We start from the raw sequence: 249,028 nt of genomic DNA, 5'->3' as shown, positions 1-249,028 counted from the left end.
CTTAGATATTGTCTGGCCTAAAGAAGATGTTGCTAATGTACTCCTCTAAGCCTCTAAGCATGCAAATCAGTTTCATACAAAAGGTTATAGTGAAAGTGGTACAGTCATTCTTCTGACGCGTGGGTTGTTTCTTCCTGGAATGTCTTGTGCTATAGATTGATTATGCAGATTGATCAAGCATATGTGATAGTACTGGGACAGTGTGGTGACCTTCTGCCTTCCAGGACATAACCTGTCCCGTACAGAGGTAATTTTGTGGTTTCTTCGGATTACTTTGCTGATTGCTAGAGCAGAATGGCTCACTCTTTGGCCAAGCACCATCTCAGACAGGCCGCCTTTAATCTTCACAACAGCAACCGGGTAATCTTTATCACTCACGTGTGACATGGTTATAACTTATACCAATTTAGCATTGCTTAAATGTATGTCTATTTTTAAGGGTTACTTACAAAAATGTTTTACTCATTTTGGCAATTTTATGTAGACGACTTAAATACCAAACACTAAGTGCAGTGTGCTCTTATGAAATCAGGTGACTTTGTTATGAATATTGGATGTAAAACAGAATGTTGCATTTTCATTGTGCATCTATGTATTTTTAAGGATTCAGCATCAGACAATTTAGTGACACCTGCATGTGTACTACAGAGGAACACAGAAGATTAATTCCATCCTCAAAAGTAGAACAAACATTTCAGATGTTAAGACTTCTCTTCACATGCTTTATCTCTTTCCCTCACCGTCACCTGAACGGGTTCAGATTTGTATTTTTCTTCAGCATGCAGTTAATCAGACAATTTGGATATGTAGGTTTATCAGAACAGAGCGTGTTATTATGTGTGACATAATAATGATGAAACTATGAAGAACTCCAATTGAACATGTTCAGCTGATTTGGGGAAGTGAAACTTGTTCAGAACAGTGGGTCAGTGTTCTTCCAATAAACAATTAATGACCAGGGTAGGGTTAACAGAAGAATTGTGATTGAAAGTCATAATTGTTCCAAGCAAATGACTGTATCCTTTCAGATGCTCTTGTCAGATTTCAATACGTGTACTGGTATGGGTGGGGAATTCACCTAATTTACTTCCCCAATAAAATAACCAGGATTCCTGGAAGTGCAAGAAAGTATTTTTTATTTTCTAATGTTAAGATTACACTTAAAATTTCCTTTTGTTTTTTGTAAACCCAAATTAAATATCAATGTATCCCCTTATTAAAATGAAACTTAAAAAAGCATATCCTTAAAGGTAAATTTAGAAACATACTGGAATTTTAAAACATGAAAAAATAATATTTTTGTGTAGAACATAATAATGGTTACAAACAAGAGAGGCCATTTGGTAGTTAAAACAGCAAACCTGAGAATCCCATTGATCCATTTCTTGATAAAAGACAGGGTTTAAGCCTCAACAATATGGCTGGGTAGTTTATTTCACATTCCCACAACATTGGTATGAATAAATTGGTATGAACAGAAGTGCCACCTGTTCTTGGTTTTAAATACACTTCCATACAGTTTTCACTTATGTTATCTGGTTTGTGATCTACTGTACATTCTGAAACCCTCTGGGTTCACTTCATCAGTGCCTTTGAGGATTGTGAATGCTTGCCTCAGGTCCCCTTGCAGTCTTCTTTGTTTAAGACTATAAAGTCTTATAGAACTTTCAGCTTGTCAGTAGAAGACAGTAATTTAAGCCTCAAAATGTATCTGCTTGATCTTCTCTGGACCAATTCTAGAACAGCAATATCTTTATAATTAACGTGGCCAAATGACAACTACAAAGGGATAGAGTACTTAATATTTTAATGTTCATTGTTAGCTTTTTTGGATGAGGAAATGACTGGCTCTGACATGATGGCCATAAAATGTCAGATCTGTCAAAAGCTGATTTACTTGGGAGGAAGGTACCAGGGAGGTTGCTGCAATAACTAAGATGAGCTGGAGGGAGGGGTGAAAGAAAATAAGCATGCAAAGGAGTTACAGCAGGCAAAATATTCACATGTCAAATAAAGGAAGTGCAAGATTAGAATTTTATCTCCTCAAAAGCTTCTATTTGCCTACTGCGTTTCTATAATCTGGTGAGCAGAATTGTACACAATATGCTAAATGAGGGATTACTGGTGCATTATATAAGTTTGTTTGCCTTTGTCTTTTTTATTGCTTTCTTACATTACCTCATCACTTCCTTAAACCCCTTATGTACGTTTTACATTTCAAATTTGTCATTTATAGTTTGTTTTTGCCTACTGCATACAAAACCCTGCACTTGTCCACATTAAACATCATCTACTGTACCAAGTGCTTGTTCAGTCTTTCAAGCTAGACCACTTTGACTTTCATTTGCTGCTACCACAGTGTTTCTTAATCATCAACTGCACACCTGACTAGTTTGCTAACTATATCATGATCAGATTATTAATATATTAATGTTATTTGGTAAGAGCAGTGGTATTAGTAGAGATCCCTGTGGTACCCCAACTTGAGTTGAGCTCACACCTTAGTTACTGAACTGTATTCTATCCAGTAACCAATTATTAATAACAACACACATTCGCCCAAAGTCAAAACAAAATACTATTGTACTATGTATGGCAATTTTTAGATGTGTTCTAAATACACATTCAAGGCTCTCTCACTCTTGAACATGATTTTAATGGTAACACAAGAGATTGATTAGAACTATACACATTTAAAAAAACTGCGAATGACTGAAAGAAGAGTATAGCAGAAAAAATACAATTTTCTCCAAAATCACTCTCCAAAAAGGCCCTTACAATTTTGCTGAAATGTGCTCTAATACTTACAGGTGATTTCAAAATCCACTATTTGATTAATTATTTTGGTCATGTCCTTTTAAATGCCTGATGTAATTGTGTGACGTGTTGCATTTAAGTGAAACTAATCTTACACTCTCAGCTATTGTGTTAATTGTATCTGCTTTGACAACACTAACTCATAAGTCATGCCAATAAAGCTCTTCAAATTAGAATTTGAATAATTAATTGGATTGGTTTATTCCCCTTTTATTTCCTGGCCATCCTATGTATCCATTTTTGTAATTGTCATTGAGTGTTCTCATTTGCATACTTTATTTGTACTGCAGTTTAGTTTCACAGTTTCACAGACACCCCATGAATGTGATTAATGTGTTGTAGTCCTTCCCATTCAGAGTAAAATGTAAATGAATTATTTTAATGAAATAAATCTAATTATTAGGTTACACAAAATGTCAAGCACATCAATTTATCAATTTATTTTTTCGTGAAATAGACTTTCATTACAGTATTATTTTTAATTAAAAGAAAAACATTTGTTTAAAATTCAAACCTAAGAACCTTCAACCGTACATCAGAACACATTCTTTTTTGCCTTTTAACTCATCTGGAGTTTAACAGACATTTTTGAGCCCCAGGGTCACAGTCAACTGAAATAGTAGATTGATTTTAGCTCATCAGTGGTGTTCAGCTTGCTCAACAGTGCTATTCTTTAATTCATGATCATTCTCTCAAGTCTGACAAAATGCTAGAGAAAATAGCTATTTTTGCAGTGTATTTACATTGAAATTAAATCCTAAAATAAAAGTGCAAGAAGTCAATTATAATCCTCACTGATAACTGAGTAATCAGTAAGTATCCTTTGTCCTGACATCATATAGTTTTTGTCAGGAACTGAGGTGGGTCTTAGAGTATTTAGCCTGGCCTAGGTGGGAGAACGGGGAGTGTTGTTTCAGTATGCGGTGTCTGGGTCCAATTTCTGCATTTCATGTTAATAATCAGTGAAAATGTGCCCTAGTTTAACTTTAAATTTTGGTTTCTTGCATTTTTCCATTACCTGACAAACAATTCTTGTTAGTGGTCAAGTCACAAGGCTTTTATCACAAATGATAGTTTATGCAGTGTTTCATGACTGATACAGGTCTATGTAACTACTGTACAGTAGTGTCAGGTGTATATCACATTTACAACCTGTTTATCAGACTGTTATTACTTAAATAAGCACCTTTTCATGATTAAAAGGAATTTCAAAATACTTTACAAAGCACCTTATGATAAAGATCATCATGTTTTGTGTGTAACCCTGTCTGATTTTAATTTTGTCTCTTAAGTATCTGTAGACATCCTGGCATCATGTCATACATAAGGTCCCACTTTAAATAAATTGTCATGAAATCTTAAAATAAACATCAATCTCTTTTGCTTTTTACTGGCCTTTGTATGATAGTTCCATGTTATGGATTATAAAACATAACCTCTACTGTGACATTATTTGTGTAGTGTGTAGCAATATGCTTACTGCTATAGTGCACACCATAGTGTTATGGTTGTCTATCACCACAATGTACACACAGCTGGTTAGGCTATCATTAGATACAAAATAAGTATATACTGTATATATGAGTAGGAAAAGCTGGACATAAAAATATGTAGTCTGCTTTCAAACTTCCAAGCTTCCAGTTGTTCGTTCATTGTAATACAATGTATTGGCCATAAATCTTACTTACAATGAGTTTTTAATTGAGCCACCATGCCTCACTCAGTTTATGATTGTCAGTAAACACAAATGCCCTGCCAGTTGAACTACCAACCTGCTTAAAAGGAATAGAGTCACATTCCTGTGTTTTACCATTTCTTTAGGAAATATTAAAGAGAAAGAAGCACGATTTTGATACTACAACAGCTTTTAAGATCTTGTTTCATGTGAGGTTTCTGGTTCTAAACCTAACATTACTCTTCCCATCTATCTCCATTGTCAGCAAAAGCTAATTTCTATTTTTAAGGATGCTCATTTATTTAGCAGTTCGTATTTCATAAGCTGTTTTGGATCAGTTGGGTATTAAAGTGTGTCTTTTTTTTCTTGATTAAAAAACCTCAAGAGCAAGGTGAAGAACTTTGTGATGTGTCTGCCAACATGAAAGTAGTATTAATGATTAATTCAAACACTGAGTTTCAAAATTTATGCACAGAAACAGCTGCAATTCTAAACTCAGTGTATAGTATGCATTTAGATTAATGCTTTGAAGTACATCTTAGAAATTCATAAGAGGTGGATCAAAAATAGGATTATTTATAGCCAGTAAGATTTGTCCCATATCTTGCTGTGACAATGATACCTGATAAATGTATGACAACAATTACTCTGCTAGACATTAATGGACTAAAGTACGTCAGTTTGTGAATGAATTAAATAATAACTTTTTCTCCATTACTTTCAGTCTCGATACTAAATGATGCACCTGCAACCTGATCAGGAGCTTAGCTTTCTAACCATTCCGGAATGTTTACTTTTTGTAACATTTTGTAACACAGCAATGTGAAGTTTTTGTTCAGAATACAGAAACCATCATCTTCCTCTGATGAGAGTAAATAAATTGGTTTCCTTTAGTATGCATGTGCAGTTGTTTCTTCTGCCTCACAAAAGCAGCAATATTGTCACGATCGTAAACCCCTCCTCTTAAGGACACTCCAGCCCCTCCTTGTTCAGAACTCATTCCCTGCACCTGCCTTCGGTTCCTGCCCCTCGTCCTTTAAAAGCCACTCTGTTCCGGGCTCTGAATTGGTTCCCGTTCCAGGCAAGTCCGAGACCTGGAAGCGCCTGGTCCCGTCAAGATTTCTGTTCTAGTTCCCGTTCCCATGCCGGTCCCGACCCGGTTTTTGTTTTAATCTTGTTTGTCTTGGATGGATCGCCTGGCTTTGGACTTTTGCCCCGTTTGGATTCCCCTTTTGGACTCAGCTCTGGATTGTTTGCCTCAGCCACACCTCCCCCGAACACCAGCACACCATGGACAAGCCCCCCTGTCTTCATTCCCGACTCCCGCATGCCTTTTTCCCCGTGTTTTCCTCACTCATCCCCAGATTGTGTCGTCTGCATAGGGTCTGGAAAGAACGCTTTCGTGACAAATATATTTTTCTTATAGGCCACAATATTCTTAATCAAGAAAAAATATTCAGTTGAACATTGTGTTCAATAATTGAACATTGAACACTGTGGTCTTGAAACTTTTCCATTTTTATACTATATATTGCAGTGGCTCCCAATCCTATTGGGAATATTATCACTGGTTGCTTCACGTAAACACTGACTAGTAGCAGAACTGCCTAGTTCATGCATAATGATAATATATAATCTGAATCTATATTTATGCTACACAATCCCCATAATGTACCTGTGTGAGTTATGTCAGCACTTCAAGACCAATTGAATAAAACAGGCAAATCCTGACTGATTACATTAAATCTGAAATCTTTTTTTGCTTCCTTATATGCAACAAATTTACAGAACATTGAAAGCTATTGAGATTATCAGTGACCACTCCCACCCATCTTATTTTGTATCTGTGTCATTTTAAAGAGTGTACCACAAAACAGTCCTAACAACCTACAGGGATGATTTGGAGACACTGTACCAAAGCTGACTACTACTATTATAGTGTTGTACAGCATGATAACTGAAAATCCCTATTTCTTATTTATCTTTGAAGATGAACATGTCTCTACTGCTTCAAGAGGCCAGGGTTACCATTCTAATTTAGAAGAAGTACTACAGTAAGTAAGAGTAAGAAACATTTGATTACAAATAGTGGAAAAAAACATCTTTCAAAACATAAATGCAATTAGGTACTTCCAAAACTTTAACAAACTACATCTGAATGACAATTAGAGTCATGATTTACTGTATGAAAGTTGTTCCCAGTCCCTTGACATGCTCTGTCTAGGGGGCACTATGTGCACTTTTTTACCAAAATTCTTGGAGTGCCTAATTTCGGGTAAACATTAAAGGAAAATTGAAACTTTTTGACAAGTTATTAGGTCTGGCATCAAAATGGTGAAGCTCGAAAAAAAAAAAAAAATCTTTCACCCCCACTGTGGCTAGGAGTCTATGTTTTTGGCTTGTTTTTCATCTACATGTATGGGTTCTCAGAAGTGTCAGAACCGTATACCACATGATATAAAGCATTTTGAAAGTTTACTCCATGACAGAGGTTGAGTTACAGAATAAATGTTACCTTCATATTTTTTAGATGTAAATTACTTATTATGAATATAATTAAACTTTGAGCAGGCTTTTAAGTTTACAGAATGATTCGTATTTTATTTTATTTTATTTATTAGGCATATTTTCTAGTCCAAATCTTTCTGTTCCTATTCCACTGTAGGTTTGAATAAATGAACAACCAACAGCTTGGTTTCATCCTACTCTGCTCCTCTTCCATCCAAGTCCCTGTCAGCCAGTCCGAATCATGAATTAGTGAATTTGAGACCCTTCTATTACAGTGACAAAGCCTATTTTTAAACTAATAATTAAATGTTATTAAAGTTTACCTGCTTGTTTTATACTGGGTTCTTGGACTATTGATTGACATTTAATCATTCAACCAGAACTTAATTAACCAAGGTTAACCAGAGGATTCATTTAATAAATTTATCTCACATTCAGCACAACTACGGTAAGTAAACACCATTATTCCTTCCTTGCTCTGAAGCTCTGAGAACTGACATTAGCCATAATAACCATTGTTTCCAGAGTCTTAAAACACTTCAATATCTGCTTCCAATAGCTGTAACATTATATATCCCATAACCCATATCCCATAACATGCATATACAGTAGATGGGCCATTTCAAAATCACACTGAGAAAATCATACATGTCTAGCCATCTCATTGACAGTAATACATCTTTTGCAGAAAATGCTCTGCCATTTACATCGATGAGACATGAAAAAAAACTAGCCAACAATTTTGTGGTACATGTCAACGCAGTTCCCCATTTCACCTCTCCTGACCATAATTTCACTGACAGTTTGGTCTGCATTCTTCTTCACAGATTCTGGTACTCCTACTATTGTAAAACATCAGAAGTCAAAAGTCATTACTTTTAACTCACTTTCCACCTTCTCTCAATGATCGACTAATTCCTATTTAGAACCTCTCCATTGATTTTCAGATTTCAGTTTTTCAGTCCTCTCCCCCATATTTCCCTTCATTTGGACACTCTTTCTCATCTACTCTGTGCCTATTCTCAACCAATCTGTCCTTTGTTCTTACAGTGTGTGCTATATATTCATCCTAGTTTACTCTCTCCCTCATACATGAAGAAGGCTCAGCAGCTTTGCTCTTTCTTTTCACTTTTCAGTGTGTAATTAACCTTTACTTTTGCAATGTATAATTTAGTCGTACTCATCTTACAGTCTCACTGTAAGTCAATTTGCTAATCGATTTTTCTGTTAACTTTCTTTTTGCTTTCAAAACGTTTTTTTTTTGCTGTATGGTTCAGGAGTAAGGAGTGTTTTTTTCAGTGCATTATTTGGGTCCTCCCATGATAACTGCAAGCTGTTGAAAATGTCACTATCTTATGAGCTCACAGCTTTAAAGGAGTAGTGAAACTTTCTATGAATCCCCCTTTTCACTTGCACTGACCTCAATCAAACAGAGGGTAAATCTTTGTTTGAACTATTTCCAGTGTTCTTTAACATTTCCTGTTTTTCTAGCTTTAGCTATGTCAGTGGTCTTATCTGCTTCATCTTTTCTGTTGTTGCTGTTGCCATGCCATCCACTTCATTCTTTGATTTTATTTTCTGTGCCCATTCTCAAGTAAGGTGATTCTTCACTCTTACATTACATGCTTTCTGGGGGTGATATATGTAATACAACCACAATTATTTAAGTTTAAAATATGTTTATTAGGAGCAATCTCACTACAATGAGTATCTGTGCATACTGCACCTTCTATATCCTTCAGACCACTTCTTAAAGTGATAATAACATCCACATTACACTATTATACGCAGCCTTCACTTAGGTATTCAAAATCCTAAAGGCATTGCCAAGTCATGAAAGTAAACTTTAGAACATTCAGGAAAGAGAACAAATAACGTTTCCTTAGAGATGGAGTTATGGGGTTTAAGGTTCTAGTTAGTGGCTTAAAGCAGCTATAAAGAGTTTAATCTAAATTATTATTTGGCTCTGAACAGGAATAACCACATCAGTAACTGACAAAGCATTCCTGGGTCCTCTTGAGTAAGTAAACTATTTTCTGTTCGCATTACGTGTGGTGGGTGCCTGTGTGTTTTCAGTGATGTTATCAATGGGAGCTTCATCTTTCCTTCAATCTATGCCAGTTCTCCTCCAGCACTGAGGAACTGGGAGTGTGAGATGTGGTGGAAACAATTTCTCCCCTCCCTCCTGCTGTTGGACCAGAATGTCTGCCACACATCACCGAGGTGGAAGCTGCACTTGAGTGGTAAACAATGTTACTCCCCTACCGTCCTAAAGGGCTTTAAGATCCTTCAGGGTGAAAAGTTTAGACAAATGCAAGGAATTATCATTATAATAATTTTGAAAAATAACAGATCTCTTCAAACCTGGAACAACTGACTTTATAACAATTTTCCTAAATAGTAACACTAAATGTATGTGTTTTAGCAGTTCTTTAATGGAGATTATAGCACTGTTTTGGGATGGATAACAAGTTCAATCAGATGCAGGTATCAGTCATTTTTAATCATTCCCAACATTTCTTCTCATAAAAAAGCTATGAATACTATATTTATTCACCTTATCTCACTCACATATGACTTTTGCATTCTTCCTCCACTACATCTACGCATCTGCCTCACCAGCTTGGTCAATCCTTACTCTGCGTGGGGGTCCTAGTCTCTTCATTCTATATCCAGGAGGTCAGCCCTCAACCAAGTGCCCAAGCACTTGCCCAAGCCAAATTTACTGTGACTTAAACAGTCTATAACCCGTCAACAGCCTGAATCCTTGTTATTCCAAGTAAAGTCGTTCCCTTATAGCAGCCCCACTAGGGTGTTATAACAAGAGTCTGGCCACTAGAGGCCAGCCAAGTGTAAATATGTAGGTTTTGTGTAAAATGAAATGAGGAGCCTAAATTACAGGTGTGTGATCGGTGCTGGAATGTCAGCAAGCACACTTGACAGAGGTTATAGGACTCCTGTAACTGTTGGTTTACACTTGAGCTGGGGAGGCATCTACACTATGTTGTTGCAATGTGATAGACTTTTTGAGTCTTAACACAACAGCACTGCTGTGTGCATGCATTTCTTGTATGTAGTTAAGGGGCAAACCAAAGCTGAACAGTTCCTGTCATAGTTACCTGGTTTTAGAGGAAGACATAAAGTGTCTGGCAAACTAAAGAAGTATCAGTTAACAGGATTATAGGCATTGTGAGGTCAGTGGTCACATTATCTCAAATTGGCATCTTCCACCCTGGTGTTCTGGCCAAAATTCCCATTGGCCCTTACCAATCATAGCTTCTTAATAATCCCCATCTATGAATTGGCTTCATCACTCTGTTCTCCTCCCCACTAATACTGTAGCTGATGTGGGGTGAGCGTTCTGGTGCACTGTGGCAGCTGTCACATCATCCAGGTGTAATTACAGTAAATATTTGAAAGGATGTTCCTGTTGCACCCTACAAAATTAGACTCTAGAATGAAAATGAGTCCATTAGACAACAGTTTCAATTGGAAAGATATCTATCTCTATTACAGAGATTCATTAGATAGTAACTAAAGTCGACACCCTGTATCACATCTGAAGAAGGCTGTATGCTTACACCCAAAAAAGGCTCCACAGCCGAAACTTTGTGTTTTCTTTCTTCTCTTTTCAGCATGGAATAAACCTGTTACTTGTTCCTTTACAGACTACGCATGCTGATGAAGCTACCCACCTGAACTACTACACCCTTTATCACTGCTGAGAGCTACTGTACCCTGGCTGCTCAGTGATAGGCAGACACATAGCTTTCTCCTTGACATGACAGTCCAAGTTTCAAATTAAAGAAATAACCACAGACAAATTAACTTTTCATGCCAGATCATTCTGAGAACTCAATATTGCAATTATTTAATCTTTTTGAGTCACTGCAGTGTGCAAGACTTCTGCCAGTTTGTTAAATAAATGTCCAGCGGGTGCTACTATTCATGTCAGAAAATGAAAGAAAGAAGAATGAAAAGGGCTGTACTGACATTATTGTACCATATACTCCTCTATACTCCCTTTAATTGAAAACATGCACATCTGCTCAGAAAGCAAGAGACAATTGAAAGAGCTTTCTCCAAATTTGTCACTCTTACTTAATATTACTTTCAGGAGAATTTTATCAGCCAGCAAAGGGTATAAAGAAGTCTGAGACATCTACAAGCATCAAAATAACATACAACGTGCTGATTTTTATTGTGAACTGTGCTAATTTTTTATAATTTATTAAATTTAATTTTGTCCACAAAATCAGATATATAATGTTCTATACTGAGGACATTTAAGTATAATACTGATTCCACATTTGCAATCTTGACATCAAATGTGTTCTTCTGTGCTTGAAACTCCTGATTTCTTTGATCTATTATTATTAGAATTTTCCCACCAGATTGTTTACATAGCTACACAAATGACTAAGAACAGAATACATTAAACACCTATTCACTTCTGTATTGTCTTAGGTACTGTATTAAGGTCATGTCCCGAAGAACTATTAAATGTGCTCTAATGCTGGCTGCAGCTGGCTAAACATTAATGAAATTATATGGACATTGTGTATTAGACAGGCTGTCTACAGACACTCTAATAGGGTGCTGCATTATCGGTGATTTCAGACAAACATGTTGTGAACAACAGCTACCTGCTGAATGCTTATAACACCAAGCTGGCACGAACTGCAGTGCTTGCAAAGAGAATCTGGTGATTTTGAGAGACAGAAGATAATCTTTAAAGCCAAACAAGGTTCTTGCATTAGGTGCTTTCTATTTTTAAAACATATTTATGTTAGTGTTTTTTCATAGAAATTATGTAATACAATTCTTTCACAGATTATTTATTATCATGTACATTATAATTTATTATTCTACATGTAATGAGTCTAAATGCACTTTATGATGACCAGATTAGAATTAAATGATCTTGTTATTTATTAAATGTGCTACATAAGATAATTAAAACAAAGTTAAGCATGATTTCAACATGATTTCATGATTTTTATGTCAAAGATATTTGAACTTGTATCATTTTTGGGTTGTGGATTCTTTGAGATTAAGAATTTATTTTCTATGACTTCTTGGTGGTACTGGACTCTATCCTCTCCCTGGTTTAACTACCTCAGCTATACCGTTTTGTGACCAGCACTGGAATAATAAAATGCTGGTCTCTGTCTGCTTATTGTGGGACAGATTCAATATATCTGGATCTGTTGATATAATTGGTACAATATTGTAGAAGGTTTTAAGCTTTATATATAATATATATTTATATTTTTATTTGTATTATCAGCATAGACAAGGGTATACTTTTCTAGCTATGTTCTATAAAGGCAGCATACAGATGCAATATAAAGGGAATGAGGATGGAACCCTGAAAAACACCAAGCTTCAGCTTATGAATTAACAAAAGCACAGTCAACTAGTGAGAGAAATTGACTGTATCATGCACTTTATCGGACTTTTGATCATTTCATACTCTAGAACACAAAACTCTTACATACAGTATTTTACATATTGCATGTAAAATCTCTCCAGATATCATACCCAAAGAGGTTAATTGGACAGTAATGCAAAATGAACAATTAATGGTGGAAAATTAATCTCAGAACAGAGATAGAGAGGCGATCTGACGTTTACTGACGTTTACTGGTCCCATTATACTCATAACTCTTATTATACAGATTACGGCATGGACCTGGAGAACCCCAGTGTTTGTGAGCTTTATCAGTTCCCTGATAGAACACTTTCCACTCCATTGACCCAGCTCTCCCTTGCTGCTTCAGAGTAGTGAAGCAGGGAGTGATTCTCCCAGGCTAATGCACCAGCCTCTTGTCTGCATGGTTCAGACAGCTGTGATATATTTCACAGGAATGACAGCAGCCGAAAGCTTGGGAGAAATTAGAATCGTTTATTGTGATGTGGAGATTTGGCGTAACCCGCTCGGCTGAGGGCCAACCTCCCGGCCATTGGACAGGGAGGATAGGACCCCCATGCGACCAATGGGGTAGCTGCAAAAGTGGAGAGGGGGTGGAGGAGGGATGCAAAAAACAAACGAGGAAGAGGAGAGGGTGACGTTTGATAATTATGGAGACCGGTTGCTTACGTCAGGATTAGTGAGGATTGCAGCAGCTGTGTCGAATGAATGCGGCTGTCTTAAATCCTCCCGAACTTTCATTAAAAACATTTCATTAATGCCAAAGCTTTTTTATCACAAATTGGAAGAAAGTTAGATCTATCACCCTCACCTCATCTGTTGTAGAGTGTTATGGCCTGATATTGTATTAGTCACTTAGATTTCCCCCTTTGCCTTAGGTTAGTCCTTTATAATAATAATAATAATAATAATAATAATAATAATAATAATAGAACTATTTTATAAAACACTATTAAAGGTGTCTTCTCAAAGTGGTTTACAGAGCAACAACAAATAAAAAAAAAGACACAAGATATGCACTATGAGAAAACAGAAGGCGAGGAGACAGTAGATGGGGTACTGCAGGGGTGGGGAACCTTTTTTCTGCCAAGGGCCATTTGGATATTTATAACATCATTCGCGGGCCATACAAAATTATCAATTTAAAAATTAGCCTGCCATATTTGGTCAAACATTTAATTAACTCACCCCTAATGTGATGGCTGGAACTGCCTCTCTTTGGTGACAGGTTTTCCCTTCACCTCCATGAACTGCTTGACTTCATCCCGCAGTTCGTAAAACACAGTGTGTTAACACTTTCGCAACGTGTACACTCCCAGCCTGCCTGGCACTGACTGCCCTCTAAGTCACCGCAGTACAGGCAGACGGGCCGCAGGGCAGCCGGCGAGAAGCATGCGTGTCTGTCCCTGTCATGTACTCGTATGTGTCCTGTCTATCCCGTAATGGACGTTCCTTGCTTGTCCCTCAAAATTAACGTTATTATTATGATTCACTTAATATAAATTTATGTTGCTATGAAAATAGCTCCTAGATTTATTTCAAGTCCCACCTGCGCAGGGCTGGGCGATATGACCAAAAACATTATCACGATAAAAAATGTAATATCAGTTGATATCGATAATTATCACGATAAATGTCAAATCATTATTTCTTTCAAGTTTTAAGGCAGATTTTTTTCTCCTGAGTGAAAGTTGAAGAAACCAGACAGTTAATTAGTGAATTAAACAACTCTTCATTTTAAGAACACATCACTTGCCAAACAGCAGAAACATTAAACAAATCTGTTAGCTGCCCGGTCTGCAACACACACGCGCACTCGCATAAAGCATGAACATTTATCGAACTTTTGTTAAAATTATATCGAGGAAAATCCGGACGGACGTTCCCCACCCCTGGGGTACTGGATACAGTAGGAGCAGAGGGGTAAATAATGAACCAGTTAAGTAAAGGCCCTTCTAAAGAAGAAGGTTTTGAGTCTAGATATGACAGTGTTTAGAGAAGGTGACTCTCTCCTTAGGGATAGAGTTTCAGGGCATTGGGGCTTAACAGGAGAAGGCCCTGTCACCCATAGAGTGTAGATGGAGAGACCAGAATTAGAAATGGTGGTTGTGAGGTGGGGAGTAGGACAATAGTAGCTCAGACAGGTACTGAGGTGCCAAGCATACAGAGACTTACAGTATACTGTACTGTAGGTGAACATGAGGATTTTTGAAAATCCTATAGATTTGTAAGTTCCAGAGTTTCATTTATGTACAGTATGTGATATACAGTAGTAGTGAGCACACAGGCCAAAGTGATTTACTGAGTTAATTGGGATTCAGTCAGATAATTTGGAAAGATTGAAAGCATTTCTAAAGGTGGAGTTTTCAAAGAACTGTAGTTACAGTAGCTTCTCTCCACATGCTGCAAACAATGGAACTGCTGAATAATTAAACAGTAATGGTTTGACCCATTTTTCACCTTAACTCCTACATTGAAAAGCATCTAGAATTACTTTCCCAAATCCCGATTTTAAAATGAGTTTTTTACATATACATTTTTGTAATGTTAAAATCTTGTGTTAAAAGCTGAAAATATTTTAAATATATTTAAAGGTAAAGCTTCTTTCACTGTTACCTTTGGTGAGGTAATGCATCAGCAGTGCAGAGTAGTGGGCTTTGCACTCCTGAGTGGAGGGTTCAGGGTTCAAACTAGAGCTGGGAGATGGTACTACAGTACCCTTAATCAAGGTGTTTCACTTAAATGGATCCCACAAACATAACTAGAACATAACATAGAAAATAAGTGTTAACCGTAACCATAGTTTTTAATAAAAGCTTAAGCTGGATAAATGTCACGGGAATACAGAGACACAACATGCAAGATGCTTGTAACCGACTATGCCACCTAGCATTTTTAAGGGTGCTAGGACCCTTTTCTGCAACTTGTTTGTATCTCCCAGAGCCACCAGTGCACCTACAGACCAGACAAGACAGTTCTTCTACAGAAATGTTGTTTAATTCCTCGAACCACTGCAATCTAACACTAATTCATAAAAGAACACACAAAAAGTATGCATGATGCACTCATAGGAACACATTCCCCATGGACCACGGCTACCCAAAAGCCAGCATCAATCTTTGTCAATTTGGATCTGTCCCACTGACATTCATTAGAGGGAGGAGCCACACACAGAGAAGAAAACCTAACATACCAACTCTGACAACCACACTGGCCACTACATACAAACTCATGTCAATATGGTTAATGTGGTCCCCAAGTTACTGCCCTACCCCCCCCCCCCCCCCCCTTTACTGTACATAAACTACTTTGGTATTTGGATGTGTTGCGCATAAACTATATATGTTATGTGTGTTATGTAAACAAATTAAGCAAACCTAATGGAAAATATAAAGAAACCACCAAACAGGTGAAACACACCATATCTTTCCTCCATGTCTATACTTTCACATTTCTACACAGAGAAAGAGAATGGAATTTAAATATTTTTAATGTGATTTTCTGACTTCAAAGCGATATATGTAATGGTATTAAGCTTTTACAAAACACTGAACCCCTCTTCACCTCCTCTTTCCTCAGTATTATGAAAAACTATTTAAAAATGTATGCTAGATGTCAAAAAGTCTACAGTAGAAAACAGTCCTCTGTGGTCTAAACTTTGATTAGCATTCACATTGTTTACAAGAAAGAACAAGTGATGTTGTACACACACCGATAGTTTTCTATATGATTTCTCACTGATTTTCTTAAATTTATAGAAAGATAAATAAACTAAGAGGCAATAAGGGAATCATACAGAAATTGTGAGGTCACTTTATTTTATAAAGTGAAATTGTGATTGTTTTAACTAAGTCCTTGCATTAAGATGTCTGCAAAGTCATAAATATTTAATTGTCACTCCTGACAAAGTCAACCTTATTGTCCAGATTTACGGTAAGTCTGATTTTCACCAACTGCATGACTCACGCTGCACTGTATGGGGATAGTCTTGTCATCCAAGCTTTTCCTTTGAAATTGTCACAGTGCAAGTTCAACACTGACAGCATGTCTCATGAAATTGGTAAGGCTTCCTTCTGTTTAAGTCCAATAAGTTGTCATTTGGTTATCTCCAAACATGTGACAGAAGAATCATAGTAACAATGTAAGTATTTGGGAAAACTAGCAAAGAGGTGAAGTAACCAGTGATCTCTGCAGTTGGAGGTGAACATCTGGTCTGTGGCTGTGCTCCCTGTAACATATTAAGGGTCATATGGTCCAAAGGGGGGCAGGTTGGAGGAGTTTGACTAAATTTCCTCATTCTTCCCTGAGTGCATTCTTAGCTGCACAATGAAATGTGAAATATACTTATTTTACATTTCCAGATTTGGTGGGTATAACAAAACTAATCAGCAACTCTAATTCATTTTAAAATAAAAGAGATTAAATTAAATGATTAAGTTTCAATTCTTGTATGAAAATCGTAAGACCAATTACTTCTTAAGTCTCCCTAATTCTAACCCAGGCACCTCACATACAGTGCACTGACTCTGAGGCTAACTGTATAGTAAGCTTTGATTTTTTTTAGGAGCAAAACTGATTAAATATGGGACAAAATCCTAGCCTCCTCTATTTCAGTGTTTCACTCCAGTTTCTATCACGTCATCTTTTAATGCACCAGACCATGCTGACATACTGCATTATAGACCTATTTCCTTCGAAGATTATAGACTTGCATACCGATTGTTACTTTTCTGTGCTCTGAATTATATGTTTATTTCAAAGTTTTTCTCTTGAATCTCCTACAATTTCAGTGACAGGGAAGTCCTAAAAACATTTTGGAACCTAATAAAATGACTATCACTCCATTTCAAATGTACCATTTGCTGCCAAAACACAGTGCAAAGTACAAGGTTGAGACTCATCCATTGGACAAGTTAATCACCTCTGATCTCAATCCTGTGAAGATTCACCTGGAATCCCAGCACGAAGACTGAAATCATTGACATCTTAAGCAATCTTATACTCTACATAGCATCATCTCTGTTTTCTCCTATACCTTAGTTTTCCTTGTTCTAATGGCTGCCTTCAACATTATTGATTGAGATATATCTCTCAGGTGGAATAGGTCATTGGTCTTTCTGATATTTCCGATTTTGTCTTGGTTAAACTCCTGTATTATTAATCTCCAACATTGATTTCCTAAAGTAAATCAGGTTCTCCCACTGTCAGTGTCTAAATTGGGGTCGCTAAGGTCTCTGTCCTTTTTTTTATCCTTTTTGAGTATTCACTGTAGATGCTTTGTAAGAATGCTTACAAACCAGGGAAGGCAATTTATCCCATCTAGCCTCTTCTGGTAGTTGGTACAGTAGCTAATAGAACCAAGAAAGCAAACATTTCTCATAGGAAGCCAGGGTACTGTATAGACGTTTACAACATTGTTAGGTACTATATCTTTTTTTTAACCACCACAACACAAGAGACAAGTGACTCTGCTTATGCAGCCAATAAGCATTTTGGATCTATGTTAAACTTCCAACAGCGCATGTCATGGCAAAATTATTTGTAAAGTTAACACATTAAAAATGTATTACTTTCTGACTGCCCTTGGAGACACTTGACTTACAGGAAAAATATCTCAAATCAACTTCTGTTGGAGCACCACAAAAGCTATGCATTTTAAAAGCTTTTTAAAATAATTTCTCCACTTAGATGAGTCAGCAGAAACCCTTAAATCTCTTTTCATAGATTCCTTCCTCTATTTCAGTACCTCAAATTTTATATGCATGTTTACTTGTTATCTATATGTACCAGTGAATGTGCTTAACTAGATTCAAATTAAAATGTTAGATTTTGTCCCAGATATGAATATCTTTATATTTTTTTAGTGTTTTTGCATTAAAAAAATAGTATTGAAAATCTCACTATTGTGGCATCAAATGAAAGTGACTAAGTTTACAAGCTGTATCAAATTCCCATGATATAACATGTATTAACTTCTGCATAAGAAGTACAGAATTGCTACTGCACACCATTTGGAAATAAATCCTTTGCAATTTAAATAAAGTCCTACAGGTAAAACTGACTTAGAAGCACAGAAAGTCATTTTTAGAGGAAAGTTTAACACTGATACTAAACATAACAATCCTCAGCATCAATCCCTAAATGTAAGTGACAATCCCAAACTAACCCAAAAGACTTACAAACTATGACACTGAGGGAACTCTAAAATTATTAATAGTCTCCTGCTTCAGAGTATATTGCAGTTTGGCTGAGAGGGATCAAACAAGAAGCTAGCATCTATCAAGCTCATAAGGCTTATGGTAAAGCAATATGTCTTTAGACAATGTTTCTATTGTGATGTTTTACACATGCATATTCAGGAAACAGCAATTTACAAATTAAACCTGCAAAAGAGCCAAGAATGCCAAAGCTTCAAGATTTTTTTACTTTGGATTTTTTTATCTTAAAAGTTTAGTATTTTTATTCAAACCACTACAGAAAAATAAGTTAAAATATCTTGTCTAGTATTCGATGTAATTGGCCACCCAGTTAATATAGCTAGTAGTACATGGAGTTTCAGTACACAACTATATGTAAATGTATTGTTATACTTTATTACTTTTTTCTCAAAGACAAGAAGTATTCTGCAGAATGCAGGCACCATTTTCCATCTGCTCATCTATCTAATTTGGAGGGACGGTCAGTCAAAACTGATTGCATTTTCCACTGGGCAGAAACAATGTTTTTATGATGTTGTTGAACAATGTTGTGGTGCGCACAGTCAACAGCTGTCACATTGTGCCAGTAGAGAGGTTCCTGCAAATGTATCCAAAGGCTAACAATGTACAGGAAGTTTTATTAGAAATCTATATTTGCAGTATGTAGCAGACTCACATTTACTCTATTACCAAAGTGGACAGAACTCCAATTTTTAATCTCTTAAAGAACCACAGTTAAGCACAGTTACTTGGTGGTGCAGTGGTTAACATGGCTGTCTTACAGCACTGAGACCCTGGATTCAAGTCCTGGGAACTACAGTATCTGTGTGGAGTTTGTATGTTCTCCCTGTGTCTATGTGGGTTTGATCTGGGCACTCCAGGTTCCTCCCACAGTCAAATACATGCTGGTAGGTAAATTGGCTATGGTGTGTTTGTGTCTGTGTGTGCCCTGTGGTGTTCCATCCAGTGTGTATCCTGTCTTTTGCCTGTTGCTTGCTGGTGCAGGCTCCAGCTCCTCCATGACCCAGTATTAGATAAAGTGGTTACAAAATGGATGGGTGGTTCTTAAATATTCTCACCATTACTCCATTCCCTTGTAGTTATTACTATACTGTATATAACACAGTGAGAGATAGTTGTTTTGATCAAATTAAAATCCCGTGTGAAGCATCCTGAGCTTTATAGCATTCAAGGATTCTGTGGAAACTGCTTTGAAAAATATATGTGTTTTAGAGACATTGGTCTTTTTTGTATTTCTTCTTCATTACAACCTGGAAACTGGAATTTTCTCAACCTAATACTTATAAGGACATGGGGTTCTTTGTGTTAATACTGTATTACTGTATCATCGGGACACATGCTTTTACCAAATTCTCAATGCCTATTGTCAATTTACACAACCAGATTCCAAAGTCAAACCTTATTGTTAGATTTACACTATAAAGTGAGAAGGAGACATGCTTTCCATTAACATGCTTTTATTGCAGAGTTTCATTTAATAAAACCTGCACCTTTGATCAATACCATAGAATAATCACTTTTTTAGTAAAGCAGTTTTGCCATCTTCCAAACAAAATAAATTTAGAGATCAATAACACTGCTGTTTCTTGACTTTCAAAGAGTTTTGTCTAGTGTCATCTGTATCAGATTTTCTCAAAAGATTCCTTGGGTGACATGTCAGTTGTGAAGACACATTGGATAATGTGTTGCTGGACTTGAGGAGCATGTGACAGATTTCCTCACATTCCCTAGCCAGATCAGTTAAACCCCTTATCAAAAAATCCTAAGAAGGTGATCCCACTAGAAGAATGGAATAGAATTGGACTGTCAACCCAAAACATTCTTCATAATTTTTTTACCAGTAAATGTAGAAGAGGACAGAGTGGTGAGAACCTACAATACATGAGGGGTAACATACATTAACTCCACAAGGTCTGTGGGTTAATGAATGCAGGCTACTAGAGGCCCTGTATCCATAGTCCTCAAAGGTCTAATTGGCTGAAATATGTAGTACAGTAAAAGAAAATTGCAGAAAATAACATTGATGTTTAAACTACTGTTGCCCATGAATCAAAATCAACACTATCATTGTAAATTAACCACGATTAAATCAGTAGTTATGATTAACAACTGAAAATATACAAAGATTCTTCTGCACCTGCCTCACCCCTAGCTGAGGAAGTGGAATTTAAAATGAAAAAGAACTTCTGTATGTGAAACTGAAATGAATGATAGTCTACTGGAAGAGTTCCCAACCCAACCAATACAGGACATTTTTAGGTATATTATGATAAAATCATTACAAAAATTGTTAAAATACAGTGTTGCAAGCCTAATGGACCATGAGAAAAGAAAATAAAAAAGTTGTTTTTCAAATAGTATCTCAGAGAAAATATGAAGAGACAAAAATGTTCTGAAAATTAACTTTGCAAAACTGCATGCAAAATTCAACAGTGCATACAGTGGGCCACGTTGGCTGTTTAGAGATTGAGAACAGGCCTATGAAACAGCTTGGATACTAGGAATTAATGATTTGCAGGATATTTCATGAACAATTAAAGAACATGAAGTGATGTGCCCGCATGTACTTGCCTGTGTAGTTTATGATATTTGGAGAAATGATAATACAATCAGCCTTGCATTAGGAGCTGAATACAGAGAGCTAGAAAGTTGCTTGGCACAGATTTAAATAATAATTTACATTATTCTCACACTGGCTACTCACTGTCCAGCTTTCTGGACACACAGAATAAAGGAAAGAGGAAAGCACTTAGGAAAGAGCAGCAGTAAATACTTTTGGCAAATATAGAACTTTTATGGAAATATGATTAAATTTTAAATTAGTCGTAAAAAAACAGGATATTATTATTTACTGTAATAAAGGAGGTGATCAAATAAGACCAGTTTGGCCAGATTTTTCAATATGTATATGATGTTAAGGAATTTAATCAATTTGCTTACTTCATTTTATTTTTTGCTTTGTGTAGAGAAGGTTGTGTATTCGACAAATATTAATTGCTATTTCAAAGTGTCATGACTGAAAAGCAACAAAATGTGAAAACAAACAAATGAGATGAATACTTTTTTGCAAAGTATAATAGATAAATAGTTAATATATAGCAAAGTCTGTAGCATTTTGGCTTGGTTTGCAACCAACAGTACAAACTCAAAAGTCTTCCCACATTTTTGGTAGGTACAGTACATTTTCCTACCATCTGGCCATCATGACTTTTTCATGCTCCCTGAGCAGGTGGGGAAGGAGGAAACTGGTGAGGGATGCCAGTGTGAGACGAACAACTTTGAAAGAGCTGCTTTGAAGAATTCGATAGCTTAGATGTCCATGTATCAAAAAAATCCCAGTCACTCCACAAAGCCGGGCTGATGGCGGAGCTGCAATCCCATTTTAGATCCCACATTTCCAACACTGCTACAGAAAGTATAATACTATAGTGTGTAAATGGAGTTTGTGGTTAGACTTTTTGATGTAATTGTAAAGCATTATATCTGATGCAAATCCAACACAGTGCAAAGCCCAGTCTATATCATCCCTACAGTCAAGCATAATGCTTCTCAAAAGGGACTCGAAAACTTCTTAGGGTTGTTGGAAAAATACATGAAGAAAAGTGCAGGGAAAATAAGGGAGAACATGTTTTTGTTGTGCAAAAGACTTGAAATTTGGGGAAAGGACCTTTCAGTAGGACAATGATTCAAAACAGGGCCAGAGCTACTTTGGAGTGTCTTAGGAATGAGAAAGTTAATCTAAGTCCTGCCCTGCCCCTAAGTCGCTCAGGCCAAGTGTCCAGGCTTCTTTGTACCAATTAACAGCTGCTTTATTCATCAAGCCATGATACTTAAATCCTGCTCTGCTATAGATCTGGTGCTCTGTCATTGAGAAATCGAGGTATGTTCAGTACCGGGTAGTGCTCTCAGCATTACTAATTTTCATTACTGACAGATACTCTGCCTGAATCCACCCAAAAGATTTCCAGTCTGTCCTGAACCTGCTTTGCCTTTTCAGCGTTGGACCAGTGGCACAGTTCCCTGCCAGTAATCCCTTACAGTGGCCCAGCTCCTCTTTCTACATCTGCCCTCAAAACCGTGCTAGGCTTCCTGTCTGAGCATGGTCTTTATTCTGCTTCCACAATTTCCACCTGCCTTTATTTCACTTTGGTAATCTCTATCAGCCTTCGTTCACCAATTCACCTTGGCTGTCTCCTGCCTCTGACTCTCTCCAAGCACAGACCAGGTTATTGCGCATACAGTCACACAAAATGGGACACAATAGGAAGTGTCTGAATAACTTTGCATGAATGTATTGTTACTAATGGAGGGTTATGAAAATGGTGAAAATCAAAATTTGACTGAGTGGTTTAGTCAATAAATGAAAATTAAATATTCATAGCCCCAAACCTGTAAGTGATTTCTCCAGAATATACCCGAGCAGTTGGTATAATTAAAGGCACGTGAATTATTTTTTTTGAAAATAGTAATAACCCAGGCACACTTTGATAAACAAATATTTCTTAATGATGACAATACAAACATTACACACAACAGAACATACAACACACAAGTTACTATATTTACAGAATGTACAAGCAAGGCATTTCACAGGCCTAACATCCTAATCACTCAGAGAACACCCAGACCTCTACTAATTATTGATGATTGTCAGTGAACAGTACAGAAACACACCATGTAAGATAACATTAAGAGCACAGAGAGACAACAAGAAGCAGGGAAGAAGAAAAAGGCAAGGAAGGATTCAGGAGGAGTTGGAACTTGAAGCTTGTACCAGGCAAGAGCCCCAACTTCATGATCATCCAAACAAAACCTGACTGGAGCTAAGTATCTGAACCTTGCTAGAGGGAGCGTGCTATTCTGTGTTTTTAGGGAATTGTTTTTTTAGGGAACCTCGGTTAGAAACATCTTTCATGCTTAGGGTGCATTTCTACAATAAGATAGGCTCCCATTTATTTTGGTGGCATCCAGGGTGCAGAGAGAGAGATTTAATTGCAGGTCTTTTCTTTGGCCTCTGTAGGGATTAAGACTACCCCACTACTGACCTTATACCTTGCTTTTGCTCAAGGGACACCCCACGTTTCAGCAACCATCCTCTCTGCTTTGAAGCCAGAAGTGTTTACTCTGCCAAGTGTTACAAACTTTATCTAAAATCTAGAGAAGACACTTCTCAGTCACCTAACGCGGTAACAGTATCTATATACAGTATAAACTGTATATCTATACATATAAATTTGCAATTAGGAAACAGTCCATAGAAATTAAAGAAATTGATAACTGTCGATAAGGGGGCACATTGGATTAACTGTTCCTCACAGTGCTGGGGCTGTGGGTTCAATTCAATTTGCTATGACTGTATTTGATAAAGTGTTTAGAAGATGGATGGATTAGTGTCAACACTTGGAAGTAGGAGGGAAATTGAGCCCATATTTACAGAAAAATGATCACGGTGTACAAAAATATCTTTACAAACAAGGCAATCGTGTTCTCCACTAATAATAACATTATTATCTATCAACTGAAAACTCACACCACCAGAATGAACACTAGTGCAGTGGCTTCATTTTTTGTGCCCTTTGAAAATTCTTCAGTGCTACAGTATTTACCCTAACACAGTGGATAATGCAACTAGGCTCAGACTATTTCTGACAAGACACTCTGCGATGTGTTCAGAAAAAAAAAATTCTAACTTAAAATGTATCAAATACTACCTTAGGAGCAGGATGACTCAGGAGAGATGCACAGGAAGTGAAAACTGAAGTAACAAGAGTGAGCAAGGCAGATGTGAAAATCTTAGAGAGTCTGCAAACCTGTTGAGTGGAAATAACATGGTCTGTTCTCCCATGAAAGAGAAGGCAGACAGTTCTTCAGTTATTAGAAGAGGACTATCTCAGTGAGAACAGACATGCAAAAGATGAGAGAAAGCACTTTACAGTACCTGTATATCTAGTGTGTCAAAACAAACTAGAAAAGTTGAGTTAACTACCAAGGAGTGAGACAGAACACTTAATCAGTCAAAACAATCAATCAAAGGCATTTGAGGAAATCAGCCTCCGCATGTGGAAATGGTAAAACTGAAAGCAGGTGGCCAGCATCAAGGGCTGAAGATAAATGCGCTGACAAAAGTGGGCGATGTTGTTGGCCAGGGAACTGAGAGCTAACACAAACAAAAGAGAAAGCATGGCTTTCTCTCAGCAGTACAAAGTCTGAAAGGCTGAGTGTGAATAAGGCAAAGAGAGAAAACAGTGTGTCAAATTGTTACAGAAAAATGTTCCATTTACCTTTTGGAGACGATCTGGTGAACAAGCAGTTTCTTGGAAACACAGAGCACCTTTAGGAAACAAAAAGTAAGGTGACACTATCCCGGAAAAAGCAGAGTATTTAATTTAAACAACCCTCTCAGTATAGCTACCAGTACTAAAGGAGGCTAGGTGTTCACAACTGTTTTTATAGTGGTAAAGTAATTTTTGAAAAGTGCTTAAATTACTGGCTGCCTCCTACCACATTTCTAATAGCACTGAATAATCCTAAAACCCCCCTTCCTCCATTTCCCCTTATTTGGGAGGGGTCCCCATATTTTATGAGTCCTCTGGCTTGACCTTATCCAAGCTTACAATTATCTTGCCTGACATTTTTTCAAAACACCATTAGCGATGTCACAGCTAGGAGTTTTAACAAGGCTTCCTACTGTTACCTCAGGATGCTTGCTAGTTCCAATCAAAATTGAAGACTCCTGGTTCATGTCTGATTTTTGCATTATTCTGAGATGTGGCCGAATTCTACTACAAGTAGCAGCTCATGGATACAAATATATCTGGCATATGCTGTTCTGCAGTACTAAAGTAAAAATAAATGATTAAATATCAGATTTCTCATTGAATAGTTATGCAAGTGTGCACAATTGTGCTGTATTACTTTAAAAAAAACGTGCTTTACCAGGAGAATAAGTGAATTGCCAAATACATAGCAGTGATTACTTTATTCATGCATTATCTACAATGTACATTTATTTCTTTAACATGCGTAAATGAATTTAAACTAATGTATTGAGACTGAGTCATTTTTTCAGGTTGTTTAACACCTTAAAAGTATAAATAACCTTTTAAGTAAACTTTTAAGATATAATTATAGAAGGTCTCTGTTTTCTATTCTATTGATTTATTCATGTGTTTTTTTACTATTTGTCATGTTACTTTTTAGTTTTTAGTTATTGTTACATCTCCTGTGACCTTTAAGGGATTACTTAATTTGCACTGTAGTACAGAATCTAGATGAATCATCAGAACCGAGTTTGAATTATCTGAACTTTACAAACTGTTATCCTCCAAATGGTAAATATCTAACTGATGTAATTTATATAAGGTAGTTTCCCTTTGGATATAGAAAGCAGACAAGAAAAAAGCTTGTGTTATCCTAGAAGCCATTGTAAACATGCCTTTTTCAGAAAGGTATTAAACTTAACTACGAAGGCAGGTGTGAAAGTGCGTCAAACGTGGCTGTTTTTCTTCCTTATGTTAAACTGTGTACATTTCAAGCTCTGTTGGCCATTTGCAGACAATTGTAGCCAATCAAACTATAGGCTCTGCTTTTAAAATAGATTCAAGTTCAAGGACTGTAGAAATAGTATCACGAACACGGACTGATATCCGTGTCAGATCTTGTAGAAGACCCTATGCGATGCGGTAAGAGCTGGAGAAAACAGGAGGCGTGGTAAAAAGGAACACACAGGGGTTTAATAGTGCACAAAATAATAGTGACAATCCGTGAGACAGTGAACGGGGAAGACAGAACGGCATCCAAATCCAAACGAGTCCAAAGGCAGGTCAAGGCATCTTACCCTAATGATGAGCCCCGAGGACTGGAGGAGCTGGTCTTAAGTAATAACGCTAAAAAGGTACACCTGGAGAGCTTAATCACACGGACAATAATGGGAGCAGTGGAGCGCCCTCTAGGGAGGGATGTCGGGCGTGACAAATAGAGGCAGACTTTAGATCTCCAATGATTATAACTGAGTTTTGGATTTCAAAAGGACATGCTGTCTTGGGCAGAAATAGAACAAAAGTTTAGTTGATTAACTGCACACAGGATTGGGAAAACCTCCACCACCACAAAGGACCAAATTACTACCTAAAACGGATGCTAAACAAATAGGAACCTTTCTCCTTATTCCAAATTGCACATCACTAAAAATGTGAGAAATTTCCTTTGCCTAGTTGATCATAAATAGTAAGTAAATATTTAAAGAGATTTTAAATCTAAAGCCTTTTCTGAAACCTAGTATTGGTCTCTTCAAATTATCTGCTCAAAATATCTGAAAAGACAGGATTAATGACCACACCAAGAATGATCTGGTAAATTTTATATATATTAGTAAAATTAATTTTGGGAAATTGTGACCTCCTCACACCGTGGAAAAACAGGAACAGGTTTCGCAGACATCTGCTCTTTATTATGCATAGCTCCTAAGTAAAACAAATGGCAAAAGCCCACCAAGGCACCTACTGTAAGTGCTGTAAAGCAGTACCCCCCTAAACCAACAGCACAACAGTGTTGTAAACCCCAAACTGGGTTTACCCCCAAAACTGTTTAACCCCAAACTGTGTGCGACATAACAAAGATAAGATAAAGAACAGCTGAGAAAATGCTCAAAGAATGCCCATAGTCTTACCTTAAACAGTGGGGAACTTTGAGAAGTGAAAATTTAAACATTGTATTATGTGATACAATATGACAATACTATATTGTCTGATTTCTCAGAAATTTGTCTTGCATCATACTGTATACTTAACTATATTTGTTTATATGTATATCAGCTTACCAGACTATAGCTGATCCCCAAGCCAATATATAGAGATGTGTATATGAAGTCTTTCTGTGCTCCCTGCTGGTATTTAAATACCATAGTATTCCACTGAGGAAGGGGTCAAAGACCAAAGAGGATTAGAAAGTGAGCTATAGTGAATTTAGAAAACATTGCAGGTTGTGACAAGGCCAGAGAAAAAAAATGTCTTTCATGGAAAGACTAGAGCAGTGGATGGTGGTGAAAGATATTGGAGAAGACAAGAAAGTAAAGATTTGTTTTCTGTGACTGACCCCACCATGTACTGTATACAGCCAAAAAATAGTGATGTCAATGAGGCTGAAGGATATCACAAGCATACTATTGTCTCCATGAGGCATAAGCTGTTGGACTACTTAAGTCACCATAAATGAAAGAAAGGAAGGAAGTGAGAATGTTTATAATTATATTGTGGTATTAAAGAAGCTTTCCAGTAATTGTGAGCTTGGGACTTTTATGAATGATGCATTACTGAACAGATTTGTTTGTGACTTAAGGGGTGAATATATTTAGACCAAATTGTTGCCTGAGAGGGAGATGACATTTCAATTTGTTTGTGTGACTGCTTTAGTGATGGAAAAGTAAAGGTCACAGCCATATCAGTTAGTCAGACAAGTGATGTGCATGTTCCATTCTGATATGACCTTATGGTCATGACTCTTCACATATGTAAACTAAAACAGATGGAAATCAGCATTTCTAAGTGGACCAGTTACAGATATGTAACATTGCTTGCAAATAAACGCAAATTTCAAATTAAAAAATGTCAAGTCTGTACAAAAACAAGGCATGCTTTCTGAGTATGTAGAAATTAGACAAAATCTGGTAATAAACTAATAACATATCTGAGAGCTCTAATCCTGTGGAATCCAGTCTTAGTTATGCCTTTGCAAAGCCCTACTCTTCAGTAGCGGGAGATAAAGTCAGTTCTTTTGCCTCAAGAGCTTTAGCCAGAAGACAAAAGAAATACTGATGTGATGTCCAAAAGTGGTTGGAATAGTCAACTTACAGCAGAGAGACCCTGAGCTGTGGAAGAAAAGAAGATTTGTATGGTAAATCTGACAATAAGCGTAGGAAAACAAAAAATGTACTAGACAGTAACAGAATGCCATCTCACATAAATTTCAAAAAAAATATTTTTATCATACAAGTTCTCATTTCCACCATCTACTGTATGATTACATGGGGGCGGTGCGGTGGCTCTGTGGCTAAGGATCTGCGCCTGTGGCTGGAAGGTTGCCAATTCGTATCCCGCTGCCGGCAGAGGAATCCTACTCAGTTGGGCCCTTGAGCAAGGCCCTTAACCCCAACTGCTTCAGGGGTGCCACATAAATGACTGACCCTGCACTCTGACCCCAAGCTTCTCTCCCTGTCTGTGTGTCTCATGGAGAGCAAGTTGGGGTATGTGAAAAGACAAATTCCTAATACAAGAAATTGGTATTATCTCTCTCTCAATACATGTGATAACATTCTAGGTGGCATGGTGGCACAGCTGTTAGCAACTGCGTTGGAGCTCTAGCACCCTCGCTTCAATTGCCAGGGTGCTTTCTGCATGGAGTTTATATGTCTTCTGTGTTTGCGTGGGTTTTCTCATAGTCTAAAGTCATGCTGACAGGTTAACTGGGTTCTGCAAAATTGGCTTTGGTGTGAGTGTGTGTGTATTTGTATCTGGATGTGTCCTGCAATGGACTGGTGTCCTGTCCAGGGTATATCCCACCTTGCTTGCCAGGATAGGCTCTGGCTCCCATCATGAACCTGTATTGGATAAGTGGATTAGAAAATGGATGGGCAGATATTATTCTATAGAAAAGCACAAGTCTTTGTTGCAGCATGTAATGTATATTAATCCCCAGAGAGATCAAAGGTTAAATTTAATAAAATAATAATTTAAATCATAATATATTGCATTCAGACACATTGTGAGACTTTTGTTATGTCACTGTACTCACTAACTAGGGTGCAGAGATGGCACGTAAATCCAGTTGCAGAGCTCAGAATGGTTTGAGTGAATGCGAGTGTAAAGTCAGCATAGTGCAAAATTGTAGTCGAGAGAGAGAGAAAGTCAAAGCCAGTATATACTGTATGTGCAGTGCTCACTTTCTATTCACTGACCCCACTTTGAACAGAATAAGTCATGCTTTCCAATGATCACACCATCAAACCACTTCTCCTCTAGTTTTTGAGGCGCCTCTTGGGTATTGTATAGTGTAGCGGCAAGGCATACTATTTAACTAAGAACTAAGTGTTATAAATACTTCTAGTAATATATCTGTGCCTTGACCAAACAACATGGGCCTTTATGTACAAGGCAGAGGAATGTAGCTATGATGAAGCCCCATTTAACAAGAAAGATTTCCCAAGATGTTCATAGACCAGGACATCGTAAAGGTGCATCTATTCTAAATAGAGACTTTTGTGACTTTTGTGACATTTAATGGTTTCTGCATGGCCAATCGGTCTAAGGTCACTTTGCATCACCCAAAGGAAGTGCAAAGGTGGGTATCAGGAGTATACTTGATAACAACCTAAGCCAATTACTCACTGTGATGTTGTACCTTAAAAGTCAGCACACAATTAATTTTTGTGGGTTAACTCTTTGCCTTTTCTTCTCTCTTTAACTAACCTATCCCTCGAACATTTCCAACCACATGACTGCAAGCAGTCTGAGTCAGAATTTAAACTTTTCTCCAGGACTCCAGGCCGAGAGAGTTAATCAGTAAAGTACAGATATCCAGGTGTATTTAGGAGAACGCTATTGCCAAAGTGAACCAAATATTCCTGTCTCACTTGTGGCAAGACCCAAGTTAGAGGACTGTTCACAGACTGTTTTTAAAGACCAAAGTTCAGCAACGCTAACTTCTGGCAAAGCTGTCCACAGAAACGCTAGGCAAAGGTCTGTTTTTTACTGGGACATTCTCTGCACAGAGTGAGCACCTTCTAAGCTGAAACATGGAAAATTCAGCCACCTCTGTCTTCTCAACAGGAAGTTCAACTCACCAAGGATGTTTGGCTAGCAGATCCTTGAGTAATAACTCCCTTATTGACACATTATATTTACATTTCAATTATATTATATTTTTATATCTCTCAAGAGTTGAACTATTATTTCAAACACATGTTTGATAGTTAGTTCACAGTAGTAAATTTATATTTACCTGTATCTGAGAATCAGATTGTGTATATGAGATAGATATACTGTATATTGTGGTCTATATGAGATTGTTATATACAGTATTTAAGAACAGTTGTCAAGAACTCACAATTTACCATTACAATTTCTAATTGTTACTGTGAATATAAAACCCTCACATCACTATAATAGCCTTCTGGATATTGAAAGTTCAATAAAGTACATTAGTTTGTCACTGTATACCCCTTGGTTCAGAGCTGCATACTAGTCATTAACTGCCAAGTATTACAGGTGCTACAGGTTCTCTCAGCTTTCAGTATAGCAGCTACTGAGACCTCTGACAAGTTTGTAGGCAATAAAACCACCAATCCTCCAATTACAGTTACTGTAACTCTCCCATAAAGTGTATCAACCTATAAATGGCTCTAATTAAGACATACTGTATTGAGGCTCTGAATGTTCCCATTCAATCTTTACATTTTATTGGACTTATAAATAATTTTTAGAATTATTTTAAACATGACACATTATCAAATTTGTATCTCATGTATCTCATTTTTGTTCTTATTGAATTGGTTGTATGTCTGGATGACATTTTAGATATGTGTGTTTATTTATGGTACCTATTTATCATTGAGTTGGATGTGCAATAATTTCCATTTTACAGAGTATCTGTGAGAAAGAAAGGAGTTTTGATTTTCAATTTATTTCAAGAGCTGTTCCAATTTGTGAAATTGGTACCATGCAAACAGTAATTGCTTAGAGTGGTTTTGCTCTCTCCATGTCAACTGTGATTTGAGAGTTTTACAGATTGAAGGATTTTATGTTGTCTTTTCTATTCTGACTGATCTTAGCTGTGGTATTCTTTGTATCTGAATACCAGGGGTTTCTGTGGTGATACTCTCATGACTATACGTGTAGAGGAATAACCCACAGACAATATAAGAAGATATGAAAAGTAAACTACAGTACAGTATATAGGGTCACATGGACTCTACCGGGAAAAAATAGTTGCAGCAATGCTGAACATCAAATGAGTGTAGCACAATTTATGAAAATCAGTGGCACATAATATTATTCATAGAAAAAATAATCTTGTACATTATAGTCATTCAAGAAAACAAACTATAACACATATTTTAAGATCCTATGCATTTAACAATTAAATGTATATATACATTTAGCAGTTTTGTTTAATTTAATAGGTAATGAAGCTAAAGGCAGGAGTGTGTGTTTATATGCTCAGCTCAGCCTAGAAGCTTGGAGGGCCAGTGCGAGCTCAGATAATGAACTGTCAGGATCAGAGAGCAGAACAACATTTCCATTTGAATGAAGGATTAATCCTGAGAGCTGCAGAAATAAAAGGATTGGAGTGTGAGCAGGTCCTTTATTGAAACAGCTGTATGTACTTTTTTAAAAAGAATTTGCAATTCCCACTTATAGAAAATACTGAACATCACTTGGAAATGTTGAAACAACACCTTATAATTGATATGTTACAGAATTATCCCCAGTCATCTTTTAAGAGTTGTTTAATTTGAGGATGTGTGGAGTAATTCTAAACTGGAGGAGAGAAAGGGTAAAGAATAGAAACTTACTGAATTTAACCTTGTTTCAAAACTAGGTTTCAAAACCACTGATGAGCAGGTTTATTGAATTAAAGCAATTAAGCCCATGCACAAAACTAAGAGTGCTCATTGTGTTCTCCTTCAACTGAGCTATGGACACAAATGTGTCAAATAGATTTTTAAAAAATGAGAAATTATTATAACTTTCACGCATCCAATTTATTCATTACATTGTGATGAAAGATTTTACTTCTTAATTTGGTTTTGATTTCGTATTTAAATTCCTATCCCACAGGTGAGAAATGCAGAACAAATCACCAAACAAAACTGACCACATACCAGAGATTGTTCCAGAGATACACAATGTACAGTACATTACAGTCTTCTTGAATAAAAAATGTAAAAAAGAGGAAATATCTTTAGACACATTTCCCACTTATGTCTAAAACACTGTACTTTTTTCCAGATCAACAAATTGTTACACTGCCCATTCTTAACAATACATTTTATGCTTTACATAGAAGAAGATCTTGATAGAAGAGGACTATAGAGCACTGTAGTATTCATCATTTTCCCTTCAGGATCAATAAAGTCTTATCTATCTCTCTATTCTTTATGGATTTCCAGCATATAAAAATATCTGGACTACTGTTTACAGCCCTAAATTGAAAGTCCAGTAATAAAACTGAAAATTTTGCAAGGCAAGTTCCACAAGGGAAGTATCTGGGTTGCTGAAAAGTTTTAAATCAGATTCTGGGGTTCTTCCCACTCCAAACAAATTTAGAAAATAATGAGATATGATTCACAATGAATGTGGGAGGAAGTGAGAGCAGTGGCATGGCAAACAGGAAGTTAACACACAGCAAAACGTTATTTTTAATCACCGATATTCTTGTGTACAGAGTGATATGAATTGGCAAACATTGATTCAAATCTAACCGCAATTCCTTTATCTTTAGAAATGTGTTATAAATTTTAATACCTAAGTAGTTGAGAGTGTCAGCAGTAGATGAGGCTACTGTACTTTTGAAGGCTATTGATGAAGGCTGCATCAATAACAGGTGACTTCTAAGCCATAAAGACTGTGTCCAGTTAATTTTGCAACTGGAGAAAAATAAAAAAATCAGAGGAACTTCAATATATATACTTCAGAAAAAATAGAGCAAAATATCACCAGCATACAGAAAGATTTATTGTTTAAAGCCCTTTATCTTCATATGCCCATATGTTACACCTTGCCTAATAGTAGTTCAGGTGGGTAGCTGCGTCAGCATGCGTAGGCTGCAAAGGAACAAGTAATAGGTTTATTCCATACTGAAAAAAAGAAGAAAAAAAAGAAGGCTCACACCTGAAGAAGGCACGTTGTGTTACTTGTTACTTTGCCTAATGGGCTGACCAAGGTGCTCTGAGGATAAAAAGGATAAAAGGAGGGGTGCAGAGAGAGCACCTTTGTCTTGGGCCCCCTGTTAAAGAAAATTTGGGAGACATTGTTATTTTGTCAAGACACAATCATTTGGTGGTTCATGCAAATTGCAAATCATCTTCAGTATTTGAGCACCACAACCAAAATGGTGAAGCTCTGCCCAGAAATATTCAGTCTCTGATTTATGATCATAGTCCGGCCATGTCTCAAAGCTCCAGGTTGCCCTTCGAAACCATCACATTCTCAAGAAAGCTCATGGTTCTCCAGGGCTTGCCACTCTGACTGGATACCCGTTAATGAACAATCCTTATTGAGCAATTATGTTTTCTGTTATTCAATTGCTCTGTTTCTCTATTCAATGCCAAGATACCGCTTTGACTGCTCTTTATCATTATTCCTTTCCTTTCACCTTGCTCTTCATCCTGGTTGCAGTACTGTTTCTACTTTCTCTCCATATTTCTCCAGTCCGAGAGGCTGATGCTGTGGCAGACTGAGTGATTCTGGGTATTTATGCCTCCCTGGAATGCCAGACCCTTGTGTTTTCCTTTTCCTGGGAGCTCAGCAGTGGAAATCCACTCCCCAAAGCTGAGTGGGTGACACCCCATAAGCCAAGGGTTACCAATCTAAGTTTAATGAGCTGAGTGCCCAGGGTCCTGATCTCCAGGGTTCTTTTTAAACTACCCTGTCCTTCTGTGCTGAAGCAGTTTGCGCTTTTCAAGTCTTCACTCCGCCGGCACTGCAGCTCCAGCTCCCAGTCTTTACTCTGCTCAGCACTTTACACTCAGTTACACTCCAGTCTGCACAGCAGCTTCTGATCTCCACCCTGGAGCCCTGGACTCTTTTCCACAGACAAACTCCTCCACAGTGATTCTGATTTGCTTCAGAAGGCAACCTTCATCGTCCAGGGCTCTCTTTGTGCAGTCATGATTGCTTTGATCACTGAACCCCCTACATCGCAGTAAACACCCTCTTTGCGTTGAAGTTGGGAATGTTGACACTAGCTAGGCATTACCCATTTTTTTCTAGGTTCTTTGAGACACATTCATAGTCACCTACAGGTGTAAAAATATTAATGCTGATTTCTGGTCTGAAATGATTCAATTTCCAGTTGGTGATTGATTGATTACAATTGTATTGGGCTAACTGGTCATCGCTAGTGCAATCAAACATTGTGGTGGACAATCAATATGACCTGTGTTCATTGATTGTACTGCACATTCCAGCTTTTGAAGTATAGGGACATTTAGTTTATTAGATTATTTAAAGGATGTAGGTTGACAAATGTATAATGTTGACATCTACCTTTGCTTCAGATATACATAATTAATTACTTACTTTAATAGAATCGTCATTGTTGGTGTTTTAGTATTTGTAGTATTTAGAATCTGTCACCATGTGTCTCAAATAATTAATTTCTTACTTCTTTGGTTGTTTGCCTGTTGGAATTGACCTGAGTATCTCAATGATCCAGTTCTTTCAAGAAATCAGCTTCCTCATTTTAGATTTAGATTTTAATTTTTGGAGAATAACAGATTATTTATCTAGTGAAGAAAAGACTCAGTTCAGTAATTTTTCTGTCACAGTTTTAAATGCTCCTCTGCAGTGCTGATCATCACTAGGACATCTCATCTTTGACTGATGCCATTAAAATGCACTTATATAATATGTACTTTTTATGCTTTAAATTTATTATAACAATTAGAATTTGGAGAAGGAAACTGTTTAGGAATACCACTGTGATATGAACAGGGAATTTGATAGTGTTAGAGTTCAGTGGCTGAGATGGGAGAAAATGCCTATGGGTCAACAACATCCCAGTCATTCCACAAACACAGCTTGTATGGAACTGGAAAAAACATCACAAATTCAACACAGTCTACAACAAAGATACTTGGCAAAAAGATTTGTAGTCAGACAAGATAAAACTGGACCTTTGTGGTCTAAATAACTAAATTTTATTTCTGATGTAAATGTAAAACAGTTCTGTTTTGCATCAGTCAGCATCTCCCAGTCAACACCATCTCTACTGTCAAGCATGGCACTGGCAGTATAATATTACAGTTCTGTTTCTCACCAGCTAGGACACCAAAGATCATCAAGTCTAATAGGAACATAGATGGAGCAAAATACTGGAAAATCTTAGGCATCTTTAGGCCTGCTTTAACCTAAAACTAAGACACATTTTCATCTTTTATTTCACAATTACCGAAACACAAGGCTAAAGCTACACTTCAGTACACTTAAGAATAAGAATAAGTGACTGTCCCAATCAATGTTCATACTTGAATCTTAACGTGAATCTGTAGAAAGACATGAAAACTGCTGTTCATAAGTGAACCTTAGAGAATCTTGAGAATTTGAGTAAATTAGACTTCAAATATGGGGAACAATTGCACAAAGCCAGTGTACAGAGTTGGTTGAGACTTATCCGCCAGTAGCCATATCACCCTGCAACTCACAACTGGCAACCCACTGAAGCTAAGCAGGTGTGAGTCTGGTCAGTACCTGGATGGGAGACCTCCTGGGAAAAACTAAGGTTGCTGCTGAGAAAGGCGTTAGTGGGGCCAGCAGGGGGTGCTAACCCTGAAGCTCATGTTAGCACGGGGACACTATACTGTATACTGTCCTTCGGATGAGATGTAAAACCGAGGTCCTGAGTCTCTGTGGTCATTAAAAATCCCAGGGTGTTTCTCGAAAAGAGTAGGGGTGTACCCCGGCGTCCTGGCCAAATTTCCCATTGGCCTTTATCAATCATGGCCTCCTAACAATCCCCATCTATGAATTGGCTTAATTACTCTACTCTCCTCCCCACTGATCGCTGATGTGTGGTGAGCGTTCTGGATGCTGCACATTGGTGGTGGTGGAGGGGAGTCCCCATTACCTGTAAAGCACTTTGAGTGGAGTGTCCAGAAAAGTGCTATGTAAGTGTAAGCAATTATTATTATTATCCAAAGGACTTAAATCTGTAATCAGCGAAAGATACTTCCACCAATTTTGCAGCTCCTTTGCCTGAATACTTACGCGAACATCATATCTAATTTTTCTTTCTTTAGATGTTGACATTTATTGAAACCTATCTCTCCTCCGATGTATTCAGCTTGAGCATTTAGGTTCTGAAATTTAAAAAGTGTGTATGCATCATTTTGTAATGTCACAAAATTGGACACCAAAGGAAGGTTCTGAATACTTTAGCAAGGCACTGTATGTATAGAAATGATTATATTGTACTGCATGTAATCCAGAGTTACTGCATATACAGTAGCCTTTGAAAGACAAACATTTTAAAAATAGATATTTTAAAGGTTTTCAGATCCTTAGATTTAATGTTAGAACAGATCAATTGCTGCTGCAAACTTTATTCACTAGAATTGACAAAATACTGCTAAAACTCAATCAAATACTCTATGTTGGTAAATTAAAACTAATAACTAACTAATTCACAAACAGTATTAATACCCTGTACCCTGATCTTGTCAAATTTCTGAAGCTAAGCAACCCTGAACCTAGTCAGTAGTAGTAAGACCAGCAAAGGAACAAGTAAATGTTTATTCCCTGCTGTATAGAGAAGAAAAGAAACACAAAGTTATGGCTGTGGAGCCTTCTTTGGGTGTGGTAAGAACAGGTTGACTTCCTGGTAGTCTCCAAGTCAAAACAGGTTGATACTTTAATGAAAAGGTGGCACTTCTTCCTCCTGTGCAAGAATTTACAAAAATGAATACTCCATTGTGGGACCACTGTGCTGTAGAATTTTGTCTTGCAAATTAAATGTTCAAATAAGATACTGACTTCATGACAATTAACAGCAGTTTTTGAAGGAGTTGATATGTGTCACGATCGTAAACCCTTCCTCTTAAGGACGCTCCAGCCCTTCCTTGTTTTATTCTTGATCACCTGCACCTGCCTCCAGTTCCTGTCCCCCTGCTATAAAGGCCAGATGTTTCTGCCAATCTGGGCTCAGCTTTGGAAGATGGACGCCCGGAAGCCCACCTACCTGCGAGTCCAGGAGTGACTCGAAGCCATAGGCTTCACAATGGCGTCCTGACTATCTGGGTCCTGGACTGGAGTGTCTGGTCCCATTACCCCCTTTTATTCCCCCAACCCTTCGCTGGATCCCGCTCCGGCTTTTAATCTTGTTCGTCTGTGTCAGGATGGATTATCCGGCTTTGGACATTGGCTTTCCCTGGATATTCTTACAGACTCCCTTGGACTAGTTTGCCCTGGACACACCCCCCTGAACACCAGTGCACATTGGACACACCCCCTGTTCTTCTTCCAGCCCCTATCCTAGTCTTTTTTCCTGTGTTTTCTCACTCCTCTCCAGATTGTGCTGTCTGCATAGGGTCCTGAAAAAAACCGCTTCGTGACAGTATGTTAACCTCATTGTCCTGGATAAATCCCATTCTTGGCTTGTAATTCTGGCCTCCCTGAAGTTCAGCTTGTACAAAAAAGGATGCTGTGTGTTACGTATGTTGAAACTGCTCTTTAGCAGTGGATTCTGGCTGAAAGGGTTCCCCCCTATATGTGGAGCACTGCAGGATACTTGAAGATTAACACTGCTATATGACTGCAAGGAGTAATTATTATCATTATGATTATTATTATTGGAGCTTCAGGTTGTTATTTTCACATTACGCTGCTTTGTACTACAAAAGACCACTAAAAGACTTCTTGTGATGATGAAAAGTAAGCTTACTGACACAGTAAACCGGTCCCTTACAATCACAGCATTGAGAACAGACACCTGATTAGCATTAAATTACTTCTCTGGATCATATTCTCTTGTTCTGTCCTTGAACAATCTGTTCTGAACAATTTTAGAATAAATAATATAAAAACAAGAAATATCAATTTATCAACTTCTATCAACACCTGACACCTAAAACAGACTCGCCAGCTGATATATTGTTTTTTTGTCTATTGTTCTACCTTTCAGTGTAGAATTGACATCTATTTGTTTCACACACTGGTGCATCTATGACAGGTGTACTGTATAAAAATGCCTGTGACAAAGATGTTTGTTTTCAAGTAATATTATGCCTCTAATACCAGATGGCAGATTATTGCAGAACCATAAAAGTAAAATTAGTTATAATTATAAAGGTAATAAATAAAAAGAATAAAAATACTGACAATATTAACAAATTAATGAGGTGACAGACTGAATTCAAGATTCATACAATTGGAATTAACATATCTCATTACCCCAAAATGAGATATGTTTAAAATTGAGTAGGAGACATTTGGTGTACAGAGAGCAAGAAATCACAGCAGACTTTAGCATAGTTCTGTACTAAGCTGAGACAGGCAGGCAGACAATTTTGATTCTGAAGCACTGCCACGAGATTTTATATGTAAGCTGTAGCATTGAACATTTGTTTGTATTACCACTGAAGGTTTGTGAAGCTCTGAGTGAGACTACTTATGACACTTGGAATTCTCTTGGCAGAAACAGAGAGTTCATGAAGAAACCAGAGTGGCTGTGGTGAGAGCACGAGTCCCATCTCAAGACACATGAACCTCATTGAGTTTCTTTTAAGTTACCTAATGACCCGACAACATAGGCTTCACCCCGGCGTCCTGACCATCTAAATCTGGGGCAAAATCCAGATTTTACCGTCGCCTTCGGGTTCTAAATACGCACTACACAGGAGTCTGAACCGGCTTCCATTAGATTTAAGCTCTTCCAATCCAAACAACATAAATATTTATGCACACACCCCTGTGAGAGTGTCCTTAAAACCTTGTAATTCTGTGTTTTGCTGAGAACACTCTCTATATAATACAGCAAGTATACACACAGCAATAGGATGGTGTTCCAGCTCTCTGCTGTCTGCTGTCTATAGTATCGTTTTGTTTCCTGACCTAAGATCCCATGCCTTCACAACATAAAGAATAAGATGCTGTTTCAGAAAGCATTTGAAAATTCAAACTCCAGAATAAAACACTATACATAAAAGCTAATTAAGGAAACTACAAGCCTCACAGAATGTCCAGTTGTCAAACATTCCTCTGGAGCCCTGGTCAACTTAAAAACATTTTTTTTTTGTGCAAGACTTACATCAGATGTCCTAATTTTCAAATTCGAAGAAGAAACTAATTAAACTAACTAAACTCTAGAGCATTCATTCATTTTTATAGTAGGTTGGTCCCATATTAACTGAAATGCAAAAAGCATGCCTAACATTTTTTTGGAAATTGTAGTATTAATAGAAGCAGAAGCCAAAATCAAGTATTCAGACCCTTCTTTTGCTGGGGGGTTATGAAAATTATTAATAACCCTGGTATAGTTAGGGTGTTGAAAATGCTCTGGCAATGCCATACAACTGTCGCAGTCTTTCTCTATGACCAGTTCAATGGTCAACCTGTCAGCTCAGGGATCCAGGGGCTCAGGCTACATCCACTGTCATCACAGCTTTCCCTGGGAAGGCTGCTTCTCCTGCTGCTGTTGTCCTCTGTGTCTCCTGTCGGCTGGAGCTCTTTCTTCTCTCATACTTTATGGAAGCTGGGTGAAGGTGCAGGAAACAGAGATTCACTCTTGAGAAGTGGATAGCTTTTTGCAGTCTTTTGTGTAATGGCACAATGTACTGTTGACTGATCATCTAAAACAGACAAGAGCCTGGGCTCTTACAGTGTTACATACAGGCAAAACAGTACTCTCCCATTTATTGAGCAACTCATTGTCCTATGCTTCTGCTCCATCTGCCTGGTCAATTCTAGGCTCACAGAACTCTATTATCTCACTAAAAACGTCATCTACTCCCCTTATCTCTTGTTCCTTGATTCCATTTTATTTTCTAGCCTTTTTAGAAATTGCATAAGGATACTCACATCTGTTTGTGCCCATGCCATTGTTAAATGTAAATTACAAACATTTTGCAAAAATACAATCTACCTCTATAAATTATTACTCTTCTCCCACAAAATTATTTCAACCAGAGAATCCCATACTGAAACACATTGTAACCGACGGGAGGGCGGGGGGGTTACAAAAATGGAGAAAATCAGGAACTGACCTAGCGGCTTAACTAAATAACTAAAAAAAATAATTATAACCCCCAACTTAAATGATTTATCCAAGAAAATGCCCGAGCAGTTGGTGTGGTTGAAGAATTGTGAATTATTTGTTCTCTGGCACAGCTTTGATGAAAAGAGTAATAATTCAGGCACAAACAAATATTTATTAACAATGACAGTGACACACTATGCACAATATAGACATACAGTACGACACACAAGTTACTGTATTTACAAGTCAAGACAAGGAGCTTCAGAGACCAATGTCTAGAGAACTAGGGAAAACTCCATATTTGTGCCAAGTATTCGACTCTTAAGTAATGTCTATGGAGGCCAAATGAAGAGTTAAGCTGCCATCTAAACTAAATATTATACAGTATAGGACCTATGATTAAATCTCTCTCTAATCCAGATGCCACAAAATAAATGGGATCCTATCTCCTTATTCTAAAATGCACCCACTAAGCAGGACGGGCATTTTAGGGGCAATACCAAAGTATTCTTCACTTAGGAAATCCAAGTTCCCTAAAAACAGAACAGAAACAGAGCAGGCACTCTTGGCAAGTTCCAAATACGTAGCTCCAGGGTCTTTTCAGGTAAACTTGAGCAAGGAACTCTCGCCTGATACTTGCTTCAAGTTTCATCTCCTCCTGTCTCGTCTCTCTTTGGTCTATTTTCCCCTATTTAATTATTTCAGGGTTTATTTTTTGTATGTCTTTTCTTTTTTGGCTCCTCTTTTTTCTTTTGTTGCAATGTTCCCCAACTCGCTGTTGCCAGAGACCTATTTGTGACCTTTCAGTCATACACGGCTATTTTTCACCTTGCCGCATCATTACAGTTTCACTACAAAAACTACATGATGTGTTTGCTGTATTACAAAGGTGTTTTGTGGCAAACCCCATTTTTCAGTTCCATGCAAGCCCCCTTAGTGGAGTGACTGGGTTATTGTTGAAAATGGACATTTTCTTCCATCTCAGCCAACGTAATGTGCCTCACATACTGTATGTGAAGGACATGCTGAAGCGCTCTGTTATTACTCTTTTAACATAAACATAGGTTACAGCTTTTTTACAGTTGCTATTGGGGTGTTTAGGATCTAGAGACAATGGTCAGCATCTAGCTAGTGTCAACATTTGCAGTTCTCATGGCTTCCAAAACAAGTAAATGCAGTAGATGGATGACAAGGTGTTTTCTGAGCTGTAAGGGGTCTGAGCCATATTGATCAAAATGAATCATCTGTTTTGACTAATTTAATTAAGTTCTTTGTAAATGATTACGAACAGTCTAGGAACACAGGATAAAAGACAATTAGAGAAGCAGGAGAGGAAGATGGAAAGGGAAGGAGAAAGGAAAAGCATGTGAGAGGGACATGTTTGGCTTTCATTAATGATTAATTATTGTCTTTGTCTTATCTTCTAACTAAACAAGAGATTCATACATTAAAGAATATCCCCTTTTTGTTTAAAACATGCTTTTTGTTCATATGAATGACGTACTATTTTTACTAGATAGCAAACTTATAATAAGTGGAAACATATAGGCCAAGACGTTATGCAACAACAGTACTTTCTATCCTTGATTTAAAAAATAAAGAATGATATCAGTTATCAGTAACTTATTGTTACTTCTTGTTTCTTACTGATTCAATGGCAGTTTTAAACATCAACCCTGTCTCTGTCCAGAGGAGTGGACAGGAGTGCAATGTATACAATATTATAACTTCTAACTGCATCACAGGGTTTGGGTAAATTATATAAAAAAGTATAATTTCCACAGTGTAACTTTCTTCTGCAGAACCTAAGTACACCAAACCAATTATTATTGTTAATCACTGTAATTTGCTTATACTTTCATTGTGTTATACTTTCAAAGTGTCCTATATTTATAAAACACTGTAGTTTACTGGTGCAAAATGGTTTTCTCAAGGGTACAAATGCAGTGCCTCACTCAGAATTCTGGTACTGTAACCTATGCAAGTGTCTGTCGAATTGAGCTGCAGCCTTGAGCCTCAGAGACCATTTAGAGAACAAATAAGTGCAGATATTACTGGCTGATTTATTTTGAAATAAGGAAAGAACACAGAAGAAGTCATCTAATTGTGAGTCAGACTAGATATATGGAGAAAAGTCTGGGGGTTAATGGTTAGGCTAAGGAAAAGCAGGTTGGATCTTCCTTATAGTTAAACAGGAAAAATGTGTAGGTTAGAAAGGAAAGACACAGCCCAGCTGTCCCACAGGGGAGTCTAGCAAGGCAAGAGCAGGTTACTGTCCAAATTAGAGTAAGAAGATTTTTAAACATGCATGGTCCAGCCTCAGCCCCAGTTTCACAGTTCTCCAATGCTGATTATTGACAGTTACTATTATTACTACTGTTACTACAGTTATTATTATTCAAGTTACAGCGAGTAGGACGCATGGACCCTACTAGGTCCTCCAACTTCATAAACTTCCAGTTATGTCCAGAGGCCTAAGCATCTTTATGTGTTGCTGCTTTATGAACTCTCACCTAGATGCACAGATTCTCTTATTAGCAAGCCTGGTTGAATTGGGGAGCACGAGACAAATGACCACCACCCTCCCTAGTCAGAATGATCCTCAGATCTCAATTCCAGTGGGTGCTGTATATATGTACAGCACATATAATTTTAGCTTGTATTTTATGTAAGGGTTATGGTAGAATATTTAGGTCCTAAAGATGTAGGTACAAAAGTACTATTTAAGGTTAAGAGAGAATTAGAGCTATGATGAAATTTAGTTTGAACCTTTAAATGTAACATCAGTATGATGTTAGTAACATCATTACCCTGATATTTTGGGAGTGTGGTGTCAGCAAGAATACCAGGAGTACAACAAAAGGACAGAGTGAGAAATTTTGACTGTCACAACCTAATGGTTGCACAAATAAAACTGACCTTGGCATTCTTCTGGTCAAGGAACAAAATAGTTAATCAAATTTCAGGAAAGTGAAGACAGTTTTTTAAGAAGCAGAATGGAACAGGATGGAAACAGTTAAAATATTATTTTTTAAAGAACATGGTGTGCTGAAGAAAGTCTGAGCTCTCTCAGTTAGTGGAAACTCTTCAATGGCAAAGGCCATTTTTACAGATTATCTCCGAATGAAATTAGTTTTTGGAGCTAGGGGAGGGATTTAAGAAAAAAATCTGGAAGCAAAATGCACAGGGATAATGTCAAACAGTTGAAGGAGGATCAGGCAGTGATTATTTAAACTGTATTAGTGGCCAGGATTTGTGTCAATGCATGCTTTCTCCCAATGTTTTCTAATGCAGACAGTGGGGCAAGAAACAATTTGCAACAATTTTAGGAACACACTGGATGTCCAGACATGAAGCAGTTACCACACTTCAGATGCTGATGCATGCAGGTATGAGAGGTTGCTGAGAACGTTTGGATCAGACCTTAGCCAGTGGTTCTCAACCTGTGGCCTGCAGTTTTTTGCAGTCGATTCCTTCGATAAAAATAATAAAAAATAAAAAAATAGGTAGAACTCGCAGCTAAGAGTGTGTTCTAGTCATGTAAAACCGTTTTTTAAAATAGATTCGCTGGAGATCAGATTAATTTTCATTAATGTTTAATTTAATTAAAGTGCTGCACATAGCACTTAACTAGCACATAACTTGCGTCACTAGAACACACTTTCATATCGCCTTCACCGTTGTGCCCATTATACGTCTGAGCGCAAAGAAGAGCCCGCTCACAGCAGGTTTGCCTAGCCTAGTAGCCTCCTAGTTCATATAAAAAATAAAGATAAATGGATAAGTTTGTTGTAAGAGGTGAAAAACGACATGGACCAGAGGAAGAAAATGTCAACGAAACAAATACAGACAACAAAACGTGCAAACAGAAAAAATAATCTTAAAATTATTGGCTCTTGCAAATCGTACAATGTAAAAAGACATTTTGATACTACTCACAAGATTTTTGACAAGCAATACCCACCTGATTCAAGTGACAGGTCGCCCAAGATACGGAATCTGCTATTGCCGAGCAGAAAATCATGCAAGCTACTTTAAAAGTGTCCCAGGTGGTGACGCTAGCCACGTTCAAAATTGGTGAACTAGTAAAGAACTGTTTTCTTGAATCACAATGTCTCTTTGAGGACTTGAGCTACAAGAGCGAGATAATTCGCAGGATAACAAGTTTACAGCTAAGCACCGACACAATTACGCAACAAATTGCAGAAATGTCAGAGAACTTGACAGCTCAGCTAAAGGCTAAAGTAGCCGCTGCTTCTGCTCTGAGTTTCGCTGCAGACGAATCTACGGATATTGGGATGTGGATCAGCTTTGCATTTGGGTCAGATGTTTGATTTGGAAACATTTGAAATTACTGAAGATTTACTGGCATTGAAATCACTCCATGGACAAACAAAGGGTGAGGACATTCACAGAGTAATCAGTGAAGCTGCAAAGACATGAATATACTGTCATCCTCCGTGGTCTCCGTCACAACTGATGGTGCACCTTCAATGGCTGGTAAACACAAGGGACTTGTTGCTGGAATGAGAAAGGACTCTCCTGACTTGTAAGCCTTTCACTGTATTGTGCACCAGCAAGTCTTGTGCAGCAAATTATCCGATGGATACCTCACAAGGGTTATGGACACCTCGGTGAAGGCTGTCAACTTCATCTGAGCACGGCCACTACTGTACCACCGTTTTTTGGCATTGTTGGAAGAAGTGAATGCTGCCTATGGAGACTTTATTTTTATGACGAAGTCAGATGGCTAAGCCGGAGCAAGGTCCTTAACAGATTTCTGACATTACTTCCATAGATTGACCACTTTCTCAATGATATTGACGAGGGAGAGAGATTTCCAGACTTGAAAGACAAGCAGTGGAAAACTAATTTGGCATTTTTTACTGACCTCACAGCTCATCTGAACAGGCTGAACTAGCAATTGCAAGGAGAGGAAACATGTCGATGACTTGTTGTGCTGTGTTGAAAGTTTCAAAATGTTGGACTGCATGCTATACAATTAAAAGAGTGTGATTTAACTCATTTCCCAATGCTGAATGAGACATGTGAGGGGGTTTCAGAAAAAAAAAGAGCGAGAACGATTCGAGGCAACAGTCAGTCAGGTGGAATTGAATTTCCTCTCCCATTTTACAGATTTCGAAGAACTTAAATCTGCCACACATTTTATCAGGGAACCATTCACTTTCCCTATGGAAAAAATAAAGGAACTGGCTGAAACTTTCAATTTGCCCTGCCATGCACTTGAGGACAAACTAACAGATGTACTAGCCAGAGAGAAGTCCTATGCCGCCCAACTCTCATCTTCCATTCCAGAATTGTGGCATACCATCCCAGGACAAAATTTACGACTATTATATAGCGAGAGGCTGGAAAAGTTATGGTGTAGTACTCAAGGTTTCTTGAGAAAAAGGACGTTTCGGACGGAAGTCCTTCATCAGCTGTACAAGCAAAGTGCTTTTGAAGTTGTACAGCTAAAGAAGGGCCAAAAAGAGACCCCAGGGCAATAAACCATGTTAATGAACCAGGTACTGAAGTGCTTTTACCTAAATGACAAGAACATTAGCATCAAAATACAGGAAACACATTCTCCTACATTAGAAGACATTTAGCAGGAACCACAAAAATTCTTCCAAACAATTGTGATGATACACACTGTACAATACTAGTCAATACAAAGAAACAGAATCCTTAACCAGACTGTCAGAATACCTACTACACTATGGGTATCAAACACATTTGCTCTGGCTGTCCAGATCTGATTTAAATGTACTTTAATCAGGTTATACATACCATATATTATCGAAATACTAGGCACAGCCATTACATAAAGCTTAGCATTTTGTGTTTATTTAAAATGCAATTAGCAGTCATTGTGTTTTCACTAAATGACAAATTTAGCTAAATGTACTCATCATACTCTGAGTATGAGATGTTTTTCAGCAGTATTAACAATGATTATTTAAGATATCATTGTGGTGTTTATTGCACTATGTATATGATACTAAGATGTATCACAGTGACCAAAATTGAACACAATTGTAAACATGTGATGCCAAATTCCACACATCATTCTATATGCCCAAGCATTGTGTTTTCTTTAATTACTTCCCAACATTGTCTTGATCAGGCCATCGAAGAATACAGATAAGCATCTAGAATTATTTACATATAAGAGAAGATCACTTAATTAGCCATATACGATTTCCTGCATTAGGAATCCATCTTTTTGCATACCCCAGCTTGCTCTCCATGAGACACAGACACAGAAGGAACTTTTTGGTCAGTCATTGTAAAGGAGCCCTGGAGCAGTTGGGGTTAAGGGCCTTGCTCAGGGCACAACAAAGCAGGATTCTTCTACCAGCCACAGGATTTGAAGCAGCAACCTTCCAGCCATAGGCACAGATCCTTAGCCACAGTCCCACCTCTCCGCAGGTGGAAGCTTTGCACAGAAGCTTTGCACAGAAGCTTTCTGTAGCTCTGAAACACCAATGTGACATGTACTGTATAGTGTATGTTCTTAGTAACTGAGAATTACTAATTGTCTAAACCAATTCTGTCCCTCTTTGTAAATACATTTACTGTATGTAACATCTGCAATTTGTAGTAGTTCAGGTGGGTAGCTGCGTCAACATGCGTAGGCTGGAAAGGAACAAGTAATAGGTTTATTCCATGCTAAAAAAAAGAAGAAAGACAATAACGTTTCGGCCGTGGAGCCTTCTTCAGGTGTCACACACTGGTGTACTGTACATCTGCAATTTTCCAATCTACAGTAGGCTTCGTTAGATATTGCTTCCATTCTTAGCAAGAAACAAATGGTCTATGAATAACATCTTTCATTTTCTTTTGTGTGTCTGAAAAATTACCATCTGGTTTTCATCTCCCCTAGCCCTTTATCCTTCAGTGTCTGTTAGTTTACAATTATCCAGTGCTAATGGAGCTTGTTCTATAGCATGAGAAAGATACTGTATGTTATTGATATCTTTTAGGAAATGGTTTGTGTCAAAACATGGATAGTGTCTGTTTTTTTTTTTCATTTTGATCATTAACAGGATTTTTTTGCAGTCTTAAATAAACCCAAGATACCATAATAATAAATAATGTGTGTAAGAGTGCTGGGGCAGTCTAATTTAGGAAACCATTGATAGCCACTTCATGAATCCCAAAAAAGAGAGGTTGATCAAAAAAATTAATCACTGTTGTTGTAACAGAAGAAATAAGGTTCTTGATCCCGAGATGAAGTAAAACAGATGAGTTTATTGCATGCAAGGAACAATAAAGCCGAAGTCTTGTTTCCCGCAAGAAACAACAAAACCGAAGTATTGTTCGCCGTACTGTTACAAACTTTTGGGTTATATAGTGTTTTCTTCTCCGTTTCTGACGTCACTCGGTCTGATGGTAAAGAGGGGGGTTCATGGTATTTGGCCAGTTTACGATGTTCTGGACAAATGGTCAGTTTAACATTACACCCAGGGGGGTTCCTAGCTTGCATCTGCAATCCTTATCAGTTAACCCCCTTTCCTGCCATAAACCCCAGCTTGTGACTTAGAAGTCTAAACCCCCTACAGAAAGGATTAAATTCAAACCCCCGTCTTCACATCTTTCTTCACTGTCTAGGAAGATCACTGACAAAATAAATTGGCACAGACTGCAGAGTTCTGATACTGTTTTGTGCATCCAGGCTATCCCTAATATGAGGAAACAGTACAGACTCAAGGCTCAGTTTCCCAAAGAGCAATGTTCCTCTGTATGAAGTGGTTCTTTGTTTTTTCCTTTGTGGCAAAGCAGGGCTGTTTGTGTTCTTCTAGCTGCCGAATATCAGACACAATTGAATGTAACAACTGATGATGCAAGAACAATCTCAGTAGTTTTGTTCTTCTTTAACTTTTAATGTAAGGTATTTTGAATGTCATTGATAGAGGCAGCAGTTCAAAATCCTTATTTCATCCAGTAGTCTCTGTAAGATGTTGTGGAGGAATGCATCCCCTAAATAAATAATAAAAAGATGTTCTATTCATTTTAGTAGACCTAATATATTAATATAAATTATTTTTTCTCTCTGATACTGTCACATATTAACAGTGCTTGTCGCTTCACATCTTTAGGGTGCTGGGTTTGAATATGTCTCTGTTTGTGGGGAGTTTGCATGGTCTACCCTTGTTTACATGTGTCTTCCTGCAGTCCAAAGATATAGTGCTTCAGGAAATATGAGTTTTTGTCCATTGTTTGAGACATGCATTGCAGAGGAAATGAGATTTTCTGAGTCTAATACTTTTATACCTGTGGACGTCTATACCTTTTACAGTACCTTGGCTTATTTTTTAAATGGTGTAACAACATCTGTCCCATCTTAGGTTTTAGTTTATGAACAGTTCCAAGTACCAGTAGTCATTGACACCTTCTACAGTCTGACCATCAAATAAAGTAGGTTGGAAGGGTGTTGCATTTTCCTAAAATCAATGATTAGTTATTTTGCTTTCATAACACTTAATATCTAAGAGAACTCATCGCACCATTTGTAAAATCATTTAGAAAGATCCCATGATGATTTTGTGTGTCCTTTAATAAGCTGACCATAGCTCGGGTTCTGCTCACTGCTTTTTATGTGTAGATAATATCTGTACATCAATTATCAGTGAACTTAGCCCAATATGTTTTTTTCTCTGCATAATGACAATATTTTTATAAACCCAATGTTCCCATGTAAACAGCCCTAGTGTACAATCTCAGAATCACACACATTGTTACACATTACAGAACCTAGTGTCCACAGTGGCTACAATAATTGTTTGGCAAAGAAACATACTTCTGCAGAAAATTGTGAGCCACAGAGACACTGCAGTTTTCTATGCAGTTTTCTGCTTTAAAAATTGTTACATTTACAAAGCTTCTTTTAATAACGGGATGATTACAACTGCACAACTCCAGCATGTGTTCTTTTTTTTGAGGAGCTTCATAGCTTTCTTACACCAATCCTGCCACAGCATGGTGTCACAAGGTTGCCATTGAAGGAAGACTAGGATTTCCAAAGGGGTTAAGGCCAGGCCAAGTTTTCCTAGAAGCTAATTAATCTACTAATATGTCTGGACTGTGGGAAGAAACCAGAGCATCCAGCGCAAACCCATCATGTTTTGTCAGATGTTGTAGAGGTGTTCTTTGAGCTCTGTCTGATAAGAAATTTCATTACAGCCACTCCCCCTTTGAAAGCTCTCCCTATAAGCACTTTAGAATAAATTTGATTTGTCCTTGACAGATGCCCCTAAAGAAGTGCCTCCTCTTCAGATTTAAATGAACTTCAACATAGTTTCCACGTGTGAAAATGTTTTACTGAAGAAACATATGTTCAGTGAGACATAAAGTACAATCATGATTTCTACCTTGGGTTACCAAACCCAAAGTTCAGTTTTAGACAATGGTACAACTGGAGAGTTTGGATGCAAAGTGATCAATAATTTGCGGGTTGTGCAAAAGACACCAAAATGAGGCAGAACTGCTAAGTCTCTGAACTGGATCAGATGCTTCTGCTTTTAGCCTCTTAGTAGATGTAAGACTGATTACTCAATTACCAAATGATAACAAGGACATACAATCAGCCCTCATCAAGAAAGTCAATCACTGAATTTGAATATACACAACCCTGCATTAACCAGATTTGACAATCACAGAAAATGATTTTAGATTGTGTCCATGTTGTTTATCCAACATTGTGTTGATTTTTTTCCTGTTTTTAGTGCTTTTGTTATTACAGCCCCTAAAAGTAAAAAGAAATGCAGTGATGAAAATGTTGCCAAATGGTCTTAAAATATGATGTCTGTAATGTCTCTGATCATCATTTCATCCAATACTTTGGATTCAAGTTAATAAAAACTATCACAAGAAATGCACAATATTTATTTTTTCTTATGTTATTGCTTTTTACATTTAACATTGATTTGATTGTGTTTGGTGAGCCAACAGATGGTTTAGGTAGGCTTTAATAGTATAGAACCATGATATTGTTACATTATCCTCTTTTTCCCATAAAATAATTTATTTGCAAACTGTGTATTTCTTAACTACAGGGGTTTGTAAAAACCTACTGTATAGTGGCTGCCAGGTGACTACTGTACTAATGAAGTAGATATTTGTGTGGACTTAATGTAGTTAAGATTTACCTAATGTTATAATAGAATATTTCAGCAAATTAACTGATCACAAATGCTCAATGCTTCACCAAAAAATCCCTTGATGTATTTTTATTGAGTGTTCATCAATTGACATAATAAATATGCTAAATTAAAAATGAAATAAGGCTAAATTCCCAGCTTTCTAGGTGCACAACACGTATCAATTGAAGTTTTGCACAAAGTAGATCACTTTGAGAGCAATAGGCATTTCTTGTGAAACCCTCAAAGTGATTCTGAGATGTAACATTTCAAAGACCATTTAAATCCTGCTAACAAATGGAAAATAACTGGTAATGTTTCCCATGTGTATGGTTGGGTGAAGAATTGGGCTTTGTAGAACTGAGATCAATGTGAACGGTTTCTAATCTTAGACGTCTTCTAAAAGCTTTGCTGACTAAACAACACATGTTCATAGAAGAAAGTTGTTACACCCGGGCTGGGAGTGGCTTCTGTTCCGATGTTGACCCAGGCAGCCAGCACATTCGCACTACTTCCCAGCCTACTTCCTATCTCATGCAAACTTGCTTAGGATGTATCTCCCAAAGGCCATTAATTTTTACTAATCAGCTGGGTCATCTCAAAATCAATCAGACAGTTAAGGAGACTATTTAAGCATGTTTCCCTGCTTATTCAGTGCTCCAACATTGAGCTAAGCACTCAGTGCTAAGCTTCTCAACACGAGGCAAACAACACAGGAATAAGTCCAAAAGGAGGGAATAAGGGAGAATCCAAAAGGAGGCAAAAGTCCAAAGCTGGGCGGTCCATCCAAGACAAACGGGGTTAAAAACAGGAACCGGGACGGGACCGGCACGGGAACAGGAACAGGAACAGGAACTAAAACCTTAACGGGACCAGGGGCTTCCAGGTCCCAGACTCGCCTGGTACAGAAACCAGAGCAGAGCCCGAAATAGAGTGAGCGCCTGGCTTTTAAGGAGAACTGAAAAGGGGGTTGGAACAGGTAGAAAACAAGGAAGGGCTGGAGCATCCTTAAGAGGAGGGGTTAACAAACGTAACACTCACAGTGGTATGAACAGCAGCAGCAGCAGCAGCAGCCATAGTTGCTAAGAACTATAATGTAAGGTGTGAGTAGACTAGGCTGAAATAATAGGTTTTCAGTCTGGATTTAAATCCTGAGATTGACTTGGCATCCTGTACGCTGTCCAGCAGACTGTTCCACAAACTAGGAACAGTCTCAGAGACTGAAGCACAGCAAAGGTAACAAAAGTTACAGATCGGAGGAAGCCACTTGGTCCATCTTGCTCAGAAGCTTGTGGATCCAAGGATCCAGCCATTTTTGTGAAGATTCCAGGGAATCAGTTTCAGCAACCTGGCTGGTACCAGTGCAGGTGCCTGACAAGTCACAAAACCCTCCATTTGCAGGATAGCTGACAGACCACAAGCTGTCCGACTCCCAGTACAACTGTTGGAGCAGTCTGCCAGTTAGGGACTGCTGTTTGGTTTTTGGTTTTTGGATTTCATCATCATACTGAATGGAGTGAACACTCTGTCCTTGAAAAATTTGCAATGCCTGAAGTGCTGAGAGGGCCTTGATTTAAATGAGCTGATATTCATTTCCTGAACAACAGCAGCATCTTTTTTTAATCTAAGATGATTTCTCCATTAAATAAAGTTTCTAAAGAAAATGCTTTCTTTAGGAAAAGGTCAAAGTTCATAGCAGAGCTTACAAGAAGTATAGAATTTCTTCCAATTAATCAAAAGGTAAGGTTGAGACAAAAAAGATTAAAGAAACAGGGAGCTTGGTTTGAAAAGTCAGACGACATCACTGCCCCACAGGAATTGAGTAGGATTCCCTGGTATGAAGTCTCATCTAGAAAATGGTACCTCCTATAGCATAGTACTCACTCTTTCCTTACACATATAGCAGTCATACAGGTACATCAAGACCAGCACCCTTGAGACATTGAGTCTTGGGGTCAGGGGAATTTAAATGGTTTGTGACCTGTACAAGATGGTGCACGGGGTGCTGTTGTGAGGAAATGAGGCAAGGTCTCTACTAAGTGATAGTAGTTCTTTCATCTGGCTCATGTGAGAAGACACACCTCAGATCATCTCTCATCACTAGCACTAGGAAGCTGTATAAATAGGATATGTCTACAGTATGTACTGGATGTTTATTGGTGTAAAGAATCTCGCTTACAGTGACCTGTCTCAGTGTCACATATCTGTTAGTTCTCTGTCTAGAGCTAGACAACGTTCTGACAGCTTGTTGTTGCCTGAAACGTCCTGAGAACTTCTCATTTTCTTCCACCTGATATTTACATGTGGAATTTCTAGTCACGATTGAAGAGCACCACTTACCAACCCCTAATTCTCCCTTTTTGATAACATCAATCTCAGTACTGACCCATTACCACACGTCATCTGCATCTGCAGGAAGATGCACTTAGGTTGCATAAAGATTTGGTGAATGATTATTGTAGGTTACAGGGATTCCTCAAATACAAACTGTTCATTTTAGAGATTATTTGCAATACCCTTTAACAGCTGTAATGTGAAACACGTCTAAACTTTTCTGATATCTCTTGATGTTTGTTGTAAAATATGACAAATGACCCCTTTGTGTCATTTTTTTTGTTTTGTCAGAAGCTGCTGCTATTGTACATACTGTACCTAAAAATGTAACCACACCATATTTATTGTTCATTCTTACGGCTAATGAAATGCGTGATTAGAATATTGAAGTACCGTTTTAGAGTATATACTCTACACGTCACTGTAATTTTTATACAGATGTATTCTGTATGTACTTCATTTCATGTTACACTAAATGATTTGAAACATTTATTTCTGCTTTTAGGGTAAAAAAGAAACACGAACAGTCCGAGAGGGAGGAGGGGAGGGGTGTGTGGGTTAATTTATGAGCCGATTTTATTTTACAGTCACTTTAACAAGGCGCTACAGTATTATAGAATGCAATTATGAGTCGGGTAAAGGTAAAAAAAATAATCTGAGAAGAAAAAGATCAGAGAATAAGAGTACAGTAAATGAAAGTTTCTAATTATACCCAGTTATGAAGTTAATTGCAAATATTCACTGTAATAGAATATAAAACGCACAGGACACACAGCGTATTGAATGCCTATGTCGCATTTATCTACGGGAAGCGTGCGTGATCAACTACCTTCTTTATTCTTGCATATGTTGCTGTTTAATTTCATCCGTCCAAATGTTAGTCTACTAAACTAATGTTAGTCTACTTAGACTAAAATGTTAGTAGACTAACATTTTGAGGGATGAAATTGAACACAAACATACAGTATATAGTAACCATGCAGCATCCTCCGCACTTCCACAGCAAGACGCGGACATTTGAGGTTTGTTTCACTAAGGCGCTCCAATACTGTAGATTCATGTTACACATAGCAGCGAAATGGATTGTTTTCCACAGGGTTAGAACAAAACGTGACGCTGCGTTTTTCGATCTTACTTTGAACATGTATTAAAAGTACATCAATTGAGATCGGCGTTTTGTTAAGAATCCAAACCACCTGCTTTAACATTTTGCCTGCTGATCTGATTGCTGCTGCCGGGTAGAAGAGTGGGGAAAACAAAGTGAAGGAGTGTCACTTCAGTCGGTGAAGACAGCTACTGTCTGCAGTATGTCCAAAATTCCTGAGCTGTCCGTTCCTTGCCGTGATTAGACAAATACCAGTTTTCACAAGTCCACAGGTAAGAAAATAATTTGAACATAGCGTTGATGTTTTAATCGCATGTACTATAAATTGGTTTGTTTGGGAACATTCAGTAATCTGAAAAAATGTCCTTTTTTCTGAATTACTCAAAATGATAGCAAGAGGTTAATGGATATGTAACTGTTGAGTAATTATATTTTCTTGTAGTATGAGTCTTTTAAAATGTAGTTGGCAATTGTATTACTTGATGTAAGATCCTGAAAGTAAAAGCAATATGCAAAAAAAACTTTAAACCGTGTTTCAGTCCAACTGGTATGTTTGAGAGCGACATGTATACAGTACTGTATATTTTACCAAACATTCTGAAAATGACTTGTACGTTATGTTCTTCTTTATAGTGTTTTGTATCCAAAATGTCAAAAAGCAATGTCAATGTTCCAGCTGAAGCCCTGATATTTGCCTTTATCACGTTTACGTCTGCTCAAGGTAAGTTTCTTCAGTTTCCGATTTGATTTTTTTTCGACTTATTTACAATTGGTAAGCACATTATGCAAAACATAATATTAAGAAGATTTCAGAGATCCTGATGTTTGTACACCTTAACTACATCTAAAATGTGGTATTCTATTTTGTGAGTTACTCTAGATTATTATTACATTTGAACACTTATCAATGCTCAATGTTCAGAGAACATAATTTGCTATTTTCTTTATGCTTTCAATAGAACTGCTTCAACAAAATTTCTTGTGATAACTTTTGAAAAGATAAGGAGAAATATAACTGACACAGATGACACGCTTTGTGCTCTGTATAATATCTGTATAGAATCTTTCCTTTGTATAAGAAGCAGCCAAGACTTTATGTTAATTTTTCATTTTGGAGCATCTGATATTAGAGAAAAAATGACAGCATTTCTCTAGCAAAACCATGTACTGCTGAGTAAGCAGCATACAGTTGTCCTATTGACTTAGCATGAGTTCTAATAAATATTTCTTGATTACTGGCACAATGTTGTCATTGGAATAATTAAGAGATGTGTGTGAGTGTGAGTTGACGCATGACTGTATAACAGTTGATAGCATGCCATTCTTTTCTGTATGTGCAGAATGAAGGCATTCATATGTAGTTTCCCCATACAGACCTACAGTATGCAGATATAGTATGTGGTGCCCTATAAATATATTGTATCAGTATAGGAACAAGTAATAGGTTTGTCACACCTGAAGGAGGCTCTACGGCCGAAAAGTTGTGTTTTCTTTCTTCTCTTTTCAGCATGGAATAAACCTATTACTTCTTCCCTTGCAGCCTACGCATGCTGACGCAGCTATCCACCTGAACTACTTGTATCTGTATATATCATCCTACTAACAGTTTGGGAGGATGATATAGCATTGAGCTCACTATAGTTTCATGGATGTCCATCATCATGGAAGTCTGGACTGTGGCTTCTAGCCTGAATTGACTGAGCAATGCTATAACCATTTCAGTGTAATCAACTGCTGATATTTAACCTAGATACAGTGATTGATTTACAATCTTTCAACATCTTTCAGACATACTGTATAGTCTACAATTCCTGTTTAATGCAGTGGGATGCAGTGTTGGAGGATTAATGATTAAAGGGGACTAATATTTTATCTTGCTATTTGCAGTGTCTCACTGCAAATGCTGCATTCTGTGCACCTGCTCCCTAACGCCTTTCAAAACCAGCAATCTCATTTTAATGAGAATCTTGTAACATTATAAAGAAATTGCAACTTCAATGCTCAATATGTCAAACACATACTGTAAGTGGTTGTTTTTCGGACTGTCTCAGGAACAAACTAAGAATGGGGGAATCTCTTTATCAGGATACTCTATGGAGATTTAACTGACATATTCTACATTCTCAAAGAAATTGACAATCATTACAGATTATCTCAAAATCAACAGTGGTACAAGGAGCATGTAAAAATGTGTCTCAGGAGCTTTACCATACCTTTCATAATTGTCTGTTTTCAGTGCTTTAGTTTTTCCTTTGTTGTCTCCAAAAATGTAGCATGTACATTAAATACAATGTAGAATAAATACAATAAGTATTTATTGTCTATAGAATATTTTTGTGGATGCCAAAAAGCATGTAAAATATTTATTTCTGTTCAAAATATATTTTAAAAGAACATGATCAAGAAACTCAGGAATATTGGAATGAAAATGTCTTGGACAAATGGACGACCCTTATAACCATACTCTGATGATCATACAGGCCTTAATTAACTATCCACGACTTTGATGGCTTTGATGGTGGTGAAACATCAATGCTGTAGATTTGCATTATACTGTAGATGCTTGAAACTTTTGCTTACCTCAAAAGTGCAGGCAGTAGGCTTTCAGTCTGTCTGAATAAAAACAGTGTGATGTGTGAAATGATGACATAGTATTTGAGTCAATGGACAGGTGGATGCTGCACATTGGTGGTGGTGGAGGAGAGTCCCCATTACTTGTAAAGCGCTTTGAGTGGAGTGTCCAGAAAAGTGCTAGATAAATGTAAGCAATTATTATTATTATTATTATTATTATTATTATTATTATTATATTAACTATCTGATCTGGACTGAAAGAGTTTCTGAAAGTAGCAGTTATCATTTCCTTACAAAATCAAGTACTCAAAATGCCCAGTAATCCCTTGCTGTACGCAAATTTACCTTACGCGATTTCATATACGTGCAGAATTTCTGTATACTATTTTGTCTTGCACCAATTTAGAGTATCCGCGAAGCTGAAAGTCATCGATGAGCTACGATGCATACTCGGGCGATAGTTTTTTTTTTCCCGCAAGGAAGACAGTACCCACACGGTCTGATGTTTTTTCTCACTCAGTCTCCTTTGCCAGAAGACGTGTCAGCATTAAAATGGCTCCGAAGCAAATGAGAAAGGGTAAGGGAGTCTAGTGTTTTCCTAGGCAATCTACATCCGTAATGAATTTAGAAAACGAAATTAAAGTGCTAAGTAGGTTGTATGAAAGACCAAGTAATAGTGCTGTTGGGCGGTCTGTACGTCGTACAATAAGCGAGGAAGCAATCCGACCGAGTGTTAACCACGTCATACATGACATGTGACTCAATCTACTTGGGCGTTATTGTAGCAACAAGGGGAAAAGTATGTCAAAAACACTTTAAAAGCTATCTAGAACTGTTTATACCATATTATTCCCGTACTGTATTATATTTTCTTTACTTTGATGTTATTATTTTATAGATGAAAAAATGTTTGAGGAATTTTAAAGGTTGAATCGTGACTTCAGTTCCCCTATCCCTGTTTTTTCCTATAAATTTACCAAACGCAAATTTTCGTACCTCAAGTGTTTTCAGAAACGTAACCTTCGCGGCTGGCAGGAGATTACTATATTTACTTTGTAAAATTCCAAGGTATTATTGCCATTCTTATACATTTACATTATTTTTCCATGGTTTAGATCACTTTGCCTTCACTGTGGTTAGCTGCAATTTATTTGGCTTTTGTGGTGGTATGCTAACAAAAACATTTCTAAGGAAGTGGACATTTAAACTCGGTCATTAAAACTAAAGATTTGGTGATGGTGGGATATAATTCAGCTCTTAGCAGCTGACAACGACAAATGTCCCTAGAGCTGCCTTTCTAACTCGCCCATATTGTCCACTTTGGGCAAGCTGAAAAAACTGCCAACTGTACTGTATAAGGGATGTTTACTGTTATTTGGTGAGTTTACCAATTGTTTGGTGAACAGTGTGCTTTTGGGTCAGTGAATTATGTTAATAATAATAATTCCTTACAATTATATAGCACTTTTCTGTATAGTTCATTCAAATCACTTTACAGGTAACATGTAAATGTGCAACATGCACCTGGATGATGTGACTGCAGTCATAGTGCACCAGTACGCACACCAGCTATCAGTGAGGAGAAGAACCCATGAGTGATGAAGCCAATTCGTAGATGGGGATTATCTGGTGGCCATGATTGGTCAAGGCCAATGGGAAATTTGGCTAGGATGCCAGAGTAACACCCCTACTCTTTCTGAGAAACATTCTGGGATTTTTAATGACCACAGAGAGTCAGGACCTCGGTTTTACGTCTCAGCTGAAGGATGGCACCTGTTTACAGTATAGTGTCCCCGTCACTATACTGGGGCATTAGGACCCACACAGATGGCAGGTTGAGCTCTCCCTATGGCCCCACTAAGGCCTATTGAAACATTTAGGGCAATTATAAACTAATTGAATAGGTCTGCCATCATATAATTCTTGTGTCTTGGGATCATATAATTACCTCCCCTCTTAAAAGAACAGCAGTCTTTTTACATGCATACACATGCCTGCTCACATTAATGATTACTATGTACATGAAAAAGACCATACATGGAGAAAACCTGTCTGTTTATAAAATTGTGCAGCTGCTTGAGGAACATAATGATTTTGTTTCCTTTTTAGATCTAGTTTTACATAAAGCAAAAATTAGTATGAAAATAGGTGAGAGTAAGAGTATGTATGATAAAAGAATATTGTAATGAATCAAACAGGAAATAAAAGGGTCAGAGTAACATCTCCCATATACATTTTATATCTTCAAATTAATACAGTGCTTCTTAAAGTACGAATGCCAGGTCACAGTAAATGTGATTATTTTCTATAGAAATATCCACAAATGTGTATTGAAATAGCACAAACAATATAATCACTCTCAAAAATAGCCTTCATTTAATATCTTTTGGAACCTTTGTTATTGTTGCCTGTACTAATTGATTTCTTTATTGAATGACAATTCAAAGATTCCAACCAATAAATATGTCTCCACAGCAATCTATACATCTGTAGAGATGTACAATCTATAATACTGTATATACAGTGTAAGAGGACCCGGGGAAGGGTCATCTATAACCGGTATTTCCGGAACGAAACACTGAAAATACTAGATATGGACCTTAGCAAAATGGCGGCCAAAAAGAATCAGCTGACCGGTAAATGGAAAGGGTCTACCCTGAGAAACAATGAGACACAGCTGAGCCGCATCAGGAACCGAAATATAAGTGCCCCGGAGGCAGTGAACAGGGCGGAAGCCGATAAGGTGAATGCGGTTTGGAGGAAAAGAGAGGAAAGAGGTGCATGTTAAAGATCGGACTAAAGAATAACGAACTACTGAAAGGAGAAAAGGTTTATGGTTTTTGGATTACGGACACTGGATAAGGATACATTGCGGATTGGCTCTATTACGGATTTTTGGAACTCGGATCGGATCAGGATTAAGGGAACGGATTATGGACTGTGTTTGGAAGACAGTTGGAGGAAGAAACGCCACGAAACTCAGGAAAGAAAAGTGTGGTGTGAGTACTACTTTCATTTACATAAACTTTCCCCCGGAGACACCACAATTGGTGGAGGATGTGGGCAACTCCCGCTCGGGTTTGAGAATCAAAGAAAGCAAGTTTTTTTTTGTGTGTGTGTGTGCGGGTTTCGCTTTGCGCGTGTGAAGAAAAACTATGGAACAATTAATATAGCAGTTGTCCCAGGCCACCCTCGCCCAATTCCAGGCATTAAAAGGACAACAAGAAGCTATCGAAGTGCAACAGGAGGCGAACCAAATCCAAAGCGAAACTAACGAACGAATTATAGAGGAGCAAAAATTAGTACGCGCAGAATTGCACAGATTAGGGGAAGAAATCCGGCAGGCCCCAGTAGCGGGGAGAGACACCGCTCAGGCGGAACAAATTACGCTACAAAAGATGACTGAGCTTGATGATGTGGAAGCGTATTTAACCACCTTTGAAAGAACTGCATCTCGAAATGCATGGCCCAAAGAGCAATGGGCTGGGAGAGTAGCCCCTTATTTAATTGGAGAAGCCCAAAAAGCATATTATGATTTAAAAGGAAGATGCAGAGAATTATGAGACTCTGAAAAAGGAGATATTGGCAAGACTAGGGGTAACCATGGTGATACGAGCAGTCCGGTTTCACAATTGGAGATACCAGATGAACAAGCCTACGAGGTCTCAGATGTTTGACCTGGTTCATCTGGCAAAGAAATGGCTCCAGCCAGAAGAATTAAACCCAGGACAGGTGGTAGAAAGGGTGGTGTTGGATCACTTTGTGAGGAGTCTGCCTGTTCACCTGAAAAGGAAAGTAAGTGAAGGGGATCCCCAGACACTAGATCAGGCCGTGGACTTGGTGGACAGACACCATGCCACAGAGGCCCTGATTAGGGAGGAAAAGGGGGACTTTTGGAAGGAGGAGAGAAGAAGCCCCAAGAGTCTGGAAACCGAAAAAAAGTATCGGCCAATAAAGTATAGTGATTATCAGGAACCTATACAATTTAAAAAACCCCTTCGGGGGAGGTCTGACTCAAGGCCCCGGCCATGGAAAGAAACCCGGCGATGTTTTAATTGTCAGGAAGAAGGGCATTTAGCCAGCTATTGCCCCGGCCTGTCCGAACCCATGCAGGTAGACCCCAGAGGTGAAGCCAAATGTAACTACCTTACAGCACGGGTCCCGACCGGCGAGGATCCCCATCTTACGAAAGTTGAGATAGGGGGAGAACCCATCGAGGCCTTGTTGGACTCTGGCAGTACTGTGACCCTGGTGACCCCTACAATACTTCCGGGAGAACTAGAGATGCCGAGAACAGAGGGAATACCTATTACTTGCATTCACGGGGACACCAAGGTCTATCCGACGGTCGAATTGAGCATCTCTACAGAACAGGGGACCTACCGTTCAACGGTAGGAGTGGTTGAGCAGTTGCCATACCCTGTCGTACTGGGACGAGACTGTCCCCATTTCCTCCAGATTTGGAACACGGTCCAAACAGCTAGGCTAAGACCAATCCCCTACCCGGAAGACCGTGGTGACGCCCCTACCGACGACCCTGATGAGACGGACCCACAAGAAGGCAGAGCTGAACTTGGAGTTGAGTTTGAAAATATGGATCTACCGAACTGGGAACCCCCAGAACGTCGTGGTAAGTTTGGGTCGGCCCAACTAGAAGATGGGAACTTGAGACATGCGTGGGGGCATGTCAGGAAAATTTATGGGAAGTGGTGTACGGATCCTAATACAGTGAGTTACCCATATTTTATGACAAAGAATAATCTCCTCTATCAGGTGCAGCAGAAGGGACAGGAAGAAGTGGAACAACTCCTTATTCCCCGGGTCTACCAGATGAAGCTCCTCAACTTGGCCCATAGCCACCTCCTAGGCGGACACCGGGGGGTAAAGAAGACATCCGAGAGACTCCTCTCTAGGTTCTTTTGGCCAGGGATCTATAAGGCCGTCGAGAAGTACTGTCGGGAATGCCCCGAGTGTCAGAAAAGTGCGCCACAACCTTATTATAGAAACCCTTTGATTCCCCTCCCAATTATTGAAACCCCCTTCGAACGGATTGGGATGGATTTGGTGGGGCCCCTGATCAGAACCACCAAAGGTCACCAGTATATTTTAGTAATAGTGGACTATGCTACCAGGTACCCCGAAGCCATTCCGTTGAGAGCTGCCACCGCCAAAAACATAGCTAGGGAGCTAGTACAACTGTTCGCTCGAGTCGGAATTCCTAAAGAGATCCTAACTGATCAAGGAACACCTTTTATGTCTAAAGTCATGCGAGACTTATGTAAGCTACTGGGTATACAGCAGATCCGAACCTCAGTTTATCACCCTCAAACCGATGGTCTAGTAGAATGTTTTAATAAGACCCTGAAAAGCATGCTTAGGAAGACTATGCAAAAGGATGGGAAAAATTCGGATCAGCTGCTCCCATATCTCATGTTTGCGGTTCGAGAAGTACCGCAGGCTTCGACTGGATTTTCCCCATTTGAATTATTATACTCTCGGAAACCACGGGGCCTATTGGACGTGGTCAAAGAATCGTGGGGACATCAACCTTCCCCTTTACAAACTATCATAGAGCATGTGGAACAGATGAGAGAAAGAATAAATGTTATTGTTCCCATAGTGAAAGAAAACCTGGAGAAAGCCCAGGCTCAACAGCAACAAATTTATAATAGGGGAGCAGTTGCGAGGGAATTTCAGATTGGGGACAGAGTACTGGTTCTAGTTCCAACCCCAGAGTGTAAATTCTTGGCATCCTGGCAGGGGCCTTATGAAGTGGTGGAAAAGGTGGGGCCAGTCAACTATAAGGTCAAGCAACTTTCTTTGCTGAAGAAATGGCATGGTTCCAAAGTTCTGCTCACCCACTTTTCCCCTGACCCTCTGGAAGACGAAACGGGTGCGGTAGCCGTGGGAGACCTGGCTCCGGCACAGAAACAGGAACTACAAGAATTCCTAACCCAAAACAAAGATGTTTTTTCCCGGACACCTGGTCGAACCCACCTTATACAACATAAGATTGTCACGGAATCAGGGAAAAAGGTAAGGCTACCCCCGTATCGAGTACCAGAAGCCAAAAGGAAATTAATTAAAGAAGAGGTGGGAAAAATGCTGGAGATGGGAATAATCGAGGAATCCCATAGTGAGTGGGCTAGCCCGATAGTTCTGATCCCCAAGCCGGATGGAACTATTCGATTTTGCAACAATTTCAAAAGGTTAAATGAGATCTCGCTGTTTGATGCATACCCCATGCCCCGTATAGATGAACTAATCGAGCGATTAGGTAACGCTCGATACAGATGCAGCCATTCAAAATGGGTGAGGTATTTCGCGGCATACCGCGACACGCCCACCGGGGTATCACGCAGTTCACGTGTGTCACGTGACTAACTATCCGGCGTCACCTTGTAAAACCGCCAGGGGGAGCTTAACCTCTCATGTACAGCATATGAGCCTTTAATTTTGAACTGTGTATTACAGCATGTTAATCATCAGTCATTAAAATGTTGGTATATTTTATGAAAGCAAGATTGCTCAGTTGGACAAAAGTACACAACCTACCTTTATCAGAAATATTTATGCATCAAAGCCTTTACTGAAGATATTACTAATAGTATTAATAATGGATGACTTTGGACAAGCTGTATACTCAAAGTATAATTTCTTTAGCACATTTGTACAAGCACTTGGAATCTGTCCAAGCCATACTTTGTCAGGCATTTTGTTTTACTTCAACGGGCATAAAAACTTCCTTGCTTTTAACAGGGCGTTTCATAATTTCTAACTACGAAAATGATTTAAAATGCGACACCTATCATTCAACTAGAGCTTAAAATATCACAAGGATCCTCAAGAGCACAGCAAAGAGTGTATTAAAAGACACTTGTATTTATCAACGCTTTCTTTTCCGTATACCAGATTTTATGGAACCACTTCAGAGGGGTGTCAGCCAGTCAGATTCCAGGAATCGGCAGTTTAAAGGAAAAATACACACCGGTATTCCATTTCTCCCTAACGATTTTAAGCATCGAAGTATTTAACTAGCATGTGAAATAGCGTGTGAAAAAGTGGTAGTTTTAAGCTTTTCTGCTAATATAATATGGAATCGCCTATCTAAAGAATTTGTGTGCTGCGACAGGGCTGTGTAGGGCTGTTTCGCCTGCCTGTTCATGTGAGCTGTCTTGTAGCCTACTGGTCTAGGTGCGTGACTACCAACTGGCAGGTTGTGTGTTTGAATCCAGCTGGTGCTGGACTTTTCATTTTTATTTATTTATTTTTTAATCGCGTAACATAAACATATTACCGTATCCAAACTGTACTGTATACAGTATGTATATGTATATTTAATGTCTTAACTGTGCCCGTTTAAGTATTGAATATTCATATCTAATTTTACCACTGAAGGGAAATCTTAGTAGCTGAGCATAAAAAGAAGAGGAGCATACTGTAACGCGTGTGAAGGCCATAAACGATATTAATTTTGGAACATAAACAGTATATGGCTGGTCTCGGTACTTTAAAGAAAACAATACACACCAGTATTCCATTTCTCCCTAAACATTGTAAGCTTTGAAGTCTTTAACTAACGTGATACCGGAGTCAACAAGCATACTTTTAGAATTTGATTAAAAGGGAATATAATATGGAATCGCGTATCTCAAGAAATTAATAACGATATAATTATATTCATGTTGCAAAAGAACTGCAACGGACATAAAAACTCCCTTGCTTTTAACAGAGCGTTCCATAATTTCTAATTACGAAAATGCCAGGTGAAAGGATTTGTAAACATATTTTGTTAAAGCAAGTCAGTTTTTTCCGCAACACATAAAATATATTTTTCCAAGAAAGTTTAGCCTTTGTCACTAATGAAACCACTAAATAAAGACATAAATATAGAAATCTTAAGATTTGTTTTATTTAATGTTGGTAGCAGGATGAACTGTCAGAGTGTATATTTTGTCGCAGAGTTGCTGCAAGATGTTAACAGTGAAAAAGGTATTTAGAAATGAGTTATTTCAAGATGAAAAAGAAAACATACACGAAACATGGTTTCATTATGACCAGAATCGGTCTTGAGATATTTTTAACTTGATTTACAGTATTTGAGAGGTATGTCTTAACACCGATACTACAGTGCTTAAGTACTGCTCACGTATATGTTTCTAGGTTTATATTATGCATTTCATACGGTCAAATTACTTTTGAGCAACTAATAAGAAGCGCGAAACGGTATGCGTTTTAGTTTCGTTTTGTGCTGGGACCCGTGGATTGATTAGAGATATCAAGTACATACAAGTCATTTTTTAAATGTTGTAGTTCGTCTTGAAAAAATGTTACGAGTACATCATCTATCAACAATTACACAGGTTCTGTTTTCATATTGCGGATTTTGGTTACGTAATATTATTTTCTAGATTTCACGTTGTGAATATATGATTTGGGCAAACAGAGCTGCAAAGAAGTACATTATTGGTTGTTGTTTTTTTTTGCAGTTTTATCTAGAACAAGCGATGCTTAAACCTTTGTCTGATTCTTGTGAAACTATCCACACGACAGTTACAGTACCTAGGAGTTGACTTCAGTGATGTCACTGATGGGATGTTTCTAAAAATCCATCCTCTGTAAAACGTCTTCTCTAGTTGTCCTGCATATGTATTCGCTAATGAAGCTGTGTGTTCTGAGCCTGGATCTCTACATTTCTGTATGAACCAGCTTAGAGGGCTAAAGACAGCTTGTGTTTAAATTGAGTGTAAGGCAATTTATGCTTCTAAAGTCATGGTCAGCATTTATTTTTGTACTGTGCTGTAAACTTGTTCTGTGCCAAGTCACATTATTTTATAGCGTTTTTATAGCGTTATCAAATCCGGTGGCGCTGTGTGTTAGTTTACTGACTCCCATGTCACATGGTCTGTGATTGAAACCTGTAAAACCGGTTTAATTCATCATAGCCAGGACTCTTCAGGTGTGAGGGTCTTCTGCTCAGAATGAAACGCTAAAATGTTTGTGTATATTCTAATGGTAGTGGGGGCAGGGTGTGTGGGAACAGGTTTGGTTGAAATTGCATTGGAGATCTATGTTCTTCACACCTGAAACATTTTCTCTGAAAGCATTTTCTTCGCAGTTTAACCGATCTTGTTACAGCATGCTACAGTTTACTATTATTAACCATATTAATTTTAAGTGCTTAATGTAAAATCTTGTAAAAATATATTTTCATTGTTCAAATATACATTAAGTCTGACTATCATATAATAAGTTAAATACAAAACTAAAGAAAAATTGGGTTAAATATAATTCAAAATATTTTGCTAACAATGTTAACTGTTTATGAATAATAAAATGTATTAACTAAGGAGTAGGATGGCACAGTTGTTAGTATGTTTTTTTGTTTTGTTTCTTTTTCATAAATACAACAGTAGTACCTGATGTCTCAGTGGCTTTCAAAATTAAATTATGCATGCAAACCTGTGAACTAGAAAGATAACTAAGATATCCATCCATTTATAATGGTGGCAAAGTGGTTAGCATTGCTATCTTGCAGCACTGGGGTCCTAGGTTCAATTCCTGCCATCCTGTGTGTGTGGGGTTTACATGTTCTCTCTGGGTTACATGGTTTTTCTCCATATGTGTGATATGACTCCCTCTCGCACTCCAAAACATACTGGTAAGTTAATTGGTTTATGGGAAAACTGGCCCTGGTGTGTGTGTGTTTGTGTCTGTCTGTCCTGTGATGGACTGGCGCTATGTCCAGGGTGTATTCTGCCTTGTGTCCGTTGCTTACTGGGATAGGCTCCAAATCCTCTGTACTGGATAAAGAGATTAGAAATGGAAGTAAAGGCACTGTGCGGATGGAACTATACACGGTGTTAGAAACCCACTATGAAATGGCAGCATCTCACTGAGAATAAAATATTTTATAGTGCTGGCTTAAGGAAACAGCCTTTCCACCTCTCTTGCACATCAGTATCCATACCTAGTTATTTAAACAAATTGCCTCTAATTATAAACATCTTAATATGCTGGCTCTGTGGATCCGCATCAGCTATGTTTGCCCATTCCTTCAATTCATGTGCATCCAACACACAGTTCAACGCTAGCAACTACACAAAATCTAAAATATGAGCTCTACTTGCCACTTACAATACCAACAGTACCAGCTAACTTTAGTAGTGACATTTTCATGGATCTTTTTAACAATAAAATTTACAACATCAGACTTCAGACACAATTAAACAGGCCTCAAAAAAGTCTGGTACAAACATTTTCAGCATGGAATAAACCGTTACTTTAATGGTATAAACCTTAAATGGATTCATATTCTCAATAAGATTTGGTGCTCAGTAACATGACTTAGAAAATGACAGAAGACATACGTATCATGCTTATCCTTCTATTATATTCGGTGATCAATAATAACAGTTGTATTATATCCATGGAAATATATTAATTATATGCCAGCGAACCTCACCGTGCCAGGCCACCACTGCATCACAACACACAGCTGCCAGTGCACCTCTACATACCCGACCACCACTGCATCACACAGCTGCCAGCGCACCTCACCGTGCCAGGCCACCACTGCGTCACATAGCTGCAAGCGCACCTCACCGTGCCAGCCCACCACTGCATCATACAGCTGCCAGGTCACCTCACCGTGTCAGGCCACCACTGCGTCATACATATTTCAGCGCCATATATTTCATGGATATTATGGAATATAATGGATGGATATCTTAGTTATCTTTCTAGTTCACAGGTTTGCATGCATAATTTAATTTTGAAAGCCACTGAGACATCAGGTACTACTGTTGTATTTATGAAAAAGAAACAAAACAAAAAACATACTAACAACTGTGCCATCCTACTCCTTAGTTAATACATTTTATTATTCATAAACAGTTAACATTGTTAGCAAAATATTTTGAATTATATTTAACCCTATTTTTTCTTTAGTTTTGTATTTAACTTATTATATGATAGTCAGACTTAATGTATATTTGAACAATGAAAATATATTTTTACAAGATTTTACATTAAGCACTTAAAATTAATATGGTTAATAATAGTAAACTGTAGCATGCTGTAACAAGATCGGTTAAACTGCGAAGAAAATGCTTTCAGAGAAAATGTTTCAGGTGTGAAGAACATAGATCTCCAATGCAATTTCAACCAAACCTGTTCCCACACACCCTGCCCCCACTACCATTAGAATATACACAAACATTTTAGCGTTTCATTCTGAGCAGAAGACCCTCACACCTGAAGAGTCCTGGCTGTGACGAATTAAACCGGTTTTACAGGTTTCAATCACAGACCATGTGACATGGGAGTCAGTAAACTAACACACAGCGCCACCGGATTTGATAACGCTATAAAAACGCTATAAAATAATGTGACTTGGCACAGAACAAGTTTACAGCACAGTACAAAAATAAATGCTGACTATGACTTTAGAAGCATAAATTGCCTTACACTCAATTTAAACACAAGCTGTCTTTAGCCCTCTAAGCTGGTTCATACAGAAATGTAGAGATCCAGGCTCAGAACACACAGCTTCATTAGCGAATACATATGCAGGACAACTAGAGAAGACGTTTTACAGAGGATGGATTTTTAGAAACATCCCATCAGTGACATCACTGAAGTCAACTCCTAGGTACTGTAACTGTCGTGTGGATAGTTTCACAAGAATCAGACAAAGGTTTAAGCATCGCTTGTTCTAGATAAAACTGCAAAAAAAAACAACAACCAATAATGTACTTCTTTGCAGCTCTGTTTGCCCAAATCATATATTCACAACGTGAAATCTAGAAAATAATATTACGTAACCAAAATCCGCAATATGAAAACAGAACCTGTGTAATTGTTGATAGATGATGTACTCGTAACATTTTTTCAAGACGAACTACAACATTTAAAAAATGACTTGTATGTACTTGATATCTCTAATCAATCCACGGGTCCCAGCACAAAACGAAACTAAAACGCATACCGTTTCGCGCTTCTTATTAGTTGCTCAAAAGTAATTTGACCGTATGAAATGCATAATATAAACCTAGAAACATATACGTGAGCAGTACTTAAGCACTGTAGTATCGGTGTTAAGACATACCTCTCAAATACTGTAAATCAAGTTAAAAATATCTCAAGACCGATTCTGGTCATAATGAAACCATGTTTCGTGTATGTTTTCTTTTTCATCTTGAAATAACTCATTTCTAAATACCTTTTTCACTGTTAACATCTTGCAGCAACTCTGCGACAAAATATACACTCTGACAGTTCATCCTGCTACCAACATTAAATAAAACAAATCTTAAGATTTCTATATTTATGTCTTTATTTAGTGGTTTCATTAGTGACAAAGGCTAAACTTTCTTGGAAAAATATATTTTATGTGTTGCGGAAAAAACTGACTTGCTTTAACAAAATATGTTTACAAATCCTTTCACCTGGCATTTTCGTAATTAGAAATTATGGAACGCTCTGTTAAAAGCAAGGGAGTTTTTATGTCCGTTGCAGTTCTTTTGCAACATGAATATAATTATATCGTTATTAATTTCTTGAGATACGCGATTCCATATTATATTCCCTTTTAATCAAATTCTAAAAGTATGCTTGTTGACTCCGGTATCACGTTAGTTAAAGACTTCAAAGCTTACAATGTTTAGGGAGAAATGGAATACTGGTGTGTATTGTTTTCTTTAAAGTACCGAGACCAGCCATATACTGTATGTTTATGTTCCAAAATTAATATCGTTTATGGCCTTCACACGCGTTACAGTATGCTCCTCTTCTTTTTATGCTCAGCTACTAAGATTTCCCTTCAGTGGTAAAATTAGATATGAATATTCAATACTTAAACGGGCACAGTTAAGACATTAAATATACATATACATACTGTATACAGTACAGTTTGGATACGGTAATATGTTTATGTTACGCGATTAAAAAATAAATAAATAAAAATGAAAAGTCCAGCACCAGCTGGATTCAAACACACAACCTGCCAGTTGGTAGTCACGCACCTAGACCAGTAGGCTACAAGACAGCTCACATGAACAGGCAGGCGAAACAGCCCTACACAGCCCTGTCGCAGTACACGGCTATAATCATACCGTTATTAAATTCTTGAGATACGCGATTCCATATTATATTCCCTTTTAATCAAATTCTAAAAGTATGCTTGTTGACTCCGGTATCACGTTAGTAAAAGACTTCGAAGCTTACAATGTTTAGGGAGAAATGGAATACTGGTGTGTATTTTTTTCTTTAAAGTACCAAGACCAGCTATATACTGTATGTTTATGTTCCAAAATTAATATCGTTTATGGCCTTCACACGCGTTACAGTATGCTCCTATTCTTTTTATGCTCAGCTACTAAGATTTCCCTTCAGTGGTAAAATTCAATATCTACAACGGGCACAGTAAAGACGTTTACAGTAAGTCTTTCTACGACAGACCAACGGACCACGAGTGCCTCTGTCGGTCAACCAATCACGCACCGCGGTATTTTGCGTCATCGCGCGTCACGACGCACGACGCCGTAGCCAATTACCTCCGGTACGTGTCTGTACCGCGCACTTTGAATGGCTGCATCTGTACATCAGCACCCTTGATCTTACGAAGGGATATTGGCAAGTGCCGCTTGCCGAAGAAGATAAAGCCAAAACCGCTTTTGCCACACCTGAGGGACTATATCAGTATAGGGTCCTACCCTTCAGTTTGCATGGCGCTCCCGCAACATTTCAAAGATTGATGGACCGAATTCTGAGACCCTATTGGGATTTTGCAGCCGCCTACTTGGATGACGTCGTAATCCACAGCACGACCTGGGAACAACATCTACAACACCTGGAAGCAGTGACTGGAGCGTTGCGAGCAGCAGGATTAACGGCCAACCCAAATAAATGTTGTCTGGGGGCTAGGGAAGCCAATTACCTGGGTTATACGATCGGGAGAGGATTGACCATGCCCCAAGATCAGAAGGTACAGTTAATTAAGAACTGGCCCAAACCAGCTACCAAGAAGCAAATTCGAACGTTTTTGGGACTGGCAAGTTACTATCGACGTTTCATTCCAGGGTTTGCATCCATAGCCGCCCCTCTACACGACCTGACGAAGATGAGCTGTCCGGAGAAAATAAAATGGACTGACTTGGAAGAGAGGGCCTTCCGAGACCTAAAAGCAACTCTCGCTTCTCAACCCGTCTTACAGGTACCAGACTTCAGTAAGCATTTCATGGTACAAACTGATGCTTCGGACACTGGGATTGGAGCCATACTGTCGCAAGAAATTGAAGGACTGGAGCATCCTATTCTGTATATCAGCCGTAAGTTGAATCCGGCCGAAAAGCACTATTCTACGATAGAGAAAGATTGTCTAGCAATCAAATGGGCCCTAGACTATTTGAGGTATTGTTTATTGGGAAGACGATTTATATTATACACAGATCATGCGCCATTTACATGGATGTTACAAAATATGAATAAAAATGATAGAATGGGGTCTTAGTCTGCAAAGATTTCAATTCCAAACGGTATATAGACCCGGAAGGAAACTAGGAAATGTAGACGCCCTCTCCCGAATGCACTTTTTATTTTTTTCTAGATCGCCCGAGGTCGGGGCTGATCTCAGGGGGAGGGAATGTAAGAGGACCCGGGGAAGGGTCATCTATAACCGGTATTTCCGGAACGAAACACTGAAAATACTAGATATGGACCTTAGCAAAATGGCGGCCAAAAAGAATCAGCTGACCAGTAAATGGAAAGGGTCTATCCTGAGAAACAATGAGACACAGCTGAGCCGCATCAGGAACCGAAATATAAATGCCCCGGAGGCAGTGAACAGGGCGGAAGCCGATAAGGTGAATGCGGTTTGGAGGAAAAGAGAGGAAAGAGGTGCATGTTAAAGATCGGACTAAAGAATAACGAACTACTGAAAGGAGAAAAGGTTTATGGTTTTTGGATTACGGACACTGGATAAGGATACATCGCGGATTGGCTCTATTATGGACTTTTGGAACTCGGATCGGATCAGGATTAAGGGAACGGATTACGGACTGTGTTTGGAAGACAGTTGGAGGAAGAAACGCCACGAAACTCAGGAAAGAAAAGTGTGGTGTGAGTACTACTTTCATTTACATAAACTTTCCCCCGGAGACACCACAACAGATTTATTGTACTTGGTCCCTATCAGACTATAAAATTCTAAACTGGTTCTTTCGTGTCAAATGCAAGAAAATTATATTACAGTCCAGTATATAGAGGTCATGTTCAGTAAATGCAAGTACAAGTCATTGAAATTATTTTTTAATAAAGCTGCTTATATAAAGTTAACTTTGAATATAGATAAATATTCAAATTCTGTGTCAAGTATTAAAAATTGTGTTAGTCCCAGGAAATTTTGCGATGTTAAATTGCTTAAGGCAAGGGAGAGTTTTCTTTTTTGTTCTGTTCTGAGAACTCCTTAAGTACAAACTGCCCTTGTGCCCCTGACTGCTTGTATAACTATTGATGTTGAAGATGTTCCTGAATTGATTGCCACTAATCAATTCTTTAAAGATTTGAATACCAGCATCAAATCCCCATATAATCTTCTGTGTTCCAGGCTGACAAGCTTCCGTTTCTGAATCTATTTGAATATGGCTTTCACTTTAATCCCTTTAAAGAAATTATTTTGGTTGCTCTTTTTGTACTGCCAGCTCTGAAAAATCTTTATGTAGTATTCAAAATCAAATGTACTGTAGTATTCCAAAGAGTTATTATTGTAAAATTTCTCCCATTGGATAGCATGATGGCAATTAGTATTGGTGCCTCGCAGTTCTTGGTTCTTTGGTTTGACTTTGGACCAGGACACCTTCTGCATGAAGGTGACATGTTCTCCTTATTCTTTCATGGGCTTCCTGTCATCATAAAATAACAGGCTGCTTTCTTAATTAGAGTCCCTAAATTATTTCTTTGTACGTGTTTCCTCAATCAGTCTTTTATTTGCTATAGAATCTTTAGAAGAAAATTACATAACAGTTAATATTGTACAGTAACAGTTGCCCAGTGGGTACAGAGGAGGTACAATTATATACATTATATATCTCCCAGTGGGGGAGAATAAAACTCTGGGTGTCCCAGGCCTGGTGGTTGTAGCTGAGGTTTACTGGGTCTGTCATTTTGAGTGGGGACTTTCAGGTTCTGATATCAAGACACGCATGCTCCCAGCTCAAGGAACTCAATCTCTTATGTGATTTGAGAATTAACGCCACTGGTTAATAGTCCTCTGAAAGCTCAGTGAAGTTGGCCGCCCTACAAACACCACAAATGATGAAACCCACCTCATTCGTTAGTGATGTGTTTGTGCCGGTTTGTGCTTTTGAAAGTACTGTTCGTGCCGCTTTCGCTTCCGAGATATTGCACCTTCTTTTTTGGGGGTGTGACGTCACCCAGCCCCCATACAACGTCGTAGGGAACCAAACCAGTCTCATTCATCAGTGCTGCGTTTGTGCCTGTTTGTGCCATTGAAAGCAACATTTGTTCTGCTTTCATTACAGAGATATAGAATCAGATATTATATAGATATAGAACAATTCTGCAATTTTGTTTCTCTGTTTGCCCAGGTGGAGGGCGGCGGTGGATTTTTTATTTAATACTAATATCTTCTGTGCATTTCAGCAGGAAAATTAAATTTGTCACCAATATCATACTCTAATCAAAAGAGTTGCGGGTGTAGCCTTAAAAAGCAAACATTAGCAAACAAATACATGTTCTTACCAAGAGGATTTAACAAGCACGTCTTAATACTTCGTAGTGGTGTCCTTTTTTAAAATCTGAAGTAGTAATTAGTTTCTTGCTGTCTCCTTCTTAAATAAACATGCGCACCAAGGGACATGTAAAGATTCGACCAGTCTATAGAGCCACATATTTAAAAAGTCTTGAATTTGCAACTTAATGAGTGGAGACCACTGTTGCACTTGTTATGCAAAGCACATTCGTCAACATGAAAAGAACCAGGATGTTTTAGGGGCACTATGTACAAAGTTGACACAGGTAGTTCGTATAACATCCGAGAAACAACATTGGAAAGTCTACTGTCACACACAAGCAGACCGTGGCAGTATTGGAAAAATATTTTTATTTTCACATAACAACAAGTGAACATATATCTAAGTTCTTTAATAAACTGTCATTATCCACCTGCTTGTATTTGCAGGGTTCTTATGCGCAAAAATTAAATGATTAGCTCAAAGTCCTTTTATCTTTGTGTTTCTGGTCAATCCTTGATGTAGATTACAGTGTGAGGGCACACCTTGACCTCTGAAGACACAGATATGAGTGCTTTTGTTAGATCGTCATATTTTTCCCAGGTGAAGTCGTGTATGTTGTATGTAGTGTGCTCTCTGAAGGCACCAGTTCTGTAGGGTTTGGGCATTTACTGGGACAATTATTAATTGTAGCAGTAAATCACAAAATGATTATTTTGATGGCCTTAGAATCCAACCATGCGATATAACTCAAACAACGCACACACACAGGTACTAATACACGAGGATACATTTATGAATACATAGAATATGGATGTAAACCTAACAGATCTTATCGAGAGGGTTATCAGAATACAAAAGGTATATATTCAGTCAGTTACAAAGAGTTACATATATCAAGAGGACATACGTTCAGTATATCATTCATTTAGACCGTTTCGTTACTGAACTTGGTTACAACTTCTACATTAGATATTCAAAACAAGTACATAACTCTTAGGAATTAAATTGATATCAACTGGTTGGGATAACAATTGAATTCTCGAGCTGTAATGCATTGAAGTTGAATACTCATCCAATCTCTGGGGATTCAGATCTCCTGCGGACTCAAAGAAACAGTTGCAGGCTGTTGCTGTCCAATCCGCGCTCTCTGGCTCGGTGCCAGGCTGTGCTGTGTGGCTTGCAATGGTGCGCTGCTGATGCTAGTTCTGAATAGTGATTCAGCTGTCCACAGTTCTGACCTGTTCACGAGGCCTGCTGCTGGTGGTAACCTCGGGTGGATCCTCTGGTTACTCTCTGGCAACCTCCGCTCTAGACTATTAGAACAAAGGAAAGTTCTGGCACTCGGACACACTGGCCGTTCCGTGGTTGTCCGGGCTGAGTCTCAGGATGGTCAGGAGGCGCGCTGCGAGAATGTCCTGCCCTTGGGAGCCTTCTGCTCCTGGGCCGTCCTGCCCTGGAATTCTCCTTTGAATTCCCTTTAGAATTGTCCGAAATAGTCCACTGAATCCCACCACAGGCTCTCTGTGTTGCCTGTTTTTACCTGGAGGAACTTCAGCTCGTGCATTGGCTGAAAGTTTCTTGGGCATCAGAGTCCCACATGGGTTACTCGGCCCTACCAGTCCCTGATTGGTTGATCAAGGTGAGATATGAGTCACTTACTCCTGACACTTAGGAATGCAGTCCAGATGTCCATCTGGCACTCCCTAGACAGATAGGCGCCAATGGATGACCATTGATCATGATAGCCAGGCTTAGCTAAGTGCATCCCCATTTGGGAGCTGTCCCTTATCAAAAGAAAACATCTTTAAATCAGCCTGCATGAATAGTTTCTCTGTGGCTGCACCACAGAGATGAACAGAGAGATGAGGCCTCAGTTGGGAAAGCACAGAAACACTTAATTCTGTCTTATTAATAAGCATTGCCGCTACATGTAGTATCCTCTCACGAGGCACCAGTAAATGTAGGGGTTTGTGCATAACTGGGACAATTATTAATTTTGGCAGTAAGTCACAAAATGATTCTTCTGATCTGATTAGAATCCAACCTCAAACTCAACTCAAACAACACACAGATACTAATACACGAAATACATTTATTAATACATAAAATGTGCATATAAACATAACAGATCTTATCGTGAGGGTAGCAGAATGCATAAGGCATATATTCAATCACGAAGAATTACAAATACCAAGAGGGACATACGTTCAGTATATCATTTATTTAGACCGTTTTGTAAATGACCTTGGTTACAACTTCTACACTAGATACTCAAAACAAGTGCATCACTTATAGAAATTAAATTGATATCAACTGGTTGGAAAAACAATTGAATTCTTGATCTGTAACGCAGAAAGTTGAATACTCATCCAATCTGTGTGGATTCAGACCTCCTGCAGACACAAAGAAGCAGTGGCAGGCCTGTTGCTGTCCAATCGGCGCTCTCAGGCTCGGTGCCAAGCTGTGCTCGGTGCGGCTTGCGACGTGGTGGAGATTCCTGCGGCGATTCGCTGCTGATGCTCTCTGAAAACCAGCTAGTTACTGCGGTGACTGCGGTTCCCAGCAGGTCAGGAAGAAGACCGGTTTGTTCCTGATGAAGTACTAGTCCTGAATACTGATTCAGCTGTCCACAGTTCCAACCTGTTCACGAGGCTTGCTGCTGATGCTAACCTCGGGAGGATCCTTTGGTTATGCGCTGGCAACCTCCGTCCTTGACTCTTAGAACAAAGGAAAGTTCTGGCACTCTGACACACTAGCCATTATGTGGTGGTCCGGGCTGAGTCTGAGGATGTTCAAGAGGAGCCCTGAGGCTGAATGTCCAGCAGGCGCGCTGCGAGAATGTCCTGCTCCTGGGAACTGTTCTGCCCTTCGGAACCGTTCTACAGGCGCTCTGTGTTGCCTGTTTTTCCTGGAGGAAATGCAGGTCGTTCATTGGTTGAAAGTTTCATGGGCATCAGAGACCCACGTGGGGTTAACCTGCCCTACCAATTCCTGATTGGCTGATGATGAGTAACCATGCCCTCTGACCTTAGAGTTGTAAACCAACTTTGAATAACACCTTCCCTTGGAATCTCCCAGACTTTGAGCCGCCAAATGACCATTTATTAAAGTTGCTGGAGAATATCAGCATTGGGAGTTGCTTCTTATCAGGACACTCTATCAGCTAGAACAACACCTTAATTGTGAACTAAATGTAATGGCCTCTCTGTATCAAGCACCACTGAGATGAAAGAGAGAGGGACTGGCAAGGGAACAGAAAACTTAATTTCTGTATTTTAACAAGCCTCGCCACTACAATGTCATATACTGTATGCTTGTCCAGCTCCACGAAGTTGCCCCCTCATCGAACAAACAGCAAAAACTATGAAACCAACTGGAATCGTTAGTGCTGTGTTTGTGCTGGTTTGTGCCGTTGAAAGTAGCATTTGTGCTGCTTTCGTTTCTGACATATAGTGCCTTGTTTTTTCAGGTAATGACATGACTATCTACAAGGGAGTTTACAGGTACCAACACACTCAGTACTTTAGTTCCTGGATGTGATGAAAACAATGGGTGCAGTTTGTTTTCTGAGTCTGTCTGGTCAAGCGTGGTGGATGTTTTACATTTCAATATAGAGCCTATTTTTTTTGGCTGTGACATCACTCTGTGAGACCAGTTCCCCTACAACATTGTAGGGTGGTTGAGTGACATCATAACCCTAAAAAAGCAAGGTGGTATATCTCAGAAACAAAAGCAACACAAATGCTACTTTCAACGGCACAAACGCAGCACCAACAAATGACGTGGGTTTCATTGTTTGTGCTGTTTGTAGGGGGGGCAACTTCACAGAGCTTCCTCAGAAGGCTCTGCTGCCAATATTTAATTTGAAGATTCCAGTCCAGGAGTGAGACAGCTCTCTACTTGATGTGAATGTTCTTAGCACTTCACTTAAATATTGCTGAAATACAGCTGAACCTTTTAAGTGCTTTGTAGGCACTTTAGGGGCACTTTAATGTTCATTCTATAAAAGTCTGGGAGCTAATGTAGACATTTATCTCTGTCCACCCAGAAACTGTTCATTTGAATTTCAATTAGCTTGGGTTATTTTCTGCTGTTGATATTCAACAATAAATGTTGTTGCGATGCAAAGAAGCTTTATTCACATATGCTATTAAAAATCCAAGTATAGCATTTAACATTTTAGAGATTTGTTGTAAACATGCCAGAACCAGTTGTCCCTGAACATCTAATGAGGACTTTAGGCTACAGAAGTAACTTAAAAAGTAATAATTATGGCTTACAGTTAGGTTTGTAGTTAAGAGCATTAATCATGAACACTATGTATGCTAACATTGTTTTATGAAGATAAAGGGATTACTTTGATTTAAAATAATGAATAATCTATCCATGCCCACATTTTAACAATTAAGAAGGATCACATCACTAATTTGTCTATATGATGTCATGTCCGACTTGAGGTGTAGTATTTTGTGATCAGTGAAAAAATTGGGACATCTAGATTTATGTTTTACAGGTTATTTTTGGAAGCTGATAAAAAGTAATATTGTGGCACAAGATTTCTTGACAAACTTATGGTGGCACAGGTAACAAGTGCAGCTATATTTTCAATATATATTTTCAATTACAGATTGAAAAAAATAAAAAAGTGGATTTTGGCATGTGCAAACATTACTATATTTAAATGATATACTATATAATAAATTGCTATATTTAATTTGTGTTTTTCAAAGGTCTCAAAACTTGATTGACTTGTTCAGCCTTAAATTGTTGGTTGAAGACAGTTACAGAGTCAAACAAAGACTCTGACCCTCCTAACCTCTCAGCTTGTGATTGTTGTTCTGCCTACTTTCAGCAACCATGGGCTCCTCTAAGCAGCTGGCTGAGGACTTGAAAATAAAGATAATTTACTCTTACAAAATAGAGGAAGGCTATAAAAAGGTCTCTCTATACTCCCAGCTTGCAATTTCAGCTGTCAGAAACATAATTAAAAATGGAAGTTAAAGCGAACTGTTGGAAGTCAAGGCAAGATCTGGAAGACCCCCAAAAAATCTCTGATAGAGCTGCCTGAAAACTGGTCAGATCTGCAAAGCAGGACCCACAAATTACTGCAAAGGACAAACATTTAGCTGACATGAGTAGTTATCCAAAGGTCCACAGCACAGTGGTGCTTACACAAGAGTAATCTGCATGGGAGAGCTGGAAAAGAAACTCGTCACATCCAAAAGTCAACATCCAAAGTATGCAGAACAAAACCATGATAAGCCTTAAACGTTTTGGAATAAGGTGCTATGGACCAGTGAAATTAATTGATTGATTAATTGATTAATTAATTGATTTTTTTGGCTTCAAACACAGAAGATACATTTGGAGAAAAACGGGTGAAGAGTTTGAAGAAAGGAACACCTTACCAAATGTTTAGCATGGGGATAGATATATTATTCTTGGTTGTGTGGCAACCAGTAGCACAGGAAATATGGTGTAGGCAGAAGAAAGAATGAATTCAAATAAATATAATCAAATCCTAGAAGCTAATGTCCCAGAGACAGTGAAGCAAGACAACAAATATCAACCAAGAAGTACTTACAGGAATGAAAGATTAATGTTTTGGAATTACCTTCTCAGTCCCCAGACTTCAATATCATTAAAAATCTGTGAGGAGATCTCAAACATGTAGTGTGTGAAAGACCACTTAAGAATATTTCTGGGCTAGAAGAGTTCTGCAAGGAAGAGTACTGACTGACAGGGTGCCCTGACTTTTACATCTGCCATATTTACTGTTTTATTATTATGAATATCTACAAATTGATAAATACTTTACATTAAAATGTACAAAAATGTTATGTTTAAATTTGTACCACACAGAGTTTGTGTTACGTTATTTTCATTAAAAGATTCAAAAACATTCAATTTACCAGGGGTGCCAACACTTTCTCACATAATTAAATATTCTGTACAGTATGTCAGTAAAAGAGTCAACACCAAATACTGTTTTCATTCATGTTAGTAACATATAACACAGTTTGGTTTTCCCATTAAGGTTTTCCAAGTGCTCTTTCTTTTGATTTGAAATCATGTTATTATAAAACAAAAATATTTTTAAAAAATAGTATACTGTTTTTTTAAACATTTCGCATTATAAGAAGTACTGCAGTTGTAGAATCATCCTGCACTTCTAGGGGATGTGTTTCTACATGGGTTTGCATGGACAAGAATGTAATAAAACATAACCCAAATCACTACAGCAGCTGCATATTTTTCATTGTGAAAACACAAAGTTTAGAAATACTTGTTTAGAAATACCAATCCACAGTAACCCAATAGTAATACCCAACCACATCACTGTTACAACACATATGTGTGACTCTCAATATTAGGTGATACACAATAAAATTGCAATTATATTTGACATTGTGTTAACACTTACAATAGCTACAAATTCTAAAACAAATCTGACTTTTTGTAAAATAGCCCCACTTTGTTTAATTAATTTAATATTTACCATACTGTAATACACAGTTTAAAATGAATAAAAGTCTAAACAGTATACAACTGAAATTCTATAATTGGAAAAAGATAGGTCTCAAGGGGCTCCTTGACCAGGATTTGAAACCAGGTGTCTTCTGGCAACAGCATAAATGTTTCCATACACCACATTAAGCATTCAGTGCACCACCTGATGTTTTTACAAAATAGTGCAGCTGCACTGAAGTGTGTGCATTGTGAATTTCTGAATGGCTGGATCTGTATGTACACAATAACATGTTACTAAACATTTAATTTGGATTCGCTACATTACCAACTTGTCTGGCGAACACATGCAGCTATTCTTTAAGGCAAAAATTCCAACCCTTTTCCACCCGTGGCACACTTTGTAAAAAGTTACATTTACATTACATTTCCCTACACACCTTGTTCTCAAAAGCCTGAAACTGTCCCATCCATGATGTAATCAAGGTAATCTGTACTTTCAAATACCCTTTTTAGGTATTATATGAGGTTTTAATTGAGAGATCTGGATTTTAATGATGAATATTTTGGATTTTTGAGTGGTATTTATTAATTTTATGTGTTTGAAATAATTTCTTTTTTAATTTTAAAGTTTTTTCCATCCACAATTGACCTTGACTGACAGCACACCAGTGTGCAGTGGCACAGTAGTTGGGAAATTTAAGTCTTCACTGCACCTCCTTACAGTGTTACAGAATAGTGCAGGTCTGCATTTGACACCTGGTTAACAATAAGAGTGAGATGCCATACTGTAATATGTATAAGTAATAGGTTTATTCCATGCTGAAAAGAGAAGAAAGAAAACATGTTTCAGCCATGGAGCCTCCTTCAGGTGTGTTTTCTTTCTTCTCTTTTCAGCATGGAATAAACCGATTACTTGTTCCCTTGCAGCCTACGCATGCTGACGCAGCTACACACCTGAACTACTTGTATCTGTATATATCATCCTACTAACAGTCTGGGAGGATGATAGAGCATTGAGCCCACTATTTTCATGGATGTCCATCATCATGGAAGTCTGGACTGTGGCTTCTAGCCTGAATTGACTGAGCAATACTATAACCAATTCAGTGTAATCAACTGCTAATATTTGACCTAGATACAGTGATTGATTTACAATCTTTCAACATCTTATACTGTATAGTGTACTTAAACAATTCTTCTTTAATGCAGTGGGATGCAGTGTTGGAAGATTAAAGATTAAAGGGGACTCGTGGACTCCTAATATTTTATCTTGCTTTCAGGGGCTCAAAGTAAACTACTTTCTCTCTTGCTGCCTTAGTGTGTGTAGGTTCTGTTCATATCGTATTGTTACATCAATTACTATTGATTCTTTGTTTTTTGTGAAAATGAGATCAGGTTTTCTCAGTTGATTCTTTGAGTCTGAAGTGTGATTCTTTTCTGATTTCCCAATTTTGTTTTTTAGCCTCTTCAGCTAGATGTCACAGATCTTACCCACTGAAGCTAAGCAGGTGTGAGCCTGGTCAGTACCTGGATGGGAGACCTCCGGGGAAAAACTAAGGTTGCTGCTGGAAGAGGTGTTAGTGGGGCCAGCAGGGGGCGCTCACCCTGCGGTCCATGTGGGTCCTAATGCCCCAGTATAGTGATAGGGACACTATACTGTAAACAAGCGCCGTCCTTCAGATGTGATGTAAAACTGAGGTCCTGACTTTCTGTGGTTATTAAAAATCCCAGGGCATTTCTCAAAAAGAGTCGGGGTGTAACTCTGGCGTCCTGGCCAAATTTCCCATTGGAACTTACCAATCATGGCCTCCAGATAATCCTCATCTATGAATTGGCTACATTACTCTGCTCTCCTCCCCACTGATAGCTGATGTGTGGTGAGTGTTCTGGCACACTATGGCTGCAGCCACATCATCCAGGTGGATGCTGCACATTGGTGGTGGTGGAGGGGAGTCCCCATTACCTGTAAAGCGCTTTGAGTGGAGTGTCCAGAAAAGTGCTATATAAGTGTAAGCAATTATTATTATTATATTGGGATGGAAATGTCTTGGACAAATGGACAACCCTTATAATCATAATCTGATGTGCAGACAAGCCTTAATTAACTGTGCTTGAAAAGAAGTGTTAGAAAACATAAGATTATTGTTTTGTATAAATGCTTTTCATTTAGCTGGTGATGTATTCTGGTATGGTACTGTACTAATCCATCAGATACGTTTTGTGGCACAACCATATTTTAAAAGAAAGATTCATTTTAAAATATTGAAAAACCAACAGTCTGATGCTTGAAGTGACAGCTGTATGAATATTGCCAGTTGCCCAGTTAACTTTGTAAAAGGAAAGTGTTTGGTTCAGTCTTACAGATCAAAATGAGACAATATGAAGGCGTTAGATGTTGTAGGATAAGAAGTTGTATAAAACCATAAAATGAGATACATAAGGGTGGTTATTCCAACCTGTTGATAATGGGAAGTAAAATCTTTAAGAAAATAAAATTGTGAGTCAATTAGTTGTCCATTTTCTTCTGTAGCATTTATGAAAAGGTTTGAGATGCAGCTAAAGCAATTGTATTTGTTTTCACAAGGAATGATGGCAGCTGAAAGCTTGGGAGAAATTAGAATCGTTTATTGGGATGTGGAGATTTGGCGTAACCCGCTTGGCTGAGGGCCAACCTCCCGGCCGTTGGAGGGGGAGGATAGGACCCCCAAAAGAACCAAGCAGGACCCCCAGTCACCAGTGCAGAAGAACAAAAACAAAAGATTGGACCAATTCAGCCGAGGAGAGAAAGTGCCAGCTTGAGGATACCAGGGTTAGTTTTAATGTATGCATGGTAAGCCTCGGAGGATCAACGGCCGAGTTGCTTGATGAGATACTCGGGTATGCCTTGGCGAGCGGCAGAGGATGTGGCCCCTGCTCTAAAGGAGTGCCTGGAGATTTGTTCAGGAGGGTTTCATGATACGGCCCTTCACGTTAACGAACAGAGGGACAGTAGGCAAAGCTCCGGCAGAGGTGCGAAGATGTGCGTAATGGGATAGAGGCTCGTAAGGGCTTATGTAGGAACAGAGCTTGAAATAATAGATGAGAGTGGCGGACCTGAGTTGGTCGGTTTTGCTTTTTTTGAGATAGAAGGTCAGTGTCTCGGAAGATAAGATGGAGATAAGCAGGGTTGAGAAGAAGGATCGAAGGATGTGGAAGCAGCGGTAATTTCGGAGCACCTTAGGGAGATGAAGAAGGCTAACAAGAATAAAGATTCAAGAGTGCGGTCGACCTGGGGTGAGTGGTAACCCGACCTGAGAACGTAGATGCAGGATTCAAGGAAAGTGGTGCGCGTAGATTCGGAAGTGGTTTTTTTTCCAAGCCGCTGAAAGCCTTCAAGAAGGAGAGTAGTTTGAGGGTGGATAAGGGATGGACAGATCGTGCTGGAAAGGAGTTTATGGAAGAAGTGGATGCCGCACAGGTATACTTTGGTGGTGGATGCTCGTACCTGATGAGTTTCTACAATAGCAAATGAAGGAAGATACGGTTAGAATGTCGAAAGAAGGGAATTTTATGTTCGCAGAGAGGTGGAAGGATTGGAAGTCCTTCCAGGCAGTGCAGTAAGAATTGAGAGAGTTCGAGGGGCAATCCCTAAGAGGATAGTTTGCTGGGCCAGCTGGAGATAGTGATGGAAAGGATGATTCAGAGGAACGCGAGTTCCGAATAGGGAGGTACTGTGCACGGGTTCAGTCTTGCATCTGGCGCCAAGTCCCTGAATTCCTGACATTGAAGCGGGAGAGAGAGTCAGCTATCTCGTTAAGGTGGCCTGGAATGTGAGCAGCTACGAGGATGAATTGATGTGTGAGAGAAATCCATTTAAGGCGGCAGAGGAATTTTATGATAGATTGGGATGAAGACCTTCCTTTGTTGATTATATGAACTTCAGCATAGATGGCCGAATGGATGAGGACGGATTTTTGTTTCCAATTGTGGCCCCAAAGAGAAGCAGCAACGACAATTGGAAATATTTCTAACAAGGCTGATGACTGGTTGGCGAGAGAGATTGGAGAGAATTCAGGAGGCCAAGGGGCCGCAAACCGATGGCCTTTTGTAATAGCTTCCGAAACCGACTGAGGGGGCTGCATCTGTGAAAAGCTGGATATCCGCGGGGTCAGAGAGGAGGTCATCATAGAAGAGAGATATGCCATTCCAGTTGGCCAAGAGAAGCTGCCAAAGCCTGAGATCAGATTTGCAGTTGGCTGAAGGCTTACATGGAGGTAAAGAGAGGGCACAGAAGAGGCAAGGTCGAGAAGGTAGATTGTCCTTGAGAAATGATACGCATGGCGTAATTGAGGTGGCCGAGCGGAGAGAGAAGTTCCCCCTTTATGCAAAATTTGGCAGAAGAATAGATAGAGATGGACGTCTAGATCCTGTTGATTTTCTCAGGAGGCAGGGAGGCGGAGAAATTGATGGAATTGAGGGTGATCCCGAGTAATTGGATTATATGAGAGGGGCCAGTTGTTTTGTCCATGGCAAGAGGTACCCCTAGTTTCCTAAAAACGGAAATAAGTGTGGAGGAGGCTCTTGCAGGTGGGGTGCGAGGAAAATCCATGGTAAGGAAATAGTCGAGAATGTGGACGAGAAAAGGAAGCTTATAGTTATTCAAGAGGATCCAGCAGAGAGCTTCAGCTAAGGTACTGAAAAAATTTTTTGGGGGGCTATTCCTACGTCCGAAGGTAAGTCGGACTACGAAGAACTTGTTCCGCCAATGAACTCCGAAGAGGTGCCAGAAGTCTGGGTCAGGAGGCATAACTTTAACGGCACTGGAGATGTCAGCCTTAGCGAGCCAGGCACCCGGACGGACTGCTATACCAATGGGATTGATGTGGTATGCAGGGAATGGGGGAGAGTCAAGTGGGCCGATCATGAATCCATTCTCGACTTCGGATGCTAGCAGGGAAGCAACGGACTGGGGATCGGCGGTGGCAGATTGCAAATTTTTGCAAAAGACAAAGGAAGAAGGAAGTGTGCACGGGCCTGGTGAGAATCCGAAGGAAAGGCCATCGAGTAAGATGTGGGTGGAAGAGGGGTTGGGGTGGCTGAGCAAGTCGGAAGCAAAAGCGGGGGATGTCGATTGGGGTAGCCAGAAAGACCAGTAGTCTTTTGGGAACGCTGAAGGTGGAGCGAGCATGGAAGGGCAGGTGGGGGCAGGCAGAGCAAGCATGAGCTTCGCCGCAGAAGCTGCAAATATGAAGGAAGCGACTAAGGGGAGAGGTACGCGTCGAGGATTTGAAGATGTTGGAAATTTGTTGACCTCTGATCATCACGATGGGGTCGACCGCGAACGTCTTTGGACCGGGAAGGTTGGAAGAAGACCTGGCGGGAGAATAGATGCTGTGGGGAAGAAGGGGCGGAGTCAGGGTTGAGCTTGCGGACTGGGCAAAGATTTGCTGAATGTGTCCAAGAGTAACAGAAGTCGCAGGAAAGAGCTCAATGTCGAGGGCTCCCCAGTAGGTGTGCTGGTTCCGTTGGAGTAGGCAGGCAGCGGCCTCGGCCAAGAACTGCTTATGGTAATCGTAGAACAGGGAGCCCTCGAAAAGGACAGATAGATCGGGGATTCTGTGCATGTAATCGTTGAGTTCCTGATGATGTTCGGGAAAGGCGGAGCACATGATGTCGCAGAAAATGCTGCAAGCCAAGCAGAAGTCGGAAATTCGAAGGACTGAAGCAGAGTGAGGGTCAGAAGATTTGAGAGTAACGGAAATTGAGCCACAGTCGACTGTTCTAGAATTGGAGTTGTAAGGGAGGAAGAGAGAAAGTGAGCTAGATTGACGTCCGCACCTCATAGAATTTGCTGCCGGAGTGAAAAGGGAATGGGAGGAGGACTAAACTTTAGTGTGTTAAGAGGAGCTAGGAGAGGAACGGCTGTTCGTAGAGGAAAGTCCTTAGTAAAGGGGAGATTGGAGTCCAGGGCTGAAGGCATGGGATGACGGATGCCGTGTTGGACACCAGGGAAGGGAGAAGATGAGGAGGGAAGAACACCGGAAAACAGATTGTGGTAGGAGGGGTTAGACGGATCTGGGGCCTGAAGCTCGGTGGCTTGGGATATGGAAGCCGAAGACTGTTGAGGAGGAATTGAAGCAGGGGCGAGGGCTGCGCGAAGGACTGAGGAGGCTGCCAAGTCGTCTTGGACGCCAGAGGGTGGGGAGGGTAAGGGCCACCTGCAGGCTGAGCTGGGGGTCGTTGACTAGCTGGTCTTTGGGCCGTGGAGACTGCAGCAGGGGCTGAAAGAAAAGAAACCGGGGCCGAAGGCACCAAGCTGGCGGAGGCTGAGCCGTGTTGGACGCCGGAGGTAGCGACAGAAGAGAGTGCAGAAATTAGATTAATCAGAGAAGGGGGTGGGGGAGGGGCGTGAGCCTGGGACCTTAGACTCAGCAGCAGGAGTTTAGGGAAGGAGGCTGGGTGGAAGAGGCTAGGTGCAGTTGTTCAGCAGAGGTATGGATTGCTTGGGGAAGAGACACAGACATATCAGGACAAGACAAGACAGAAGACGCAACAGGCAGAGGCGCGGGCGGCCTCAGGGTCCTCACGTTGGGATGAGTGGCGGCGGTGCGGGTGATGTTATCAGAGCGCCGGGGGAAGCTGTGGAGCTGATGTTTCCTTGTGTAGAATGCGGTTAAGAACAGGGAGAACAGAGCTTCTTTTTTTTTGGAAGCGTTTTTTTAAAATGGACGCCAAGTTTTCGAGGTATCCTATGGAGGCTTGCTACGGTCCGGTTGGAAATCACGAGAGATGATCCAGGAGAAGGGGGAGCCGATGTGCGTGAAGCGCGGCGGCAGGGACATCCTCGAGAGAAGCGGGGAGAGAAGCGTTATTTGGAGACTTTGCCGTGGAAGAACGGGAAGGCTGGGTTTGTAATGAGAGAGGGACTACGACGGCGGTGGCACGGCGGCTGAAGGAGGCGATGAGACGGAGGTGAGGGGAGTAGTTGAGGGAGGGCTGAACGAGAGGGGTAGGAGAGTCTCCTGCGCTGCAGAAAAGGTCTTCATCGGAGCGGCGGATTTGTAGATCCATGAGAAGGGAGCACGGATTCGAGCTAGGCGAAAACGAACCATGCAGAAAACAAACGAGGAAGAGGAGAAGGTGACGTTTGATATATATGGAGACCGGTTGCTTACGTCAGGATTAGTGAGAATCGCAGCAGCTGTGTCGAATGAGCGCAGCTGCCTTCATTCCTCCCGAACTTTCATTAAAAACTCCATATTGAAACAAAAAAACACTGCTAGAATCATTACCCAGGTTCACAGATAAAAAGCACCACTTCTTAAAGAAATACTATTTGCAATGGTAGTTTCCTTTTTATGTAAACCTTACCTGAAGTTAAAGGTGTAACTCTGATCATTTCTTTTCATTAAATAACAGCAAGAGTCTTGTCTGAAAAGCATAATGATTTTCCTGGTCAGTGATTAACTGACCAGCAAACTAAGAAAACGTGGCAGTCAGAACAAATTGGAGATTATTTGTAGGAACCTGTTTTATAATCAGAACGACAGATGTTTCTGTGAATCCCTTCAGTCTTATTTCTAAGAACTTCTTTTCTTAGGGCTGTGTGGAAGGGAGACACAATATTCACATGTGGTAACTAATACTGAAAATCTAATAATTTTACCCTTAATTTATCATACAGTATTTACTTTTTATTATATATAAATAATTGTATAATTATATAATTGTTATAAACAGTGTGTTAATGACAACAATTATTACATATATGGTGTAATGGTTATTGTCTGGTCAGGATTATGATTTGTTATGAATATGAAACTAGAGTAACATTAAATATAAAGTGGTGTGAAAATGTGTTTGCCCCCTTCCTGATTTCTTATTTTTTTGCGTGTTCGTCACACTGAAATGTTTCAGATCATCAAACAAATTGAAATATTAGACAAAGATAACACAAGTAAACACAAAATGCAGTTTTTAAATGAAGGTTTTTATTATTAAGAGAAAAACAAAATCCAAATCTACATGGCCCTGTGTGAAAAAGTGATTGCCCCCTAAACCTGATAACTTGTTGGGCCACCCTTAGCAGCAACAACTACAATCAAGCGTTTGCGATAACTGGCAATGAGTCTTTTACAGCGCTGTGGAGGAATTATGGCCCACTCATCTTTGCAGAATTGTTGTAATTCAGCCACATTGGAGGGTTTTCGAGCCTTAACCACTTTTTTAAGGTCATGCCACATCTCAATCGAATTCAGGTTAGGACTTTGACTAGGCCACTCCAAAGTCTTCATTTTGGGCTGGTTGGTATATCACCCTGCGACTCACAACTGGCAACCCACTGAAGCTAAGCAGGTGTGAGCCTGGTCAGTACCTGGATGGGAGACCTCCTGGGAAAAACTAAGGTTGCTGCTGGAAGAGGTGTTAGTGGGGCCAGCAGGGGGTGCTCACCCTGCAGTCCATATGGGTCCTAATGGCCCAGTATAGTGATGGGGACACTATACTGTAAACAGGCGCTGTCCTTCGGATGAGATGTAAAACTGAGGTCCTGACTCTCTGTGGTCATTAAAAATCCCAGGGTGTTTCTTGAAAAGAGTAGGGGTGTAACCCCGGCGTCCTGGCCAAATTTTTTCCCGTTGGCCCTTACCAATCATGGCCTCCTAATAATCCCCCTCTATGAATTGGCTACATTATTCTGCTCTCCTCCCCACTGATATCTGATGTGTGGTGAGCGTTCTGGCACACTATGGCTGCCGTCGCATCATCCAGGTGGATGCTGCACATTGGTGGTGGTGGAGGGGAGTCCCCATTACCTGTAAAGCGCTTTGAGTGGAGTGTCCAGAAAAGCGCTATATAAGTGTAAGCAATTATTATTATTATTATTATTTTGTTTTTCTTAAGCCATTCAGAGGTGGACTTGCTGGTGTGTTTTGGATCATTGTCCTGCTGCAGAACCCAAGTGCGCTTCAGCTTGAGGTCACGAACAGATGGCCGGACATTCTCCTTCAGGATTTTTTGGTAGACAGCAGAATTCATGGTTCCATTTACCTGGGTGTGGCTAGAGAAATTGAACTCAGCTTTCCAAAGATGTGATAAACCACAGTTGATTTATGTTTTAACAGGGGGGGCAATCACTTTTTCACACAGGGCCATGCAGGTTTGGATTTTTGTTTTCCCTTAATAATAAAAACCTTCATTTGAAAACTGCATTTTGTGTTTACTTGTGTTATCTTTGTCTAATATTTCAATTTGTTTATAATCTGAAACATTTCAGTGTGACAAACATGCAAAAAAATAAGAAATCAGGAAGGGGGCAAACACTTTTTCACACCACTGTAATAATTAAAGGTGGCTTCTCAAAGTGCTTTACAGAATGACAACAACAATAAATAAAAACAATACACAAGATAAAACACAATTACAATATACAGAGGAGACTGTGGATGGTGGTACTAAGAAAAGTAGATGGAGAGGGGTAAAGAATGGAACCAGTTAAGTAAAGGCTCTCCTAAAGAAGAAGGTTTTGAGTCTGGATTTGAAGGAGTTTAGAGAAGGAGACTCTCTGATATCCTTGAGCAGAGAGTTCCAGAGCTTGGGGGCATAACAGGAGAAGGCCCTGTCACCCATACAATGTAGACAGGCTTGGGGGACAGTAAGGAGAGCAGAATTAGAAGAGCGAAGGTTGTGAGGTGGGGAGTAGGGCAATAAAAGTTCAGACAGGTACTGAGGTGCCAAGCCATGCAGAGCCTTATAGGTGAGCATGAGGATTTTAAAGTTGACATGAAATGCCCTGAAGAGACGCCAGGATGGTTCGGGCTCATGTGGGCTGGGGAATTGTTGGCTTGTCACCCAGCACCCTCCTCATGGTGATAAGACCTGTATAATCTTTTGAGTATAGTTATATTTTTGTTACATACCAATTACTTGATTAATATAGCATGGCTATATAAATATAATGGCTTTAAAAGATGATAGGACAGTCATAGCACCGGTTACTATGCAACAAAATAAACACCTGAACTGAATTACTGAATGTGTGTTTCTGTCACTAAATGGTATATACTGTAATAATTGAGAACTTGCTCAGAGAATCCCATTACTGACGTTTATATCAAATCCACGTGGGGTGCGAGTTCAGCAATCACATCTAAAATGATCAGTCTTTCATATTTCTTTAAACCTCTCTGGGTTTTCTTTATTAATGAACTGTTGAATGCTGCCTTAGTACATACTGTATGTGCTTCAGGGTAAAAACTGTTCTTGTATCGTGTTGAGCTAGAGAATGGTCTCTGGACACTGTTGTGAATACTAATACCAGAGAGCTACTGTGTATGCCTTTTAATTTTGCAACATTTTAGTTGTTCCTTTTTTCTTTTATTTAAAACCAATTCTATATGCTGAAGCATATACAGTAGCACAATATTCATTATTTTGCGAAAGCATTATTCAACCATTACTATAACTAATTCTGTATACAATAAGCATATAGCATATTACAGCTATTGCATCCATTTGATTGACAGTCTGGATCATTATATGAAAATATATTGAATATATATATACATATGGGAGGAAACAGGAGCACCTGGAGGAACCCATGCAAACATGAACAGAACATGCATACTCCATGCAGAGAGCAACACAGGTCCAGAATTTAACCAAGTGCAACATCACTGCATGGCAGCAGTGCTAATCACTGTGCCATTGTGCCTAAAGTACAGTATATTAGATTAAATAAATGTATACAATGGTAACATACTTTAAATAGAACATACTTAAATAGTTCACTTGCTTCTCCTTAGTGACAAGATAGATTATTTTTATAGTTTGGTGTGAATGTAATGGTTTTTTTTTTCAGGTTAATTAGGTTAACAAGTAATTAGAAAACTTTACCTTAGATTTAGATTATGAAAAATATATTTCACACAAACTACACAAGAAAACAAGCTCAAATTCCTGGTTTAGTTACACCCTTGCCATCGGTCGGTATCTCAAAGTAGTCAATAGAATCTTCAAGGTCTAGAAGAATTCTTTTGATTTTGGCAATAATGGCTATGTCCATTTTTAACCCTGAATTGACTGTAGTGGCTTTAAAACCATATGGTATTATGCTGTACTTATATATACTGTATATATACAGTTTCCCGATCGTAGAAAGTAGCATTTTTACTGCCAGTAACTTTTGTGCTGCAGAGAACATGCAGATCTTTCAAATGACTAATGTAAAAAAGACTACTACAGTATTTGTTATTCCATTTTTTCAACAGGTACTGAGAGATTACAGTGTACAGCTGAGGAAATGAGCAATTACAGTATGTGTGTTTGAAAAAGATTGTGTTGCCAAAAGCATATACAATTATCACAACATTTAATATTTAATATTTAATATTCATATTATTTATTCATTTATTTTTTATTAACATTGCACTCCCCTGTTAAGTTAAATTGTTTTTTGTTTTACAATCTGACAATTTAAGACAGAACAAATGCATTTGTGAAAATATTTTAAATTTTAAATATTATTTGTTCAATCAGTTCTCCCAGAACCTGTTAATTTCTATGATGAGTTCTTGCTCTCCGCTCTGTTTTGCCATCTTACGAATATGGTCTTTAAGGGAGTGCCAAATGTAGAAGTAATGATGATGAAACAGGCTAATTTTTAAAACCATTAACATCCACACAGCACATTATTTTTTTTTTCAAAGTGAAACACCAAGACTGAACCTGTAAGTAACAATTCCACCCAACCAATAACTTACGTGTATGAAATGCAATATTAGGCAAAAAACAGCAGAATTGCAGTTATATTCGCTATTGTATTAACAGTTATAACGATACAAAATTTAAAACAAATCTGAAATCTTTTAAAACAAAAGTTATTTACCCTACTGTATTCACAGCTGCATGTGAGATCATAGTGAGCCCAGTGAGTGTTGTATTTTGATTATACTGAGGGCATAAAGATTCAGTGAGGATCAGGGGGAGATTACTGTGAGATTACTCAACCAGATAACTTTAGTAAGTTTTTTGTGCATTTGTGTGAACAGTCTCCAAAACAGTCTTTTTCAGTGTTTCAGTCTTAAAAAGGGAACGTTGGCAAACAATTACATTTTCTTCCAAAAGGCCTTTAACTCGCAACAGTCATAATACTTCAAGTTCAAGTTCAAGTTCAAATTTATTGTCATTATACTCAAATACAGGTATATGGTATAACGAAATGCTATTTAGCTAGCTCTCGGACAATAAGTAGTGCAAAAAAACAATACAATTGTATAATAAAAGAAAGACAGAGACAACAGGCAATGTGCAAAACAACAAAAAGGCAACAGGTAATGTGCAAAAACAACATCAGATGTGCAAAAACATGCATCAACAGAATGAAATAAAAGGATAGAAATTATGGGGAGTGAGCTTTTTGACATGTAAGGTAGAGGTAGATTTCAATGTGTGTTTGAGTTTTTGGTAAGAAAAGAGGCACTGTGAGGTTTAGATCATAGGTGAGAGAGGCTGGGAGTTTATTAGTGCGGGGGTAAAAACTGTCTCTGAGTCTGGTAGTCCGGGCCCAAATGCTCTGGTACTGTTTTCCAGATGGTTGAGGGTCATACAGTCTGTAGCTGGGGTGCGTGGGGTCTTTGATGATGCTTAGAGCTTTCCTCAAGCACCGTCTGTCATAAATGTCCTGTATAGATGGAAGGTCAACCCCAGTGATAGACTGGGCAGTTTTTACCACCCACGGTCATACCACTGTGATGCAACCTGTCAGTGTGCTTTCTGTAGTGCATCTGTAAAAGTTAGTGAGGATCTGGGGACATATCTTAGCCTTCTTCAACCACCTTAGGAAGTACAGGCGCTGTTGCGCTTTATTTGAACAGACAGGTGGTGTTGAGAGACCATGTGAGGTCCTCGGTTATATGGATGCCAAGGAATTTGAAGTTACTGACACTTTCAGTCCCGTTGATGTGGATAGGGGCATGTCCGTTTTGCAGTTTCCTGAAATCAATGATCAGCATCTTGGTTTTGCTGACGTTGAGGGTGAGGTGTCTTCACACCACGTTGTAAGGAGATTGACCTCCTCCCTGTAGGCCCTCTCATAATTGTCTGGGAACAGAACTACAACTGTGGTGTCATCAGCAAACTCGATGATGGGGGTTGGTGTTGTGTTTGGCTTTACAGTCGTGGGTGTAGAGGGAGTAGAGTAATGGACTAAGCAAACACCCCTGGGGGACTTCATAGCTGTGTCGAGTTTTTAATAACTTTTATGAAGTTTCAACCCATCTGTCACACCACACATTTACTCAGTAGTAATAAATCTGTAAAACAACTTTGGAAACACTACTTGGTATCACCTGGTATCACACATACAGCCTTCAGTAATGTTTGAAGATATTACCCGAGGCGCCTTTTCTGACGGCCAGACTGTGTGAAGCAGCCTCAGCCACAGTTTCAACTTGTCCACACTCCAGGTTTGCACACATGCTCTTGGCTTCTGCCCTGGAGCCCTGGACTCTCCTGCTGGCCTCCTCACCAGCGGTTTTGTTCTGCTCCCTGCAGCTTCCTTTGTCCAGGGCCACAGGGGTCTTTCCGTGCCCTCATCCTTCCCTCAGCCTAACAGCCCCATCACAGTTTCTAGAGAGTTCTGCCCTTTTCTCAAATTGTATTGATTTTTTTTAATATTAAAATCAAACTGAACAGTGTTGTGTGAGTGAGGTTAAAGTTCAGCAAAACCTGTAAAGAAAACACACAAAGTGAAATTTATTGACTGCATACTGTCACGGATGTTGGAAGGGACGAACCGTGGAAAGACAGTAGAGCGAAAAGACCCTATGCGTAGCAGCGAGACGGGGGTTAGCCCGGGCTCAGCTGTTCAGGAAATAACGTAAAAAAACCTATGCCCTCAGGTAGCAGATGTGGCGTGACCTGGTGCTAGGCGGGTTTCAGGACATCCGAACATCAATGCTGAGTGAAGGCAGACTGAAAGACCCGGAAATATATAGCCCCAGAGAGAGAGAAACACCGGAAGGACAGCAAAGAACTGGAAATGAGAGACAGGACAGAGAAGGAGCACCCTCTGGCTGCAGAGGGCATGACATACATTTTCAGCCTCCTAAGTCAGTATCTAGTAGAAGCACTTGTGCTAGTGATAACTTTTGTGGATCTGTCTGTCTTCTCTATCATTATCTTCTGTCTTTCCTATTTCTCCACAGCATTATGTATCATCAAATAATACATTAATTAAATTAATCCATCCATCCATTAGATAGCTCTCTGATAATTTTGAGCAGTGGGGTGATGTATTAATTCCTCCTCTTCCTGGTAAAATTGGTCCATTTTTGACAGGGATAATGGGAATCACTGGATTGCAATCTACAAGACTTTGTCTGGGCTGTTCAAGGATATTCACTCTTCTTGGCAGACCACTGCAGTGTGGTTTTGGCCTTGTGCTCATTGTGTCTATACGGACTTTATTTTAAATTCTTGACATACTCAAGAAGAAACTTTTCTTCCAAGTTTCGCCTGCACTTTGTACCATCAAATTTCTCCTCAGCTTTAACAAGCTTCCTTGTCCCTGCTGATAAGAAGATTCCCTATAACATGATGCCGTCATCACCATGCTTGACAGCTGGGATGGTTTTGACTGGTAATATGGCAGTAAAGTTATGTAATTAGACCAAGAACATACTGTATATGTATTATTGTTAGTTATTAATCAGAAAATCTTTTTCAGTTAAGGTTTATTTCATGCCACTCACCCATACAAGCCAACTTTATATGGGGACTGGGATACTGATGATTTATGACAACTGACACTCGTCTCTGATATAGAACTCTGCAAATCTTTCAAAAGTCAGTGTTGACATCACAGTTGCATTTCTAACCAGTTTCTTGCTTTAGCAAACTGTTCAGTTTGAAAGGGCAACCTGATCTGTGTAGTGTCTAGGTTCTATGAGTCTGCTTCATCCTACTTCATAATGATGGCAAAATATTCTCCATACACTAAACATTATCAGGTGTGTGCTTAGTCTTGAATATGATCTTTATGGGCCTTGGAGATTTGTTAACATTGAGTGCCTCTAATACCTGATACCTCTTCTAATAATAATCATGCTTTATTACAGAACTTTGTTCTTCTGCTGCCTAAGGCTTGTTGTTGACTTTTTGCCTTTTTTTACTGTTGCTCCACAGATTTCTTAATCCTTTATGGTTTTATGAGTCTTGAATGAACTATATTATTTATTTTAGCCTCCAATGTACAGTAATGTTCTGGTGTTCTGGGGAGTGCAGGGTGTGTTCTTAACATAACCTTTTTATACTTTTCCTAATTGAGATGTTAATTTTGGGTATTTGTTAGCTTGATTTACTCACTGTAATGATAATCTATTCAGTGCAAGCTGAATCTCTTTAAACTGTTGCTATCAATTCTCCACTGATTTCATATCTATCTTATCCCATTCTACTTACTGTATATTAAACTCTGTCTCATTCCTTCAAAGTCTGCCTTCCAGAAATTGTAAACTTTTGATTTGGACTCAACCTGCACAATTTCAAAGTAGTGTCAAAGCAGTCATCATTATGATCATATTTCTCAAATGGTTCTCCTAGTTCTACATATCTCAATCTGTCTTTATTGTTTGAAAAGACTAGATCAATACAAGCATTTTCTCTTGTAGGTGTTCTGAAAAATTCAGTACGAAAGCATTAATTAACCACGTCTACCATTTCATTTTCTGCAGAAGACATTCTTGTAGGTTTTAACCTATGTGAGTAATGTTCTTTCTTCACATAAAACAAATACTGCTTCTTTTGTATATAAAGTCTTAATTTCATTATACAGTTTTGAATTATAACCAACATTTGATTTTGTTCATCTATAGCATACTCCTAACACTATACCTTTATGAGTCTGACCCATATACTGTAGATTTTTGGAAACTTAAAGTATCCATATATATTTCTCTAAGTTAAGTTCCTGACCCTGAACACTACTACTTTTTGGCATATAGTGCTACACCCTCCCTCTTCTATCTTTCCTGTTTCTCCAGAACATTGTGTATCCACTAAAATGACATTATTCTCTATCATTTTTGATTAGCCATGTTTCTGTCATTTCAATTCCTCTTAAGTACTTTGATGTTTGCTGTTTTGACCTTTGGTTTTTCTTGTCCTGGCTCCCCATGTAAATTCATTTTAAAATCTTTGGTTTCTTTGCCCCATTCTGTTTCAGTTGAAATGTTTCTGGATTTCTTTCTGGTCATCATGTTTTCCAGCCATGATGACTGGAGACAGTGTCATTTAGATATACTGTAGTCCTTCAGGTTTATAAGGTTCATGTCATGTCATAGTTTCCAGTGACCAAGAAAGCTGAAGCCACCTTCATCATGCATGTGTTACTTTGAAGGATTAACCTTTGTTCGTTTGTTGCTTGCTTTAGTTAGTTGTTTATGGACGATATCAACAGCCTCAGCTTTAGGGAGACATCAAACTGTTGTCATTACATTACATCGTCCCTGATGGAGATCTCACTTGCCGCAATTTAGATTACCAGTTCTCCAGGCCTTTAACTGAAATTCATTGTCAGTGCTGGAGTTCTGGTTGTCTGATTCCAGTCCTGGATTGGGGCAAATTTGTTTGGCATGATGTCAGGTGATCTTATTGGGAGGAATTGTTTAAATTTATTTCCTTTCACCACCACCAGTTTTTCGTAGTCACATACAGTATTCTTTGTTTTTTTTTTTCTGACAGTTTAGGGAGCACTCTTTACTGTATGTTTGTTTTGTCAGTCCTGGAGCCCTTTTGTTTTCCTTGTCCAGTGCATAAACATTTTCAAGAAGGATCTGGGTTTTGTTGCAGTTAGCACAGGTTTGGTCTGGCTGTTGAAGTTCTGCTAAGGTGCTCCATACAGTATGTCACACAAGTTGCAGATCACTGGTTAAAGAAGTACTTTTTAGTGTTAAATGTAATCTATATCTGATACGAAAAGGTATTCTTTTGTTAGGAAATGAAAAACAGATGTGCTATGTATCCACAGTATAGCTGCTTAATAACAATGTGATAACTTCTTTTTTACAGAAAGAAAAACATTTAGAAAATTAAAGTAACAGAATTTTAATGGGTAGCACTTTGGGTTATGCAAATTGCAATAATGCAATGGAGTACATTAACAATGGTTCCTTCTAATGGTTCTTAATAAAGCAGTGTTATGAATGCATGCCAATGATTTTCCAAGTTATAAAGTATACGGAAAAGTTGTGTACAATACTGCCTTCCAAAACCCTTTCTTTTAATATCTCTTCACTCATCACTTTGTAGCGGCGAGGCTTATTAATAAGGCAGAATTAAGTGTTTCTGAGCTTTCCAAATGAGGCCCCATTTCTCTGTTCATCTCTGTGGTGCAGCCACAGAGAAACCATTCATGCAAGATGTTTTCTTTTGATAAGGACAGCTCCCAAAGGGGGATGCACTTAGCTAAGCCTGGCTATCATGATCAATGGTCACCCATTGGCGCCTATCTGTCTAGGGAGTGCCAGTTGGACATCTGGACTGCATTACTAAGTGTCAGGACTAAGTGACTCATATCTCACCTTGATCAACCAATCAGGGACTGGTAGGGCCGAGTAACCCACGTGGGACTCTGATGCCCATGGAACTTTCAGCCAATCAATGAGCTGAAGTTCCTCCAGGTAAAACAGGCAACACAGAGAGCCTGGGAGATTCAGATTCAGATTCAACAAGATTCAGAAGGGATTCTGGAGAGGATTCTGTGGACTGTTCTAAAGGGAATTCAAAGGAGAATTCCAGGGCAGGACGGCCCAGGAGCAGAAGGCTCCCAAGGGCAGGACATCCTCGCAGCGCACCTCCTGACCATCCTGAGACTCAGCCCGGACAACCACGGAACGGCCAGTGTGTCCGAGTGCCAGAACTTTCCTTTGTTCTAAGAGTCTAGAGTGGAGGTTGCCAGAGAGTAACCAGCAGCAGGCCTCGTGAACAGGTCGGAACTGTGGACAGCTGAATCACTATTCAGAACTAGCTCTTCATTAGGAACGAACCGGTCCTCTTCCTGACTTGCTGGGACCCACAGTCATCTTTTCTCCTGTGCACAAACTTTGCTAGTTAAAGCCAACACTAACTAGCCGGTCAGTGAGCATCAGCAGCGCACCGTCGCAAGCAGCACAGCACAGCCTGGCACGGAGCCAGAGAGCGCGGATTGGACAGCAACAGCCTGCAACTGTTTCTTTGTGCCCGCAGGAGATCTGAATCCCCAGAGATTGGATGAGTATTCAACTTCAATGCATTACAGCTCAAGAATTCAATTGTTATCCCAACCAGTTGATATCAATTTAATTCCTAAGAGTTATGTACTTGTTTCGAGTATCTAATGTAGAAGTTATAACCAAGTTCATTTATGAAACGGTCTTAATGAATGATATACTGAACGTATGTCCTCTTGATATATGTAACACTTCGTAACTGATTGAATATATATCTTTTGTATTCTGATAACCCTCTCGATAAGATCTGTTAGTTTAAGGCATATTCTATGTATTAATAAATGTATCCTCGTGTATTAGTACCTGTGTGTGTGCGTTGTTTGAGTTATGTCGCATGGTTGGACTCTAAAGCCATCAAAAGAATCAACTTTGTGATTTACTGCTACAATTAATAATTGTCTCAGTAAATGCCCAAACCCTACAGAACTGGTGCCTTCAGAGAGCCACTACATTACATTTTGGCTATGGCAACGTTACATATTTGGCGTCCCTGAACGGCTATGAATCACTACAACTTCATACATATGGTGTACTTTGGGAAACCCCTTGCGCTCTCACCCACTAATGGAACTTTTACAGAATGTCTCCATGTCAGTGTCCTTTCCTCAAAGGTGTGTTTGTTAACTGATGTCTCTCATCAAACAGTAGCAATGCAATATAAAAAACACGGTCAGGGATGAATGCAGTTACAAAAACACTTATAAAGGTTTGGGTGGAACTTACTATGTCTTTGACATCAGTTTGATAAGACATTTTGCTTCTGCGATGATTCACTGCTCAGTTGCAGTGAACATCTGTTGCCACAATGTCAGCCTGGAACTCTTTGGTAAGCATCGCTGTTATGTAATGTTCAGTAAAATTCTGGTTTAGTATACTTGGTATTGCACTGTATTTTGTCATATTTTTTCCTGCTCTGTATTTTGTCATTTGAAAGAGGGGATATAAAATGAAGGCTGTTCCTTCTGTTCCCAAAACCCTCATGAAAATTATTTTGTGGTAGCTGGGTATTATTAACCTGCTCCTGCAATTAACCTTAGAAAACTAGTACTTGCAGGTGATTCCATTGTTAAACTTGTCAATAGAGCCCCTTTCAGCACAGAAAAGAATTGCTGAATATTTCCCTGGGGTTACAGTCAAAATTATTGTTTTAACTAGAATCTGTAATGACACAGTGTAATCAGATTTCTACTATCCTGGCACATAATGATACTATATATTACAGATACATTTATAAGGAAGATTTTTTTTTAAATGCATTAAATGTTACAAATAAGAGAAAAATAAAGATATAATTTCTGCTCTCATTTTGTGTAAGGGCTTTCAAAAGGCTGTTCTCTTTGTCTTTGCCTTTGAATCTTGTCTGATTCAAATCAATAAAGATGTATTTATTTAAAGGTTTGCAGTTAAAGATAAGGATAAAAAAGGAAGAATGGACATATAGTATAAACTACTGCATGTCTACACTCAAAACCGGTACACTGAGTGAAAAAGTGGTAATTTCTACCTGGTGTACTGGACTTTGATAAAAGTTACTTTTTTTGCTAATCCTGCAATTTATTATTGGACTGGACTCCAAGATAAAAATAGACTGGCTAGAATAACAGTTATTCTGAAAAACAAATGTTTGAAGTGAATTTTAAACACATGACTGGTGTTTTGTCTAATACTAGTTACATGATCTTTCATGTAGTTACATGAAACATTCTTTGAGGCTTATTTAGAATTTCAGTGTATTTAACATACAATATACAGTAATTCCTATATATATGCACTTGTGACTAATATTCCAGCAAAATCATCTCCCAAAGGCAGATGTGCTTGTTGAGACTCAAAATCAAATATTGTCAAAGTTGGTAAATAACTTTTATAAAACGTTTAGGATATAGAATCAAACAGGGTGCACTTTATCAATAAAGCTAAGTCCTTAGCCACGTACAATTCCCCTGCAGAATACAATTCACAATATTATTTTTACCCAAGATGTATCGAAATGGACATTCCACCAAACAGTGTTTTCAAAGGAGGTTTAGAAACTTGGCTCTCTCTGTTAGGTAAGACTCTACCTGATCTAATGCAGTCTTTGAGAGTCATAATGTTAGAGTCCATTGAATATACAATAAAACTGAGAACTGAGCACTGGCACTGCAAATGCACAGCACATACAGTAAAGCACAATAAACAAGCATAGTGTTAAAGTATTCAAGATTTAGTGGAGTTGTTGAAAAAAGTCATACTTCAAACCAAATAAATAAAAACCTGCTTCATTCAACAAGCTCACAAACTTCACAAGGCAGTCAGCCTGTTTGTCCCAAAACAGCTGTGCATGTTATAATAATAATTATAATAAATAATAATAGTAATTGCTAACACTTATATAGTGCATTTCTGGACATTCCAATCAAAGCGTTTTACAGGTAATGGGGACTCCCCTCCACCACCACCAATGTGCAGCCCCACCTAGTGATGCAATGGCAGCCATAGTGCGCCAGAACGCTCACCACGCATCAGCTATTAGTGGGGAGGAGAGCAGAGTAATGAATAGATGAGGATTATTAGGAGGCCATGATTATTAAAGGCCAATGGGAAAACGCCCCTGTTCTTTTCAAGAAACACCCTGGGATTCTTAATGACCATAGAGTCAGGACCTTGGATTTACATCTCATCTGAAGGACGGACCCTTTTTACAGTATAGTGTCCCCGTCACTATACTGGGGCATTAGGACCTACATGGACCGCAGGGCCCTCTGCTGGCCCCACTAACACCTCTTCCAGTATCAACCTTAGTTTTTCCCAGGAGGTCTCCATCCAGGTACTGACTAGGCTCACAGCTGCTTAGCTTCAGGTATGGCTGCTGCTTATATGTGGAAGCCTTCCTGTTAAATTCTATCCCTGGCTTTGATAGAATGTAAATCCAAAGTACACAAATCCGAACAATACGTACAAGAAAATTGGATTGGATTGACTTTATAACAAAACTGAAAAGTTGCTTCCAAATGCATTTTTTCCCCATAAAATAACACTACAGTCTAAACAATATTTTTCAGTTGTTTACAAATCCTGAAAAATGTTTCTTCATATAGGAATGTTCTCACACAGCAATGTCTGTCTAGTCATGATAAAACAGGTAAACCTACTGAACAATGATTAAATTTAACAGTGCGAGATAAAACACTGGATGTTTTCTTTCACTGCATTTTTCATCCCTTCAAATAAACCTAAAACTATTAGTCTGGTGATGCATTTTAGACATGTTCCTGATAATGTAAATATATTGCTGCATTGTCTGCAATACTGCTGAATAGTAGAGTCAGTAGTCATACTGTATACAGTACAGTACAGTACATCAGTGTTCATCTATATGCTTTTGCACATTGTGGTAATTAAATTACTATTTGACAGAATTAAGATACTACAGGGAGATGATTTTTTAATAAATGGCTTTAGAACAGGTGCTGGATGACTGAAATACAAGTTGGAAAATTAGTCAATAAAAACTCCTGGCCCTAGTTACATGTACTGTATTGCTTGGGGCATCATCTCCACCTACTTACAGTAGATGAGGTGGTAGTGTTTAGCGAGGCAAGGCCGAGATTCTCTCCTGTTGCACAGTCCCCACCATTGCTCAGGTGGTGCTGAGCAATATTAGAGAAGCAACCTTGGTCTAATCCCCCAATAAGAATGAGGTTTGTGTATCAGTAGGGCTTCCAGGTTCAGGCTTCCAGCTGTGACTCTAGGGCAGTAGATATGCACCTACTGTAACTATGGACTGTTAAATTTTTGTAGTCTCAGGTAGGATTCAGCTGTAAGACTGAATCAGCAGTGATGAAGTCAGAGAGGTGAGGGAAGGGAAGGACCTCCCTTTATAAAGGGCATTTCAGACCTCTTTTAAGCACTCAACAGTGGTACAGTAACTCTTAATCAGTGGTTTATGGAGCTGAAAGTAGAAGAAATTCAAGAGATTTTCATGTGAGAATATTACGTCTTGAGCAAGGAAAATATGTCTCAGTGTTTGGGGATTGCTAAAAGCAGTGAAGCCTGAGTGTTATGTAGGTTGGGAGAAGAACTAATTAAAAAAAAACAGGTTTCCTGATTACAGTAAATGTACCAGAACCAAAGCCTGGTCCCATCTCCCAGCTGAAAGACTGGGGATTTTTCCCCTGGCTGTGCTGGTATATAGGGAAATCCCCTTTGCAATGAAGCTGATTTAAAGTCTATGTTTTTAATTACTAGATTGGTTTTCTAATTTAATAAGGGCCACAACACAATCATACCTTTAATAACCTTCTGAGGACTGGAAATTTGTATACAGTATCTTCCATTGTGCTCTCTCTGATACTCTCTCTGATTGTTTTTACAGTTTACAATATATTAGGCCACCTTGGCATTACTTAATATTTGAATTGGACTGTCAGAGGCTTATTGAATTAGTAAATGTAGTAAAAATGACAAATACAAATTATTGTAAATAAATATTTGTAATTTGTTAATTTTGTGTATCATAATTTTTGTAGTTTGTTTATATCCCGTTTTTGTGAGGGGGAAGTACTTAGAGCTTTTATGATGTTTGTTCTGTCTTGATTTGTTTTAAATGTAATTGATTTTTTCATCAAAACTACTCAAAGCAAAAACAAATGTGCACAGAAGAGATCTATTTGTGGAAAAGAGGTTTGTGAAAATCAAAGGTTTGGTTTTTAATGATAAGTATTGTCACATTACCTCACTGACATTTTGTGAACTGCAAAGTTTGCCTCTGGAGAGCCACTTTCAATGAGTTGTTAGAAAAAAAATGTTTTTGAATCAATATTTTTATATTTTGAAACCTAAGGACTTGAAAGAGCAATTTGGTTTTATGAATGTTAGATGAGATACTGTATAATGACTTACTGTTATGAGTTACTGGTAACATATTTTTTTTTTTCCCAGAAAGATGCAAACTCTTCAGGATAAAGAATAAAGGGTATTGTATTGAGATGTTTAGCCAGCCATAGGTAGGATAAAAGTCAAATAAACAATGAGTATTTTTGATATTCTACTCATATTAATTGACTTCAAGGATGAATGTTCAGCAGTTTAGATCACAACATAACAAAGACAAAGACAAGGAAGGTAAAAAGGAAATAGAAGAAAGAGAAAGACAAGGAGAGTGAGGAAACATCATCTTCATCCCCCTGATCCTGATAACTTAAGCTCTGTGAAAGGACCTTCTGATCAGTCTTGGACACTAGATCTGGCTCCATAATGTGAATGATATTATAGAAAGCATGCTATTTTATGTATTTTAGGAAACTAAATGTTCTCTCCTAGTTTGCTAAAGCATTTTTAATTAAGGAGATTGATTCCCATTCTCCTTTAGGCATGTTGTAGGAAGGAAGATGTAGCTCAGAATATTATACATTTTATTAGGATGCAGGTTTTTTCCATTTAGGCCTCTTATGGTGTTTTGTAGTATAATTGGATTACAGGGCTAGATTTAGGGATTTTACTAATCTATAGGATGTACTGTAGGCCCCTAGAACACATAGATTTGTACTGTACATACATTATTGTGTAATGTACAGTATGTTGTGCAGTTGTTTTTTTATTGTTAATAAATATTTGTCTTGTCAAGTCTGGAGGCTGATTTATTACTCTATCACCAGAGTTGTGCCAGAGAATAAAACCTCATATTTTGACTAACACTTCAGTTACTGTATTTCCTGATCAACCATGTTCTTACAATGCATGCACAGTAGTCTTACGTATCAGGGGGTACAAAATTGTGAATAACAGAAAATGACCAAGCAGATTAATCAATAACTAAAAAAAATCATCATAACTTATAAATAACTCATCATAACTTATAAATGATTTTGAATATACCAGAGTGGTTGGTATAACTAGAGGCACCTAGTTTTTTGTTCTGTGGCACATCTTTGATGAAGCTGAGTAATCAGTAATAAGAGTAATAATTCAGGCACACTGGATTAAATATATATTTATTAACAATGACAGCAATATACTAAACAAAACAACATAAAAATACTACATTCAAGTTTAGCTATTTACAAATTTATAGAGGCCTACAACCGTGATAACCACCCAGAAAAGCTCTAGATTGCTACCAACTAATGAACTCTTCTACAAGGCCACGAGATGAGAACATTGTATTCTAAATTAAAAAGAATATGACCTACTTTAAATTTCTCTCTCTCTCTGTAAACCTGGATGCCCCAAATTAAATGGGAACCTATCTCCCTGTCATTCTTTACATAGGACATCAGAGTTCCTAACAACAGCAGAATAGCAAACTCTTTTATCAGGGTTCAAATGCTTATCTCCGATCCAGTCTTTCTGGATGATCAGGACAAGGAGCTCTCACTTTCTGCCTTTCCTCTCCTGTACTCTCCTATACTATCCTTTCCTATTCTCTTCATCTCTCCTTTACTTCTTCTCGCAAACCTTTCCTCTACATTTTCAACCTTCAGTCCATGCTCTTGTTGAGTCACTTTTACTCATTATTTGTTTCTTTTGCAAGCTACTGTACTTTTCATTTCATTAGCTGAAGTTTTCCCACTGTCATTCATTTTGTTATCTTGCTCTTGCTGAAAGGTACTAAATATCTGCATATACAGTATACTGCATATACTGTATACCCATATCTACTGTACCTGTCCTACAGTCCTTACATTAACATGTTGCACAGCTGCAGGGAATAGATCTAATAGATCACTTCCCTGAAACGCAACTGTAACATCTACCTATTTGATCTCTTCACTGGACTTCCTGGTTATCTGCCATTCCTCTGTACAAAACACTACTATACAAAACATCTACCTGTAAATTATTACCCTTGCACAAAACTGTTTCAACCAGAGAACCAGAGAATCCCATACTGACACCTATGATACCAACCACTCAGGTATATTCTTGGCAAAACCATTAACAAGGTGGGGGTTATGATTATTTTGTTTATTGATTAATCCACTTGGTCATTTTCTGATATTCTCTATTTTCAGCCCCTCTGTAATAATAGTGTAACAAACTGTAATGAGCCTTCCAAACCAAAGCTAAACATCCTGCTGTAAATGTCAGCTCATTCTTGACATGTCACAGGCACTGTTATTTGACTTGCTCCAGTGTCAAAAGGTTGATGTTACACTAAGCACAGTGTGAGAGTGGTTAGTTAAAGGAAAGAAGCCACCTGTTTGGGCAATAAAAAAAAAAGTTCTCCTTCACTTGGCAATAGTTTTACAAGTTACGTTTAGTGACTGACCTGATTAACCGCTGTTCACACAACCATCCTGGGGAGGAGAGCTCTTCGCATTGTAATTCCAGGTGTACCTGTGGACCTACCCATCTTGTTCATCACAACTGTTTAAAAGCCTATTTGACATCTACTTATCCACACAGGATGTCCATTTCAGGGATTATTTTGTAAAATGAATGTGAACAAAAATGTGCACAAAGTGTTTCAGTAATTTCATGTTGTTTGATTGCTGCTTCACGGTCGCAAATTTCAAGCATCTATGCATGTTCTGAAGTAAGGAGGCATGAGAAGTCTTCTGACTACAGTCATATATACAATAAAAGAAACACAAACCATGGTATACAGTAGGTACCAGACAAGGTCATTTGCAGATAGGCAATATCCACAATGCAAACCAAAATTAAAAATATGCCGTATAATTATGCCATCCCAATAGTTATTTTGTTGAGTGTTAGTCAATAGTTAATAGTCGGAGTGGTGTGTTGGCTAAGGATCTGCGCCTGTGGCTAGAAAGTTGGCAGTTCGTATCCTGCAGCTGGCAGAGGAATCCAAGTACATTGGGCTCCTGAGAAAGGCCCTTAACCCCAACTGCTCCAGGGGTGCTGAATAAATGGCTGACCCTGCACTCTGACCCCAAGCTTTTCACCCTGTCTGTGTGTCTCATGGACAATAAAGTGATCTTATTTTATCTTATTTAGAGTGCAGAGAGAACCTCATCAGTAAGGCTACTCCATCTGTACCTGCCGAGTTCCAACTACTGGAGTTACTTAATAAGTTTGAATGTGGCCTGATCCAGATCCAGAATGTTTGCAGTTTGCCTTTGTTGCCATCTGTGTAGAATATATAGAATATATCTAATGATATTAGATTTATAGAAGTTTTCATTTTTTTACATGCCCTGCGTTGTTCCTAATCTCCTGTTAGACAGACTCTATATAAAATGCTGACAGAATGCAGATTGGGCATCATATTTCAAATGCCTTTATTTTACTTTCTACCTCTGCTGTCAGAATCAGTGCATGGCATCCATATAAATTGTCTAATTTTGTGCAATAAACTAAAAAAATGCACACTTTTGAAAAAAGCAAGATGTAACAGGTTTTGAGGTGTGCTGTAGAATATCATCACCTTGTCAGTGCTGTGATTGCCTTTACAAGAGCATTGGATAGTTTTCAGGAGAGCCAGCAGAATATCGAGTTGCTTGATAGAGTTAACCTTTTCATTCAGATTGATTAATTTTAGATCATTCTTAAATAATTGCTATGAGATTTATTGCAATTTAGGCTACATTTAAAATTTTTAAAACTCAAAATTAATTACAATTGAATTTACTTTTTTTCAGATTTAACAGTGAGCTTTGCAATGCACTTCAAGGCTCATTCTGTGCTTGCTGAATTATTGAACTTCTGTTTTAATATGTTAAAATATATAACTGAAAATGATACATAGAAATGTGTTCATGTACTGTATATCTGCAGATATTATTCTGTCCTATTACCAAGTACCAGTAAATCCCAAGAGAGAGTATTCTGGGAATGTTCATATCAGGGATATCAGCCAGAGCTTACAGACCGGGCAAACATATGGCAGAAGAAGTTTAATGCAGACAAATACAGGGTTTTTGTATGCAGGCAGTAAACAAATACATTTTGAATGCAAAATAGAAAATGCTGAACAAGAAGAGGCGATTTATGAAAATGATTAATGTTTTTCTGCTGACATGTCATTTGGATTTAAGACAATGTAAGGAAGCAAATAAAAAGACTAATAAAATGCTCGGATATAGTTAAAAGTATAGAATTTAAATCTGTACTTATCTATAGTACGTATGTTATAGAAAATGATGTAATATACTGTACTGCTCTAGTAAGGTTTATTTCCTAATGTTTTGTATTTTGGTTAGTGCATTATAGAAAAGATACTCCTACTCTGGATTCAGATCAGAGAAAGGCAACCAAATACATTCTGGGGCTTAAAGTAAAGACGTACACTGACAAGCTCAATGAACTGAACCTTTTTGTTCTTGAACGTTGAAGGCTATGAGGAGACCTGATTCAAGTATTCAAAATCCTTAAAGGCAAAGATAAAGTCACCCCAACAGAATTCTTCAGAATGAACAGTGAAATACAAATCAGAGGACACAAATGAAAACTACAGTATGTAGACATGCATTTAAAATGCAAAACAGAAGGCATTTCTGAACCCAAAGGATTGAAGAGATACACTAATTTTTTTCAAGACCAGGCTGGATGAGATCCTCGGACCAACTAACTATTACCACTGGCCCATTCTTTCTTGTCCTTTCTTGAATTCTATTGAATCTGTGGAACGATGGAAAGTGCTGTCCGTAAGCCACGAGACAGCTTGAGTGCATCTTACAAGAAGAATGGGCAAAAACCGAACCAAGGCAGTGCGCAAAGCTGGTAGATTAGACTTCTGGCTGCAATTGCTGTGAAATGTGCTTCCACCAAAAAATGTAGTTATTGTTCTGAATGCTTATGCAATCATCATATTTTAGTTTTACTGACATTTACTTACCCACAGAAGTCTTTGAGCGTTCAGATTAGGAATAAACTTTGTTATAGAGCTTGAGAAGGGTCTGAATAATTTTGTAAGGCACTGTATGCTTTCAATTGGACAAATGTCCTTTAAGTAAAGGACACATTTCTGATGAAAGATTAAAAAAATGCACTTACAGAATCTCTTGTCTAATATACAGTAGATCCTCACTATATTGCATGGGACAAATTTGCTTGTATATAACTCTCTGAGATATGTCAATTTTGAACATTCCATCATACATTTTAAAATTAATTTTAGGACATGTGTATTATGGGTGAGATTGCTGCCTCACTTTGCTGGAACCCTGGGTTCAAATCTGGGCCATGGATGCTATCTGTGTGGAGTTTATATATTGCCTCATGTTCACCCGGGTTTCTTCTGGGTACTCTGCTTTCTTCCCAATTACATATTCCTTTTTTAAAAAAACCTTTATCTCAAAATATGCATCTCACAATGAGTACACACTCTGACAAACCATATAAATTCTACTACAGTACATTACAAAAACTTCTTTAAAAGGTGATTGTCCTTTTTTAATCCATTTAAGTGGATGCTGGGCCTGGATTTCCTTCCAAGCCCTACCACTTGCTGTTGTCCAAGCCCTTTTCCCTGTCCTGGCTCTGAAACTGCAGTCATCCAATCCACAACAGGAGCTCAAAGGAACAGGGTTTTCCTCCTTAGTCCCTGTACAGGGCCCACAGTCCCTTCCAGCGCTCTTTCGCTGTGGAGAAGCACCATTTGGATACTTCACACTTCATCCTCCTTCTGAAGTTTGCAAGGATCCTCTCCTCCAGCTCCCTCGCTCCCCTCTCTGTGTTGTGTTGGATGACAGTGTTCCTCGCATTCCACAGTCCTTGTTTTATTAAGGACACCAACAGCCAAAGCAGGAACATTGCTGCTGCTGCTCCCAGGAGTTGCCTAGTGTTGTCAATTCTGCTCCACACTGCTTTGGCGAAGAGACGGCTCTAGAACACGTCCTCCTGCGTCTCCTCAACGAAACACGTGTCCAGGGGGCAATGTGGGTTCCTGGTGAGTGAAAGTCTATAGAGGTCCTCTCTGGTCACCAGCTTCTGGTGCACGGCCATCCAGTTGACGTCCTTTAACTTGTTGTCAAGTTCCTTTGGTTGTGTCCTTTCCCAGACTTGTCTGGGAACCCGCAGCCTCTCTTCAGCCAGTTGCCCTCTCACCTCCTTGAACAGGGCCCTGTGTTGGTAAAGAGCTCTGGCTGTCTTGTGGCCTTGTACCTCCAGCTTCACTTGACAGTGTGGGTGTAGGTCTCTGGTTGTTTTTTCTGGTTGTTTTCCAGTGTTTGTCCACTGGACCAGGTACCTCATTGGGATGGAGAACCACAGCCTGTTATAGTACTGGAAAATCAATTTCAAAGACTTTCTTTACTGCTAACATGCTCTACAATCTAAACTAAATTAGCTTCAAGCAGCAGTTCTGGAGTCTTTATTCCACATTGGAACAAATACCAGACTTAATGTCAAGCTGACATGACTGTTTGCAGATAACAAACTATCACTATTTAAAAGTAGAAAATTCAAGTCTTTTCAATGGTGGTTAAACCATACCATGAAAATTTAAGTTCACATTGCAAAATGTATGATTAGCATGAGACGTCTAGTTGCCATGGAGATTTGAATTCTTTTTTTTAATTTCCATTTAAATGTATTTAAGCCTGATCCTTGAACTTTTATTTACAGGAAAGGATGTCTAGCTATCATGCCTATTACCCTAAGATGTTACTCAATGAGAAATTTGTCATAACTGTTGCCATTAATAAATTTTGTATAGCGTGTATTGTATAAACGTTTAAAAAAGTCTATACTGTTTTAGTATGAATGTGCTAGAGAATGTGACTGTAATAATAAATGGTTTATTTTTTATGGCTATTATTTATGGAATCAGCTGCATTTACATACAAAAGAGAAACCTTATAATGCTTCCTGAAAGGAGTCCATTCATGCTATTTCAATCTTGTTTCAAAAATGTCTAAATAACCTATGCAGCTGGGCATGAATGCATCTCAAATAAATGCCTGAAATCTTTTTAAGACTGCCTACGTTTATTATGTCTTGGCCTTAGTCTAAGAAGTGAAGCCTGACTGGTTAGTGCCTGGAACTGCTGATAGGTTGATCAGAGATGCTCTTTCCTCTTAACCAGAAATTTCCAACCAAAGTCTCAGTCTGCCAACTGGATTGTGATTAAGCTCCATCCCCCACCCCTCCAATCTTGAAATCAGCTTTTTCACAATACAGTACTGCTTTATCTCCTTATAGGACTGATGACAGTTGTACCTTGGTTTTTCCACTTCTTTTTCTGGAGAAAAACACAAACATGAGATTATAAATGAAACAATGAAAACAAATGAATGAAAACCATTTTTTCCCATTCAATCAGTTAGCTATTGTTACTGAGCACGTGCCCTTCTGCTTCTCTGTTCAGGGGGGCACCCAGTACTCTACTTTTGTCACAGCTTTCAATCAGACACTCAAGCCTGTGTGAAGCCTCCTTTCATTTTGTTCAGTTAAAGAAAGCTGCTATTGTCTTAAAAAAGAAATATAGAAACATCCTGTCTCCCCTGAAACATTCTAGAAGGCACAAGAACTTTATTTCTTCCATTTTCAGTACAGCCTTTTCTGGCAGTCACAGTACAACCTTCCAGGCTTTTCTTCCTTCCCCATTCAGTGTCCACCATTGCAGGTTTAGCAGTTAGATACAGAGGGCTGGAAAAACCTTCCCAATATATGTATGCTCATCTATTAAAGGCTTCACATAAATTACTTGCAAGGATTATGAAAAGATGTCTTACAGTCTCATGCAAGAATACCTGCTGGGATACAGAACCAACCGGCAGCTGATTCCTGGTATGAGTTTGCAGTCCAGCAGAGTTTTTGATATATTGCGAAGAGAGTTAGGGAGCTCATAGAGTAAAGTTACAGAAATGAAGCCTTGATGTTATAAATGCATAAATCTGGCACTCAGCATCGGATATTGATAAAAAAAATTGCCTAAGACTCCCAGATTCCTGTCGATGGCTGATGAATAAGTGAGGAAGCCATCTTTCTGTGAAGCTCACATTTGCTTTAGCTTTAAAATAAATCTCAGTATCTGGGGATCTGGGCACTGTGGGCTTCTTCCTGCACCAGGTCTGGGATTGTCTAATACTCTTTTGCAGGGCAGGGATACTTTGATTCTGTCCACTATCTAGGAACAGAATATAACAGAAAAGTCTTTGCTCAATATGTCAGTGTAATAAAGAGGGATTTGGTTGGCTTGTCTTCTGGCTGCTAAAAAATGATCATAACACCCAGATACACCACCCTTACAGAAATGAGGATCAGGATTTCCTTGATTGTTATTTGAAATGCACATTTCCACAGCAAAGATCCATGGCGCTGGGGGTGTGACACAACTGAAGCCTGGAGGTTTGCTACAAGATGTGTGAAAAGTCCATTCTTTTTCTCCACAGGTTTATCCATCTACAGTAGCTGAGATAATTGAATAAGGCTCTTTTTTCCTTTTATGAGGTTCCCTGCATGTAGTGTTGGGGAGGGGGCATTTGGGAGATTAGTTTATTTAAGGTATTGTGTACAAACAGAACACACTGGTTCTGCCAGTTCAGGGCTTCAGTTCATTACAAGAACTTCTTATTGCAAAGAGCTAAATATGATTGAAATACCAATTTTTATCTTTATTAAGGTCAGAGCATCGATCCCCCAACTCTGTCTCCCAGTGGAGGGCTACAGTCTGTGCTGGAGAACACTGTGTCGCCGGCGTTTGGAGCTACCATCATCATCATCATAACTGTCATCATATCAGGAAGTGCCTACTTATGTTTCCTCAAGTACATCTGTGCAGGGTGCTGCAAATCTACCCAAGTTGTACCTGTGGCAAGAATGGACCCCAATAAATCCGAAGAACAAGTCTAACTGATTGTTGGACTCTGAATTTGGACTTTTTTGATGAAAAAATTGTTGACAGTTTTCATGCATTACAGCTTGAGCTTATTAGCAACACAACAGCATGATTGCACATTCATTTGCAAAGGAGGCACTTGTAGCTGTGAAGAACTCCTTGGCCACGTTTATTTTTTCTGTGACTGCTGATCTTAATTACTGTTGAACTGTGCTGAAAATGAAATCCTTTTCAATCAGTCCTGCAGAAACCCAGCTTGGAAGCTTATTGAAAAGACAGAATAAGGTAGGCAGAATAAATTGGAATTTAAAAATCAATTATTTGTTAGGGGTTTTTCACAGTGTGCCTGTCTATCTGTTATATAATGCAAAGAGGTCAGACTTTGGTTGCCTAATAGAGCGTGTATATCCACCTACAGGCTACAATGTGCTTGTTGAAGACAAGGATGAGTTCTGTATAGAGGAAAAAGAGGAAATGTATCAATTTCTGCTATTTTTATTTCAAGAAATGGAAAGTTGCATACTCTTTGTTTTAATGTATGGCTATGCTTGCTGCTGTACTTGTAACTTTTTCATGCCATTACCCCATTTGTATCAGAATCAAGATCAACTTTCTTTTATCATCTTTTATGATTTTTTTAAAGTAGAGAAAGGTTTTTTTACCAAGTTAATTTTAAATATAATTGTTAGATTTTGTATGTCCATTCATTCTCAAACAACAGTAATGCACTTCATCCAGAGGGAATTGTGGTTCCTTTTCTTGCCTGTGATTTCCCAGCAGTAGATATTTGCAAGGACAGACATGCATATGTCTTTCTGTCCCATATCAGGCTCCACTACAATTTTGAGACCCATTTGATGGACATACCAAGTTAGAAGAAGCAAAAAAATCTCACCCCTTCTGGACCTGTCTTGTCACATACAGTACATGTCATGACAGTGGATTGCCAAACAGTGAATATTTTTTCACCTACTGTGGTGGACTGCATGGTTTACAAAAGCTGGCTAGGACCTTGATTTAGTACCCCATATAGAAAATGGCTCTTCCTGTAGCACAATGTTTCCCTTTCACCATACTGGGTAGCTGGGTTGTAGTCCTAAAGGGGAAGGACATGTACTAGTCCATCAAGTCTTTTTCTAATAGTGCTTTGATGTGCTTCAATTTTTTTCTACCCAGTGCTGAGGATGTTCAGCCTTATTTACATTTTACATTTAATGAGATTAGACACATGCTGCATTTCATCCTTTTAATGAGTTTAATTAGCTTTCTCTTAGAATCAGCTCTGCAGAATTCAGTTCCAGAACAAAATGAACAAATCACTCAAAACACACAGGACATTTGTAACTTGTAAGATGTGAACATGAAATACAAACACTGTCCACTTTTCCTTTAAATTTTAATGTAATACTTGGAAATACAGCACTGGCACTGGTGAGCAACAGTGACACTGGGTTGTACTCCTAAAGGGGAAGGACATGTACTAGTCCATCAAGTCTTTTTCTAAAAGCGCTTTGATGTGCTTCAATTTTTTTCTACCCAGTGCTGAGGATGTTCAGCCTTATTTAAATGAGATCTACATTTAATGCGATTAGACACACTAAGACGCTGGCTGCCTGCAAGGTCCACACAATAACTGATAGAAAACATATTTTCTATGATTTACTTTTATAATTTCTGTAGCATTTTAGATATTTCACATTTTTTGAAAATACACATACTTACCACAACCAATGCTGTGTTGGAGGACATTAGCACTGAAATTCTTTGTAATTATGTTTTTCCAACTTGATGCCTGTTGTAGAGAATCTGTCCAGATACTACTACATGCTAGATTACCAAAGGGAATACTTATAAAGCAGGACTGGATTGGAAACAAATACTAACACAAATAGTGCAGAGAATAACTGAATTAGAGGGATATTGTGTGTGGGTGATGCATTACTCAGTGGCTTTGTGCTTTGTGTCTGTTTTGTATGTTTGATAGCTGTTGTTTCTTTATGTAGCCGTTCACAATGTAATTCTGTCTAATTTAAGGTTCACTATCTTGTTGTTTCTCTCATCTTCATATTGTGGCTTTGTGTTTAATTAAACTGAAGGGCCAGTCCTTTCCTTGTAAAACTTTATTACTAGCTGTAGCACTGGGCCTATTAATAGAACAGGTGGATTAATTTACCAGCTGGAATCCATACAGGCAGCATTCATAAAAGCTTCAGTATTTTTGTACTTAATTACATGTTTTACTTAGCACTAATGAGAGTGCAAGCTATGTATGTTATTAATTAAAGTTCCAAAATATTTTTTCTGTTTTGATTATTGATATTTTTTTTTTGAGCTACTGTAAAGAGCTAGGGTGGCACAGCTGTACTTAACATAATGATAATGATGAGGACGATAACAATACAGCAACCAAATAGGCCAGTGATATCTCAGCACTCTGATCAGAAGAATACTGTTCAAAGGCTGAAACCCTAGTTTTATTCTGAATCTTTTTCTGTTAGTGAACTTTTTGTTACAATTATTTATTATTGTTATGCATTTATTTGTATAACACTTATTGAAGGGTACATATTCACCATCCCAGGTGTATATAACTGAAAATAAAAACTCAAAACTGTAAAAGATACCTGTATGCTATACTGTACAATGCTAGGAAAAGTAGGATGCATGGGAGCATAAGAACCCTTTATCACTGCCAATTTACAGCTCTGGGATCCTGGGTCCACTTCTTTCCTGGTGTACCTTCTAGGTACATGCTGCATGTCCTGTGTCTGTGTTGGTTTTCTTTGGGTGCCTCATTTGCCTCCCACAGGTCAGTAACATGCTGCTCAATTTCAACTGCTCCTGTTGCATATGTGTATGTCCTGCTATGGACTGATGTCCTGTTCAGTGTGTAATCAACCTTTTTGGCCTGAGCTGACTGGGTTAGGTTTCAGCTCACCATGACCCTCTAAGGATGAAGTACAGTAATGACTATAAATAAATGGATAGATGAACACAAAAGAGGTCATAAATGAGACTATTAACTACAGTCCTATTACCAGTTTGCCTTTTCCTCACAAAATTTCTGGAACAGGCACTGTTCAGCTATAAGTGCCTGTTCCAGAAATTCTTTGAGGAAAAGGCAAACTGGCAATAGGACTGTAGTTAATAGTCTCATTTACTGTTACTGTATGACCTCTTTTGTGTTCATCTATCCATTTATTTATAGTAATTACTGTACTTCATCCTTAGAGGGTCATGGTGAGAATTATTTTAATCTTTTCTTTTTAGATGTAATTTATTTTTGTGTGCAATAATAAGGCATACTAATCAAAAATCAGGAAACAACTGCACTTTCACCCTGACACCCTCTCTCCCATTTCCACCTACAATGGCAATCGATAAATTGCAACAATGATATAAATAAAATATATATATAAGAAATTAGAACTAAAACAATGATTTAATTAAGACAATTGCAGACTCTAATGCTCTTACTGTCTCTATTTTGGTACCATGAATGTGGGTTGTTGAAAATTTCAGAAATCAAATGTCCAAAAAAATAAAAAGTTTAATTGACGCCAAGGGAGAGCACCGCAGGTCAGCCAACATCCCACAGTTTTTTAGCAACCACAGTACTTGCTAGCCAACTTTTTGTAAGATAGATAAATTTAAAGATGAATCATCATTAAGTAAATGTATCCCCTGGTGAAAAGAGAATATTTCTCTGTAGTATGTCCAATAAACAGGAACAGATTTTATTCCAAAATATTCTGTACCGACTTCAGGGCATTCCCGAACCTAGTGAAAGAAGGTCCCCGCAATGCTTTGATTACACAATAAACAATGTGGGAAGTCAGATGTATTCAAAATCGTTTAGGTAAGGTTAAATACATTCTTTTAATAAATTTGTAATTGATCATTTATGATCAGGGTTTTTGAAGACGTACATCAGATTGTTCCACATGTCTTCCCATGAAATGTTATTCTCATCAGAGAATTCTCATAAATCTTTAAGCCAATTCACATAAGATCTTGTTTTGAACAATATCTTGTATAGCAGGTGGGAAACAAATGATGTATTCCAGGGAACCCAACAGGCATGCATAGCAGCTCTCGAGAGATAATCAAAAAAAGAACCTAAAATGTCTTATACAGTAGCTCCTGTAAGTCTTGGAATATCTTCTATTCACAATGGATGTATACCCCATGGGTGCATACCACTGTGAAAAAACAAATAGCTGACTATCAGTGAAAAATATGGATTTTTTAAGCATGGAACAGTAAAAAAAAACATTTCTGTTTCAGTTTAAAATGTTTCTCCACCTATTGCCATTATCTCTGTAAGATGGAAGACCTTAATGTTGTAACTTAATGTTGTAATGTTAAGAATGTTGTAACTTGACTTACAGATAAACCAGAAGAGAGCACATCATTTAACCTTTACATAAATAGCTACATAATTTGATTAATGAATCCGGGATGTTAGAATTCAGCCACAGTGCAGCACAGATGACAAAAAAATCTTAATTTAGAAAGCTTAAGACAAGGCCTCTTCTCCTCTTCTAATAAAGTTAGAGAGCAAGGAATTAATGTTTTCCAGTACTTTTTAGGAGGGAGTGAAGGAATCATTGAGCTGATAAAATCTGAACAAGAATATTTACCTTAACCATGCCTGAATCAAACTGAGGATTGCATCCATTTAGATAAATCAGTCTATTTTCTTCTAGATGGGAAGAAATCTACGCTCTACAGTGTTTTTTAGTTAATGATACATACCGATGCTCAGATATTTCAAATTAGTGACTATTGTGATGTAAATGGCTTATGCAGTATCAACAGCATTAACATTTAAAGGAAGAAGAGCTGATTTTTTCAGCAAATCATAGAACCTGAAAGCCTGTTAATTCTGTCATTTTTCAAATAAAGGTAGGAGAGATTTTGGTATAGTCTCATAGAATAATAAATTATTGTCTGTATATAGAGAAATCAAATATTGCATATATTAATAGGGGTAATTTCCCTGTAGCTATAGGTTCGAGCTAGGAGGATTGAGAGGTAGCACAAACACTAAAGGTGAGAGAGGATAGCTCTGTCTGATACAGTACATCTAGAAATATCATGTGGTACCCATAAGAACCTCTGTTGCAGGATTGGAATAAAGGAACTTAATCATTTTGATGAACTCTGAACCTAAACCTATCAGGTATAGTACCTCCCATAAATAATCCCATTCCAGTCTGTTTAAAGCTTTTTCGGCATTGAGGCTGCTGTTTTCCTCTGTGGTATTTCAAAGAATATAGAGAATATGAAGCACATCATCAGAACCCAATTGTTAATAGATACTTCTTAATCTATATGTACGGAGTTGTTCAGATAAGCACCTAATCCTTTTGCCAAAATGTTTGCATAGAGCTTTACATTACAGTTTATTTATAAAATGCCCCTGTAAGTGGGACACATGACAGAGTCTTTAGCTTTTTTAGCCAAGAGCAATTGGATGAACATCAAATTGTACTTCTTAAAATTAGCCAAACCCTTTTGAGGGGCATTTTGTACCATACAGTATCTAGTAATAATGGCCCAAAAATATCCCAGAATTGTCTCATAAATTCCAAAGGATTCCCATGAAATCCAGGCAATCTCTCTTTGGATGTACCTTTAAAAAGCCATTTTATGCTCTTTGAACCCTTTCTGGCAGTCTAGACAGAGACAAAGCACTGAAAAAGCCCTTCATAAGGTAAATAACTCTGACTTAATATTTTCCTCCTTTGGTACCTAAATGCAGCCTTTGATACTGCCAATTACAACACCCTGGTGGATTGTATTACACTATTTTACACTATTGTCCCACATGTTCAGGGTGTACCTGTCATGACTCTCCCGCCACTTCGCCTGCAGTGTGCTGCAGCTGTAGTGACCGCAGGCCACACCTCCTTCATCCTGCCTGTTCTGCATCAGTTGTCGAGGAGACAAAATACTAAGAGCACCTGACTGCAGTGAGAAGTCACACTGCATCAGGTGCTTGGGGGTTATTTAAGCCCTCCTTTGTTTCTCCTCAGTGGTCTGGCATTGCTTCATGCCACCTGTATTGTTCCTCCCCTGGGTTCCACTCACAGACCCCCAAGTCAGTGTTTACCAGCGGAGTCCTTCCTGCTTTCTTCCTATTTCCCGTCTGCCTGAAACCCTGCGGTTGCCCATTTGTTCCTTTTTCCCTGCTTTCCTAGATTTTCCCTGTGACTTGCCTGCCTCCTTAGAGTCCCAGACTAGGCTCTGGGACACTGTCCCTTGCTGTGCTTCTCTCCACCAATCAGCCTGCTGTGAGCAGCATGAGGTCTGTGCTGGTGGCAGCTCCACATGTGCCTGTGGGTTTGGTGTGGCAGCTGCCTGCTGCCAGAGAGCACACTCCTGTTTCCCTGGCAGTTGCATCCATTGGATTTCCCAGCATTAGTGGTTTTTGTCCCATTGCATTATACTGCATTGTTTCCTGCAGTGGGTGTGGCGCTTCTGTCTCCCTTGGTGTGTGTGCTGGAGGTGAGGTCTGCTGCTGCATCAGACTTGTTGTCCTCATGTGGTGCTGTTTCTGCCTGGGGGCCTGGCACCTTAGCCCCACATTCTGGAGTTCAGCCTGCATTCCATTCCTGTGTCCTGCCTTCTCTCTAGCCTTGTGTCCAGCTTGTTCTCCACTTTTTGGACTCTACCCCTGTCCTGACCTGCCCCTGGGATTCTGTGCTGGTTCCGGTCCTCAGTTTGTGCACAGTTCAGGTTTACCCCTGGTGCATCCTCTGCAGGTCTGTCTAGACAGCACACTCATTGCCCACCCCGGGCTCTCATTCACCTGCTACAGACTGACCCAACAGCGTGTGTCCAGTTCAGCCTGGTTTCAAGTGAAGACCCTGAAAGTGCACCTATTTCTCAGCCTGGTCCCTGGAGAAGATGACCCAAAGAGCGTGCGCCCCATTCAGCCTGGTTCTAGTGCACCCCCTAGTCCTGATGATATTGGCCCTGTCCTGCCCGGATCCAGGTGCGGACTGTCCAGGGCTGCCCTTTCCCTGATCCTCCCTGTACCTGTCCCAGAAAAGCCCATTATGGAGCATGCCGGCAACTACCCCTGGATTGTGATGCTCTTCCTCTTGAGTCTGTAACACCTGCGGGCCCACCTCTGCCATCTGGGGGGGAGCATGCGTCATAATGGTATGAATCCTTTTTTGTGCCCTTTGGTGTTTAATTTTGTCTTGGTCAGATGTCTTGCTGACATCATTGACTTTGCAGGTGTCTGTCTGACATTAAGATACAGTATGGATACAACAGAACATTATTAAATTCAATTGTGATTAGACTGTGGTTGTTCTCTCAACATCAGCTTCAGGTATTGGCTTCAGTGTTCCTGTTGACTGTTATGAAATCAAATCATACGTAGATGGAAGTTGCTCTTTGCTCTCTGACAAAATGATATGCAACCGTACAGAAGCAAAGATGACTAAAACTAACAACACCACAGATATATCAGATTCCACATTATGGGAAACACTCAGGGTGATAACAAGAGGTGAGATTATTTTTTACAAAAGCCTTTGTGAAAAAGTGAAGATTTCAGCTTTCCAAGACTGAAAGACTTCCAAGACTGAAACACAACTTTCAGCCTCAGAGCAACCACATAGACTTTCCTTGCCACAGACCGACTTTAATAACATCCTAAAATTAAAATATGAATACAATACCATGCTTAGCAAACAAGTTCAAAAACCTTCTGTTGAGGTGAAACAAAAATTCTTTGAACTGAGGGACAAAGCAAAAAAAATAGAAGAATAAACCAGCTGAATAACAGTATGACTCAGCTAATACTATAAAATATGGAGACATCTCCAGTTCACGAGGAATGACAACGCCCAAGATCAAAGCGTAATGAACTGTAGTGGAGCGAATATTTGGCTTAACCCGCTTGGCTGAGAGCTGACCTCCTGGCCATAGGACGAGGAGGCCAGGACCCCCACACAGGGTAACCAAGGGGCAGCTGCAGAGGTGGAGTTGGGGTGGAGGTGGGATGCAAAAAGTCGCACGCAAGGGAGAGAGATATCTCATTTGGTATTTATAGTGTTCGGTGGAGGAAGGACGAAAGGGTGATTGCTAATTACTGACGGCTGGGAATGATTGAGCGTGGTTGTTGTCATCCCTCCCGAACTTTCATTAAATAAACTCCATTAATCAGAAGTACTGTATTGATTCAAGTAAGTTGTCATGAAAGGGGACATAAAAGGATTTACAAATCCAACATGGATTTTATTTAGTAATATAATACTAAAACCTTGATTAAACAGTATTAAAGAACAGTAAGAAGACACACTTGTTCCACTGTGATTTATATTGTAAGCTGTAGAAAGAAAATGTTTTTCTTAAACTAAAAACTAATCTCCCTTTATAGGACACAGTATAGCTTGCTCTACAGGTCCCAGCACAATCATCTTCTACCAGATTCAAAGAAGACATCTTAATGAAGTCCATCAATTCTTCTGCAATATGTGTGTTTGCCTGAAATAGCAGAATTAATTAATAATTAATAATTTTCCAAGTTGCAACTTTCACATTTTGGAGATTTCTCATGACTTTGCCATACTTTTGCCCCCATGTTTCATTTACTCTCTTAGTCTCCTGCTGTATGTAGCCTGCTTTGACCTTCAAGCTCTAAGCAGGTTTTAAATGTTTTAAACTCTTACTCATGTATTTACTAAGGTATCATATGAAAGTTTTTAAAGCTAGCAGCATCACTTTACTGCTAATTATATACATTTTTAAGGGGAATTAATTTATCACATGAATCAATTATTGCTATATATATTGAGGCTGACAGTTTTTTTACTGTGTTGTGAATATAAAAATTTAAACCAGTGAACACCACACACTATGGAGTTAAGTCAAGGGATCCCTGTCCTTTGTGGTATCCCGCCCTTCTTAATAATGTCAAGGACATCAGTTCAAGTTTAAGTTCAAGTTTATTGTCATTATACTCATATACAGGTATATGGTATAACAAAATGTTATTTAGCTAGGTCTCAGACGATAAGTAGTACAAAAAACAACAACAATACAATTGTATAATAAAAGAAAGACAGAGACAACGGGCAGTGTGTAAAAAACAACAGTCAATGTGCAAAACAACAAAAAGGTAACAGGTAATGTGCAAAAACAACATCAGATGTGCAAAAACATGCATCAACAGAATGAAATAAAAGGATATAAATTATGGGGAGTGAGCTTTTTGACATGTAAGGTAGAGGTAGATTTCAATGTGTGTTTGAGTTTTTGGTAAGAAAGAAAGAAGGCACTGTGAGGTTCAGATCATAGGTGAGAGGTGAGGTGAGAGAGGCTGGGAGTTTAATAGTTTGATAGTGCGGGGGTAAAAACTGTCTCTGAGTCTGGTAGTCCGGGCCCGAATGCTCCAGTACCATTTTCCAGATGGTAGAGGGTCATATAGTCTGTAGCTGGGATGTGTGGGGTCTTTGATGATGCTTAGAGCTTTCCTCAAGCACCGTGTATCATAAATGTCCTGTATAGATGGGAGGGCAACCCCAGTGATGGACTGGGCAGTTTTCACCACCCGCTGTAGGGTTGGTTCGCTGTTCGCTTGAGATGGTTAAACTTTAAGGCTTTCTGAAATATTTACAGCAATGCAAATTGCTCTTCAACTACTTCTTGTTGCAGAACCGTGCTGGGATTTCCATTAGCTTCTCCTGTACTGGCTTCTAAGCACTGGATTCTATCATGTTTCCTGTAGTTGCTGTAATGAAGTAGGAGGTAAAAGAGAAATATAATTTGATGAGACTGTGCAAACCTAGCTGTTGTTGAGCTAGGTTACAGCAGTTCTTTTTTTAAACAAAATGAGCATATTTTCTAGAGCTCACTGGAGCAAAGCACCTTACCATTTTGTTATACATTTGTATGCCAGCAGCCATATCACTCTGCAACTCAGAACTGGCAACCCACTGAAGCTAAGCAGGTGTGAGCCTGGCCAGTACCTGGATGGGAGACCTCCTGGGGAAAAACTAAGGTTGCTGCTGGAAGAGGTGTTAGTGGGGCCAGCAGGGGGTGCTCACCCTGTGGTCCAGGTGGGTCCTAATGCCCCAGTATAGTGATGGGGACACTATACTATAAACAGGCGCTGTCCTTCGGATGAGATGTAAAACTGAGGTCCTGACTTTCTGTGGTCATTAAAAATCCCAGGGCATTTCTCAAAAAGAGTAGGGGTGTAACTCCGGCGTCCTGGCCAAATTTCCCATTGGAACTTACCAATCATGGCCTCCTAATAATCCCCATCTATTAATTGGCTTCATTACTCTGCTCTCCTCCCCACTGATAGCTGATGTGTGGTGAGCATTCTGGTGCACTATGGCTGCCGTCGCATCATCCAGGTGGATGCTGCACATTGGTGGTGGTGGAGGGGAGTCCCCATTACCTGTAAAAGCGCTTTGAGTGGAGTGTCCAGAAAAGCGCTATATAAGTGTAAGCAATTATTATTATTATTATTATTATAATTACATGTACTTTACACTATGATAAAGCACTATCGAGACAGAAAGTTACAGCGTTACAGACGACCAATGTCTAAACTCACTTGTGCGGCAGATTTGAAGCTTACATGGCATCAGGGTGGCCAGTACAGCATGAGTGGGGAAATTGTATGATGTTTCTCCAAATCTTGGTTGACCTAATCTTGATCCTCAAGAGGTAGCAGTACTAGAGTAAGAGTACTGTAAACCTTCTATAATTAATGGCATGCCTCTTGAGTTTTATCTGACTGTTTGGCCCCATTTGGTAAAGAATGGAACCAGTTAAGTTAAGGCTCTTCTAAAGAAGAAGGTTTCATGTCTGGATTTGTAGGAGTTTAGAGAAGGAGACTCTCTGATATCCTTGGGCAGAGAGTTCCAGAGCTTTGGGGCATAACAGGAGAAGGCCCTGTCACACATACAATGTAGACGGGCTTGGGGGACAGTTAGGAGACCAGAATTAGAAGAGCGAAGGTTGCGAGGTGTGAGGTAGGGCAATAAAAGTTCAGACAGGTACTGAGGTGCCAAGCCATGCAGAGCCTTATAGGTGAGCATGAGGATTTTAAAGTCCATACAGAATTTGACACAAAGCCAGTACAAGGACTCCAGGATAGGAGTTATGTGATCACTTGCACTAGACCTGGTCAGGATTCTGGCTCCCAAATTTTGGACATACTGCGGTTTGTTCAAAGTAGATTTAGAAACCCCAGCGAGTATTACAGTAGTCAATTCAAGAGAACACAAATGTGTTGATCAGCTTTACAAAATTACAATTTTGTTTATATACTGTATATTAGTTTTGTGGAATAACTCATCAGGGCCATCGTCACACATCATTGGATTACAGTGATTTTAACAATTTACAAAGTCACATGTTTGAAGACCTGTGGTAACGAATCTTCACATTTAACCTGCATTTTAAAAGAAAGCAACATAAGGAACACTTTAAAACGATTTGCGATCTTGAAAAGACTAACAGACTCACAATTTTACTGAATGAGGCAGGAGAATGACCTTGAAGGGAATAGTGATAATACAAGACTAGGAAATCTTGGTGAATATGGTAATTTGATGTTGTGCTCCTTATCACCACTTATAGGGAGGTGTTAGCTTTACATCTACAGCTCCTGTCAGCTCTGCCCTGGACTGTCTGACAGCCTTCAGAATGACTTCTGCAGTTAATAACCTTCTTAAAGTAACAGTAGGAAAATAGAACAGTACAAGTTTGCCCTTTTAATGTGGCAGAATTCCTAAATTTTCTAATGCGTACTGAACGCCTCCAGGAGCTCAAAAGTTTTATTGTATGAATAAATCTGTGCCAATACTTATTCTAAATTCTTCTTGCAAATACATCTTATAGTACAATGTATCCTATATTAATTTCCATATCCATGCCTGCAGAATATTGTGATAATTGTCACCTTTGACCTACAAAATTCTTCCTTTTGTTCCTGAAATTTATAATGGGGTGCACTATTTCCTGTAATTAGTATGAACTCTCCATTGTTCCCACAATTATGATTCATATCATGCAGTGTCTATTTATTTGCTGTGAAATGGGGACTATACAATATCTTACTGGACTGGATTGTGTTCTATTTTGTAACTGTTCTTAGTGGGACTTTCAAGACTGTAAAAGTGAACAAAACGACAGAAAATTACTCACCTTTGAGAAAAAGCAGTTTAAAGGATTAAAGTGTCTTCCACAGACATTGTTTGTTCACTCAATAACCTGTCCTTGTAGGGTGTAGCTTCTATTATCACTTCCAAGTAGATGGTTCCTCCTCTCATAGAACTGGGGGAAAATATATCTGGTGTATTGTTCCAATACCTTCAGTATATTTCATTTGGTTAAGTTTTATTTAATATCCCCATATAAGGGAAATACTGAAGCTTGCCATAAATGAAATTGGCACAAGGTTAATTCCCAATATCCTTAAAACATTTCAAATTCAAAAGTACATCTCGCATAGAATAAGTAAGCACACAATCAATCTTGCCAGCAGCCATATCACCCTGCAGCTCTGAACTGGTAACCCACTGAAGCTCAGCAGCGTTGAGCCTGGTCAGTACCTGGATGGGAGACCTCCTGGGAAGCTATGGTTGCTGCTGGAAGTGGTGTTACTGAGACCAGTGGGGGGGCACCCACCCTGCAGACTGTGTGGATCCTAATGCCCTGGTATAGTGGCGGGGACACTATACTATAGTGGGCACCATCTTTTGGATGAGACATTAAGCCAAGGCCCTGACAATGGTGATTAAAGATCCCCGGGCATTTCTCGAAAAGAGTAGGGAGTTATCCTGGTGTCCAGGAAAAATTTCCCCACTCAGCCTTTACATGGCCTCCAAATTGTCCCCATGTATGATTGGCTTGCACTTGCCCTGCAATGGACTGGCGCCCCGTCCAGGGTGTACCCTTTCTTGCTGCAAGGTAGGCTCCGGCTTCCCGCAACACCGTATGGTATAAACTGGTTTGGTAAATGATATGACATGACAATGAAGCTTGATTAGAGCAGAAAAAATAACAGAAGCTAGTGTTCTAACAGATTCAGGTAAGTGAAAGAAAGAAATGATTTTAGAAATTGATACTGTATAAACAAATGTTAAATAATTACAATGGCTCCATAATTTTTTTTTTATGTTCTACTGTAGGTGACCAGGACACAAATTGTATCTTTGCTTTTGAATAAATATGACAGAAATAGTAACTAATGAAAGTTACTTTAGCCTTTTTTCACTCCTTAATTGTTTTCTTGTATTGCACAAAATAATCTTTAATTGATGTACATAATGAGGCAGGGCTCTCTCGGGGTTTTTAATGCTTTTTGACAGGTTTAATAAATACCAACAGACACTAATATTATACGTTCAGGTGGGTAGCTGCGTCAGCATGCGTAGGCTGCAAAGGCAGCAAACTAATATTATAATGCTGCCAGATTTGTAGATTACTTACTTCTGCTTATAAGATAAGATCACCATATACAATTTCTTGCATTAGGAATTTGTCTTTTTACATACCCCAGCTTGCTCTCCATGAGACACACAAACAGGGAAAGAGAAACTTGGGGTCAGAGTACAGGGTCAACTCTGTTAAGGGCCTTGCTCAGGGGTCCAATGAAATAGGATTCCTCTGCCAGCTGTAGGATTTGAACCAGCAACCTTCCAGCTATAGGCACAGATCCTTAGCTACAGTGCCACCACTCCACCCATGCTATGATTTGAAGTACAAAGACAAGAAAATTGACCTTTCTGAATTAATCAGTGGCTAGGAATACTCTTAAAGACATTACATTGTAAGATCCATTTTGTAACTAAACAGACTGTAGATAGTCTAAGATCTTTTGTCCTTCTGAGACAAACTGAGTTTCAAAAGATAAATATAAATAGAAAAACATCTTACCTTTACTTTAGAGAAAATGGATTTTCTGATTGATGAGTATTTGAAATAAGATTAAGACTTTTATTCCTTCAACACCCTACAGTCTTTGCTACTCTTCTTATAGTGTAAAGCTAGACTTTGTGATGATTGTGACTGTTATAATCAGTACCTTGGTCTCTGCCCATAAAACAGAATATTGGTATCGATAGGTGAAACTAAACAACGATTTCAATATAATTTGACTTCATTCTGAAAACATTAAAACCTATTTGGACACTGTAGCACTGCACATCATAAAGTCAGGGTTCATGATCACTGGTGGTAGATCTGAAAAGACCCAAATGGCTTCATCTCGTTTGCAAACTTTGTTCTTCTTTGTAAGTGAGAAAAGGTGTTGTTAGTGAGGACATTTTTATATCTGTGAACAAGTCTATAAATTGCTCTTTTACAATAATCCTCTTTTCTGAAAAATGTAGTATTATACAGTACATGACCATACTTTCCACTGCCTACCTGGAATATAAAGTATTGAGGTAAAAACGTATTTGTTGCATATATGCAGGATTGCGTTTGCAAGGAAAAAGGTTGGCCAGGATTGGTAAAAAAATATATTAATCTTCACATGCTAAATATACTGATGGAAAAAAGAAATGCAACAGCTCCTCCTCCACTCTCTGGCCCTCCCATCTGTGTGGAACAGGCTGAGGAGTGACTCATCTGTGAAGAGGACCTGATGCCACTGCTAATGAGTTCATCGCAGCCTCTGTCTGGCCCAAGCCAGTTGGGTGTGATGTCTAGGAGGTGTGAGCAGAGGGCCTCTGAGAGGTTTCTTTACCCCCTCCCCCCATCAGTATAGTTAACGGTTAAAAATACACTTTTGAACGGATGGACATGATGAACCTGATTAAACTTTCCAGATTCTCTTAAAGCTTTTCTTTACATAATAAAACCATAAATAATTAATAAATGATAAATAATAAATGAATGTCCCTCTCACTTCCTCATTAGAATTTGTGGGAGAGACAGCAAACTATAATTTATAAAGTCATATGGAAAGGGAAGAGACTGCATACTTTTTTTTATTCTGTAACATGAATCATGGTTCTACCAAATTTTCTCTCTAGTACAAGCCCCAGCAAGCCAAATTGATTGACATATGGCATCTTCAGATTTGGACGTTCTAAAACACAAATCTTGAAACCAATTCTCAAGAAGGACTCAAACAAGGTTTGTATTATCAAATATCTTTTTCATCATTTCCCATTCTCAATTACTATTGCAACCCCAACATACCATTCAACAGAGATTGTGTCAGGGAACCGGCAAGTAGTTTTCTGAGGATCCTGTGCATAGCCGTGAATTCTGCGGGATACAGAGGCAAACAATCCAAAATCGTAATCCAAAAGCAAGGTCGATAGGAGAAGCTAGAGATCAGTTTTACCAGAAAGAGCCGAGACAAACCGAGAAGACAATCCAAAAGGCAAAATCCAAGAGACGAGATCAAAAAGGGAAAAGTTAAGTCCAAAAACCAGGAAATCCAACAAACATGCACTAGAAAACTCTAAAGGAGGCTTTTCAATAGTGATCAAGGTTTGGTGTGTGAGGGAACTTTAAATAGTGAAGGGAGAGGGGCGTGGTTGGATAATTGGTTCAGAAGTGAGAATCTGTGGAATATGGTGCCTGTGAGAATGTGATGGGTTCAGTTAGGAATGAGATCGTGGGTTTGGGAATGTAATGCCATTTGCGAGGGGGAGTGCGGGGCGTGACAGATTGGTGTCCTTTTTAAAAGAGCATTGTATCAATAAATACTAGATACATTTACAGTAGCACACAGATTCCAGTATTCAGAGGTAAAAGTATTACTGTATACAGTATTTTGTGTTCAGTGTATTTTTACTGTATTCCAGTACAGTTGCAATATTTGTAATTATAAAGCTGCTAAGGACACTTTCTCATACAAGTAAAGAAAATTCCCAACAATCTCCAAATACCAGTAAGCAAACAAGAGATCAGCTTTTCAGTTGTAATGTTAAGTTGTAATGTTAAATAAGTTGTCACTCCACTGAAATATTGCAGATGACTGCCATCTTCACAACTGACCAAATTCAAGTTAGCCTGGGTCAAATGTTATGACATCAGATCTATGAACAAATCTCTATTTTGGTTAGAACCAGACTTCCGATTAATGTCAGCCATCCACAAAAGCAAAAGTTTGAAATATTTAAGCTTGTTTTCTAATTTAAGTGTAAACAAGCATACCTCTTCAACTCATTTTTTTGTTGAAACGTGTATATGCATTTTTATAAAGTACTTTGAGCTACCAGTGAGATTCACGAGAAACCACACAGTAATTTTCCATGGCTCATTTCCTGTCCATGTCATCGTACCATGATTAAATCTGATATGCACATGTGAAAACACTAGATATAAAGTTAAAGGGAAAAGCATTTTTGTAAATATGCACTATATGTGCTTAGGAACCTACTGTATATAAAGTATAGAACTTAGATTTTATCTATAGTGTAAATTTGGTGTGCACTGAATAACATAATAATGTTACTCAGTGCAAACCAAATTAACATTATAGAATTAACCTTTTCACAAATATTTTTATTTTGCCCTATATGTCTGTAGTCACATTTTAAAACACAAAATTATCTCTGCACCACTGTAGATTGAATTCCACTTATCTCTCAAAAGGCATTAGGTCATACATGAATAATGCAGTATCTACTAATACACAGACCATTTCCTATACTGTGTCTTGCAAAAGCACCTTCATTCCCCTGCAAATTTTCCACATTTTGTTACCCTCTGAGCTTGTCATGTACTGTATACTGTACTGTAGTCTGACATTATATTGTTTATGACAAGACACTTGTATTTATAACCTCTAATCCAAACTGATATAGCTAAAACTGCTGGTGGCATTTAAATAAAACAGAATATATTGAATTCTCAATTGCATCTGTATTCAACCATTGTTGTCTGCAGTCATTTAATAATAATAATAATAATAATAATAAACTTTATTTTATATAGCGCCTTTAAAGGTGGCTTCTCAAAGCGCTTTACAGGATGACATTAACAATAAATAAGAAGACTACAACAATAAATAAGAAAAATTTCACAAGACAGGACACAATTTATAATTACAGCAATACAACAATAACAATAGAGGAGACCGTGGAAGATGGTATTAAGAAGAGCAGAGGGGTGAAGAATGGAACCAGTTAAGTAAAGGCTTTTCTGAAAAGGAGGGTTTTGAGTCTGGATTTGAAGGAGTTTAGAGAAGGTGACTCTCTAATATCCTTGGGCAAGGAGTTCCAGAGCTTGGGGGCATAGCAGGAGAAGGCCCTGTCGCCCATACAATGTAGACGGGCTTGGGGGACAGTAAGGAGGGCAGAATTTGAAGAGCGGAGGTTGCGAGGTGGGGAGTAGGGCGATAAAAGTTCAGACAGGTATTGAGGTGCCAAGCCATGTAAAGCCTTGTAGGTGAGCATGAGGATTTTAAAGTCTACGCGGAATTTGACCGGAAGCCAGTGCAAGGACTCCAGGATAGGAGTAATGTGAACACTTGCACTAGATCTGGTCAGGATTCTGGCTGCTGAATTTTGGACATACTGCAGCTTGTTCAGAGTAGATTTAGATACCCCAGGGAGCAGAGCATTGCAGTAGTCAATTCGAGAGAATACAAATATGTTGATCAGCTTTTCAGCCACAGTTAATGATAGCATAGGGCGTAGTCTTGCGATATTTCTAAGGTGAAAAAAAGATGTTTTGACAGTATGCTGTACATGTGGGTCGAATGTTAAGCCAGAATCGAATATAACCCCAAGGTTTTTCAATTTTGATTGGAGCTCAAGTACAGAGCCATCTACAGACAGGGTTACAGGACTGGCTTTGCGAAGTTGATGGGGGGTACCAATAAGCATGACTTCAGTCTTGTCACAGTTAAGATGAAGGAAGTTTTGAGTCATCCAAATTTTTATGTCAGAGATGCAATTAGATAGAATAGAGACAGCCACATCAGTGTCGGGTTTGGTATGGATGTATATTTGAGTATCGTCAGCGTAAAAATGAAAGCTGAGGCCATGTGATCTTAAAAGCTGACCAAGTGGGAACATGTAAATGCTGAAGAGCAAGGGGCCCAGTATTGAGCCCTGAGGGACACCAGACTTGACAAGACCAATTTCAGACCTGTACCCATTGAGAGAGACAAAGTGACAGCGAACAGTGAGGTAAGACTTAAACCATTTGAGGGCAGTGTCAGAGACTCCAAACACAGTCTCGAGACGAGAAAGCAAGATGTTATGGTCAACAGTGTCAAAGGCAGCACTGAGATCAAGAAGGATGAGTATGGAAAGAGAACCAGAATCAGAAGCTATTAGGAGATCGTTGGTGACTTTGACTAGGGCGGTTTTAGTCTACAGCTTTTACACAAATGTCTATAGTCGCATACATACAGGTGCTCTTAACAGCCAACCTCATCCACGGGTGGTGAAGGATCACTTCACAAAAAGAATGTGTTTGTTATGGATATGGGTCAGCCAGAGTGATAGCCCAAAGTGATGTGGTCACAAACGAGCTACAGTACAAATCCATAGGATATTTCAGGTACCACGCAAAAGGCAATGCACTTTTATTATACTTTAAATCCAGAAATTATGGAGTGTAATCTGCAGGAAAATAATAATAGGGATCTACTGATCTGCTCTAATCTACTGATACTGAAAAAACTCGTAATACTATAATACACCAAAGCATTTGCAACCTGCCATAGCAGAATGAACTCATTTCCAGGCCTTGCTCAATTCAGGAAAGTAATATAGATCTTTGTACATTTACTAGAGTAAAAGGGGGTAACAAAATTCTAATGTCTTGAAAGGTAGTCAAGCATAGTCCTTCACTAAGCTCTGTGGTGCTGGAGCAATAGGCAGGACAGCCAGCTTGCTGTATAATGTAATATTAGGAAAGGACATCAAACACTAATTTCACTCACTCTCACCTACCTATCTTAAAAATATCACAATTCTAAGCCAGTTGCATTTTTTGCTTCATAGCCCTGCTGGCTCAGCTCTTATAGAAATGGGATGAAGGGATGGGAGTTTGCCAGCCTCTCTCTGACTGTCAGTTTGATGTTCTGGCAAGTAAAACCAATAAAGAAACTCATTCAAATTCCACCTCAGCTCCACCATAATTTTGATTTGTTCAGACTACTGATATGGAATTATGGGACAAACAGGGCAAATTAATTGAGTCCAACAGATTAAAAAGAGCCAGTCTCCTTCAGATATCGTCTGAAGAAATTGAACATGGTAGTGATGCCAGTGGTTCTCCAAGTTGAAGTGTATTATCCATGCTAAGTCCCTTTAATGCCACTAGTGCTGGTATTCTTTTGACAGTTAAAGTGATTGTTTTAATACACAGATATTTCTTCCTATAATCTGTGTCTGTATATATAACACATTGTCTGTGTATATACAACATAGGTTAGGATGAGGTGAATTTTGCTGTCTCTGTGCTTATGTGTGAAAATTATAACAACTTTGTACACAGTTCAAAGCAACGACACCTTAAGGTATGAAATAAAATCTTAAAAATGAAGGTTATATGTCATTGCAATAAGGCACTACATACTATTAAGAACACTTTGCACCAGCAGATGGTCACAGGTACTAAACACAGAATATATTCCAAACGTCTGTTCAAAGTTCCAGTTTGGATGTCGTGTCTTTTTTGAAAGTAGTAGAAGATTAACATTAGTGTCGGTACAGTATGTCTGAGAAAATGTGAAAGAGAATAACAGCTTGCCTCAGAAAAGAGTAAATCACACTGCAATGCCTGCAATGGAACAGACAGCAGGGCTAGACAGTAGCCCTCTTAACAGCTGTAGCTTAAAAAAGCAATGCATATTGATTTGAAGCTCATGGGAGACTTGTAGAAAGACTGGTGTTACTTTGTTTTAAATGTAAGACAGCAAAGGAAAACAGCACATGAAAGTCAGGTTGCAGAACCTGTTGTCATCTGTAGCCAAAAGAGATAAAGGAACGCTCCATTATTATTAGGGCAAAACAAAGTGACGTGGTTACTTTCTGTGATCTGATTTGCAGAGAGAAGGCAAGTGAATAAACAGATGTGCTAGCATGAAATTCTTGAAAGATCAAAGGGACTAATAATGGCATGAGTGGAATTATGAGACGGATGGCATGGTGGCAAAGTAGTTAGTATTGCTGCCTTGATGTTTTGGAGCCCTGGGCTCCATTCTGGACCTGTGGTGGCTATCTGTTTGGAATTTGTATGTTTTTCCCATGTTTATATGGGTTTCCTCTGGGTGCTCTGGTTTCCTCCCACAGTCCAAATACATACTAATAGTCATCTGTCTTCTGGGAAAATTAGTCTTGGTGTGAGTGTGTACTGGTGTCCATTGCTTGCCAGGATGGCTTTGGCTCCCCAATGAACCTGTATTGGATAAAGCAGATAGAAAATGGATGTACAGTAAGTCAAATACCAGTTAAAAAGTATTTTTGAGGAAACAGCAAAACAACACTTTTCCTGCACTGCAAATATATCCTAAAGCACAGCAAATGCATTAGAAAATGTCTAAGTCTTGTTCCAACACTAACCCTAACCCTACCTCTTTTGGAACATACAGTATTTCCAAATCCATGCCTTAAATAACTGTGTTAAAAAATGTACTCAAATGACTCCCAATTAGTTAGAATTACTGTATGGATGAAATTCTGATACTTGTATGAGAAACAAACAATTACTCATTGTAATATCATAATTACTTTAAACAGGGACCAGGCTCTCATAAAGCCCTTAAGCCACTTGAAGAATTGTTGGTGAGAATTGGATAATTATTGTGTCTGCAGAAATTGAGAAAGAAAGAAAATGTTAAAACACAAAGGATGCCTTAAAGGTTTTAGTGATGCTTTTGAACCTTACAAGTAAAAGAAAAACTTTTTAGGCTGTTGCCTCTTCATTTATCTTTGCCTATAGGTCCACCACACAATCAGTGGTGTCTCAGGCACACAGACTAAATATTTCCCTAAATATTAGAAGAGAATGGAAGTTTCTCTTTCTTTACTGTAGCTTCCCCCAAGGTACTGGTGCATACAAGGGCATAACTACAGTATAGTAAAACATATCACATCCACATAGTACTGTCATCTGTAAATCAAGCCACTCTCCACTGAACGCAGATATATTCTGTAGGGAAGCAAATTTTCCTGAACATAGAAAGTGTTGTATCTTCACATGAAGCAAAGAATGACACGGAGGCGGTTGTGGAACAATGAACTATATATTAAAGTAAAGTTTGGTCATACAGAACATTACACTACCGACCTGGCATCTTACTCTCGCGCTAGCTCTCTTCAACTGTCCTCAGGCTTCCCAGTTCTTCCCGGTTTTCTCCTTTGCTTACTGGTGCCAAAACTATAACAGCCGGGTGACTCCTACAACTTTGGAAAATGGGGTAGACCCATCTGATGGACTATTACTTGTAATTCCAAATAATACTTATACATTTATATATATATATATCACTTTACTACAGAAAGACAAGGTCAAAAGTTCCTAAGATGCTTTACTGGCGATGTTCTACATTGTGTTTCATTTTTCTAATTTTCTGCTTGGAATTAATATTTACTTGTTCTTGTTCACAGAAATACTGTGCTTCACTAATTTTGTGAAATTTTAGTTAAAACCTCCCACAAAGGACAGGGCTGAACCCAGGAAGGAAGGCTGTTTTCTGAAAATCAGACTCACTATGAGACTCTATGAGTCTATGAGTCTATCAGTGACATTTACATGATCTGAAGATCACAAAGCAGAGTGCATAGCAAGCTGAAAATGTATCATTGTATATTAAGTCCTACACTTTTTATACATTTTTTCCTGTCTTCTGCATAATAATGCTGTTACTGCTTGGCAAGGTTGCCATTGTTAATAAGAATCTGTTCACAATTGTTATTATTGCTCACTATTTCAGGATTACATGGAGCAGAACTGGCTGACAAAATTCTTACCCAAGGAATATGCAGGTTCTATGGGTGTTTTTCAGTTAACAAATAAAGACCTTGAACAGGTAATTTGGGCTTTCGTCTCAATAAATGGTTAAAAGTATTTAATTAAATTCAAGGTGGAAAGAAAAACAAAAGCCTCAAGGGCTGTAATGGGTTTAAAGCTTTTCACTATGACTGTATGCACATTGTGTGATGACTCAGAGGGCTAGTGTGCTAGTTTTCTTTTCCTCTTTTTTGTTTTCTGTCTGTCCCTCATCTCCCAGAGTCGTCAACCCCAACTGGGTTAGCTGATGGACCAGCTAGTGTGATTCTACCCGTGACCAATGCTACTACTGGGCTAACTAAATTGAGCTCCTCAATAAAAGCAGCAGCAGTACAAACAAAAAAAAGAGAAAGAGAAGATAATTTGTTGTAGAACCTTTGTAGACCTGGCAGCGGGCACCATTGGTCTTTGTTAGTTTTTCTTTCCCTGGGACAAGTTACATTTGCCAGTTAAGTATCACTAGAATTCAAAAGGGAGGAGGTATCTTCTTGCTGACTGATTTTGGCGTCATTAGGTTACACCTGTCGTTAGCATAAAAGATTGTTGTGGGCCTGCTTCCTGCTCTACAAATTGCATCTGGTTTAAATAAATCTTGTTTTCATATTTGTGGTGTTCAGATTGGTTTTGTATGTATTGTATTAATTCACCAGCATGTGTTTGTATTGTAACTCATGAAATTCTAAACAACCTTTGTGACCTTGTAATGAATGTTTTTAATAGTCGAGGATACTATTAATAATAGTATAATGACTATGGACAATAAACCTTGTGGGTTTGAATGCTGTGTCCTTTCCCTCTTTGACATCACATTTGTTCACGCAATTACAAGAACCTTGTACTTTGCAAAGCTCCACACTATATAATTGAAAGGTCCTAGTCCTCTTTTTACTACTGTAGATTAGCTGGAACATAGTTTCCCCTTTTTATGTATACAGTACCTATTGCATAATCACTATAAGGGCTAAAGCACTTGTCATAAACATACTTTTTATAGGCCTTTTCAAGTCAAAGGCACTCCAGAAACTGGTGAGTCCCATTTACAAACCATTCACTCCAAAGCAAAAATCAAATGATTTTCCAGATTCTATTAGCATTTTAAAATCACTCATTATAAGGGATCCCACATCAGGATAGTATGCCAATCAGAGAGACACATACAGGCGTGTAATCTTTCAGTTGCTTTCTGAAAAAATGTTTCAACAACATTTCTTTTTATATAGGTCTAGGTGAGAATCTTCAAAGTCAAGCATAATGTTAATAATATTGTTTTAGCATTTTTATAAATTGTGTATTTCCTTTCTCATTAAAGAATTAAGATATTGATTGAAGGAAAGCTCAAGAATGATGTTTGAAAAATCAAAACACTTTCCCAATTCCTATGCGTAGAATAATACTTGTCACATCAGAACACACCCGCTCCTTTAAGTAAATGTGCAATCAGCAACAGGGACAGGAAAGATATGCTGTGTGCTTTTTTTACCTGGCATTCCAGGGATCCTGGGACCTTATTATTCTTGAGCAAAGTAGCGCTGTACTTGTAATCTGTTATCCAAAGTAGCTGGTAAAAAAAATATTAATTTAAGTGTTCCAATGCTGTCTCTTAAAACAACAATGTATGTTCTAGCATCATCCTTTAAAGCAAAGGAATTGAATAGATGAGTATTCGTAAATTACTCCTTTAAGAAAACTACCATAGCACACACTCTAATCATACTGGATCAGAATGTATTCCTGACTCAGATTTGAACAAAATGAAGGAGAATATTTTATTTTTCTTGTATTGTCACTTTTACAGTATATTCATAGATTAAGATTTTTTACATTTTCTTTCACTCATCAAAAGTGGTAGTTCTGTGCTTTTTAAATGGATGAGTTCTTTGTCTACAGAGCATCACTGAACAGTTCAGGTAAAGAAAAAATCTGTTGAAAACATTTTTTCTTCTACTGTACCTCCATTACCTCAATAAATGTCCATCAGACAAAATGGATAAGTATTAGGAAAGGTAAATCAGTACTAATACTTATATACATATCTATCTTTATTTTAATATTATATAACCTTCTGAAGAGACAATCACCAAATTTAGTCAAATATTTTTAAGCTTAGCTATCAAACATAATCACAAAAATGTGAACACATTCACAATGTTTTTAGTATGACATTTTTAGTGTAGTATGACTGTTAAAATAAAAATATTAAACACTTAAACACTAAACATCAGAAATATGCAAAAAAACAATTCTTTATACTTATGTAACTATTTTAATCGTTTTAGTATGTTAAAGTTCTTTGTATATAAGATGAAACCCACTTTCTCTGAAGTGCCACCATCACCAGAACGGGTGATGTCATTCTGCACCAACAGCCCCACTACATAGAAGACCAGATGGAAAAATGAGCAAATGCTAAGCCAGATGAATAAAGGGGAAACTTTAGAGCAGCCAAACTGTACAAACCCAGGGTAGATTTTAGTCACAACACAAAAGGTAACGCCCTTAATCTTAGAATCTTAGAAAAGCAACATCTCATGAAACATTTACCAACACAAACCTCACAGCATAGACCTGATGAGTCTTTGGACAGACTTCTGTGAGATGTTCCCCCACCCTTCCTGTGCAGCTGCAACACTGTGAGACAGCTTACCTTTACCCTGCTGATGATGTGTTGCTGCAATAATTGGCCTGTTCAGATAGAGAGGAGCCACGTTCAGACATTTGGTGCAGTATGTGCGTGGCTGCGGAGGCAATGGTGCGAAGCTGGCATCAGTGGGATTATGACTGAATGCTTCTAAGTCAGAATCCCCCCTAAAAGTCCCATATATTTTCTACTGGACTTTTTCCTAGCAGGAAAAAAAGAGTCAGTTCTTTCTGAACATCATTTTCTTGAAGTCATGTCACTGTACTCCTTGCAATGTGTGGTCTTGCATTGTCCTGCTGGACACTGAATTGGTTTGTGGGAATTGAAAAACTGTAGAATTGAGTGCTTACTTATTCTTATGCAGTGTGAATGATCACAATCTACCAAAGTTATTATTGTGTTAATAGAGATTCATCTATTATCTTTATCACACTTTCATCACCCCATCTGTTGCTCCCCACTTCATTTCCACACAAGCCTTTCATAGTGCACATACATAAATTAATAAAACAATTTATCGCTCAACACATTTGTCTCTTAAATGACAAGCTACAGTACAAGCATTCAGCTGATGTCTGGTATTTCACTCCTGGGCCAATGTGGTGACTTCAGAGTTGTCTGTCCCTCATAAAGCTGGTTTCCTGGTTACTCTAACCAAGTCAGACCACTGGAATTTCTATTTATTGTAATGTACTTCAGTTACCTGAAATTGTTGTAAAAGGTAGACTGCTTTGTTTTCATTGTGCAATATCATACTTTAACATAGAAGACAAGTCTGCTCTCCAAGTCTGTCTTCTATCTTCAAATAAATTTATGATTTCAATAAGTAAATGTTGAGTAGAAAATTAAAAATAGTTTCATTATAAGAGATATTATAATTCCCAAACTCAGATATATTCTGTCTGTCTGACAGTGACAGACTAATATCATTTATAACATCACAACTACTTTCTGTAGTAAATCTAGAGCAATTATAACAATATTACAACTTGTATAAAATGCTCCTGCAAGCTCATTAAGAAGAGCCATGAGCTGTGGGTATGTTGTAACACTTAATAACAATCATAATAATAATTGTTTACACTTATATAGCACTTTTCTGGACACTCCACTCAAAGTGCTTTACAGGTAATGGGGGCTCCCCTCCACCACCACCAATGTGCAGCATCCACCTAAGCATATCTTACAGGTTCAGAAGAATGAAAGAGAAGGGAATCATGCTGAAAAGTGTTTTGTCAAAGACAGATACTGGATCCGCCTCTTTGTTTTCCAGCAATTCTTGAAACACATGAAACACTCACCACTCTAGACCTGTTTTAATTGCTCTGAAATGCTTGCCAGCATACTGCCCAAAGAGTAAGACCATGATCCTGTCACACAACGTTTCACAAAATATCTAAAAAGTGTAGTCACTGGCAGTATACAATCAACAGACATTACTGAGGTCTGCACAACAACACGGATCAGTATAGAAAGAGGTATTCCCATGAGCCCTTATGCATGTACCTTCTGTGTGGAGTTTGTATGTTCTCCACATTCACGAGTCTTCTCTAAATGTTCCACCAGAGATTTAGGTTAATTGAACAGTCATAAACAGATCTTGTGAGGCCGTGTGCGTAAGCCCCACCCAAGGTGTAGTTCAAGTTTCAAGTTCAAGTTCAAGTTTCAAGTTTATTGTCATTACATAAGTAGTACAAAGAGGAGAAAAAAACAACAACAACAATACAATTGTGTAGCAAAAGAAAGACAGAGACAACAGGCAGTGTGCAAAAAACAACAACAGATGATGTGCAAAAAAAACAACAACAGGCAATGTGCAAAAAAAACAACAACAGGCAATGTGCAAAACAACAAAAAGGTAACAGGTTATGTGCAAAAATATGCATCAATAAAATAAAGGGATAGAAATTATGGGGAGTGAGCTTTTGACATGTATGGTAGAGGTAGATTTTCAATATGTGTTTGGGTTTTTGGTAAGAAAGAAAGGAAGAAGGCACTGTAAGGTTCAGATCATAGGTGAGAGGTGAGGTGAGAGTGAGAGTGAGAGAGGCTGGGAATTTAACAGTTTGATAGTGCGGGGGTAAAAACTGTCTCTGAGTCTGGTAGTCCGGGCCCGAATGCTCCGGTACCGTTTTCCAGATGGTAGCAGATCATAAAGTCTGTAGCTGGGGTGTGTGGGGTCTTTGATTATGCTTAGAGCTTTCCTCGAGCACCGTCTGTCATAAATGTCCTGGATAGATGGGAGGGCAACCCAAGTGATGGACTGGGCAGTTTTCACCACCCGCTATAGGGCTTTGCAGTCAGCAATACTGCAGTTGCCATACCACACTGTGATGCAGCCTGTCAGTGTGCTTTCTGTAGAGCATCTGTAAAGGTTAGTGAGGATTTGTGGACATATCTTAGCCTTCTTCAACCATCTTAGGAAGTACAGGCGCTGTTGCGCTTTCTTGATCAGACAGGTGGTGTTGAGAGACCATGTGAGGTCCTCGGTGATATGGACACCAAGGAATTTAAAGTTACTGACCCTTTCCACTTCAGTCCCGTTGATGTGGATAGGGGCATGTCCGGTTTGCAGTTTCCTGAAATCAACGATCAGCTCCTTGGTTTTGCTGACGTTGAGGGTGAGGTTGTTGTCATCACACCATGTTGTAAGGAGATTGACCTCCTCCCTGTAGGCCCTCTCATCATTGTCTGTGATCAGACCTACAACTGTGGTGTCATCGGCAAACTTGATGATGGAGTTGGTTTTGTATTTGGCCTTACAGTCGTTGGTATAGAGGGAGTAGAGCAATGGACTAAGCACATACCCCTGGGAGACCCCAGTGTTCAGAGTTAGTGTGCCGGAGGTGTGGTTTCCAAGCCTGACAGCCTGAGGTCTGCCTGTCAGAAAGTCCCGAATCCAGTTGCAGAGGGTGGTGTTGAGACCCAGTGCACTGAGTTTCTTGACTAGTTTCTCTGGGATGATAGTGTTAAAAGCTGAGCTGAAGTCAATGAATAGTAGTCTTGTGTATGTGTTCTTTTTGTCCAGATGGGATAGGGCCGTGTGTGTGGCAATGGAGATTGCGTCTATCTGTGTTAGTGCCACTGGTCGGTAGTCATTAAGACATGTCACTGTGGGGTTTTTTTGGTATTGGGATGATGGTGGTTGTCTTGAAGCAGGTGGGGACTACGGCTTGGGCCAGAGACATGTTGAAAATGTTTGTGAATACACCCACCAGTTGATTGGCGCAGGCTCTGAGGACGCAACTGGGTATGCCGTCGGGTCCTGCAGCCTTGCGTGTGCTCACTTTTAGCAGAGATCTCCTCACCTCATCTGCAGACAGTGAGAGCAGCTGGTCAGCTGCGGAGGGTGCAGTTCTGATAACTGGTTCTGTGTTGTTGGCTTTGTAGCAGCGAGGCTTATTAATAAGAAAGAATTAAGTGTTCTGAGCTTTCCCAAATGGTCCCATCTCTGTTCATCTCTGTGGTGCAGCCACAGAGAAACTATTCATGCAGGCTGATTTAAGGTTTACTTTGATAAGGTTTCCTAGGACAGCTCCCAAAGGGGGATGCACTTAGCTAAGCCTGGCTATCATGATCAATGGTCATCCATTGTCGCCTATCTGTCTAGGGAGTGCCAGATGGACATCTGGACTGCATTCCTAAGTGTCAGGAGTAAGTGACTCATATCTCACCTTGATCAACCAATCAGGGACTGGTAGGGCCGAGTAACCCACGCGGGACTCTGATGCCCATGGAACTTTCAGCAAATCAACGAGCTGAAGTTCCTCCAGGTTAAAACAGGCAACACAGAGAGCCTGGGAGATTCAGTAAGATTCTGTGGAGAATTCTGTGGACTTTTCTAAAGGGAATTCAAAGGAGAATTCCAGGGCGGGACGGCCCAGGAGCAGAAGGCTCCCAAGGGCAGGACATTCTCGCAGCGCGCCTCATGAACATGTCAGAACTGTGGACAGCTGAATCACTATTCAGAACTAGCTCTTCATCAGGAACGAACTGGTCCTCTTCCTGACTTGCTGGGACCCACAGTCATCTTTTCTCCTGTGCACAAACTTTGCTAGTTAAAGCCAACACTAACTAGCCGGTCAGTGAGCATCTGCAGCGCACCGTCGCAAACCGCACAGCACAGCCTGGCACGGAGCCAGAGAGCGCGGATTGGACAGCAACAAGCCTGCAACTGTTTCTTTGTGCCCGCAGGAGATCTGAATCCCCAGAGATTGGATGAGTATTCAACTTCAATGCATTACAGCTCGAGAATTCAATTGTTGTCCCAACCAGTTGATATCAATTTAATTCCTAAGAGTTATGTACTTGTTTTGAGTATCTAATGTAGAAGTTGTAACCAAGTTCACTTTACGAAACGGTCTTAATGAATGATATACTGAACGTATGTCCTCTTGATATATGTAACTCTTTGTAACTGACTGAATATATATATCTTTTGTATTCTGATAACCCTCTCGATAAGATCTGTTAGGTTTATATGCATATTCTATGTATTAATAAATGTATCCTCGTGTATTAGTACCTGTGTGTGTGCATTGTTTGAGTTATATCGCATGGTTGGATTCTAAAGCCATCAAAAGAATCAATTTTGTGATTTACTGCTACAATTAATAATTGTCCCAGTAAATGCCCAAACCCTACAGAACTGGTGCCTTCAGAGAGCACAGCCCATTACAGCTTCAAACCGTGCATAGAAGGTGTTGAGCTCGTTAGGCAGGGAGGCATCATGGGCAGGTGCACAGATGTTCTTCCTCTTGTAGTCTGTGAAGGCCTGTATACCTTGCCACACGCGCCTTGGGTCATTAGTGGTGAAGTGTTCCTCTAATTCCTGTTTGAGCGTGTTTTTTGCATGTTTAATACCATTGTTAAGATTGATCCTGGCTGACCTTAGTTCTGATTTATTGCCCGATTTGAATGCTGCATCCCTTGCACAGAGATAGTCCTAATTTTTATGTGAATTGAGTTAGCTCTTTATAGTAGAAAGGGACTCATGCTTAAAAGCACAGCATACAAGAGGAGACCATGATTTCATCGTGATTGGGGAAAAAATATTTCCAACTGAGCAAGAGTTGACAATGTTTTTATATTAAGAGATTTAAGGAGTTTTAGGAATTCACTGGGACAATTTATTAAGTGTAACAGTAAACTGAGAGGTGGTTCTTTAAGGGTGTCAGGGAATCAATTGTCAGAACAATCAGCAATACGCACACATGGGTTCAAATACACACAATACATTAATTAATACGTAAAACTATGCATATAAAACATATAACAGTTTGCCTGGATACACATGGCAGATCTTATTACAAAATATATATACAGTATATATAATCACGAAGAGACACAAAACAAGGAATATGCATTAAGTATACCATCCGCTATACTATCTCTTTAATCAGTCTCATTAATACCGATTCTACATTAGATACTCATAAGTAAATGCATTTCTTATACAAATTAAATTGATATCAACATGTGTTGAGATACAATTGAATTTTCGATCAGCAATGTAGAATATTGGATTTAATCCCCCGGGCATTGGATTATACCTCCCGGGCACAGACACAAAGGAACAGCTGACTGGCTCTTTCGATCCAGTCGGTGCTCCACTGGCTCGGGGACAACCAGTTCTGGTGCTCGGAGTCGATGGGAGATGGAGCGTTGCTCTCCAAGGACCTCTCTAGTTAGCCTTGAGCCGAGCTAAGAAACTCTCTGTGCAAGGGGGTGACTACGTCATCCAGGGAAAGTCACTCTTTTGGGGAAGGAAACTTGGTTCGCTCCCAGCGTAGCGGCTACCTCTGAATAAAGTATTCAGATGTCGACAAGGGTCCTACCGTATGTTCCGTCGATCAGGAGGGCATCCATGGTTGCGGCTAGCGTTCACGAGGTCCTTGCTGCAGGCTTGACCCCGGGCAAAATTCTGTCTTTATGTACGGGCTACCTCTGGCTGGTGCAAGTCCCACACTCAGACAACAGTGCTGGCAGTCACGTGATTAAGTTGGAGAGAACGGACGGAGGAATCCTGTGCATCGCCTTTTAACTAGAGAACAATACAGCTAGTAATTGCGTAGCTCAACACGGGGGTTAGCCCAGGCTCAGGGGGTCAGACGATGTCGGTATAGAAACCTATGCCCTCAGGCCACAGGAAGTAAATAGGTTACACACCGGAAGATACACCAGAAAGACATTAATAATCACAAGGAACTAGGAACAGGACAGAAGTAGAGCGCCCTCTAGGTGAACAGGGCCTGACAGTTGGGCGCAACCCACCCCCCTTGAAGGGCGGCTCTTAACGCCCAAAAAAGTGCTGCACAGCACTGTGGGGAGGAAAAACCTAATTTAACTGAAAGGAAACCTCCAAGAGTTCACGGCTGAGAGCTACCCCCTCCTCCGGGGTAAAAAACCTTTATTGAGTAGAAGAAAGGGGGGCCAGACTGGGCTCCAGAGGAGCGAGACAAAAAAACAGACTGAACACGTAAAACATCACGCACAACAAACAACAAATAAAAAATGACTGACAACAAATAGGAGACCAGGGGGCATGGGAGCCCAAAGCCAGGGAGACCAGAGGACATGAGAGCCCGGGACAGAGACAGCAGCGGGCGTGGGAGCCCAGGACAGACAAAACTCATGGAAAATAACACACAACATAAATAAACCTGGGAGACCGGGGCAACAAACCACATGAAAAAGACTCACAACAGATAGGGGCCAAGAGTCCAGGGAAACAGGAGTCAGGGAGACCAGGGAACCAGGAAGCCAAGAGTAAAAAAAACAGAGTAAAAAGATTTTTTTTTAAAAACCCAGGAACAAATTTCAAAAACACCACTTTGCAAGGGCAAAAAATAAGCTCAACATTCTGTCACGGATGCCGGGAGTGACAACCCGAGGAAATCCATCACAGATGTCAGAAAAGGCAAGCCGTGGAATGGCCAGGAGAGCAATAAAAACCCTATGCGTAGCAGTAAAAGGGGCAACACGGGGGTTAACCCAGGCTCAGGGGGTCAGACGATGTCGGTATAGAAACCTATGCCCTCAGGTGCTAGGCGGGTCTTACGACATCCGTACCCTCAATGCTGAGCCAGGAGCAGAGCAGAAGGAGGAAGTAAATACGCTACACAACAAGACAAACTGGAAAGACATGAATAATCACAGGGACCTAGGAACAGGAGAGAAGTAGAGCGCCTTCTAGGTGTACAGGGCCTGACAGTTGGGGGCATCCCCATCCTGGGAACTGTTCCTTATCAGCAAGACAAAGATTCCTAAGTCAGTGAGCACATGAATGGATTCTCTGTGGCTTGGAAAGCACAGCAACACTAATTCTGTTTTATTAATAAGCCTTGCTGCTACAACATTGACGTTAAGACAATGTTAAGACATTTAGACCCCTTAACTTTTCCAGATATGACCGTGTCCTGAGTTGCAGAACCAATCAAGTTGCTTGAATGACAAACTCTTGAAGGGTATGTTTTAAAGAAGTGACCAACTTTTTCTCAAACAATTGATTGGATCAGCAATGCTGTTGAAGCTGGTCTCCAATTAAAGGTGCACTTGAGTAATGTTTCTCTTTTAGAGAAGGTAATACAGTAAATTACTTGAAACCTCCTAGTGATACAACATAAAAGCTGAAATTCCTAGAAGAACCTCAAAACAAACATTTTTAAAATCCAGACTTATTGTCTTCAGACTTTTGCAAGGAGAGGGAATTGATGAATAAGCTGTCATTCACTGCTGCCTATTTCTCACTAGGGAGTAACGTAGAAACTAACAAACTACTGAGAAGCACTAAACCCCTAACCCATTGACCCTTTTAGCATATCACATTCTCAACCTCAGCAAATAATAAATATTTCTGTTCAAATAACAATGTAAGAGACTATGCATTAGAAATGGTGATTTCTGATGTTGATCTGTTTCCTGGCCAGGTGAAGAAAATCTGCCTGTATTTATTAAACCTCAGCAGCCACACTAATTGACATGTCTGTCTGGGGATGGCTTGGGGGAATCACAGGCTCATAGTCTGGACAAGTCCCCTGTCCTCTATTGTACTGCAAAAAACTAAACAAAATTCACTCCCAAGGCACTTTTAAAAATGGCACAACCTCCAAGTACAGATGACTGACAGTTTTTAATCATTCAGCAAAATGCGCATGACTGTGAATCCTGCATCCTGAATCAGAAAAGTCTAGCAGTAGGTTCCTTATTGCAGTATCCTTAAAGGTAAAATTAGCATGCGTGCAAAGGTTATCAAAATGGCTTTGTTGCGCCTTATCGAGTCTGTGAACCTGCCATCATTCCACTCTATCTCTGTGATTCTGAAGTCCTGGTCCCTCATGACGTCTTCATACATTGGAAAAGATTGTTTTACGACACTGAAATTTGCAAGGCTTTACTGACTATTATGAATTATTTTTCTTGTTTACTATTCCATTAGGTATTATTTATAACACAGAGCATAAATAATTAATATATAAATATATAAGCAAAGGATGATATTAAGCCTTGTTAACACACATGGTAACTACAGTATGTGCAATAAGCATTTTTGTATTTGGGCTTTTAAAGTGCACATATTGTAAATGGTCCTATTCAAATTTATTGTTTGTTCCCAGCAACACCCTTGTGAAAATGTGAATATAGTATCACATACACTCTTCTAAATATTTCATTATACTTTTTGTGTATTTCAGTGCAATGTTACAGGCAATATAAAGAAACTGACAGGTGGTCATGGGGCTCGCAGGGAGAGGCTAGAAGTGCTCCTTCCCTTCTTCTGTCATTAAATTTTCTTTTTTTCTCTGTATAAACCCTAAACACGCTAACACTCACATCTAAAGTTTTCAGTTCCCTACACCTCCCTCCTCCTCCTTTTTCTTTCCTGTTGCCTTTGCATCCAGGTTCCCTCTGAGGGGTAAGTGAAGCTCACTTCCCCAACCTCAGGTTGGCAGCACCACCTCGACCCCTCCTGGGCAGGGTCTCACAGAATGAGTCAGAGGGTCTCCAGGCCACATTGTTCTCAAGCAGCTCTAACCTACTAATTCTCCTCCTCTGTTCTCTGAGGGCCTAGCCCAGTCGTGAGGCAGCACCTCCCAGGTGACTCTCGGAGTGTCAGGAGAGTCTTACTCTTCCTTCTCTACCCCTGAGGGCCCAGCTCGCAGTCGTGAGGCAGCAACTCAGCGAGTCAAGGGTGTTTATGTTTTCATGTCCCGGAGACTGCCAAGCCCACCAACCCAAAGAGACAACAAGGGTTCCCAGTGTGGTCCAGGTACTACTTTTCTGTACTTTACTAACCCCTGCTTTTCCCCTTGAAATACAGCTAAACACTTACACAATGTATTTCTCATGATGTCTAATTTCTCTGTAAGAGTTACAGACAAAGTTCCTTTGAACTTGGAACACCGGATTTATAAATTGTAACATAAGGTGTCAAATATGAAGCAAAGGGTTCTAGACTTGTATCTGTGCTGCCCTGATCGCTGCGGAGACAGCTTATGCAGATGACCTGGCTGTTGTGAACACAATCATGTTAGCAGGATCTCTGGGATATTTAAACCCTCCTGTGTTTTTCCTCAGTGATCCAGCATTGACATTCGCATCACTGCACTCATGAACCACCTTGCAGCATCCCAGTCTGCTGAATTCCTGCTCCATTCCACGATCAGAATCCTGGAGAAGCCCTGGACAGCACAGCCACGGGCAGAGCTCCCAGGCGGAGTCCAGGGAACTGGAACCCAGGAATAGGAAGGACTCCGCTGGGAGGCTAGAAGGTGACTCAGGAATGAAGTGCATCTATCATCAGACATCAATGCTGGATCACAGAGGAGAGACAGAGGTGGGTGTAAATACCCCAGAGCTCCTGCTGCTGTGAGAGTACTCACTAGTGACAGGTGCTCCGCATATCCTGTCTCCTCAGCGGTCAGGTCAGAGCGTAGGCATGGCCAATGGCCACTGCTGTCTTTCAAGAAATGGCTGGATGAAAAACTTAACTCAACTGGCTACTAACTCTTCAATGAGCTGGGTGGACCAGGTGGTCTCCTCTCATTTGTAACCTTTCAGATAATAATAATAATCTGAAAGATAATATTCTTGGATATCTGCTTAAAATAGGACACCATAAACAGAGCAAGGTGATACCATAATTTATACCCTTTAACAAATCATTTCCTTCTAATATGATTCCTATTATACTTTATCACAATAGACAATTCTATAGAGCAGGGACTTCACTTTCTGAAACAATTGTTTTCTTTAAATTTTTTGTCAAGTGTAAATGCTCATTCTAATCACTTGGCTTCATTTTTAATTGAAATACAACAGCTTAAGTACAATTTCAGTTTAACCATGCAAAAATATAATGCAAGAAATTTAAACCTACAGGTTTCTTGCGTACTTAGTAGTAGCTAATTGATCCCAATTGATCCTAATTGTTCAGAATACAGATAGTGTCTTTGACCATATTCTGCTCCATTACCAAACCAATAAATCTATCCGTTACATCATGTTTATCAGGTCTCCGATAAAGGAAACTTCTTTGAGATCTGACAAGAATAGGGTAGGAGATGAAAATGGTGTTGTAGTTGTACTTTTTTTAAGATGTGAAGCTTCCATTGCACAAGTAACATACAGTTTCAGAGCTTGTCACACTTAAATATCCTGGTTTGAACTGGAAAACCTCACACAAACTCTTGAAAAATGCCGTGTCTGCATTGTTCTAGTATCCTGTTGCAGTTATTTGGAGAAAGAATGCTCCCCTTAATGATTCATCTTTTGATGATAAACAATCCACAAATGTGCAGTGGCTGTTTGCTTTGTCAAGGAGAGGTCCTTACTCTCTCAGCCACCCCCTGGTGTTGATGCTGCTCTGGCGCTCTGTCTGTCCAGTGTAGGAGGCTGGATAGCAGGAGTCATGTAGTGGAATCAGAAGATCTGTGAGGTTCTTGTTGGGACTGCAGGATCCAATGTATTTAGAGATACAATGGATCACAGTGCTCAACCTTATATTGATACTGTATTCATTCAGTTCACTCATTCTTCAGTTGGCTGATTTAATTTATGGTTTTGATATTATTCTTTGGCAGCTTTATATTTGAGTGGAATATTGCCGGACACTGCCATCATATCTACAGTAGGTAAAAATAACATTTATATTCAAAATAAGAAGATTGTATGTTCCATAAAACTGTAAAAATAAAGTGCTATAGACCACAAACAACTGTTGGAATTCTACAGAAGTTGTTGTCCAGTACTAAATCTTATAGAAAATATTTTTTAACCCTGAAACTAAATGTGCATTCTCTTCTACCAGAAGTTTTATTCTAGCAACTACAGAAAAACTTATAAACTACTGCCTTGTACTTATGTGAAAAGAAAAGGCATATACTGTAATTTTAATGTACACTATATGAATACAAAAGAAGCACAGCTAGATCATTATCTACATGTAAGCAAGGAACTACAGAAAAATTATACTTATACTTAATTGACATAATTGAAATTGTAGCACTACAGTAAACGTCAGAAAACTAAATTACCTGTACATAATGTACATGGACATCTATATTAAAGTGCTGTTGACCGTTTTAAGGTCACACCTATGATTGATGAGAAAATACATTTAGTATATTGTGTAATAAATGCTTTGTTTTTTCAATCAGGTACCACCATCCAAATGAGTTAAATATACTGAAAATCCCTGGTCTCACCACGGGCAAGAGTGAGAGTTCCCACAAATTGTGATGTGGTATGGCCCTTTCTGCACGCAAGTCACTGTAATGAGTAATGTAATGTGGTGTATGAGCCAAATAGTAAAGGTTGTGCAGCAGACATGTCACTGCAAAAATGGTCTTACATGATCTGCATTATGTAAGATGCAAAACCATCTTGAAGTTGAGAGCAATATTTCTATAGGATTAAAAAAGATGTATTCACAAGCCTGCACAGAACATGGACTGCACATACCTGGAAATTGTATCTATTTTGCAATGCGAATTGGAGATGTTATGTACATTTTACTTTTATTGTGATTCAAAATGCAATCATCAATGCTGATTCTTTCAAACTCTGAAATGTAAAGCGTTGCAGTTCCCCTTTAATATTTTATATTTACCTCTTTTGCAAAAGTGTGAAGTCACTCCTCTGCAGCTATACCATACTTTGGTTGCATTATTCCCAGCATCACAGCCTGAGCATTACAACATATTGCTAGGAAATGCTCACAGCAGGATCAGAGTTTTCAAAAAGCCAAGTTAATAGCCTCTCATGGCCACATAGACGCACCAGATTTTCAAAACAATTCAAAAATACTGCCACACTTTCTTTCAAATTGCAATTCATATTTATTCAGACTTTATTAGCATGACAGCATAGCCAAGGAGTCAGGTTACAGAATATACAGTAGTCACCCTCTTGCATGAAGTTGCAGTCTGGGTTGTGGTATGCGACATTTATGAAGAATGTAAAAAGGTTACAAATGAAAGCCATTCTGTAATTCTAGCTGTACTAGTAGATATTGTTTTCTGAGGATTTCTACCAGCTATTTTGTGAAGCCAGTCAGTATGTCAGGTTCAATAACATGGATGAGCAGCTTGCTCCATACTCCCACAACTCTTAGGCTAAATAGGTGCCCCCTCTTCTTGGTTTTAAATGCACTTTCACATGTTTATTCTGATGTCCAGAATAAATGTCCACTGGGCTGCGTTTATCAACACCCTTATGGTTTTTTAACTATCTGAACCAGGACCCCTAAGATGTAGGCTTTTCTGTTTTAAGACTACTGTAGGTCCAGCTCATTTAGCCTGTCAGTGTAGGATTCCTTTAATCTCAGGGTTAAGTTAAGTGTTATTTTCCTATCTGTGTATGGCTCTTTTGGTCTCCTAGATTAGAAGAAACCTACTAAACCAAAGTCAGTATTTTAATACATTCTTGCAGTGAAGTATTGATATTAATTCCAAAGCATCTCAAAGTACTTTCTGTATATGGGACCCACTTCACCCATCGCTGAAGTGCAGCCCCACCTGGGTGAAATGCAGCAGTTCCACTTCACAGCAGGTCAAGAGGACCATCAGGATGACATTTAAGTGAGTCCGAATTAGGCAAAGCTAGGGTGCAACTTATCTAGGACATGGGGGTTTAAATAAATATAAATAATGAACTTTATTTTATATAGCACCTTTAAAGGTGACTTCTCAAAGTGCTTTACAGAACGATAACAACAATGAAAAAAATGCAACATATGCACAATGAGAATACACAATGTGAGGACAGAGTAGATGGGGGTATTGAATACAGTAAGAGCAGAGGGGTAAAGAACAGAACTAGTTACTGTAAGTAAAGGCTCTTCTAAAGAAGAAGGTTTTGAGTCTAGATTTGAAGGAATTTAGAGAAGGTGACTCTCTGATATCCTTGGGGAGAGTTCTAGAGCTTTGGGGCATAAGAGAAGGCCCTGTCACTCATAGAATGTAGATGGGCTTGGGGGACAGTTAGGAGACCAGAATTAGAAGAGCAAAGGTTGCGAGGTGGGGAGTAGGATAATAGTAGCTCAGACAGGTACTGAGGTGCCAAGCAAAGCAGAGCCTTGGAGGATTTTGAAGTCGACACGAAACTTGACAAGAAGCCAGTCCAAGGACTCAAGGATGGCACTAATGTGATCACTTGCACTAGACCTGGTCAGGATTCTGGTTGCCGAATTTTGGACATACTGGAGTTTGTTTAATGTGGATTTAAAAACATCAGCGAATAGAGCGTTACAGTAGTCAGTTCGGGAGAAGACAAATGTGTTGATCAGCTTTTCAGCCACAGTTAGTGATAACATAGGACGCAGTCTGGTGATATTGCTGAGGTGAAAAAAATATGTTTTAACAATATGTTGCACATGTGGGTCGAATGTCAAGCCTGAGTCAAATATCATCCCCAAGTTTTTCAATTTGGACTGAAGTTCAAGTACAGTACCATCCACTGATAGAGTTACAGCCTTGGCTTTACAAAGTTGAGGGGAATGCTAATAAGAATGACATCAGTGTTATCAAAGTTTAGATTAAGGAAATTGTGAGTCATCCATATTTTGATGTCGGAGTTGCAATTTAGTAGAATAGAGACAGCCACATCAGTGTCAGGTTTGGTATGGATGTATAATTTGAGTATCATCAGCATAGAATTGATATGCCATGAGATTTTAACAGCTGACCAAGCTGAAACATGGAAATGCTGAAAAGTAGGGGGGGCAGTATCGAGCCCTGAGGAACACCAGATGTAACAAGTCCAATTTAATCTAAATCCACCAAGACAGACAAAGTGACAGAGATCAGGGAGGTACTGTAAAATTTGAATCATTTGAGAGCATTGTCAGAAACCCCAAACACACTCTCAAGATGAGAAAGTAAGATATCATGGTTAACAGCAGCACTGAGAACAAGAAGAATGAAGAAAGAAAGAGAACCAGAATTGGAAGCTGTTAGAAGATCGTTAGTGATTTTGACCAGGGCAGTTTCTGTGTTGTGACGTTGTTGGAAACCAGATTGGAGGGATTCGAAAAGGTTGTTTGCAATGAGGTGGTTACTTAACTGATTTGTAACAGCACGTTCTAGAATTTTTGCAAGAAAGGGTAAGTTGGAGATGGGGCGAAAGTTGTTTAGATTGTCCAGAGCCATGTTAGGCTTTTTTGGCACAGGGGTAATGGCACCAGTTTTGAGGGCCGTTGGTACAACACCAGTGCTCAAGGATTCATTTATTATACTGAGGACAATGGGCAGAGAGAAGAGAAACAGAACTGAAATAAATTGGTGGGGATGGGATCTAATATACAGGTGGTGGATTTCATATGTGAAACCAGTTGGTTGCAGAGTCAAGAAGTGAGAAGTTAGAAAGAAGGAAACCAGTAAATTCAGGTAAGCAGGAAGGAGGAGTGGAAGTAATATGAGCTGTGGAAAGAATGTGAATGAGAATGTTGTCAATCTTGGAGTGAAAGAAATCTAAAAATGTCTTGCAAAGTTGCAATGAGGCAGGTAATGTGGTGGGGCCGTTTGGCTTTAGCAGTCTGTTGGGTTTAGATGCCTATTGTTTAAAAAAAGTGCCATGGAATCTATACTGATCAAATAGTCAGAACCTTTGTTTAAACCTCCTGCATCACATTGGTGTCACCATGCTGTGGCATTGGTTTGGAAATTCTGGTCCAGAGGTAAGTGCGCCATCTGCTGGTCTAGCAAAAAAAAAAATACTGATACAGCAGCAATGTGTTCAATGTGACCTGGGGTCAGTCTTCCTTCGTTGCTGAGCTTATGCTGCAGCCGATGTAGCCGCCATTGTTAACACGTTACCCATTCAAGGTCTCTTGCAATTGTTCCTAGTATTTTAAATGACCTAACTTTGGTGGTACTAAATAGTTACTCTGCCTACGAAGTGTGTTTTTCATCAATTCGATAGATTATCGAAGCTATTAGACATTATCATCCTGGTAGGCAGTGGTCGCTGTTGCAGTTCACCACAAGCTCAAACCAAAAAGAAGCTCTTGCGTTTCCTTCCCCGTACACCGGTACCTAGGGTTATGACCAAAGTCGATTGGTGAGTGACGAAGAGCCGCGCACAGGGATTGGACAGCATCGAATGTCAATCTTCGTCACTTTCTGACTTCGCTGTAGGAACTTAAACGGGGACAAATTTGCAGGTGAGTGAAATGTATAGATAATACAAAAATAGATTACGTTTATTCCAGTTGATACTTTGTACAGGTTCAAGAAAACACTATAATGTGTGTATTCTGTGCTTAGAATTGTGTATTTATTTTATTGGTATTATTAGTAGTACATTAATGGATTAAGCTAATTTACAATTTTAGCATATCTTAGAAAACTAATACTGAAGCGCATTTGCTCTTTTCCTTAAAACGATGGAATGAATCAGTGAATGGCTGCAAAAAATACATCTTGGCATGAGTGGCCGTTTCCCTTATTTGTACTTGCAGTACAAATACTTGCAGTCCTTGCTCCCTTCTAACTCTACTTTGCTAAATGCCAGGCATTAAATCGATATTGGCTAGTTCCTGGAGTACAAAACGCGTTAGGCTTTCGTAAAATTAATTATATGTGAAAGTCTTAGTTGCATCTTCTTGCAGCTCCTCTGCATACTTTTGCAAAATGTTTCCCAGCAGTCGCAGTTTCGCTTTCGTCTTTCGTTAAAGTGCTGCAGGAGTGCTGCGGTTCCTGCTTAATGATGCTGCACTCATGCTGGAGGGCAGGCACAAAAACAGTTGGTGTGTTTTTATTGTATGATTGTTAATGTTCTAACATTTTTCAAAGTAGAACTAACTCTTTGTTAGTTCTGCTAACAATCAACATTTGTACGGAGGCCAGTCCCAACTAAAAATATCTACTGTATATAAAAAGGATTAACAAGGTCAGTTTAATTAAAACAAGCAATCCTGATATTTTACTCTTAACCAGTAATAAAACAGGGAGTTTAGTGTGGTGTGTACTGGAGAGTCTGGCTTGCCTAGGACAGGACCAGCACATGTGAATTAGTAAGACAGTGGTCTGTTTGTAGTTGTCAAAGGTTAGATGATTTGTGCTAACTCATTTAATGCTATGTAAAAATGTAAATTGTCTGAACACATGACTTGCAAAAAAGCTAAACAAATGAGAAAAACAAAATATATTTTTGTAAGTATTATCTTAAGGGATAGTGACTGGGGGCGTGATGCTAAAGTTTGTTTTCATACCTCTCCTAACACTAAATTAAAAAATTAAATTAAATTAAAGACTAGAATTAAAAGATAACACATGGATAGAAAACATTTAGGATTTTAAATTATATTATAATATAATTATTTTAAATAATATGAAATACTTTAGATAAGACTTTATTGATTCCGAAGGGAAATTGATGTGTTACAGCAGTCCAGCCCAAGACAAGCAAAAACAGACATCAGAATAGATGAAAAATTAGAATACGTACAGTAATACAAAATAAATATAAATAAAAATAAATACATAGGTGTGTGCAAAATATGATCATAGTCACTGTAAAAACAATAAAATATGTGCATAATGTGCATACTGTAGGTATATACAGATTGAGTGTCCAAAAAAAGTACAATAGAGCAACATGCTGTCCATAGATGAGCAAATGAAGGGTTAACAGTCCTAGCCTAGGGCACCGTTATACACCCTGACAGCCGCCGGGAGGAAAGACCTGTGGAAACGTTCCCTTGAACACCGTAGCTGGACCAGTCTGTTGCTAAAAGTGCTCTGCTGCCCAATAACAGTCCCATGAAGCGGATGAGAGGTGTTGTTCATGATGGCTGTAAGCTTGGTCAGCATTCTCCTCTCAGCCACCACCTCCATGGGGTCAAGGCTCATCCCCAACACAGTGCCAGCTTTCTTGATAAGCTTATTGAACCTATTTGCATCTCTTGTCATGATGCTGCTGCCCCAGCACACAACAGCTTAGAAGATGGCCGCCGCCACCACTGATTCATAAAAAATTTGTAGCAGTGTTCCACACACACCAAAGGACCTGAGCCTCCTAAGAAAATAGAGTCGGCTCTGACCTTTCTTGTACAGGGCGTCAGTGTTACCAGACCACTCCATCTTATCATCCAGGTGCCCCCCTAAGTACTTGTAGGACTGCCCCCCTCTATGTCCTCACCCTGGACGGAAACAGAGTTCAGCGGAGACTTATTCCTTCGAAAGTCCATGACCATTTCTTTGGTCTTGCTGGTGTTTAGCTGGAGATGGTTAAGATCTCTCAAGCTGCTATATTCCTCCTCCCTCCCCTCTCTAATACACCCCACAATTGCAGAGTCATTAGAAAACTTCTGCAGATGACATGTCTCAGAGTTGTACCTGAAGTCAGAGGTGTAAAAGGTGAACAGGAATGGAGCAAGGACAGTCCCCTGTGGAGCCCCAGTACTGCTAACAACCTGTTTGAACACACAGCTCTGTAGCCGTACATACTGTGGCCTGCAGGTCAGATAGTCTATAATCCAGGACACCAGGGGAGAGTCCACCTGCCCCGCCCTTAGCTTATCTCTCAGTAAAGGTGGATGGATGATGTTAAAGGCACTGGAGAAGTCAAAGAACATAACTCTCACAATGCTCCCCGTCTTCTCCAGGTGTCCCACATATTAATGTCCCACATGTTATATGCCAAAATGTACTTTATGATGACTTGTGATCTTGAATCTAACTTTGTAGACAAGCTTGATGGAATTTTTGCCCATTCTGCTTGGCAAGTTATTTCTCAAAAGGATTCAAGTTAAGACTTTGAGCCACTCAAGGACATTCACTTTCCTATACCTTCTGCAAGTCACGTTAGTGTAGCTTTGACTTTGTGCTTTGTATCAGTTGCCTTTTAGAAGGTGAATTTGTCCCTAGTTTTAAGTTTTTAGCAGACTGAAACAGGTTTTCCTCTGTATTTGCTTATCATTTGCTTCATCCATTTTTCTTTTAATTCTAACATTTTGCAGTCTGAGAATCAGCATTCCCAGAACCTGATGCTGCCACCACCAAAAGGCTCTAATTGGGTCACATCTGACCACAACACCTTTTGCCATGTTTTGGCAGGATCAGTCAGGATCTGTGTTGCAAACTCCATGTGGGTTAAGAGATTGGTTTTCCACTGTGAAATAGTTTTCTGGTGTGACTGATATTTTAGACTGATCCACATTTTCTCTGTAGCTCTTTTTAATAGTTGTCATTGGCCTTACAGTGGCATTTCTCACCAGTTTCCTCCTTGCTTGGCAGTTTGGAGGGACAGCCTGATATAGGCAGTGTTTGAGTGGTACATCTGCACCTTGCATTTCTGGATAATTGAGTAGACATACAGTCATACAGTATACACAGACTTAATATTTTTTGTTCTCTTCTCCTGATCTGTGGTTTTCAATGGCTTGCTTTGAAAGCTCCGTAGTCTTCATGGTTCAGACCTGACCTGACCAAAGAACCTGACAAATTCTGTGTTTTTATTCTGAAACCTTGAGAATCATTATTAATGCACACTGACAGAGACCACTCAACAAACTGTGATTTATCTAAGTATTTCCAAGTGAGGCTGAGAAACCAGGTGGAGCACAATCTGAAAGACACTGGACTTGAGCTTCAGGCCTCTGCTTTAATGTAAAGGTTAGAGCAGAGAAATGTATTGGTGTGCATGCTGCAAAGCAAGCAGAGATTAATTCCAGACCAAGAAGTGAAAAGACTAAAATGCCTATAGAAGGGTCTATAACCAAATTGTATTCAGTTATTTCCTTGTTATACAAGTACTTTACTTACTAACACTTCACTAAACTAAGAAATACATACTGTAAGTATACCTATTTTTGTTATGGGAGTTTACTGTATGGAATCATAATGTAATTATTTTATATTTAATGGTATTATTTGCCATTGACCACCACAGAACAGTAATGTCAAAGTGAAAACAAAATTCTTCAGTTCCTACTAAATTAATTTTAAATTTAAAATAGAACTGATTGCATAAGTATTCATTCCCTTTGCTTTGCTGTGAAACATACTAGGTACAGTATATCATAGCATAGAGGGTAATCAATGGCAAAAAAGCCCATATAAATGCAGCATGATTCGAGATTGTACAATAAAATGTGACAAAGTCCAAGGGGAATACTTTTTATAGCTACTGTATGATAAAGAATAATATTTTGAATGCATAATTTGTAAAAAACATTTATTGAATTAATTGTTTGATTCTGATTATGCTCACTATGAATGCACAGTATCGATATCTCTAGACAGTTTGATGCTATTTTTTTGCAGCTAAGGGTTTTATTCTGTCTTTGACTGCACAGGGTTTATATAACTGACATAACTTTTCTTCAGTATAGAAATTTCGGTTAGTTTGTCATTTTTATTCATGGACGCTATAGAGATCATGGAAATCTAATTTCTCCACATAGCTTCTTCATAATACATTTAAACATAACAGCTTGCATAAAAATTAAGTGTTGGTAAATTCTACTTGATGCAACATATCAATAACACATCTTATTGTGCCAAAGTAAACAAATATATTAGAAGAGTACGTAATCTCCTCTGGCTTATATCCTGTTAAGATTACTTGTAAAGGTCTCTGTTTATTCCATGTACTGTATGTTAATTGGAATGTAGTGTTGCTTCTATGAGTTTTCACTTACGAGTTGAAATGTTGAAACCAATTGGGCTCATATACTGTAGCAAAGTGTCTTCATTTGTACTGTTAATCTTTGAGTTAATCTTTACTTATTCTTTATTTGTTGCAGCTACTGTAATGCTTTAATTAACAAAAAGATATCCTTTATGATTAGTTACTGCTGTGACATTCATTTCCTTGTTGGCTCATTTCCTGACTTTTTAAGCACTATTCTAGAATGTTTCTTTCTCTTTGTTTGGAAATCCCCTCTTCTTGTACAGCAAAGTGAAAAAAAAGGCTCTCATAAGCCAGTGTGGAGGAAAAGTACTTTTGTAACATAATCCATTACAGTTTCAAGTTACTTTTGTAAGGTGTTACAATAACACAAAATAGGAGGAAAATTATTTTGAAAAGTTATCCATTGCAATAATCTAGGCTATGCAATATATGTATAGTTGCTATGAAAACCAATGCATAACTCTTAGGCTCTAACGTTCACCTCAGGTTTTGTACTGTATCTATGCAACAGATTTTATGGGTCACATTTAAACCAAAGAATTTGAACAAATGCATTTTCATCATCTAAGCAGGTAATCAAAGTAATTGACACAAAGCCAATAGAATGAAACATGAGTAAAAACAGTAGTTTGTTCATTAGTCAGAATTCCTACGAATAATGCCCAAGATATATCTGCTGAGTTCACAAGTCTTTTTTACACTGAAACTTTAAGACAATGGTTCAGGGAATCTGCTTCCAGAACTTAAGAGTGAGAGAATGAGAATAAAGAACATTGTTGTCACTTTTTTGCTTTTGAGATATTAATTTGTCATTAATTGTTTTGTCTTATAATTTAATATAATAATTTAGTAATAATTTCCATATTATTCCACATTTTGACTAAGCATGCAATAAACTGATTTCTTGACTAGTATCTCCAGTGATTGCATATGAAAAGGTTGTAGTGTATGAGAAATATTTTTTTTTTATTTTGAATCACAGATTTCAAATAGCTAGTCGTGTGTTTTTCATGACTCTGCTCAAAAACTACAAACCTACAACCAGATACAGGACAAAGGGAATATTGCAGATTGTTCTGCCTTCAAGCCAATCATATTTCAATAAATACCATAGTCCCTTCTGAAAGATCAGCACTGATTGTACAGGCTCATTCCTTACTGCATGCCTGCAACTTTCTGGCACAGAGGTTGTGTTGTCGCTGTGCGTTGAAATAGCCTTAGGCGACTAATCCCACCCAGCGTTTATCCATTTGTGCTCCACTGCACGGTGAATCCCAGTCACAGTCAGCTAGTGACATAACTGAGGCTTGAACCCGTGATCATAGAGCCTATTCTTCAGGTTTAGGGCTTTCGGACTCAAAATGTGCATGTCACAAATTTTAGGGGGAAAGTGAATATCTAATCAAATCACAGTCATGTCAAGAGCTTTCACATGGTGTAACAACTTGACTTCACTTGTCAAGCATCAGTCAGGGAAAAGCCAGCAGGAATACTCAGTAGGAAGAAGGTGTCGCTGTTTTAATAACAGACTGAAAATTGGCGACTCAGAAGGTTATTTATCTGGAGCTGGTAAGCTCTGATTAGAAGTGGGGTTAAGTGTGGGAGGAAAGGCCAGTTGTGCCATCAGTCTGCTCCTGTCTTTTGCGGGGTTTAAAGAGATAGCAGCTCTCCTGGGCAAGCTATCTTAGCACTTTCAGGTTAGGCTCTACAATTATATAAAGACTGAAACACTGAGAATAAAACAGTAACAGACACTGTTGTTGCTGTGGTAGACAGGACCTGGCCAAACTTAAACATCTGAGAGAGGGTTTACAACTGCTGCTAACAGGGCTTCTGAAGACAGACTAGGGTTCTTTCTCTCTCGGCATCCAAAAGGACTTGGTTACCATCAGCTGGTTAGAAATCCTTGAGTGGATTTGAGTTCCCCCGAAAGGGAAAAAAAAAACAGATAAAAAATGTTAAAATCAGTTGCTAATGATTCTATAAGTGAGGGTTCAAAGATCTTATAATGTGTTAACATACTGTACTGGTGAATCGAGATTGGTTACTAATGAATCGACCCTGGCTGAATATTTTTAGACCCTTATTTCTCAGTAAACCACACAACACTGGTAAATCAAGCTGGAGATTTCTTTATTGCAATAAATAAGGAAGACAGATGTAGTTAATAACTTGCCTCTCGCTCACTTTTCTAAGGACAGCAACGCTTTTTTTATTGAAGATGAACAAAATTTTCATACATTTATGATTGGTCAATGGTAGTGTGTTACCATATAAGCTGAAAATAAGGTCAGAAAGTTAAGGAGTTAGATTCTTGTTGACCTTGTTGTTAGGAGTTGACCAGTCATAAATGTATGAAAATTTTGTTCATCTTCAATTATAAAAACGTTGCTGTCCTTAGAAACGTGAGCGAGAGGCTCAGCCTTGATTTGAGTTAGATCAGCTTTGGGCAATTAACCAAGACACTAATTAGCTGAGACCCCTGTTTCCTTTCATGTTGCTGAATCATGCATGCATGCATAGGATACATGAGTTATATTGTACCTCTACTTAATAGAACTTAGGCCAGAATAAAAACTTAGGCCAGATGGGAATGCACAAAACAGTGAAACAGTTTTTGAGGATTTAATTGGTAACTCCTAACAAGCATAGGTTCCTTCAATATATGGGGCCTGAAGAGTTGGTAGCAGCCTGGGTGAGGTTAAAGACTAGGTTACAGTCTTACCAGAGCTGCATAGTGACACAGCTGGTGGAAAAGAAGGTCAGCCACAGAACCACCACAGTGCCTACAATTCGTAGGGCAGACAAAGCAGAGGCAAGAAGTCACACTGTTGCAGTGGTTTGTGACAATATATTACCTTTTATTTAAGGGGAATGTTTACATGTTTTTCACTATTTTTATTAAAAGTCTTAAAGAATATTGACACAATGGGTAAAACCTAACTTGTGTCAGCATTTCCTTGTTAATTAAATTTAGGGGTCCCAGATTTGGTGATCAAAGCAATCATAAAGTTTGCCTTGGTTTACCTTAATTAAGTTCTGGGTAAATTATTAAGTTTCAATTAGCAGCCCAAGAACACAGCATAGAAACAAGCAGGAACAGACAGGGGGAATGAGGGACCAAGGGGTAGACAGAAAGCAAGAGCTCCTTGTCTTGATCGCCCAGGAAGACCAAATTGGAGTAAAGTATTTGAACCTTTTTAAGAGAGTTTGCTATTCTGTTGCTGTTAGGAGCTTTGATTTCCCGTGTTAAGAATCTCTTAAAAATGACCGCTTCTGGTTATTGGGTGAATTTTTAGAAAGGAAAGAGAGGTTCCCACTCATTTTGCAGCATCCAATTGTACATAAAGAGATTTAATCGCGGGTAGTATTCTGTTTAGTTTAGGAGGCTGCTAATCTCTTTTTATTGGCCTTGGTATGTGTTATATAGAAGTCAAATACTTGGTAGCAGTCTGGGGTATTTCTGGGTGGTTAGAATGGCAGACCTCTGGGACACCTTAATTTTAAATGTGTACATAATGTAACGTGTTGTATTTTTATGTGTGTTTTGTTTAGTATTTGTATTGTTATTGTTATTTAACATTTGTTTCACCTAGTGTGCCTGATTTACTACTCTTTTCACCAAAGCTGTAACAAAGAACTCATGTGCCTATAGTTATACCAACCATTCAGGTATATTCTTGGAAAAATCTTTTATTGGGAGTTATGATTATTTAATGTACACATTGATTACTCTTCTCGGTAATACCTGATATTTCCCTAATACTAATTGATTCTTTTGGTCACTGGGAATAACTTGTGTAATGAGTTGTCACTGCTTTCACTCTTAAACAGTCTGAAACATTTGCAGGCCTCTGGAAGTGTTGATTTCTAATGTGAAGCACTGAGAATGGGAATATCATGGTCTTGTATTCTGTTTTGAAAGTTCAGTTTTTATCTTTGCTGTCTTTCAACAAAGATTTTGAAATCGTATTGGATTGACCCTCATATTTTCTCTTTGTTATTCCAGGGCTCATAATTTAATCGATCAGGTGCTCCAGATTGTATGAAGACTAACTGTGTGTAGGTGAAGTCCAGAAGTTGGAGATGGCTGGGTTCCTGGATAACTTTCGCTGGCCAGAGTGCGAGTGTATCGACTGGGGAGAGAGTCGCAATACCGTGGCCTCTATTGTGGCCGGTATCTTGGTATGTCAGTTGTGGCATTTTTCTCTTGAAACATAAAGTGACAGAGATACAAATAATAAAATACTGCAAAGTATCTGTCAGAGGGTTGTGAATATCGTCTATATAGAGACAGGCAGAGAAAGATGTTGTTCATTTATTTTCATGGTAGTCATTGTATGTACATGAATATCTTTGGTGCCTTGAGCCAATATCTGTCTACTGCTTTGTAATACACTAATGGCATTGATAAAAAAGTTATATTAGTCTATGTACCTTCCATTTGTATAGCTATCACTCATGAAACATCAATATCGGTTGTATTTTTTCAAGAGGAGATAGTTGTTCAGAGGCACAAACAAAATTTACATGAATAATTTTCCACGATAACATGGAGGAATAGTAATGTTGTCTACCCCTCCCAGCCTTTCTGTACCCAGTGTTTCTCAGTAATTGTTTTATTGCATACCAACCCAATGTGGAATATAGAATGTAGAATATGGAATAGCTGGTTGTCTTAAGGCTCGACTTTCTGGCAATATGTCTTGCAACCACAAGGGAGAGAGTGACATGCGAAGACATGCCCGTTGAAAACACCCACCTGCAGAGCTATTCATTATTAGCTATTCATTTGCCAGCCATATCCCTCTGCAACTCACAACTGGCAACCCACTGAAGCTAAGCAGGTGTGAGCCTGGTCAGTACCTAGATTGGAGATCTCCTGGGAAAAACTAAGGTTGCTGCTGGAAGAGGTGTTAGTGGGGCCAGCAGTGGGCGCTCACCCTGCGGTCCATGTGGGTCCTAATGCCCCAATATAGCGACGGGGACACTATACTGTAAACAGGCGCCGTCCTTCACATGAGATGTAAAACTGAGGTCCTGACTCTCTGTGGCCATTAAAAATCCCAGGGCGTTTCTCGAAAACAGAAGGGGTGTAACCCCGGCATCCTGGCCAAATTTCCCATTGGCCCATACAAATCATGGCCTCCTAATAATCCACATCTATGAATTGGCTTCATTACTCTGCTCTCCTCCCCACTGATAGCTGATGTGTGGTGAGCGTTCTGGCGCACTATGGCTGCCGTCGCATCATCCAGGTGGATACTGCACATTGGTGGTGGTGGAGGGGAGTCCCCAGTACCTGTAAAGCGCTTTGAGTGGAGTGTCCAGAAAAGCGCTATATAAGTGTAAGCAATTCAGTATTCTGGTGCATTAGGATCCACATGGATCGCAGGGTGAGTGCCCCCTGCTGGCCCCACTAACACATCTTCCAGCAGCAACCTTAGTTTTTCCCCAGGAGGTCTCCCATCCAGGTACTGACCAGGCTCACCTGTTTAGCTTCAGTGGGTTGCCAGTGGTGAGTTGCAGGGTGTTATGCCTGCTGGCGTTATCAGAGGCAGATGAGGATAAATAAATATTAATTAACCAGAGCTAAATGTCTCTTCCTACAAATCTTCTCCAAACTGAATGGGACCCTCATTCATTGCCCTATTTTAAAAAAAGCATCACAGACCCAGTGTTAATTTCATTGATGAAAATTATGACAAAAATGTTTGTCAATGACCTGTTTTTCATTTTAATCAACAACGAAATGTTCACAAAAATAATCCACAATGAGGATGACGAAGACTCGAATGCTTTACGGGTTTTTTTTAGTAAATTAAAATGTGATTAAATGACCTGTTTAACTAAACCTCATACAGAAATTAATTTCTACACATGAGATTCACTGTTTTTGCACATTTACTTTCTGTCTGACAAACAGGAGACTGGCTGTTGTGGGTATAATCCATATAAGCCATGGAGACACAAGGATTTCTTGTAGTATTTCTTGCTTTCAGCTGGAATAAAAAGATCTGGAGTCTTGCAGTATTTCATATATAAGATAAGATCACTTTATTGGCCATGTACAATTTCTTGCATTAGGAATTTGTCTTTTTGCGTACCCCAGCCTGCTCTCCATGAGACACAGACAGGAAGAGAGAAGCTTGGGGACATAGCACAGGGTCAGCCATTTATACGGCGCCCCTGTAGCAGCTGGGGTTAAGGGCCTTGCTCAGGGGCCCAACAGAGTAGGATTCCTCTGCCAGCAGCAGGATTTGAACCAGCAACCTTTCAGCCACAGGCGCAGATCCTTAGCCCCAGAGCCACCGCTCCACCGCTCCACCCCTCATAATGAGCACACTGGGAAATTCTCATAAAACATTACTAAAGATAAAGAAACAATAACACGCTTACATTACAAGTTGCAAAACTCCAACAAATGTGAAGTGCCATATGAATCATAGTGCCTAGACACTTTTGCATTGATAAGACATCTGTTTTTTTACATCGTAGCTAGACAACAAATTAAATAAAAAACTAAGCACAAATAAACTTTATTTTGTAGCTTGCATTTTATACAATTAACATGTCTTGGTTATAGATTAAGGTGTAACTCTTTTAAAATGTGAGAGTTGGTCATACAGTACATGCTATGCTTGTTACATTTCAGCTTCGTATTAGTGCTCTGACAGAAATAAAATATGAATAAAATATTTCTTTTGTTTATATTTTGAATATGTTGAAGTGAGTCTGTAAAATGCTTTTTATGAACTTTTCATTTCACGGCATGTACAGTGCCTTGCGAAAGTATTCGGCCCCCTTGAACTTTTCAACCTTTTGCCACATTTCAGGCTTCAAACATAAAGATATAAATTTTTTATTTTATGTGAAGAATCACCAACAAGTGGGACACAATTGTGAAGTGGAACGAAATCTATTGGATTTTTGAAACTTTTTTAACTAATAAAAAAATGAAAAGTGGGGCGTGCAAAATTATTCGGCCCCTTTACTTTCAGTGCAGCAAACTCACTCCAGAAGTTCAGCGAGGATCTCTGAATGATCCAATGTTGTCCTAAATGACTGATGGTGATAAATAGAATCCACCTGTGTGTAATCAAGTCTCTGTATAAATGCACCTGCTCTGTGATAGTCTCAAGGTTCTGTTGAAAGCGCAGAGAGCATCATGAAGACCAAGGAACACACCAGGCAGGTCCGTAATACTGTTGTGGAGAAGTTTAAAGCCGGATTTGGATACAAAAAGATTTCCCAAGCTTCAAACATCCCAAGGAGCACTGTGCAAGCGATCATCTTGAAATGGAAGGAGTATCAGACCACTGCAAATCTACCAAGACCTGGCCGTCCCTCTAAACTTTCAGCTCAGACAAGGAGAAGACTGATCAGAGATGCAGCCAAGAGGCCCATGATCACTCTGGATGAACTGCAGAGAACTACAGCTGAGGTGGGAGAGTCTGTCCATAGGACAACAATCAGTCTTACACTGCACAAATCTGGCCTTTATGGAAGAGTGGCAAGAAGAAAGCCATTTCTCAAAGATATCCATAAAAAGTCTCGTCTAAAGTTTGCCACAAGCCACCTGGGAGACACCCCAAACATGTGGAAGAAGGTGCTCTGGTCAGATGAAACCAAAATCGAACTTTTTGGCCACAATGCAAAACGATATGTTTGGCGTAAAAGCAACACAGCTCATCACCCTCAACACACCATCCCCACTGTCAAACATGTTGGTGGCAGCATCATGGTTTGGGCCTGCTTTTCTTCAGCAGGGACAGGGAAGATGGTTAAAATTGAGGGGAAGATGGATGCAGCCAAATACAGGACCATTCTGGATGAAAACCTGTTGGAGTCTGCAAAAGACCTGAAACTGGGACGGAGATTTATCTTCCAACAAGACAATGATCCCAAACATACAGCAAAATCTACAAAGGAATGGTTCACAAATAAACGTATCCAGGTGTTTGAATGGCCAAGTCAAAGTCCAGACCTGAATCCAATCGAGAATCTGTGGAAAGAGCTGAAAACTGCTGTTCACAAACGCTCTCCATCCAACCTCACTGAGCTCGAGCTGTTTTGCAAGGAAGAATGGGCAAGAATTTCAGTCTCTCGATGTGCAAAACTGATAGAGACATACCCCAAGCGACTTGCAGCTGTAATCGCAGCAAAAGGTGGCTCTACAAAGTATTAACGCAAGGGGGCCGAATAATTTTGCACGCCCCACTTTTCATTTTTTTATTAGTTAAAAAAGTTTCAAAAATCCAATAGATTTCGTTCCACTTCACAATTGTGTCCCACTTGTTGGTGATTCTTCACATAAAATAAAAAATTTATATCTTTATGTTTGAAGCCTGAAATGTGGCAAAAGGTTGAAAAGTTCAAGGGGGCCGAATACTTTCGCAAGGCACTGTAATTGTCACCAGAAAAGAATGTTTCATTGAATTTAGTTTATGTGGTTGGGTGTTTAGGTAACCAAGAAAATATTATCGTAGCACCAACACGTGCAGGTATTCTGTCTTATTGTTTCAGAAAAATGTGTGGTGTGAAAGTACTGTGACAGACCTGAAAGCTTGATACTAGGAACAATGTAATTAACACTTAGACTACTCTTGGACTACGGTAGTTCTGTGACTGTAATAATATGGCATCGATAGGGCCAGCTATTAATAATATTATACCAGTTAGTTAAAGAATATATATATATAGCTTGCCCTGTCTGGTTTAAATATTTTTATAATATTTCATAATATACAGTATAAGTAGCTCATGTAATAATTTCCCTATAGTTATTGCAAATTCAGTATTTGAAGTGGCCCCTATTGAATAGATTTCTAATAATACTGCTTTGAAACTTCTAAAATAGTTGCTTTGAAAAAAGAACTATAAAAACTTATATAAAATGACAGAATTATTAGTAAGTGCCACAATATTAGGTGCCAAAATAGATTTTCCTATTAGGAAAGATTCACATGATGTCTCTGTATAAGATCATTTACACTTTATTGTACAATTATTTATTGTATTTGATATTTATCCTCTCTGGGGATAAATACACTTTAGATTGTGCAACTTTGCAAGACTTTGATCCTTTTGGTTTGGTTAGCCTTATCAGATGAGTGACAGATGAGGTTCCTAATCTGTTTATACACGTTTATTGCTTAAATTAAAAGCCTATCCAATTAGAACAGCCATAATTGTAAATTAAACAAGACTGAATTTAATATTTCAAGAAATAAACTAAATAATTAAATTAACAAAACTAAAACCTGTATGCATTTTATTATACAAATAAATTAAACAGCATGACTAAAATGTGACTAAAAATAATTCTGTTTTAGCTGACAAAAAATAAGAGTAATTATAGTCAAAATGTAGTTGACTGGATGGAATGAAAAGTGGGTGAGTAGAAAATGAATATGACTCATAGACATTTTAGTCGACTTGACTAAAACAAAAACTGGTGACTAAATTAACACTGCACTGACCCGGAGAGAAGGTCTTTAGTTGGGGAAATCCTTGTAAAGGAAATCAGAGTTCCCAAAATAAAAGACAGCAAGCTTTCTTAGACACGGTTAGCTAGAGTCCCATCTTTAATGTTGATTCTCTCTGTTTCCTCCTCATTCTTCTCTCTGAGTGCCTGAAATCCCTGCTTCTGCCTACCTGTTTTTTATTCTGGGTTTTGCACAGAAGTTTCTCAAATAGACCTATGAAAGTATCACAAAGAGTGGAAATCACCCTTATTTATGAGATACACATGGATTTCAAACTCTCTTCCTGAGAGGTGATTCGTCCCATAAGTGTTTTTTGTTCAGTAATTTGTTGCCTTACAAACCCAGTTCAGTAACAGACCAACAATGTTCCCTAGACACAGTCTTTTCACCTCAATAAGATGTGTCCATCATTAATAAAAAAACAGTTCCCTAATCAAAATATGCTCTTCAGTAATAGCCACTGAATTTTAGTCTTAAACTTTAAAGAACTCATGAGTTGCAACAAAGTTGCAATTGTTCTTCTTAACATTGTCTAATATGAAAGTGAGAAAATGTATTACTTTTCCCCTACTTCAGAGTTACAATTTTTGTTTTAAATGACCAAGAAATAAAATGGTGTATGAGATTAATCCCTGCTGACTCTATAAGATCCATAACAATATGATACTGTTACAAATGAAGGGTGTGGTTATTATATATAGTATGTCAGAGGTTGTCAGATCAATAACAAAATCAGCTTCTGACGCCAGTTTGCTATGTAAGCAAATAATAAAGAAAAATAATTTCACCCTCAAAGGTCAGGGATTACCAAATTGTACCTGGCATGTACTTTATTATCTCTGTTCCAGAGATTAGAATAATGATTATCTTAATAAGATTAATAATTATTAAGAATAATGATTGTAGACAAGAAAACAAAGTTTTATTATGATAAATAGCATCCAGAAGGTACTGTATACAACATACGTTGCACACCATACAACGGTAACACTATGAATGGATATTCCACTGAATTTCAGAGGCCTAGATTCTATAGACATAGAAATCCAGAATTCTATCCTTAGGATCTGAAGACAAAAAAACCTTAATAAACCCAGAGGGAAAAAAACCTGTTTGCTAATAAATAAAACTCATCCTTACTAGGCCTAAATCTTTGTCTTTAAATTGATGTTCACAAATGAATGGGAAAAAATTTCCCTATTCCAGCAAAAGCATCAAACAAGTAATAGAGGTGTATTTTAGCATGTATTTAGTGTATTTTAAAAATAAAGGAAAATGTGATTTTTCTTACAAAATAACACTGCAAGCTTTCATAAAGCTCAGATTTAAGGAGATGTTATCGTACAGCTCACATTAGAGGAAAGATGAATGATGGTGATGATTGTCCTTATTTACTTCTCTTCTTGTCTTTTTCTCTTCCTTTCTTGTCTTCATGTTTGTTCCTGTGTTTACATAAATTGTCCTGCTCTGTTGTTGACATTAACCATTTATGCTGCCTTCCGTGTCTGGAACACACTTAGCTTTTCACCCTTTGCCTCGACAAAACCTTTCTGCAAACATCATGTCAGTCTTACTAAATTAGTACATCACTGACAGAAAAAAGCTTGACTTTCTGTGCTCGACTGAAACCTATCACAGATGAAATGAGAGTCTCTTGCTTACGTGTTTAACCGGATTATTCCACCATGGTATGGTTTCACTCCTCTGGCCGTGGTCAGGGCTGGGCCTGATTCTTATTTAAAAGGTACTTATTTAAAATGTCTGGTTACTGTCTTCTGCATACTTCTTTTGAGTGTATAGTTTTAAATGTCTCTTTTCCTTAGTGTACAATAATTGTTACAGTTTATAGGACCTCCCCCCTCCCATAATGCTTTTTAAGCAAGTTTTCTGATTTGCAGTCTACTGTGTATCACAATTAATAAGTTCCACATTGATTCACATCATTCCTGTTTAACTAAGTAGCTTCTTCTGTAGCTTTGTTGGAATGCAATGGTCTCACACGGCTTGTTCTCAGTTCATCCCCCCTAAAATCTGTACTTGCCATGCCCCATGGCATACTGAGCACTTGTGCTCAACGAAGGCAATCATACTGATCGCAAACTAGAGTGTAGGTGGAGTCTTTCAGCTGATTATAGTGTACAGGAGTGTACATCTTGGAAGGAGCACCTGGTTGAATACAACGATGCAATGGAGTCTCCCATATCTAGCTGTGTCTCCTATTTCATTGAGAATCACCAAAACAATTCTAGATATACAGTATGTTCCCCACCATCAGTTGATTACTAAAGCTTAACTGCCTCGTCTCAACTCTGCAACATGTAACGCCAATATATAGTCCCTGTCTGTGGATGCCACTGTGCTTGAATTCCAATTAAAATGTGAAGAAGTGCAGTCCTGGGATCCCTATCCCTATCAGTTGCCTGTCTATGTTGTGAGGCACTCGAGCTCTTGTCAGATGGAACATTAAACATTTGGCTCCTTGTGGTGGGCTTTACATTCTGCCATTATAGGGCCACTTTCATGTTATTGACTCTCACAGGATGCATGTGTTATTTTAGCAGCTACAGTATATCAGTTTAGAGAGTATTTCATTCAATATGTAAAGCTAAAGCTTTATTGCTGTGGGTGTTACATTGTGAGATCAGTGTGGATTTAAGTGCAGCATTACCTTGAGTGAGGTTAGTGATTCCACATTAGGAAGTGAAAGCTTTCAACAGTCAGGAGTCATATGCTGTAGGATGTTTCCCTGGCTGCACAGTCCCTTTTCTTTACCCACTCTGTTCGATGGACTTGGTGAAGGGTATCCTCTGTCTCTTTTATGTTAGTGCTCTCTAGCTGACAGACCTGTTATTAGTGCAAGGGCAATGCAGGCCATTAACATGCTGAATATTGTCAGCATCGGTTAAGTGACACAAATCGGCTGTAGTTCCTAATGTGGTCGAGAATTTTACTGGGTCTCTTTTTGTTGTGAATGCTGTTGTTTTTACTGTGTTGATACAAAGTCTCAGCCAGTCATCCCTCTGATCTTTGTCTACCTATGCCTTTAGTACAGGGTAACCCCAGTCTACAGCTTACTGCATTAATTGAACACCATCCTCTTCAGCACACTCTGATGTCACTCAGAAACCCTTCAGAGAGAGCACTCTTTATTGCAGCAGTGTGCCCCTGTATTGTATTCTGTTTCTGTTTTGGCCATCTTGGCAACCAAATTTGTGTTTTGGGGCTGATTCGGAAAAGCCCTTCTCTATCAATTTCTATACCAATAATATACATTTTACAAATTCCGTAATTGTGGCAGCTGTATTTTCAAATGTGATACAACATTTAAGCCAGCCATTTTCTTTCCTGAGGCTCAGTCGTGTGTCAGCAATAAGTGTTGTCTCAGAAAAGTGGCTCCTTGGGTACTTCACTACGATTTCTAATTTGGTCCATTGAATTACAATGCTTCTTGCTTGAACTTGCTTTCTTTTAATTGACATTGTAAGTGCCAACAAATCATGTAAGGTGGCTGCCACTTTGACTATGTTTTTAGGTATTTTCTCAGAATCAGCTCATAAGGTTCACCTTTTTGTTTTATGCTTTCGGGTACTTTCGGGAACTCCTGTGTTGATATACTATAGAATTAATTCCTCTTTCTTTTCTAGAAGTTTATTAGTTCTACAGAGACAATTTTGTTAATCATGTGTGCTGTTTATTACCATTTGCAGAAAGGCAAATTATTTTTCCCTACTCTGTAAAGATGAGTGTGGTTATTTTAAAAGCTGCAGAACCAAATTGTGTTACTGTTGCTTTGTGTTAAATTGTGGTAAAAGTAGCTGCAAAAAAAATGATATACCCTTTCATGTAGAATTACTGTCTCATACAGTATGTCAAGTGAATATTTTATTTTTTTATTTAATACCAGTAAGTCAGAACTGAGCTACTTCTTTTCCTTACTTACTCTGTTAATTAGAATTAATCTTCTGGTAAATAAGGCACTATGATCTTATGATCTTATGATCTAGCTATTTTTGTATCTGAATTCTATTACATTGAAATTTAATTTCTGTTCATTTACTAAGTAGAGCAGCAGGATTATTGTTCAGTGCAATGGACCCAGTGAGTTCTTATGATCCAGCTCCATTAGGATCTAATGTCCAGTACATTTGACACAGTGAAACTTTCACAAAATAGCCACAAGCTGTAAACTTAACAGCTCCACAGGGGTTTATGATTAAGCATTGTCAGCATTGTGACAGAAAAGGGGAAGTTGTGGGTGGATTCCACACACGTACAAAAACAGTGGTTTGTATTCATTCAATTTTTAATTTTTTCCCTGAGGAAGTAAAAGAAGACTCAAAACTTTCCTCTGATGTCCGACTGAGGGGGTGGTTGGGCACTTATGGTTGATAAACTGTTTCAGGGGTGTTTGGTGGACACCCCTGCAGGATTTTCCTGCTGCCTGTCATGTTAAGCCTTTATTACTGGTTCAGGACTTCCTGTTTTTCACACCAAATTAAGAAAAAAACAGTAATTCATCACAGATGAAGATTTTGTCCTAAGCAAATGAAAGAGACAAAGGCACGTACAGTGTATCGACCATTGCTGCTGCTGAGTCACTTAATACAAGACCTCAAAAATGTCATCTGGCAAGCTGAAAACAAGGAGCCTGAGCAGCTTGCTTACAGTAACATCTAGTAAGTTAGTACTAAAGAAAAGATCTGATCCCTGGATGTCTTGATAATGATCATTTATATTAATCCAGGTGTCTGCAGCCCTGGTGCTAGAAAGTCATGGCCCTGTGCATGTTACAGCTGGCCTTAAATGTTCAATGAGCAGACATCTAGAATGTACATCCACATATGTTATCCACTTTTTATTAAGCAAATGATTGATCCAATCAAGTGCTGGGGTAGAATGAATGATCAGTTTTGACCAAAATCTATAGGTTATGTAAACATTACAAAGTGAAATAGAGAAAAAGGCTTTTGAAAATGTTGATCAGGAGTCTGTAGCCTTTCGGAAGGGTCATGCCAAAAGTTAGCTCAGCCATTTTTTAAATTAAATTGAGTGCCATTGATACTTTTTTAATGTAAATAATAGCAATGCTTAGATTTTGCTTCGATTCATAAAAACTTAATATTAAAATATAATATCTAAAATTAATATATTAATATGCTTGTCTTAACCTTAATGTGATCCTTGCTGAGTTCACCAATCTTATTTCAATTTTTAAATTTTTCCTTGAGGAAGTAAAAGAAGACTCAAAACTTTCCTTGGGTGTCCCACTGAGTTTGACATGCCTAGGTTGACACTTTAATCAGCCCGCAGGCCTATGAGTCTAAAGTTGTTAACTAGCTTCAGGAGGAACTGACTTCATGTGTGAAAATACCTTTACTTTCTGAGAGCAGTGAAAATGGCATTTTTTCAAACAGTCAAATTTCAATGGCAGGAACTTTCCACAGATCATGACTTAGACACTTTGAACGCTTTCAGTAGCCTCAGGTGTGTTTCGCAGATCCAGATCTTTGAATTCTACAGATATTAGTAAAGATGCTGCTTTGTTTTCTATACCTCGGTATTGTCCGTTTGACAGACTTAGCCTTGTCCTCCTCATTCTTGAAGTTGTGTTTTGTCTGACAATGTCATTGGACACTGGATGCGTGACAAAAAACACTCTCACAACATAGAGCACAAGCAGCACAGTCTTCATGTTGAACACATCCATCTTCATCTCTCCAAAAGGGATGAAATAAGCAAACATTAACTTTTTCTTAGTAACCACCATTTTTCCAGAATAGGTGACTTTACACTTAAGAGTGAAAAATACTTTCAGCAGCATGGATTACAAACCTTCCTGCGAAAACAATAGGCTAGCTCCGCTAAAAAGATAAAAAAGTAAATAAACCAAGTCAATCGCTTTTTTTATTTTTATTTTTTCAGAGCTTTCATTGAATAGCATGTTCTAGGTTGCTGACCCCTGACGTAGATGAAGATGTGGTAGGGTTGTTGTAGAGTTAAGAACATTCTGTTCCCTATGCCCTTGAGAAATTATGAAATTGCAGAGGTAGACAAATATTGGATGATGAATGTGACGATGATGGAAGTTTCCCAATCAAAGGGGTTCACAGTGCTATAACACGTTTTTGAGCATCATAACACAATGCTTAACCTTATTCAAGAACTCAGTTAGAGTTTGGTTAAGTAAAATGAGTTTATAATTATATCCTGCATCTTGAAAATGGTTTGTGGGATCAAATTATATCTAAATTATAATAGATTACACAAAAATGTTTTCAAATTGTCACATACTTTACTTTACATGATGGAAATGGTTTTCAATTAGTTTTCTTAAGTAAAAATGGTTTAAAGGTCCTTAAAATCAGAAGTTTTATTGAAAAACTGTATGCATATAATGTTACATATACAGTAGAACTGTATATAAAAGACAGAACAGTAGCTATCCCCACAATAATCCATTGTTTCTAATGGGAGAAATTTCCCAGCATTAAGTCGCATAGGTGAAGTGTATGTTCTTCCTGTGTCTAACACCCCTATTTTACATTATTCCCATGTGGAAATATTCCCCAGAGTAAGTGGTTTCACTATGTTTTGAACTTTAGTGGTCCCTAACCATAATGCATAACTGGACCTTCTGTTGTCTGTAAGCCCCATTTTTTTTAGTTAATAGCACATAACTGGTTTAAGTATTGACAGAGAAGAAGAAAACATTTTTTTCCCTATTCTGTGTTCCTGTATATGGCGAGTTAGGACTGTTTAATTATTAAATGTTTATACTCTGATAACTTCATAACATCTTCCACATTCTAGTGGGTGAATGCTTTATATCCGCCCACAGAACGGCTACAGTCTTATCTTGATCTTCAAGTTCATCTGGAATTTCAGGTAATCAGGGTGGCTTCCTGGTTTTGTGAATCGTGCACATTAGATGGCTGTACTCTGTGAAAATACACGCCCCTTTTGATAAAAGGAGGCGTGAAGTTACAGTAACAGAGAGTGACACACTCTGTAGACCACATTAGTTGCTGCCAGTAACTTATCTGATCCTTCTTGTCTCAACATGTTTTACATGAGTTACTGTATTTTGGCTTTCAGAAAGGGTGACAGATTAAATTTCGGCAACTGAAAACGGAACAGAGAATGAAATAATACTCAGGGAATATTTCAACCCTGATCTTGAGACTGACATGAGATTACCACAGGTCTTGAGTAATGTTGATTTAATTTCTTTTTAGACTTGAAGGAAAGTAAGAAACATTTAAGATGGGCAATAACTGGCCCTTTGGTGTTGTTCCATACAGTAGGAAAACTTTGACCACTTTTTTTTTAGCGCTGTTGAAACAATGCAGGATTTTCTTCCTTCTCACTGGTTTTAAAAAGGAATATGTAGAAATAAAATAACAGTAAAGAAACATTGTTTTTCAATATCAGCATAAATGTTGTTACAAATATGGGTTAAGAAAAATGGGAAAATACCAATAATAGAATGAGCATTAGAATAAAATAATTCCCCCCAAATTGGAAAGGTTATGCCAAGAATATACTCAAGCGGTTGGTATAATTAGAGGCACTTAAGATCTTCGTTTTTTGTCACTGATTTGGTGAAAATAATTTTAAATTTGGAAAACCTAGATAAACAATTATTAATTAACAATAAAAATAACACTTAAAAACACGACATAAAATATAACATGCAGTTTATAAATAGGCATCCCAAAGGCCTACATCCTGACCAACCAGGAAAAAGCGCAGACCGTTACCAAGTATTCAAGTCCTATATGACGCCTACACAGGCTTACAAGAAATTAATCTGCCTTTTGAAGAATATGAATTAGAATTAAATCTTTATAAATCGGGATCACTATTAAAAAAATACATCCACTAATCAGGAATAACGTTTTTAACCTAGGGATTGTTCATAAAGGAAATTAGTTTCCTAAATCAACAGAATCGCAATATTTTTTAACAAGGTTCAAATACGTACTTAACTAGTAAATCTCATTTTAAAGCCTGATTGGAACAAGAACCTCCCACCTTGTTTTGTATCTTCTTTCTCCTTATATCTTTCTGTCCATCCCATCTCCTCTCTCCTCTCCTGTTTTCGTCTTTTTGTCCCATCTTTTTATTCTGTGTTCCCGTACTTAAAGTAAACCAGATGATTCCCAATCATTATTAATGTGTCTTAGACTTAATACTACTCAGTGAACACCTCAGTTCCTTTCTTGCTTTGTATGCCAATTGTATAATTAATCAAATTAAAATCAACAAATTAATTTAACTTCTTAGATTAAAGGACCAGTGTTTTATTTTGGTTTCCTGTGTATCACTTATTCACATCACTAATACAGAAACATAGAAAAGTAACAGATATTGTAATACAGTATACGGTATGCCCATCCTCATACTGGCACCACTATGGTGTGTACTAAGTTAACTGTATTTTAAAATAAGTGAGCAAAACAACACTGTACTGTACATGGTAAAACTTTAACAGTTCTGAATGAAAATTGAGACTTAACTTTTTCTATTTTTTGGTTAAAGCAGATGTTAATTGAAAGGAATTGTTACAGTTATGTAATGTTATAGTTTGTAATATTTGTGTGTACTTGTTATGCATGTGTATCTTAATTCTTTGTTAAATTGACAATTCTTTCTAATACAACATGGATTGCTTGGTGTTACTGTAACTTCACGCCCCCTTTTAACAAAAGAGGCGTGTATTTAAACAGAGTGCAGCCATCTGATGTGCATGATTCACAAAACCAGGAAATCCCTCTGATTATATGAAATTCCAGATGAAATTGAAGATCAAAATAAGACTAGCTGTATTGTGCTGTTATGTTTCTGTACTATTAGAACTTGTACTGTAGATCATTGATTCTTGGGTGGATTGAGGATACATTGCTTATCACTCAGCTGTTATCTCTCTGTTCTATCTACATTATATAATATCCCCATTGCATTTTGCATCAGTTGGTGGTGCCAACTACTTCTTTGAAGCACACATTATATGAAACAAACAGGAAACAAATACATTGTACAGTACATATTAAAATGGGGAATTTTGTGGTTGACGTCACTCCAAAAAAAAAACTGATGTCTCAGAATACAAAGCAGCATTCAAATACTTGTTCAAACACACAAACATGGCGCAAAGGAATAAGACCAGTTTGATTCTCTTGTGCAGTTTTCGAGGGGGCTATGCGATGTCGCCCCCCAAAAAGACTTATATTTCAGAAACAGAAGCACCGCAAACCAGCTTTTAACAATGACAAATCATTGTGTTGTTTGTAGTGCCAGTTCCTCCTGTTTTGTGTTGCTGTCAGTAGCATATTGACTCTAGCTGTATGGTGAAAGACCCTACAGAATCAGCTTTAACAAACAAAAATCAACTGTGAAAATGTAGTTTAGTCTTTAATGTGCATGTTTTTTATATACGAACAGCCACATATGCAGAAATGAAACTGAAGGCTGCGTATGTGGCTGCGTATACAGCTGCATCAGTATGCATTGGCTGCAAAAGAACAAGTAAAGGTTTATTCCATGATGAAAAGAGAAGAAAAGAAACACCACAAGGTTTCGGCTGTGGAGCCTTGACACACAAAGAAGGCTTTGGTGCCTAGAGTTGAAACTAAACATGGTGAAATGGCATTTAGCCATTACGCTGCTCACAGCTGGAACCAGCTCCCGAAGGATCTTAGATATGCCCCAACCTTAGCCATTTTTAAATCTTAGTTAAAAACTGTTTTATTTTCCTTTGCTTTTGCTTACTTTTATTGTTTTTAATTATTTCTTTTATGATATTCTTTTAATTAATTTGTATTTTATTTTGTTTTTTTATAGTTTCTATTTGTATAAAGCACGAATAGAAACTCTGTATCAAAATGTCTCAAAGTGATCAGAGAGAGCTTGTAGGATGGCGTGCTCTGTGATCACGTTTCTAATATGTTGCAGAATAGTTTAAAATGGTACTGTAACGAACAGTCGACATACAGGTTGTACGAACCGGCTTTACACAAATTTCACTCTTTTTTTCTTCTCTTTTTACTTGTATTTTCTCTTTTACCCCTCTGGTTTCCTTTTTTCTCCTTTCATCCCCTTATTATATTAATATTGGATTTATACAGGCTGTTTAGGTGCCAAGTCTGCCATAGCGTGATGACTGTTCGCATTTGTTTGTTATTGTTTATGGTACCATGTAATAGTCTTTTGTCTTCTCTGAAAATCCAATAAACTAATTGAACAAAAAAATGTGAGATTGCCAAGGGATAAAAAAACAAATTACAGGACACTGTACACATGGGAATGAAACTGAAAAACATTCTTAATGCTGTATAGATATCCCTTTGAAGCAATAAACTAAATGAAAATTCACTTTCTCAGATAGGTTTAATGCTAATTTCAAACTTATTGTTCAAGAGTTCATTATATTCAAGAGTTGAAACTATTTTTTAAGAAAACACTGTTTCTTTTAAGGTCCAAGAAGGTAAATTTGCTTAGTAAGCACTGTGACTAGAAAAATACTATGAGTAATACAGCACAGAGAAAGGTGCTGACAACTATTTGGTTTTCTTGTGATGCCTTGTGGAAAGACAAAATTTGATACTGGAAGAGCAGAAAAAAAATGTTTTAATGTAGCCCAGTTTTACATGTTTTACAATATTTCATTTAAAAAAAGCATTTACTGCATAACATGCTTTGTGTTTTATTTATATATTTGCTCTGTGTAAATGGGATCTTGTTGACAGCACATCCTAGTGCCTCAACATTAATGTTCAAGGATTTTGTCATGACAGGATGATATTGTGTTGATGGTGATCTTGGGTTTGAGGGGTGGTTGACCTTATTCTCATCAGTCCTCGGTCTGGTCTCTGGCCCCCACAGTTCTTCACAGGCTGGTGGATCATGATCGATGCGGCTGTGGTGTATCACGACCCCGAGAAGCTGAACCACGCCTTCCACACCTGCGGCGTCTTCTCCACCATTGCCTTCTTCATGTGAGTGAGCTGAGGATTTAGCACTGCTTGTTCGCGATGTACGGTGTGAAGAGTTGACAACCGTTTGTCCAGTTGGCATGTTTTCGCCACCAGTGCTCTAAAGAGATGCAGTCACAGTTCTTGAAATATTGCCCAGGAGAAGTAGTGAACTTGCAGATCATTCCAGATGGACTGAACTTGCTGAGTTGAAGACAGAGATGAGGGCTAACTGTTACTCTAGGAGTAAATCAGAATGTCAAAAACTAGAGGTTTTATTGGGGTTTTCTTTATTATATGAGTGTTTTTTCTTGTTCCTTTTGTGATTTGAAATGTATTGAGTTAAAAAAACAAGCAACTGTTACAAAACTCTTCCAGATTGTTCAAGTAAAAAGTTATAACACTTTTATAGAGATGAAAATGTTACTATTTACGTGCATGCAAAGCAGATGGGTAAGACTGAGGAGACCATTAATCAATAATAAATTAGAAATCAGATTCCTAAATTACAAATGACTAAAAAAATCTGGTGCAGATAATAGTTACTGTATCAATATTCTCATGTTAGGCACAGGATGTTTGGTATGAAGTTGATATACAGTGGATATAAAAAGTCTACACAACCTTATTGAAATTTCAGGTTTTTGTGATGTAAAGCCAGAAATCAAGATACAGTAGGTCATGTCAGACATTTTTCCATCTATAATTTGACCTTGCAACCAACAAAATTCAAGAGAAAAACAAATAGATAATTATTAGGAAAAATAATTGAAATTAAAAAAACTATAACACCCTGGTTGCATACGCTAAGTGTACCGTCCCTTTTATAATGGGGATTTTATAATAGCTGTGTTCAGAGTTACTCAGTCACATTCAAAATCATGCTCAAAGGTAAGTAGCATACACCTGCCATCAATGAAAGTGATTCTGATTAACCCCAAATAAAAATCAGCTGTTCCTGTAGGATTTCCTTGAAACTTCCGTGGTTGCATCCTTCTGGGGTAGCCATGGTCCGCAAGGAGCTGACAAAACATATACGGGATCTTATTGTTGAAAGGTACTAATCAGGAGAGGAGTATAAAAGAATATCAAAGACATTGGATGTACCATGCAGCACTGTGAAGACTATCTTCAATAAGTGGAGAAAATGTGGCACCACAGGGACATTGCCAAGATCAGGATGACCCTCCAAAGTTGATGACAGGACAAGGAGAAAACTTATCAGTGAGGCTGCCAAGAGGCCTACAGCAACATTAAAGAAGCTGCAGGGATTTATGGACTGGAATGCTGGACTGGACTGCACTCTTTGCATGTGACAACAATCTCCCGGATTCTTCACATGTCTGGGCTATGGGGTAGGGTGGCAAGACAGAAGCCATTTCTCACAAAAAAAAACATCCAAGCCCATTTAAATTTAGCAAAAAAATGCATTCAGTCACCCTATACCATGTGGGAAAATGTTTTATGGTTCCGATGAGACAAAGGTTGACCTTTTTGGCCTTAATTCTAAAATATTTATTTGGTTCAAAGACAACACAGCTCATCTTCCAAAGAACACCATACCTACTGTGAAGCATGGTGGTGGCAGCATCATGCTTTGGATCTGCTTCTCTTCAGCTGAGACAGGGGCTCTAGTCAAGATAGATGGGATAATGACAAGCTCCAAATATCAAGATATTTTTATACAAAACCTGCTGTCCTCTGTCAGAAAGCTGAAGCTGAAGACGAAGAGGATTTTCACCTTCCAACATGATAACGACCCAAAGCACACATCCAAGTCAACCAAGGAATGGATTCAGAAAAGGAAGATCGAAGTCTTGGAATGGCCCAGTCAGAGCCCAGTCCTCAATCCCATAGAAAACCTGTGGTATGACCTAAAGAGGGCTGTGCACAGGAGATCCCCTGGCAATATGAAGGAGTTTGAACTTTTTTGCAAGGAAGAGTGGGATACAATTGCAAAGTCCAGGTGTCCAAAGTTGATAGAGACTTATTCACAAAGACTTACTGCTGTAATAAATGCAAAAGGTGCTTCCACAAAGTATTGGTTGGGGGGGATGTGCAAACTTATGCAACCAGGGTGTTGTAGGTTTTTTAAGTTCAATTATTTTTCCTAATAATTATGTAGTTATTACCAAGGTCACATTAAAAATGGAAAAATGTCTGACATGATTTCTCTTGATTTCTGGCTTTACATCACAAAAACCTGCAATTTCAATTACGGTGTGTAGACTTTTTATATCCACTGTATACAGTAGTGGTAATAAAGTGTTAACCAACTCCATATATTGGAATCATCCATAAAGTTTACTTTATTCTAGAAGATGTATTCAAGATGTATCTTCTTCTTGAAGATGTATTCAAGAAGATGTATAGAATAAAAGAGAACTGACCCCAAGGAGAGATTGGAACGCTCTCCAAATCAGATATTTGGCCTCCTACAAACTGCACAAACAATGAAGCCCACTGTCTTCATTAGTGCTCCATAAGTGCTGGTTTGTGCCATTGAAAGTAGGGGACAGGTAATGGGGGACACCCTTGCTTGGTGCCCCTGTACAGGTTGAAAGGTTTTAAAGTACAGCTATACACCTTTTGGTCAGGGTCACTAAAGATGCTTCTGACCGGTGATAAACTCATTTAATGAAGTCTGGGCCAATGCATTATGTAGAACAGGAACAGGTAAAGGTTTGTTCCAAGCTGAAAGGGAAAGAAAAGAGACGCAACATTCAGCTGAAGAAGGCTCCACAGCCAAAACATAGTGTCTCTTTTCTTTTCCTTTCAGCATTATTATAATATATATTATATCTTGATAGGAAAAAAAGGTTTATCATCTGAAGGAACATAAATCTACATTCTTAACATAAATCTTACATTTTCTTAAACACTGCTGCATTTTTTCATCCTATTGAACATACAGTACTTGTCTCTCCAGGATTAATGCAGTGTCCAATGGCCAGGTGAGAGGGGACAGCTATGGTGAAGGCTGCTTCGGCAGAACAGGTAAGAAACAGCCTGCAAGCTGTGACAGGATGGAGTGTAATTTACCACTGGCTGTTCCTTGTTGAAGCTCTCTCCTGAAAAACGTAGATATTTTTGTCAGGTTCTGCCTAAGGCATAATGTGTGTTGTGTGAGGTCAGCACTGGACTTCTTAATAGTGTGCTGATGGAAATTGTAATGTAACACATTTGACAAAGCATGATGTGATGTGTTTACAGGCCACGAGGTTTGTGTTTTGTGCTCATGGAACAAATACAAGTGGCTGTTAATAGAAAATACTATTACATATTAAATTTTTATATTATATATTATATACATATTATATAGTAAATTTACAATAAGGGTTAATTCCCAAGTACTCTAAGAACAATGTGTATCAGCCATTGCATTTTTTTATTTTAAAATAGTAGGCCGTGGTACAGGTTGAACACTTGCACTTCACCTCTACATTTATTTTAATCATTAAACTTTGATCCTAAGAATTTCATAAAGCAAACAAAAGGCAGGGGGTAGTTATACTAATAAGTAAGTGAAGTAGATAGACTCCATTTTTTAAGGTTAATGACAGGCTGTCTTTGTAGTCCTTGAAGATACAGTAGTTCAGCTTTTTGTGGTTTAGTCTTCACACCTTGGGCTTTCTGGGGTGAAATTACTGGCACGACAGTAGCAGTGGGTTTGTCAGGTGTCCTAGAGTTTCTTGATGTCTGAACCAAATGTAAGGACACATTTATAAAATTACACTATTGTTTATTGTCAAGAAAAAAAATCTGGTGTTTTTATCTTATTTTTTAAGGATTAATCTGAAACCAGATTTTTTTTTGTCTAGGGGCAAGAATCTGGCTGTTCATTGGTTTCATGATGATGTTTGGGTCTCTCATTGCCTCCATGTGGATTCTCTTTGGAGCATTCGTTGTCCAGAGTAAGTGTCCTTTTAATTAGGTGTTAGATTTCATTTTCCACCAGTCTGACACTAGGCTGTCTGGAAACTTGAAAAATTTTGATCTCAATGTGAGGATTGTTCTTTTCCACTTGATAAGATACTAAAATATAGCCAGTCCTTCATACTGTATTGTACGTGAGTTCTTTTTGCTGTGGAGCTCAGAACAGATGTCTAAGTAAAGTTTTTGTCGGTCTTAACATAAAACTAAAAACATTTTGCAGGCACACATTGGATCTATTTCTATTTAATAGTCTGTGTATTTATTATTAAACAAGTATTTTATTTAAATATTTAAAAAAGAACTGCTGAATCAGGGAAATGAATCCAGGGTAATCTCATTCTTATCTGCAACTTGATCCTTGAGTCAAATCAACAAAATAACTGGAAGAAGCAGGGTGGCTTGATAGGTTTAAGTCTGAAGTTGCCATTTTGTTAGTTCTTGTTTTACACCCTGTCAATCTGAAATTGCCAGAACTCAAGCCCTACACCGCCTCGAAACACTACACCGGGGAGCGTGTAGTGAGATGTCCACTATCTCAGCCATTCACTGTAATGCAGAGAGCTCCACAGCAGAGACGTGCAGAGACCTTTTGGTGGGCAGTGGCTCAAAAGGGCAGAAATGACACTTTCCTGGGCAGGATTTGTTACATTAGAGTATCCTGGACACAAATCAGTGCCTGCTGTATTTCTGTGTTGTTTAATTTTACAGGACGTTTGGATGTGACCCAAACTTTATTATTATTAGTAGTAGTAGTAGTGTAGTAGTATTACTGGCTGTTATTGAGGCGTTTGTAGAATGTAGCCTAAGGAAGTGGCTTTTTTGATGACCATTTACCTGTTTGTCTTCCGCCAATTGTGACCTAGTTATGAAGCAATGTACTCTCTTTAGCTGACTCCCATAATTCTTTCTCTTTTTTTTCTCCTTTTTTCTGAATTCATACTCTCCTGTTTCTGTGACTGAACCATATATATATACAACAAAGAATATGTATTTTAGCTGTCTATATCATATACAAAAGACTGCTTTGTCTACTCAGTTAACTAAATTTTCTTAAAGAAGTCTCAAGCTAGCTAAGTAGCCATGCAGACAATAACATGGCAAGTTCGTCAGTCTGCAAACTAAGAATAGGTGAATGAAAATAATCTTCCTTGAACAATAAGTGCTCAATATGACACCCTTGGTATGTTACCTCTGAACAGTCCTACTGAAAAATGTGTGTATCTTCTCACCGTTCAAAAATGTTTAACACGACTTTGTAGCGGCGAGGCTTATTAATAAGAAAGAATTAAGTGTTTCTGAGCTTTCCCAAATTAGGCCCCATTTCTCTGTTCATCTCTGTGGTGCAGCCACAGAGAGACTATTCATGCAGGGTGATTTAAGGTCCTAGGACAGCTCCCAAAGGGGGATGCACTTAGCTAAGCCTGGCTATCATGATCAATGGTCATCCATTGGCGCCTATCTGTCTAGGGAGTGCCAGATGGACATCTGGACTGCATTCCTAAGTGTCAGGAGTAAGTGACTCATATCTCACCTTGATCAACCAATCAGGGACTGGTAGGGCCGAGTAACCCACGTGGGACTCTGATGCCCATGGAACTTTCAGCCAATCAATGAGCTGAAGTTCCTCCAGGTTTCCTTTGTTCTAAGAGTCTAGAGTGGAGGTTGCCAGAGAGTAACCAGCAGCAGGCCTCGTGAACAGGTCGGAACTGTGGACAGCTGAATCACTATTCAGAACTAGCTCTTCATCAGGAACGAACCGGTCCTCTTCCTGACTTGCTGGGACCCACAGTCATCTTTTCTCCTATGCACAAATTTTGCTAGTTAAAGCCAACACTAACCAGCCGGTCAGTGAGCATCAGCAGCGCACCGTCGCAAGCCGCACATCACAGCCTGGCACACAGCCAGAGAGCGCGGATTGGACAGCAACAGCCTGCAACTGTTTTTTTGTGCCCGCAGGAGATCTGAATCCCCAGAAATTGGATGAGTATTCAACTTCAGTGCATTACTGCTCGAGAATTCAATTGTTATCCAAACCAGTTGATATCAATTTAATTCCTAAGAGTTATGTACTTGTTTGAGTATCTAACGTAGAAGTTATAACCAAGTTCATTTATGAAACGGTCTTAATGAATGATATACTGAACGTATGTCCTCTTGATATGTGTAACACTTTGTAACTGACGGAATATATATCTTTTGTATTCTGAGAACCCTCTCGATAAGATCTGTTAGGTTTATATGCATATTCTATGTATTAATTAATGTATCCTCGTGTATTAGTACCTGTGTGTGTGCGTTGTTTGAGTTATGTCGCATGGTTGGATTCTAAAGCCATCAAAAGAATCAATTTTGTGATTTACTGCTACAATTGATCATTGTCTCAGTAAATGCCCAAACCCTACAGAACTGGTGCCTTCAGAGAGCCACTACATTTACATGAACGGCTATGAATGATTACATATTTGGCGTCCCTGAACGGCTATGAAACATTACAACTTCCACAGGTGTAGTAGCCTACGTTGCTTATCGCTGCTTTTTTCTCCGCTTTTTACAACGGACAGAAGGCATGCATGGATGAGATCAATTAGGTCCAATTTTTTTTTCCCATATGGGAAATTCATACTAAATACAGAAGCAGAACCTTCATGTGGCAGAAAAAAAATTGTTGGACTTTTTTTCTACAAGCAAAAAGGGGGACTTGGCCAATGGGGGCAAAGGGGCAGGGCCTTGAGCCACTGTAGTCCCTCCCCCCCCCCAACTCTGCTTCCCTGTTCCACAGAGCCTGGCAGCAGATAGAGTATTGCCTGGGGCCAGCAACACTGCTCCAGCCCACTTGGCCCCAGCAATACCGTGTTAATTGTGTGTTGATTGTTAGGGAATTTGTCTATCAGTCAACTTGGAAATGGGATTGAAAGTTCTGATCCACAGGGAAGAGTGCTGTCTTAGGAAAAATAGATACAAAGATTATTTAATAACAGATATATTCCATGAGCTTGAGACCTTTCATGTTCACTTGAAAAGAAAATCCAAGCAGAGTTTTCTTTGTAGTTTTAATTTCTAAATCATGTGCTCATTTTAGCGCTGAACCTGATGGATAAACCTTACAATACAGTACATTACAGTACATGGATTTCATTATCTTTCATTTTAATTTCTGTTTTTATTAATTGAATTTACATTAAACTTACGCTAAAACTTTCCAGATATTCTTTTGGGCTGTGAGATTAAGAAGATGCAAATGAACAGAGTAGGATGGGAAATCAGTAGAAAGACGAGGCATTTAAAATATTTATTGGAAGTTATTATTGATGATGATGTGGAGCACACAGGTTGTTTCAGTAGAATTATATTAAGTTGTGTTGTCACTGACTTCTGTCACGACAACTATTAGTAACAGTAAAACTCTGTATGGCTCTGGAATGGCCTCTCTGTAGGGTTCTGTTTATAGCCCAATATTTTTCTCCTAACACAAACTACTGTAGGTGTATGAATGAGTTCTTTATGTTCTCAATTGACCGATCTGGATAAATACAAATATTATTTAAAATAATAATTTATTATTAAGTTTGAAAAGTAGCCAAGACTTGATAATAATAATAATAATTAATAATTAATTACACTTATATAGCACTTTTCTGGACACTCCACTCAAAGCGCTTAACAAGTAATGGGGACTCTCCTCCACCACCACCACCAATGTGCAGCATCCACCTGGATGATGCGACAGCAGCCATAGTGCGCCAGAACGCTAAACACACATCAGGTATCAGTGGGGAGGAGAGCAGAGTAATGAAGCCAATTCTTAGATGGGGATTATAATTAGGTCAAGATTGGTAAGGGCCAATGGGAAATTTGGCCAGGACACCAGGGTTACAACCCTACTCTTTTCGAGAAACGCTCTGGGATTTTTAATGAGCACAGAGAGTCAGGACCTCGGTTTTACGTCTCATCCGAAGGACAGCGCCTGTTTACAGTATAGTGTCCCCATCACCATACTGGGGCATTAGGACCCACATAGACCGCAGGGTGAGCACCCCCTGCTGGCCCCACTAACACCACTTCCAGCAGCAACCTTAGTTTTACCCAGGAGGTCTCCCATCCAGGTAGTGACCAGGCTCACACCTGCTGAGCTTCAGTGAGTTGCAGGGTGATATGGTTGCTGGCAATAACTTACTTTTTGTTAAAAGTAAAAAAAACTTTTAACTTAACGTACTTCTATAAGTCCTTTTTATAAGAAGGCTTTTATAAAAAGTAGGCTTATATTATTTTCTATTCTATTCTTATATTCACATGGCAGACTCCATACATTAAAATGATGGTGCTGTTCCTTCTAGAGATTCAGCAATCAAAGGGTTTTATACATTATTCACAATAAATATATATAAAGATGGAGATTTTGCATCATTTTATTACAGATTTCTATTCTGCTCTGTCATGGGTGTCCATCTGTGATCCTACATTGGGCATGTTTTATGTTTTTCAATCCAAGTAAAAAAATATTAATTTCACATTGTTTCACGTCTTTATTTATTAATGGTTATCAAGTCTTTGAGTGGCCACGCTTATCACACAGTGGCAGACAGCCTGCTCTTTCTTGGGTGCAGTGAAAACAATCACTTTGCTATGGAAATTTAAATGAACATATGATTAATCTGTTTTTTTATATCAGAGCCCCAGGGAGAGCTTCAGTGCTTCTTCCTGTCCAATTAATCTTTCAGGAGACATGCATTTTCTCTTGCCTTTCATATCACCTGATTGCTTAGTCTGTTTTGCTTTGTTTTCATGGTAGGGTATGTTGAACTAAAGATGTCACCTGTAAGGGGCATAACAGCTTTAATGTGTCCAAGTGAGGAAATCCTCTGCAATAACTGCCACTCTTCTTCTTTAACATACCTTCACTCTGTCTATAAAAACTGCACACACTTTACTCTTATAGGACAGATTGGGGTATATTCGGGGTATGATTTTTAAAGTTCTCATGTAAAAGTTGCAAGAAACTAGACTTGCAGAAGAGGCCCAGGATAGAATTGGAAAGCACTGGCTTACTTGTATTATGCTTTAACCAGTGGACATGTGATGAAGCTTTCAGGTTCTGCAACTTCTGCACAAGGCATTTCCCCCTAAATCCTAGTCAGACTGCTTTGAGATTAATGTGTGGTTTGTCTCTCATTGCAGAAAAAGAGGTGTACCCTGGACTCGCTGTGTTTTTTCAGAACGCACTGATATTCTTCAGGTGAGATGTGGTGCTGTTTTCACTGCTTTCTGCTGCTGGTTAACTGTTTTTTAGTTCTGTTCCTGCAGCTGGTTCATGGTTTTCTAGTGCCCCTGTCTGCTTCTTTCCGTCCTCGTGTGTCATTAGTAGTGCTGGTGTGTTTGTAATTCATTCAAAAAATGCAATGTCTTGTAGTTTTCAGTTTCATCCCTCCTAAACAGAAATTTAAATAGCATTTTATGGCTTTCAAAAGCATTGAGATCTTTTAGACTTTGTTTCCATTTAAAATCATACTAACCTATTTTTTGTACTATGTTTTAGAGTACATTTAATTTATTTTTAATATTTACATATGTATTCTTGTGTATTGTTTGAGGTTTTACTAATTCATCAGAGCACTGTGTGGCGGTTGCACTGAGGAAAGCACTGTCCAAAAACAAATGTCAGTCAACTGATCAGTGACAGATCGTCTCTTTTCCAGCACTCTCATCTATAAGTTTGGAAGAACAGAAGACCTCTGGGCATAGCCCCACCCTTTCTGTGATTCACCAAGCACACCTCTTTCCTTCAGCAATCAAACCTCACTTCGAGTGAAACCCAGGGCTACAAGAGAAAGCGTCTAATTAACTTACTGGAATTGCCCATGAGACGCTTTGTGAGCTGTGTCAACCATCTCTTGTTCCACCTGTGTCAGATTGTGAACATGGATTCCTCTCAGGATCTGAAGGCCTTGTTTGGCTTTGAGTGTTTTGGAAACAAATGTTTTAAAAAGCCACAAGTTGTATGCAGTGAGGAGGGTCAAATTTTAAATGCCTTTGTCCAGTACAAGCATGTAAAAAAGTTGTTTTCCTTTGTAATTCTATTGTATTTGCATTGTACTTTTCACTGTTACTTTCTATTGTGTAAAGTACTTTTTTTTATAAATGTATGTATATGTACAGACTCAAAGGTTTTGCAGCACAGTATGACAGGTAGGTCTACATCTGGTGGTTGCACTTTCATTTAAAGCAAGCACGTTTTACTGAAATATAGCCGTAAAAAAGTTTCTCCAAAGGCATACACTGAAAATAAAGAAATCTCTTTCTGGAACGTGTGTAAAACCTTTACACAATGACTGCCATGAATGAATGTCAATCCTGGGGGGATCAGCAGCATAGAGTTTATCACACGCAAAATAGTTCAAAGCTGTGGATGGAGACAGAAATCAAAGAGCTTGCTTTGAATTTTGTATATTTTACTTTTTTGGTTTAGATTTTTTTGTAAGAAAAGCTGTGATATTAAAAGTTCAGTGTGCTGTACAGCATTTTCTCAGAAGAATGCATTTTAAAAAGGTAGAGCCTTTTTTTAAAGTGGATGAACTGTCAGGCGGGAGATTTGTGGAAGCAATTTCCTGGTGTTAAAATAAGACACTTTGGTCTGAGAAGGTTCAGGCCATTATATTGTCCAAATCTGACAAACTGAGTTATTTTTATTTGCTGGTTAACTGTTAGTTTACAATGTAAAGGAACATCTGAAGGTCTGACAGGGGAAATGTGCAGAGACACAATGGCATCAGATGAGCTGCTGCAACAATATAGTGCTTCAAACCAAGACTGGCACAAGTTGACTCTGTACATCCTATGCCTAAAAATCTGCTTATAGTACTGTAACAAAACCACTTAAAACATATTTGCTCTATGCCATAGCCAGGCAAAGCACAAAAAATGGTTAAAAAAAGGCAAACTACATCAAATGTACACAAGAGAGTTGTATCTACATATTGGATGCTGCACATTGGTGAAGGTGGAGGGGAGTCCCCATTACCTGTAAAGTGCTTTGAGTGGAGTCTCCAGAAAAGTGCTGTAAGTGTAAGCAATTATTATGATCTATACATCATAAAAATGGTCTTTGAAATTTGGATAAGAGTGACTAATGACTAGCAAGGTCCCTGGGCATGACTTTAGAGAACAGATTGACTTTTATTCATGGTAAACAATGCTACCAGGAGATAGTTGATTTTTTATATGAAGGGAACAAACAATTATTAACATGAAGGACATAAATGAATCCTAATTATTAATGTGAATGTAATAAATAGGATAAAATAGTTTAGCTTACCGTTAGGACATTGTGGGAAAACTCTTTTGCCAATTTAATACCAAAAAATTCTTACTGGCATTACTTGGCCCAACCAAGGGGCTTTTGACCTGTGTACAGCTCCACCTGTTGCTTGCTTATATAGGATTAACTGGAAACATGCAATACCTCTCTGCAGGCCTGTAAAACTCAACACTTCTCACAGTGATGATCCTATATTCTTGGCTTTATGTGGATATTAAGGTTTTGTTCTTAGAGAATTGCACACTATATTTAAATTATTTGAATGAATATTTCAGTTTAGAATATGAGAGGGATAGTTTTTGGTGCTCCCAGCACTTTCACCAGGACTCAGAATTAGAAAAAGCACAACACCTTAAAAAGGGGGGTTTGCCAAATTCAGTATTCTGTATACACAGGAAAAGACCTCAAAGACCTGTAACTTCAAATCAACAATCCACAGCAAATAAAATTCCCCAAAACTCTTTGCCATCACCTGAAAATTCTTGCAAGTGATCTTAAATTGATTGATACATTTAGAAATCCCTCGTCTTGTAATGCTATAAAAGTATAATTCCATATGTGACGGTTGTGCACAATGCAACATTAATTACAAAGTTTGCTCAGTCACCCAGTTATAGTACATAGCTACACAGTTAAAGCATACAGAAAAATGCTTAATGCAACAAAGTAATTATTTTATTATTGTGGCAGTTAACTTGAAATGTTTTTGGTGTATTTTGAATTTGACACCCTTGCTTCTTTCGCTGGAGGAAAGGGGATAATATTTCTCAAACAGGGTGAAAGTGCAGTCTTCAGGAAACGACAGTCTCTGTGTTCATTTAATTATATTTTAATGAACTGTTTGTACATGTGTGGAGTTGGTATCGCCTAAGAAATTAATTGTTTTTTCACCTCACCCATGTTTTGTTTGATTTCTGGACACCTTGCTGATGTTTGGTCCTAGCTGGTGTATTCTGTAATGGCACCTTAAGGTCAAAGTGTACACTAATAACCCCCAGACAACCAAAGTTCAGGAAAATGAAGTCTTCAAAGTCACTCTGGACATTAGCTGTATCTTTTAACTACTCAATACTTCAAAGGAAGATTTTGCAATTCTTGCACACTTGGATGATAGATGATATGACAAATGTTTTTGCATAGAAAACAGAATTCCAGACTTGGGCAAGGTTCATGAAAATAAAGCTATAGCTAGTAAAAGCTAGATGCAAAATAAAATATTAAATTATTTTGGGAAGACCCTGTTTATTACTGCTGTTTTTTAGTTTCAGAGTATCAAAAGACACATCATAGACAAAAGGAGATACAGATTTGAGTGAAAGGTTTGTAGTCTTAATCATGTAAACATTTCCTGCACTGGATTTCTTCAGGGGCTGGTGTGTCGAACCTCTTACCCAGGAGGGCTGCAGTGCCTCCCTAATTAGCTGATTAATTGGACAAATTTAATATCTGCCTTAAGACGTCACACCCCTGGGGTGTTCTTCCACTGATCATGTCGGCTCTCTCTGGCGGCTGTGCCCTAGCAAACTGAGGATCATCCTGCCCTTCAATAAGGCTGCCCATAGCTGTAACAATGTTACAATTGCCAAATGTATTAATGTGTGCCCTCTTTAAAATTATGCCACCTGAGTCCAGAGGTGCTGGGGTATAACATCTTTAATACGGACAAGAGCACTAAGTGTCTTCGCTGGAAAGGTGTAGTGAGTAAATAGCGCTATTATTAGTACTAGCGATAGTGCACTTCATTTTCCTGTGTATTTTCAAAGATGAACTTTTTTCACCACCACTTGTACTCAATGCACTAACCACACCAGGGCAAGAGTAGCCTTGTCACCTGGTTGTTGTATTGAAAAAATATTATTTTATCCTCAGTTCACCTCAATATCCAGTAGTAACTATTAATGCTGTGAACACGAATGGGTTTGTGATAGCTATGTAAATTTAAAATAAAATAATAACCAGGAGTAACTTTGTTTTTGTTCTGCCCTCTTTAATTTGAAGTAGTATAATTTTATCTCAAGCAAAACTATGTGTTAATGTGTTTTTTTTTACTAATAGTAAATAAACTATTGTCAAATATGATTGAACCAATGCATAAATGAGGACTGAATTAACTTTTTGTTTTTTGGGTTTTTTAATGTATAGATCTCCTTAATTGCAAAGCAATTCTTAATTGTGAAAGTGAAAATTGTCTGTATCAAAATTAATTTCATTGTAGTGTTGCACAGTAAATGTGTAAACATGTAAAATTCAGTTGTTAGCCTTACAGCAATTTGAGATTTACACTCCTACTATGCAAGCTGATTCCTAGTGAGAAAAAGATTAATGTGTAGAAATGAGAACAGAAATGTTCAAATGTGGGCCCTGGGGAAAGTACGTACACCCCCCCTCCCCCATTATAGCAAGGCTGTAACACTTAACCCCTTGAACTTACTTGACTCTAGAAAATGTCTGTCATTGAAATACTGAGTTGACTCTACATCCTTACCCATATGCTGATTATTATTTTCCTTGCTTTAATCCATTTCGATACATGAAAATATAAATTCACACAGATAGAATTTATGCATAGGGACAAGTAAAGGTTAATTCCACCCTGAAACAGAAAAGGGAAAAACTGCATTTTTCACACCTGAAGAATACCCCAACAGCTGAAACATCTCTGTGGGGAATTTACCTTTAATTGTTACTTTGCTACCAAGGAATGCTGATGCAGCTCACCACTCAGCATTTATGTGTGGCAGTTCTTCAGTAACAATAGTACAGTTAACATTTATTTTCACTCACATAGATTAAACACAGAAACAGCATTAATAGGCTATTGCACCCAAGAAAATATTTTTATTTGAAAAAGACACGGAAAAGTACCTCTCAGCTTCCTCTCAGTGCAATATCGAGTCACAGGGGTAAATGATTTTATCCAGAGAACTGTGATAGCGAGAGACAACCAAGTCCTGTCACAGAGTGGCCAGTAGGTTTTATAGGTACCCTAAACCATCAGATTATGAAACATTGTATGTTTGGTCCATTCTGCCCTGACCAACATTGATGCTTTAGACCTAGAAAAGAGCTTAAAGTAAATTTTGACTTTGTGGTCATAGTTACCATAGTTTATCATACTTATGGAATTCTTTAATGAGTGTATCCTCTTATTTCTGTAAATATAGGGATGGAAGAGACTTTTTCAGATTACCATGGGATATGGTGGACTGGTATGTCCTGCAAGGATATCCTCCTGTGTTTAATTTATTTGGAGCCACAGCACCAGCCAAAACTGTCCTGTGTAAAGGGCTCTGGAGTGTCTCACTCCAAATGCGGCCTAAGCTACCGCTCACATCGCTAACTTAATGTGAGCAGGATTCTTCAAGCAGTGGTGTGTAATGCTTCAAGATTTGTCTGGTTTTAAACTGTGGTGTGGAAAAATTATTTTATACACATGCATCTTAACACACCCTTAGGATATTTTTAGTGTTTATTGTTGGTGTTTTGTACAAATTCCCTAACCTCAGACTGCTATTATAAAGGACAAAGGTATTATATTATAAAAATATTAAATATGAACAGACACCCCATTTCCTGGTAGTATCATGACCTTGTACTTCTTTGCTTTACTGAATTCTAAGGTGCTCTGAATTACACAGTAGATGCTGCTTTAGATATTCTTCACTCTGTACATTTTTATATTTTATTATTTTCTGCTGGGCTCTAAGGACAATAAAAATAAAGTAGATTGTCAATCAATAACAAAACCTCACAGTTAAATACATTATGATTCCATAACACACAATAAAATGTTAAAAAGTCCAAGAGGGTTAATACATTTGATAGCCACTGTAAACAGACTGGACTGAAATTATTTGGCTTGTGAACCAACACATCCTCCACTCAGATGATCCATACAGCTGATGCGCTACATCTTGCACAATCTGTGTGAATTTGGAGAATGTGGTTATTAAGAAAAGTGGTCAAACGAAACACACACTAAAAAAGGAAATAAGGGTAAATACAAAATCTTCAAGATAAGGGTTCTTTCTTTAAGGGTTTATCTCTAGTACAGCATAGTTATCAAGTGTCAAATCAAGAAACTGCCAACTTTAGATGTTATTTTGTTTCACTTCAGAGGCACAGAGCCTCTTTTTAGGAATCCAGCCTGTTTTGAAAATGACCCAGATGACCCAGGGCCAGATGGCAACCTTAGCTGGTTATCTTACCCCCCTCTAACCACAATACAACATGCCACAGATAATCAATTCACTCTCATACAAATCATACATGTTATTGCTAAACTAGATATCCAAAAGCCTTTACATGTTGAAATATTTTTTTTCCAATGTAGGTTTTGTACAGGACTTGAACTTCCCCAAAGCAGGTTTTTGCTTTCAGTTCCCCAGAAGGTTTATTGCAATTTCTCTCAATTTCAATTTTAAATCCCTTGTATAGCTCAACAAAAAGTTCAACACACAAGCCTTCCTTTTGCATTACATTCCTAAAGTGCACCTGAGAAATAGGCCAGTCACACCTTGATCCCAGCTCAGTGTTTTAACTTAAAACATTTAACATTTTCACATTTCATACTTTTTAAATGTTCGCACTCTAATTGTAAAATCAGCAATATAAAATGACAATAGTGCTTTAAAGTACAAGACACGACTTACAGTTACGTCAGTGTCTGTTTCAAAGTATGATTCTGAGTGTTTTTGTAAGAAAAACAAGTTACAAGGTATGTACAGTATTTCAGAATACTTTGTACTAAGGTACAATAAAAAATAAAACAAAAGGTAAAATACACTTAGCGATGTCTGAACATGGATATTCCTTGGTCTTCAAACAAAAAAAAAATCCATAATCTCTTGAATATAAGAACTCCTGGTCAAGCTGATTGCTTCCAAAGTCTTGAAATAAAATTGTCTTGAAATATCACTCCTCAGGTTAAAAAAATTCCTCCTATATCAAGTTCTAGGTGCTTCTCCTCTTCAATTCAAATATCCAAATTGTTTGTAATCCAAATTAAGCCAAAGCAAAAAACAAGATGCCCCCCTCTTATTTTGTTAGATGTTAGCCCATAAGTCACACGAGAAAGACTAGAAACAAGAGAATCGTGTTTGCCCCATGTTGCTTATCTGGGTGCTGAAATCCAAATAAACACAGAATAATACCGAGACATTATTTGGAGTATCAAATTTGTACCTCGGTTTAATTATCCACATCTCTTAAGATTTTAAGACGTTCTAGGTTCAGTGTCTCTTCCTGTAACACTGAAGGTAGAACGTGCTTGGAACATTGGAGCCTCCTTTATTTCCCACTGACTGACATCCTTGTTTAGCAAAAACACTTGGACAGACTTTTCCTGATATTCCTCACATGCTACCATATCAAAAACTGTATCCCGTAAAATTGTTTTTCCATTTTCCCTTGTGTTCATCATACCAAAGGCACATGCCATTTTACTTACATTCTTTTAGTGTCCCAGCTTGGACAAAACTGGCACGAAAACCCACCAGTCCATATTACTGCAAGTGCTGCCATGTTGACATAAGTAATAGCTTAGTCAAAATGAGAGAAGAAAGGGATGAACTCAATGGCAGTTGAGTTTACCAGCATGTCTTTACAAAATTATTGACTTCTCTGGTATGCTGAAAAACCTTTATGACTCATTCTTTTGTTTTTAATATGCTGATGTTAATAAATCTGCCATTATCCCAGTACCAGGGAGGCCTTCTTATAAAGGAAAGCAGCTGAAGGTTATAAGGGGTTTGTAATGTTATGTGCACTCCACAAAGAGCTGATGTTGGTCAAGTTGGTAAAGAAGATTCACATCCAAGTTTTGCCATAGTGTGCCAGTGGTGTTCATTATTGAAGCATACCAGCACCCAATGTTGTTAAGTCTCTTCTGCTTACCCCCTCAGCGTCTGAAGTAATAGCAATTCTAATCTATTTCCAAAAGAACTGTTATTGTGTCACATGGCTCTTCACGGCTATAGCTGCTTAATGGCATCTCGCAGAATTCATAGCTTGGCTCCGCAAGGAACTGCACAGAGAGACAGAAGAGAGAACAACAGGCTGATTTGAAGTTGCTGCACTCACACAAATTACATTTACTTGAATGAAACTTTAATTTTGCACAGAGTAATAAATACCAAAGTTCTAAAAGTACACCTCAAAGGAAAGCTGACACCAGGCTTGCTTCCCTGATTGTCATGAGTATGTGCTTGGCTATATATACACTGATGGAAAAAAGAAGTGCAACAGCTCCTCCTCCACACTCTGGCCATCCCGTCTGTGTGGAACAGGCTGAGGAGTGACTCATCCGTGAAGAGGACCTGATGCCACTGCTGACGAGTCCATCGCAGCCTCTGTCTGGCCCAAGCCAGTCGGGTGTGACGTCTAGGAGGTGTGAGCAGAGGGCCTCTGACAGGACGTCTTGCTCTAAGGCCAGCAGCATGGAGCCTCACTCTCTTGTCACTGATGTGGGCATTGTGTCAACTGGCAGTTTCAGCAGCAGTATGGGTGGCAGATCTGAAATGATCTCTCAGCTGGACCAGTCTGATGTCTCGGTCCTGCTCTGGTGTGGTCACTCGAGGGGGACCGGATCTTGGACGGTCATCTGTGTTGCTGGTCTGCGGACATCTTTTCAGTCGGGACACAGTGGAGCGGCTTACTCCACAGAGTCTGGCAACACTGGGACATGACATGCCTGCCTGCAGCATGCCAATGGCCCTCTCCCTTGCTTCTGGTGACATTTGAGGCATTATGGAACGCACAGAAAATGGACTAAGTGTGGCCTTTTTCTTGCAGTGTGATTGGCAAATTGCAATGCCTCACTGCACAAGTTATATTGCTGGTCAGAGGGCTTAAAACAAAATGACAACTTTTTGTGAAAGTACGTAAGCTATAACTATAGTACTCTCATTCCAGAAATGTTGCTTTTCTTTTTTCCATCAGTATATACAAGTGTGTGTGTAAATAAGGTCTGTTGAACAGGGGAATCCCACAGGGCACAGTGTAGGCAAGGAATGGCCTTTCCAGAGGGGGTTTTCAGAACACATTAGAACAATCTGTATTGGAAACTGAAAGCTGAAAGCTTTGGAAAGACCCCCCACTACTGAAGGATATACAGACATCTTTAGCAAAGCTAAATAGGCTCGTAGCCTCCTGATTTATAAAATCTTCCCTCATTGATTTTTTAAAATAGCAAAACAAAACGTCTCTTAATTAAATGTTTCCTTGGCCAGCCTTATGTGTTAGGCTTAATGTATCCTTCATTTAAATTAGTTTCTTAATTATATTTAACTGTTCTCCTGCCCAGCCCTGATTTACAGGATTTGTTAGTATTCTATGTATTGTGGCCAGGACGGTCTGTTTTTATTGTTAACAAGGCACTGCTCTCTAAAGGACTTTCAACATGTTACTACTGCAACATAAATGAAATGTTACGTACACTAATAGAATATTGTTTTTAATTTTGCAATTAAAGAAAGACCAGGTGTTTAAATCCTAGACACCTGGCAAAATCCAGGATGTCAAAGTTTAGGTATACTGTCTTAAGCTATTAAATTTTAATGGACTGTATCCTAGTGTTTCTCAACTTTCTGCATCTCACAGCCCACAATTATTTGATACACAATTAAAGGGCACATTTAGTCATTTGTGATTGGGATCAAATGCATCAATACCATTTACTTCCTGTTAATAATAATTATTAATAATTACTTATATGTGTTTATAAGCGCAGTTCAATTGATCTTTCATAGTACTTTACATACAGAAACTGCTTAACCTATCAAAATAAAGAGTGTCTTTAAGGAAGCCAGACTGTACAAGCCAAATAACATTTAACCACGATCCTAGTGTTGTTACCCCAACTCTTATGAATTTGCCATTACCGTTTGGTGCAGCATAACAACACTAAGCATTTTTGTTCAGCAGCAGAACAAGAATAATTTTGCGTTTCGGCCATAGAGCCTTATTCAGGTGTTAAATTTCAGGTGTCACACCTGAAGAAGGCACCACGGCCGAAACGTGTTTTCATGCTTCTTTTTTTCAGCATGGAATAGACCTTGTTCCTTTGCAATCTTTATCTTATATGAGAACAAGTAATAGGTTTATTCCATGCTGAAAGGAGAAGAAAGAAAACAACGTTTTCAGCTGTGGAGCCTTTTTCGGGTGTTAAGAAGACTCCACAGCCGAAACATTGTGTTTTCTTTCTTTTCATTTCACCTTGGAATAAATCTATTACTTGTTCCTTTGCAGCCTACGCATACTGACCCAGCTACCCACCTGAGCTACTTTATCTTATATGACAGGATTGCGGGTCAAACACATTAAAATGTTTAAACTGTACACTCACAAAACCATTCCCAAAAATAGGCAAAAATATTAGAAACACAGTTTAACCAGAGACACTGCTACTCTTAGCCAAACATATCAGAAGGACAGAAGGGTCTAGGCTCTTCCAGTACCTTGTGAATTCATTATATTAAGGTCAGCCAGTATGCACTGCAAAGCACCTGTGCCATATGTCTCCTCCTAGAATTTCAGATGCTACACCCATGGTGTGAGAATCATTTTTGTAATGTAGTGATGCAGGAAGAATGGCCTGTACCTGTTGAATATGATTTGGAACCTCCCAGACTGGTAACAGAAGGTGCTTGATGTGTCCATAGTTTTTCTTCACAAGGAATAAACATCCAATCACCATTGCAATGACCCCAATTGGAATCAGAACTGAGATCACAAGTAGCTTTATAGATTTTGTCTCCTCTAAAGGTAGGAAGAGAAAGGAGTAATTAATGTCTGGTTCATTGCAGGTGACTTTTAACCTTCCAATATTTCTTTTCAAGTAACAATGGTTATTGAATGATACATTTTGAGATTTCCTCAGTTCAAATCCTCCAAGGATAAAATGATTTCTGGTTTTCAATACACTACATTGATTTATTTCTATATTCACTTTATAACAATTAGTAATTTATGGGCTCAGTTATTTAATTAAAACCTTAAGGTAAACTAATGACCAGAATCCATCCAAGGACCACAGCTCAGGATGGGACAGCTGTTAAATCACAGAAAGGAGTGTGAGGCTTATCACAAGTACTACAGATATCAAAGTGTCCTACTGGATGGGAGAATGTGACCCCTGATGTTCTGCCTACCCTGCATTGAGGAGATTTAGGGACATAAAGTGACAACAGAACTATGAAAATGAACACAATTTAAGCAAATATTTGCCTCTGATTCAGTGAAAAACAAATTCCAATTTAAAAAATAAAACAAATGATGAAAAGTACAGTACTGCTTCTTCCAACCTCAGTCAATGAGTATCCTCTCTTAGACTGAGAGTTTGAATTGAGTGTCACATTGACCAAACTGTAAACACAGCCGTAAATTGAAACACTGAAGGAACGCAAATATACCCTGAAAGGTTAATCCACCTCATGTATGAATTTGAGTCACAGTCTGAAAGTGGTTTCTTCTGATAACTTCAGCTCTAAACATCCAGAGGGATCAAATGTAATGTCTTTCTCTACAACCTTGATTACAGTTGTTGAAAGATCTTTTTAACTTGCAAAACAGGATATGCAATTTATGCAACTACAATGACAAAAGAAGCCAAAATAGATTTAACGGTAAGGCATGCTTGATGAGCAACGGGAAAAAAGTGTGTAAACCTCCTACTGGAAGATGATCCCATTTAAAAAGTAACAGTAACAGCAAGAAAACAAGGACTTACCGTCTTCAAGGATGTCTGTACATTCTTTTTTTGGAACAGTCTTTAGCTCAGTAAACTTAGAAATCACAATAGACACATTAACACAGTATCTTGTCCAAGGAACAAGGTCTTCAAAGAGAATTGGAGACTTCTGAAGGCGAAAACCAACTTTCTATAGAGTCAAAATAATCAACCAATTACTACAGACCAATTCATATTTTACAAGATGTACTACATAAAGGTAAAATAAGCCTGATTAAACTTTGACTAAATACACTTTTCTCAAGGATTCTACCAATATAAACCTTTGCAAAATTATCTAGCTGAAAGTAGACAAGACTTGAGCACATATTTAAAATGTACCAAGAGAAAATAGATATTCAGACACAGCCAAAACAGCTGGCACAGTTTTCATATCAAACAGTTACACACTAATTTGACTAGTTTTAAATGTTCATTTGAACTTATTTATAGCTTATTGATTACTTATTGAGCTCATTGACTCATCCTACTGAATAGTCATGTAGATTCCCAATGAATTAAATGAGCTCACACAGTTAACAATTTAGTGTTCCCTGTGCCCTCCTAATCACTTTTTCAGAAATTTAGCACAGCTGAGATTCAAAACATAAGTCCATCCTATAAGTCACCTTCATCGGGTCATCTTTCTTGAAACTGACAACACTGTATTTCAGATGGTCTTTGTACTCATTCTTAAGTGAAGGAGGTACAGATGCTACAACAGTCATAGCACGTTTTCCAGGGATGAGATTAACATTGGGTGGCCCAATCACAGCTGTGGGAGGAGAAAAACAAACTTAGTACATCGGTATCTTATATATCTTAAGCTCTACTGAGAAAAACGTTGACATCTGTACATATATATATATCAGTTTTGTAAGACAAATATCTTTACTTTGCCCACATATCCACAAAATAAATGTTTACCAAGAATTTACAAGAACCTTAAAGATCCCATCATCAACCTTTCCTAATTGAAAAGATCCCAGCGATAAACTTTGAAGATCCCAATACTGGACCAGCAGGTCACAAATAATGATTCCAAACATGTACAAGAAAGTGAGCAGCGGTAATATTTGTTCTAATTCAGCAGCTCCCTAGAAGTGAAAAATGATTTCTAACTAGACTTTGCATAAAGTCTTTATGCAAAATTTGAATGAAACACCATATTATTGATACTCCAAAATGTATGTCTTCACAAAATATAGAAGAGAATATACAGTACTACAAGTGAACCAGCAAAAATAGGTGTAAGTACAATAGGTACATCTTACAGCCTACAAGAACAAAGAAAGCTGAGAGTGCACAGAGAATATTAGACAGCAACTGCAAAATAACCTTTTTACAGTGTAGTAAAGCCAGAAGTTCATAAAAACATGACATGAAAGGGTTTCTACATTTGCAAATTATCACTTCAAGTAAACCTTTCACAGAACAATAGTTTCACAGTTTCAATCGCAGGGTTCCGAACTCCAATTCCCATGGGTTATAGGGTTTTTGATCTCATTAAATTGGTAGTGTTGAATTGGTCTAGTGTTATGCTCAGTTGTAGATATGCTTTCTGAACCTCAGTCCAGGGAGTGCTGCAAACTCCTTAACCCTCACATCACTTCCTTGGCCTAATTACATGAGCTTGATTAACTTGGAAAAAATAACAATTCTGTCCAGGCTTATCCTACCTGTACAAGATCTTGTGCCTTAAAACCAAGTGCATGTTTTAAAGCATCAAATCAATAAGAAGAATTTTATATTTGAGCAGTAGAATCAATCTGCCATCTCAGCACAATGACAAATTACAACAAATGCCAGGGAACATACAGTAGCTGCACTACAGGAACTCAACCTATAATTTCAGCTTCGCTACAAGGGGCAAAGGAACCAATAACAGGGAAGACAACAGCACATCATTTGCAATGAGATGCAAAAATTATTAAGGTTGAGTACAGAAAAAGGTTCATACTTTCATTCAAAGCACAGAATGACTCTGTTTCACTCCAGGAAGAGAAGTCAGTGCCACTTTCCGCTCGTACACGCAGGTTTACTGTGAATGAGGCCCTGATGGCAGACGTGAAGTTGCACTCTGTCTTGTTTGTTGGATTGCATGTTTCAATATCTGTCCAGCTCCATTTGTTATCATGTGAACTGCTGAACAAAATGGAGAACAAGCATGAGTGCGTGGGGCACAGACCTAGGACTGATACTGAATGGCTCAACTGTTTCTGAGGTTTTTGGCAAGAGTGTCCTTTTTTATTGCATGATCAGTGTATTAGGATATAAGCTTAATATTAACATTCAAAATAGTACATTGTTAGTAAATGAGTTGACCCAGGCAGATGTTTCCTCACATATAATAAGTGTAAAGTAAGTTTAATTTGGACTGACAAAAGAAGTCACATAAAGGGTTTGGGTGTCTGGAACACGTTACCCAGCCAGGTTGTTTACATTCTATTCCATTGATTGGAATTACATTTGTGATTGGGTTAAAATGGAATTAGATTTGTAGAATAGTTACTGTTTCAATAATGTTTTTAAAGTTGTAAATACAGGTGCCTATACAGTGTAACAAGAATTAATTTAGCAAATAAAAAGTAGACATACAATAATCAGTAATGTATGAATCAGTAGCATCTGTTCAATCTTTGAAAAATCCCAACACTTTTATAAATATACAAAATGAAAGGTAAACATTATTTTGAACAAATTCATTTGCCTTAACTGCTTTACATTTTAATATGTTTTACCCTACTAGAAAGTATATTTATAACTAAGTCACTTCATGAAATTAAACATTGCTCTAAAGCATTTATTTTCAAAATTGGGTGCACATAGGGTGCCATTTTGCGCATTGCTGCCTCGCAAAAACTGGGGCTCTGGGTCAATTCTAGACCTGGGATGCTCTCTGTGTGGAGTCTGTGGGTTTCCTCAGGATGTACCCATTTCCTCCCACAGTCCAAAGACATACATACTGGTAGGTTAAGTGGCTTCTAGGAGAACTGGCCCTGGGGTGAGAGTGTCTGTGTGTGCCCTGTGATGGACTGGAGTCCCACCCAGGGCGTACCCAGTCTTGGGCCCGTAGCCTACCAAGGTAGGCTCTGGCTCCCCTGCGAATCTGAATTGCATGATGTGGTTACAAAATGGATGTATAGATAAGACTGATATACGTAATACTCAAATTCAGATGTTTTTTCACATCTTCATCAAACTTGATAACATGACTGGACAGTACATGTCTTAGAGGATTCATAGGAACCAGTTAGTTTTACCAATAAACCAAAGAACTTGAACTGAGAAATGGACTCACAACAGACATTTTATTTGGACAGTAAGTACTTCAGTTCTCACTTCCTTTTCTAATACAGAATGGGATTTGGAAAAGGTATATAAATACAATATTAAAGTTGTAGGTCGTATGTTGAAAAATTCACTAGTGTTTACTGATGTCTGTACTCATAGACAGGTATTGTGTTCATCATTTTACAAAACAATTTCTAATGGTAAAGTAATCAGAGAAAGGTACTATATATTTAGTAAGATATCACACAAAAGTTAAAGAGTTATATCAGTTTTAAAACACATTTTAAGACTCCTTACTTACAGCTTGTACTGCACTCTGTAATGGACTGTCCAATTTTCAGCAGTGACTGGGCTCCAGTACAGAATGCTCAACAGGTTTTTTGATATGATGGTAACATTAGCAGGTTCCACCAACACCGAAAGGCCTTTTAAAGGAAAATATATCAGGACTTCATGCCATAAATATCACGAAAAATATCACATGAAAACAAGACTACTGAAAAAAAAACACTTAAAAATCTACTTTATATTCAGATCCATTTTTGTCTTATAAAGAGACAGGTTTGTAATTTTAATCCTGCAGTGATTTTCAGGCTGAAGGTCCTCTAAAATTTTAATTGTTGGTAAACAGTTCATAGCAGCAAACTTTCTATAGCTGTTTTTAGCTCTACCTTACATTAATGGGACTAGTTTGCTTACCATTCTAGGTATCTATGACAGTTATAAAGTATGTTTTAAATCCAGATTTCAATGCTTGTTATTCTTACTGCTGTGATTGAAAACACAAACCATAAGGAAATATGATGACCTAAAAATATTAGAAACTTCTATTTTATTTTAGATTAACGCAGGTCAGCTAAGACAGAACTGAATCTTTCTAACCCAGAATACACTGGGCCACATTATTCTAGTGTCCAAATCTCAAAACGCATTTAGCAAGGTCTAAATCATTAGTAATTTACCTTAACGTGAAATAAATTACTTTTATCAAACACAATAGCTTCTTTCGTGTACAGTTTCGCATAAATTTAACTTACACTCGTTTTTTGCATTGTGAAATTCACATAATAAACTGTCACCTGAATTTCCCGTTTCTGACCCGAACACTTACATTACTTGTGGACTACAAATGAATTTCGAGATCTCTGGGTTTATTCAGCCTGTGGATGTTAATCACACGAAGAGTTGATCTCAACAGCGTCACATTACATACATGAATACAGTTCGAGACTCACTAGGACTGAGCTACACCAAACAAGACAACAATCTTACCTCTATGAATCACTTGGCAAACAAACATCAGCGTTAAAACGTGTTTCAAATCCATTTTTCATTCTTTGCTCAACGGTAATTATTTTCCTGGATCTCCATCTTGATTCTTTCATCACTTCCAGCGCCAGTCTCCTCCTATCCACGAAGTGTCATTTATTATTAACCCCTGAGAGTCTAAGAGCTTTCTACGGGTGACACGAAATCAGCAGTGTAATACACAATAGATCCTTTTTGCTTTAGAGATACGTTGTCAGATTAAAAACAGGAAAGAATGTGCTGACGTGCTTTAGCGCATATCTGATCTTTGCTCTCACTTGTATTTTCAAAAACAGTTTGGGTGTTCTCATTTCACGGGAAGAAAATCCCTGAATCATATCAGTAGTTTATAAAAATAATTATCGCGTAACTACATGACACAAATCCAAAACTTCGAAAAATGTTTTTAAGAAGTATCAAATCTATCTGTAGTTACGTTAACTATGTTTATTTTTAGTCTGGTGTAGAGTAAGGCACTATGTTTCAAATCGTGTTAATCTGTTGTTACTCTCGCAGTACCATGTGTTCGTAAATACAGCGGTTTGCTGTGAGGTTATTTCCACAGTTCACAAATCGATGCTGGTGTGGTTTCAGTGGAGAAAGTGTGAGAATGGCACGACCAAAATAGAAAGAAAAACAGATTTAAAACCAAATGTATTTTACAGGTATTAACAAATTCGGTAAGGTTTAGTTGCAGTTTCTTTTTACAAGAAATTATAGTTTTGAAATTATTTTGATAGTTTTTGCGAATTAAAAAAATTACTAAAATAATATCTTTCATGAAATGTAACGTGTAAAAAGTTAAAACATTACAGTGGAGAACTACTGTAAATCAAGTAGCTTTTATACCAATATATTGCTTCAAGTACTTTTATTATTGGTCTCAGAAAAAACAGCAAGTGATTTAAATAAATAAAATTGATTTATTGTGAAATCAGTCTTGTTTTGTAGACCTACCCGATTTTGAACGTGTAAGTAAAGAAAACTGGCATTCGTAATGGATCTAAGTTCTAGTCATAAATATCTATAAAATTTCGTGGTTTACTTTAAACACTAAATAAAATGCGTTTATTACGGTATCAACTCTAAAAAAGCGAAGATCCGTTTTTTTTTTACTGACGTCAAAAACAATAGCCAAAATATATTCTAAAGGCTTTAAAATTCCCAAAGCGTTTTATTAAAAACAAAGGTCATCGCCTCCGCATGGTAAACTTAAATTGATGAAATTATGAGTTTTCCTATCTAATTTATATACTGGTACATAGAAGCAACCAGTTATACAAGTTTTACAAATGATAACGTCACCATACCTTGTTGTCCCTTGAAAGGCAAGCGGAGGCCTTCCGCGTTTAAAGTTTTATAGTGCATCCTCGCACAGAAAAATAAACTCCATGCCTTTATCTCTTGCATCAATGTCTCTCTGGAAACAAAATAAGTTATCTTGTGTTTTGCTTCAAGGTTTGTTGCTGCTTCCCGAGACTCAGCAAAGCCACTTATTCCTGCTCTCTTCTGTGAAGTCCAGCACTGCAGTGATCAGCTTTAGTATCACACATGCCTGAAGACTCACTTTTTTCCCCCTAGCTAGGTGCGGTAAACTCCTACACGTGAGCTACTTCGTTTTTTTACATTTTTTGTTTCATATACATTCACGTTATTGTTCATTCGCAACTCATGTTACCTCTGCAGCAGACTCTCAGACTGATAAGACAGAATGTGAATCAGAGGTACTTTTCTTTAACCAAATAAACTTTGTTTCACAATAAACCTCTTACACTAAGTACACACTCTAACAAGTAATCCAATCTCTACTATATTACAAACGTTCTTAAAAGGGTGATATTCCTTGCAATCCATGCAAGTGAATGCCAGGGCTGGATTTGCACAATAAGAATCCCTCCAAGCCCTACCACTTGCTGTTGCCCAAGCCTTTCCCCTGTACCAGCTCTGAAACTGCAGTCGTCCAGTCCTCTTCAAGAGCTCAAAGGAACAGTGTTTTCCTCCTTAGTCCCTGTACAGGTCCCTTCCAGCGCTCTTTCACCATTGAGAAGCACTATTTGGCAACGTCACGCTTCATCCTCCCTCTGAAATTGGCAAGGATCCTCTTCTCCAGCTCCCTCACTCACTCCGTTTTGTGTTGGATGACAGTGTTCACTTTCCACAGTCCTTGTTTTATTAGGGACACCAGCAGCCAAAGCAAGTACTGTGTCCTTCTGTCCAATCCGGTTGGTGCCAGCTCCAGCAGGATGCCCTGGTAGCTGAACATTGCTGCTGCTGCTGCTCCCAGGAGTTGCCTAGTGTTTTCAATTCTGCTCCACACTGCTTTGCGAAGGGACAGCTCCAGAACATGTCCTCCTGCGTCTCCTCAACGAAACACGTGTCCAGGGGGCAATGCGGGTTCCTGGTGAATGAGAGTCTGTAGAGGACCTCTCTCGTCACCAGCTTCTGGTGCACGGCCATCCAGTTGACGTCCTTTAACTTGTCAAGTTCCTTTGGCTGTGTCCTTTCCCAGACTTGTCTGGGAATCCACTCTCCAGCCAGTTGCCCTCTCACCTCCTTGTACTCAGTGTGGGTGCAGGTCTCTGGTCACTTTTCTGCTTTGGGCCCAGTGTTTGTCAACTGGACCAGGTGACTCATTGGGATGAGAATCACAGCCTTACAAAGTACTAATAATGGCTGATCAGTTCCCACTGCTCCCGACAGAGGCTGCAGAAGAAGATGTTGTCAAGTTTTAGGGGGCAATGCAGCATGTCTCCCCCCTTCATCGACCAGCAGACACATCTGATTTCTTGTGGTGTACCCGTGCCTGCCTCCCCAGCCGAACTTGAAGACCATCCCTTGCAGCGCTCGTCTGAGTCTAGCCAGCAGTGGGTACACCACAGCCAGGTAAACCAAATCAGGCAGGATGTCTGCTTTCAACACCATCACTTTCCCTGTAAGTGACAGTGATCGCATCTTCCACAGACACAGCTTCGCATTTACCTTGGCAATGCTCTCGGTCCAGTTTATGGTCTTCTTGTCCTGGCTCTGGAAAGAAACCTCCAGTATCTCAAGGGGCTCTGTGCAGACCTTGAGACCTTCCAGCGCCGTATTACATGTCCTTCCAAGGTTCAAAGAACTTGAGTTTGCTCTTTCGGCGGTTGAGCTTCCATCCCTAGGACCTGGAGAATTGTTTCATGACATATTTCTTCAACCCCCTGTCCGAGCTCAGGAAGAGCGTCGAGTCATCTGCGTACTGGGAGATCTTGAGGGCTTCCCCCATACCTCACAGTATCGCCAGGCCATCGATGACAGGATCCTGTCTCACAGCATCTGCCAATGACTCTGTAAAGAGAACATCCTTGTCATACTCCGGATTCCAGGGGAATAAAATCCCCCAGATGTCCGTTCACATTGACACTGCTGCCCACTTCAGAGTACAGTATCTTTATCCAGTGGCTGAAACTATCTCTGAAACCAAAGTGTTGCAGCACTCAGAACAGATAGCTGTGGTTTACTCTGTTGAAGGCTTTCTCCTAGTCCAGACTCACTACCATCATGAGTTGTTCCTCGGCCCAGGCAATGTCGTCCCTATTGAGCAGGAGCTAGAGAGGTATACACTAGACATCGGTCATACGGTAACTGATTTGGCTTTCTGTCACAGTATATACATTTGAATCAATGGCTGAAATAAATATGAAGGCAATTCACAAATCCGTGGTTTGGGTAAATTTTTAAGGGGTGTTTTTTATTATTATTCAATGACAAGAAAAAACAAAGACACAAATATACATACAAATAGAGGAAAAAAGACATCCACTGACACAGAAAAAAAGTACTCAAATATTAATATTTAAATACCTTTAGAAGGATTATAAATGAAGCAAAGGTAAAAAATATATAAAAGCATCAAAGAGTCTTCAATTTTTAACACATAAGCACCGATAATCATATATCAAAAAATCTCTCTTGTTTAAAATAACATCACTCCTTTAACAGAAATAACATTTTTACTCAGTCCCACTTGATTGCTGTAGTTTGGGTTAATATTGTTACAAACAATAGAGGTCTCTAAGAAATTGGACACAATGGGTAATACCTAACTAGTGTTAATATTTCTACTTCCTATGCTTCAAAGCAAAAGGGAATTTTGAAGAGAATGTGACATTGTGCTACATTAACAGTAATATTAACAATTTGTTCTGTTGGTGTGTATGGAAATTCTGCTAGCTTGTAGTTGTGGCACTTTTTAAAGAGCTATAGACTTACTGTAAGTGTAATTTTGATTTAATGTTTAAATTGGGGGTCTTTGTTGAGAGGAATTTGAAATCCCCTGATCAGACTCCTGAGTTTAAACTCTTAATGCACATTTGTTCATCTAAAGATGACAACGGTCTTCATCAGAGTGTAGGCTGAGTGGATGCCCCCAGGGGCATAAACCAAAAGCTACAGCTGCACTATGGCTCTAGTGGGAGATAATCCCTAACACAGAAGGTGACTCACTGAACTGAGCTCTTTATGTTTCATGGTAAATCACTGCTACATCCAATGTAATTATTCCAAATGGTCTTCTACTGGCTGTTTAATGACTCAACCTAATGAAGCTAAGCAGGTGTAAGCCTGGTCAGTACCTGGATGGGAAACCCTAAGGTGGTCAGTAGGGGACACTCACCCTGTGCTCTGTGTGGGTCCTAATGCTCCAGTATAGAAATGAGAAATGGCGACAATATACTGTAAAATAGGCGCTGTCCTTCGGATAAGATGTAAAACCAAGGTCCTGACTCTCTGTGCTCATTAAAAATCCCAGGACATTTCTCAAAAAGAGTAGGGGTGTTCCCCTGGCATCCTGGCCAAAATTCCCATTGGCCTTTACCAATCATGGCCTCCTAATTATCTTCATCTATGAACTGGCTTTGTTACTCTGTTCTCCTCCCCACTAATAGCTGGTGTGTTTATTGGCACACTATGGCTGCCGTCGCATCATCCAGGTGGATATTGCACACTGCTGGTAGTGGAGGGGAGTCCCCATTACCTGTAAAGTGCTTTGAGTGGAGTGTCCAGAAAAGTGCTGTTTAAATGTAAGGAATTATTATTACTATTATGTCTCCCAATTATGGATAGCACCTTCCCCTCCTCCAGCACAGCCCCTTTCTACTTTCCCACACTACAGTTCTCCAAAGGAGCAGTGCAGCTTAATTTCTCATCCTCTATCTGCCTCTCCATATAGCAATGACTTTGCAGACATCAGAATAGTGAATGTAGACAACTTTACAGTCAAAGTGTAAACGAATCCCCCCCCCGTAGCTGTCCAGCTGCATTTCAGTTCTGCTTTATTATACTGTAACAGAGTTATTTTACATAGTTAGAGAGAGGCACTGTACCGCAGCAGGGATGAAAGATTTTCTGAGTATTACATTTTCACCTGAGGCATCCCCTAGATGGGAAACTCACAATGGAGGGGCTGAGACACGCTTAATAATACTCTTGGCCTTCTTCGTATAATAGGATAGTTAAGTTGATTTGCCCCAGTTATTTTGCTACTTATTTTCACAACTTGTTATAATTAACGATACTGATGTTATCAAACCAACAAGTGAGATATTATGTAAAGACACTTTCAATAAATGACTTGTAGAAAAGTGTTAAAGTAGATCTATCACAGCAAAACACCTTGAAATAGCTAAGAGTTTCTTAACAAAAAATAATCTCTTTTGGCCTTTTTTATGAATGGTGTCACAACATCTGGCCATTTTAGGATTTTGTCCATGAGCAGTCCCAAGTACTTGTAGTCACTGACAATTACTAGTCACTCTGCAGAGATACAATCACAAGGAACAAGCAGAAGTAAATTTCAAGCTGAAAAGAAAAAATATGTTTCAGCAATTGAACCTTCTTCAGGTATCAAGAACTCGTAATCGTACTGTAAATACCAGCTGTGTGCAAATCTGCAGAGTTACTGTAGATCAAAGGGACCTGCTTCAGCCCTCCCTCCAAGCTGTTGCTTTGTTAGCTGTGCTGTTGAAGCATGCATGTTGTAAAAGAATGACAATTTCAAAAGTATAATTAATGGCAATCACAGATGGGCATAGATGGTATTTCTATGCCTGACATACTGATTTTCCTCACTGGCACCACAGCATAAAACCCATACTTTTAGAAGTATTCTAATGTGGTATGCCTCATACAGATGTTATAATTGCTTGGTTCAGATCAATATTTGTTTTGGTTAAAGTTGCTGGCATTCTCCATGGATAACAGCAAATCAAATATGCATTTTGCTTGTAAGGTACTGTATGTACTGCTAAATTTATCGATATGGTGTTAAAATGAAATGGAAAAAACAGGAGTTCAATTATAATTCAATTCAGTATGATTGAAACTTCTGTGCATTTTTTAAAATGGGACTATCAGGTGGTTCATCAGCTTTCAGTAAATGATATGTTGGCACATAAAGGCTGCGTGGCACTGTGGAGCTGTGGTTAGCATTGCTGCCTCGCAGGGGGGTTTCATTTCTGGTCCTGGGGTGCTATGTGCACCCTGTCCTTTATGGTGTCCTGTATGTTCTTCCCATGTTTGCTTTGGTTTCCACCAGGTGTTCCAGTTTACTCCAAGAGTACAAAGACATGATGGTGGCTAATGGCATCTTGGAAAAATTGGCCCTTGGTGTGAGTGTGTCCCTTGCCAGGATAGGCTCTGGCTCCTCCACAGCTTTTTATTCCAATTTCATTACTAGAAAGAAACTGTCAATTTCTACACTGTGTTAATGTCACTGATATAATGACTACATATTAGTTTTGTACAGAAACTAGTTGAAGGCATACGATAAGGTCACAATTTATTCTAAATGCTTGATGAGGTCCCCTTTAGCATCAGGAGTGTAGTCAAAGGGGAGGCACAGACTTTGTCACCCCATTTTAGGCATTATGTAAATTGGCAGTGTCAGCAAATATGTGGAAGAGGATTGGAAATTATTCCTGTTCTCATGCAAGGTGATGGCATTGCAGCGACAAGGACAAGGCAGCGGATATCAGCTCAGCTGGTAAGAGACAGTGAGAAGGTAAGGTTTAAAATCAGGAATGTATAGCTATTGATGTACATTGATATTAAGATACTTAATTTTGATAGCTGTACTCATGACGTTTTAGTCTTACTTGCGATTTATAGATTTCAGTTATACATAATTAGTTAATGGGAACATGAACAGATGACAGAGACCATGAGTGAACCATAACAGGGTAAATGACAATCCTTTGACCCTTTGTTCCATTATTTTAGGATAGTAGTACAGCATTTAGTAGTATTATCCTAATTGTACTATTTGAGAAGGCAAATAACATAACTTACAAATACCACCCACACAGGTGTCTCATGGAGAGTAAGCTGGGGTATGTGAAAAGATGAATTCCTAATGCAAGAAATTGTATAGGCCTAATAAAGTGATGTTATGTTATGTTACTTGATTTGATTTAGTCCTTAAGAATTGTGGTGGAGTATCACAAGACCACAGCTATTTCTAGGAGCAGACGTACAGTATTAATGGCCTTCTACACTGGCTACTTAGTTTTAAGATTACTGGCTACTCGTTTGCAACATTTTGCCGCAAGAATCTGCTGTTTTTGTTAATCATCAATCAGTACATTCCTGATAGTATGCCACTGCTTAATGCTGTATATAGTAATAATTAACTCAACAAACTCTGTGATTGTGTCAGCAATAGCCATTAAGACTCCAAAGGAACTGTAACATGCAGTTTCCATCCTGTGTCAATTGAGAATTAGAAGTGATAATAACACAGCATAGCTCAGCCATGAATTTTTGACAAAGTTTAAATTAAGTTCCTTGGGTATGATTGTTGCTGTTAAAATGATTAGAATGTAACAAATTCTGAGGTTATTTTTCTCTGTAAGAACTGGAAGCATCACATACTATTTTCCCCTTACTGGAGACATAGATCTGATCACTTCGCTGCATCTGCACATAAGCTGAAGTGAAGAGAACATTCAGCTGAGTAACTTTTATATGAGCTGAACAAGCTTCACATAAACTTAGTGCATCTGTGTCCCTTTATTTGAATCTCTAACTTAATTTATTCTGGATTTACGTGGAATAGTTTTTCCTTGAATTATATTCTGTTGTCCATGATAAAACCATGGTTCTGTCTGATGCACATGCTGAGTAAGCAGGCCTGTTGTGCGAGAGGTGTTTAGTCCAGAGCCTTGTCCTGAACAAACTGTATTTTTGAGTCAGTTTCTTACTGTGGCCATTTTTTAGCAATTAATATGGTTTAATGTTGACATTAAAGTAATGTAGGTCAAAGTTCCCAATTTTGGGACCTAAACCTGCTGAACGCATCTATCTCTAAACTATCAACAGCTTAAGACTGTGGAGAACAGATAAACTGATCCGCCGGGGTGAGTTTCCCAAAAGCATCGTAGCGCTAAGAACATCGTAAACTCGCTCTTAATATCGATCGTTAATTTACGAGTGTTTCCCAAAACCTATCGTAACTAAAGTAGAACGTTAAATCCTTCGTAATCTACGTGCTTCCCGACCCACTCGTTAATCACTAAGTGCTTCTTAAACTGGCTACCTCCTGCGCCAACCTTAGCTTAGATCGCCAGACAGAGCACAGTCAATTCACGTCATGACAATTCTCTGGAAATATAGAATACTAAGATTTTATATTAAGGATTTTGATAGTTTGTTGTACTATGTAAAAGGAAATTCGAAAAAAGAACATTTATTTATACAGTAATGAATTTATTAGTCATCTTGGGTAAATTTCATATTCATAAGTCAAATGTTTTAATAATACTCTTTTAGTACTTTTGGGGTGGGTGTTAACTTTTATTTAAATTCCATAAAGAACGTGAAACATGTAACACGTATTACAATGTAGCGCCACGCAAGGCGGGCTGAAAACAGCACCTGGGGACTACCGGACTGTATATAGTGGGAGGCTGAGATACAGTCTCTTCCATGCGTGTGTGTGTATGTTAGTGTAGGTGCAGCGCTGTAACCCCTGTCCCTGTGTGTGTACCTTTCCCGATTCGAGATAATAAATGTGTTGTTCAACCCCATTGCCTGAGTCCCACGCCTGCTTCATTCCGTATCGAAACCCGCGGTCGATACAATATTTAAAGTTCGAATACCGTTTTATGTTCTGTCGTGATTGTTAACGGTAAAGCTTAGACCTACTTGTTCTTAAATTTGATTATAGGTCCTGTATTTGTTGAGTGACACGTGCCAAGCTTAGTAGTTAATTTTTCCATTGAGTTCCAATACACCTAATAACTATAAATAACAACAGTTTTTTTTCTCATGAAACACTGCGATTCTTAACGATGGCAGCGCGCCAAAAAATATTGCTTTAAATCAAAGACGTCGTGCAGGACGCATACACTGTCCACACAGTTAAACTTGGTTTTCTTTTACGGCATGTCAGTCATTTATTTTCTTTTCTCTTAGAAACAATAAGGGTCCCATTTTGTACCTGTCTATACACTTTCGCTTAAATGGTTGTTAAATTATGAAGTCATGTTTGCTTCATATTCCTTTTCACAACTTTATTTCATCCCACTGAAGGACCAAAACCGAGACCATATTGTAACGCAACGGGGGCTCAGGCGGGCGCCCTTGCCACATAAGGTCGGCCCCCCACCGTCGGGGCCTCGAACCCTGGACTCCTGCGTCACTCAGCAGGGACCCAGCCCGGTGAGATAAAGAGAGATCTCTCCACAGCCTAGGGGCTGTGGTCCTGCTATTACTGGGAAGGGCGGTGACGTCACCTGCTCTGGTACGCCGGCTCTTACACAGTACCTGTCGGCCGTAAGCGTTACAATATAATGAAAGAATTGTCAATCAATTGTTTTTCAATCGACTTGTGATGCTTTTTGCTAAGCGACTTCAGGGGAGGGGTTAACAAAGAAGTACTTTATACTTGCTCGTTAAATTACCGATTAAGAGGGGTTTTGGGAAACGCAATAAAAAGTAGCTCGTACGTTACGTACGTACATCGTAAAGTTGCTCGTTAGTCTCTAAGATTCATCGTTTTCGGGAAACTCACCCCCGGTTAATTTTTATTCAAATCAGTTTAACACTTCTCAGTGGTGAACAATTGGTTCAAGTAACAGGCACAAGGTAGGATACACCATGGACAGGACACCAGTTCACGCAATACAAACACAGAGACACAAACATAGACACGCATATACACTCACATCTAGGGCTGATTTTCCCAGAAGCCAATGTACCTACCTAAACCATAGCACCTAGAGGAAACCCACATGAATATAGACAGAGCATACAAACTTATATATAATAATAATTCCTTACACTTATATAGTGCTTTTCTGGACACTCCTCTCAAAGCGCTTTACAGGTAATAGGGAGTCCCCTCCTCCACCACCAATGTGTAACCACAATGATGCGACGGCAGCCATAGTTCACCAAAACACTCACCACACATCAGCTATCAGTGGGGAGAAGAACAGAGTAATGAAGCCAGTTCATAGATAGGTGAATACCTATGCAATCAGCATTTTTAGATTTTTTTATGTTTATTTCAATTCAACCATTGAGTTATTAAAAAATGTGTATACATTATTTGTAATCAGTCATTGGTAGGGGGTGAATACTTTTGCAAGCTAATGTACATTAAGTATCATATTTAGTTTCCATGAAAATTTAACATGACTTTCTTCGCAAATTCATTTCCGTTGTTTTGAGAACACCGCCGTGTACATGTTACTCATACTGAAGATTTCAAGAGAAAATAGGAAATGTTAGAAAACGGAAATGTGGACATCTCACTCGAAAAGAACTTTTCTTACGTCATTCAGAGGCAAAGTTTCATATCACATGTTTGACCGTCTGTAAAGAGGCAAGAGAAGTGTGTGAGAAAATTGAGGATTTGCAGTTTCCAGAATTCTGTGGTTTTTGAGTAAAACACGTCTTTCCTGTCAGTTTTGGCTTCCATCCCCCCTAAGTTTTTGACAAAAACTTTACTACGCAGCAGATAGTCTGTCAGTTTATTTTTAAAACATTTTCCTTTATTTTTCTGAAAGTAATGATCTATTATGTATCGCTCCAGGAATAAAAATAAAATAAAATGGATAGCGATACCTTGTCTTGCAAAAAATATATAAAATATACAAACATAAAAAGTTTCTTAGAAAAGACAGATTCCTAAGATCACTGTCATTACTGAGTCAATATGGCATATATGGCATAATATGAGCAAATGTTCTCATATTGATATGTATTAAGTGTTTACAGTTGTCAGTGTGAAATGGAAGAGCCCAGGAGGATTTGAGTTTTAATTATTTCAGATGTTATAGTAGATGTACTAAAAATACAAAAAATAACCTGAGCAAGGTGCTCCCTCCAGTGTCAGTAGATGTTAATTCATGCTCACTCTAGTTTTGGTGTGATGGCCAAATGAAATCCAGGGTCCAAGCACATTTATTTTGCACAATTTAGCACATTTATATTAGACTTGGTCTGATCAATGGCAGTGTTTTAGCAGTGTCCAGTTTTGAGAGTTTATTGTGCACAGTCATTGAAAATACAATGCACAATGAAAAATGCATTCCAGTCTAAGTCACTATTATGAGAAGCACAGCCCACTTAAATAATAAAAGAATACAGCACAGAAATGTCCTTACTGCTCAAAACTGTAACTGGCCTTTGCTGTCTGAATTGGTATACTAGATAGAAGAAGTACAAAATGTATTATTTACAAAATGAAAAGTTTATTTTGGGGAGACAAGAAAAAAGAACTCTGCAAAGCCAGCCTATACCTGGAAATCCTCCTGAGGGCCTTACTTTATTTTATTGAAGAGGACTGACTTTCCTTAACTTTCAGATACAACCACACCAGAGCTCCTCTCTCCGCTTCACTGTCCTCCATGCTCTTTTTTAATAAGTTAGAAAAGAAGTAAAAAAAGAAGCAGAAAAAAACTCTACCAGAGCATAAAACAGTTTTACAATCAGTACCTCAACTGCTCCAGGTCCAGAAAAATCTGTCCCAAGCAGAGAGAGTCTGTGCAGTATTAGGTCATTTATTCTGCTTCTGTTTCCTCAATTCCGTGGCCACTGCATCAAAGCTTTTCTCTGCCGAATCCCAAAGAAAAAGGAAGGAAGCAAAATCCCACTGCAGAACCTATGTTGTGTTGCTATTTCTAATACTTTCCTTTAGCCTGTTTCTTATGAACCAGATGAACCCCTGATCCTAGCACTGGTCTTCTGCAACAGAGAAATTAATGAGAGGAAGATTAGCTAGTCAGTCCCATTCCCTGGGACCTTTCCATTCTCTGGGTCATTGGGTGGAAATAATCAGCCAAGGCTGCTGAAGACCATGTTGTGGAGCTTTGTCTTTACTTTCTCTCTTTTTTGTTTACTTTCTCTCCCTCTGTTGCAGATTTGGTCACCACTGGCTCTGAACCCCCACACGCCTCATGTGTCACCTCTTACGGTGCGGTAATTAATGAAGGTCAGGATGACCTGGAAAAAGTCCTGTTCTTTTATTTAAAATAGTCAAAGTGGGGTACCCTAGTTTGTTGAAGATAGAAGAGGGTTTGGCAGCCCAAGTATTTTATCAAGGATGTGGCCACTAGAGGCCACTCTGACCTAACTTGTGACAACCTATTCAAAAAGAAAAAGGAGTCTCAATTCTAAGTGTGTGCTCAGTGCTGAAATGTCAGAGGGCACAGGGATACACACCTACAGCTGAATCAGGGAGGCATCAACACTTTAGAACAGGCCCCCAATCCAGGTCTTGGAGGTCCTGTGTGTCAGCATGTTTTCTAGGTCTCTAAATTGTCAGCACCTGAAGAGCAGGGAGATGGTCTTTCAATATGTTCAGTGAAGCCAATAATGTACTGCTTTAGGTCTCTATAAGCCCAGCTATATTGAAAACCTGCAGACGCACTGGCTCTCAAGCATCATGAATGTACTTCTTGCTTTATAGGTTCTAGCTTCTTAAAGCCTGGTATACTTTGTGAGTCAACCCCAGTGACTTTGGTGTGTAAAAATCCTGACCATGAAGCTAACTTGTAAACTGCACACTAGAGTTCTTAGTACCATAAGTATTTCATAAACTTAAAAGATATCCATAAGCAGGGTTGTGCATATTGTATAATGGTCCCTGGCCAGACTTTTACAGATTGAGCTCCTCCACAATATATACTGTATACTGTCAGTGACAAATTAAGAAAACCTCTGAATTATATTCAATGAATATTTCATTGATTTAGTCTTTAGTGACAGACTTACTCTTTAATTTGGACACGATGACTGTGGGAGAAGACTTGAGAATTACGGCTGTGCTTTTCATATCTCCTAGGTTTCCGTAGATAATTCTTCTTGCTCATTTTTTAATCCTTACTCTGGAATGTGAAAGGTTTGTAATTTTTTAATATTTGTTATTTTTTGTAACTCCTTTCTGGGACAGTAAAACCTGGGCTCTCCTGTAAATATAACCAGCCATTACACCTACTATATATACTGTACTGTATATGCTCCTAGAAAAGGATCTCACAGGATGCTACGGCTAAAATTTCTACTACAAATAGTGAAGTACTGTCTCCTTCCTCACTGCAGCTCATGTTTCAAGCCGTAAAGAAGTGAAACTTTCTTATATTGTATTGGATTCTTGTTGACAACGAACCTAATGTGTCCTGGAACATCTGAGGTTATTTAAACGAATAAATGGTGGAACAGTGACACAGTGGTTAGCATTGCTGGCTCGTGGCACTGGGGCCAAGGTATGCTCTCCCCATGTTCACATGAGTTTCCTCCAAATGCTCTGGTTTTCTCCCACAGTACAAGGACATACAGTATGGGTGGGTTAATTGGCTTCTGCAATGAGTGTGTGCCCTGTGATGGACTGGTTTCCCATCCAGGGTGTATGTGATTTTCACCCGTTCTTTGCCAGGTCAGGCTCTGGTGCTGTCACGGGAGCTTATCCGACTCCGGTGATAGGCAGGCTTTCGGATGTCCGTCTTGAACCAAGAATCGTCTGCCCTGAGGTTTGTCACTGTCTGATTACGACTGAGATGAACCTACACCATAGGTCCACCTTGGTTAAACACTGTCTCAGGTACTCTCTGAAATCTGTAACTCTGTCATTCTTAATCTCCCCTCCAAGGTATTAGAGAGAAGACTACTGGGTTTGTGTTTTACCTTTTAAACTCCCTTGTCCTCCCATATCTATATTAGTGTAGTAAGTACCCTTTACACCTAACCCCTGGTCCAATGATGGAAACATATTTGAGAACTACTGCTCCTTTGTGCTTGAGACACCCAACCATAGCATTTTGCCCCAAGCTGAGTTTCAGGAAGAGCTAAGCATTACTACTCCCCCTCATCAGGGCCACCAGCTACTCATCTCCACCTTCCTGAATATCTTAACCTAACCTCTCAACCCTTAGAACCAAGACCCATTACTGTGCTCACCTCGAACATGATGTTTGAAACCAGAACTATTTCTTCTCTCCTACTCTGAGTTTGTAACCTTAGGTTATTTTACATTCCTGCACCAGGAAACCTTGATCATACATTTGCCTACCTGGGAACCTTAATTCCTGTCTGGGATTTATAACTAGCCAGTATCCAACCGTGATAACCTTGCCCCCTTTAGGGTATTTAAATCCCCTTCAGGATTTAACCACAGATGTTAATTATCCCCTTGCGGAATAGTAGGGAGCGAGGACCTATCCTGTCTGGCAATAGCACTATAAACCCTCTCTCGCTAATCCTGTTTGACCTTGCCCACTTGTCCTACTTATTTACCTTAATGAGCCTGACATGGAAACATCCAAGTCTTACTTCTCAGTGCCTCAGTCTGTTATACTATACTGTAGCAAGTTATAGGCTACCATCTCTTAAACCCTATGTTATATATGAGGTCTTATCCTGACACTGACTATTACCTAGACATGTGGCCAAAATGTCGTATTTCTTTTCTTCTCTTTTCAGCAGCGAATAAACCTTTACTTGTTCTGTTAAATTAATATTCTTATTTCTAGAAGTCAATCATGTTTCATGATGAGTCATTAAAAAGGAGCATGTTAGCTAAAATTCACTTCTCCAGAGGTCATATCAGTCTAATCGATAGGTTGCAATTTATCTACAATCTGTATTTTAAGATAAAATATTGTGGGCAAAATGAAGGCATCCATCCACTAATTTTCCAACCGCTTCTTCCAATTCAGGGTTACATGGAGGGCCAGAGCCTATCCCTGCAAGCAACAGGCACAAAGCCCATGGCACACATAGACACAAAGACTGGCACACACAGTCACATTAGGGCCAATATCCCCTGATGTCAATTAACCTGGGATAATATCCAGTAGAGTTTTGGACAGTGGGAGGAAACCCAAGCGAACACAAGGAGAACATCCACAAGAAACTCCACACAGACAGCATCCCAGGTCTGGAACTGAAGTCAGGGCCCCAGTGCTGCAAATCAGCAATTTTAACTATATATACAGTACTAATATATAGTTAATATTCTACACTAAGTTCAATTAGTTTGGCTTCACTCACCTGAATGAGATGTGCGACAACCTGGCTGTGAGAATGAGGCTGTTGAAACTCCTCCTATGTTATGAGGGAGAAGCCAGGTTGCTGCACGTTGTGAAGATGACGCTGAAGGAGAGATGAGAAATGAAACCAACACGTTGGTAATCTAGATCCATGATGTTTATAATTCAGTTATTAAATGATCAGTTGTGGACCAGATTGTGGTTTGATCTCTTCCCTGACTTTTAATTCAAAACTCAATTTCACTAGTTATGAAACTGAATTAAAACTTTGTAGAGACACATTGTGGTACAGTCAACAGTGGTAATCAACAGTGTGCTATAGGAAACATTTTCCTTCAAGTTCAAGCACGAGAAAATTAGAAGGGCTATAAATTGGAAAAGACCATTGTTTGACCCAAGGATCTCATCTGATCTAAAAGAAACCCTTGGATTGTGCTTCAACAGTATGGTAAGAATCCAGAATCCAATATGCCCCCAGCTCTTTCAATGGTTCTTAAATAAATAGACATTTAGATGTTTATTATAGACACAATGGATGTTTAAATAGACATTGGCAACTTGGATTGAAAATGCATGGAACAAAAATTCAAATATGTCTACATCAAAATCTATTTCTATTTGAACAAATTATAGACTTCAAATGTTTTTTTAATTGGAAAGCAGCACCTACAGTACATATGATGGGAAGTAATAATAGGGGGAGTCTGCCAGGTGCTGTGAACACTGGGATGAAAGAAACAAAGGGGATGTGGTCTATTTTTGGAACTGAAACCAATGATAAAAATAAATAACATGCACATCTGTAGAAACCTCAAAAACCATTAAGGTATTGAATTATTTTTAAAACTTCTTATCTTTAATAGCCTCACAACTTTAAGACACCTGCATATTAACAAATTTGAAAAACAGTCATTGAAACCAGCTAGATCTGGTGTCTTGAGTGAGATTTTTGCCTAATTGGTTGCTGTTGGACGTTTAATGGAAATACTATATAAATCTGTTTGCAGCACACGGCACTGTAAGTCCTCAGTACTCCAAAGTGCCACAAATGTCCCTTTCTGTTGGGTCTGCATTGTAGTGCAGAGAAGCTTGGTAGTAGTTTGCTAACTGTGTTATGGGCTGGTGTCCTGTATTTCTGGGCTAGGATCCAGCTTGCTGAACTCGGGAAAAGTGATCTTCTGATAACAAATCGATGGTTATATACTGTACAGTGTGTTCTATGTTCCATATGGTGTGTATACTCAGCTCTAGCTGAGCTTTGATCTTCTCTAGCAGAGCCAGAGGTGCACAGGCTGCTGTCTCCACTAACATCAAAGAAGAATACTGTAAAAAAGGCGAGCCTTGTAGCTGGGCAATTGTCAATACTACTAGGAATCCCGGGAAGTGATATTTTTACAGCTTTACATAGAGGATGGGACCCACATCATCATCCGCTGAAGTGTACCTATCCTCAGCCCCATTACACAGATGTGTAGAAGTAAGCAATTTCATTAATACAGTATGGCTTAAAGAAGGCCATACTGCACAAGCCAAGAGAGGACTTTAAGCCAGGACACTAAAGTTAATGACACTATTACTCCTGTGAAAAACGCTGTTGGATCTTCAATAGCTAAGTAGGTCTCTCAGCCCAGTACTGACCCAGGCAACCTCTCTTAGCTTCTTAAATTTGACAAGGTGGTAACACTATTGTCCATCTCATTTAATGTTTGTTAAATTCATGAATTATAATATGCATATAAGTCCAGGACAGTACATTGCTGCCTTCATATACTATGTACATTTCTAATGGATATTTTTACAAGGTGAATAAACATAAGATAAAGGTCTAGAAGTAGACAGTGTGGGGAAGCTATACCAAGGACCAAAAAGTGCATGGATATACACTAAAGATAAGAGAGTACATTAAATCAAGAGAGGTTATGTTAACTATATACAATGCACTAGGTGGTGTTTTTTTGATAATTTTTGATCACCACACAAAAGGAGTGAGAAACCAGTTTAAATCTGGTCTAAAGAGAATATCATCATGTGATTAAGGGATCTGGTATCACCAGATCAGCAATGATCTGGGGAAACAAATGTACATTTAAAGTTGCAACATTCATGACAGCAAATGTCTATTAGTGCAGGAGGCTGTGAGAGATTAGAACCAACTCCCTAGCCACATTACAGAAGCTGATATTGTGAAACCTTTTCAAAAATGGTTGATGTGATTGAATGATCAAAAAGGTTACTAACAAATGAGTGAGGCAAGATGGCTTTCGCATGTTCTTAAATATAGACATTATACCAACCAAACGTAGCTGTCATTTATGAATAATTTCCTAAAATGTCAATTCATTTTGTTTAATGGCTATACTGTACATTACTGCTATAATTTTTGCACCAGATGGATCTGGAAACTCATTTGTACTTTTTCATTCTAATCCCAGAACAGGTATGTCTGAAGTGTGCTAAAATTCACTTAAGGCACTTATCTTTCAGTAGGAAATCTGGAGTAATATTCCTGACATTCAGCAGCTCAACTAGAGTATTATAAAAAGGTTTTGATCACCAAAGGCTTTGATGCGGTTTAAAATGAAAGAATCCTTTAAAAACAAGCAAACCTAGTTAGCTTGTTAGACTGATCCAAATAAACTAATAATGTTCAGCTTCAGTGAAGACTGTGAAAAACCTACAAATATGTACAGTCTGGTACAATCTGAGTCTTAACAACAGCACTAACTCTTATCTTTCAGTAACTCTCCCACTGTTTTTCAAGAACATTTTTTGTTTCTGTCTCACTATAGTCGATACTCTTAAGTATCATAATACTAATAATGTGAAAAGTTTGGTACTTGGAAATGTGTTGGATTTTTTATATGGTGCAACAATCTTCCCCTAAAAGCTAAGCCCATGTCTTTGTTGCTATTAATACGAGATATACAACCAATAGTCCATTTATTTTCTTATAAAAATAAAAAACGCAGTTATACAACACTGAAAGCAATATTTACATTTTGACTGTTTTTACACATAAATCTGAAACGAGTGAAAGCCATTTCATACAAACAGAATTAAAAGAAAAATGAACATACAGAATAACCAATCAAAGCAGAAACAGAGGGGTGTCCATGGTACACTCTTAGTTTCACAAGGCTGTTATCACAACTGTCAAACGGTGTTTAATACTGTACAGTCATGCTTGAAAGAATTTGAGATTTTTTGTTTTGTTTAACCACAAAATACTTATTTAATCAGAATGTCACTTCCTAATTGAAATAATTATTCACCAATTTGAGTGTTTTGAAAGAAAATGTCCATGCAGCAAAATAATACACACAGTATTCAGAAATTGAGCAGTAACCCTTAGTTCTCTGACTTACATCAAGGTAAAGCAGGATCAGGTGGGTCAATGACAGAGTCTTCACAAATTAACCAGGATAACCAATGAAACTGAAGATCTGAAATGGTGTCAGGGAGGAGCAAACATAAATAATTGTAAAGAAATGTAAGAAATGGGTCAGTTACTCTTCCTATTAGTTTAGCCTCGAACTAAGGAAACATCAGCAGAACTGAAAAAAAGTAGTGGATGCTAATCAATCTGCACAAGGTTATAAAGCCATTAAAAAAAGATTTGGACTCCAAAAATCCACTGTTGGGCAAAGAGTATACAAGTCGAGGGCATTTAAAACAATGGCAACCATGCCAAGAAGTGGACATCCTCCTAAAATTTCACCCAGGGCCACAAGAAGAATGATAAAAGAGGTAAAAGGTTATCCTATAATAACATCCAGAGATCTACAAGCCTCCCTAGCTGCTTCTGGAGTAGTGGTGCATAGATCAACAATAAGAAGAACCCTGAACAGAAATGCCATCTATGGAAGGGTCCCCAGGAAGAAGCCTCTTCTGTCAAAAAATAACAAAGCTGCCCGTCTGAAGTTTGCCAGAGACCACCTGAACAACCTTGAAGAGTATGTTCTCTGGACAGATGAGCCCAAAATTGAACCATATGTGGACATAACAAGAGGGCCCATGTTGGACGAAGAGCCAACATCCAACAAAACCTTATCCCTCCTGTCAAGCATGGTGGTGGGAGTGTCCTAGTATGGGACAGTTTTTCTTACTCTGACCCTAAAGAATGACTTAGGAAGAACCTGACCTGAATCCTATTAAAATACTGTGGCAGGACCTGAAGAGGGATGTTCATGCAAGACATCCTTCATTACAGACATTATTTTATATAATGATTGTCCTGGATGAGCCTCTCAGGATTTTTTAAATTTTAAGACTGCTTTTAACAGCAATGCCAATTTCTCCAAGTATTAATGACTGATTCCCAATTTAATTCAGTGCATTGTAAAGCCAATGTGAAATCCCATCCCATCTTTGTTTGGTGATTATGGTGTCAAGAGGCAACCGTATGTGCTTCTGCATTTTGCTATTTCCCTCACACTTGAAGGCTCTGTGCAGCCAGAGAGTTCCAGACGGATGTTATGAAATGTTTTAATTTACTTTTGTACACTAGGCTACTGTTAAATACTGTATATTTGGTTAAAAAAAAAACGAAATAGCACTTGTAGTTGGCACTTTGAATGAAATTTCTCCAGCAGTTGCCAAATAATGCAAAATAGATCTCTGAACTGAATGTACTTTGATAAAAGAAATTTACTGCGAAGTGGCATCATCCACCATTCAGAACAAATGGCTTTATAACAGGATTTGGAACTGCTTCTTCTTTATTTTAATGCACTTATTTTAACAGAGAAAAAAAAGACTTTGATGTGGTCACATTTGGTCCTACTCATGCAATGGACTAGCCTAAATACAGAAGTCATTGCCTTCATATTTAGCTATGTCCTCCTTTTAGCCTTCAGAAAACCCATCAATAAACAGTCTGCAATGGAGAAACATATCAGCCAGGGAGGCTTATGGCACTAACTCACTGACCAAAACATTAGGAAGCCTATCTGACTATTGGACTATACCCAATGCAGCCCATTGTCTCACCATTTATCCAGCAGGATCAGAGAGTAATGAGGATAATGACCTGTAGAATTGAACTACAATTCCACCAGTTCCATCCACTTTCAACAAGATTGAGATCTGAGGATTGGTTTAGCCAGAAAAGATGACTGGAAGACAGTCCAACTCCTCATACCCAATTTTGTCTTACCTGCCATTAAGGGAACATGTTCTTGACCAGTGAATATATTAGCCTGCCAACTGGACAATTCCCACTTTACAAAAGTGCAGCTTGCTGGTCTTTTAAAAAGAAGGTAGCATTCTCTACCCTGACAAGAAACACCAGCACCTTCACAGTGGCACTCAATATGCATATGAAGTATTGCTGCAGAGAATGTGTCACGTGTCTTACAAAAAATGCTCCAGGGTAACAAAAAATCATAACACTTTCTATGGCAGGCAAGGAAATGTCCACACATTACCTTCAGCACATTGTGATTTCACAGTTTGCTCTGTAATACTGAAGAAAATAGTGAATAGTTTGTCTCACAATTCAACATATAAGACTGCCTTGGTACAATGTGCAACTGTGTACAGAATGAGAGCAGACAAAACTGTATTATCCACCAGCAGCCAATGAAGCACCAAGGGTAGAAAAACTATATTGTAAGACAAACAGGGATGAAGGCCCAACCATGCAAGTGCAGTGTTGGGGTTGTAAACCAGCAGTTAAGGCCAAGAGGAGGGGATCGGGTATTCTCTACCTTGCACAGGACTTGACAATCCTTCTAGTTGGATTAAGGGATCAACACAATCCTCGCCAATGGTAAAGGGGATAATAAGAGACCTCTATATCCAGTGTCTATTTAAAGATCTTTCCCCACTTCGTTGTGAATATGGAAAAAAGGACCTGTGTCCATGAAAGACCAGGAAAAAAAATGGAAGCCCAGACCAAAAGACAGGTAAAGCCCCTGGGAAGTTATATTGTAGTATCTAACAAACACATCTGATGCACACTAGCCATGTTAGTGTTAGCCTTCTGTACACACTCTGTTCCACAGTTTTCCTAATATTTGTGGTCAAATATATGTAAATACTCGAATGTATTCTTTGGATTATATGAATGACTTCTACCAATCTAAGCAAAGTTCCTCCACTTTTCTTAAAACAAACTGAGCTCAGTTTCAGATTCAACAGCTGAACAGGTGGTATGCTCTCAATACAAGGCTTTTCTTCTCCAGAAATTGTGCCTTGCAATTTTTTTTAAACTTCACAGTCTACAAGAGTTCTCCCCTTGTTCTGCTATGGTACTCCTGAGGCTTCCATCAGATCCCTCCTGTCCAGAGCCGATCCCAGAGTCGCTTTCACCCTGTTCTGTGTTAAGGTCTCGCTGCTCCATATGGTGCAGGGGCAGAGTGGTTTCTACAGGAATGACGTGCATGAGTTCACCAAACGCCTCCCTCCGGTCCCCAGTGAGTATCAAGACCTGAGGCCCTGAAGACATGAAGCCCTGGTAAGTAAGCAGAAGAAAGAAGGTGAACCAAATGGAATTTTACTATGAAAAACAAAGTTTTACAGTTCCTCCTGGATTTACAACAAAATTGCAAAATGTAAGCTTAAAAAGATGTCCAACATTATTTTCTAAGGTACTGTATCTCTATTTAATTTTTCTTGTGAAAGTATTTTTGAAAGTATTTTGTCCCTTGATAGACTGGAGATGTGTACCTATTTGTTACAACACCATTGTACCTATAATTTCATGTCATTTGCCAAACTGCTTTATACCATACAGTGTCGTTGGAAGTCGGAGCCTACACGGCAAGCAATGTTCACAAGGCAGGGTACACCCTGGACGGGGTGCCAGTCCATTGCAGGGCAGGTGCAAGCCAATCATACATGGAGACAATTTGGAGGACACGGTAAAGGCTGAGGGGGGAAATTTGGCCCGGACACTGCGATAACTCCCTACTTATCGAGAAATGCCCAGGGATCTTTAATGACCACGTGTCAGGAACTTGGTATAACATCTCATCCGAAAGAAGGCGCCCACTACAGTATAGTGTCCCCTCCACTATACCAGGGCATTAGGACCCACACAGACTGCAGGGTGGGCACACCCCACCCATCCCACTAACACCACTTCCAGCAGCAACCATAGCTTAGAGGTCTCTTATCCAGGTACTGACCAGGCTCAACCCTGTTTAACTTCAGTGGGTTGCCAGTTGAGACCTGCAGGGTATTATAGCTGCTGGTCTGTACCTATAATAATACCTATTATATTACAGAATAATCACAAAAGAGCAATTAGCAACTGAAACCCAAACAGTCTATGACACCCCTAGATGTAGATCACCCTAGATGGACTCTGAAGAAAACACACACACACACACACACAAGATAACAGCTGCCCTGGGGCAGGACATACCTGTAAGCTGTCTGGAATCTCATATGGTGGACAGAGGTGTCTCATACAGCTGTAAGCCTTATAGGTGGCATAAGAGAACAAAAGAATCACAATTACCACTATAAGGAAGAGCACTGGTAGCTGCCAGATAGGAATATGTCCTGTTAGGGAAACAGACAAATATTAAGTCAATAAAAACATAAAATACAACTTCCTCACAAATAACTAGTATTTAGATCCAACCATATTCCTTTTGTTTAAGAGATTTTTCTCAGAACTAATCAAAGTTCTTAAAGGCCATCATAGAAATCATTTCACCATTTTTCATCATTCATTTTTAAAATTAATTAAACAAAGCTATGGCTCATAAACACATTTGCCCAATATATACTGCACTAAACTGCTCCAGTAAAATACCCAACTGTATAAATGTATACAAATCCAGGTCACTTTGAATAAATGGATCTGCCAAATTAATAATATTCAACAAATGCATAAAGCATACATGTGAAAGTTTCATTCAGTACAAGAAAACAAGGGCACCCAGAACAGTTACATTTTGCTTTTCTAACAGTCCTGCATAAACAGTAATTCTTTGGGGAATTTGCATGCAATTTGTCAGATGATCGATCGCATTTCTACCCAAAATGATCTTTTTTTAAAAGTTTTTTTTACAGTTACCTAAAAATGGTATAAATAATCAATGAGCCTGACAGTGCTAATTTTATTTTTTCATGCAGCATAAAGAAAATGAGACCTTTGCAGATACAGTCCTGATACAGTGGTCTATATGAGTATCTGCTGATACAATATGTTCCACAGCAGTACTCCGGCCTGAGACCCTCTGCCTGGGGTAGCTCCTCTGCATAAGAAAGCCGCTGCTCCAGTTGTATCACATTCTCACCCTGACCTCTGCCAGTGACCCGTAAATCCTTTTCATACTGACATGCTTAATCCAGGTCTCTATCTGCTCATGTAGATTGAATAAGCATTTTCATACTACAAACCGAAGTAGCAGGGTTAAATCAAGAGTCTCAGTGAGCCATGTGTGTAATAATAACATAGAAGGAGCTTTATAGACTCATTTTCCAAAGCCTCTGTTCTGAAGTTGACCTGTGTACAGGATTGTCCTCTTGTGTAATACTGCTTTGGCTTCCCTTTCGGAATTTGTTTTTGGAAAACGCTTACATTTAAACATCTGTGGACTGAACTGCTAATGTTAACAGAAGTGAAACAGTTGCCAGATTGTTCCTAGGAGCAAAAATGTTTTGAAGATGAAAAGTCAAAGAAACCCAGCATAGCTCACCGAGACTAGAATTAATCTATCTAGCCATTTTCTGAAAGAAGCCAAGATAGTTGGGGTTGGCTTCAACAACATAGATGGGTAGCTTGTTCTATACTCCCACAACCCTTTGTATAAAGAAGTGCCTCCTGTTCTCAGCTTGTGAATGAAAACAACTCAGATAGAATTTGACCAATAGAAGGTGACCGGGGCAATATCCAGATTGGGAGAGATATAATGTATAGGAATGTCAGTGGCCAAAACCAAAATACTGTAGTAGACATTGTTAATGACTGCTTGATTACCCAGTTTGACAGGGCACCTAAAAGAAGCAAAACTTGTATTGATCTTTTCTTCTCAAAAGATCAAGATAATTCTATTCCAGCAGTCACTCAAGAGAATGGTAGTACCAAAAGAAGGACAAAATAAATGAAGAAAGCAATTCCAGACAAATAAGTCTGATTTTTATTACATTATATTACATTATAAGTTTATGGAAATTATTATTAGAAATAAATTAAAGAACAACTATATCAAAACAAGATCTCAGGGAATAGTCCATTTTATTTTTAAACAAGGAACAACAGTAATGAGAGAGCTCTCAGATTTGGCTCCCATCTGAGCAGCAATGACTCAACACTAAATCAACTAGATGTTTCTTGTAACTCTCTGTAACTCCCTGTAACTCATTCCTGCCACCTAAGATTCTTGGGAACATCTGGATTGTGATCCTAGATGTCAGAGATCATTATGACTCATCTCTCACCTTGACCAACCTGTAGGGTGTGTATACCCCACGTGGAATGGACGCTAAACTTTCAACCAATCATCAACTGTGATGGCCAATCACGTGACGGCCAGTGTTGTCTGTTTAGGGACTGCAACCTTGTTTCAGCAAAGTGTTGGCCCGGGGAATGCCCATACATAAATTGCTAGCCAACGCCAACGTGGACGCTTCACTTGATCACCTGAGTATACGTTTGGACTCTTGTCGACAACCTGAATAAGTTTTTATTCAGCAGCAGTGCTACACTGGGAGCAAACTGAGTTTCTTCCCCCTAAAGAGTGACTTGCTCTGACCTGCGGTCACCCTCTGTGCATACAGACTTTCTACTAGTCAGCTGGACTACTAGTAGGTCCCTGAAAGAGACACTGTCAGGCGTGTCACCACAGCAGAAATCTCTCCACCTAATTCGTCTGACTCCGAGCTGCACACCGACTGGGTGGCAAGGAGCCAGAGGACGCCGGGACTGAATGCCACAGCAATTGGATGCAGCCGGTAGCTGGTCTTGGAGTCCGTGCCGGAAAATACAAATCCATATCTGGATAAGTAAACCCAATGTTCTAAATTGCATCTTGAGAATTCAATTGTTACCTCAACACAAGTTGATTTCAATTCAATTCATATGAGTAATGTATTTACTTTAGAGTAGCTAATGTAGACTGATTAACGATAGTATAGCCGAACGGTATACTGAAGCATATTCTGTGTTTGTATCTCTTTGTGTTTTGCATCTCTTCGTGATTATATACCTTGCACTTTGATCACAATAAGATCTGCCACCAATCCACTACACTATCCAGGCAGACTGTTATATGTTTCATGCACAATTTATGTATTAATAAATGTATCTCGTTTATTGAATCTGTGAGTGTGTGTCGCTGATCGATTGATTTTGTAAAAGAACCACCACGTGATTGCTGCTACCAGACATCATTTAGAATATTGCTTAAGAATTTTGAGACCACTTTATAGAAAAGACATTGCTGCTCTGGAATTAGGCCAGAGAAGAAAAAACATACAGTATACATCTTAATGAGGGGCATTAAGGGAAACATCCTGCAGGCTGAAAGAACTAAAACTGTTCAATCTTAAACAGAGAAGACTACGAGACAACGAGAAAATCATCAAATTCATCGACAAAGTCAAGCCTGTGAACCTCTTTAGAATATACAGTGAAACACAAACCAGAGGACAAAATAGAAACTACACAGAAATGTACTTAAAACTGAAAACGAGAGACATTTCTTTACCAAAATTATTGTGGGAACATGGAGAAAGCTACTCAGCCATTTTGATAAAGCAGATAACCTGGCTTTAAGAAGCCAGAAATGGCTAGTGGACATCCTTGGATCAATTAGCTACTAACTACCAAAGGAACAAGATGGGCCAAGTAGCCTCCTCTTGTTTGTAACTGTCCTTATGTTCTTACTGTGAACTTGTTCTCTATCTCCAATCTCCAAGTGTTTATCTTCTTTTGAGCTACCTAGTCGAATACAAGCTGGATTTGGCAGGTACAAAATACTTATTTTAAAAAATGGCAAAAATAACCATTGTGATTTCTACACCTCACACATCTTCAAAAATAAACGTGTATCAGAGATAATGTCCAGTGTAGCATGACATTTCCTTAAAATACTTTTTCATGAACAAACATTGTATCTCACATAAAGTACAAAACAATAAGCTTTAAGTATTCAGAACAAAGGTTCTTTTCTGGGTAGTTTGGAAATCAAATTTCTTCTGACAACTATGTTTTGGGGGGTGTTTGCACAATAGGCCAGCATTTATCTTCCTGCATGTAAAAGAAATCTAGGTCAGTTACTTACAGAAGCTATTTAAGAGCAGCCTGAGCTTTTCACACAGCTTAGACTTCTATGCTAAAGTGCACGCAATGTGGTTTGATGTACATCCTGCCAGTTTTCTTCAGTTAAGAAGAGGCGAAACAAGGAAGTAATGCTTAAAATATTTCTTCAACAGCTTTCAACACACTATTAAAAAGGAAGTTTTTATTATGGGAGGACAGAATGTCTTTCAAGTTATACAGGAGGGTCTCGATGTACAATATATATATATCCGTGAGGGTACGAGGCAAAGAACCGTTGCAAATAGCCAAATTGTGGGTACTTGGGCTGGGGGCAGGGAGAAGCTCAATCACTAGCTAGATTCTTCTCATGATCCTGCTGCAAGGCTAGTGTAGCGGCGAGGCTTATTAATAAGAAAGAATTAAGTGTTCTGAGCCTTCCCAAATGAGGCCCCATTTCTCTGTTCATCTCTGTGGTGCAGCCACAGAGAAACTATTCTGCAGGGTGATTTAAGGTCCTAGGACAGCTCCCAAAGGGGGATGCACTTAGCTAAGCCTGGCTATCATGATCAATGGTCATCCATTGGCGCCTATCTGTCTAGGGAGTGCCAGTTGGACATCTGGACTGCATTCCTAAGTGTCAGGAGTAAGTGACTCATATCTCACCTTGATCAACCAATCAGGGACTGGTAGGGCCGAGTAACCCACGTGGGACTCTGATGCCCACGGAACTTTCAGCCAATCAATGAGCTGAAGTTCCTCCAGGTAAAAACAGGCAACACAGAGAGCCTGTGAGATTCAGAATCAGTAAGATTCAACAAGATTCAGAAAGATTCAGAGAATTCTGTGGACTGTTCTAAAGGGAATTCAAAGGAGAATTCCAGGGCAGGACAGCCTAGGAGCAGAAGGCTCCCAAGGGCAGGACATTCTCGCAGCGCGCCTCCTGACCATCCTGAGACTCAGCCCGGACAACCACGGAACGGCCAGTGTGTCCGAGTGCCAGAACTTTCCTTTGTTCTAAGAGTCTAGAGTGGAGGTTGCCAGAGAGTAACCAGCAGCACGCCTCGTCAACAGGTCAGAACTGTGGACAGCTGAATCACTATTCAGAACTAGCGCTTCATCAGGAACGAACCGGTCCTCTTCCTGACTTGCTGGGACCCACAGTCATCTTTTCTCCTGTGCACAAACTTTGCTAGTTAAAGCCAACAGTGAGCATCAGCAGCGCACCGTCGCAAGCCGCACAGCACAGCCTGGCACCGAGCCAGAGAGCGCGGATTGGACAGCAACAAGCCTGCAACTGTTTCTTTGTGCCCGCAGGAGATCTGAATCCCCAGAGATTGGATGAGTATTCAACTTCAATGCATTACTGCTCGAGAATTCAATTGTTATCCCAACCAGTTGATATCAATTTAATTCCTAAGAGTTATGTTCTTGTTTTGAGTATCTAATGTAGAAGTTATAACCAAGTTCATTTATGAAACGGTCTAAATGAATGATATACTGAACGTATGTCCTCTTGATATGTGTAACTCTTTGTAACTGATTGAATATATATCTTTTGTATTCTGATAACCCTCTTGATAAGATCTGTTAGGTTTATATGCATATTCTATGTATTAATAAATGTATCCTCGTGTATTAGTACCTGTGTGTGTGTGTTGTTTGAGTTATGTCGCATGGTTGGACTCTAAAGCCATCAAAAGAATCAACTTTGTGATTTACTGCTACAATTAATAATTGTCTCAGTAAATGCCCAAACCCTACAGAACTGGTGCGTTCAGAGAGCCACTACATTACATTTTGGCTATGGCAACGTTACATATTTGGCGTCCCTGAACGGCTATGAATCATTACACTAGTTTGAAAGTTGTGGTTAACAACCTTTCAGCCTGGTTTCATCCAAGACCATGTCGGCCAGACCAAATCATGAATAAGCAAATTTTCATATGTTTAATTTGCAGATGTTGAGACAATACTGTACTGATTTAGAGTTGACAGCTGTTTGCATGGGTCAAACAGAGTGATAATAAATATTTATTATCACATATATTATATAATAAACATGAGCAATATAAAAAAACTTGCCTTACAGAACAGCCTAATAAAGAATGCACGAGTGTTTCCATTATTGTAAACAGAAGAGATTCAGATTCTTCTAAATCCATTTTAAGTTTACTCTGTGATGAGAATTAAATGAATAGTATATGTTTTCAAGCAATTTAAATACCCTATGCAAGCAACTGCATAACAATTGCAATAACAGCTAACTCTTGTCTTCCTTTTTGCATAAAAGCTACAATGTACACAAAAAATAAAAATACTAAAAAATATTAGCAGAACATCAAATATTTAATAAAAACAAATGCCCCTTGCTGCCTTCTTGATCTACATCCCTAATGTGTTCTTAAAAACACCACTGACCCACAATCCAATCTATTAATCAGGGATTGATAGCTCCCTATTCAAAATAAGCACTCAGTTGCTGCACTGTACCAATAGAGAGCTTATGCGAGTCAATAGGTGTTAATTAAATTTATTTAACACTTTATCCTTGTCTTCAGCAGATGCTGATGGGAAGATACTCTTGGACACCCAGCCCCCTGAGGAGCAGCAGGTAGAAAAAGAATGAGCAAAGAATCACAAAAGCACAGGCAGCAGGATGCAGAGTACCAAAAGGGCTAGATTGATGCTGAACAGCCTCCTCTCATTTGGAAAGTAAACTTTTCAATGAATGAAGGGCAATCTTTGATTTATCATCTCTTTGCATACTATGAACACAAGTTTATGTTTTCTGTCCTGTGCCCCTCTTGCTCAGTATTTGTGTTCTGTGCCAACTAAACATAGTGAAGCCATTCCTACCATCGCCTTCCGTTTCCACACACTTTGACTCGGTGAAACGGCTCTGTTTCTTATACTGGATGTTGAAGACCCGAACCCGGAGGCAGTACACCATCCACGGCTCTAGCTGGGAGAGTATAGCGTAGCTTCTGTTGAGTTGCAGTGTGTGGATCTGTCCAAAAAAAACAAAAAGATCAGACATTGCCCAAGTTTAGAATAACATGCAATTTTATTTGAGTGCTTTGTAACACACCATAAGTTCTGTACAGCAGCACACCCACAACACAACATAAGTAAAAAAGTGGGGAATAATAGTCATGCGAACTGACTTAGTGAAACCAAGCGCAAAACTAAACTTTATATTAAAGAGAGGTTTTAAAGCAAGTGCTGAAAGTGTTGGCAGCCGCAGAATTTCTTATGAATGGGACCTCAGCCTTGCTGAGTAAAGGTTGCAAGCAAACTTTCCTAAGATGACCTTGAAAAGACAACACAGAATTGGTAACACAAAGGTAACACAAAGATTTCTAACCAACATCAAAGGTTTGAATTCAGCATAATCAGCAATATTGAAGCCACCAACATTAAAAGTATGAAGTTTTGAAGTTTGAAGTATGGGAGTATGAAGAGCATAATCTTGTCTTTTAACAGTTTATTATAAGAAAGGTCTGTTCATTCATATCTTCATATCTGGCAAACACCTGTAAAGCACACAGTCTGAAGCACTACTGTACCTTTGTTCTTAGTGTCATCAGCAGACCAGTGAAACATACTATAGTTTGTCCACATTTAAAACAGCCAAGGGTAACAAATTGGCTTCTGCTAGCCAAACCAAAGGGAAGTACAGGTAATTCCCTGATAATTTTCCATGCAACCCTGTAGGATGCCATGAATGACATTTTCAAAAGCTGTTCTTATGTCCATAAACAAAAGAATATTAAATTGCACAATAACATCAGACTATCTCAACTACCATTAATGTCTAACCCCCCAGTTCCTGGATATTTTGCTGGATCTTCAATCTTTTCAATGGAAAAGAGTGGTCTAGCTGCCATTACATAAGGAATGGAAAATGCTGCTCAGCCCCGCCCTGAGAGAATTTGTTAATTTGATGGGTGAAGGATAACAGGAAACCTCAGATTATAAGCAAGAGGTTGTAGGCATTAACTCAGGAAACATCAGCACCTTCACAGTTGAGGCCTTCTTACTCAGTTACCAACGATTTACTCACATAACTAGTTCTTGCACTTACAACTGTAGTTCTTGTAACAGTGCACAAAACGTAAATATAATATTTTGTCTTTTTTTTTTAACATGCCAAGGAAATGCTACCAATGTGCAAAAACAGCTGTCATTCCTCCTTGCAGTATGTACTTGCTTATTTGATATTACTCATATAGGAACAATAGCCTGTATGCTTCAATTGTAAAGTAATAATAATGTCATGCATAAGCACAATGGTAAGGAGATTTGTTTGAAAGGAGAAGTTTGGGCATTAGATCTACCTTACCTAATACACATTTAGTTTTATTTGTTAATATTATGCTTTGTATATGAACTAGAAGTATGTGCTGCCTGTTCATATAGATTGAATAGAGAGATTAATTGAACTCATGACCCCAGCCTTTTCAAAAATTTGCCCTGGAGTCAAAAACTATTGAATAAATCACTATATACAGTTGTATGCAAATGTCTGGGCACTCCCGGCCAAATTAAGTTTTGTTGATTTTCTAAGTAAAATGAAGTTAACACAACCTCTGCAGCGTACAAACTTAAACTTGACATATTTCTGGAAATATTAATGCACAGTTGCTGTTTATTTGCTCAATTTAACAGATTGGAAAAAATAAAACATTAAATGTGACATGTGCAAAGGTTTGGGCACCCTTCCAGTTGATCCACTAGTGTTCAATGTTGTGTAAGGTCTCAGAACCTAATTGACTTATTAGGCCTTCATCTAAGTCAGGTGATGACAATTCCAGAGCTTCATAAATTCTGACTCTTCGAACCTCTCACTCAACAACCATGGGTTCCTCTAAGCAGCTGACTGAGGTTGAGAAAATAAAGATAATCGACTCTTACAAAGCAGGGGAAGGCTATAAAAAGATATCTAAATGCTTCCTGATAGCAATGTCCACTGTCCAAAATGTGATTAAGAAATAGAAGTTAAGGGGAACTGTTTAAGTCAAGACAAGATCTGGAAAACCAAGAAAAATCTCAGATATAACTGCTGGTAGACCGGTCAGGAATGCAAAGCAAAACCCTCATATCACTGCAAAGGACATGCAGGAAGGTTTAGCTGGCACAGGAGTCGTGGTGCAATAGTTCACTGTGCAGCATTGCTTGCACAAACATGACTTGCATGGAAGAGTCATCAAAAGGAAACCTTACCTGCGGTCTCATCACAAAAGTCAACGTCTGATGTATGCAACAGAACACTTAGATAAGCCAGAGCCGCTTTGGAACCAAGTGCTGTGGTCTGATGAAGTAAAAATTTAACTTTTTGGCTACAATCACCAAAGGTGCATTTAGACAAAAAAAAAGGAGAAGCATTTGAAGAAAAGAACACCTTGCCAACTGTTAAGCATGGGGGTGGATCTATTATGCTTTAGGGTTGTGTGGCAGCCAGTAGCACAGGAAATATTGTGCGGGTAGAGGGAAGAATGGATTCTACTAAGTATCAGTAAATCCTGGAACCTAATGTCCCACAGTCAGTGAAGCTGAAGCTGAATAGGTTAGATATTACAACAAGACAATGATCCAAAACATACCTCCAAATCAACCATGAACTACTTCAAGAGACGTAAGATTAAGGTTTTTGAATGGCATTCACAGTCCTCAGACTCTAATATTATTGAAAATCTGTGGGTAGATCTCAAACATGCAGTGCATACAAGACAACCTAAGAATATTTCTGAACTAGAAGTGTTCTGCAAGGAAGAGTGCGGAAAAAAATCCTAAAGCTAGAATAGAAAGACTGTTAGCTGGCTACAAGAAATGTTTGGAGGCTGTGATTTCTGCCAAAGGGGGTGTTACTAAGAACTGACTGATAGTGTGCCCAAACATTTGCACATGCCACCTTTACTATTTTTTTTCAATATGTTAAATTCAGCCAATAAATAGAAACTGTGTGTTAAAATCTGCAGAAATATGTCAAGTTTAAGTTTGTGTTGTGGTTGTGTTAACTTAGAAAACCAACAAAACAAGTAATTTGGCCCAAACATTCGCATATCTGTATATCTCTCAGATGTTTACAGATCTGTTCTTTGAACAGAGTAAAAAGGTAAACGGTTAGTGGCAATATCTGGAGTTCTTTTCTCAAAAAAATGGGTAGGGCTTATGTTGCTTGGCAGTTCTTGTGTTTCTACATTAAATACACTGGTATAAGTGAGCAATTCTGTGAATGTATATGCTATATGATAGGTTTATGTTCTTGTTTCAGAGGCTAAAGATGAAGAGGAAATTATATTTTTGTTCATTTACAATCTCAAGATCCAATCCACACTAACACAGACTGCTCAACTATAAGGGATAAATTTAGCTGGTGGTATTTTGTACATACTGAGAATTTGCTCATGCTTCACAGTTTAAATCTGTGTCGGAGGGGAGTGGAGAAATTACTCAAAGACTACACTGTTTGTGGAAAAATTACATTGCGTTACAAAAGAATATCTCTTTCAGCATGGTTAAGTCAATCATTAAGAAGTGGAAGGCAACTAGACTAGACGAGATCAGAGTGTTCTTCCAAAATTATCAGCCGGGCAAGGAGGACACTGGTCAAGTTTGCAGCCGTGAGGCCAACAGTGGCTTTGAAAGAGTTAAGGTAAAGAGGCTGAGATGGGAAAAAATGTGTATGGGCCAACAATTTATTGGTACCTCCAGAAAGGGGGCTTGTACAGAACTGAAAAAGATCTCACATCCTGCATTAGATTTAAAACAAAACACATTGCAAACATGTGGCAAAAAGTGTTATAGCTAGACAAGACAGAAGCTGAACATTGTGGTCAAAATGCAAATGCAAACCCAACATTTTTCAGCAGTCAGTCAACAACATCCCTACTGTGAATCGTGGTGATGACAGCATTATGTTACAGTTCTGCTTGTCATCAGTAGAGACTGGAATGCTTGTCAAGATAGACGGGAACATTGATAGCAAAATACCAGGAAATATTTTAGGAGACTCTACATCACACCTTTTACTACAGATTTTGTTGACATTTATTGTATCTTATAAGTTTTACAAGTCTTCAGTATGAGTTTTATTCATGTTTTAAATAAATTATTAAGTTAAAAATATATGCATGCATATTTTTTTTAATTTTTAAAGGGCAATGGCTTGAATACTTTTGCGATTTACAGTATATAGCACACTTGGAGGAATGGTATAGGATACACAGGTTTAGCTGGGCAGTCGTGTTCTGAAACTCACCTGTGCTGGGGACAACCTTTTCCAGTACTCCAACCAATAATGAAGACTCATTATGTTGCTCATTGACTTGTCCAAGGTCAGTGGGTGAGTAATGTTCACAATCAGCATCGTGTTCCTGCTTTGGACACCAAAAGCAGAAGGTGGACCCAGTTCAGCTGAAATGCACAAAGATTTCAGAGGGTAATGAGCCACAGAGTTAATTAAATAAAATGCATTCAGATGCACCAAAACCTTAAGCATAACGGCTAATTCATAATTTAAAAAATTCAGTTTAAAACATATACATTTAAATACATTTCCTTAAAAGGTTATTGATCTAACTTCACATTCTTACAACATTGTTGAACATGTTTTATTTGAGTAGCTGTTCTTCAGTACCAAACCTAAATCTATGTAGTAAATCTAATCTGAACTTTTTTTATACCATTTTCACTCGTAACTTTAGTTGGACAGGCTCAGTTCACACATTTTTGTAATTCAAGTTCAAGTTTGTCATTCCAGCCATATACAAGTGTACAAAGGAGCTAGATATCATTTTACAGGTCAACGAATGCAGACAAGGCACTGACAAGACAATGCTATATATGTAGACATAGACATTTCTGACAGGGTACATAAAGTGCAATGTGCATAGTGCAATTTACTTTATAGGATTGTAAAAAAGAATACATCAGACAGTGTGCCTGACATTAGGCAAAAATGTTTCCAGATTTGGAGTAGCTACAGTAGGTACCAGGAGCTTGTTGAGGATCCTGAGAGCCTGTGGGAAAAAAACTTTTACAGAGTCTGGTGGAGCTGGCCCGTATACTGCAATACCTTTTACCAGATCGTAGGAGGGCAAAGAAGTAGTAGGAAGGGTGGGAGGGATCATCCACAACATTTTATTAAAATTAACACCAAACAAGTGTTTGATTACAAATGGTATATTCTGGCAATGGTAGATTGAATACATTCCTATTTCTAAATTTGACTTGCACCACCTCATACACCTCATACACGGTCATCAGGGTCTTGAACTGAAGGTTACTGAATTTCTAGCAACTCAAATGAAGCATAAGTGTTCATTAAGGGCACCATGAGGCCTTTCATTTTGAAAACTGCTTTTCCAGATCTGGCCCTTGTCACCACTCTACTAGAGCAGGAGGGATCTTCTCCCTCCTGTGTCTAACTATGCTTTTACATACAAATGTAGATAAACGTCATTTATTTAAATTCCAAAGTACTTCCTAATCTGGGGTCTGAGGTCAGGCCCGATCGCTAATGCAATTAAAGAGGAATCCTTTTGGGTTTTCAAAAATATTTATATAAGACAAAATATTTTCCCAGTATGATTCTCAGGACATTCCGCTAACATACTGTTGTATCCCGCCGAATTCACCTGATTGTTTTCATTGTTTTCAGCAATGGTTATTTTCCTTCAAGTTAGCTTTAAATGGTCTATTCAGTGAACCACATAGCTCATTTTAGCTTCTCTATGTGCAGTGCTTCCAAATCTTCTTCCATCAGTATTCAAGTTCATCTTCAGCTCTGAAGATGTCCATGCAATTGTTCTGTCCCTTTGTTCAAGTACCCATAAACTCTAAATGCTTTTTAATAGAATTATTGTGCAAGACATCCTCCAGATCGTAAGAAAACAGCGTCTAATGATGAGCATTCCTTGTTGATTCCAATGCAAGGACAATTTGTACTATCCTGAAATAATTGTCAGCGAACGCTAGGGTTACCTCCAGAAACTCTCCCCTGGGTTGATTAATTTACCTTCTTTATAAGTCTGAAATTTTACATCATCCTGGTTGAATTCAATCTTTCCATGACACGGGTCTCTTATTAAAAATAATTAATGGTTTATTCCTTAGTGAAGCTTGGAGCAAATTAATTAATTTAATGTCATAATTTCATTTCAATATATCTAAGCACGTTGCAGGAGGCTGACATTGTTGAATGGACCTTCAGGTGAGAAGGAAGATCAGCTCAGATTTAATACATAAGCAGGCTGGGTCGTCAGTGCGAGTGCAAAACCAGAAGATTGTCTGTCTTGTAAAAGAACATATTAGCATTTACATCTAAGTGGGGGGAAGCAGAGTTTCAGCTGGGGTTAGCAACGTTTACACTTCCCAGATTGATTACGTTGCTCACAAGATTTTGAACAATAGATATTTTTAGACGGTATTTGTGTAGTTATCCTTGAGTATGATTAGTAAAGTTAACATGGAGTTCTCCTAATAATATATTCCGGATAATTAACTTTAGTGCAAATCAGTAAGATCGCAACATTAAAGAAGAAAGATTCAACAGTGAGCAGGCCATTCCTAGTGAGGTCATTAATACAGCCTGCATAGCGATGAACCACAGCATAAACACAGGAAAGAGGAAAGGAAGAACAGACCTCAGCAGTCATCATCAACTCCAGAACTGTGCCCTGGGAGGGTACCTTTTTCTAACCAGACTGGAATATTAATTGTGTCCAGGTAATCTAAGCACTATCTGATAAAATGACTCTAAACTGGCATTATTAGAAGAGAGCTTGAGGTCTTATTTATTTTAGTAAAATCTGTTTTTCTATATAGTGGAATTTTTGGCCAAAAAGTGTCTCCTATTTTAGTTATGTGTTGTTACCATAGGGAAATTGGTTCCTGATTGGACAACCGTGACTTGGAGGGAGATTTAGTCCTAGGTAGGATCCATTTTTATTAGGACACAAATTGTTTGGGGTTTTTTGTGTCTTTAGTTTAAGGGGACACAATTCTGGAATTTCATAAGTATAAAGTTAGTAGGATTCTGAAGCCCACTGATTACATATGTATGTGTATTATCTATTCCTTAACTGAGCAAATTCTTGTTAAACAAACCGTGTTTTGTCTGATTATTATTCTATCAACCTGTGCCAGAGAATACACACATACTGCATATAACTTGACGTTAGGGGGTGAATTTATTTTTATTTTTTTATATCAAGCTGGTTTCAGAATCTGATTTTTATATTGTTTTAATAACCTTCCTATTTTATAATTATCACACCCCCCTTTTATAGCAGGACAGAAAACTCAAATGCATCCATAGGTCTACTATCTCAATTAAGAGTGTGTGTAGAATCACATGCATAAAACATCTGCAAATGATTAGCTGATCATCAGGAGGTGATTCCACCTGTATGTAGAATCAGAAACTTAGTCAATTTGGTCTTAAGTACCCACGTTTGTGGTAACTCATAAGTATCTGAACTGCTACAGGTACTGAGATTTATTAGATAATGTTTAATATTTGCTTGAATTATTGAATATCTATTTTCTATAAAACATATCACTCTGATGATATTAAGGATCAAATATTTTCTTCAGTCTGTTTGCAAACAACCTTTAAATTACCTTGAAGCAATGCATCAGGGGAAATTACAGCATTATATTACATTACATTGCCCTGCTTAGAGTTATTGATGTTTCAAACATTATCCCATTCATAACAATCTTATCAAAAATGTCTTTGTTCCTTTTCAGTAAGACGGGAAAAGATTCTGGAAAAGTCCACTGGGATGACTCTGTTAACGGCTTAAAGAATTTTAAATACTTTGAATCCCCTTATTGTCTATTCTCCTGTGTTTACAACTTAAAGAGTTCTTTTCCTTTATTCTGTCAGTGTAGGCATTTCTTTAACCCCCGAGAATCCATCTGGTTGCTCTTTTCTGAACTGATATGTTTTCTATAATGTGGTGATCAAAATTGTACATAGTATTTTAAACAAAGCTTTACTATTGCATTTAACAATTTTAACATAACATCCTTTGATTTAAATTTTACACTTTTGATTATATAACCGAAATTTTCTTTGCTTATCCACAATGTCTAGATGTAACTGACGTCTAAACATCTAAATCTTTTTCATAAGTAGCCTCTTCTGTGTTTCAGGCTTTTATCCACCTGCTTACAAAACCCAGTCCTTATCTACAATTAAATGCCATCTACCAGGTGTTTGTCCAGTCTTTAATTTGATCTAAAGCTTTTTTTTAATTTGATGCTACAATATTTGTTAATCCTCCTTAATCCTCAGTAAATCTAGATTTCTGAATCTCATTAGGAATCATTAGGAAGAGCAGTGGTCCGAGTACAGATCACTGTGGTACTCCTTTAATTATATCACCCCCAGTAAAAGTATTTACATAATATCTGTACACTCTGTTTTCTATTCATTAACTCTCAATCCAAACACATGCATTTACTTAAATGACTGCTGCCTGTCATGTCAGATTTATATTTGTACCAATACCAAAAAAATCAGCGCCCACATGCCTGAATGACTACCACCCTATTGCACTCACCCCCATCATAATGAAGTGCTTTGAAAAACTACTAACCCCACAAATTAAAGCCAGCATTGCAGAAACACTTGATCCTCTCCAGTCTGCCTATCGCACAAACTGCTCCAGGGAGGATGTGGCTTTACACACCACACTAACCCACCTGGATAAAAGGAACAACTATACAAGAATGCTATTCATTTACTTTAGCTCAGCATTTAACACCATCATACCCATAAAACTTTCTACCAAACTCAGGGCTCTAGGTTTAGATACCACCCTCTGTAGCTGGCTCCTAAACTTCCTCACCAGCAGACCCCAGACTGTCAGGATTGGCAACCTCACCTCCAACATGCTCACCCTTAACACTTACCCCTTAACTTGAGGTGCCCCTCAAGGCTGTGTGCTCAGCCCACTGCTTTACTCCCTGTTCACCCACGACTGTACTGCCAAGTTCAGCACAAACACCATCATCAAGTAAGCTGACGATACCACAGTCATGGGCCTGATCACTGACAACGATGAGACTGCCAACAGGGAGGAGATAAAACAACTTGCAGACCGGTGCCGAACCAACAACCTATGTCTCAACATCAGCAAAACCAAAGAGCTGATCGTTGACTTCAGGAGACAAGGAAAAGTCCACTCCCCCATCTACATTGAAGGGTCTGTGGTGGAGATGGTGAATAACTTCAAATTCCTAGGTGTTCACATCTCTAAGGACCTCACACCTCCAGTCTCATCAAGAAGGCACAACAGCGGCTGTACTTCCTGAGAAGGCTGAAGAAAATACGCCTGCATCCACAGATCCTCACAAACTTCTACAGATGTATGGTGGAGAGCATACTGACCAGCTGCATCACAGTCTGGTACGGCAAGTGCACCGCATCCGACTGTAAGGCACTGCAGCGGGTGGTCAAAACTGCCCAACACATCACCGGCAGTGCCTTACCATCCATCCAGGAAATCTACAACACCAGAAGTCTGAAAAAAGCCACCAAAATTATGTCTGACCCCACTCACGCCAGTCATAACCTGTCCCCCTACCATCTGGCAGAAGGTTCTGGACGCTCCAGTTGCACACAACTAGACTAAATAACTTCTTCCCCAGAGCTGTCAAGCTGGTAACGCCACCACTCCCTCCCATCATACTATGATCTCTCCTCACTTCTTCCTGTACCCACAACGACTGTACTCCTACACCTCTATATACACGACAACTGAATGAAAGCCGAAATTGTACTTAAAACTGTACTAGTTGTAATATTTATTAATCACCGTATTATTTTTGCACTGTTCCCCGAATTACTTTTGCACTGTTGTATTATTTTCTCTGTTTGCGTATTTGCACAGTTTTGATTACACTGTTATTGTTATTGTGTTACTGTCTATTGTCATGTCTTTTGCTCTATTTATATACTGCACCTGAGAGACTAATGAGAAACACTTTTCACTATACTATGCAACCGTGTAAGTATAATGACAAATAAAGTTTAATTGAATTAAACTCGAGAAAAGCTGTCTTAAAAAAATTATCTCAATCTAAATTCATATCATATGCACTATGTATCAATTACTGTTTTACTTGCTCTTAGGTTTTATTTTCATACAAGTGATCCTCTAATCTAGTTCTAAAAATTGTTTCCACGACATTACATGAAATAATTTTTTCAGACTTACTGATCATTGATATCTTGCTTCAGTTTTGTCACCATTCTGGATGTACATTACATTAGCATTGTCCAGCCCAGAGGAACTAACAATGTCCTGAGCAACTGCTGGAAGAGTTGCTTATGAATAACATCTCATTTCCTTGAGCTGGTAAACCACAAGCCCGTGCAGATTTATTTACCTCGAGTGTTATGAAGCATGGTGTTAACTTCTTCCTTTTTGAACACCTAAGTCAAATTGTAGTACATCAGATTTGTTAAACTATTTGTGATACTTTATCTAGCTTTTTCTTTACTCACTCTTGGGATAAATGTGTTCGATTTGTTCCCATCCATCCTAATCTATACCACTCTATTTATTACCATCTGTCATATTCTTTCACAACCTGATTTCCTGAAATTGTAAACCTTAGATCTGGACTCAATCTGTAAAGGAGAAAAATGTTTGGTATATATGATAAAGCCCATATAAAGATTACTTAAATGTACTTTTCTTTTGGCTGACACCCACAAATGCATTAAGAATTCGGGAATTGTATGTGAAACTGGTAAGGATTCACTACATCTTTCCCTACACCTACATTATCAGTGTTTTTAGGATATCTGCTGAAAAAAAGTCTTGTTGCATTTACAGACATTTTATAAGATGGCCTTACCGTTTTCATCAGGACAGAATTGCAATTCCTGCCATGGGGATACCTCATCTATCCCCTCTGTCCTCACACGCACATAGTACATCAGATTGTAATCAAAATAGTGGGAGAAGTCACACTGGGTTTCAACAATTCTGTAGCAATCATTTTTGTAGATTTTGGATTTTCGTCTGTCACCACTGTAACAAAACAATATTGTAAAAAAAGGTGAGAACTGTAGAATCCAAATGTCTTCACCCCACAACAAAAACCTACAACCTGCAATAGCTGCTACAACTGGATTATTTAGATTTTTTTTGCCAGTGGAATAACTAAACATGCATAATTGTTTATTACAATTTATTAAATTTATACAGTTTATTCAAGGCTGAGAAATATAAATCAACAGGGCTCTATCTATGTCATGCATTAAAAAGACACAATTATCATTTCAAAAATGGTGCAATATTTACAGAATCTGCGGGTGGTATCAATGAGGTAATTTGTTGTAAATCTTTTTTCCCCCTCCAATTTAAATGTTTCTGAAATGACCAAAAACATGACCACATTCCCTGGGAAACCATGGTCTTCATTCTACTGTAGGTGTTTTCAGCAGTAGTTAACACAGATAACATAAAAACATTCACATAAAACTGAGCTTTGTCCTCAGCTCTTCTAAGTCTCATATGATGAGATGATGAGCACATTGTGCTTCATGCTTAAGATCTCAGTGGTTATGAATGTGATTTTGAATACCACTGAAAAACAGACAGTGTCTCCTCAGAAGATCTCGAAGAAGGTATCTTACGCACAAGAGGTACTCTGCTGTAAAATTCACAGTGTAGTTCAATAGTCTGTGGTCCCAGTCCCACTTCAGTATGTACTGCATGTTCACAGCCTCCATTCTGACATTCTGTGGTGCTTGCAGCTCCCCTATAACTAGATAAATGCATACAATTTACTTGCAACTTTGAATATCTGTAAACAACAAATAAAAAACATACATATTATTATTAACAGAGACAACCAATATTTAAATGTTATGAAAGGTTATTAAAAAACATATTAAAAATAGTGTACACCACTGGTTTACAATGAAGTATAACATCTATATGAAATTATATATTTGAAACATTTTTTCACATTGTGTGGAGTTTTCATAATCTCCCTGTTTGCATGGGTTTTGAGTAGGTACTCCAGTTTTCCGCCAACACCCAAAGACATAGCATTTAATTTGCTGTGCCACGTTGTTCTTTCCATAAAGGGCAAGAGTTCTCCCTAAACACCCCCTTTCTAGTGTTTCACTGTTACAGTGCTAACCCCCACACAACTGAGATAAGATCCAGGTGAGAAAGACAGCAGCACAAAAGCACTATAAAAACCAAAGCATGGTGCTTAAGGTATCCTGTGCTATTAAAGACATATTTCCCATGTATACATTACAAATTTTGATTGATATGCATTTTATTATTTTCATTTATTCTGAAAAAATGCTAGAACTTTATTTTATATTTAAAATAAGTCAATACTATTCAAACTGGCCATTCTATGAAACTGTGTATTACTGCATGCTTACCTTCCATTTGTATATTTCATGTTATTAGTTTAGTTAATAACATTTTACGTAAGGAGTAACTTTTATAGTGAAAAACTTTTTAGTTTTAATATAATAAAATACAGAACTAGTAGGAAAAATACTTTTTCAGAATCAAAATCATACAGAATTAGTAACAATATAGTGTAATAAATGGTATAAGAAAAATATATCCTTTGCTGTTCACAAACTTGAATTACGTAATTTCAATGTAGCAAAGTACAGTACCTGTTTTTTGTTGTATGAAGCCTTTTTTTGCTACAATGATTAAGTAGTGAAAGTTTTTTAAAGTCAAGAAAAATAAGCAAATAAAGGATGGAAAGAATTTACAAAAAGGTTTTACACATTTTATCTTGTTAACTATTGTCCTATAGGGTACATGGACTAATTATCCATCACACAGAAGTGTGTCTATTGGTTATTCATGTAACAGTATTTTAGGGGTATTCTCTAGACCTCATGAATGACTTGTAAGCTTTTCGTGTAAAGGAGTGGGAATTTGTTGGTTGTATTATAAAATTTCAGATTATGAATAGTTTTCAATAGTTTCAAGGGACGGATATATGATGCTCAAATAGCTCAGTGAAGTTGCCCCTTACAAACAGAATAAACAATGAAACCTACCACATATGTTAGTGCTCCATTTGTACTATTGAAAGTAGCATCCAATCTGCTTTCTTTACCAAGATATAGTGATTTATTTTTCTGTTAATCACATGACTATGTACAAGGAACTTGACCAGTAGTAACAAAGTCTGGAGAGTTCACGCACTGAATACTGGATGAGAAGATAACTGCAACTGCGGTTTGCTTTCTCAGTCTGTCAGGTGGGGGGCAATATCAGTATTTTCTGTGTTTGTGTGAACAGTAAATATGAACAGCAAAATTAAATCAGTCTCCAATATCATACTGTAACCACAAGCGTTGCTATTTTAGTCTTAAAAAGGGAACATTAGCGAAGTTACAAGCCGTCTTTCAAGCTACGTAGTTAAAAGGTTAGAATGAGCAACTTCCTGCATTAAAAGACCAGTGCTGTACTCTTTAATGCACAGCAAATACATAAACATGGTAAAGTACCAGGAAATTTAATTATATGTTTTATTACAGGAACTATTAGTTAGTTGTACAGCAGAAACTGTAGTAATCAATCATCATGCGTTCTCATCGTAGTGGTGAAAGCTGGTACGCAGTTAAATTTATATAATAACCTGCATTAGTAAAGTAATAGTTTCTTAATTTGTCATCTCATCAACCCAGGACTCAAAATTCTTGAACATGACAAATCCTTTGTTATACAACTAAGCCAGCTTGAGTTTTGTTCGCTACCACATTGCAATAAAGGAGGACACAAAGAAACAGAAACACTGAACAAAATTCAGCAAAAATTACCCAAGCACAATGTCACATACAAACTGTTGATTCTAGTCAACCAAAATGAAGAAAATAATTCCAAACCACTATAAAAACATTCCAGATGCTAAAAATAATCAACACATTTAATCGATGCATAACAAAATGTGCATTGTTGTGCATTGATTAAATAGTTTATTAAGGGGGCTAAACTAGCAGACAGAAAAGGTCAATAAGATATTATATTACTATTCTAACTGTAAATACTATGTTTAAAAAAAACTAAAGAACCTTTTCCTTAACAAAAATAAGTCATAATGAAATCCAGGGAAGAAAAATGGGTGTACTTCTGTACACAAAAATTTCATTATGAAAATGAAAGATCTAAAACAGGAAACCTCAAGATTTTTGTGCTTAAGGTTTGTTAGAAACCTGCTTTATTCTCCAGAAGAGCTCTTTATTTTAAAAGGTTAAAGGGCTTATTCTCATTATGCTTTACCACCTTTCTTTTCAACACATGATGACTGAAAAAATAAGACAATGAATGAATGAAACAACAGTGAATAAGCACAAAAAAATAAAAAATGCTAAAATAAAATACCACTCACAGTAACGCAAGTCTAGGTGGCAAGGGCATGACAAAGATATATCATTTATGCAGAGCAGGGGCTCCCGGAAATAATCCTGTTCATTCCTTACTCTCCATGGCCAATTCAGTGTCTCTATACTCCTTCCTGCAGTTCAAAAATACCCCCACTTCCAAGAGTAGTTCAGCAAATAAAACTGGATGAAACGGATCCAGTTACACTTCAGACTCCTGGAAGAGGGAAGCTCGCAAACTCGGGAACTGATACCAATTGCACACACTAGTTAACTTAACTGAAATATGTTAGACGCAAATTACAAATTTGTCTCAAAGACTTTAAATCAGTTAGGGTGTGACTCAGACCTTGGCTGTAACAAAACCTACAAATGACATTAATCTGTCATTCCGACCACGGGGAGAAATGCCATTTTAAGATTGATAAATGCGTCGGAGGTCTTTTTTTGTGAGGAAGTTCACGCCTCAAATCACGTCACGTCAAATCAATAACATTTCAATATTATACTACGATCGCAAAAGTGGCTGCATAAGGTACCATAGACAGTATGAAACCTAAAACCGAATGAATGATGGCGTTAAAATTAAGACTTTCTGAAATAACTGGAATTTGTCTAGATAACCGTTTTCTAGCAAACTGACGCATATTGACTAATACAGTACATGCCTTTTCTGTTAAAAATATAAGATTGTGCTGCAAAACGCCATTTGAAATTCCTTTGTTGCATTTTTGTCCCAGAAGGGGGGGATACTCTCCTATCAGACCTCCCTGCGTGAACGTTTATCGGAAAGCTTAACTGATCTTGACAATTTTGCAAGTCTTACCTGAATAAAGAAGTTGACCCACAAGCAAAATCGCCAACATAGTCTACATGTCGGTCTTGTGCTTCACAAAGCCATTGCACACAGATACTCCTACCACAACCCACGTACACGAACTCACACGCTTGGTTTACAGGAAAGCAACAGGAAGCGTGTAATGCAGGCAAGGGACCGTCGTCAATTTTTTTCGTTTTTGATATTTGCTTCGATTGTGATTCGTAACGAGGCATATCCTCCATCCATTTTCTAATCGCTTCATCCAATCCATGTCGCGGGGGAGACAGAGCCTAACCTGGCGAGGATGCCAGTCCATTACCCAGCACATAGACACAGACGCGCACACACTCACATCAGGACTAATTCCCAGAAGCCTCTTCACCTGCCAGTATGTCTGGACTTCCACCAAGAAGAAACCCACGCGAACAAGGGGGGAACATGCAAACTCCACACGGCGTTTATTAATATATTGTGACGAATCGGCCCAAACCCGGTTCGGCAGGGAGACCACCGCCAGAGGAGCCAGGTTTGCAGCTCACAAAGTGTTTATTGTCCCTTTTCTTACAGAGAAACGTGCTAGATAGATAAGGAAGAGACTGCAGGAAATGCAGTGCAAAGAGGGCACTCACTTTAACTGTACATAAAGCTGACAGATTCAAGAAGACGATCTATTTAAATACGTACACAATTGAGAATAGTGGCTGGGAGTTCCCAATACTTGATAGTAGTCAACTGAATTCAAGTGTGGGAAACACCTGCGTGAATATGAGCTGCAGGTCATGAACGTAGGGGTGACAGTAGCAGAGGCAGGCATTTCCTTAGGACATTTCTCAATGGTTATCCATGGTGTCTGAAAACAGGTCTCAAGATCAGCACTAATGGAATGAATCAAGTCACCAGCTCCAGGAATTCTTCAATGAGAATCCAATAAGTTTTCATACCCACTTGCTTCAGACTATTACTTTTCATTACATTACCAAATCCAATAATACCTTTGTTAGACTGAACTGAACTGTAAATGTTTGATATCTACCATCAAATCTGAAGGCGTCAAATTATGAAGAATGTCATTATACGTCTTGTTTAATGATTGTTAGATACAAACCCAGTAACAGCACTACAAACCACCTCTTTAAAAATTTTACCAGGCTTACTACTTCATTGTAATTAGGAACTATTTTATAAATAACCTAATTGATGTTATCCCATGTACAGTACTGCATAATTAGATCAATTATATCTACAGTATGTGTCAAAGTCTTGAGGTTCTGTGAATCACCAGCTAGGTAATCAGATTGTTTTGGCA

General features: G+C 38.7%; 3 protein-coding genes and 1 long non-coding RNA gene across 8 annotated transcripts; 1 reads left to right on the top strand and 3 right to left on the bottom strand.

Moving 5' to 3' along the window:
- Positions 1-124,020: 124,020 nt before the first annotated feature.
- LOC148676352 (uncharacterized) lies at positions 124,021-135,636 on the bottom strand. Its single transcript, XR_015926480.1, has 3 exons — positions 135,431-135,636; positions 132,244-132,336; positions 124,021-127,236 (listed from the first exon to the last, which is right to left on the bottom strand). It is a non-coding gene; the product is annotated as an uncharacterized LOC148676352 (long non-coding RNA).
- Positions 135,637-151,876: 16,240 nt separating this feature from the next.
- On the top strand, positions 151,877-187,113 carry LOC148676351 (transmembrane protein 50B). Of its 3 annotated transcripts, XM_088606818.1 has the most exons (7): positions 151,880-152,249; positions 160,734-160,909; positions 177,097-177,209; positions 180,115-180,182; positions 181,007-181,099; positions 186,297-186,354; positions 186,815-187,113. In XM_088606818.1, exons 2-7 carry the CDS (start codon positions 160,811-160,813, stop codon positions 186,858-186,860), a joined length of 477 nt encoding a protein of 158 aa, XP_088462944.1. In that variant the 5' UTR covers positions 151,880-152,249; positions 160,734-160,810; the 3' UTR covers positions 186,861-187,113. The 3 variants fall into 3 exon arrangements, with proteins under 3 accessions (XP_088462960.1, XP_088462951.1, XP_088462944.1); XM_088606834.1 differs by lacking the exon at positions 181,007-181,099 and having other exon boundaries at positions 151,877-152,249; XM_088606825.1 differs by lacking the exons at positions 186,297-186,354; positions 186,815-187,113 and adding an exon at positions 182,104-182,634 and having other exon boundaries at positions 151,878-152,249.
- Positions 187,114-192,800: 5,687 nt separating this feature from the next.
- Positions 192,801-204,563, bottom strand: LOC148676350 (interferon gamma receptor 2-like). 3 transcript variants are annotated; one of them, XM_088606798.1, is made up of 8 exons: positions 204,073-204,563; positions 202,727-202,911; positions 201,756-201,879; positions 200,121-200,305; positions 198,790-198,935; positions 198,161-198,311; positions 197,033-197,190; positions 192,801-194,458 (listed from the first exon to the last, which is right to left on the bottom strand). In XM_088606798.1, exons 2-8 carry the CDS (start codon positions 202,779-202,781, stop codon positions 194,357-194,359), a joined length of 921 nt encoding a protein of 306 aa, XP_088462924.1. In that variant the 5' UTR covers positions 202,782-202,911; positions 204,073-204,563; the 3' UTR covers positions 192,801-194,356. The 3 variants fall into 3 exon arrangements, with proteins under 3 accessions (XP_088462924.1, XP_088462931.1, XP_088462916.1); XM_088606805.1 differs by having other exon boundaries at positions 200,121-200,302; positions 202,727-202,861; XM_088606790.1 differs by having other exon boundaries at positions 202,727-202,861; positions 204,073-204,562.
- Positions 204,564-221,209: 16,646 nt separating this feature from the next.
- LOC148676349 (interferon alpha/beta receptor 1a-like) lies at positions 221,210-248,084 on the bottom strand. The gene is made up of 7 exons (XM_088606775.1): positions 247,729-248,084; positions 244,171-244,297; positions 243,383-243,558; positions 236,766-236,920; positions 232,361-232,511; positions 225,656-225,795; positions 221,210-224,740 (listed from the first exon to the last, which is right to left on the bottom strand). The coding sequence occupies exons 1-7, from the start codon at positions 247,766-247,768 to the stop codon at positions 224,501-224,503; spliced, it is 1,029 nt and encodes a 342-aa protein (XP_088462901.1). The 5' UTR covers positions 247,769-248,084; the 3' UTR covers positions 221,210-224,500.
- Between the last annotated feature and the right edge of the window lie 944 nt (positions 248,085-249,028).

The sequence above is a fragment of the Lepisosteus platostomus genome, chromosome 2, assembly GCF_059453375.1.
Source record: "Lepisosteus platostomus isolate fLepPlt1 chromosome 2, fLepPlt1.hap1, whole genome shotgun sequence".
NCBI lineage: Eukaryota > Metazoa > Chordata > Actinopteri > Semionotiformes > Lepisosteidae > Lepisosteus > Lepisosteus platostomus.
The sequence above is the reverse complement of the archived record's forward strand: the minus strand, read 5'-3'. Positions and strand labels throughout refer to the sequence as shown.

Coding starts and splice junctions, on each gene's coding strand:
- LOC148676351 (XM_088606818.1), top strand. CDS start 160,811: ATGGCTGGGTTCCTGGATAACTTTCGCTGGCCAGAGTGCGAGTGTATC. Junction 177,210..180,114: donor TCCACCATTGCCTTCTTCAT/GTGAGTGAGCTG, acceptor TTGTCTCTCCAG/GATTAATGCAGTGTCCAATG. Junction 181,100..186,296: donor TGGAGCATTCGTTGTCCAGA/GTAAGTGTCCTT, acceptor CTCTCATTGCAG/AAAAAGAGGTGTACCCTGGA.
- LOC148676349 (XM_088606775.1), bottom strand. CDS start 247,768: ATGTTGGCGATTTTGCTTGTGGGTCAACTTCTTTATTCAG. Junction 243,559..244,170: donor TTTACAGCAGAGTACCTCTT/GTGCGTAAGATA, acceptor GTTTTGTTACAG/TGGTGACAGACGAAAATCCA. Junction 236,921..243,382: donor ATTCTGTCCTGATGAAAACG/GTAAGGCCATCT, acceptor TGTGCATTTCAG/CTGAACTGGGTCCACCTTCT.
- LOC148676350 (XM_088606798.1), bottom strand. CDS start 202,781: ATGGATTTGAAACACGTTTTAACGCTGATGTTTGTTTGCCAAGTGATT. Junction 198,936..200,120: donor ATTCTGTGCTTTGAATGAAA/GTATGAACCTTT, acceptor CTCCTCCCACAG/CTGTGATTGGGCCACCCAAT. Junction 198,312..198,789: donor AGAAAGATGACCCGATGAAG/GTGACTTATAGG, acceptor TTGACTCTATAG/AAAGTTGGTTTTCGCCTTCA.